A 281,546-nucleotide genomic window follows, 5' to 3' on the forward strand; every position below is an offset into this window, starting at 1 on the left:
TCGGAGGAGGCCCTGGAGCCCCAAGGTGACGGCGGGGGTCCGGCCGGGCCGGGGGGGAGAGCGCGGCCGCGGGCCGGACCCCGCGCTGACGCCGCCGCCGCTCCCGCAGGGATGTGAGACGGCCGAGCCCCGCCGGAGACGCCTCCTCGGCCCGCGCCGCTTGCCGCTGGCTCCCCGCAGCCCCCGCCGGTCCCAGGGCCGGAGCGGGCCGGACCCCTCCGGGCGCCCCGGGGCCGCGCCGGGGGCCCCCCTGTTCCCGCGGCCCCTCGCCTCCCCCAATAAAGTCCCCGCAGCAGCCGCCTGGTGTCGTGGCCGCAGCCGGGCCGGCAGCTCCGCACGCCCTGGGTGGGTGGGTGGGTTGGGGGACACAGCCGGGCACTGGCACCCACACTGGCAGCGGCCGGGGCGGGAGCCCATCACCGTGGCCTCCCGGCGCCTGCCCCACCTGCATGCTAATCCTGGCTCTGCAGTGCCGCCAGCTCGGGAGGCTGAAACCCAGCGTGGGTTCAAGGGGCGATCCGGAGGCAATTTGGGGGGGGGGGGAGGGAAAAAGCCCCACGAGGGGCTGCAAGCCGCGGTGGCGCTCGCGGGAGGGCGGCGGGAGCCCTCGCCGCAGCCGCAGCCCCGTTCCGGGCCCCGACGGGGCTCCCGGGGGCGGCAGGCGGCTCCTTCCCGCCCCGCGCTCCGATCGGGCTCTGGCAGCCCCTGCTCCAGCGGGGCATCCGCGGGCCCCAGCCGCCCGGGCGCCGGCTCCGGCCGCTTCCCAGGCCCCGCGGGAGGCCGCTCGGCGGCGGATCCCGGCGGGGAGGTCACGGAGCAGCCTGCCGGGGCCGCCGCTGCCGCCGGCCGCCATCCCACGCTTCGGGTGTCCCAGCGCAGCGAGCTGGCGGGATTCTCCCACTGCCTGCGCGGCCGCTTTCCCTGGCACCTGCGGGAACCGAGGTTTCCACCCGTCTTAAATTTGCCTGAAATGGGGAAATCCTGTGCGGCGCCGAAGCAGCGCCTGGGTCAGCAGCCGGGAGCTCGATGTTTCTGCGGGCAGCGGGGACCTGCGAGCCGCCGCGAGCCATCCCGGCACCTCGGCCTCCTCCGAGCTGGGCCCGAAGGAGCCGGGAGAGGGGCGGCGCACCGGCTCCCCCCCGCAGACGCGCTCCGATGTCGAATCCGTCCTCGGGTCTCGCCCGCAGCAGCTACGGCAGCGGCATCGAGGCAGCACCGCGGCGCTTACTGGCAACGAAGCGACATGTTTCACCCGGGGGAGGGAGGCTGCAGACGCTCCAGGCTGAACAACAAAGATTTTATGGGTCTTACTAAAAAAAACGCTCCCCGAAGATGCGCCCGGCACCCTGCCGGCACGGGCCCCGCGGCACCCGAGCTGGGCGGCACAAACCTCCTGCAAGACCCGGCCGCTGAGCCCGGCCCGGGGCTTGGGCAGGGGCGCCGCGACAGACCCCCGTCCCCTCGCCCCAAGCTGCCTCTCGCCAGGCGGGAGCCGAGCCCGCGGCTGCGCAGACCCGGCGCGGAGCCCGGCAGCGGCAGCGCGGTGAGCCATGGCACGGCCGCCCCCCGGCACCGGCCCCAGCCCCGGCACCGGCCCGCACGACGTGGCTCAGCGGGTCCAGGGCGCAAAGGGCAATTTCTGGGCCTTTTTCCCATCCACCTCCCAAAGAGATGACAAAAAGAAAGCTTTCAGCCATAGAAAAGCCACCAGGGGACAGACCATTTGTTTTATATATATTTGTATGTATATATATAGAGAGATATTTATATATATATAGATAGAAGTGGGTTCTTCTTCTCTCATGTAAAAATTCAAAATACAGTTTTTACTATTAACAATCTGAAGTGTAAATGTACAAATTTTTACTGCTAAGCAAAAGAAAAACAAAACCAAAGAAACAAACAAAAAGAAACACACAGAGCAAGAGAAAATAAAAGAGAAGATAGAGCTGGGCTTGGGGAGCCCTGGGCGCCCGGGGCACAGGCACACACGGAGACCCTCGGGGATCAGACCGCAAGGCAGAGACCACAAAGGGATCCAACCCACCAGCGCCAGATTGGCAAACTTTTATTTCTCTTTAAAAACCATCGCATCCACCTCTCCGGGGCAGGGAGGGAAGGGGACAGGGGTGGCGGAGGAACGCCTTTCCTCGGAAAAGCAACCCCTTCCGCGTAGGCAGCTGCCCGCCGCCCTGCCCCAGCCCGCAGCGGCCCCTCGGTGTCCGGGCAGGGCCCGGCCGCCACCCTCGGCAGGGGCGCGAAACGAAACACAAGCAGCACGTAGTGGCTAGCTGTTCGGCGGCCACCCAGCTCCTCCTGCCCGCTCACTGAAGCCACGGTGCACGTCCAACCTCGGCGGCAGGTCAGATGGCAACCACGCGACGGGGGTCTCTCGCACCGCTCGGCCCCCAACGACTGCCAAACTGGAGGAGCGCTGGGTGGCTAGAATCTAAAGCAGATTTCAAAACACCTCATTAAGCACACACACAAATGAAATCCTCACAGTGCCGGGGGAAGCAAACATGAACCAGAGGGTGTTTAGAGCTTTCAATGTCTGTGCAAAGCAAGGAGGCTGACGGCTGGATTTCCCTTTAGTGCGTATTCACTCTCTTTCACCCTGCTTTCAGCCTTAGGATACCGCAGGGTCCTTGGGCTTGGACTGCTCAGTCCCTGACAAGAGAGAGATGGTGGGATCTTCCGAGTACTCGTCTCCATCCGTGAAATATGGCCCTTCCCCCAGCTCAAAGAATATTGGCAGGTCTCCGCTCCCCGTGTCGACAGCGCTCGAGTCCACCAGGAAGAGGGGCTGGGCGGTGTAGTGCACCAGCTGCTTCCCTGCAAAGAGAGAGTTTGCACGAGGGTAGCGCCTTTCGGCGGGAGGCAGAACGGGCCGGGCAGAGGGCTTGCTGCAGCAGCCAGCTAGCTGAAAGCTGAGCAGAAGAACGACAGTTACAGGTCTCAGAGTACCTGCCCATACCAACTGCTTCCTCACCACTTGCGAGGAGCAGTGCAGAGTCCTCGCTGTTTAACCGATGAGACACCGGGACTCAGGTGAGGCCCTCTGGCAAATCAGCCGAGAACAAGAATTGGACCGTAGCAAGGCCTCGCTCTCAGCCCACTCTCTGGAACGTGCTCTCTCTAGACTGGAGAGGCACCAGTGAGTGACCGATGGCTTTAATGGGCCTGCCGGGACAGAGGAAGCACAGGGAAGCAGGCTGTGCGACTTATCAGAGCCCAAGGGCAGGTGCTGGGTTGGCACCAAGAGTAAAGAGCAGCACCATGGTAACACATGCAATTCCATGTGTGCAATTCCACACACAGAAATATGTATTTTGGGAGCAGCCCAAATGATCTTGCCACAGCCGGGATTCTTGTGCTACTGGGTTGCTAAATACCAAGCCGGCCACCTTGTACCTGTGTCCGCTGTGCTGGCCTCTGTCTCAGTAGGTTTCTGCTGTTCCTGGGATGAAAGGAGATCCTGAATCTGCAGGGAGAAAACCTGGGTTGGTAACTGCATTGCAGAGGTCAAATGCGCACGGAACCACGCAAACAGAGGGAACGGTTCGCTCTGTGCCCACCTCAGGAGCTAGCACACAAACTGCACAAAGAAAGCAGTGGTTTACACCTCGAAGCCTCCCTACTCAGAGGGAGACATCCTCAGAGTTGAAAAACGCCTGTGACTCAGAAGGTTGTCACTGACCTACTACAGATCCAGATGCAGTCTGCTCAGTGCGCTCCGATGCCCAGGTCGCAAACGTGACTGATACGAGCAGTTCTACAGCACCGAACTCTACGGGCCGTATGTGGTTTCACAGATCATCTCTGCTACAAGCAAAGGCTCTTAACTGCAATGTTCCCTTTGATCACAGCGTGGAGCGACCCTACGGGTCGGGATCCAGGGGATCCCGAGGGAGCCTTCCGGAGACACCTGTAAGGAGCCCGGTTTTATTGGAAGACTTATTGCTAGTAGAAGTTATGAGAGGGCTGCTGCACACACTGGTAAGCTGTCAGAGTGACCCAGGGTGAGGCAAACTAAGACACAATTCTGTTTCACATCTCTGCCCAAGAGCGAGACTGGGCTGGAAAGGGCAAGAAGGGAGTGTTAAAATAAAGGGAGAAAAAAGCTGGAAGCGGGAGAAACCGCTCTGCTCCCCTGAGAAGCTCTGCTAGCTGAAAAGTCCGGAGGGAAACGCTGCTGCTCGCAGAGCTCACGTGCCGCCCGGGAAACGCTGCGCTGAGTCTGCTAGCGCCAGGCCTGGGCAGGCAGCTGAGCTGAGATCAGGACTCTCCACCCGGGCCACTGCGAGGACAACACCTTCACAGAGACTCCCTCGTGGGACCACTCTCCCTCTCCAGTTTTACAATCACCTAATAATCTTGTGGCTACTACAGCAACTGATTTCATGGAAAAGTTTCCTTAGCCAGTATTTAAATGTATTTTTAGCATTGATTTTACTGCTTAGCAACTGGTACTAAGCAGACCACTTGTGAACACACAGGTCTTCAGAGACCATCTGTCCACGTTTTAGGAACCCTGCAGCTGAACCTGCACCCAGCACAGGGGTGTTAATAGTGCAAAGGCTGGGTGAAGACACAGCCCGATAAAACACCCCTCTCAACATTATGGAGAAGAAGCAAATACATATACAAGTGACCTTGATCCAAACCCTATGTGAGCTGAAGAGGTAATCTGTGAATTACAACGGACTCCAACTAGGAGTCCTTCAGTAAATCATACTTCCAGATTTTCTATGGTGTAACTATAAGCTCAAAGCTGGGAAAATCCCAACATGAAGTAATTCATTTCTGAATTACTGAATCTTTACTGCTCATGTTCTCTCCCAAACCCCACTAATCCCTTGTCCTGTTCTCCCTGCTGAGCCAGGGCCAACCCCAGCCTCTGGCTCTACCTAGCAACTGCTCTAGTAGAGTCTTGAGTCTGTAGGAAATTTGGTTAAACAACTTACAGGGTAGATATTTGTCTGCATATGTGTAAAATATTACTCTGCATCTTTGCATTTTCCCACCCCTCACCCTCTTTTTCCCATGAAAATCCAAAGACCTTGGTTCTTGGTTGGCTATCATGAGCCTGCATTGTACCACTGGGCAGTAGGAAGGAGTAAAAAAGTAAGGAAAATGCCCAGCAAATGACAAGCACTAGAGACACTGTAGAATTATTAACTGCAAACTCCTCTTTTGTGTTTCACCAAACACGCCAGAAACACTCCAGGGCAGGGGAAGGTGTATCCCAAAGAGCTCAGGGGAATTGTTTCACTTAGGGAAAACCTACAAGGACTCCAAAGGCACATTTCAGAAAGGGAGATTAGAGAGGAGCTATCCCTGCTTCCCCTGCTCCATAATATCAACATTAACACCTTCTTCCCAGGCACCCCAGGAGCATGCTTTGAATGACCTGTGGGCCCACAAGGTCCTCAACAAAGAAACGAAAATTGGGCTTTCCTGTTTCGCAAAAACTTTCAAGATGTTTCCTGTTCTGCGCTGGGGAAAAAACAAGATCCCTTTGTATTTTTTTCAGATTAAGAAAAGAAAAAGAGAGGGAGAGAAGGGGTTAGAAACTAGCTGAGAGACGCATGCTCAGTTTACCAACTGGAAAAGGAGTTCCCTCTTCTGTCTGATTTGGACCTGATTCATCCTCTGCACTCACAGAAATTACCTTAACATCCAAGGTTTTGTTTATCTTGGTCTCCCTCTCAATTTTTCCTCAAGGAGTTGTTGCACTTTGTGCAAATATTGATATGTTGCCCCACAGCTGGACCACGCACTCAGCTGGCAGAACACCAGGGCTCAAGTTACTGGTCTGCATCAAGGCAGGAAAATGGACTTGGCTCTGCGTCAGCCCAGGAGCACTCCAGGCATCAGGCTACTCTAAAGGTCTGGGACTCTCTGTTTTTGACCATAAATTCCACCTTGCTGCTCCAATGCTTTCTCAATGCAGCCATGAAATGCAGCATTTGACTAATCATCATTATCTGATGAAAAAATCATTTTATCAGGCAACACTGGCTCTTGCAGAGAGAGCCTGTATTTAGTTCCTTAGATAGTATTCAGTGCTGATGATATGGAAGTAAATAAAATAAATAATACAGCACATGATGGAGTTTGCCTTGAGAAAACCTCTTGACAAGTTAAGAAAGTCAAAAGCAGGGTTTATGGAAACCACATGCAGCTCTATAGGCTTCAGTGCAATTCCATGTTCAGGGGGCAGAGCTCGCATGAGAGATGGAAGTCTCAGCACCTAATTAACTGAGTATGAATGATGAAGTAGCCCAGTTCTCTGTATGAGCTGCTCAGAGAAAGCCACAGTGCTAATTGAATTATTTCCCCCCGGTGGCTCCCCAAGCCCTCGCAGGGCTCTGCGTTCCTCCTTTCTCCCACATTCCCTCCCTTCGGGCTGGGGCTGGCCTGGACACTCTTCAGAGCCTGTCAGAGCCTTCCTTTAATCACATGGAGAGTTTGCTGCAGAACAGCAGGACACACTTCATTCTGGCAGCTGTGTGTGCATGGAGGGATTTTTAACAGCTACTCACACTGGCAAGGCTGCTGTCCAGGTCGGGAAGGTTCATGTCTGTAACCGTCATTGAAGGGCTAAACAGCTGCCAAAGGAAAGAATGATTAGTGTAGGGAAGGAAAGCAAACCCAGACGTGCTGTGGAAATTCATGGTTGATGCTACCGTGGTCCATCTGCCATTGCAAGCCACATGCACATGGTACTGCAAGACGCAGCTGGGGCCCAGCTCCTGGAAGGACAGGCAGGAGGGAGGCGATACTCACATCTAATAGTGCGCTTGTGTCTACGCTGAAGCCGTGTGTGGTCAGCATCGTCTGAAGGTTATCCAGATTGGAATCAATGGTATCCAGATGGTCACTGAGTTCATTCCTGCGTAAAAGACAGACAAGCACGGACAGTCAGTGCTGAGAAGGCCCTCCCAGGTTCTAGGCTACTAAGGGGACTTTGTCAGCCCAAGGAATGCAACCCTCCTATAACCTGAGCAGAAAAGCAGAGCTGGGATTCCTGGCTCTTTGCACAGATGCCAACTCCAGTTGCCAGTGAGCCCAGATGTACTGATATAACACTTAAGTTATTCTTTCTCCTTCTCTCTGCTTAGTCCTTGGGCTTGAACTTAAGAGACATTTCTTGGACTCTTCCAATTGAGAGGCCTGGGGGCGAACAACTCAGATGAATGAGACACAGTGAATTTCTTACAAGCCCTAGGACTTTTGCAAGCCATTTAGATTTTGTGGCTATGGTGCTAGGTAACCACCAACCGCTATGGGCTGACAGGGATTTCAGTGTAGCTCTGCCTTTGCAGTAAGTAGCTTTGGACCCTTTCTTCAGCCCAAACTGTTTGCTACATCCTATCAGTGACATATGACAAAGAAAGGTAACAAACCTTCTCTACTGCAAGACCTGGTTTGGGGGAAAAATTTCAGAGACCAATGCTAGCCAGAGAAAACCTTCACAGCGGGACTGGCAATGGGGAAAATCTCATTTGTTCACCAGGAAATGCAGTTTCTAGTAACAACACAGGGAACTAAAGGTGCTTCCATTTACCTGGGGGAACAAATCTTCCCACTGCACCCTGACATGCACACAATCCTGCACAGCTCCTGGTAGTACCAGGAACTACACAGCTACACAGCGGGGCATGGGGGAAGCACAAAGCTCCCACATAAATCAGAGCTCACTTCTTAGTGTGAGCTCTCTGTTGCAAGCAGCAACAGCTCCAGATAAGGACTAAGAGTGGAATTCATCTCAGCTAAATTAGTAACTGAAAACAGATACCTTGTCAATGCCAGGCTCCCTTTATCATCACCTGGAAACTGGACACTGCTGAGATGGACAGGCACTGAAGTGCCAATCCCCCAACCAAGGCCCTGGGACAAACAAGGCCAGCTCAGACGACATGGCTCGTTCCCTTCTACAGCGCTCTCAGGTAACACTGCGAACTAAAGTGGATGCCAGAGAGTAAGCAGTCCTGGTAAGGATTATTTTTGACCGACTTAGACTTAGGACTGCTAGACTGAACTCCAGAGAATGGTCATGTGGACAGCAGAAAGATAGTAAAAGTTGCAGAGGCAACGATGACATGTGGGAACTGACTCCATGCTCTTTTACTCTCTAGCTCCATCGTGTTCATGGCATTTCAGAGTAACAGAAGAAAGTGGATGCCATAAACCTCATGGTGCTACAATGATGTAGCATCATGAGGCTCTCTAAAGACATTATTGGGAAGAAGAGTCAGTTTTGTAGTGCCTCAGGGTCTGACCTACTGCCCTAGTGAAAAGCCACCAAATTTGGCAAAATTAGCAGCAACAGGTTCAGCTTATCATAATGTCACTAGTTCTGGCATGGCCTCATGTTTGAGCCACCACGTTCTCTGACTTAGGAGGACTTTTTTTTTTGGCTACTGATAGTGCTCACAACGGTACTAGTGGTGTAGGTCCCACATAGGGAAAACCAGTACTGGTGGCTGAAGAGGAAGTCATTAGAGAGGCACAGCTGCATGCACCCAAGCATGAGGCAAACACTGAAGCAGCAGTCTTCAGTCTCATGTGAACTAGAAAAATGTGAAGAAGCTACTTCTCCTGTTCCATGAGGGTCTGTACTTGCTGTAGAGTTTGCCCATCCAAATAACACTGCCACCAATATCCTGCAGAACAGCATTTCTATGATTACCCCTTTGGGGTGCATACTATCCCAGAGCCCATGCAATGCTGCAGACACCTGACTGCAAAGGTATGTATTCTAACGTAACACCAGCAGCTCCAGCATCCCTCGCCTACCTAGTCACCTACAGGCCCAGTGCATCCTGCATGAATAACTGTGGCTGGCCATATCAGAACTTCATGGCAAAGTCTCTTTTGGATTCTCCTACCCTAGGACACCACCACGAAGATCACAAAATCAAGACTTTTTTGCTATTGCTGTTAAACACCTAAAGAGGCTACAAGGTGACATCACAGTTAAAAAAGCCTAGCAGTAGAAACGAGTATGTTGCCAGAACAACAAATATACTCATTCTGGGAATACTGTGCTTGAGGCCACAAGAAAGCTGGCTGCAGACGAAGCCCATGAACACATTCCTGCCTTATGTCTTCAGTGCACGCAAGTGGGAGCTGCAGAGATTTGTAGTTCTTTTTTAGAATTAAGATATACAAACACTCTGCAAATAAATTACTCATCCAAGTTTGTGATTTTAAATGACTTCTGAAGTCCTTACTGCACAGCACCTGAAATGTTCTGACAGATTTAGAATATTTTCAGCAATTCTGTAACTGGAAACTTCCAGTATTGTGGAATGGATAAATTTCCAGCCAAGAGAGCATTAGAAACCACAAAGCGTTACCTGTGACAAGCTTCTCTGTTCATTCCTGAGAAGATGGAGTACAGGAAAAGGTATGATCCAGATCATGCAACAAGAGGCTTTGGGGTTAGACTATTAACAAACTCCAGATCTTCAAAGCAAGTCTCCTTGCTTCTTTGCATAAGGAAAGAAGGGAACTGAACCACCATTTTCAATGTTGAAATTGCACTTGGCAATTGCTGTCCAGTTCCCAACACTGCTCACAGGTAAATCTACAGCCATGGATTCAAATCATAGGTCAGGCTCTGGTTGTGCTGAGCTATATTCTACATCAAGCTAGGTTTGCCATCAAATGCTCACAGCAGGGAAGAAAGAGGGGATATGACTCTGAAATAACATAATTTTGCTCAACTTCCTAGGTGCATTGCAGGTTAAAGTAAGAGGAACCAATGTCTGCAGGGAAGATCAGAGAGAGGTTGCTGCATAAGACACTGAGATGCAGGGAGTTCCAAGGACTCCGTAAGATTTGTGTTTGTGTCCTTCAAGGTCAATAGCTCCAAGGAATGGCCTGAGACAAAGGCAAGGAACAGAATGCAAGACAACCGTCCTCCGTGGCGAAACGGATCAACACCTTCTCTTCAAAGATACTGAATACTGATATTCCACCAAAAGGATTTTATGACCCCAGCAGTCCACAGAAGAGCAGAGCAAACTTTCTGGAAATAAAGAAACTAAAAGTAGCACACTAGATACAGCATCTGCAATCCCTATAGAACTGAACTGCATTAACTGTGGAAAGAGACAGGAACTCTGACATGAGGGCCCCAACAAATCGCTGTAGGAGATCATCTAACTAGTATTAGGCCCTACAAAATAACTGCGGAGTTCCTGGGCAATGTGACAGACTCAGGATTGAATACACTAACTGACCCCAAGTATGCACAGGGAAAGGAGGACTGGATACATTCTGGAGCTAAAGAATAACCCTATCCTAAATGCAACCCTCAGATGTTTCTTTAATGCAAGTTCTGGCTCTGCTTCCCTGTCACACTCTCCATCCACATACTCAGTAAAAACAGTGCATCTTCACCGTAAACTCTGTATCTCAATCTATTTTCTGGCTGCCAGTTACCTCATAAGAATAACAAATCTATGCTATGCACCACACCTCACTTGAGCACCACTTCCTCGGTTCCCATGGGCAGCCTCAAAGACCACGTGCTATTGCGAGACCCCTTGCTGTCTGAGTTTCCATCTGATGAAGTGATGAGAGTTAGTTTGTGTGGTGTGGTCTCTCTTTGTGTGGGCTGTTTTACAGCCTGAGAAGTAGCTATGTAAAAATAGCACCTTCTTACTCAAAAGACTTACTCTCTGTGGGTCTGCCTCAGACTTCAATGTACTTTCTTTTTCAGCAGAAAGATGTGTTTAATACTGATGCCCTAGTGGCTCTGGACGGCGTGGGAGAGGAAGCTAGATTATGCTGTGCCCACCATACTGCCAGGGAAGCCTTGACCACAGAATCTTTATTATAACTTATTGAGGCAGTGCAAAGCATGTGACTTGTATCCTCCTCCACTGGGAACACGCAGAGCTGGCAGTGAGGAACAGCAGCTTTTTAGTGGTGAAAAGACACATTTTGATACGGACATCACCGAGAGAGAACTCCATCTGCCAGACCATTACGAGGCCTCCAGAACTGGTCCCTGCTATAACCGCAGCTGTGTTTCACTTGGCTAGCAGCTGCACATGAGCCTAGTCAATACTCAGCACCACGCTCTAGCCTGATCCATGGCCATGGTGAGAACATCTTTCCCAGTTAGGGTCTGGAGTTCTTGTGGAGCTACCGAGCATGGTTCTTAGACCTCCATCAAACATAGTCAGTATGATAGCGAGGGGAAGCTTCCGGGGTCCCTAATACCTCCCTAGCAGAGCTGCTGGTTCTTCTGAACCTTAACAACTATAGGGTGCTGGCTACTTCCTAGAAACAGCTGGCTGGATACTAGACATTTCTAAGCAATAAACTACCTCCAGTCTTCTGATTTTAAAGCACTGGGAAGATGCACAGAACTGTTTTTGTTCCCTGTACCACTTTCCTTTTCAAACGTGCATTGTCTGAAAGCAAGAAGAAAGAGCAGATTGGCGTGATTATCATGTTTATACAGGATAAAGGCAGTCCTCTGGACCCTGCAGTCTCTTCAGAAAAAGGTCATCCTTTTGTTATGTGTTTGTATCCAGGAAATGGGCTTGTTGTGTAGGACAGCAGGCCCCAGGTTCCACCAGCTTCCAATAACTATGGTGCGAACTAACAATTCCTATGAGGACTTCCTCTGACAAACCCCCTTGTGGAGGAGACATCAATTTAGAAGTGCATTTTAGCCATCAATTTAGAAGTGCATTTTAGCCCAAGACAGCACATTGGTTATGAATTATTTTGTATGCTAGCAAAAACTACATAAGGGCAATATCTCACAGAGTTTTTCCTAGGCTTCCACTATCAGCCATGTGGGAGAGAGGATACTGGCCTAGACAGATCTTTGTCCTCCTCTGGGATGTTTTTTCTTATGGAAAAGCTTTATTACTATAGCATCTTGGTGCACAGTCAGGTTTTGCAGTGGGAAGTTTCATTGTTCTGTCATTACCAAAAGAAATGGAGAATATATCAGAAAAATCATTTAAGCCCTGAGCTCCCATCACATTTCAATGAAACACTTTATTTCTTAGGTGTGTGAATTCCATGCTGGCAAGAGCTACTAAACCAGCAGCTCTCAGGGCTGAAGTTTCCATTCACTAAAAACAGGTACAGCATGGACAACAGCAAAGCAGACCTCCCTCCATTCCCTGCCAAGACCACCTAAAAGGATAAGAAGCGATTTAGCCTCTGCTGGCCGTTCAGTACTTTTACTTGCTGCGTTGAGTTGGCCAAGAAGTCTGCCACTCAGAGCCAATTTTCAGAGCGAGTTTTTTTCTTGTCGATATGCTACCTATAACGTCACGACTGCTGGGAAAGCTGACTTCAAGGCAAGGACAGCTCCCTGTTTAGTGCAGTATTCCTCTGCTCTCTTGCCCAGAATTACGCTTGGGGACAGCAGGCTATTGAAATGCTAACCCTTGCTGTGATCTGCAATGAAGTGAGGAAGAGGAAGAACTGGGGCAAAGACGAGTGACCTCTGACATCTGCGATGTGCGAGTCAAACTGAAAAATACAAACAGAAAAGGATACTAGATTCAAAAGACTCACAATCAGGCACTTTCAGGAATGAAATGTTTGTTATGTTCAAAGGCAAGAACAATTAATCAACCATGCTCCTGCACTTTAAGCAGCGTGTTATGTGCTGCACTGCAGTTGTGTTGCTGCAGTGCTTCTAAAGCAGGCAAGCAGTTTCAGGCTGGCAGAATTATTATTAACAACAAAAACATACAAATAGAAACAAACAGTCCTGCAAAAGCAAGTGAAGACAGCACAGCTCCTTTACAGCATAGCCAAGCACAGTCAGAAGTTTCTCAGTAAGACAAACTATTTCTGATATGGTTTGCTACGTTAACTGCTGTAGCATGGCACTAACACGCGGATCACAGTCGCTGTCACCTCTAACGTGGAGCCGAAGCCCTGGGGTAACACAGGCCCTGGCACACAGTGCCCTGCTCACAACGACAGTGACCTGTGACTCCATGGGACACAAGTCATATTAACAAGGTAGGTAATAATGTTTTTCAGTCTGTCGTGGGCTTTGGCTCTTGAAATGTGGCTAACATAGGTCCACAGGTGCATAACGTTTGGGCAACACCGTCAAGCTTTTCCATGCAAGCGTGTGCTTTTATGGTCTGAATCTCAGTACTATCACCTTGTGCTAAAATGCTCTTGGTCACATGTAGGTAATTCTCAGTTCATATGAAACTCCCCTGGATCCCTTCAAAAGCATTAAAGAGGCACCGCATGCCATGACCTGCAGCTTTATGGGCTGCTCTTCAGTAAATTTGAGAATAACTGAAACCTGCTTCATATGATGAGAAAAGGTATCACTGAGACTTCTAGGTAAGGATGCCTGGGTCAAGTGAGCAGTTTGGGCTCCCTGTTGCACCTTAAAGTCATCTACTATCAGTACCCATTTCCCTTATCACATGATCTCCGAAGAGTGAGCAAACTCCTCGGGATTGAACAGAAGCCTCAGGGACAGGGTGCTCAAGTGTAGCGCACTCTCGGTACAGTGCACGTGGCATGCTAGAGCACGCGGCTTGTGGGCCCCAAAGTTCGAGGAGCGAGCACTGAGCGGCAAGCTCTGACCACAGTGGGGGGCACACGGACAGGCTGTGTCCCTTGGCACAGGATGCTCTGACGGAGGGTCTGGTGCAGTCCTGGGAACATCATAAACAGTGTGCTACCCATTTAAAACAGCGCATTGCCGATATTTCAATTAACAAGTCATCCTTTCTTCCTGCTCAGTATATCTCAGTGTAATTCATGCTCTGGTCACGCCGCTTTCCACTGGGCACATACGACTGCCAGTAGGCTTCAACTGCTGCTCTACTACAAGTAGATGCATGGTAGTTTCAGCTATATAGGAAAAGAAGCCAAGGCCTTGACTTGCCAGGAATGCTGACCCCCTCCTCTGATTTTTTATCACTCTGACTTAAGAGGAGACATAGTGTTCAGTAACTCTGAGCAAAAATGCATGCAGATATGCTGAACACAAAGCTAGTACCATCCAAACCCAGGTAAGAGCAGAGGCTTGGCTTTGTTCTTATTATTCACACCTTGCTTTAGAATTCTCTGGGGCAGAGACAGATTTTCTGTTAAATAGTTACGCTCTGTCTCGTGCCACAGGCTGTTGGCTAGTGTGGACTGCCACAGTATGCTACAACTCTTCTTTTACAAATTCATGTGGCAAACATGCTCTAGGAGCTGGGAGGTGATACAATATTACTACACGGCTGGGAATCTTTACTGGCCAGATCCCTTACTTTTGTAATGCCCTTTAAAGAAGCAATGTTTTTTGCAAAATGCTGGAGCACCAGAGGAAGTCCTTTCTCTCATGTAACTCCAGGAAGCTCTCTAGGATGAACGATGGAGCTTGCTCTCCGCAGGGGCAGGGGCAATTGTTTTCTGTATCCTTTGGCTGCTGCTGCATGGTCTGCAAGACAGACCTTAACAATTCAGAAACACCCTCTGCAGCACTCCTTTCATTTTTATTATCCTTTAAATGGCAAGTTTCAACTTCTGATGAGCTGCACTGTAAGATTTTTCTCTTTCTAAGGACTGTAGGTATCGGTGAAATGGATTACAGTGCTCTGGACAGATCTATATAGGTGAAGCTATAGACAAAATCCTCCTACAAGGCCGTGAGGGAGAAATAAGCAGGCATTTCCTAACCCCATCTGAGAAAGGTGTAAATGCAGCTAACATTGTTCCACTGCCCTGCCAACAGGCTGTAGTCCTTGCTGTGGCAAGGCTGCCTTCAGCTGTCTCTGCACTCACTGTAGAGTGTTAATGGAAGAGTGATTCTTCCACAGGTTTTGTCCTTGTTTTCATGTAGAACTACGATACACCGCAGCTCAGAGTGATGGCTAATGCAGAATTCATTAGGAGAGAAGCAAAGATGTCACAACATCACTACCTAGGGTGCATGAGTCCATAGGAACCTTTTGTCTAAAAGACAAAAGAGCTCTCTCCTGCCTCCTGGGCCGCTGAAACTAATTGCATCTTCCCCAAATTGCTTTCATACCTCAAGGACAGAAAATCTTTTCAGGTATTCAGAGGGAATATGTTAACTCTGATGCTCTGTTTTCCCCAGAACACATGGAGAACAGGATGTGGCTGAGATCTCAGCTTGGTTGAGAGAGAAGTTCTTTATAAATTGATATGTACAAACAAACGTCTAGCTTTTCAACACTTGCAATTACAGATGCGAGCACTGTGTGGTGATAAAAGACGTAAGACTACACATTTGCTCCCTAAAAGAGTCACCCATCAACCTTCAGCCTGCCACTCACCGAGTCCCTCCTCACTTTGATGCCAGCTGTGTCTTATTGAGCGAAGAGGCTGAGTGGGAGAATGTATTTACCATGACTAGAACTAGGGAGTGGGAACAAACAATAGTTTAATGTGAAGCTTCCTCTCTTATTTACTTGGAAGGCAGTTGGGACAGGCAAAAGCAGAGGACAGTGTAGGTGTAATGTCACAGCGCATGTTGTTAGAGCAGTCGCGTGGCAAAACGCTGCCCACAGTGGTTCTAAGCCTTATGTTGAGGTAAACCCACTGGGACTACAATTCCTAGCAAGCAATACTGGAAGCTGCTTGCACTGTATGTCTGTCAGCTGCCTTTGGACTCCAAAGCCAAAGCAGAAACTTTTATGCTGTGAGGATATGCTGGGTTGATCCTGTGCTGGGCCCAAGATGAAATACACCTAGTTTTACAGTGATTCATTTCTATACTGGAGGAGCAGACAACTTGAACAAGCTCCTGTTTAGCACCACTCATATTCTGGCATCCCAGTCCATGTGTCATCTAGTAGCAGGGTTTTGGGTCCCCTACACAGGAAGTTGCATTCTCTGTATGTGGTCAGGAGATGGGCTGTACTCATTGCTTCAAGCAAAACAGGAACAAGAGAGCAAAATATCAACCCTGGCACTTGCAAAGAGCCACAGGCGAGTTCCTCGGACAAACGACCACGTTCGCTTCCAAAGCTGGCTGGAAGCCAGGTTACTTGCATCTTTAAAGCTTCACAGTACAGAGCGGTGGCATGGCTGGCAAGATCTCAGCTCGGCCAATCTCAGCACGGAACTTACTTGTCGAGGCAGGCAACGCTGAGGCACTTTTCCTGGGGCTGAGGCTGTGTGGTGCTGTCGCCAGTGGCAGCAGTCGTAGTGCTGGGTTCATTCTCCTGCAGGATGGAGTCAATGAACGTGGAGGGAAACAGAGGAGTTTCAACAGCAGGAGGGTTCCCAGGGCTGGCCTCCTCTATCTGGGGGCTGCGGGAAGGACTAGGGGGCTCTTCTTTGATACGGACCACAGGACTACTCCTTAGAGAAACAGGAAAAGAATGGTAAAAATCTTGCACTAACATTCTTGATTTCTAAGATCTGCTTCCACTCAGCAGGACAAAGATGCTCTCTCCTGCTCTTGCCTTTCTCACATACAAAGCCTCCAAACAGAGTCAGCTACAAAGATGATGTTGAAGGAGTACGTAAATATTTCTTCTCTGATTCTGATCCTAATCAGCTCCCCTACCATGAATGCCTTGTGCTGTTACCACAATCACAGCATATTTCCTGTGGCTACAGGTCTGGAGGCTGCTCAGTTCAGGGCCTGCTATGCAGTCAGTTTTGTACTGCTTACGTTACTGTGAGGAGGATGATTTCACCCCCACCACCAGTACAGTTAAATCAGTACAGCTTTTGATGTGGACTGTCTTAGCTAGCACAAAACAGCTCAGCATATACCCTTCTTTAAAGTCACCACTGAGACATGTATGACATAATTATCACCATACCAGAGGCCGCACGGTCCATTCCACCAACATAAGTGGAATAACGCCTTTGTGCAGACAAAGCCTAGGATTAACCCTTTGCATAAGCACCCAGGCACTTTGAGGCGCACCTTTTTTATGAGAAGGGAAGATGGCTTCTTCGGCCAGCCCTGATTTTGCAGATGGAAATCCCTTGCCACTCAAACTCACTGATTTAGGGGTGTAAGAGGCTCAATTAGTTCTGCTGGAAAGGACAGCAAATACAAAAGAACAGAGGAAGGCCCATTAAGCAAACATATGGTCTATATTTAAGAGTGAGTGTTCCTGGCAGAAGGTATTGAAGGCAATAAATGGCATTTGTGGGTGATTCAGCACCTCAGGGGAAGTGCCAATGCCAGGAATAACCTATTAAGGGGGAAGAAGAAAGGAGTCAGCAGACCACAAGGTGCTAAAGAAAGACGGGCACTTCTCGCCCAGGGAGGCTCAGAAAGTTCAAGAACCTCTGATGTTTTGCTGGAATGGGGCTGCAGGGAATATGGGCATGACAGCCACAGGAACGATGCAGCGAGAGGCCTTTACTGACAGCATGCTGGTGCTGGAGGCACTCAAGGCTGAGCATTACCGGTGGTGTCTGAACAAAGCTCTCACCTCTGCTAAGGCTTATACATCTGGAAAGCTGAAAAACACTGCTGTTGGGTGCTGGCTGAACTGTATTTGCTTCAGATTCTCAGTCTCTTCTTCCCCTTGCTGTCTGGGGATAGACCTGTCAGCATTATCCTCAGAGAAGCAATCACTTGGGAATATAGCTGCTCTCTATACCACCTCCTCTGTGCAGCAGGCTTATAAGGGCAGGGCAAAATTAAGCCTTCTCCCAGATCTTGATAATTTCACACAGCTGAGTGGGCAGGCCAGGGAGGATGGCTTCCTTGTGGAAACAGCACTGTGACCCCTCCAGGATAGGTTCACCTTAGATAGGGGAGGCAGAGGAGTGGATTCTGCTTGTAAGGCTAACCAAACACAGGATTAAAGTTAATCAAAAACAAACAAACAAAAAAAAAAAAAAAACCCAAGTCTGCTGGGTATGCAGTATCCTGAAGGAGATGATGCTGACGGATGGGTCCAACTTCCTGCAAAGTCCTGGTAAGATAAGCAGCATTAGGTCATAACAGCGTGAGCATCCCCTGCCCAGGAGCTGCAATGTTTTCCAGCTGCCACTCACTTGCAGAGAATATCGTTTGTAATAAAAGAGGCCCAATGTTACACTAATGTTTGTCTACCCAGCTCACTGGGAAATACATTCTCCTGATGAAGACGACTCAAGATTTTATGAGAGTAACAGAATACCTTTCATCGAGGCTGCCGCTGGGAGATGCCGAAGGGCTGGACTGGGCTAGCTCTGTCACGTCAGAGATAATCGGACCAGAGTTAGCTGAAGAATCCGGGGAATACAGATTGGAGCCACTATATGCTGGGGAAGAAGCCTGAAATGACAATCACAGCATTTGTGATGTAAAGCACTAGGCACGTGCCATACATGGTCCCACATATGGGATAGGGAGGGGGAGGAGAGGCATCAAAGCACTGCAAAATCCTGACCCACCCAGAGCAATGGGGAACTCCACACAGAAGCTAATAATACAATATTGCCATATTGCCAACCCCAAGCACTGTTAAAAGAACAAATCACACTTCTGTCCCATAAACTTAATTTTCTTAAAGAAATTTAAAAAGTTAAAATATTGGATTCTTTTCCATCCAATGTTTAGACTTTTAAAAGCCGAGATTTTCAGCTTTTTCCTCCCACTAAATGACTTCATTCTTTTATTCTTAGATGAAAGGTAAAATTCATACGGCTAAGACCTAAAAGAAGTAAGAAATGTAAGATTCCCACACTGATAACAGCACCACAAAATGGTTGCATTTTGATATCAATCTTGCTAAGCAGCAAACCAATTGAGAAGTTTGAATGAACCCTAATCTCATCTCCTCCTTGTGTATCAGCATTTTTCAGGTCGGAACACAAAGAAAACTCCAGATTAGAATTAAGGATCAGACTGCAGTCATCTGATGCACATAGGGGTGTTTGAAAACCAGCACGGACATGGAGAATGCAGGGTAAAGGATTCTGCTCAAATTCCCCTGATGCCCTTTAGCTAATGCCCTCTGAGCTAAGTCCATGATCTCACTAACTCTCCTCCTTCAAAGCTATCTCCTGTCACTTCAGACAGCAAATGAGGATTAATACTGAGTGATAGCCAGAGAAAACCCTAGTCCTTACTTACCTTTAGATAAATATTTGACTGACTCTCCCTTAATGCTTGTCTGTAATGCATGCTGGCACCAGCACCATGTTCATCTCTTCACTGTTTAGTACAATGAGACCACAGTGCAGACAGGGCCCTTCAACTCCCTCATAATTAAAAAATACCATATAACAACAAAAAACCCTTCCATTTTGCTGCATGCCAGGTGCCATGGTATACAGGGAGATGCAGAAATATTCTGCAGACTCCCTGCCCACAGGCTCACCTTGAGAGGTCGGATCCCCGAACCGTCTGCATGTGCCTCGTAACCTGAACGGTCAGTGAGGAGGCTGTACGGCGAGTGGGAACACTTCTGCCTCATGCATTTCTGCTCACCGTAACACACTTCAGTAGAATAAGTGGGCACTGGTTTGAAACTTTTGTAAAATGAGAAGAGCAAGCTCTGCACAGCATGTATATGGAGAAATGCATAGAAGACAGCATCCTGTCATTTGTAACACATTTTTACGCCCTGTTCTGGACTATGACTTTTGGGCTATCTACTGTTTTTGCAAGTCTTGAGCAAAAAATGGCATGATTACGTGGATGTAGTTATACAGATGCAGAATCACTGTGGACGCAAAGGGCATTTTGAAGTAGTGATACAAGATCAAGTCTCAGTGAGCGGCACAGGAATGATCTCAGTTTTGTCAAGGTCAGGACTGCCCATGCCTCACCTCCACTAAACTCCTACGCCATGTTAACTGCATTGATGTGAAAATACATTTTTCATCCACAGTAAAAGCAGGGACCATGGAGGTATCAGGAACCAGTGTAATTTGTTGGCAGATCACTCTGAGAAACTGCCCAACTATCATTTTTTAGTTCTCTTTGGAGCTGAAAGTCATAAACACTTAAGTTTGAGAAAAGATGACCACCTGTGTTTCTCATAATTAGGACAATCCTGTAATACCTGGAAAAGCTCCCAGTGGTTCTGCATAAGTATTTGCTGCATGCAAGAATAAAGGCACTTTTTAAAAAGAGATCACAGGATTAGAAGGGAGCTGGAATGGGAACACAGAGCTTCCACAGAGGGTGGTCTGACTGCAGGAGAGCTCTTTAATGGGGCTTAGTTATTTTGGTTCTATGCTAAAAAATTCATCAGGATCACCTTGGCACATCAGGGCAGTTTGATGTCAGGAGCTAGTGGCTTAAACTCACTGTCCCTAACAGAAGTCCCCTGCACAGCACAGACAGGAACTGTTACGTGGAATTGGGGACAGCCTTTATTTTGCTATAAACAGCAGTTATGAAAGCTTGGCTATATCCCTATCTGTAAAGCCTTGCTTCTGGAGTACAGCATTGCCAGGATAGGATCAGCATAAAGAAGAATTTGCATTCATATGACAGCTTTGGCGAAGAAATACCAGCTGGCTTCCCCATGTGAGGTAAGCAGGGGTGCCACCCGCTAAGACAGAGGTTCTGAATTTAAGTGGGGCAGTCTCCCAGGGCACACACTGATATGAGCCAAATAAAAGCAGAGTATCTAAAAGGAAAGCATCTATGTCAAGACATGAAATTTAATGAATTAGCATAGGCCAGAGGTGATGAAAAGCAAATAGTGACCAAGCATATCACACCTCTCCTATCGGTAATAAATGCAGAACCAACTTGCTCTCTTAGGGAGCGTACGTGGATGCGGCTTTTTAGCTGTTAAAGGACAGGATGAGTCTTCCAATTCTCACAGTAATGTGGAGCTCACTGCATGGGACCTGCACTGAGGTATGAACGGCAGTTTTCTGCATGCAAAACATGATGCAGTATCATGACAGCAGGGTTAGCAGACCAAAAGGGAAATTCCAGTATAAGAGACCTTATTCCATCACTCTGGCTGACGAGGCCAGGCAGAGACAACATGCACAGGCCTGGGAGTGATAAGTCTGTAGCTCATCCAAAAGAATTCAGGGCCAGCGTTAATGGGTTTGGAAGACACTCCTTGTGTTCTTTGGCCATTGAACAGTCATGGGAAGCAGCACATCAAAAGGCGTATAAGGAGGATGGGGGAGGAAAGACAGAAACTCAAGATTCCTGGGATCCAGCAGCAATTTGAAAGACAGCCCAGAGCACACATTTACAGAGACTCTTCCTATACTGCCATACCACCAGGACCCACAAGGCTACTTCCCACAGGCACGCACGGTGGGGGATGCACCCTGGAGCTAGATAGTTCTCTAGCTGCAGGGGATTCAACTACAGCAAGGAGGCCAAGGTTGAAACAACATCGACATCCAATTATGAACTTGTTTCTTCTGGACTGTACATTGACGACACCTTGCAGGAGATTCCTTCACCTCAAAGGTTACTGCCTGTTCTCTTATCTAAAGGCTTTAATACCACACAACCTTACCTAAACTGGGGATTATTTTGTGCACAAGTACCAGCTGGCTTTGCCTCACTCCTCCCACCTCACAACCTGACTCACAATTCAGCTCTGACCATGTAAGCCTTCCGCTACTTCAGGCCCATGCCTTGACCATGCTCTGACCCCAAGTGCCTTTACTGTCCAAAAGCTCTGCTATCCAAAAGCATAGTTCTTTAGAGCATAATACTGATCACACATTGCCACATGTTAATTAGGCAGTGTGAGTATATACTTAGCAGGGATTGATACCAAATGCATTTTATTTATGACAAAAGCAAAACATGGATCAAGTCAGCATATGTAAGCTAAGCAAGGAACCGCTTCAATCTATCTCTGCTTTCAAATTCAGATAACTCTTTGGTTGATTTGCAAGCCAAATGCTCAGCCCCATTACAACCACCTCTGAGAGTTACTTAGCCCTGTTGGCTAAGCTAGAAAGCAGATGTCACTCTAAAATATTTTGCCAAACAAAACAAAGAGGTTCTAAGCAAACTGTTGTACAAAGGCATGACCAGCTGGAGAAGCTCCTAAAATCAGCCCTTCCTCACAAAACTGTGCCCTCTTCCCCCTCTCCAAGGCCAGGCACGCATGGCATACTTACTGTGTATGGGGATGAGCCATGAACATGCTCCAAGGAGTACTGGCGACTGTATTTCGGCATGGAATGTGCTGAACTGCTGTCGTTCAACATCAGGGGACTGCAAAAGAATCCCAAACATCACAGCAGTTACCATACTGCTGATACCAGGTCTCAGGCACTACCTCTCCCCAGCCCCCAGAACTGGGTCCCTGCACACACCTCAGGGGCCAATATAAAACTGCCTCCAAGTCTGGAAGCCCTGGAGGGGCACGTGACCATGGTGGGTGGTTGTGTCAGTGCAGCAGAGCAGGCTGCCCAAAGACAGAGACCCAGTGACGAGCCCCTTGCCTAAATTTCACAAGCCTATTGAACAGAAATGTAAAACCTCATGGCCCTAGAAAACAACATTTTAATTCCTGGTCACTTCCTTCCACAGGCCTGTATTGTCAATGTTCTGCCTGGCTTCAGTTTCTCCATGGCCAACTGCTCCAAAGATGGATTACTTGTGGTCAGCTGTGACACAATCACTTCTGTGGCCCCTTTCATGCTCTCCAATACTGTGGAGGGACTCTCTGTCTTTATGAAATGAATCATTTCAGCATGTCTTGGACATTATCACAATATAAACCACTATCACCATTAATAATAATGAAGCCTGCAGTGCTGTCTGCCATATGGTGCTGCCAGGCACTGTTCAAACACAAAAGGACAGCCTAGCAACCAGACAGGCAACACAGGACAAGATGGGGGCAGGAACAGCCATGCAGCAGAGTAACTGCAATTTCATACATGAACAAGTGCGAACAGTCAGGGCAGTGAGGAGCCCATCTCACAGGATGAAACTAGAAGAGCAGGCTTCGGTTCAGCCCAGTGGAGTGTCAGATGACAGACAACAAGAGAACCACCTATAAAAGCTTAAGAGGGGGGAAAAAAAGTGCTACAGCACAATCTTGGGACAAAAGCAAGTATTAACTGGCCAAAAAAAATTAACCTGGAAATGTTCTTAATCACTTAAGGCACTTAAATACTGAATGGTCACCAAATATAACTAGCAAGGGGCAAAAAGTCCCCCATAGTATATTTGAAGACAGACATGATTAGTTTATGAAGATGTCACAACAGTAGCCTGTGACAAGAGACTAGTCTTCATGGTCCAGGGATTCCCTTTCAGTATAACGGCAAAAATGTCATGACAGTGCCAAGATACTATTTTAGTTGTGCAAGATCCCAGGCCTTGCTTCATAGGTTGCAATCTCACATATTACAGTGGTTGGGTGTGAAGTAGGTACTGCATCGGCTTATGTGGCCTGTATTGCAAACTCTTCTTGATATCAGTTGCATAGCAGTGTTAGCTGTTTTTTGGCTGGAGCAAATACTTGAAGGCTCACATGATCCCAATGACCGCTGTCCAGTCCTACCCCACTGGCAAGGCGGCTACAGAAGACAGATCTGGGGGACCCACTCTGCTGATCCTCTCTTTATTTTCTCAGACAGGGAATCTTTATCTGGGTGTAGAAATGCAGACTTACATCTTCCTCTTCACCCCGAGAATACGGTTGGATTGCACCAATGAAATCAAAAACTGGATAAGCTGTGAGGAGAAGAAAGAAAAATCTGTTATGATGTGCACGGTGACTTGGAAAAGCAAAGATATGAACAGCTCTGGAACCACTTGTTCCCTGTGTTCAGAGCAGGGCCAGAGGAGGGGCACAGTGGGAGCACGGCAGACTACTGACCACAATTTTAAGCACAAAGGTGAGGACTAGGGGTAAAAAATATTTTACACTGCAATACTGCCAGCTAGAATTTATTTTCTGCCCATCAGCTTTCCAGAATCCCAAGATATCAGGAGGAAGTCACAGTGATCAGAACCGTTCTTAAACAGAACTTATACCTCTGCACTCCCCCAATCCTGCAAGTACCAGATCTGGTCACTACTTCATCACATACACTAATATGACAGCATCCCAATCCCTCCACCTGCAAGACCAGGTTTTACCTTATTGACAACTTTCTGCTGCTGAGCATGCTTCTGCCTCAAGCTGGCTACTTCCCTCCACAGTGCCTCATTCTCACTGCAAGAGAAGAGAAAACCATCAAGAAAAAGTGCAGCCTCTCAGGCAGAGCACATAAAGCCTGGGGCAAGTTGGAAAACTGTGGCAGGGGACTTGCCGACATCTCCAGATACTGGCTCATTTACAACCTCCTGGGGCTGTGGGTGAAATTTTATTCGTTAACTTTGCTTTGCCATCATTTTAACTTGCAGCAGAACTCCAGAAACAGCAGATATTCACACATGGGCAATAACAGAGCCTTACCCAGAGAGAGCAGCTCACATCTGCTAGAAGCCATTATCATGCCCTTGTGGAAAGGACCCTGGTGAATGAACTCAATCTCCTTGATCTAGCCCAGGTGCACACAGGGTGGGTTATAAATTGGCTTCTCTAGAGACAGGGAAGGGAAAGGCAGAGGAGGAGCTAGCTCCACACCCAGGCAGAGATCTGGGCTGAGCCTGGTTTGAGCTCTGCCTGTAAAACCTTCATGCTGAGGAGCTGCAGGCTACCTGCCCCCGAGATTTTCCCCTACAGCATCAATTACCAAACTGTACATACTTTTTAGAACCTTGTATTTGCCTTTTCTACACAGGTAAATCAAGACAGCAATGAGTCGTTTTGTGTATTCAGTGAGTACAAAAGACAGTCGAAAAAAGAGCAACAAAGCTGCAAAATTTTCTCTTATTCTTAAAGCTACTAGAGATCCAAGGAGCTTATAAGTCAGGTAAGTGTCCCAGTTAAACCATAATGACTGCAGCACTGATATGATCTCAATGCCAGACAGTTGCTCTGCAAGCAATCCAGCTGTTTAACCCTTTTTTGGATCCTCCCCAAGCCTTTGTGGAATCTGTACTACTGAAACTGCAAAAATCTCATTTTTTTTAAATGCCTTTACTTTTACTTCATAGATTTTCATTTCCACAGGGCTCAGAACCAGCCGTGACAATGTGTCAGAGGCTGGAAGGTTTTTCCCCTGGACTTCAGAATCACAGGATGGTTGCAGTCAGCAGGGACCTCTGGAGATCATCTAGTCCAACCCCCCTGCTCAGCAGGGTCACCTAGAACACGTCAGACACGGCTGCATCCAGGCAGCTTTTGAGTATCTCAGAGAAGGAGCCTCCGCAACCTCTCTGGGCAACCTGTCACCCGCACAGGAAAGAAGGTGGGAAGGGAGGAAGAGGGTGACACGCAGCACGAGTCCGCCCAGGAACGGCTCACTTGCAAGCTCCTGCCCGCGCTCCGTCACGGCGCAAGGGCAAGACGAGCCCTCAGCAGAAGAGAGAGGGAGCCAACGACGGGAAGACGGCGTGCAGTCTCCCTCTCCTTCTGCAAACAGGCCACCCCTCGCTCGTCGGTCTGCTGCCGGCTCCGACCAGCGAGAACGCTCCCGCTCGCAGGCGGCCGTCGCGCCGCGCCGCGCTGCGCTGTGCCGTGCCGTGCCGTGCGGGCTCCCCACCGGCTCCGCGGCGAGCGCCCGCGCTTCGGCCGAAGCCCAAGGGCCCGAGGCTCGGCCGAAGCGCGGCGGAGCAGCACCGAGGGGCCCACGGGGACGGGCAGAGGGCGAGAAGCAGCTGGATAAAAGGCCCCCGAAGGGTTAAACGGATCTGAAAGCAGCAGAAGAAGCTTTAATACTTTCTTTAGCATGCTGTTTTATGAGGCAATTAAATGCTGGTGAGGAGTTTACAAGGGCTAGTTTCAAACATTTCATTTCAGGAGTTATTAAAAGACCTTTGAAGTGTTTTGTTTACACAAAATTTTATGGAACTGCACGAACCGGCCCCGACTCTGCACCTGCCTCTCCTAAAAGGCCGCCGCTGCGCGGGGGCTCGGCAGCCCGGCCGCGGGCTCGCGGGGAGGGCGGCCGCCGAGCGCGGCCCAGGTCCTCGCGGGCACCGCGGGGCCCCGGCCCGGGCCCCCAGCGCCGGCAGGAAGGCCGCGGCGCCGACGATCGGAGCGAACGGGCGCCTTCTCGTGGGAGCGCGGCTCTCCGGAGCGCTCAGCGTGCGGGCGCGCTCCTGCCGCAGCGACCGCAGCCAAGCGCGGCCCAACATTTGTTATCTCCCGAAGCCAGAAGAGATGCTCATTTATCACAGCGGCTGTGCAAGGGTCCTCGTGAGAAGCGTCCATCCTGCTTGGAAAGCAGTCTTTCTAAAGGAGCTTTAATTACCAGTGTGCATTCAGGAAAGTGCTCTCCTTTCCGATAAAATTATGCTGGGTAAAAGCCATGCTTGACTTTACAGCTAACAATTTTTGAAATAGACTGTTATTTGCTATCCAGTATTTTGCAGTTTAAACAGAATGCAGTCTTGCAAGCTCCAACACTTTCATCAAGGCTGTGCTGTCACTTGGCATTTTTCTTAAAACCCAGCCCCTGGAATCAGGTATTTACACAAGAAACTCATCTCCTATTTTTCCTCTGCTTGAAGATAAACTCTAGCACTAAGCTGCAGAAAGAAGCTTGCACCTGTGCACCCCAGAGACTCAACGAGAGCGTGCACAGGAGAAAACCTCCATTCGGTTTATCCGATCTCCTGCTTTGGAGGTTTGAACCCTAGGGACTCACGCTAACACGCAATACAAGAGTAGCAAGTCACTGTGACCACTGAGTCACAACAGAGGCCCAGAGAGTTTGTATTTGAGCTTTCTTCTACCCTGCAATACTTTTCCCCCCTCCTCACACCACAAGATGCTTCAGAATTTATTTAGAAGTGACATTATAGCAAGTGGGAGAATCCTTCGTCACATACCGCATAGATGTTCTAGAGTTTCCAACAACATTGTATTGGAAATAAAACTGTGCTCTCACCAAGCAAGCCAATCTAGATCCGAAACTGAGATCACAGATGCTTCGACTCTGTGCACTCGTTAGAGTAAAATGGTAATTTTACTCTGAGATAACAGCCCAATACAAAAACTCTGCAACTACAAATCAACTTGTGTTACTATAGCATATATATATGTATGCTATGTGTGTGTGCGTGCGAAGATCAGGACTTAGTCCAGGTGGGGAGCGCGTCCCTGTCTCCAGCTCAGCCATCACAGCCAAAGGAGCTCTCTGCTCGTGACCGAGGTGGGGAGCAGCCAGGAGGGCCCTGCACAAGAACGCCGTTCCGAGGGCACGCCGGGCACCTCAACCCACCAGCAAACAAGGGGGTGTTGGCTCGCAAACCCAGCCATCGGGGACCAGGGCTGTATCTCCTTCCGCTGAAAACTCGCACGCACGCTGCGCACATCAGCTCATCTCCTCCAACATGGGGGCACATAGCCTATGGCTAAGGTGAGGAGGTAACTCGTGCTAACTCAGCCCTCTCTCAACGAGGCCTACGCTAATCTGAAGCACTTTACGCCTGTCGTAAGACAAGAGGACATGTGCAGGTAGTCACCATGTTATCAGCTGCTGGCATCCTGCCTTGGGCGCAGGACCTGAGAGAGGAGAGCCAACGGAAGGACAGACTGGGGAGGACTCGCAGAGCGCGCCGAGATGCTGCGATAACACAGCGAAGTCCTAGTGCCCGGGGACCTGGCGACTGCTGGGCATGCCTCGACAGCCAGAGCGTGCAGCGAGCCGAGGGCGCTGCGCAGGACAGGGCGCACTGGCGACATCCGACAGCGGCAGCAGCCTCTTGCGTAGCTAGGAAGCGCCCACCGGACAGCTGGCCTGGAGACGTTTCGGCAACGGGCGCAGAGCAGAAGCCATGCAACAGGCTCGCAGTGCCGCCAGCGGGCTGGGGAGACAGGCTGGCTGGCGAAGGGTGGGCGTTCGGGAAGATGCGAGACATGAAGGCGTGGTTTTACTCCAAGGAGAAAAGAGTTAATGGAAAATGGGAGGTTAAAGAAAAGGATCCTGCAGAGAGGTAAAGATTTTCACTAGGGATGACGAGAGACCATGTGACAAGTCCATGGCAGAGCACATGGTCATGGATGCTACGTCCTCACCCAAGTTTCAGATGAGGCTGGTGTTTTTCCAACCCAAATATATGCTGAAAACCCTCTTCAAGCAATCCGCACTTCCGTGCCGAGCGATACAACCCCGGACAGCATTGGGTGTGCAGCCAGCTACACACTCAAACGACTTAAAGGTTTCTCAAAACAGTCTATGGCCTTCTTTGAGAACAACCCTGAGCTTGCACTGGGGCTCCCAATGAGCACTCACGAATGACCTGGAAAAGGGCAGAAAGCCTGCTGGTGACATTCAGTTAGTTACAGCAGTAAAAATGAGTGATTGGGCAATGTATCATGGCAGATGAAAATATCATAGGCAAGTATGAAAGGACATACATACGGAACAACACAATCCTAACTTTTCCTAGACCAACACAGACTGACACGGTTCAAAAACAAGATTGTGACACAGGCAGTTCTGTAAAAGCATTGACTCTACCCAATAGCAGTGAAATCAAAACACAAACTGAGTTTAACACTAGAAATTATATGGAAAAGCAGAGAGAACAAAACACAGATCATCCCTAGCCTTCTGTATAACCTGCTCAGATGACACTGGGCTTCCTGAATATTGTGCACGTCTGTGAACCTCACCTAAAATGAAAGGGGAGAAAGCAAAGAGGAGGAGCACACAGATGATCAGGAACAGGAACAGCCTCTCCGTGCGACAGCAGGACTTTGTTCCTCTCTCAGGCTCTAGGAAAGCTGGCCTGGGGGAAGAGCTGTGGTGGCAGAAGCCAACATGGTTTGCAAAATTATGAGCACTGCAGGGAAAGTGAATAGACAGCAACGTTCCCTCTCTCTTCTGATTTGATGCTAGAGGTATCAGCTGAAGTTAGCAGCTGGCAGATTCAATACAAACAAAAGGAAAGTGTTCTCCAGACGCCATGCAATTAAGACACAGAACTCTGCTGCAGAATCCCAGAAGTCAGGGGACAAAGTCACACAAAACCCACATATCTAGTGAGGACTATTAAATACACAGACATCACCTGTATCTCAGAAGTCCCTAAGGCACAGTGCTGGTGCCAGGAGACTGCTCTAAGAGAGCAGCACCACAGGCTTGCCTTGCTCTTTTCCTCTTGCCCTTTGCTACTGCTCTCATCAGAACCAGCGCTGGAAGATACGGACCACTGATGTGACATCGTATCACTGTTAGGTCCCTACCCCATACCCACATAACTTCTGTTTGCAGTTAAAACCTGACTCAGACCTTTCCTGCAAAGTCTTTTAAATGCTCTCTCTTCTTTGCTCGAAGTAATGTTTAAACTCTTGTTCTAAGATCAATACCTGGGCTGTCAGCCTCTGTGGTTTAGGGACTCTGTGCTCTCTGTGATCTCCACGGGAAGACACGTCAGACCATGCAGGTCAGCTTAAGAGAGCAGCATTCAGACATCTCAAGCTATGCTTTTGGAAGGTAGCTCCACACACAACACTAGATGCAAGGAAAAGGGGGCAGAGACAGAGCTTAGGTTAAGCCTAGTTCTTAAGAGAGACTTTTCTGATGTACAGGATCAGGCATTGCTGCAGAGATGTTCATTCCTTGTAATACCATTCGTCCAGGGGAAGGAAGCAGCTGTTTCTTAGTTCACACTAAATAAGCTACTAGACTAAAAAGCATTTAGAGTCAAAATTTTTCAGTGCTCAAGTATTATCAATCTTTAATCTCCAGCAGGTATAACCTTTGGGGGAGTTCCTTATTTGGAAAATGTAGAAATAGTTGTATATGACTCTTGCTTTGGCGTCTGGAAATAGCTCAGAAATATGGAATATTAATGACCGTCCTGACCAAAAGAGATTGTCTGCATTCTGCTGACTGAACAAGTATGCAAACCAAGCACAATCTATCAAAAGAGCATCAGCACTGCTTTTGCTTCCTTTTTATTATCACAGTGAGCTTATAAGAGAAGGAAATATTTTATTTCTGCAGACAGCCCAGCCGCAAGTAATGACAGGCCACAAAAGAAGCTGGTGTTACAACCTACAAAAGTAGCAATAGCAGCCTCTGACATCACTATTTTTCTAATACCCAATCCACCTTGAAATGTGTTAAGGCAAGGCAAAGTACACTAGGAAGAAAAGTGCTTTTAAAAATGCATAGTGTGACATACCCAAGATGCAGAAAAGCGGTTCAGTTTTGAGAATAACTTACAGGTTCCACTGGCAAGCCCGTTCTAGAGCAGGCAGAGATCTTGCTTCGTGTTTGAAATCAGTGCTCTAATACTAGCTGCCGAATGCACCAGGCACAAAGACATAACCCGTTTGCTGCTTCTCAGCAAAGTGAAGAGTGAGCAAGCTGACCAAAGCTTAGAAGAGAGGCAGCCCGACCTTCCCAATAAAAGCAATAGCCCTGTCTTTTATACTTACTTCCTTACCCCATTTCTCATTTCGTTGCTACCCACAGCATCCCTTACTGCAGCAAACCAAACATCTGGACTGCAGGCTCAGAGAGCCTCTGAGCTCTTCACTTTCACAAAGTCTTTCATTTCACCATTTTCCCTATGCATAAGCTGGCATTACCACTAAAAAGCCACTCTGTCTTCTCCCTGTGGTACCTTCTTCTACCTTTGGCTAAGGAAAGCATTTAAGCTGAGCACCAGGCCAGGGAACTGGTACAGGCAGTTTTGCTCTGCGTGCCCACCTAAGTGAAGACGGGCAGGATGGATCACTAAGGTCCATCCTGGGGCTGTTGAAAGCTTTCGTCTAACTGGTACTTGACATCAAATCGCCCGCTTTCACCCTCATGAACATGTCCTACATTCATAGAAAAAATACAATAGAAAAAATACTATAGGAAGTTGAATTCCAAGGATTTTGGGGAAGGGTACATTGTAGAGAGGCCAAGTTCTCAATTTGCACAGCACCTAGTAAGAGGAGATGCTAGAGCCTTAGTGCACTTGTACTCCAGCAAATGCTGGTACTAAGCATCAAGCTCAGCAGCAGTTTATAGAAGATACTGCCTATGTCGTCCTGCAGCAGAGGAAGAATAAACCCGTAGCTGTAGATTGATGATGATGGTACGCCTCCACACGTACTGGGTAAATGAGATCTGAAAGCTTTTCTATAGGAGGATGCAAAAACACACTCTACCCTTTTTCTCTTGATGAGATGAATCTTGTTTTCCTTTTATGGAGAAGGATAGAGCATAGTGTGGTTTAAGTACGGTTCAGAAACTTCAGTAACTCTTGGCAATCATAAAGGGTTACATATATTGGGGATTTTTTAAAAAATACTGGAAGACTCAGTGGTCTGAGTGCCTGACCCCAGTTTATCAGTTTGCACTTTTTCAATACACGTTAAAGTAACATTTTCAAGAGTTTAAAACCACCTCTGCTCTACCACAAAAAGTGGTGCTTACTTTTGTTGGAGCAATGAGGCCTTTTTTAGGTCCTATTTACAAAAAGAGAGATCTTTCTGTTTCTTTGAGGCTCAAAAACAACCCTTCTCTTAATCATATCTGAATATTATGGAATAAATTAGTACCACATAGAAATAAGTTTTGTTATTAGGTCGTTAGCTTGAGAAAATCATATCTATGAATAAGTAAGCTTTTAAAGAGATCAGATATACTTCTAGGGAGTTTAGATAAAACCCTCTAAACATACAGGCAAAAACCAGAACCCTTTTACCTTCCTCATAGATCAATGATATGAAGAAGTCAAAGATAAATCATGTGAGGAAAAGACCGACTATGCCACCAAACATATCTGCAGCCCACCAGCATCCTGAATACCATACGCTGCTGTCATTGCTATCCCCAAGACAGTACAAGACTGAAAAGTCAGAGAGCAGAGCAACTGAGATGATCAAAAACATGGACAGTCTCCCTAAAAGGAATGACCACAGAAACAAGAGTTCTTCAAGTTTCGAAGAGAGATCAAAGTGAATATGTCAGAAGCTCTATAAAAATTATGAATAATAAGGAAAAAAAAATGATTCATTCACTCTTCCAAAGTAAGAAGCGAGGCACTTATCAAGTCATCTGGCAACAACTTAAAAAGAAAAGATGGTATTTTTACCACACACTGCAATTTAATTACAGAACTCAAAACTCTGCATTCACAAATAGATCAACTAACGTAATACAAAACACAAGAAACTAAAACACAGGCGCAGTCCTTGGCTCAATCTTTGAGCTGCTGCAGCTCAGTGTACAAGGGAAGAATCCTTCTGCTTACTCTAGTTCTAGTATTTTTTTCCCCTATGCATCTAATGTTGTCAGAGTTTCAGAAACTACACATCAGACCAGTAAAGCTATTACACTTTTAATTACCTCACATTTTGATTTCCCTAAACTCTGTAGAAATTAACAGAATTTTCAGAGGAATGCTGATTTCAAATCCGTCAGTCATGTGACCAACACAGGGAAAAGGACACACACAATCCAGGAGGTCTCCTTGGAGGAACCCATGGGACAGCTACAAAGACTCTTGCTGCAGACCAATAGTTCTGATCATTGTCCAGCAAAGATTTAATCTCAAATTTAAAGCAAAACATCTTAAAAGAACACTGTGACATGTTGTGAATTGTTCAGGAGAACCTCTGTTCTCAGAAGAATTCAGAAAAAGAACAAGTCTTACAACAGACACATTTTCCAGAACTAATTATGACTGGAGAGCACAGCACTTTCCAACACTGACATGCTGGTCTCGCCCACAAAGCACGACTGGGGCTGTTAAGATCAGCCAAATGCCACAGTTCTCCAGAGCTGCAGAAATCTATCATCCTTTTTCCAAAAAGGTGATATATAGAAGCTCTGAAGCATTAAAGGTTTTTCCACACCGTCCTAATAACTGTTGTTTCCCTATTAAGCCTGAGGTGTCACTGAGGTGGATGCACCGATCCAGTCTTAACCCACCTTTTAAAATAATTTTAACCATGCTACAATATCCAGGTTCATACACCAGTTCATACAATTAGGAGGAGAACTCATTCTTAGAGTCAATAAAGATGAAATGTCTGTCTAAATTAACTCAGAGGTCAGTTAAAAAACCTGTATCTTAGTATCTCTTGTCATATTTTCTTTAAATAGACAGCAGCTCTTCAAAAAGGTTAGCTATGAGTAGTGTGGCTCTTGCATCCCATGCAGCTTTTTTTGAAGAGCTTTTCCAGAAAAATCAGAAGTTTACACCAACTTAACCTATAAGTAACATTGAGATTTTCTTTAGTTTCACATGCGGAGAGTCAAGCTGTATTTGTGACCAAAACAATTTAAGTTCACTACAGTGACTTAGGATAACACAACCTCTGATCTTCAGCCATCTACCCACATACAAAGAACAACAACTTAGGAACCTGTGGAGCTTACTGAGGCTGTACTTACCTGTTTCTTCTAGTACAGGCTCTGGATGAAGTCTTGCCTGTCCCCTTTAACCCATTTCCCTCCCATATCAGCTCTTACACAACCATGCAGCAAACAAGATTTGGAAACCAAGCTGGCTAAAAAACAGCTGGAGAAGAGATTGTTGCCCTTTTGGCAATCATCCTACTTTATACAGGACCTTAGCTACAGCTTCCTGGAGGTATCTCGATGACTGTCTTGGCAGAGGGCACTGCTGAACACTACCAATACACATCCCCAGTGGTGAACAATCTTCAGCAGCAGCCAGCACCACAGATCGCGTTTCAGAAGCGTGTTGGTAATTCCTTCCACTGCTGTGGAACAAGGCTGGCACTGGTTACAGACTCAGCTTTGACTGCACAAATTCGGAACCTTCCAGCTATATTCTACGGTGAAAAGCAAGCATTATTTAGGATATACTGGTTGGCAGCACACTGCATATACCATCCTTTGGATGGCCATGCTAAGGGCTCTGGCAGTAATAATACCCACCAGCATGTTACTAGCTAAATATAGATACAAATAAAACATCAAAAAAGCAGTTTATTTAGAACTGTGCTGTTCCTCCTCGTCCTAAAGCAACAGTAGAATCTGCTTCATTCAGTATGTTGTTCTGAACTACTTCAGATTAGTATGGGCAAAGGAAACTGAATGTAGTTTTCAAACGTTCTCTGCTTGCCTTCAGAAAAAGTAGAGAATTGAGAGAAAAATAAACTAGTTTATCCCTCCTGAAACAACTAGAAGGATGTTGAACAGCAAAGTCAACAAACTCCTTCCAGTTCCGGCCAGCTTCAGGGTATGGTCTGGGGCACCATCTCAAGCCACAACCCCAACAAAAGTCATTAGAAGACTCCAAACAACTCTTCCTCCAGAATACTTTGAAAAAGCAAATTAGAGAAGGGAAGGCATAGAGGACAAGACACTTATGCAAAAGACAGCTGGAAAGGTGCTCTGGACACTGCCAAAAGCCTATGCCTCCATAACCAGAAAGATGCCAGCAAGTGCTGTCCAGTTACAAGTACCAAAGAAAAGAGCCCACAGCGTAAAGGACAAAACCCTGTTATAAATGGCGTATAAAAGCGTGCTAGAAAGCAGCTTACACCACAAACCAGGGTTAAGAGATGCCAGTTGGGTTGAGTTATTTTAACATTAGTATCTCAGACTATAGTGGTAATTAATTTCAGATTTAGATCACTACCCTGAAAAATGAGTACTCCACAGGTCTTTAACCTATCGTTTGGAATGACCAATAAAATTGACTTCAGATGATCTCAAGCAGTGACTAAGCTCATAAAAAGCAGCAGCGTAGATAAAACACACAGATCCCACATTATATTCAGCATTATAAGCCATCAAAGCAATTTTAAGATCAAGCTGATGTTTGACTCTGAGCCAACACAGGTCCCTCAGGACCAGACTGACATGTGGAGGCCATGGTATGAGAGTTAGTGTTTTGGCCCCAATCTCTGGAACAGCTGGGGTCTAGGCAACCTCTGCACAGGAAGGCCATAAAACAACACATTACAATCGTCCAATTTAGAGGTCATAAAAGCATGGACCACAGTCTCAGCACAAAGCTGGAATAGCCAGAGTTCAGCCAACAAAATCCAAGTAGCTAGGATAGAAATGAAGAACAGCGCAGCTGCAATTAGAAATACATGAAAGCCACCATACACCACAGAAACCCAGCCCTTCTTCCACCAGCACTGAAGTTTTGCCTGCAACAAGGACAACAAGGGACCAGCTTCTGCACATGCAGGTCTCTTTTTCAGCTCCTGGGAAAAATGTAATTATGCACATACAGTCTTCTTTCCATAAAATTATGGAATTTTATGGTAACTGAGTTCCAGGAACCTCATTTCCCTTCCACAGAAAAAGCTCTGGTCACCTCCTTTTTGAAGTGGCAGATGCTCCAGCTGATGATGTTGATAGCGCACCTGCATTAAAGGCAAGCTTTATTTCTTTTTCCTACTTAAACCAAAAAGAGCAGTAGATTGGGCAGCCCATCACCATCACCTTCATTTCTTTACTCCAGACAAGGCTGTGGAACATTCATGGTAACAGATGGTCCTTCCTTCATGAACAACCCAGGGAAAAGGGATCTGGTGAGGCTGGAGCCAGAGTTAATTGGTTGCTTAGATTACTGTAACACACAGGGAAGTGGGAGGATGGAAACCCTATTAATGGGATACAGCTGGTAGGGAAGACAGACAGCTTCATCCACAAGTGTTCTCAAATGCCAGCTCTTGCGGATCCTACATTTCAGCATGGAGAATCTCTGCTGCATAAAAAGAAATGAAACAAAAAGAGATTGCTATGCTCCAAGATTTACTGCAGTTCTTCCGGAAATCAGTGCCTTGACAGTGATGTCTCATTTACAAACCTGAATTATGAGTACATCATTATTTAACTCTTTTCATTGCATTCTCATATATTTTTAAAAGGAAATTTGGCAGCAAAGTAAAACATAGTTTGTTCTTTCCAGGTGGGTAGCAATGAACTGAACTGCAGAGCCCCAACAAAACTGATTGATATAGATTCTCAGTAACAGGAGATGCTAATACTAATGCTGTTTCTTTCAGTAGGAAACAGCCAGTTAATAACAGACAGTACTCCAGAGGAGGATGCACAGACTCTTGAATGGGGATACACAGATGCTGCCCAGCTGCCTGACCCTATGCAGCATGGGGAGGAAAAGCCTCCTTCTATGCAGACAGACTTATTACGGTTGCTCAGTTGTACAGGGATGAGGCCCCTGAAGACTAAGCACTCCTCCATCCACTTCTCCACAGTTCCAGCGGATAGACTTCGTTCAGAGGAGACAAAACAGATCACTAGTACCTGCAGAAGACTCTCTTTCGATAAGCCAGTTTGGCCTCCGGGGCTGCAGTCAGCAAGGACACAGTCCCAGTGGCTTGCAGACAGCTGTGCGCTCCTTTTGGGTTCTGCCCAAAGGCAGCAGAGGAAGCAGCCGACCTGCTCAGAGTTGCAGAAGGTAGGCTTTGCAAGGTGCCTAAACCATTCCAGAGGTTTGAAAGCTGACTGTCCAGCAGTTCCCTAGAGTTTCCTAAGGCTTTAGGTGGGATAATACAGGTGCTGCCTCTTTGCCAGCTGCCTCTGTGCTATTACCACAGAGGCTGGGTCTTCCCAATCGGCTTCCCTCCACCTCCCCAGCAGCTCTGGGCAGAAGCAGGCTACAGAAGGAGGAAAACACTTCCTGGAAACAGGTTTTCAGCGGAGGAAATCATACTTGTAGAAAAAGCTTCAGCTTTACTGTCTGGTGCCTACTCCATGTTTAATTTGTCCTGAGCAACTGACATTGCTGGCATGCATTTGAGCACAACGGTGAGCAAGTGTCAGACAACAAGATCTCAGCTTATACATGGCAGGCGGACAACCCAGATTCTGGCAGAGGCACAGTCACTGCCTCTCAGCTCAGTGTGTTTCCAGGCGAGATGTTTTAGCTTCCTGTTTCTTCTAAGCACAGTATCTCCAGCACTATTTACCCAGCTCATCCTCTGCTGACACCTCCCCTCCCATGGTACCTCCTTTTGAGAAGGCTCCTGCCACATGACAGTGAGTCTCATGCTCACTTGCACTGTCCTTTCCTAGTAGGAATACCACTCACACATGGGAAGTGAAATGCTCCTTCCTATTCCTGCTCCGACAGGGCTCTCCACGCCAAAGCCGACGGGCTTTGTGAAGTACCTCCCATCACTACCGGGTGCTATTTGAAGGTAAAGATCAAGTTAGCCTGTAAATGGACTCGTGTATAAAAAACAAAAAATAAAACTTCATTCAAATGTACAGGGTACAGTAGCTGGCAGTGCAAGCTCAAAAAAGCAGCACAAGTTCCAGCTTCAGTTTAGGAGACCCTTTCCCTCCTGCTTGAAAGGGTGCTGCAAACCACCTCACGCTGCTGCACCTCTTGCTTGGCTAGGCTACAGGAACCGGACACAAGATATTACAGGCTCATAAAGCATGGTGTAAAACAGAAAATATTGGGCCAGCAATTTCACAGAAGATCTTCTTACAAGTTTTATGCCTTTGTGATACAGAGTGGGACTCATTTTTTCCGCACCAGTTAAAACAGATATGCAAAACTGTTGTGTTCTCGGAGCTGTCGAGAAAATGTAAAGAGAGAAACAGGGCTGAGAAGTTCTATCTCCTTGCGAGTCTAGAACTACAAGCCTTTCAGTTACTCATCTCCCAAACGATTTTAGGCAGCTTTTAACCAGAGCACCTTAGTCCCAGAAGATGGGAGGGCTTCTGTTAATGAGGCTTTTCAGAGCACAGCAACTAAACTTGGATATCACCTAGCTGGCTTCATTATATCCTAGCTCAGCTTTTCTCTCACCTAACACTGATGGATTCAATCTTTTCAACAAATGTTCTAATGCAAACTCTATCCCCTTAGGTCAGTGTCAAATGATAATATATATGTTGCTTTTGGAAGCCTGAAACCATAAAGAAAGTTACATGGGTCAAAATTATTTGGTATGATTTACTGGGGGGTTGCATACGGTAAACTAATTCTGGTGAAGAGGAATTATACTGGAAAAGGCCAAGTTATTGTGTCTGTTTAGATTTATTTTTATCAAGAGAAATTTTAGCTTTTAAATTCTGTTAGCAACTGGGGCCCTGTAAAAGCGGCGGGGCCTTGTAAACAGAGTCTGGTCAGGAGGAAGTGCTCTCAGCGTCCCATGGCAGAGCTTCATGTGCTGAGCCAAAGCGAACACAATCCCTGAAGGAGACATGGAGAAAACCGATAAAAACAGGTGCAGACACCATGGCTAGCTTGCTGCTTTCAACAATCTGTTTAAAATTAAACTTACGGATACACTCCAGCTCCCACCAGACTCGAGCAGAGCCAATGAATCACTAGGAAGTGACAGCCTCTCCGCCTCACCTTCCTGCCCCGTGTTTTGCACGAGGGTAGCAGCACTCAGGAAAGCAAGCTACAGGCAAGGGAGCAATGAAAGCAGTCATTGCTGGGAGACACAGGCACTAGCAGTCAGGTACAGATCTTCTCCTTCCTGCCTCTAAAGGAACTCCTCAGAACAAATATCTCAAAATCAAGAGACAACGTCTCCGTTTCCGACTAAGACTGCTGCTTTGGTTTCTCTGCCCTCCCTAAGTCCGTGGTCAAGCTTTTTGTCATGCTTGTAACATCAGTAATTTCTACCACACTTTCCCAGGGCAAAGCCACAGCTGCACTGAAATCAGCTATGCACTAAAATACTTTATTCTTACAGGAGAGAGAGGCAGATGAATATAAAAGTCTCAGTGTTGCCCTTCTGAGTTGGTTACAGGACAAGTGCACAATCCCACCTAAGAAAAGCTAAAACACGCTCCTTACGGAGCCACAGACAGGTCACAAGAGATGAAGAGTTACAGAATGACACTGATAGGTCTGGAGCTGAGAAAGAGCATTATATTCAGTTAAATGTTGCTCAGTACCTGTCAGCCTGTGCAGCACAGAGAGCCAGCTCTAATTGCGATTGTCAGTTTAAAGTCTAAACAGTTCCAAGTTAAAAAGCCCAGAAGAAAACACTTGGCTTACACGAGTCACAGCCTTAGAAGCTAAAAAAGCAGAATGGAAGCCAAGAGAAACTGCAGAAATTATAGGTCAGTAACAGGCTCAAATTTTAGTGTAATCAATAACCACCCTTGCCTGAAGACACCCCTGGAAGGCAACCAACTGAAGGGACGGAGTCCAAACGGATGCTTTCTCCCACGCTGCTGGAGCTGGGGGTCCTACGACTTTTCCCATATTGGCTTCTTGTGATTTTCCCATTTAAAAACATTAAAAGGTAAAAGCAAACAGAGATACAAAAGATACTATTAGCAATGTTTCTTAAAACAGAACTCATGAGAGAAAAACCTTACTAACAGTTGGTAAATTAAGCATATAAGTTAGGCAATACCACTTAACATCAAGGTAACTTCCCAGCATAAGCCAGTGTAATCATCATTCTAGCAAATTATACCACTGATAAGAAACTGCCGAAAGGGCTGCGGAGAGTAAAGAACCAGTAGTTTTTAATGCACTGATCAAATATCAGTACAAACAAGCTAGAGAAGACGTTAAGTAACCTACGCTCAAACTGCAGAAATAATCATGCGACTGCAGCTCTGGAGGGCGAAGGGAAGAGCCGCGCAGGAAGGCGCAGCCCAAGCCAGAGGCCTCGAGGCCCCGGCCCGGCCCGGCCCGGCCCGGCCCACCGGGGCGCTGCTTGCAGCGAAGCCCAGCGCCCAGGCTTGTCCAGCCCGTGCGGCCCCTGAGCTGCTCGCGGGACGGCGCGCCACACGAACCCCAGGCGGCACGGCGGCGTTTTCAAACCAGCGCGTCTAGACCGCCGCTCACGCGGGAAACCGGGATCTGGAGCACTGGGAGGAGAAAATGGCATTCGAGAGTGAGCCATTTGCCTGAGCGTACACAACAGAAACCAAAATTCAAGGCCTTCACCGTGACTTACTCCATCTACACAGAAACGCCATCAGGAGCTGTCTTCATATGCTCCAATAAATTTCACTTGATGATAAACAGGAAAAAAAAACCACACGCACACACCAGCCAAAAGGGCCATTTTCAGATGGCTAACTACCTGAAAAAAGCAGTTGAGAACGAGAGAGGAGCACAACCATAACTACAGCGACGCACCTGCAGCCTGAATTCCAGGCAGCTCTGCAGCTAGCTAGAGCGGATGAGAGCTCTGCTGCAGTGCTCGTGCCAGAACGAAAAGGGACTCCTTGTTCCTCGAGGCAAGAGGCGAGGGAGCCTCAGGCTTTACGGTCCCCAGAATGAGATCTGCTCTTTTTGTATATCCTTCTCCCTGAGGTAACTAGGAGGATAAGGAAATCTTGAGGCAACACAACCCACAACTCCAGAAGCCAGAAAGGCAGGAGGCTACCAGAGTATTACAATCTTCCCAAAAGCTCACTGCCACTTCAGACATTTGTTTCACATGCATCTTGCTCACCTTTTTGGTTTTTTATTTTATTTTATTTTATTTTTTAATCTCCACAGGCCCAAAAAGGCCATGGGAGATGACAAGTTCTGTTTTCCAGAACAGGAACAAAAAAAAAAATGCTTGTGTCAAACTAAGAGCATAGCAGTTAAAAAAATCTAAACAAGCGAGACCCCCCTGTACTGCAGGGATGCGATGTCCTTACTCAAAACCTCAGCCACGTGGGAGTGCTACCCGGTCCTGTTTAGGGAGCTGCTGACAAGGAAAGACAAATATTTTGACACCTAAAGTTCAGCACATCCACTTCCCATCATTTGCTGCCAATGCTAAAGACTAGCAGCAAGGTATCCTCACATGAGCACTATTATACGCCAGTGGAGATGTGCTTAATTGTATTCCTTAGTCTTTCAGGCAGACTTTCAGCTTAGTTAGTCTATATGAGAAGACTTGAGAAGGTCTGTTCACAGCTGTGCAATAAAAAGACAGTTACAACAAGGATTATATTGGATTTTACCAAGGATGATATCCAACTCAAAACCCCCAGTTTTCCCTCTACTGGCTTCAGCCCATGTGCGCTTTCAATACGCTACAAAAATCTTCAACAGAATACAAGTTGTGACCATAAACTCTTTTATGACAACAAAGCAGCTTAATAAAAATGACACCTGGGGTATTTAGCTAAGGGGGAAACCCCCGCCCCTCCAAAACTCAAAACACACCTTTAGACAGAAAAAAAATAGGAAGAGCATTTCAGGCATTAAGAAATAGCTTTATGCTTCTGGCACCCATATCCCTTTGCAGGCCACTGGCACTGTTATGAGTAATAGGAAACAGCTGTAATTTCCTGGAATAGTCACACAGAAACACCTCACTGGATGCATGGGGCAAACTGAATACTCCTGCCTTCAGCCTCGATCAGACATCAGAGCTCTTGGTTACAGGAATACAATTGAGCAGCATGAGCTGATGAAGAAAAAAGCTTGACTTTAGACCCAGCTCTGGTCCTCATTCAGCTACTACCTGTCCACCTGTTTAACGGGAACAACACTCTGGTTCCCCTGGTGTCTCAGCTCTGAAGCCATCAGACTTTGACCAAAGTGACTCTTAGGCTACTGCTAAAGGACAAGTCTCCTGCAACATTAAGCAGCAAGTCTAGTCAGGTCAGAATTCAACATGAAGAACAGAAAGTCATGTCTACAGTCATCTCATGCAGGGCCTACCAACACACTAATAGTCCATTCAAGGGAGAAAAATCTTGGAGTTGGATTGTTCAAAATCTGTAAAATAGGGAACAGGCCTATCTGCGATGGGGAAGGAGAAGAGGAATGCTAGCAAGGCAGCAGACACTTAAATCATTCCAGAGCATACCTTATAGCATCAGACCTTCAAGCCAAGAGGAAGGAAAAAAAACCAAAAAAAACCCCATCAAACCACTATGATCATCTGGTCTGTAAAGCACAGATCATAGGACTTACGAAAGTTCATTTCTGCTTCAAGTCCAATAGCTGTGGCTGAAATAGAGAATCTTAAATTCACATTTTCAGTGGTGAAGAAATCAACCACAATACTCCATGTATTATTCAAATACTTTTTTTCACTTAAGAGAACAGACCTTATTTCAGGGCTATTTTTACTGAGCTTCACCTTTGTTGCTGCATGAAAAATACTCAAAACTAAAGTTCCTCAGCCTGGACTTGCATCCAGAGGTGGCACACCAACATTCTGCAACCCCTTTCAGTAAAGACAGATGAGCTCCTTTAGCCCCTCAGCATATTTTTTAACACTAATCATTCCTGTCTCTGAAGTTTGCTCAGTATTTCAGTTCTCATGCTACTGACACAAGAACTAGACAAATTCATCTGGTTGTGGTCAGACCCATACCTCTCACAAAGCTGAGTTAACTGAGGTCCTGTAAGCATAATCATTACTATCAAATGTGAATGAATGTAGGATCTTTTGGTCTCACTGCAAGCTCATTTTCAGAAATTCTTCATTCTTAGTATTTTTACATGTGCCCCCCCCCCCAAAAGCTATTTCTGCAGCAAAACTAACCTGCTTCAAACTCATAAATGAAGAAATTCAGGTATTTAACTGAAGTTCATTCCACACAAAGAACTTTAGTTAACCCACTCTAGTGCTTGAACTTCTGGTAAACATTTCTGGAAGTTAGGACCTTTAAGAACAGTGCGAGGAAATCTGAAGTGCCATGTATTTCTATAAGGAAACTTTAGGAGGTTGCCTTTATTAAACTCCTTCAAAGATCAACCATGCAGCAGTCTTTCTTGACAACTGGTCTCCTCCTTACTAATTCATGGCTTCCTTATACATCTCAGAACACAGCAAAACAGCACAAAAGTCATCTTTGTTGTTTTATTTTCTGAAGTAGACAGTCCCAACAGTCCTCCAGAGGAGCCTGAACCTTACCAAGAATGAACAAGCCTGTAGCCAGGCTGTTTCCAATTCCTGCACATAGCAGTGTCACTGCGGAGGCAGTCAGAAAGCAGTCTGCATTAATGGCTAAGGAGGCAACAGGCCTGTCTGAACGTTCTGCATCATGAGCAAAGTCTCTTCCATCTTACATGGATACAAACAGCTTCTGTATGAGCCATTAGCCTATTTCAAACCTCCGTCATAGAGGATTAAAAGTCACTGTTCACACACAATTTGCAAGAAAGCGCTCTGCTCACTTCGTGGTACAGTTAAGGCACGATTCCAATACGACTCAGGCTGCTGCTGACTGTAGCAATTCAGCAAGGAGAAAGAGCACAAGAGGAACAAGCTGAAAGGCCTTAATGTACATCATTTCATCTAAGAAATGATGGTAGCTAAATGGATGCCAGAGAAAGCTGACCATTGACATTGGTGTGGTAAAGGGGAAAGAGAATAACCTGCAAAAATCCTATTGCAGAAATGCAACATGATGTAAAGCAGAACAGTTAAAAACTCATCAAGAAAATAAGTGACAATGATTTGAAGATAAGAAACAGTTGATGCTTTGAAACTTGCTACAGCCCATTAATAAAAAGTTTAATCTTAAGTGGATTGGATATGTTATTGTTCAAGAAGCAAGAAAGGAATTTTTAGCCTAAAGTTACTGAGAAAAGGAAGAGATGAAACATGACTTGCATTTTCTGCCTTCCAGAAAAGGAACAACAATCCAAGTAGAGGGATCAGGTACTAATGATGGAGATGGGAAGAATTAATGATAATGAAATGCAGACCCGAAAGCTATGTTTATTGAGAGATATGGAGAACCTGCAGAAGACTGGAAAAAATAGTTACTAATGGCCATGAAGGATGGAGAAGTAGCCAGGAAGAATGGAGTATATTAAAACCAACAAAAGGTTATTATGCTATTACAAGCTACAAACAGCTTGCAGCTGGATGTCCTAACCCGGAGTCTGCATAGCACATGCCTCGGAGGAAGTTACACAACGCAGCTAAGCCCGACAGCTTGCCACTGCAAAAGACTGGTGGTCCCGTTTGCCCTTCTCCTGTGTTGCTTGTCAGACCTGTTACTGAACCTATTCAGCCAGGCTGGAAGTTGTTTGCTGTATTAGTTTTCTGCTGTGCTAGTAACCGACACAGTTATGGGGGCAAAGCCCCAGAAGCAAGGTGAGCTAAGGGGCAGGAGCATGTGCTCAGTTAACAGCAACCTCCCTTCTCCAGGGCAGAGGGCTGCGAGGCTGGCTCAACTGGTACTGCATTTATTCCAGGTATCAGTCTAAAGATGAAGAGCTGCTAATAGATTTGCACAATCCACTCGGTTCACAGCAAGTATTTTATTTTGATCATCTTACAGAAGCCTATTTACCTATAAGCTTTCAAAAAAGTGCAAAACACTTTTTATTAATTGGTCAATGATTATCATCCTGTACGGGTCAATGATTATCATCCTGTACGGGGAAAGGGAAATTCTGCTGCTTCAAGAGATGTCAGTTCTTCGTTATTAGCAGAGCTCAAAGTACTGCTGTACGCACTCCACCTAGTGGTTTACTGACCATTTATATTTAATAATGGTAATATCTGCTTTAGCAAGAGCCAATGGAGCAGCCAGAATGCAGCCTACAGAGACCTGTAACACATTTGTGAATGCTCTCATCCTTAATACAGGGGTACAAGCCCAGACATCTCATCTCAAAACATGCCATGGGACTGCACAGTCACTGAAATTTAGATGAACATCATGTGCTGGGAGTGCAAGACTAGCAGCTGGGTTTGAAGATGGCTCTTGATGTTGCTTATTCTTCCTGCAATGACCAGAATGCAAACATGCAAAAGTAGAAGCCTCCCACACTTGCTTGGAGTGATAACGGCTGAGACTAGAACTGCCAAAAGACAAGATGTATCACAGTGAGAGGCAATTGTTCTAGGTTTTAGGTAGTTGATTGCATTTGCTAATTGTTTTAGGTAGCTGATTGCTTTTCCCCTAAAGTTAAAAAAAAAATTAGCTTCCAATCTGGGGACACATAGATTTATCCTGCTGTAGATTTAACAGTAGGTCTACTGCTGACTAGTCATCTGAAATAACTTGTGCATTTCTGGACGAGAACTGAAGTGGTCTTTTTGTTTGTTTTAGGAAAGAGATGCAGCTGGCTACAAACTTTGTTGAATATTCTGTATTAAGGTAGGTTTTTTGGTAATTCAAGGTTGACTGCATATGGGGTTTCCATTCAAAACCATGCTAGGCAAGTCACTTTGCTTGCTTGAAGGGAAAAAAGCAGTCATCTCTGCTGTTTATAGACACAAGAAACTGAAATATTGATAATGGTGCACAAATCTTTTACCTGACACCATTTACCAATAGGTTAGGAGGACAATCTACTTTTCTTTCTCCCCTTGCCTGAAGAGAAGCACAGCCTAGATACAAGGCTGGGTGCTCATACCTGGGGCAAATAGAAGATGAAGAGAATCATCTAGAATGACCTTGGAGACGAAGCAGGTTCTCTCCCCTCCCATGAACACCAGAGGTGCTAGAGAAGTGATCTGCAAGCACAAGATATAGTAATGAAACCCAAGACAAGGGAGACTTTGGAACACAGCGTGGAAGAAATATTTTCCCACTGTGCAACTGTCCCTTTCCGATCCCCCACCCTGCCTTCCTGTTTTAATCAGCAAGAATGGAGGGCTAGAGCTGCTTGCTCCGTTTTCCGTAAGACCCAGAACCAGATTCCTTAGAAATAACGGCAGAGATGAAGAAGCTGGACATAAAATAAACTCACTGAAGTATCACTCACTCTATTTTGCGGACAGGTAAACAGGAAAAAAGCTTTAAAGCATGATTTACAGGAGAGCCTATGGGAATCAAATACCAATTTCCCCACGTTTGTTGGCTTTGACAGTTGTCTGAACTTAAAGGCCACTTTAAGAGTCTCAGTGCAAGTCTTACAACTGGCAGATTATACGCAAATCCTACCATCTGGGAGGGCAGCCAGTTCCTGCAGCACTGCTTAAGGATTCTGATTAGGTGACATGCACAAGTGACGTTACTAAACTCTTCTGTATGACCAGCATGGGAAAAAGGGCAGATTTAGTCAAAGAAGGTTCAGCAACAGTGCCCTGATCATCTCAAAAGGTAAGGCAGTATTAGTGGGATTCAAGACCACCTGTACTGCCTCCCAACCCAACAGCAAATGCTGAGTGAGCAGTATCCAGTGAGAATTTAATTGGGTGCAGGTAAGAAGTCAAATGTCTGGAGGAAGAAAATATTAGGACAGAAGGATAGCAGACATTACCCAAAATGGCTTGAATACCCTGGTTTAGCATAAGACAAGGACAGAATAGATATGTTCTGTTGGAGAAAAAAAAATCATAAAGAAAAAAATTTAGCACCATAGTTTGAAATTTCAGATCATTACCCCCACAGCAGGGAAGCAGGTTTCTGAAGTCTTCACAACCATTCCAACTGCTATCTCAAAGCACAGCCGGATTCCAAAGAAACAGTTTTACACTGTGTTTGGGATTGCAAGTCTAGCCACCGTGACATCAGGTCTTTAATAGGTTTTAAGGCATTCCAAAGGTCCCTCCACCACCCTCTTCTTTCCCTAGAGCAGAAAGCCTCTTAAAAGCCAGATTATACTCCTGAGATAACTGGCTGCTAGGAACAGAGAGCAAGCAGTAGCAGCTAGCCTTCTCTCAGATGAGGTCCTAAAAACAGTGTTCAAGAAAGAAATCAAACTGAGCACACTCTCCTGCGTTTTCTGCCATCCCCTCCCCACATACATACTGCTTCATGGCTATCAGCTTGGAGTCCATGCTCTCCTGCTTTCCTTTCATCACCTGGATGTCAGTCAGTAACTTGGTTACATTGTCTTGACGAACCTTTATATCCTCATTCTTTATACTGGATACCTGGAGACAGAAAGGAAGAAGTCAGTGATGTTTTCTTCCTACAAAATGGTTATTTAAGTATCAAAGTTGATATCACAAATAATCCATCCATCTTCTCTGGATCAACTGCCACATTCACACCTGATTCCAAGTATCAAGGAACTAAAACCAGTCATCTATAATATAGGCTTTCCATGAGCATATTGCTATTTCTAAATTCTGCTGCAGCCCTTAATTTTTGTTTGATCAGAAATACAGTGTTCAAGTAAAACTGAACACCTGCCCAAGAGCTGTTTGCCTAGTACTAACCTTTAGACAGGCACCAGACCAAGACCTACCTGTGTGTAAGAATGACAAACCTAAACCTAAAACTCAGCATCCACAAAGACCTGAGAGCATATTTATGCTGCAGACAGGGAACAAACGTTCTTTTCAAACACTTTCAAAAGTCTCTGCTGCATGCAGTGAACTGAATATTGGCCTCAGCAATTAAGAATAGACATTAGCCGGTCTGAGAAAGAAAACAGGAGAAAAAGGGTAGATGAGCTCACTGCAGCACAGAAACAAGACTTGCTCAGGCAGAGGCCGGCAGGTAGAACAGTAAGCCTCTTCCAGAAATTCCTGAGCAGCAGCCAGACGTTAGACATTCTCATCGTTTCCACTGCAAGTGCTAAAGCAGCTGAGGAGAAGATTCTGAGCAGATGATTTTATTTTTCTGATAAAATACTCATGAGAAATGACACCTAAGCATGTTTCACAAGAGCTATACCATGTGAGAGCTCTATGAATCTGCCAATTATTATAGGGGTTAATACATCTCACCTATCTGATAGCAGCTTCACTCCACTTTACTTGCCAGCAGGTCATATATCTTTAAGATATCTACTTTATATCCTTCTAATTCATTTGCCCACTGTGCAAATGCCTAGTGGAACTAAATGCCTCAGTGCAAATGGCACTTACAGTTATCTGAGAACATCCTGGGACAGACAAAAGTGAGTTGTTCTCTACACATCGCTTTGATTCATATTTTGAAATAACTGACAAACATGTTTCTCCAACTTGCATTTCAGGACTAATAAGTTAGCCCTAAAAGTTTATAATCATTTTTGGGACTCCTGATATCACTGTTGCTGTATCTTTTCTTCAGAATATGGACTGCAATTCTGTACGTCAAGAAATGAGGGCAGTTGTAAAGCATATCCATAAATTTAAAGGGAAAAAGCTTAAGTTTAGATTTGGGATACATAAGAGACTAACACATTTAAAACATTTCAAGTACATTAACCTTTCTCTTCTGCCTCCCACTGCCACAGCTAACATATCTTCACATCTCTGGATATGTACATATTTTTCATTAATTATTTAAGTAAAGACTGCAGCACAACCAGTGATCACTCTCCCTGTGCCCCTCTTACTGAAAGATACAATTACTTTTCAGTCCTTCCAGAAGACACAGCACACTCTCCTCTATCAAGTCAAACCCAGACAGATGCTACTGATCCAGTAAAAAAGGACAACTTTAAGATGAAAGTAGCTCTTGTTTACTGACTTTCACAGACAATCTGGTTTGAGAGGCCAGAATGCCAGTTCTATTCCTTTGTGGGTGTACGAAAGTATGGAAGTCTCAAGCAGTACCACAGTGAATCTAACGTTGGAAACACTGAGAGAAAAACACTAACAAAAAGGACTGGCAGTGAGAATCTGAAGCCAGCTGGTTAGTGGGATGCCACTGCAGCTTGTACCTGGGTGAGAAGGTAGAGCCAGCAAGAAGAGCCACTGGCAGAAAACAAGAACCGTGATGCCAGCAACCATCAACCCTTAGAGCACACTGATGCTTTTCTGATGAATCCTCTGTTTTTAAACTGTTTACCTAGAGTTCATCCTGAAATATCTGTTGCATAAACTTACGCTGGTTACTTTCCTCTTGATATTCTCCAGGAGATGTTCCTGGCCTCGGATGAAGTATGGGTGCTGGAATTCAGTATCATCTTTCTCTGGCTTCACCAATCCTCCCTGCTCAATGTGGACAACCTTTCGAAAGCCATCTGAAAGTCAAATGGTAGATAATTGGAGAAGAATTTAGCAGGCTAAACATGAACTTGAGAAAGTAAAAGCAAGCACAAATTATTCTTGTTTGCTTAAATTTTGCTTAAAGACACAGTTCTCTCTCAGCGTGATACCACCTTTTTAACAAATCTCATCCTGAAAATGGTATATGGAATGAAAAACCCTTCTTTAAGTTGACAAACAGTCCAACACAGGCCTGTGCTATTCCTCTTCATATGGTTTGAACAGTAAGTGGTACGTGTCCTCCAGTCGTCATATCCTTCCCTTTCCTCTGTTTCTTTCTGGAAGAACTGACAGAGATCATTCAGCTACCTGCCTTAAGCAACAGTCCGGGAAAAAAAGATATTTGAAAAGAGTGAGAGCTGTTTTTCCCGCATCCTCAAATCACTTTGCAGAACAACTTTTGCAGCTCTTGCAAGACTAACTTTTGTATATTTGGCTGATAGCACAGGTCAGCAAGAAGAAAGGCTGAAATTACTGGAACAAACACATAAGCCTCAAACTAACCTTGCTATTTTCCAGTAGAAGTCTCTCATTCATCAGAAACTTTACTGTTATGTGATGTCTGGAGAGTAAACAGTACCTTTTCAGTACAACACAGGATAAGGAAAGATTTATTTCAACAAACTTTTTTTTTCCAAGAGTGCCACCAAAGAGACTCAGTCATTTAGCAAACACTTCACATGATCCCAGACAAGCTGTTTTATTTATTCAGGGAATAAAATTGCTTCTAAGAGCAATGTGCTCAGCAATATACATGATGTAGATAAAGAACTGCAGATAAAGAACCGGCCTATAATCTCACATACTAATAGAAACAGGAGTACTTTTGAGACAAAACTCTAGAAGTGTTTATCAGCACATAACAGATGACTATGACTGCACTTAATTGAACTTAAGTAAGAAAGTAACTACCAGAACTTCAATTCATCCAATACTCATCCAGTCTGCTATTGTGCTATTCAAAATAAGCAGTCAGAAATTTGCTTCATATTTTATGAAAAGAGATGGCACTTCCAAAGCTCAGTTTTTGTAACACAATAGTGATAACTGTCTACAGTAGTAAATAAGCCTTCCTCCAATTTTGTTTATCCTAGTGTTCGTTTCAACTTCCGAACACCTCTTGGGCTCACTGTGAGGCATGGAAACACTCCCGCTCCCCAGCTGGAGGACCCGGGCAGCCGGAAGGCAAGCAGAGAGGCTGTGATGGAACTGGAACCTGAACTCCACCTCCACAGACCCTGACTTCTCCATTTCAGTGCGTCAGTGCTTCCTTCTCGCAATAGCGCAGGCCGCCTGACCCTGCAAGTCCATCATGCAGACTGCTGTAGCTTTGCACACTCCAGGCACTGTAGGAACCCTAATTCTTAAATTTGAAAATAAGGACAAATTTTTTAAAAATTTCTTAAAGGGGACACCAAGACACAGAACATAAGTGACTTCCAAAGTCTCAGAGCAAGACAGTAGTAGTAGGATTAGAATTTAAGGGTGCTGACAACTGATATGCTTCTTGCCACAGCCCAAACTGCCCGACCTGACTGCCAGATTCTGTTTAAACAGACACGCGCTTTCAGCCTAAGGCTAAAGAACTCGCCCGGTTTCTGTGCAGCAGGCCCAGCACCACCGCAGAGAATCACCACCTGCGCTGGAGGCTTGGGACAGTGACAGCAAGCTGCCCTCCAGAAATGTCCTCCCAAGGCAGCTGTACAGCACTACTGCGGCAGAACGGATTTTCCCCATAGTTCTCTACAAAGAGGCTTAGTAGTCTTGAAGCAGATGTTCAAGTTAACAACCTACTCACTAAAGCCAAAACTGTTTTTTGATTGTCTATTCCTCTTAAGAAATATAAATCCAGATCAGTTTTCTCCCTTTATTATGTGTAATACGGACGGAGTCCATGATTAAGAACATCCTGGCTCCACACGGCTCTTTACAGCTACCGTGCCAAGCATCACTTTTGTTTTGCATGTAGGAACACGGCCTTCTGCTGCGACGGGGACAGCGTAGCTCTGCTCTGCAGGGAAGGGAGAGGAATGACACGCTGAGAAGTGCTTTCTGAGCAATTCAGGCAGAAGTTATGCACCCAAATCTTCAAATGTACTTAAAACACCGAAAAGCCACTCAAGAACTGTGTGCAGTGCATCAAAGAATTTTGGGGGTTCAGCAATTCTGTAAACCAGTATGATAAATCAGGAGTGTTACTTAAGTTTGTCAGACCACAGCTGTGGTTGAAAAAAAAAGAAAAAAGAAAGAAAGAAAGAAAAAGAAAAGTCTTCCTGCACTTGCAGAAAGTAAGTGATTCAGAGAAATTTCACATTATTTTAGTGATATTAGCCAGTTTTCAGTTATTCAAGTGATCCTTAAAAACTAAAGGCCCTGGTCATGAACCACAGAATGTGCCCCACAGCTATTCAAAGAACCAGTGTTGAAAGGTAATGAAAATGTCATCCTTTCTAATAACATTGGAATGCTCTCTCAAGCCCACATCTGGAGCATTAAAGCTAATCCCTGATATAACCTCCACGTGAGAGGTGTATGAAAGGCATCCTTTATGTTGCTGCCTATCACAAGAACTTGCAGCCAAAATGTAAATATGGATATGTGTGCACCAAGAGGAAGCTGAGCAGACTGTCATGAAGCAACGTCTCTGAGATAATCCCAGCATATTCCTGCTCGTTGGCAGGAAAGAGCAGTTACAAATACATCGATCAATCTTGAAGCATTTACACAGTCAGTCACTTCTCGATTTCCTTGCATGTCTCAGAGCGAGAGGAAGATTAAGCAGTTTAAGTTTGGAAAATCAGAGGTGGGAGAGAAAGAGAATATTGCTTGGTCAGTAGAGGACATGGAATTAGTAACACAGAAACACTAAAATATTCAGTCAGAACAGCAGAAAGTAATTTTCAAACTTCCAACAGTCCCTCAATCCTATAGTGAAAGCACCCCATCTGTAACACCAACACCAGATTCAATTTGCTAGTACAGCAACGAGAACAGAAGAGAGTAGTGTCACGTACTGTGACTGGGGTCACAGTAGATTGCATTTTTTCCTGTAGTGCATCAAGAAAGATCACCAAGCCTCAGCACATCCCATAAAACACTAGTTCTGGAGAATTTCATAACCCTTACTCTAGTGTTGTATAGGAATAGCGTAACTGGATTTACAGGCTGAGTGCTAGCTCAGAGGCACTCCTCATGTTATTATTGTGAACTACATCTGACTAGGTTAGTCATCCAACCAGGATAATTAACTTCAAATTTAATTCTGAACAGACAACATAAAAATATACAATTATACTAAATACACAGTTATTTAAGAAAACTGCAGCAGTAAGTACACTGCTGTACCAGAAGTGAAGGAAATCCCAATAAACCAAATGTTTCGTCATTTGTTTCATCAATCAGGTTCCATTTCAGTACTTTTTCCTTTAGCAATCTCTGTTCTTCAGGCAAACAGGACAAACCGTGTGGGGACAAATTCTGAATTTACTTTTAACATTGGACACACACATGCCTTAGTATCACTCAACTACAAAATAAATTGAAATCCTCAAACTGCCAATTATGAGCTAAGAAGTCCCTTACATCACTGAAGTAAATTTAGGCCTCTGTAACACACAGTGAAAAGAATAATCTGTATTTTAACATCAATCCTAAGCATAGAGGAAAAAAGTTAACATCTGAAAACAGAAGTTAACATTTATTCATTTTCTAGTGCAAGAAACTCCAGTAAGCAACTTTTCTGCTGCTGGCCATACACAAAGTCTAGCTTTGCATCATCACAATACTGCATCATGCAACCATGATAGTATAAGAGAACATACAAGAAACATCCAAAAGTTTGGATAAAAGCAGGAATTTTGTTTGGATGAACCAGACATTTGAGGTCTTCCAAAAGATCTCAGTTCAAGCTTCTGATCATAATGTGTTTTCTCCAGAAATACTGAACTGCTCAGGAAAGCTGCTGTTAAAAGAAGTTTTACTCCTGTCTTTTAACTTGATCTTGGAGATTTATTACATGCCTTCCCCTCCACTGCCCCCAGAGGAAAACCTTATCACTCAGACGTGCCTTTGTCTGTTCTCATCTAATTCTGTTCCTGTTCTTTTACCCCTGCTATTGAAAGGAGGAGCTGACACCCAGATGAATGTTACTCCCCTTGCCCTTCCCCGACCTTTTAACATTACGTACACAGTGAGATGGAACAGCTCAGACAGCTTACTTTCTTCTTATTATTCCCTTGTTACAACGGTGTAAGCTGGAGAGGCAGCCCTTGCCTTATTTTACAAGCTAATGCTTAGATTGATCCTACTCCAAAGTGTTCCAAGATATGGAAGCACTGAAGACACCTGTAACCATGTGCTTTAGAGAAATATCATCCCCTCCAAATCCAGGTCAGATGTGGTGACAGGACAGACACGAGCAGTGCAGCTGGAAAGGTCACTGGACTTAAACAGGGAAGGAAAGCCGCTGCAGGAGCCTGTCCTGCCAGCAGCAGGCAGGTGCTGAGCCCTGCTACCTACCAGACAAAAGCTTTTTCTCCTGTACTATGGTGGGGGGGGAAGGCAAGAAATGTGAAAAATCAGAGATAATCTATACTGTGTATGTGTTTGGATGTCAAACGATAACATACCACTAGCCCTATGATATTCCTGTTCCCCTGGTAGGTTTTGATGGTTTAGGCACACCTCTCCCGTTCCAGAAGTGTCATGTGGAGTGGAATATTCCCTAATTCTCCAGGAACTTTTGATCCTTCTCAGAGAATGATACAAAAGCAAGTGCCTTGTTCCACATGTACATGTGTGCATAAGCACAAAGAGAAGGAAAAAAAAAAGAAAAAAAAAGTCAGGTAAGCTCATTAAATCAATTTAATATTTTTCCATGACAGGCTAGCAAGCTTTATCACTAGAAAAGTTCTCAAAAAAAGGTTCTCAAAACCTAACATTCTCAAATCATGGAAATCATTGAGATGAAACTGGTATGTGGAAAACCAATAGAAAAATGTTATTTAGGAAGCAGTTATGAAAAGTTACTATAGAGTATAAGAGTGTGGGCAAGTACTATTTAGTATTTTCATTAATGGCATGAAGGATTGAATAGTATATGTTTACTAAACTGGCTGATGAAACACAGCTGGTAAGAGCTGCAAATATCTTGAAGGACAGGACTGCAATTCATAATGATTCTGACAAATGGAACAAAATTCACTGCTGACAAATAAAAGATACAATTCTGAGGCAGGGATAAAACTGAACAAATATGGGAGGGAAAACTATTGAGTAGTCAGTAGCTAAACACAAGAGGAACTGAGGGCTGTAGAGGACTGAACAGGCAAGCCAATGTCATACTATTGAGAAGAAGGCCAATGCCACAACAGGATGTATACACAGCAGTATCACCTTCATGACAAAGGTGATATTCTGTTCAGAAATATATCCAATGTTGGGCACTGCACTCCAGCAAAGGAGTGGAAGAAAAAGACAGTTCAGAAGGCAATGCAAATGATCAAAGGCTGGTAGACAACCTACAAGATTGGGCGGGAGGGGAACAGGCTGTTTAGTATAAAAAGAAAAGACTGAGTAGAGGTATTAAGTCTTCAAAGACACAAAGACTGATGTAAAGGGATAAGGAATGAATCTCTTCCCTACATCTGCAGCAGACATGAAAGAAGCCAAGGGGTGAAACTGTAGCAGGGGAGGTTTGGGTTAGACATCAGTAATCTAATCTTGTGAATCACTACCCTTACCACTAAAACACTTCTTGGGGAACTTATGGAAACATTGTAATTGGAGGCTTTGAAAAAATAGGTTAGATGCACAGCCATCAAAAACCATACAGATATAGTTTATACTGCCTCGAAGCAGAGGATTAGACCAAATGATCATGATGTTCCTCCAGCCCTATTCCACTATGATTTTATGGAAAGAAAATTAAAATAACCGCTAGTTTAGAAGAACAAGTTCAGTCAGTGCCTTAAATGATCCTGGCAGCAACACCCTTTAAAGAAAGTGATAAGAAAATTAACAAGCTGTCATATGTGGTGCATTCTGTCTAACTGGAAGTGTGCCAGATGAGTTCCTCTTTCATTACACAGCGTGCACATAGCAAAGAGTGTCATCTCATATGTCGATGACAGGTGAACACAAGGAAAGCATTCAGAACCCTTGCTCTAATAATCAGGGACTATCAAGATAAAAGAAGTCTGTATGACTCTGAAGCAGGCAGTCGCTTGGTTAGAAGTTGTTCTTCCCTTCAGTAGAGGCCAACCTTAAAACTACTGCTTGGTCACCAAAATCTGAGTGATTGCAAAGCTAGCAAATACTCCCAAGTCAAATGAAATTTCCCTTGCCCAAGTTTAACGAAGAATAATACACGGTTGTGTTTCAGGACAAACTTTAATTTGCACTTTGAGCTTCCCAAAAGATACTTACACATATTGAGCTGCCGTACAAAGCTGGCCATGTTGTTATGTTTGAAGTACTTTGGAAGCACCTCCTTGGCAAATTGGCCTTGGTCAAACACATGAAAGCTGTTTCCACTCTGTCAAAACAAAACAAAACATTACAAATCACACAACAGAAAGGAAGCTCATCCATCCTTTCATTTCACCAATGTAAATTCTACATTACCGTGAGTGAGAGCAGTAAAGATCTGATCTCTCAGAGTCCCTTAGCTACAGCTAAAAGTGTAGTTTAGTAGTTTTGTTTGAAGCTGTTATCATTTGACCAATGCAAGCTCCCATGAATACAGTTCAGAGTGGCCTAAACTACACAGTTCAGTTCCTGATCAAGTTATCACAATTCAGTATGCTGCTGTGCACCAGCTGAGCCAGGATTGGTGTCCATACAGGAATCCTTAGCTTAGTGACCCAGCTGAAGGGCAGCTAAATTACATTTCCTTGCTTAGGCTAAGAAGAAGAATATGCATCTGTTAGTTATCAAGAACTGACAGTCAGTTGATAATGCTATATGCTGTAATTAAGTTACCGCTAATTTGGAAGAATCAGCAAGGCACAACTCCCCAGAGACTAAAAAAAAACTCAGGAAGTTAAGCAGGATACCAAGCTTAAGCCTCAATTTGCACAACTGCAAATGTATTAATTCCACAACTTGTCCCAATTAACTTGTTTTCATATCTACAGCAACAGCCAAAACTCTTCCAAGTTGAGAAGAGTTTTAGAGAACCAGGCTAGTCTGACTTTCAACTTCAACATCTGCGCAAAGAAATTGAAACAATTCTGTATCCTGCCAATCTCAGAAAGTTTGGCATGCCTTTATAGTTGTTATTTCTCACTGCCATTGATATGATTTTTCTTCATGTTGATTTAAAAAGAATAGGTAGGAGATACCAGGAAGTATCCTGCACCTCCCAAACCCGGAGGCAGCCCTGTTATCAAATTTTAGAAAACAAATTATCGCCAATACGAATCTTACTGCTAAAAATAACTAGCAGTCCACTAAGATAACATTTCAGACATTTAGCCCTCATGTCTGTAGTGCCATTTTTTCCAGCTATGATTTCCATTACCTTTCTAAGCAGGAATCAGTGTCAATAAAAGCATCTGCAGAACAGCAAAGGAACGGATTTTCATTCTGGCAAAGTGGCACAAGAACTCCAAATGCATTTTGCAACGTGTATTTTCTTTCAGGGCAAAGTCCCCTCTGTGATCCACCTTCCCGCTAACAGCACCCCGCACGCCAGCAGCGCATGTGGCTGGCAGGAGAGAAGCGCGCCAGACAAGATGCCAACGAGTCATTACGTGGCCACAGAGCAATCAGAGGTTCTGCTTCAAAGGCAGCAGTGCAGGGGCAGAGGAGACCACGCACACGCGCAGGGGGGAAGGCACGCAGCACTCCAAAGGCCCGTTCCCATTCGAAAAGGGACCAAACGAAGACCTTTGCAACAGGGGGCGGCTACTCCAACGTTAAATTAAACGTTAAACCTAAGAAGAGACCAAGGTCTTCTGCAGAGACTTAAGAGTAACAGACCAAAGATCCCTAAGCTTTGATTTGCAGACAGGCATGCCTTACTTTCAATTTCTGCCCATTGCCTCTTGTCCTGTCACCCGGGACAACTGAAAAGAGTTTGTCCCCGTCCCCTTGACACCCTCCCTTCAGGTACTTGTACACACTGATCAGATCCCCCCTCAGCCTTCTCTTCCCCAGGCTGAAGAGGCCCAGCTCTCGCAGCCGTTCCTCGTAGGGCAGGTGCTCCAGCCCTCTGACCAGCTTTGTAGCCCTACGCTGGACTCTCTCCAGCAGCTCCATGTCTCTCTTGTCCTGGGATTTTAGTCCTAAAGGCAGAAATAATTCTGTCACTTGAAAACAATTAAATTAAGGTTTGTTTCCCTGTAAACTTCTTTATATACCTTAGACTTCCCCCCTTCCAGCTTATGCCCGTTTCTTCTACCACTTCATAGCAGCATACGCTCAGCTGCTCTGAGCAGCGGTAGCTGTGTGTCGGGCACAGTGCGCGTGGCGGGCAGGCGAGTGCCTTGTGATGCATAGCAAGCCAAGCCAGATATGCCTTTCAGTGCAAGCACTGATTTAGCTCTGTCACTGTTATTTAGTCATTAGTGTGTTTTTAATAAAACTTGTTGGAACTCAGTACCCTTGAGGCCTCTTTTTTTTTTCCCTCAGACTTGGCAGGAATTGGCTGTTGGGTTCAGAAACTGAGGAGAAAGGAAATAGGAAGTAGGATTCCTTAGGAAGTGGGAGCTTGTTGGTTGGGAACTACATACCAGCATGATCTACGGGTATGTCATGCTCACAGAATGACTGCGAGCTGTTAACACCTTGCAGCCAACAAACGTCACCATGGATAATAACGCTAATAACGAGTGCTTCGCTGCCACCGAGGGCTGTCGTTCGAGGGCCGTCCTTCGAGGTAATGTTATGACCTTCTTTGAAATGGTGATCAGTCCTCTATGGAGTGATCCTTATAGGTTCAGTGGAGGTTCTAGGTGAATGAGGAGATTGAAGAACTGACCTAACGGGAGGAGACTTTAACATTGCTCCTCACCTTCTTTTGTTTTGGTCTGCTGTTTTTTATGTCTGTAAGTAAACTGGAGTGAGCACCAAGAAGGGAGAAGAACTGGTTAACCAGAAGGGTAGTTGATGTGACTACAGCAAAATGAGTTTAAGCAGAAAAAAAATGCTTGTTCAGAGTCCCAATTAAGTGCTGCAGTGTTAAAATCATACGTATGTTTTAGGATGAATCTCTAATAAACTTCTGAAAGATGTTCACCAGTGCGGCACTTCTGATAGTGTTGGATCTGATGGCCTAGAAGCCTGTCTTCAGTTCCTCGTTCTTTGCTCTTCCTTTGAAGATACAGTTACTTTGCTGATATTTGGGTGAAACTCCTTGAAGCTGAGGGACATAATAGCCATCCTTCTATGAAAATAAAAGAAAAATCTATTACGCTGCTTTGTGCCGTAGATAGACTCCCCAAGGAATAGCTAAAACTGGGAAGATCATGCAGAGCTGGTAAGGAACTGAGTTACATGGGGAAGGCATGTTTGGAGATCTGGAAAGAAATACAGAGCACTGAATATTTTGATTGGGACCCAAGTACAGCAAATGGTTGTAGCACCAAGACTGCTAGCAAAATTTGTTACCCTAGGGAAAAAAAAAAAAAAAAAAAAAAAAAAAAAGAGAGCTTTTGGGTGGAGAAACTCCAACCAAAAAGAAACCAACTTGGAATGGGACACAAAGCACTGGGGTTTTGGCTTTTTCTGACCTGCCCTCTTCAGGGAGATAAAATAGTGTGCACTTTCTTCCTTTATATCCCTCTTTCTAATGCATTTTTAATCTACTAGAATCAGCTCAGAGTACTCTTAAGTATTGAATAAGGAGTAAAGGACCTTAATGAAAACAAATACTCAAAAGTAGGTGAATTGTCTGAAGGAATAAGGAAACTCATCCTTATTCCAAGGAAACCATTACGATGAAAAAGCCCCAACTGCCAACTTTTAATGAACGTCTTAACCTGCTTTTCGTAATGGCAGGCAGAATATTTTAAAGTCTCTTTGTTTTTTATTTTGAAGTCGTCTTTACGGTTAATGCAGTGGAGAGGTGCCTGAGGACTGGAAGAAAACCAACATCACTCGAGTCTTCAAGAAGGGCAAGGAGGAGGACCCAGACAACTACAGGCCAGTCAGCCTCACCTCCATCCCTGGAAAGGGGGTGGAACAGCTCATTCTGGATGTCATCTCCAGACACATGGAAGAAAAGAAGGTGATCAGGAGTAGCCAGCATGGATTCACCAAGGGGAAATCTTCCTTAACCAATCTGATTGCCTTCTGATGGAATGACTGGCTGGGTAGATGAGGGCAGAGCAGTGGACGTTGTGCACCTTGACTTCAGCAAGGCTTTTGACACTGTCTCCATAACGTCCTCCTAGAGAAGCTCTAGAAGTGTGGGTTAGACGAGTGGACAGTGAGGTGGGTTGAGAATCGGCTGAAAGGCAGACCTCAGAGGGTCGACACTGGTGGCGTGCAGTCTACTTGGAGGCCTGTGGCTAGTGGCATCCTCCAGGGATCAGGACTGGGTCCCATCCTGTTCAACTTTTTCATCAATTATCTGGATGAGGGGACAGAGTGCCTCCTCAGCAAGTCTGCTGATGATCCCAAGCTGGGAGGAGTGGCTGACACACCTGAGGGCTGTGCTGTCCTACAGAGAGACCTGGGCAGGCTGGAGAGCTAGGCGGAGAGGAACCTCCTGAGGTTCAACAAGGGCAAGTGCAGAGTCCTGCACCTAGGGAGGAATAACCCTGGGCACCAGTACAAGCTGGGGGCTGACCTGCTGGAAAACAGCTCCGCAGAGAAGGACCTGGGAGTGCTGGTGGATGACAGGTTGAGCATGAGCCAGCAATGTGCCCTTGTGGCCAAGAAGGCCAATGGTCTCCTGGGGTGCATTAGGAAGAGTGTTGCCAGCAGGTCGAGGGAGGTGATCCTGCCCCTCTGCTCAGCCCTGGGGAGGCCTCATCTTGAGTCCTGTGTCCAGTTCTGGGCTCCCCAGGACAAGAGAGACATGGAGCTACTGGAGAGCATCCTGCGTAGGGCTGCAAAGCTGATCAGAGGGCTGGAGCCCCTGCCCACGAGGAACGACTGCGAGAGATGGACCTGTTCAGCCTGGGGAAGAGAAGACTGAGGGGGGATCTTATCAATGTGTACAAGTACCTGGAGGGAGGGTGTCAAGGGGACGGGGACAAGCTCTTTTCAGTTGTCCCGTGTGATAGGACAAGAGGCAATGGGCAGAAATTGAAGCACAGGAAGTTCTGCCTGAAGGTGAGGGGGAATTTCTTCCCTGTGAGAGTGACGGAGCCCTGGACCAGGTTGCCTGGAGAAGCTGTGGAGTCTCCTTCTCTGGAGATACTCAAAACCTGCCTGGATGCAACCCTAACATGCTGTAGGTGACCCTGCTTGAGCAGGGAGGTTGGACTAGGTGATCTCCAGAGGTTCCTTCCAACCTCAACCATTCTGTGATTCTGTGAAACCTGCCTCATTTCTACTACTGCAGTTCACAAGGTTGCTTGGTTTCTTCTTCATAGCATCCCAAATCTTGCTGTATTAACAAAAGACAACTGTGTTTTGTGATTTTTTTCTCAAAATACTTTCTGTGCCAAGGTCATTAAAAAAAACATTCACAAAGACTGCTCCAAGATTTGATCTTCAAACAGCTCTGCACTGACCTCTCTCCAAATTTGAGCTACTCTCTGAAAACTACCTGTTGTTTCTCCATAAGCCAATCCCTCCCCCACAATTCTTACACTAATCCTCACCTTCTCCAGTTTCACTTATGATTTCCTATGTGGCAGAGTATCAAATGCATTACACAAGTCCAGATACATGAGATCTGCCCCAATTACTTCATCTAGAAAAGGATTTCATATCCAAAAGTAGGAGAGACGAGTTGGTACAAGCAGTTTTTGGTAAGTGTATGTTATACTTTCTGCCATTGTCCATTTAATTCTATGACTTTAGCTATTCTCTCCTTCAAAATTTTTTCCAAAGCACTTTAAAAAACTATCAAAGTCAGACTAGTCAGTCATTAATGCTCCATTTAGAAATAAACAGCTTTTACTAATGAGGTTAAGTATCTTTTTGTGTGTGTATGTGTGTTGGGGGGGGGAATTTTGGCAGTCCGTCCTGTTTTAAGTCCAATCTCTCTCACTCTACTATGAGACACAAATATAAAAATCTTAGCCTCCTGGGCTGTAAGAAATCCCTCCAAAAGTTGAAGCTTGACTTTCTGGTGTCTGTTCTCTTTGCCTTTTAGAACCGTACTCTATGTCAACGATGTAACTTGATGGAACAGTGCAGCAGGTAGACTGTTTCCCAGCATTTACCAGAGTTGTTGAAGCAGAAGAAAAAACACAGGCAGGCAAGCACGTCTCGTTTCAGAAGATAGTGCAAAATTTATGACGGTAAGGGAAAAAAAGCCTTATCTTGCTTAACTTGCTCTATTTTATCCCAGTACGTTCCAAGTCCAGTTCAGACACAGCATCAAACATCTTAGTGTGTATCAGGCTGTTCTGTTAAAAGCCTAAGCTCTCCCTTTGGGGGACAGCATGAAGTCAAAATGACTCATGTAACACTAGACATCCCAAACACGTTGGCCAACACCATGCCGTACTCCCTGTCTAGACGGGCTCTGACCACCCACGGCACACTTCGGCACCCGCCAGAACTCCACATCTGCACTGGCATCCCTTCTCCCCTTCCCACTGCTCTTCCTATTCTTCTCCAGCAAATACTAGCAGGCTTGAGACACCATTTATCCTTGCAGTAAATAAAAGAAGGAGATGCCCTCAAAGGATGTTCTGAAGGGTTTTTTGGGGGAAAATCATCAGCTGAGTTTGTCTTAGGCTTGGTGTAAATCAGATAATGCCCAAAAGCTGCTGCACACTATTCACCTCTCTCTCCCTACTGTCTACATACGCCCTGCAGCAGAGATTTCACAGAAACCCTCAATAACCTTTTCAGACTTAAGAATACAGAAAGGATCTCAGGTTGAGCAAACATCTTTTCCTCGGTTTACAGAAGGGAGAGTAGCTCTATAATGCAGTAAGCTTCTTAAGCACTTTTCTTAATCAGTTCTTTCTTGCTGGCACTGAGTATCTGAGTTAAGGAGCAAAAAATACAGAACTGGACTGAGGATAAAAGCTGCAAGTCTTTTCACACACAGCTATTAACAGAACTATCAAACTGAAAACATTAAGGCTGTTCACAGAATAAGATTCCTCTGTGGTTCTCCTTTCAGAAGTACCGTGATCCTTCGGCACCAACCTGCATACAGCTCTGAGCCCTTCCAAGCCCTGACACAGCATTCGAATTTAAAATCCCACGCTGAAATTTTGCCCTGTACCTTCCGCTCCTTCCCCGAGAGCATGCTGCTTGCTATCCACACGGACAAACTGAAAGCTCACCGCGTGCCCATTCTTGCCATATCTTTTTGAACAGTTAGGTCTTCACCTTGATCAAGTGAAGGAACCAAGGATGGTCGGGCACTGCTTCACTGCCAGAGCAGCTGAGAGCTTTCAATGCCGTGATCCATCTAAAAGGCAGCTCTGAAAAGCTACCAACTCCTCCAATGGATGATCCTGAGGATCTTGCTTTTGCCTTTCCATCCTCCACACTACATACAGAACTTAAAAATATATTTACTGCCCTATGTATTTAAATACTGGCAGGCATCCCCTGCCCCCAGCAAATTTTTTCAGGAAAGACTTCTTTGGTGCCTGTGGTGCTGCTAGCTATCACACCGCCCAACTCGTTAGTTAACAGGCCAGAAACAACGTAGGTTAACGGTTCTCTATGTGAACTGGTAATCAGTAGGCAGGGCCCACTGCAAAACTCTAAAGAGCTGGCAAAGTGATTTTAAATATTCATTATTTCTGTTTAACGCACCACTGAACACAAAATATTTTTCAAAAATAATAAAAAATGTGGAACGCTGAAGAAAATAAGACTACACTCAATCACCGAGGTGAACAGGAAGCTTTAATAGCCACAGAGTGCCCAACACTAAGCTGCAGAACTGAGGTCACCTACCACTGACCGTGCAGAGACTGAAAGGAAATCATGTTCCTAAGATCCTACATATAACTGGATTTTCAGTTTGTAGCCGGTGGAACAAGCAGGAAAATCCAGCAGCTGTTGACTTTACAGCAACAAATAAAAGGTTCAATACTATTTCCTATCATTTGGCTGCCTGTGAAATAACCAACAGATCTACTTTGAAAATTGAGATATGATTACAATAGTGCAAACATCACTAAATACTGAAGTCACCCAGCTGGGAGGGTCAGCAGCAAAAGCATGAATTAGTATAAAAAGCTAAATAATTTTACTGGAGTTTTAAATCACACTAGAAAATAAAATCCATATAAAAAAAAGCTGATCAACTATGGCAGCTATTAAAAAAGGTTCACATTTATTTTTCAAACTTTAATACTAAAATTTGCGAGACTAGTATGAGATTCCACACTTCTCAACTTCCACTTTAAATCTGACCATTAAAATTATGAAGACCTCGATATCTATCATCTGAGCTATTACATAAAAATCAGGCGGGGAGTGTTGTGACCCCATCACTGTTGACAGTAAGATGAGCCCATAACACTCTCTTCTGTTCCAGCAATGAAGATGAACCCGTTGTTCCTCAGGCCCCTCCAGCGAGAGGATGGGTTTGTTTAACCCTCAGAAACCGAACACCAGCTCCCATCCCCTTCAGCTCCCGGCACGGCAGCCCCATTCTCGGATGAGCCCGAGGGCACGCTTTGTCCAGTTTGCGCATCAGGGAGCTTGGGGTCAAGGCAGGCAGGGACCTCACAGACCCATGCTGCCAGAAGCAGTGTCCTCTGCTCACTCATGGCTCTCTTCACACAGCAGATGTCCCATCTGCTGCCGAAGGCACTGCTGAGCCCAGGCCACAAAGCAGCACGGAGAGCACTCGGGCAAACGGGTGTTGGGAGGCGAGGGAGAGGAAAGGGAGGCAGGAAGCAAGCAACCTCCAGCAGAAGGACCAACTGGACGTAAGCCCTTTCACTGGCACAGCAAGCTACACGGCCGCCGCCTCGAGGCACCACCGTCAGCTTGGCAGAGCTCGAAGTGGCACAGGAGCTTGCCCCCCTTCAGGTTGCTCAGCACGTCTACAGCCAAGGTGCCAACTAAGCAGCTTGACCAAACAAAGCATTCGTAGGCACCTAGCAGTGCGCGCGGCCTGCCCAAAGCAGAGCCGACAAACTAGGTTTGCCTGGGCTTCCTGAGCAATTTAGGCGCAAATTCACAGATCCATTCAGATCACATCTGGCAGGGGAAAAGGATGTCACCTCTTGCACAACGGCCTGCTCTGAATACCTGGCTCAGAAGTACGAGGCTTCTGCCTCGTCAGGAGATACGACCACGACTGCAAGGGCCAGAGAGGAGGAGAAAATTAATGAGAAGGAACCTGCATCCAAAGCCCAACAATGAAAACTTCCAAAGGAGGGGGGAAGCACAGGAAGCGACAACTTGGGTTCTGATCCCCGTTGCAGGGATTGCTTATGCATTTATAAGTCTTGGGATAAAAATACACATTGTTGGGGCCACAGAAAGAGACTGAGGCTCTGCTCATTGCTCCTCTGACTCTTGCCTTGCTGGCTGTCTGGTACCCAGGTGGACGGGAGGCCCCACCAAGCCTTGAACTTCAATCCCTTGAGCAATTGCTCTATCTGGCTTGCTGTCACTCCAAGAACAGGAGGAAGGTTTCAGGTTGTACTCTCAGTTTCAGAGAGGCAATTACCTTGGGAACACAGAGGCAATACCTACATCCAAAGACAGAGAGGCTTGCATCACACCCCTCTCAAACTTCTCAGTGACTGGCTTAGATGCCTGCTCACAGCTTGCTGGGTGTTGTGAATCCCATTCAGAAACATTGACTCCTCCTGTTCCAAACAGCTATTTTTGTGACAAACTCAGCCTTGTTAAATTCATCTCCTGGAGCCAGTCACTAACTGCTCTGAATTACCACATCAAAAGCATCCTAAGTAGTTTGTGATTCTGACCCACGCTATTTAAAAGACCTGGGGATCCTGGCGGACAAGCAGCTGAACGTGAGCTGGCCGTGTGCCCTTGCTGCAAGGAAAGCCAGCAGCATCCTGGACTGTCCAAAGAGGAGCATAGCCAGTAGATAAGGGAAGTGATGATCCCCTTCTTAATGAGTAGCACTCATTAAATCACATCTAGATAACTTGTCCAGCCTTGGGCCCCAATACAAGACAGACATCAATAAAATGGAGCAAGTTCAGCAGGTTCAGCAGAGGGTCACCAAGATGATTGGGGGCTGCAGCACTTGCCCTGAGAAGAGATACCAAGGGAAAGGGGCTTGTTCAGCCTGGAGAAGAGACCACTTTGGGTGCCAGGGAGCAGCAAGGGCCGGCTGCTCTGCCAGGGAAGGTAAGCCAGGAGCAGAGTGCAGGAATAAGGCAGGAGCAAGCACTGACCTCACCAACAAGGAGCCAGGATGCAGAGCAGCAAGCATGGGTCAGGATCAAGCACAGGCCACTGATCACCCAGCAGGTCTGAGGCCCGGCCAGGAGGCCGAGCCAGCAGGTGTGGGTCAGACTGGTGGAGACAGGAGCCTGGGCCCAGGCAGAGCTGCTGCAGAGCACAGGCAGGGGCCCGCGGTAAAGCCTCAGCTTAGAAGCAGGGAAAGGAGGGGCAGCTTCTCCTTTCTAGCTGTCTTCACAACAGCGCCTATCAGCGAAGGAGCTGACATTGGACTTAGACTACTGAACTTCTCGATTTGGCCAACAAAACATGTAGAAAGGGGTTCATTCTGGGCCTTGATATAGGGCAACCAAGAGCAGTTGGTTCCAGTGCCTCCAGGGAAATTACTGAGAAGACACAGTGAAGCTCTTCACAGTGGCACACAGTGGGAGGACAGGAGACAACAGGCACAAGTTGAAACATGAGGGGTTCACACTGGGTGCAAGAAAAAGAGCTTTATCTCTGTGAGGACAGTTGGGGAGCAGAGGCCCAGAGCTGCTGTGGTATCTCCATCAAACCCTGAGCAACATGGTCAGACTCCAGAGCCCAGATCCTGCTCCGAGCAGGAGGTTAGATCTCTTAAGGTCTCTTCTCACCTAAATTATTCCATGACCTAAGTAAAGTTAATTTTACCTGGTCAACTTAGTTTAGTTTCAGGACACAAGGTAAACTTGTGTCACCCAACAAGGGTTCACACTCCACTTTGAATAGCAATGCTGCCTTGTGCTAACTTAAAGCAAATGACCTGACCTCATTTTCCAATAGATATGAGTGTGTAGATAATTATAGATGTTTTCCAATAGATATGAGTGTTGAAAGACACACGTTTTAACAAAATAATAATGAAATCTTTTTGCCATCAGCAGCTGTTCAGAAGATGTCCTTCCTACACAATTAAAAATAGCAGAATCCACCTCTCAATTAGAGCGTGGTTGCTTTATTCGGATTGAATTCATAAGCATTTGTACCTAATTGATCTGCAGACATTAAGGGACATCACTAGATCCAAGCAGCAAGAACCAAAGTCATGCAATTAGCAGCATCTCTCACCACATGCTGTGAACTGTTAAATTTAGCACATTTGCACTTTCAAAAGAACTGACTGTGAGCTGTTTTGTGTCTAAACGTACCTCCAAGTTATCAAACCACTGGCTATGCCTGCTATCAAAGTCAGCCTTCACATGGCCTTCCGCACAGCTCATCAATGCAGTACGAAGCACGATTGTGCCTTCAGCAAGACACGTGGCGCTGCTCTCAGTCACAACCACTTGAGTGGCAAGGCCACGGGGCGATGCCTATCCTTTCTAACACATATTTTTGGCTACAGATAGAAAAAACGAATATTTAAAGTTGATAACAATAGTGGCAGTAGAAGCAGGTGAGTCCAGTGGAAAACTGGAGATTCTGGATCCAAGGTGCTTGCGACAGCTGGCACTAGCTGGGGTCTAAGCATGTCTCGTATGCTTCAGGACGGAGTAGGGTAGGATGAGCTGAACCCCTGCAGCACATTGCTGTTACCAAAAATTCCTCCTCTCTCCCTTTCTGCTTGATTTCAGCTGTACACTCCCATCACCGTGCACAGACCACGATGCTCCACAGACTCCTCTCTCTCTCTTCCTGAAGACCTGATCCAACTCACAAATTCCGCAACAGAAACCTTACAAAAGTTTCCCGTAAGGTCAGAGCGCTGAATCAGCTCATATACAGTCCAACACGCATTGGAGCAGGACAAGGAGGAGCCGACTGTCAGACTGGCTCAGCTGTTCAGGGAACCATGCTGTCAGAGTCACTGAATTTCAGAAATCTAGAGGATGCGACAAAACCAGGCCTCTGTGGCCATATGTTCACTTCTACAGGAAACAGTTTACAGACTCTCTGCATTGTGTTTAGGAAACAAATCATGTAATTCTATGAAACAAATTCACTTTCCTTATAACTGTAAAGGAAAAGCATATGCTGACACTGGTTCTGTGCAAGTGTGTATTCAATCACTGCACTATTTCCAGCTTCAGTATGATATAAAGAATTCTGCTCAAGTCCAAAAATCTAAACAAGTCATCATTCTATGCACAGAGCTTTGAGACAACTTCTCAGAAGTCTGATTTTTCATAAAGCTTACCTATGCCATTGTTAGCCTTCCCATCATCACTCAGGTTTTGAAAATGTTTCACTTGTATGCACAGAACAGTGTGGAAGATGCAAGCTTTAACTTCCAAGGTGTGTGTGGCAGGGGAGGGAAGCAACTCTAAGTTGCCAACAACCTTGTATACAAGAGAACCTCATGTAAGCAATCACCAAGGCAAAAATCTTACCAGTTTACCAAGAGTTCACTTATCAGCAGAGCAGGAAAAAAAAGTATAGACAGTCAAAAGATAATGAACATCCCACCACAAAATTCCTGTCACATGCATAATATTGGTGGAATTAAGGTCATAGCTGCTCATCAAGATTAGGCATTTTTCTAGCAGCTACAATGAAGCTAGCTAACTTATTCCTTAAAGAGTACTTTTAAAAAATTTGTTTACAATAACACGGTTTCTTCATCTTATTGTACTCTAGAGTCTCTATTTCGAAACTTTATCAACTTCCTTTTTGAAATACTGACACAAGAACTGGACACAGCATGCAGTAAAAGTCATAATATTTCCATTGGACCCATTCTGCTCTGATATTCCAGAACATACAAGGCGTCCTCTACAAACATATCCTTGTAGGAAGGAGAAGACAATGAGAAATCCTACACTGGGACGAGTCAATGGAGTGAAAGATAATAAATTAGCATCCTGCTGTTTATCTGTGCATCACAAGACCAGAAGGGACCTTGTGAGGCACTGGGCTCAGTCCCACAGAAGGGGAGAGCAGAGGACTGCAGCACAACCACATTCATACTTTTAATCAAACTCCACCTTAAAACCCTATTTTTGACCTCATAAGACATACCAGAATGGAGATCTAGAACTCTCCGTATTTTTTACTTATGTTTTTAGTTGTGGTCAATTCATACACACATGATCCAGCTCATTAACTAGTGCCCTGCCATTTGAGCTTTCCATTTAAGCCATACTCCCATCTTGGTCACTGTTCTGCAGGGGTAAAAAAACTTAACTCTTTCAGTTCATGGTTTCACATTGCTAAACTCTGCTAGAAATATCAGCTTAAGGTATTCAGGCACCACCACTGCTCATTCCTGACTCAAATGCAGTGCTGCTAAAACTCAGCTGTGCCGACAAAACCATTTCTGGGGACCACTCTGTGAACCAGAATAGGAAACTGAGTGCGTGCGTGAGCACACACACACAAGCATAAAAGGAAGTTTCTGTTTTTTAAAGCCAGAAAAGTACTCTGATCAGATTAGTAAGAAAAGCCCACAAATAGTTGCTTTTAACCGTTGAATTCCCAGAAGACAGAAAAAAAAAATTTCCTGGATGACCTTCATATTGCTTTCATATTACTATTTCATACTACTAAGTCATACCATTCCTAATTGCATCTTTTTTCAAGACTTACTCAAGTCTCCTTGTAAGATAAGGCTCTGCATTAATGATGCCTTCTTACTTTATTCATTTTGTTTCATAAGACAACTTTGCTTTTATGCCATCATCATCAAAAGAACTACAGAAGATGGATCCCAAGAACCTTGAGGAGCCCAGCTAGTAACTTCAACAATAACTTGCTATATAAACATACTTTCAAACAACATGCTACCTCCTTTTTGCTGGTTCTTCACCTGCTTTGCAGATCTGGTACTCATCTTTACCTCCTTGAGGTTAATACATTTTCTATGCAGCAGTTAGTGAGGTCAGGTAGATCAGAGCTTTGAGATAAGCAAAGGTATCCTGCATTTTTATTTATAAAATATCTAGAAGGTAAAAGAAAGTCTACTCTGTGCAGTATAAATGGCAAATGAAAAACCAAGATAAAAAAAGAAACTTCTGTGCGTATGAAGGGATTCAGAACTGGCAAATGAAGAGTAAATGATTCACAAATGACATCTGAATCAAAATTTACAGGAGACAATATTGCTGAATCAAAGCAACGGGACAGTCATCCCCTATCAACTTTAAAAATCTGTTAGTAGTCAAAGTGTGTACAACCAGATGTCATCTCAACTGACCAGCTCTGCTGAAAAAAAACAAAGGACACTCTAGAGCTTTCATAGTAGAAATGAAGAACAGCTACTCATTTTAGTTCCTCTTATATAACACAGGCATCCTGCTGATGAAAAGAAGTATGTTTTCATAGACGGTCCTTCCATATGTTTCTTCTGTCTTCAAAGCTAGTACTTTATAACTGAACATGAAAACACCCTGTGCTTGAAGCAATGTCACAAGACCATAAATTCTCTTGTGCTAAATTAGGGCTAGGAAAAGGCAAGGAATAATTACTTGTTAGCAGGCCAAAATAGAAATTTTGTTTCTGCTAGGTTGAAAAAAAATTTTCAGCCTCTGTAATCGGAAATGCTGAGTAGGAAGACATAACAAATAGTAATGGTGGGACCTTGCAGTGGGTTTTATTTATCCAGTAATCTATATAATTTACTATAGGATCTAATTAGCAGAGAGAGATTTTAAGTTTTGGAGCTATCTGTTCAGCTCAATTACTGAAGTAATTTGTTCATATTAATCGTTGTCGGTTGGAATTAACATTTTAGTATTCCGTGTGCTCAGCACCAAGTGCTCAAGCATAGAGTTGGCAGCACTGTTCCTCTTTGGTGAATGAAATGCAGAAAACTCAGCATCTGCCAGGATAAAGTTTCTTCCAAGCTCTACATCAAACTGCCCTGAAACCTGATTGTCTTAGCTGTTTTGATTAGCAGCTGTGGCCAAAATCACCACACAAAACATAACATTTTAGTTTATATAATTTATCTAAGTCATTATCCTGTCCCAGGAGGCTGCAGTTCAGCGAGGTACAAGGAGCTGATGGACCCCTCGCTGCTGAAACTGGGAGAGTGGGCTGCTCTGCCTCTCCCTGGCAGTCGTGCGTGCCTGCTCTTCACCCTCAGCCAGGAGCTGCTCTCGTTGAATCCCTCCACAAGCTGCCCCATCCCTAGGGTGGCACAAACCTAAGAAAAGCAGGATGGTTTTCTGCCATGTTAGTGTGTTAAGGCAGTCCATGAAAGGCTCTGACAAGAACCAGAGTCAACATAAGAAAGGGGACAGGCCTGCAACCAGGAACCGAGGAGAGCGACCTCCTGTAGCAGGAGCACGTGGTTAGATCAGATCCGTTGCTGCCGGAGCCCCTGCCTAAGGCAAGGCAGAACTGCAGTTTAAGAAGGAAAGGAAATACCCGGCATGAACCGAGCAGAGAGCAAGACCCTGCAGGCCTACTGTCAGACAACCTTCGTAAGAAAAACACCACTGTGCTGGAAAACTACTCCTTGAAGCAGTCTCAGGGCTCCTGTGTCATGCAGAAAGAGAACAAATAACATCACTTATATTCACAAAGATGGCAAATTTCTTTAAACCGGGAAAAAGATAAGGTCAAAACAGAAACCTGAAAAAATAAGGTTTTAAAGGATAGAGTTGATGAACGTTCACTGTTGAAATGTTTCAATAAATTGCAAATTCAAAGCCAGTTTCAAGATGCATTTACAGAAGTCACAGCTTCTTTTGCTACCAGCACTCTCAAGGAGTGTTTAAGCGCTTTAAGAAGAGGCTTTCCATTAAGTGCTTCCTCTTGAAGCTCTAATAAGTCTCTTAGTTTAAAATCAGGTCTACCTAACACCAGACTTTCATCTTGTGATTCTAGATGAACCTGTAGCTTGACTGAGATAAACAAACAAACCCCTTTAAAGACACACACTCTTGACTTAAAATTCAATTGGAAATCCATCACGTGATTGTATCTATTATTGTCCCTTAAATACACATTTCATTTTGATCAGCATGCTTACATGAGTAAGTTTCGAGTTTACATTTCAAACACAGAATTTGAAAATAAACAATTCCAACACTAAAGCTCTGAACAATGGTTGAATTTTAATTAAAAAAAAACTAATATCTTATTTAATGAGCCCTCAGCCTAAATATTAAACTAGATCAACTCTTCTTTGCAAAACCATGAAAGCTGCTATTATTTATGCACGTGAGGGCTTAAATATAAGATAGAACCTCACATTGCACTTATTAACTGCTTGGCAGCTATAAAACCCTTCCTCTTTCTGATTCCTAGGTTTTCAGTTAATTTTCACATATAATAAATTCTAAATCCTTATAAGTATGTTGGTATTGCAACTTCTTCTGTCCTTTCTTCATTTCCAGCTGTACACTTAGGTTTTTTCCATTCAATCTTTCATCAAAGCAAGTATCATTTGCTTTGAGATAAGACTGTTTTTGACAACAGCATGAAAGTAAGTATGCACTCTGGTGCACTAAGAGTTAAGCCTCCAGGAATCCGGTTGGGAAGCGCTCTGAAGGACCAAACTGGTGACAGGCAGTTTCAGCAAAGAGTAATTTTCCGAGCATAGGCAAGGTCTTCAGCACTGACCTAAGGAGGACTGCCCTGGAATCTGGCAAGCTGTGCAGAAAGCGTGTGCATGTTTACAGGCAAAACAAGCTGCTGATGAGGTTATTTCATGCACTCTGCTCCCCTCCACTGTCCAAGAGCATTTACAGAGCCATTACACTGAAACACCATGGTATGGAAACAGCATCTTACTCATACCTTGCTGAAGATCAGCATGTTGTGGGGGTATTGCCATTTTTCCTATGGTTGCTTTCCAAGCCCGAGTCACCCTCACAATCAGTTCAGCTGCTTCTCTAGCTCTACGTCCTGGCAAGCCTCAGGCTCACTTACATGCCTGGTCTGGTCTGGACCACAGCTGGGTGCTGTAACACCCATTGCCTTGCTGGAGCACTCTGGGGCTTGCCACATGGCCTTATGCTGAACCCCAGCTTCAGCTGTAATAGAAACAGGCACATCAGTTTTGCCAGCAAATGAAACCAAAAGGTTTAATTTAGGTTGCTGATACAAGGACTAATGCTTATGCTCCACAAGCCTAAGCTCAGCATAAGCCAAATCTAAATCAAAACTCGGACAAGGCTCTTAGAGTGGCTCTCTGGGTGGCATGCTGAATTCAGAGTTTCCTCCTAACTCTTCCTGTCAGGAGCTTCAAGTTTCCCCAAGCCCTCTCTCCTTACCTCCTTTTCTCCCTATTCTCTGACTACAGAGAACAGAGCTGACAGCCCGGAGGCTGCCTCTCCCTGCAGCATGAGCAGCTGCCTCTTTCTGCCCTGTACAACAGCAAAATGCTCATGACTGGCTCCCCCAAGCCTTCACCCCCTTCCTCTACTAGGGCATGGCATGCTCTGAAGGCATGACTTCGGAAGATAGGAGGCAAGCCGAAAAACAGGTAACAACTGCAGGAGAAGGGAGGTCTTGCCCCCTCCTACCTCTCTCCCTTCCCCATTTGCCTTTTGCCAGTTTTCACGCCCACTCTATCTAGCCACTGCAAGATGAGCACAGCTGTCACACAGATCTTCATAGCAGGGTGCATTTTCCTGGCTATGCCAAATGCCCTGCTGACATTGAAGAGTGCTTTTGCCCTACCTGTGCCGGCACCAAAGCTCACCAAAGCCAGTCCAGGAAAGTAAAAGCAAAACACTTCTGCCAGTTTAGTTCCTCGGTACAGCTCACTCTGGAATCAGATGAGACTCCAAGGTGCCATAGGAGAGGTGGAGAGCATCAGATAACCAACGGACAGGGTGAGGGGTCACATAATTGAGCCAAAGATGAAGCCAAGAAGTTCTGCTACCACCAAAGCAGGCAGAGCCTCCTTCCTCTGCCCTCCTGGCTCTGGCACTTCCCGACTCCTTCACAAGCAGTTCAGGAACAGGACAAATGCTACAGCTAGCACAAGGGAAGCAGGAGCTAAAGGTCTGGAATTAACCTAAGAACTTCCTGCCAAGTCAGAGCAAAGGTCTAGCTAGCCCAATGTCCTGTGTGACAGCAGCCAACACAAGCTGTCTGTGGAGGAACTTCTCTGAGAACAGAGCAAATGCAATGCTGCTTCTTCAGAGCATCTCACAGCCTCCAGAGATTCACTAGCTGCCCAACTTCCAACTAACTCAATTTAAACAGATGGTTGCTGCCAGCAGAGGTTGTCCCTTTCTTCCTACCATCTCCAGGTACACTTTCCAGTCATTTCCCTTGAATCAAATCTAGCCGTCACATGGCAGCAGAATGAGTCAATTCTGCTCACCAGTTGAACAGAAAAATAGCTGCGGGGTGGGAGGGGCAGAATCCAGAAGAAGGAAAAGTTGAATCAACTCACATCAACTCACCTGAGGCCCCACGATCACTTGGACAGAAGCAAAGAAGAAGGTATGAACAGGCCTGCACTCTTCTGCAATGGTTAGCTCTTAGTCCAATCAACAGACATGCCTTCAATGATACCACCGTCTAGAGTAATGACTCAGGCAGGTAATGTCACAAATAGACTAGTTTGCCATTAATCATATTATCTTTATCCTAAATACATTTCAGCTCAGTTCTTTCAGCAGACAACCAACTTAAATCTGTCACAGAGTTAAGATCTACTGTCCTGTGTTAGACTGTGGTCCAGAGAGAAGAGATACTACAGCACACATGCAGGGAAAAGTGTAAGAAAGACATGACTTAATCTTCCCTTAACAAACTTCTACCATATCCAGGAAGTAGCAGAGTTAGGACTTGAGAGCAGAAATTATACCCAGGCATTGTGTTTAATAAGAAATGAATCCATCCTCCTTGAATTCTTTTCAAATTCTTTTATGGTTTTGGCCCACACATCATCACTGTGGGAATAGACTGTATACTCTAATTGTGAGCTATGTTAAGAGATAACCTGCCTGTTCTTTTAAGCTTGCAATCCAGTAATTCTGCTGGATGCTATCTAATCCTTTTATCTGAGAAACACTGACTCATTTAAAGTAACAGGGAAAATGCATTTTTATCTGCATTTCAGAACATACAGCTCAATAGTCTGTGAAGCCAAGAGGAGATGCTTTGGTAACAGTATATGAACAGAGCAAGCATGTTGTGGTACCTCCCCGGAATGCTTTCAGCCTCTACTGATTTGCAAATCAGACTCTCTGAATTAAAAGTAGTTATGTTACACTTGGAAAAAGAGGGTGGGATTTATGGGTGATGTTGGGCAGAAACTGGCCCATAACAGTTTGACACACTAAATGACTAAAAGCCATTCTGCCCTTCAGACCTGCAGCGACTACACAGGGGTAAACATCTGAAAGTCCAGTATTATCTGTAGAGAGGTTTCAGAGATGAGAAAGTTACCAAAAAATGTGCATCAGGAAATCACACAAATTTAGATTTGAAGATCTTACCTTCAAATCAGTAAAAATGTTTTTTAAATATATATATATATATGTATTCATATAAACATATATGTATAAGAACTATATTCCGTTTCTACAACTCTCCCCTTACGTTGATTTTCCTGCTTTCTATTGAGATGATTTCTTCTCACAAACACATAAAAAAATGTCTCTCCTTATTGCAAGTACTTCAAGATCCATGTTCCTGAACCTCTGCAGCTCATTGCTTCCACTCATTAATAGAGGAAATTAAAAGAAAGGAAGTAAATACAGATAACAAAAAGAGAAAGGTACAAGATAGAGAGAGAGATAAAGGGGGAAAAAAAGGAAGAGAACAGAATGAATAATAAAGCAAGCAAAGCAAGCAACATGTGCATGAAGGAAAGATTTATTTTCTACTCCCTCCCCCTCCCACCAAAGCAATATTAGTTCTTCACTGATACGAAAAGGCTCAGTTCTCAGGCTACCTCTGTGTAGATTTTCCAAAGTTCTTTCCTCCTCCAGCCAACATCCTGCACCTGTGAGACAGTTTATGAATAATCAGCTACTCTGTTTTTTTTTTAATGACATTGTTTACATTAAAAAAAGGAAAGAAAAAGGAAAGAACGACTTAAAGCCCCATCTTTCTCCAGATTTTCACGCAGTGGATGTTTTGCATAGATTTCATCATCAACTCAAACTATTTACTTCCAACATCATGAATAACAAGGAGCTCAGCTGGCAGACACACTCACTCCACAAAAACAAAAGCACACTTCTGAAGTGAAGATTTTCAGGATCTAAGACCTTTACAATAAATTTTAGAGTTGTATCCAGACATGGCCTCCTTAGCTCTTGTCAATGCCTATAGAATTTATCCTGTTATCAACTGTATATAAAAAAAGTCTAAAAATCTATTTACAAGTCTAGCAAAGTTGCTTTGGAGTTCGTCTCTAGGCTGAGCCACAAGGCTCCGACACCACGAGTGAAATACTGTATCACTTTTGATGCACATTTATCCCACAGTAACATGGAGTAGTTTATCACTCAGTGTACAAATTAGAATATTGCACATTTAAAACACACCTAGACAGTAACTATGAAATTACCTAGGACCCTGTTTCACAAGATGAAAAAAACAGTTTATGAATGTCTCTTCCTCACCTTTTCATTCCCACCTCCTAGGAGCAGCTTACTTGTCCCCTAGTTGGGCTAACATAACTTTGTGCAATGATGCCACAAATTGAAATGGTCCAGATTATAAATAACCCCAAAGAAGAGGAAGCAGCAAACTGTGCCACAGGGATGGAAGCGAGCAGTCAGAAAGTCCTCTGCCCAGCCTCAACACCAGCAAACACTATGTATTTCAATAAACTCTTGAGTTTTAAAATTGCATCACCTGTACCATTCACCTCTTTCCTCTCCACACAGAACACTTCCAAAAATCTTTCAAACAGGAAAAATTTAAAGATGCAAACATCTTTGTTTACCTGTCAACACAAGCAGAGCACATTACTCTTATTTACAAATGCATGCTGATTTCCAGTCTCAGTTCACTTAAACACTGTCCAAGTAGCTTATGCCAATCTGTCTACTTGTAAACAGAGCTTACAAGTTTACTGCCCAAAGTTTGCGCAGTATCTCCAAGCAACCTCCTCCACCCAGAGCTAAGATTAAGGCAGCTTGACTCTCCTATTGCGTTCCCAAACGCAAGGGAACAGCGTAATGCTGTTCACCGCCCTACATATAAACGCAATTTCTCATAGTTTCAGCAACACAGTAATGATCATAAACTCATTATACCCAAGACACTAAGCCTCTGTTTGCTCCAGTGACAAGATAAAGCATTTGTTTACAGGCAATGACTTGCACAGTTAAGCAGCAATGCAGTATCTGTGGAAAACACACAGTGCAGGTCTTTCATCTGGTTACTACCACATTGAGTCAGATAAGCAGACTAAAGGTGGTAGAGAGCAGCTACGATCAAAGGCTTTAAAAAAAATTCCTAGCATATATTAGTTTTTATTTTGGTCCTTACATCTCACGCTTTGTTATCTTTAATAACAGTTCCAATTGTTGTCTCCCCTCACTTCCATCTGAAGTGAAAACTGCCCGTGACAGCCTTTTTCACTCTTGCCGATGTTATGTATTTCTCTTCCCTCACTTCCCTTCCTACCACTTGTTCTGGTAACAAGTATCTGATCTGGAGTCAGGACAAGAAAGTGATATAGGAGTCTGTTAACAGACTATAGGAGATACAGTAATTCAACGCTCATAAGAGTAATTCCCTCTTAACTGTTTGGTCTGTCAGCTTAAGAACTAAATGGTAAGGAAGCTTTTCATTTTGATTTCAGCTAAATGCTGTGACTGTAACAGCCTCCCAAAGACTGCTTATGGGATATGCTCTGGATACTGCCATGTTTCAGATAAAAGTTAAACTTTCACAAGTGGCTAGATGAAAAATGAGGCTTGTGTGACTGGAGCAACCACAAATGAGGCCAGCTCTTTTTATAAACACATCAGAAGAGCAGCACGTGTCCAGCACAGGGCAAAGGCTAGAAAGGCTTGCCTCGGCACGGGCTGCACCGCTGCAAGTTATAATGACACGGCTAAAAGCGGTACGCAGCGTTCCTGCCGCGGGAGCGGTTAGAGGAGCGCCACGACACTGCTTTTCCCTTAAGCACAGGGGAGAGCTCCTTTCCCGTGAGGTACTGCTCGGTAATGAGGCTCTCGGGCTGCATAACCACGGGCGGGAGGGGGGGAGGCCTCTAACTAGGCAAGTGCTTCTTCCGGAGAGCCGCAGGAACCTGCTCCCACGCCGTGACACACCGCGGCCCAGGCCCGGGGCTGCGCAGGTCGCACCGGAGCCCGGGGAAAGGCCTGGGCCGAGGCGCAGGGCCCTCGCCGGCGGCGTCCCCTCCGCCGGGACTCACCGGGCTCCAGCAGATGAGCGAGTCGGTGTCGGGATCCTCCACGAGGGTCCACAGCTTGGTGAGGAAGGCGGGCACGTTGCTGCCGCCGGGGCCGGCGCCCACCGCCGCCGCGCCGGGCCCCTCCATGGCGGCCGCAGGCCCCGGGGCAGGCCGCGGCGCGCCGGCGCGCCCCCCTCCCTCCTCCTCCTCTTCCTCCTCCTCCTCCGCCGCCGCCGGGAGCCGCCGGCGGGAGGGCGGGCCGAGGCGGGCGGGCGGGCGGCGCGGGACTCAGTGCCGCCGGCGGCCGCCGCCGCGAGGCGCGACCGCTGCCTGCGCACTGCAACCCCCCGGGCCCAGCATGGCCGCCGCCATCTTGGGACGCCTCCGAGACAAGCCCCCCGCGCGCGCCGGCCGCGCGCATGCGCGGCCCCGCCCCGCCGCGCACGGGGAGGGGGCACGCCCCCTCCGCGCCGCCGTCACCGCCCGGCGCATGCGCCGCCTCGCCGCGCCCCCCCCGCCGCGGGGCAGCCCCTCCGTGCGCATGCGCCGCGCCCGGCGGAGCGGGGAGGCGCGCCTGGGGTAGGGCGCATGCGCGCACGCCGCGCTCCCCTCTCGCCTTTGACCCCCGCTATTTTTTTTCCCCTTTTTCAAAGCAAACGGCCGCATTCGTCCCTCCGCCCTCCCGGGCCGCGCGCCGCAGGCCGCCGGCAGGCCGGAAGCGGAAGGAGAGTGAGAAAAGAACAGGGGCGGGAGGAGTGAGGGGGCGGAGCGCCGTGACCTCTGACCCGCGAGCACGTGGCCGGCGGCGGCGCACGCGGGGCGGCGGGAAGGAGCCATGGAGCAGGTCGGGGGGCGCGCGGCGCCGCGGGGGGGGGGGGCGTCACCATGGTTACGGGGCGGCGGCGCGTCGGGGGGGGCGTCGCCATGGTTACGGGGCGGCGGCGCGTCGGGGGGGGCGTCGCCATGGTTACGGGGCGGCGGCGCGGCGGGGGGGGCGTCGCCATGGTTACGGGGCGGCGGCGGCGGCGGGTCTCCCGTCAGGCCCGGCCCGGCCCGGCCCGGCCGCCGGGGGCTGCGCGGGCCCCGGTGTCACCCCCCTGCCCTCCCCCCCCCCCCCGAGCCCTCCGCGGGTCCCCGGAGCGGGCCGGGCCGGGCCGGGCCGGGCGGCCCCGGTGCGACGCGGCCCTGCCCTTGCCTTGCAGCGGCCTCTTCCCGGCGCGGCGGCGGCGGAGCCGGAGGAGCCGGGCACAGACAGCGAGGACCTGACAGACAGCGAGGAGAGCGTCTACTCCGGGCTGGAGGACTCGGGGAGTGACAGCAGCACCGAGGACGACGACGAGGAGGAGGAGGAGGAGGAGGAAGGCAGCGGCGCCGGCGAGCCGAAGCACAGCTGTCCCCCGCAGGCGCACGTAAGGCCGCGGCGCGCCGCCGCGCTCCCGCGCCGCCACCGCCGGCCCAGCCCGGCTGCTGCCCGCGCCAGCCGCCCCGTGCCGGAGCGGGTGCCGGAGCGGGAGCGGGAGCGGGGCCGGCCGGAGGAGGCCTCCACGCGTGGCTCCGGCACCCCGAGTTCGTACGCCGCCGAGCCAAAGCTGAAGGCGGCCCGCGCCCCTAAGCCGCGGTGAGGCTGCTGTGGGGAGGAGCCGGGTTCTCCCCAGCTCGCGCGTGAATTTTGCGGGCTTCTTTTATGCACAAGCAGAGGGCTGGGCGGCACCGTGCGCTGCCACCAGGCTGAGTAGCGCGGTCCTGACGGCGTGGGGGCAAGGCTCCGTCCCGCGCCTGGGGTCTGCTCCTGGTCAGGTGTGTCTGAAGGTAGCGTCAGTGAAGAAGAAACCCTGTGTTTACAGGCTTAGGTGGGGCTTATGCTTCCTGATTCACGTTTTGTGATGAGAAGCAGCCTGGAACGCTGTGGTGGTGCATGTTTGTTAGTAGCAAAAGGAATTTTATGCCTCTTTGCGTTTCTGGAATCTGCACTAGCAGTGAAACTTTTGCTATCAATACTACTTTTTGTAAAGAAAACATTCCTGTAAAGACATAACCTTCTATTTCAGAAAGCCCAGGTAGAAGGAGTGGTGGAGGAATTAACATTCTAATTCATCTTGTGATATTAAAGTACGTTAATGTTACTTAGGGTACTCCAGTCTCCTTTGCCATGGGTCATGCCCTAGCTTCTAAACAAAAAGCGCCTTATTATTATCCTGGCTGTCTAGACCCGTGTTTTTATTAACTTGGACAATGTGTAGAAGCTTTACCAAGGTCTGGAGTAGAAAATGAATGGAAACTTACTCTAATAACCTGTTTAGGAATTTTGTAGCAGTGCCTTAGGTTGCAGTTTTGATATGCAGCAGCAGTGCTGCTGAATGAGCTGTCTACACCTAGAGCTGCTTGTTCCCACTCTGCCACCACCGTCTTTGTTACGCTAAACAGCTGTTTGTGAATCTACTCAGTGGATAGATCGGGCAGCTGAGCCAGCCCCAAAATAGCGCAGCGGAAATGGGGCTTTTTTTGTTGTTGTTTTGTTTTGCTTTTCAGAACAATTGCTCCCCTGAACTGCACAGTCTTTTCTGTTGGTAGTGGTGGTGGTTTTCCTTGGCGTTGGCCATGTTTTGCCATGTGGCCGTCTAAACAAGCTGTACAAGCACCACAGAGTGTTACGCAGGGACAGGAATGTGTAGGACAATTGCTTAAGCCAGAACTTTTGCCAGTGCCTTGTATGTCTGTGTGTCTGCACTCTTACTGTACGGGAGCTGATGCTTATTTGCAGGCACCACCCCTTCCACCCCTCCCTGTTCTTCCACCTTTCACTCTGTATCCCTCTGTGCACAATACTTTAGGCCCATAAGCAAGTACCTGCAGGCACTGGGATCCATTACTGTCTTGCTGCAACCCAGGTCAAGCTAAACATGGGGATGGGTGCTCTGCACTGAAATACTGGGTGCTTTCTGTAGCTGTCACAGCCTGTAAAAGAGTTACAGTAGTAACAGCAGAGTCTGAGTAGATCAGAGGAAGTTTGACCCTGAATGTGGATTTCCCCCTTACTGTGGACAAAGCCATGGGCAATATGTTCTTTGGCCTTGCTGCTGCTCCAGGCAGGCATAGCCTGATGGTTTTGTACCACATATTTCTCAACTCTGATTTTTCACTTATGTAGTGCTTCTTGGTTCACCTCCTGCTTGTAGGATCTCCGCTGTGCAAAGGGAACGGCATCTTAGCACGTGGACCTGAGATGGTGTTGTTCCTGCTATGTAGGAGCTGTGTGTGTTGCTTGTGAAGAGAGTTATCTAACCTGGTCAGCAGTTCTGAATGTTAGAGACAGAGCAGTGGCCTTAACTGGAGAGGGGTATCTGGAGGGTTTTCACATAGGCAAAAGACGTCAGATGTGTCAGACTTGGCCAGGAATACATTTACCTTTTGTTTCGGTGTCCCCCCCCCCCAAAAAAAAGGGCTCTTCCCAAGGGCATCACTTCTCCATGCTGAGTTAAAAAGAAGTTTGCTCTCTTGTGCTCTCTTCAGACCGTTTTCTCCTCTGGAGTCTCGCAGTGAAGTAAATCTACTATCTGTTCCTTTGTCCCTTTTTGGTTTGCAGCAGCTGCTGAATACTTTCTAATGGAGCTGTGGACCCTGTATAGTGAACTCTGGTCTCCTGAGGGTAGATTTTCTTCTATTCTTTCTTTACAGGCCCTTTGCATAATTCCATTAGTATATGAGTTGAAAGATGCTGCATTATAGTGTTAGAAACATCTGCATTTTGAACAACTTTTCATGTGGGAAATTTTGAGAAGTATAGAGTAGACATGCAGAGTCTAGGGAAGGAGTGCTCTTATGACAACTCTGTCTCTGTTGTATCTTTCTTCAGAGCACTAAGTTGTCCTCTCTTGCTGGGGAGAGTTGCTGGGCTGCCAGCAGAGACATCAGACAAGCAGTGCTCTTGCCCTAATGCTATTCTGCTGTCGTGTTTAATGGACTTATGGCATCAGACCAGGAATGAAGAGAGCTAGCTTCTGCTTAGAAAATATTTCACTTGCTCATGCAGGAGAACTGTTATTTGCCTTGGATAGGTAAGTGTAATTTTGAATGAGATTTCTCATGTCCTGGTCTCTTCCAGTATAGAAGGAGTTATCTGTAGTGTCAGCTGAATATTGCAAATGTGTTAGCTCATGACAGTGGCTCACTTGCATGATCAGTGGTGAGTGTTCTGCATGATCTATTCGGAGCTGAATTCTGCACAAAGGTCTGGTTTTGCTGGTACAGGTGAGCTTTGTGAGACCTTCTCTTTCGATGATTGGTGGCTGTTTGTGTGCAGGTTTCTCCTGGTGCCAGGGTTTTCCTGACAGACTGAAAGACTGTCTTACGGGGGAACTGAGAAAGGAAGATGGTGTATGGTCACTTGTGTGCAAGGTGCAGCACGAGAGGCCCCCATACATGTTGCACCCAGGCTGAACGTAGTGACGGGTCCAAATGCAGTCTGTGGATGGATCATTGAACTCCCATATGCCACCGCTGAGCTGCCCCATTCTCCCTTTCGCTCCTGCAGGACCATGTGCTCGTTGCTGTCCATCCATCCTGTCCACTCTCCTCAGCAGCCTTGTAACAGGGCTGGGCAGGAGGGGATGGGACTTGGTCCCCACTTCCCTAGCTGCGGGTGTTTTGGTTGGCCTGCCTTTCTGGAAGGGCCAGATGCTGCTCCAGGCCAAGCAGTACCAGCAGTTTCTGAGCCCGAGCTTGTTAGAAGCTTAGTCCTGCGGGCTGCGGGTGTATCGCGCCTGGCCCCAAGCGCTCTAAGGTGCTGCTGGGCGGTTCACTGGCTGGTGGCTTAGGAAGGGCTGTTCTGTTGCTGATCAAGTTTTTGAAGGTTTCTCCTGGATCTTTCCAGTTTGCTGCGATCTCTCTCTCCTGTCTGCATCTCATGACCCTGCTTCTCTGGCCCAACACAGAAACTTCCTGTTCAGTTTTCTTTTTCCTACTGTGATTGACAGCGAATGTTACAGTGGTAACATGTCCACGTTTTTCTGGAACTGATTCAAAAGGACACTAGAAATTGTTGTCCTCCTTTGTTTGGGAAGCTCAGAACATCTAGAACTAGAATTTTGTGACTAAGTCCTTAGTGCATGAAATGACCAAAAACAGATTTAATCCAACATAAGCAGCAGTTGGTCTCAATTTCATGCCAATGCACTTTCTCAGTAAACAGACCTATAGTGATGAAGACCTTTTTGAAACCCAGAAAAAGATTTAGTAATACCAAGCAGCACACACCAGTATTCTGCATAGAAAAATCTTTCTTAATCACTTTAAAATCTTTGATTTCTTTTCTGTTTTAGTTGCTCAGTGGTAGGCAAATCTGCTTTACTAGTACTTAGTTAATTTGTTTAAATTTTTTCCTGCTTTTAGTACAGATGGTAAAACTTGCTGAGAAGATTATCTTTTATATTCTCCATAAGTAGAAGGACCAATTATGGCTGTCTACAGCTGGTGTCTAAAGGGTTTTCAAATGTAGGAGCTGCTGTTAGTGTGATGGATAAGAAACAAACTCACTGTGAATGTTGAGTTACCTTGCTGCAGTCTGCTCTTTGCGTGAAGGGCAATGGGTGGACCTGGCAATGAGGCCTCTCCCTCATTTGGGCTGGTATCTGTGATATTAGCTTCTACTAGCTCTCCAGCTCTCAGTTCTGTGGCCCCTGACCCTGCCTGTGTGCAGACTGTGGCCCCCTCCGCCCCCAGGTCAAGCATCCACATTGTTTTGAATTTGTTTAGTTCACTGTTCTGTAAAAGAGCAATGTGCTTGCTGCTTGTTGGTTTAGCCCAAGTCAAATCCTCAATAGTTTTCAAATGAAACAGATTTTTATTATGGCAAAGCAGAAGTGTCAGATGCTTAGTTGCAGGAAACAGAAATAGAGAAGAAAGGCACTCCAGAAGGAAATGCAGGATCTGGAGTGTTCTTGATATTAGACTCTTGTTTTGGCTGTTGCTTAGGACTTCCTCCAAGCTGTGTCCTCTGTAGGAGAGCAGAGGATGCTGCTACACACGGCTGTGCCCCTAAAGTGCTCAGGGGAGACCTTACAGGGATTTATTCCTAGTAAGAGAGGAAATGTTTTAACTCACACATTGTGTCAAGCATGCTGTCTTTCAGAAGGGGACTTCCTTCTACTCCTTTGGGGGGATTTTAACGCTTGGCCTGAAAGTTTATAGTCCATTCTTGAGATGTCATTTAGGTAGGTAGGTTTGTGTGGTGGCTTTGGCGCTTGTGAGAGTGTTGCTGAATGGAAATTTGAAGCCTGTTTGAGAATAGATGTCTTTGGAGAATAGATGTCTTTGAGTGACAGGGTTCTTGAAGGTCTCTCTCTTCTATTTTTGTTTAGCTCTTTCTCAGAAACTCCATCGAATTTTAGCCATAAACTTACAATATATTGCAAATCACACAGCATTCATTTCTTGCAGTGTAGCACTGTTACGGACATGATATATAAGTGCCAAAAGCAGCTGTCAGCCTTAATGCAGAGCTGTCTTTATTAAGTGTGGCGGTGACAACCCGCAGTTCTTTCTGCTCCTTGGAGTTAGGTAATAAAGTGCAAATACAGCGAGTAGACCCTCCCTGGCAGCTTCTCTGAAGCTGTATTTTCACAGTAAGCTAAACTTCTCCGAAAGCTGCCAGAGCAGGGATGTTTCCCATCTCCAGTCTTGTCCGCTCCCTTCTGGTTCTGCTGTGTCTCAGAAGACGCTTCCTTGAGCCAGGTCACCTCATTAAAGTGATGGAGAGCTGTCTCTTGTGCTGACTTGGTTTTCTCTTCCGTGAGGTGAGTGAGTTGAGTCAGTCCCCCGGAGAGTCTGACAGGAGCAGGGCTGGCAAACAGTGAACAGCAAGAGGAAGATGGGAGGGGGAAGACAGCATGGTCTCCTTTCAACAGTGCTGATGTTAGATCTATTCGCCTTGTCTCAGAGCCCTAGGCCTGTTTTTTGTTTGTTTGTTTTGTTGTTGTTTCTTTCTTTCTTTTTTTTTTCAATTCTTCTGCATGTTTTGCTGCACATGCTAATTCTAGCTCAGACAAACATCTTGCTGTTCCTCTTTTTCAAAACTGAAAAACTCATTCCATCTCATAGGAAATTACTTTGAAACTTCATTTAAACATCTGACCTCCCAGCTGATGCCAGTTTGCTCCAATATCACTTGTGCCTTGCTGGCAGTGTGGACATTTGACCGGGTGCCTGAGAAGCCTCATGTTCCTCCTGTTCAGATTTTCAGCCTTCTGCTGTAGAAGATTTTACTCTTTGGGAACTGTGACTGTGCGCATCAGTCAGGTCAGATTGTGGAGCGCTTGCTAAGGACTTATGCATGTTCTTGGTCCCTCTTGCATTCAGTATCTTCCAGGTGTCTAGCAAGCCAAGCTCAGGGAGGATTCCCAAGCTGCTTCTTCCAGAGGCTTCTGTGGGAGTGTGGGAGAGCCACGTGCATCAGCTAAAATGTGTGCAGCACTTAGGAGGGGCTCCTGCTCTGCCAGAGAAATGTGAAGAGCATCAGGGAGCTAATGGGGAAGGATGGGATGTGGAGGGGAGGAGGGGAAAGGAGGCCTGTGGATGTTCTGGGATTACTTTGGGGTTTCCTGCTGAGAGGCCAGACAGCAAGGAGCCTTGCTTTTTGAGGTTGCCAAAGCTTTTGTGTAGATTTAGCAACACGGTGCTTACATAGGCCTGTCTGGGGCTCCCAGGAAGAACTTGGAGCTGTGACCCGCAGATGGAGAAGACACTGCTGATGCTGCACCTCACAGTGAAGGGTTGTGGCACCCTTCTGCTAACTGACTCCATTAATCTTGATCTCTCACTGCTTTGGCAAAACTTAGTGCCATGTATTCTCTAGATGCAAGCAGGTGATTTGGAGGGTGCTGTGGACTCAAGCACCAAGCTGATGCTCTGCTGTTGTTCTCAGTCTGCTGTTCTTTCCTTCCCCATCAGTGCAAGCAATTGCTCTCTGCAAGGGAGAAACCTGTTAGATTCAGAGTGTGTGTTACTACTTTCTGAAAATATTGATGCTTGAATTGTTTTTGCAGAGGTTTGTATTTTTTTCTTGTGAGGTGTCCCACTTTGTGCCTGACCGGACTAGAGAAACAAAGGGAAGACTGAAGGCTCCTGGGACAGTGAAATACAAAACACTTCAGGATATGCTAGTGTCTGTGCAGAATCCAAGCATAAATGGTAGTGGGACGATGAAGTTGCTTTCCAGACTCGTGTTCCTTCCTGGGTCTGAGTGGTTATCTGCAGCTCTCTCCAAGAGCATGCTTTTAGGGAGTTGCAGTAAAAATGGTCTTGTCTTTGGAGCTTTAAAAAGCTTGCAGGGTAATAAAGGCAGCCTCTCTCGAGGACAGAAGATTATGAGAGAGGTACTGAACTATGAGCCAGTGTTGGAAACTCAGCCTGTGGAGAAGTGTTAATCCAGTCTGAGCAACAAGGTGCTGAACTAAGTTGTGCTGTCCCAGCTCCCTTTGGGATCCTGGAGCAAAAAAGGCCACTGCTTCCACCAGCTGCCTGTCAGCAGATTGCAAAGCCCCATTCTTAGTGCTTCTCTAGCTCACAGGGCTGTGTAAATATTAGGCTGTCCTTGTCGGATTAAATTTCCTCGTAATGACTTCCAGCGTTCTGACAAGCTGTGCTTTCTTCCTTGGCAGCCCCTGTGCTGTGCTGAGCTGTCCGATTCTGTTCTCCAAGTCCCTGGGGAAAAGCCTAGGGGCCTGCAGTTGAAGGCCAGGCTGAAATGTTTATTTGCTGCTTTTATAATCCAGGAAGCCAATTCAGTGCTGCTGTGTCAAAGAGTCATTGCTGTGGCACACAGCATCCGAAATAAATCTGTCCTGTGCTGGCTGTAGGCATCAGGGAGGCACTGTCCGTGCTGAGCTTGTCCTGAGACAGTGACGAGCTGCTTAAGTCTTCCCTCCCTGCATTGCACCTGGAGACCTTGTCTTCTTCTGCATACAACCTGGCAGTCCATCCCGATGCGGCCTCCACACAGCTTGGAGCATCCTCATGGGGCACAGGGCTACAGCAGCAAAACCAGCTACTCTCTCTCTGCTTCTCCAGCAGTGCCTATCCGTGAACCTGCGCTAACTTCCCTTCTTCTTAGTGGCTCCATGCAGCCTTCAGGTTGGCACCGCGCAGCTGCAGCTGCAGGATCCCAACTGTTTGGTGACAAGCTATTTCTCTTCAGCAGTGTGTGAAAGAGGGTGTTTTGGGAGAGTGGGAGGTGGAATGGATAGAGGAACTTCTTGGTCCAGTTCTCATCTCTAGCCCTGTACCTCCTTTTCCTATTCTCCTCTGGATTAATTTTTACTTGCATTTGCCTCACCAACCTTAAATAGAAAAGCAACTGATAATCGTTTTGTGATAGCCTGATTTCTACAGAGCCTTCTTGCCTTGTGGCCTGTGGGAGACATTTTTAGCAGTCATGGAAAGGAAGGAACCTGCTTTTTGTGCTAGCAGTAGTTCAGAGCATCAGTGGAAATGCTTCTTGGTGCCCACTGTGTCTGTGGTGCCTTGCAAAATCAAGACCTTGCCAGGAGAACTGTAGGATCTCAGCATCCTCAGCCGTGTGCACCAATCCCTGCCCCAGGCCTGCGCTAGTGTTACCTGGTGAGTGGGAGGCTGCAGCTCGCAGGGGTTCCCTCTTGCACTGGGAGCCTTGAGCTCCCCTGCTGTGGCATGCATGTGGCCGTGGTTTGGAACAGCAGCCCTGCTGCCTGCTGCTCAGGTTGCCTTGTCTGACCAGCCCTCTCCAGGGGCAGAGATCCTCCTTCCTAGTCCTTCTCCTTTGTTGCCTGGATGCCAGCATTGCCCCTGCTAGAGGCGAGTTTGGGGTAAATGCTGCAGCCTTTGCTGGTTGTTTTCCTGTCAGCCCTTGGGCCTCCACACGTGGGCTCTGCTGGAGTGGACTTGGAGGTTCTTGTGCAGAACCTCCGTCAGCAAGAGCCCCTGTGCAGTTCGCTGTGATCAGGTGTGAGCCTAGGTCAGCACACCCAGCTCCATGCTCTTGGGGGTGACAAGCCAGCTTTCCAACCTGCAGTGCTACTCCTTCTGCACAAAAGCTCTGCAAAAGAAACCAAGAAACCAGAAGCAATAAACAGCAAATCTGCTGGGTTTGCCTGGGACTCTGGCAAGGTGTCTTTGTCTTTGAGATTTCTTACTTCTTGAATGTGGTATGTGAGTGAGACAGACTCTCTCCCCACATCAGGCTTCCTCTTTTTGTGTTGTTAGCAGTTCTGTCAACCTCACAAAACGGAGCAAATTGATATTTGCCTACAGGGTGAAAAATTTCAGGCTTGTTACTGTGCTGGCGGTCTTAGCATTAGTTACCTCTCCTTCCCCCATGCCTGGGACTTCAGCTCTCACAGGAGTACAGCTTATAAAGATACAACAGTCCTTCTCTGCAGAGCTGCTCTCCAGCAGGTCAGCCCCCAGCTTGGACTGGTGCCTAGGGTGATTCCTCCCTAGGTGCAGGACCCTGCACATGCCCTTGTTGAACCTCAGGAGGCTCCTCTCTGCCCAGCTCTCCAGCCTGTCCAGGTCTCTCTGTAGGACCGCACGGCCCTCAGGTGTGTCAGCCACTCCTCCCAGCTTGGGATCATCAGCAGACTTGCTGAGGAGGCACTCTGTCCCCTCCTCCAGGTCATGGATGAAGAAGCTGAACAGGACAGGACCCAGTCCTGAGCCCTGGGGGACGCCACTAGCCACAGGCCTCCAAGTAGACTCCACGCCACCAATGTCGACCCTCTGAGCTCTGCCTTTCAGCCGATTCTCAACCCACCTCACTGTCCACTCGTCTAACCCACACTTCTAGAGCTTCTCTAGGAGGACGTTATGGAGACAGTGTCAAAAGCCTTGCTGAAGTCAAGGTGCACAACGTCCACTGCTCTGCCCTCCTCTACCCAGCCAGTCATTCCATCACAGAAGGCAATCAGATTGGTTAAGGAAGATTTCCCCTTGGTGAATCCATGCTGGCTACTCCTGATCACCTTCTTTTCTTCCATGTGTCTGGAGATGACATCCAGAATGAGCTGTTCCATCCCCTTTGGAGGGATGGAGGTGAGGCTGACTGGCCTGTAGTTGTCTGGGTCCTCCTCCTTGCCTTTCTTGAAGCTGGGAGTGACACTGGCTTTCTTCCAGTCCTCAGGCAGCTCTCCAGTTCTCCAGGACCTTTCAAAGATGATGGAGAGCAACCTGGGAACAACATCTACCATCTTCCTCAGTACCTGTGGGTGCATCCCATCAGGGCCCATAGATTTGTGGATGTCTAGCCTGCCCAGGTCTCTAATCCTATCCTCAACAATCCTATATTCAGCCAAAGACATCAAGGGGTGCAAAGATCCCTTTGTCTGTGGCTGCAAAGAGGACCCTGCTGCCAGCGTGTGGCCTACATCATGGTGCTGGTCATGTGGGAGTGTCTGTGTTGGTTCCTTCTGGGCTCCAGGAGCAGGTGTGTTGCAGAGGCTGCAATTTAGATCGTTGGATGTGCAGACATGGTTGCACAGTGCTGGCTCTCTGAGGCTGTCTGAGCAAGGTTCTGACACTGGCAGAAACGACTTTCTTGCTCTTGTTCTCGAGGCGCTGATTTGTGTGTTCTCACACCTAAGCTCAAACTCAAGGTATGTACATACATTCACTTAGCAGTGGGCTGCAGTTGCCTAAGATGCTGCTGTCTTGCCGGATCTCCTTTGTCTCTTGCAAGAGGGTAGCAGGCAGCTGGTAATGAGGTGAACACATATTTTAAGTCCCTAAACTGCTGCTAGGCTTAACTGGTTTGACAGGCTCAGGTCTTGAGACCCTACGCATCAGAAAGAATTACGGGGCTTCATCTTTGCCTACTTCACAAGCTTAGCATGTAGTTTGTCCCTGAATATGAATTTACTGCAGGTTGGCGTTTACACGTGTGGAGGGGAGGTAAAGGAGGAGAGATCACAGAGAACAACGCAAGCAAGTATAGAGTAGCTCAGAGAGTTGGGAATTTGGAAGACCTGATTCTAGCCGTGTCGTCAGCTAAATCACTGCTTCTCCTCTTGTTAGTTTTCTCCGTGTAAAAGAGAGAATTGTCCTGCTTCACAAAGCACTGCAGAATTGTTGGTAATACTGGGCCCGAGAACCACCTTGCTTTAGCAAAGGAAGAGTTATGATATATACGTGACGGGTTGCTTGTCTTTCCCGGCTTGAACATACAATCTTAGCAAGGTCAAGGCCTGGCACTGAAGAGCAAGATTCTCTCCCTAGCGGTGCACATATGCCAGCATCTGGTAAAGCTGAGGCCTCTCTCCTGAACATGTGAGGAACATGCACATTGGCCTGCATGAGCGTGTGCAACTATCACAGCTCCCAAACCCGTCTGCTCTAGGACTGCTTCCACATTCGGTTGTCATGTGTGCTCGCCATGCCCCAAGGCACTTGCGCACACGACGCGTTATCTGTTTGCCCTACTCCCGAATTACATGCCTGGTCCTGTGTTGCCGTTCTTCCCCCTCATCTGTTCGGCCACTTGCCACCCCTGGCTCTGTGTCTGCAGCAGCTGTGCCTAGCTAGCAGACTGCCTTCTTCCAGCTTTCCTGCCGCTGCAGCTCCACCAAGGAAGTTGCACCCCACTGTATTACGGAGTGACTGGGACTGCAGGGACCTTCTTCCCTTCCTGCGGGAGGATTACAAGCCAGGAGTTCCTGATCCTCTGTGCAGACTTGAGGAGGAACTATGTGGGAGCACTTTGAGAGCTTTACGGTGGGAGGCAAGCAGGTTTTGCTCAGGGGGAATCCAAGGAGCTGCTGTTGTTTCAGTCTAGCTCCCAGTGAGCCTTGGTTTGGCAAAGAAAAAGAGGAGCTAACTGGGCCATTTAGATACTGTGATAATTATTCTGCTGACTGGCAAATTCAGCAAGGGACACTTCATTACCGATCCAGTTAGTCCAGGCAGCTGCTATTCAGAGCCTGCCCTGTTGGTCTTTCTGAGGCTTTCTAGTAATGATGCCATAGCAATGACAGTTAAATAAGCAGGACAAGGTTTATAGGAAGACGTGGTATCTTCTATTGCACCAGTTTGTCTAGTTGGAGAATGTAGAAGAGCTTCGGGATATACAAACCTTCAGTTCTGCTTCTGCTTCACACATTAAGAAGGGCTTATGTACTTGAAAGTAACTTTTTTTTCCAGTGGTGCTAATTTGTAACTACAGATATTGCCTCTCCTTCAGGCTCCTTGCTGGCGTAAGGCTTTCTTTGCAGCCAGGTATGTGATGTACTTCTTGCAGCAGAGCTGGGGAGAGCTGGCTCTGCTTGTGCAGGAGAGCTGTTAGCTTGCCCTGACCAAGCCCACCGTCGGGCTTACACAGCTCGTGGGTGACCGAGCGCGGTTTGTCGCCGTCCAGCACGCCTCTTTGACGGGCAGGCTGGCCTGGCTTGAAGGGGGCTGCGCTGAGGATGCGGCGGTTCTCAGAGCCCACTGGCAGGCTTTTCCCTCTTCTGTTGGCATAACTGGCCTATGTTTTATTTTAGATTCATTCTTTATCCTACTTTCTCTGAGTTCTTCTATTGAATGTAGTTACTAGATCTTAGGGTAGAGGAACCCCAGGTGACCCACACGTGGGGATCCGGGGTTGGATTTGGGAGGAAGGCGGCTATAGGTCTCCCTTGCGTGGCAGGCCTCAATCTCTTTCTTCCCTTATTATCCCAGTAGCAGCTGAACGTGGTATCTAATGCTGTCTTTGCTGTCGAACTGAACTGCTGTTGAAACCAGCCGGCTGCCACGGGTTCCCCTGATTCGGTGCTGGAGTTCAGCACAGCTGCTGGAAATCTGCTTCGGCGCCTGCCAGCAGGGACACGCTGTCAGCGCCGGCTGCCGTCCTCCCTGAGCCGAGGTCTGCGGGTGTGCTGGCTCCTGGGTACCTGCCGACCGCTGGGTGCCCAGGGGAGGCCGGGTGACCTTGTCCCCAGCCCTGGCTGCGGCGTTGGCGTCCGGAGGTGCCGGCAGGACAGTTTGGAGGGTTTTGCTGGTTGTCGCGGGGCGTAGCGCGTTGTGTTCGGCGCTGCTTGCCGCCCTCTGGTGGGACAAGCGTTCCTGCATCCGGCTGTTCGGAGCGGCCGGTTATCAGCGGAGTCAGAGAGCAGAGTCCCGGCTTTATCCCGGTGTCCGAAACAGAGCGCAGGCGGAGCGAGGGCGGCCGCAGTCCGTCGGTGGCTTCCCGGGCAGACCTGGACCCAGTCAGACTAATGTCTGGCTGCAGGAAAAAGAAAAAAAAAAAAAAGAGCTTTTCTGTGCATCAAGATAAATTTACCGGGAAATGCAGAGAGGTGTTTCAGATATGCCTGTGAGAGGAGTGAACTGTGACGGCGCTCCACTGGTGCAAAGTCTGCAGGAGCCACTGTGCTCCTCATGTCTTTTGCTTATCCTGAAGCCCCCTTATAAACCCTGTCCAGTTCAGACAACATTTTTTTTCTGGTGAAATGGTCTCTCTGGAGTATTTAGTGCTTCCCTGGTGGGAAGCATCTTTGATCAACTAATACGGGGTGCTGGCTGCATGACAGATGTCCTAAGCTGGAGACTTTCTTATTTTCCTGGCAAGGCTTTTTGGAAAGGTTTGAACCTGCAGATATGCTTAATCCCCAGATGCCAGAGTCTTGTCTGCCTTGCAGACGTGTCAGCTCGGGTCAATCTAATGCAAGCATCCTGGGCAAGGTCCTGACTTGATGCCAATCCTCAGAATGATCTCAGGACCTGGGCAGTCTGTGGGCTTCTGTTTTCTCCTTAACCATGTGGATTATTAGGCTGAGCGTCACTGGGACAAGAGCAGAAGTGCTAGAGTAGACTGCATGCCAACTCATGGCACGGCCTTCGCTCTCAAAGGCAGCTGTTAGTGCCAGCAAACCAGACTTGCAGCACAAGATCCTTCTGCAGTCTCATCGTGGCGGTGGAGAGAGGGGGGAAATGAGAGGGAGAGATGGAAACTCAAGTCCAAAGCCATTGTAGCGCCAAAAGCCTGGAAAAAAACTTATCTCCAATCTCCCTTTTTAAAAAATTTTTAATAAAGCCTTTTGTTTTTGCAGTAATCTCATCCTCTTGCTGGCCCAGTATTTTCCAGGCTCTCTCCCACCCCTCTCCCTGCGGCTCGGGGGAGCTGCGCTGGTGTGTACGTACAGCAGAAGGTGATCACACACTGTGCAGATTTTACTGCTCCCGCGAGGGACGTTTTCTGGGACTGTTTTTCCGATTATTTCATTGAATCCTCCGGTAAACCCGATCTAGCCAGGGTCCCCGTTCTCCCCCTACCTCCACCCCAAGTGGTGAAGGGGGGGGGAAAGAATCTCTTTTCCAGGGAAGGATCTGTAGTTTATTCGGCACCCACACAGCAGGTCAGTGAGTGGGCGAAGTCTGATGTTCAGTGCTGTCTGGTTACCCGTGTCTGAAGAGAGAATTAATTCCTGCCCTAGGCATGCGCTGTGGGTTGTGTCTCTCTGACATGGGCAGAAATGTGGCCTACGGGTCCTGCAATGGGGGAGCTCTGCATTAGTGCAAGAAGTGCCCAGACCAATGCAGATTCTGGCATGGGGAAAAAAATAAATAAATAAAAGAGATCACCTGGGCAATGGAGGCTGAGTGAAGTTCGTTCCACCACTCCTAATGGGTGATGTCAGTTGGACACATCTGGCACAACATGTAATATAGATGACGATGAGAGTCTCTTCATCATGCTGGTGTTATTGGGAGGGCACTTCTGCCCTGGGGATTGTGGCTGCAGCCTGTTCCTACCATATTCTTTAGATGGATCTCTTCTGACAGACTTTGGGATTCAAAATGGTACCAACTCTGTCTATCACTTTGAAATCCACCAGTAATAAGATTATGCAGCTGAGATAGTTGTGCTTTACCAATCTTAAATAAGTTGTTCAGCAGCTCTAGATTTCTGAGTTCAAATGCGGTGGGACCCATCATTAATTAGGTAATGACCTTTGCTGAAGTCCAGTGCGGGGAAAAGCCTGCCTTTGTGACAAGGTCACGATAGGCCCCGGAAACCCCCGTGCATCTGTTCTGCTGGGTCGAGAGAACGGTACTGTTGGGTCTGTGCTTGCTCAAGAAAGCAGGCTTTGGAATGTGGTTCGGGAGCAATAGATACACCAGAGGGCTAGGCTGCCGTTCAGAGGGACCTTGACTGCTGGAGAAAAGGACTGACAGGAGCCTCATGGAGTTCAAGGAAGATAAATGTGAAGCCCTGCATCTGGGATAGAGTAAGCCTGGGCAACAGGGCAGGTTGTGGCTGAATGGCCAGGGAGCAGCTCTGGAGAAAGGGTCCTGGAGGACCTGGGGACAGCAAAGTGCCCAGGAATCAGCAGGGTTCCCTTGACAATAGCAACTGCGTCTTGGGCCACATTAGCAATATTGCAACTGGCAGGGTGAGGAAGGAGATCTTTCCCCTCTGTTTGACATTTGTGAGATCCATTTGGACACTGGGTCCAGTTTGGGGCTCCCCAATACAATATGGTGATAGACATAGTCCAGGAGCAAGTCCAGGAGAGGCCACCAAAATGGAGCTGAAGCACGGGGCACAGGAGGAGAGGCCAAATTTCTTCAGCTGGGAGAAGAGAAGGTGAAAGGGGATCCTGTTGCTGTCTGAAGCTGCCTGATGGGGGTGTGGAGGAGATGGAGCTAGGCTCTTGAGGTGCATAGGAGAGGCAACGGGATAAAATGCAGCAAGAAAAATTCTGAACATAAGGAAGTAATTTTTCCCCATGAGAGCGGTACAGCCCTGCAGCAGGAGCTAGAGAGGTGGTGAGATCTCCATCCTTGGGAATATTCAAAACTTGTCCAGTCAAGGCCCTGAGCATCCTTATCTAACTTTGAAGTTGGCTCTGCTTTGAGCAGGAGGTTGGAGTAGAGACCTCCAGAGGTCCTTTCCAACATATGTCTTTCTATGATTTCGTGATCTGAGTTCGCATGGCTTCTGATGCAGTCCTTACTTCTTGAACCCCTAGCCTCAGCGCAACCCAAACCTTGGCTGCGTGTGTTGACTCCTGCTCAGAGGAAGCAGTGTGACCAGGCAATGCTTTTCCCATCCTGCCTGCCCTCGCAGGTTGTTGCAGCCTCTGCTCTGGTTGTTCCCTTGCAGAGTGAGCAGTGGTTGCTCCCGGGAGGTAGCAGTGGGGGGTGTCAGCAACATGGATCCCCAGAGAGGAGAGGGACGCAGAGACTAGAAACAACTCTAGAACAAGGCTGGGAAAGAGAAGCTGCCAAGAGCAAGAGCAATTTGAAGCCCAGTAAGAATGTGGTTCTTATGTGGGGTAAGCTAAGCAGCTGTCAGAGTGCTTCTCTCACAAGCTCTCTTCAGAACTGAGATGATTGACTTTCTCTCCTTGCATCCCAAGTGAGTAGAAGTACACACTGGCTAGTGAACAGTTTCCTTCCTTCCTTCCCTCTGTGTTGTGGTGTCCCAGAGGATCTCAGAGTGAGTGCAGAGCTGTCGAGGCATGGAGTACTTCATGGTGACCTTGGCAGCAGACTAGACATTGGTGGTAACTTCAGATGTCCCTGCCCAGCCAAAGTTCCTGCCATAGTGAACACAAAAACATAAAGGCTCTCATGATGGGATCTTAATAAGTTAATTCTTCCTCTGTGCCTCTTTCAGACCAAAGGGGCTCCTAGGAAGAGCAGAAGCCTAGAGGCTGATTCAGCGTTGAAGGAAAACCAGGATCTGCTTGTTCAGAACGAATATGAGGAAGACAGCTCAGATGAAGAGGTAAGACCCACTGCATATTTTTTTAATGTGTGTATACCTGGATATGGGAAGAGGAGTGATAGGATTTCCTCTCCATATTGGCTTCTGTGCAGACTCAAGGAGAGGTGAGTCACACTGTGGAAATGTGGTAAAATGATGTTCGTTCTCTCTGAACGGGAGTTACCAGACCTCTCTTTTGCAATAATGCATAGTAGCCCAGATGCACTGAATCAGGGCTGTTAAAGGACTGAAAGTCTTGTGCAGCTAGGCAGTAGCAAAACGGGTAGACTGATGGTTGGATGTCAATACAGCGGGGTGACGGAGACCCTTGACTGAAGGCATATCACTTTGCTAAGTTGCTTGGAGTGTTTGGAGAGGCTGAAAGAAGCATCGTGTCCACCTTGGAAAGGAAGGTGCTACCTGCATGGGGACAGCATCAAGCAGTCCTTGCTAAAAGTCATGCTGACTGTCTTTGCCAAGCTACAGCTGGGGCTTTCAGCCTAGGTGTGAAGAGATGGTTTCTTAAGGTGTTTATAAGGTGACTGAGTCTCACCTATGCTCTGTGGGATTACGTTCACAGTTCAGGGATCTGTTCTGCTGTTGGGGAGAATCTCACTGCATTGCATACTTGAGAAAAGATTTGAAACTGTTTGTCCAGAAAAAAAGCAGGATCTCCACACTAAAATGTTCCTGGGTTTTCTGCTGTTCTAGACAAACTTGATTGATTTTCTTAATGATCTGCTAAATCAATTACTGAGATTGGCATAGATCAGCTGTTTTAATAAAGCCCTGGGGTCAGGACAAAGAGATTGCCAAGGGCTGTGGGGGTGTTTGAATCTGGCCCCTGTTGCCAGGATTTAGGTTCACCTGAAAGGTTGCTGGGTTGCACATGCTGCCTTTTATGTTACTTGGAAAAATGTTTGTGGAAGCTTTTTGGGCCCTGGTAAGGTAGACCATTTCGGGCACTGTCCTCCTTAATTGTTGAAAAGTGACAGATCACAAAAAAGCCTTTTTGACCAGGCAGATGAAGAACCAGCTCGTGCCTGTTGTGCGTTGTAAGCTTACTGACATGAAGAGCTTTGAAAGCTTGCTTGCGTGTGGAAAATGGTTGCTACGAAACGCCCACATGGCCATAGGTATGGAGGGAACATAAGGAGTAACTGCAGCGTAGCACCTGGGGACTGGGAAGGGAATGTACTGAGCTGGGATGTGAGCAGGACTCTTGGCTGAGCACCTGACTTTAGGATAGTTCTCTGGCATTCTTATCGGTTCAAAGGGTCTAGACTTCTGTTTATTGGTGCTTAGAGGGATGTGCCTCTTCCTGTTTCAGTCCCAGCAGAGAGGAGGGGGAGGATTGGGTGCCTGCTGGCCTTTCTGGTCCAGCAAGAGCCCTAAAGGTTAGATGTTAGAGGCCCACCTGGGCTAGCACTGGAGCTGCTGGCAGCCCCTGCCCCCGGGTCTGGAATAGAGATTTAGAGAGAGGGGAAATATATGACTATAGAAAACATACACTTGTGTAATGTCTCCAGCATAACCCAGGAAAAAAACCCTTTCATGCAGGAATTCAAGGTCTCTCTCTTTCCCCAGCTGGTCCTGTTTCAGGGCCCCTGTGGGGGGAGCACTGATTCAGAACCTGTTGACATCAGAGCGACTTTCAGTGGCTTTGTTCCTTGTTTCCACCCCCCTGCCCCCTACTCTCTTTCTGTAATTGTATTTATCTCTCTTCCCTAAGAACCCTGATGCTTCTGCTTCCTGTGGCTGGGATGCGCACACTGAATGCTTTGTATTCGCCTCCACAAGAAGTATTGCCCAGTGCTTGTCTGTAGCTTTGTGTCTCGGTCTCCAAGAAGTGTTGGAAGGGGAGGGCAGCATCCATTCGTTCTGTTAGAGATAGTATGGACGAGAGTGGGGCCAGGAAAACGCTTTCTTGCTGCAAATAAGGTCTGTATTTTGCATTTTACATTGTCTCATTTTTGTTGAGACCTAGTTTGCATCTCTGCATCTCATCCTAATTAAAGTCTTCATGAAATGTGACATTAGTGCGTTGCTGTTTAGGAGGGCACTGAAGATACATACTTCATTCCTCTGGGTTGTTGCTGCTGGTTGGGATGAAGAGCAGCTCAGCTCCACCAACAGGCACTGGCGCTTTTCCCACAGCTTGAGGTTTCAGTCAGCCTGGCCAGTATGGAAAGCAAGGCAGCCAATTTTGTTGCCTGGTGTCATTTGGTTACCACGTCGTTCATCCCTTGTTGGGGAGGCAGCTGCTTTGCAGGCCAGCTGTGTGTGTGTGGGGGGGGTGGCTTGGCATGGAGAAAGGCTTCTCTGCGCCGCTGGGCTTTGGAGGGTGCAGGATATCTTTCCTGTCCTCCCACTTGTGCCGACCTGGCCACAAGTTTCACAACTGGGTATGCTGCTTCACCAGCTCGAAATGAAATCTTTGCTATGAGATCATAGGCTTGGAGAGGAACACCTCCTCGATCCGTGATCATTGCCCGTGGAGCGCTGAAATGCACCTTTCTGTGGAAGGCAGTGCAGTCCCCGCAGCTCTCCTTGCCTGGCTGCCTGGGGTGAGCTGCCTGCCATGGCCTGAGGTGGCATCTCAAGAGCTTGTGGTGGCTGCATGGAGCTGTTGGCCTCTGGCTTCATTGGGTGCCTGCAGCCCCTTCCATTCCAGATGGGTTGGGGATTGCAGCCGGCGTCCAAGCTTGGGTCCAGCCTGCGGGGACGGCAGGGCTGGGGTCTGGAGCCCTGCCAGGACACGAGGCAGAGCAGCAAAAGCAGATCATGCCTGGTCTGTGATCAGTGCTGGGTGTTCTAGAGGGACATGCAAGAAATCTAGCAACGTCTAGGTAGAGATTTAATAACCTTGTGCTCCCTGACCATATCTTTTCCCTTCGTCTCCAAGGTAATTATCTCAGACCTGATTACTGTTACCTTTAATGATAACAGTTCTAAGTGTTCTTGGTATGGAGAAGCACGAGGGGGTTGTCGTGTGTCGGGGCATCCTGCGGTAGCACGTTCCAGCGATCAGCTATCGCCTGTGAGAAGCGCAGGTGCCTTCCGGCCTCCTGTCCTGCCGGTACCGATGCTGGATGGTGCTCCGTGGGGAGGCCGGCCCGGAGCGCCCTGGCGCGGGGCGCTCCCAGGCGGCGGGTCCCTGCGGAGCAGGAGCGCGGCTCCGGGGCGCCGTGGGTTGGTGCCGCAGCTGCACGCTCGCCTCTGCGCTTCGCTTTGCCCAGTTTCACGTGCAGACTTCTAACCAGGTGCTCACTTCAGTGGCAGACCTTGCAGCCTGCCCTGCCGGTCTGCGCTGGGCAGTGGCCGCAGGATTGCTCCCTAAAGCGGTGGTGGCTTGCGGCTGGTTGGGAAAAGGTCCCCCCGCGGGGCGGTGGCACCGCTGGCGCGGCCGCTGCCCCGGGGCGAGCCGCTCCTGTTCGGGCTGTCACTCACCCGGCGGCAGCTGGCTCCGAGCTCGCGCTCGCTCCCCTCTGCCTGTGCGTGGGCTTCGGAGCTCTTTAATAAAGAATAATAGCTCAGACCTGCTATGCCCCTGTGTTTAGCGCAGACTAAATTTCTTCTAGCTGTGCTCCTGCTCTCTTGGCAGCTGCCGGCGTTCAGCCTGGCCAGGCGCCCAAGCCGGTCTCTACCGTGCGTTCTGAGAAGAGACACAACAAAATAAATTGGTTTCCTGGCCGGGCCGGGCCCGGCTGGAGAGGGGCGCCCATGTCGCGCGCGGCGCCCTTTCCGGGCTGCCCGGCGAGCAGACTGCGCACGCGGGACGGCGGGAAAGCCCCGGATGTGTCGGTGTCTCCGCTAGCAGGTTGGCGATTAAGCCGGGGCTCCTTGGGGAGGCCAGTCCCCACCGCCAGGCCCCCCAGCGAGGCCTTCAACACTTGTCGTGTAGTCCAAGTGTCTCTTCCTCTTAGCCGTTTGGAGATGAATGGTTGCGAGCTGCAGAGGCTGTCAGGGCCTCGCTGGGAGGAAGCAGTTTGGGGCTTTTGTTTGGTTCTGTTTCCTCCCACAATGACTATTCCATATGTCAGTGGATAATGAATGAAGGCGCGTTGAGTGCTCCTCGGTGAGCTGACGGCTGTTCCAAGCCCACTTCCCTCCTCCGCAGCGCAGCTGACCCGGACGGGGGGAGCGCGCAGCGGCTGGCCGGGCTGAGGGAGCTCTTCTTTCAGTAGCTGATTAGCCAAGAGAGAAAAAAATCCTTCAGAATGTGCTGCTGGCAGACAGCTCCTTAAACTCATCGCTCCGTGTGTGTGTGCGCGCCTGTGCATGCGCTTCCTGACCTGCTTAGCTCGAGCAGATGCTCTAGGCTTCCCACTTGCGAGCTGCATTAAATGCTTAGCAAATCTCCCCCGCAAGCGTGTCTGGCCGGGCAGCCGCTGTGTGACGGCCGCAAAGGTGCGAGAGGAAAGGCTGCGAGGAAGCCGTAATTTGGCCTCGGAGGTGGAAGAGCAACCGCGCAAGCAGGATGGAGCTGAGCGCATTAGCGCTAGCCGTGGAGCCAGGAGAGGAGGGACTGAGCAGGCTGCTTTGCCTCCGGCCTCGTGCGCTGGTGGACTGGCCTCTCTCCTAGCAGTGTGGCAGGAAGGTCAGGGCTCCTCTGCTCTGCTCTCTGCCCTTGAGGTGTGCAGAAATGTTCCTAGCAGATACCGCCGGAGCAGAGCGAGGAGGAGCTCCAGCCTCAGCCCGCTGCTCCAAGGCTGCCGGTAACCACCGCCGTGCCCAGGGCCGGGGTGTCCCCTCCAGCTTGCCCCAGAGGAAGCATGTGAGAGCTGGTTCCCGAATCAGCTCTGCTGCTCAGCCAGCAAGTGTTTCTGCTGTTGAATTCAATACTTCTTATTTTCCTTCCGTTTGCTGTTGAGGGGGAAGTGCCTCCTAGTATTGCTGTTTCCTTTCAAAGTGTGCCTGTTCCCGTCTCTGGGAATACCGATGCACTGCAGTTGTTTCATATACTGGGAAGAAAGGTAGGTAGGGAGCTTTAGAGGGATCGTGCAAATAGAGGAGAAGAGATAGCACTAATCCACATCTGTGTGTGCTAAAGGACACGGTTCTAGGGGCGACGCGGGCTCCTTCATACCTTCCTGGGCTCTCAGCTGACCAATCACTCAAGGAAACAAAATTCCTTGGAAAGTACTTGGTGAAAGTTTCTGATCTTGTGCCTGACATTTGAAATGGGATGGAAGAAAAAAAAGCACTGAAAGCATCATTATATACCATCAATGAGATCCTCTAGCCTGCAACGGCATGCTCCATTTCCATTATTCCATTTTGAAAAGTCATAGGGAGAAAAAAAAAGGAGCTCCAGAGATGGATAGCAAGGATAACTGATGGTCAGGGCTGGGGGAGGAGGAACCTGCAGATCAGGAGGCATAAAAAAGATGAGATTTATGCAATTTGGAGATGAGTGGAGTTTGAGAGGACGCAGTAACAGGGTGCAGGGGGTTGCGTGAGGGGATATTTGACGAGAGGAAGGGCGTGAGATTCGAAAGGGACGTGCGCACCGTGCAGGCGTGTTGTCTTACGCACCACCGGGCTGTGGAATTTGGAGCCGCGAGGGGCTGGTGGTGCCAAAGGCTCTGCAAACATTAAGGTCTGCAGATACTGATGTGAGTAACAAGAGCATCTGGAGTTACAGTGTTTTAAAATAAAGCACTGGCGTTCTTAGGACCTTCTGGATCAAAGCATGAAATGGCGCCTGGACAGCTTGCCCTCCAGAAGCTCCCCGTCGTGCCGGTGCTGCTGGAGGCTGGCGGGAGCCCCGGTCGGGCATGGGGACCTTTCGGAGGAGTTTGCGCACCTGTGAGGGGCCTGGGGCTGCCTGGGAGCGGTGTCGCCGTTCTCCTTCCGCTCGCGGAAGGGAGGTCGGTCTCCGAAGTGCTGTTTGCCGCGATGCTCTCTCCGGCAGGTCTCGTCCAAGCTTCAGGCGTGTGCCAGCTGCCCAGGGTGGTGTTCCCCGCTGACTACGGCACTGGGATCCCGTGTGGGTTTCCCTGTAAGGGGCTTTGCACGGCCTTGGGTGGCAGCCTCGGCTGCTGTGTTTCCCTGCTTTTCGGCAGAGAAGGAGGGAGCCCGAGCCTTGGCTCGAGGCCGTGTCTGTGGCTGTTCTCCTTGCTGCCTGTTTGGATGGGGAAGCTGGGGAAGGTTTCGGGACCAGCTCCGTGCCTCTGTTTGGAGACGCAGTGCTGGGCTCCCGGTCCAGCAAGAGGGGAAACTTCAGCAGCTGCGAGCGGCTCGGGCACTCGGGTTTCTAGCTTTTGCAGCCAGGATGGAAAGTTTCTGTGCGTAGCGTGTGTGCTCGAGGGCGGGGGGCCCGGCGCAGAGGCCGGCCCGCTCCCTCCGCTGCCGCCCGCCCGAGGCCGGCCCGCGCCGCGCATCGTCCCGGCTGCGATCCGGCCTCGCCGGGCTGGCATTTGCGAGTGGAAACTCGGGCGGGCTCCGTGCAGCTGCTGGCCTGGGTTGGAAGCGCGGCGCTTCCACTGCAGGCTGGCTTCGTGGAGGCTTTCCTCAGCTCGGCGCTGGGGAGGCCTCAAGGTCCAGGCTAGACTGGTAGAGAGCACAGGGAAAAGCCACCAATTAACTGGTGCTGATACAATCATAAAAAAAGAGCTAAATTACTCTGTCTTTTGGCTGCCCCAGACTTGATATTTAAAGCGTTTGTAAAGCAGCTCAGTTGGGGCAGGAAAGACTTTTTCCTTCTGGAAGGAATGACATCACCGAATACATTTAAACGATCAGGTCTCTGACCCAAGGAGAGCGAGAAACCCACAACAACTTTCGGCTGATGAGTGGAAACTTTTCTTTTTTTTCTTTCCTTTCCCCCTTTTTTTTTCCATTTACTTTCCCCCTCTGTGTGCTGGGTCTACGCACTGCAGCGTCTCGGCTTACGGCCGGTGCTTTCCAGGGGGAACCGCCGTCTCTGCCGGGCAGGCTCCTGCCGCCGCGGCCCCCGCGAGGAGAGGGGCCCCGCGTCCCATCTCTGCACCCCGCGGGTCGGCGTCCCGGCCCCACGGAGGGGCCTGCCGGAAATCGGAGGGCCGCGCTTCGGCTCCGAGCGTAACGTGGCAGGCTCCGGCGCGCGAAGGTGAGCCGGGCGCGCGGGCAGCTCGCTGCTGCCGGCAGCGCCGCTCTGCACCCCGCTTCCCCTCCCGAGGCCCGGCAGAAGCGCGGAGCTCCCTTTGCTCCCGGCTGCGCAGTTCCTCGTGCGTGCCCTGCGCCAGGCCCACAAATCCAGGACAGAGCAGACGAGCCCCAGCGTTTCCTGGGCCCCAGGTCAGGCAGAGCCCCTCACCACCAGCCGGGGTAGCGGTGTCCTCTGGCCCTCCCGCTCGCCCCACGGCGCGCCAGCCTCCGCGTGCCCGAGCCCTCGGTGCCGTGACGCGAGCGCGTGCGCCGGCGCGCCAGCCCGCCGCTCGCTCCCTGCTTTCGTGCTAGGGTGGTCAAGTGCAGAGCGCTCTTCCCACCCCCGCCTTCGCTGCAGGAACGCCGGTCTCGCTGCTGAGTTAGCTGGCAGAGCGTTCCCTCCAGGAAGCCAGCGATCCTGGTAATAGTTCAACCAACAACTCGTCTCTTTCTAAAGGAACGACTTGTCTGTGTGCAGCTGGCCGCTGCCTCGCCGCAGAGCACAGCACTCGTCCAGACGCGCGGGCATTTACCTCCAGGCAGTCACCTGCAGCCCAGCCCCAGGTCCCGGTCCGCTGCTCCGTTAGCGCTCGCTCGGGTGCCAGCTTCAGCCTCTCTGCTGCGGAGATGAAGGTGGACGCTCGGCAGAACGGGGATGTGTACCGGCGGGCCTGAACTGCTGGCCTCCGTTCCAATGTCCCACTTCATCAGGCTCCGTTCCGTTTTGGGTACAACGAACGTGCAGAGGAAGCAAGAGGCTGTTTGGCCAGTTCAGGGAGCTGAGCTGGATGGGATCGTTAGTCCAGGGCTAGCGCCGCAGCCCCGAGATGACTTCCCCGAGGCTGCCGCGCTCCGAGCAGATATTTTCTGTCCGTTTAAACGATCCATGTCGGTGCTTGCTACCTGAGATACAATGCATCTCCAGTGGGAAAGCTTTGCAAATCTATTTTCCACTACTGGCTACAGTGTCCCGTGCTTCTTGTCCCCGAGCCCACATAGGACCCTCCACCTCCTGCTCATCAAGTGCTTGTTACTGTCGTGCCTGTCGGCTGACTGTGGCTTTGCCTGTGCTGTCTTGCAGCGCCGGTGCAGAAGTCGGAGGCTCTTCCTCAAGCTGCTGACGTTATAAAACAGTGCTCCGCCATGCAGTGGCTGCAAGGAGACTGTTTGTGCGTTGAGTTTTGTTTGGCTTTTGCAGCTCCCCACCGCCGTGTAAGTGGTGTTAGGGAGCTATTTGGGAAGATGCCTGGTTTTGCTGTGGTGACTGTTGATTCCTAAGCTAGTGTTCAGAAATATGGGTTTATGGATACGGAAGGCTTTTTGCAAACTGCTGTTTCACTGCCCAGCTTGGGCTGATTGTTAACTCCCAAGGGAGCTTCTGAGTGGCCTGTGCACTGCTAGGATTCCTCTAAGCACACGTCAGCTGGGTGTATCTAAAGCTTAGATGTGAGGCCAGAGAGGAGATACTTTGGAGCTGGCAAGAAAAGGAAAGTGTCCAGACAGTCACGACTTTTGGGAAGAGAGGCTCATGAGTCAAGTAAAAAAACAGCGTAAGCACCCTTATTTTCCTGAGACGTGTATTGTCGAGCACGGACAGACTGTTTGGGGGTACTACCATAGAGCATGGAAATAATTATTTGGACTTTGCCTTCAGAGAGTTGTGCTTTAGGAAGGCTGTTAACTGGAAAAAATAAAAAGCCTGGACTCCTAAACAGTAAACAAACTTGATAAAATAGCTAATGATTCAGTGCCAGTGAGAGGAAGACACAACAAAACAAACCTGAAAATCAGATGCTGATTAGCCTTGCTACCGTGGCGTTAGTTTTTCCCTTGATGCTGCCTGAAGGTACTACGGAGGCACTGATAGCAACAACCAAGTGAAACCTTGGCACTGCTGACCTCCTTGAGGGTAGGCTTTCGACTGGGAAGCCCACAAAGTCGATGGATGTGGAAGTCGCGCAAGTCACTATGGGAGAAGCTTTGGGATTGGCAGCTGTGACAGACCTGTGTGCACGAAGCACACAGAGTCCTTTTTCTTTCTTTTTTCCAGGCAGAAAGAGAAATTTTAAAAGTCATGGCAAAGGGAGGCTTGTGGATGCCCGTTGAAAAATCAAATCCTCCTTTAAAGCAAGCCAGGTCAGTTTGTAAATTCCGAACAGTCTCCTGGGGAAGAGACAGCAGACCTGCACTCGGTGGGCAAAACCTTTAGAGCCTGCAGGTGAGCAGAAAGGTCACCTCAGAGCTGGGGAGCTGCACTGGAAACGGAGCTGTGAGCACGGGTCGCGGCTCCAGCCTGCCCTCACCGTCCCGAGAGGCTCCTTGCAAAGTCCACGCCTCATTTGCCCATCAGTGAAATGGGCTAATACTTTCCCCTGGTATCTTGCCTCTTGGATTCTGGCTTTGGGACAAGAAATTTCTCGGGTTTGCCATTGACTGTATCCTTTGGGTGCAGTCGTAACCCCAGTAAGAAAGCATCCTGTCCTACACAGGCAGGAAGAGTTCAGGGCAGCTGTTAGCTTGGCCACTTTGCCATGTCACTTGGGGAACTAGTGCCTGCTCCTAGCAGCCATGGGCTGCTATGTATCTGGGTCTAAGCAGAGATATTACTTCATTACTCCTTAATGTCCCAGCTGGGTTTGATGTGGCTGCCTTGTGGGTAGCCTACAGCTACTTTTCAGTCCAAATCTTACAGACCTGAGTCTGGTCTCTCATTCCTGTCACTCATGGTTCTCTCTCAGGCTGGCCTCATTATTTTTTTTTTCATCTCTTCTTATTCAGTAGCACAGCTTGTCCAAAAAACACTGCTCAACTTAACTTCAATTCCTGGAAAAACTCTGGAACAAAATAATCAACCCATTTGCAAACCTCTGGAAGATAGCAAGGGGACTTGTAACTGCCAACACAGACAAGTCTGTCAAAACAATCTAACTTCCTTCTACAACAGGGGAGCAGCTTCTGAATGGGGCAGTGTGGTAGGTGTCTGTGATATGAGGCGAGGGAGCTTGTGGCATTGCCTCACGTGCCTGTTCCCTTGGCTGCATGGGAGAGTCCACATGAAGCTTCTGCACGAGGGTGCCCAGCTGGCGTCGACGGTTCTGCGGATGTGCGCTTGCGGGGCTCGTGGTTAAGGTGGAAGGATGCGTTCTGTGCTGCTGCCAGGGTCTGCACTTGTCCTGCACCTGCATCCTGACTTTCACTAATGACTTGCACAGTGGAGTGGGGAGTGTGCTTATTAAATGACACGCTGCTCAGTGGGGAGGGAATATGGTGGAGGACAGCAAGTGCCTGCTGCACCGATACAAGATGTGGTGCTCTGCCAGGTGGATGGTGTTCCTGCAACGGAGAATACAGCTGATCACGAGCAAAAGTTTCACACTTGTGAAAAAGGCAAATGTCGAACAAAGTTCTCTGGTCAGACTTCTGCTGCGGCACCTGCGCAGCTTTGCCAAGATCTTGGCTGAGGAGGGCGTCCAGCGCTTTCCTCCAAGAGAAGAACAGCATAATCGAAGAGAGCACGAAAGGTGAGCGTTGAGAAAGTTCCTCCTTGTGTCTTGATCAGAGGTTTTTACCCTCAAGGGAAGATGGCCAAGAGGAGTAAGCTGCTCTTCATGTCTCCCATGGCCTAAGAAAATCTGGCTTATGTTCAGGGTTCAGTTCAAGTGCCTGGGGAAACCATTCCTCAAAAGGATTGTGAGGCTGTGGGAGAGACTGCAGTGAAGAGCAGAGGTGAGGCTGACGCGCGCTTCGGTCAGAGCAGAGGGAGCATCCGTCTCCCTGGGGCGCTGGGACCCTCTGCCTGCAGGGTTTTGTGGCTTCCCTCCAGCTCCGACCCCAGCAGCACGGCGGTCCCAGGCGGTGAGCCATTCCCGTGCTTTGCCTGTTGCTTGTGTCGAGGTCCAGCCCTTGAGCTGGGGAGTGCGTGTGGATCTCAGCTCCGGGAACACCCCCTGCTTGCGTGTTGCCTGTGAGTTGCTGAAGACGGTTGAGGGGTAGGGTGGAAAAGGGCGGAGGAGACTGGTCACATCTGTGGGAGCAGCCGAAGCAAACGTGTTTGCGTGCTCTTGTGCGTTCCCTGACGCGCCCAGCGTGCTTTTGCCAGTCAAAACCCCACATGTTGTCTTGCTGCCTCTGCGCAGCGGTTGCTGCTGCTACATGGGCTTTCGTTTAATCCTGATGTGCAGCATTTGTTCTTTTTTTTTCTCTCTCAAGCAGAGATAAGGGCATGGAGCTTGGCTGTTTAACTGGGTGATTAATGAAGGTGGATTTGGAGGGACGCTCTTCCTCGGCTGTGTTAATTACCTGGGCCGAATTCGGCAGCTGCTGGCTCTGCTGCAAGGATGGGATTGGGCTGCCAGGAGCAAACCGGGTCTGCGAGAGCCCGCAGTGGCTGTGCGCTCTCGGACATCCTTTTCCCTCCCCCTAGAAGAAGTGGTTAGTGATAAAAGTTTGCAGAAGAACCTTCTGGCCTGGAGTCGGACGGGAGCTGAGGACTTGGGTGGTTGACCAGCACGGCCGTTCCTGCAGCCTGGACGCGGGGACGGGCCCGGGGCTCCGCGGCTCGCCTTGCCCCAGCCCGGCGCTGCCCGGGAGGGGAGGCTCTCCTCGCGAGCGGAGCGGCTGTGCGGGCCTTGGCAAGGCGCCGGCTCCCGTGCGCGTGCTCTTCGGAGGCGGGAGCGTCTCGAGAGCGGAGCCCGGGGCTCGGCAGCCCGGTGAGGCCGCTCTTTCCCGGTCAGAAATACCAAGCCCTTCGCGGGTGGCGCTGGGCCAGCACGAGCGCGGTGGCGTGCGCAGGCCCTTCGCTAAGCCCGGCCTCCTTGCCCGGTGTCCGGCGGCGGAGGAGCCCGGCGGCGGGGGTGCCGGCCCGGCGCCCGCTCCCCGGCACTGCCGCCCTCCAGCCCCTGCAGTAGCAGCGCTGCCGGGGCCGAGGCGCGATCGGAAGCCGCGGCCTGTGCCTGCGCTCGCCTCCGGGGCCCGGCTGTAACTCTAGAGCGTGCAGAGGCTCCGCCGAGCGCCTGTTTGTGTGTCCGGGAACCACGCTTTGCTTTGCTCTTCAGCCAAGCGCCATTAATGACTTTACTGGCTACCGAACTGAGAGCTGCCAGAAGGCTTGGCCTCGGCCGCCTGCTCCCAGAGCGTGTCCCCGCTTCCCGCCGCATCCCACCCCCAGCTGCAAGGCTGGCTAATAGGTCTGCTCTCTGGCGCAGGGGTTCTTTCTCACGTTTCCTGAGCTCCAGAGCAAACCTCCTTTGTTCGGGAGAGCGCCTCTCCTGATTCCGGCAGTACCTGGAAAATCGCTCCCGGCCGGGGCTCCCGGCGGGCCGCCGCGCGCCCCCTCCGCCGGCTGCCGGGCCGGGCTCGCCGCTCCCGCGCGCCCCTCGCCCCGCCTGGCGGCTGCGGCGCGACACGGTTGACCCCGAGCCCCCTCTTCGTCCGCCTGCCCCCGCGCCAGTGCGTCCCGTCTCCTTCCTCCTCCTGCCACGTCGGGTTTTCCCATTACGTGTTGCTCGGGCGCAGGGGATGCGGGTGACAGTCAGGCGCTTTATTTCGTAGGCAAGCGAGTCCGTCCGCTTTCGAGAGGAGCGCGTCCTTCCCTCGGCAGGGCCGGGCTGCCGATGAAAGTCGGGCCTCCTTCCTGGGGGGAGGAGAGGCGCGGAGAACGTGCCCTGGGGAAATACTTCTTCAGGGGACCTGGGAGTCACTAAAACCCGCCTTGCTTTTGCTTGACGGCCGAGGCAGGCGTGCGGAGCGCAGGCCCAGGCGGCCTGGGAGAGGGAAGCGGCTCTCCGGGCCGCAGCGAGGCGGGCGCTGGGTCTGCGTGCCGCGGCGGGGAAGGTGCCCTGCGGAGCCGCTGCCGCAAGGAAGGAGGAGAAATCCCAGCTCCTTCCAGGAGGCTGACGCGTTTGACAGCGTTCCTGGTCTGTCCCTGCTGCCGTTCAAGAGGCTTGTGCTGAGAGCCAGCCCGGGCAGGAGGCCAGGGCAGGAGCACCTTGAGATCCTGGCCACCGTGCTCAGGACACACTAGATTTACTTCTTCGCACAGAGGAAATTGCAGACTGAAAGCCCTCCCTTCTGTGGTGGGAGTTTTGGTAAGCAGCTGAGCTGAACCAGCGGCGCAGCCCCCGAGTTTCTCCAAACAGAAGCGCTGCCTTCTAAAGATGGGGAGAGCAGCAGAATCACGGGCTGCTTGCGCTCTCTGAAGTACAAATACTTGGTCTGTAAGCATCTGGAAGGAGGGCTCTTGGCTGCTGTAACAGACCGTGTCTTATCTTGCCTTTGGTAAGAGCTGAGCGGCCAAAGACTCTGGGAGAAGCCGGCTGTCGCACAGTTGCGATGCTTATTGTGTCCCCTGTTCCTCTCTCTCTACCAGAGGAGCTTGTTTTCTCGTGCTGTTCCCGTTTGCCTAGGTCACTCCGGGGACGTTTGTCTTTTTCCTGTTCTGCGGGCGCTTGATTTGCAGGCGCTCATCTGTTCCCCGTGTCCGAGATGAATCGCCTCGCAGTGAAGCGTGGAGCCGCGGGGCGGGCGACCGTGGCGCCGTCCTGCTGGGAGCTGCTGCTTGCGCTGGTAGAGCCAAGACAAACCCCTGCAGCCTGCAGCGGCGTGATCCGGTTCGGGGATGAAAGCAGGGCCCCCTCGTTTGCCTGCTAACCGGTGAGGGCTGCAGGGCAGCCGGGGCAGTGAGGGGTTAGCAGCCAGCCTACGGGGAGCAATAACCAGCTTCCAAAGGGGGCACAAGTCCGGAGTGCGGGGCTTTGGCCCCTTCTCCCTTAGGTGCAATCTACCCTGGCACTAAACCTAGTCGGAATGGGGAAAACCCCGCTGCGGGGCAGAGGAAGAGCGGAGTGAGCTGTTGAGGCTCTGGTTTCCCCGCGCGGGGCAGCCGCGGGGCTGCTCGGAGCTCGGGGTTCTCCGGCGCGCTGCGGTTTGCGATGCAGAGAGGGAGGCCGGCACCACGCAGGCTGGAGCGGGAGCCCGGAGCTCGCCCGCTCCTGAACGCCTCCCCCCCGTTCGGAGCGTCACCCCGAGAGAGGCGGCGGAGCCGCGAGACCTCGCTCGGGGCCGGTGCATTATCACGCATCCGTGCTCTTGGCTGGGCCGCGGTGCCTCCCTCTGCTTTCCCTCCGCCACCCGGCAGGAAATCTCTCTTTAATAGGCCATTCAGAGGGACGGGGCCGTGTTTTCCTAAGCAGGAGGAATGTTGACATGGAAGACTCTGCTGTTGCTTTCTGGCAGGTCCCTGGGAGCAGCAGCGCCGGATCGCGGGCTGCGGAGCCGGGCGGTGGGGGGCCGGGGATGCAGGTGCAGCTCGCGCGCCGCAGGGCCGGCGGGCTCTCCGCGGCCTCTGCCAGAGCCGCCACCTGTCATCCTGCGGGGAGGGGGCTCACGCGGCCTCTCCTTGCCCAGTTATGGCTCTGCTCCCAGGTGCCTGGGAGAGAGGGTCCCGCGGGATTTCCCTGGACATGATTAAAACCAACTGGAGCAAAGAGCCCACGCGTGCCTGGCAAGCTTGTTCTCCTCTCCAGGGAAAACCCGGCTAAAGGGGCCGCAGAAGCAGCGCGGAGCTCCCGTGGAAGCGGGGAGCCCTAGCGCCGCAGCCTCTGCTCCCGAGCCGTGGTTTATCGGTGAGGCTGGCTGGCGGAGGAAGCTGCCCGGGACGGGATGGGACGGGACGCAGCCCTGCGGGCTCCCGGCTCGCTCGCGGCCCTGCCTGGCCCCCCGGCCCTGCTTGGGAAGGTGCCGAGGGAGGCAGGGGGCCCAGGCTCTGCCTTTACATCTCGTAATCTTTAACGAGCGGGGCCTGCTCCACACAGAAGCGAGATGTGGGCGGCTCCTTTATAAGGCAGCACTTAGCCTTGGGGAGTGGGAGTTGTTTGCAGGCCAGTGTGTGGTTCTGGTTCTGACATGGCAGCGAGGCGCAAGGCGCAAGGTGGCATCTGCCCGAGTCGAGCAGGGCTTCAGGTCAGCCTTGGCCAGGCCCTGGGCACTTGGAAGCAGCAGGAGGTGCATCGGGCGCCTCTTGCCCTCAGCTGGTGCTGCGAGTGCTTGCAGGGACAGCTTGCAGATCTGCTGGGGTCAAAACCAGTGCAGATTCCACCATAAAATAACTCTTCTGTGTACTTTTCTCTACTCCTATCTTTGCTAGTGCATCTCCATGACCTTCCTGCCCCAAGAGCTGCTCTCCACTTCGAGCTGAGCTCCTCTTTGCCACCCTGAGCTGTTGCCCACCAGGCCAAAGGAGACCGTGGTCCTGGGCGGGCCAGGGGGCACAGGGATAAGTCACCCCTTTCCCAGTGCCCTTGGAGCAGCAGGAGGCCTCAGCAGACAGCAGCTGTGAGCTGGGGTCTGCACCATCTCTGGTGGGCTGGAGAGAGGTTTCTACCCTGTTTTCTTTACCCTCTCTCTGCCGAGAGTGGAACCAGCTCTTTGCTGCTCCCGTTGAAGCAGCCCCATCCAGACCTGCGCCGTCGGCGGGGAGGGAGGAGGGGGCCCTGGATCTCGCCTGCGCGCTGTCAGTCCTTGTGTCATCAGCCGGAGATCCTCCCAGCGCTCAGCTCCCAGCTAGGCGGGCAGAGTGCCCAGGAAGAGCGGGGGATGCCTGCGCCCTCCCGGGAACAGCTCCCAAGGTGTTGAGAATGGAAAACTCCAACCACGGTCAGAGCAAAGAAGGGGACCTGCCAAAATTAACAGTTGATTCGGGTTTGCGTGAGCAGGAGCCAAAACGCAAGGAATCTTGGAGTCGAAGAGGGAAACTTTTTCTGCGGGCAGTAAATCAGCATGGAAAGATTGGAGGCAGGGAGGGAGGGGGGCCGGGCCGCCGCGCGCTGCCGCCGCTGGCACTGCGGGAGCGGGGCAGGGCTGCGGGAGCCCGGGCCGTGACCGCAGCGAGCCGGCTCCGGGAAGGGCCCCGCTCCCGCCTGGGGAGCTGCCGCGGCCTGCGGTTAAGCCGTAGCCGCCCTGGCCGTTCTGCTGCTGGTTTTTGCACGGCCTCCCGGGATGCCCGCGGAGGAGCGGCAGCAAGGTGGTTGCTTGTGTTCAGGGATGGCACAGGCTGTCCTGGCGCAGAGCGAGGCCTGCTCCCTGCCCAGGCAGGCTCCTCTTTGCCTGCCCGGACAGCCCTTGTCTTCTGGCACGTGCTGTTGGTAAGAAAGGGGGAGCCAAGCGGTCCTTGGACTTTCCTGCTGGCTTATGCTGCAATGAGTTCAAACTGCCCTTAGAGGAGTCTTCTGGAGAGGTGGCAGAGCTCGATCTTCTTTGCTGGGGCAGTATTTCAGCTCTTTCATTCTTGTTTTATGGAGAAGGTTTATAGTCCTTTCTCCTGTTGGACGTGAAACAAATTTCAACTGTGCTTTTGGGCCTGTAGAGATGCAGAAGTTCACAGGTTGGCATCTTTTCACATAAGCCCGTATTCACCCTGAGACCTAGTGGTTACCGTCTGAATTCCCTTTGGCAACGCTGGTACCCCGTAGTTCCTGCTGGCAGAGCAGCGACGGCTGGGGAGATGGAGGTTGGCAGGGACCGCTGGAGATCGTCCCCTCCAGCCAGCCCCTGCTCAGGCAGGGGTGCTGAGGACCGTGCCTCCAAGGACAGAGACTGCACCACCTCGCTGGGCAGCCTGTTCCTGGGTTCGGTCACCTCACAGTAGAAAAGTTCCTCCTTTGCGACTGAAGAGACTTTCTTGTGTTCAACGTGCGCCTATTGCCTCTTGTCCTTTCGCGGGGCACTGCCGAGAGGAGTCCGGTCCGTCCTCTTCACGCTTCCCCTCCAGGTACCCACAGGCGCTCCGGAGATCCCTGCCGCCCCTTGGCTGTTTCCAGCCCTGCACGGGGAGGAGACAGGTCAGTCCTGGTTCCCCCGGCCTCTCCAGGTGCAGAGCTGGGAGCGGGTAAAATGTACCGGCAGGAAGGCCACTGACAGCTGGGTTCGCTAAAGAAAACACCCCTCCATAAATCAGGGAGGGCCGGGGCTGGGGGAGGGCACCAAGCGGCCCCTGCCTCCCCCTTCCCGGCCTGCGCGGAGGAAGCGAGCGAGCGCTTTCCCCCTCATTAACTGCGCTGGGTTTCCTGTGTGCGGCGAGGGGGATCCCAGCCCGCCGCCTCCGTCGCGCTGCCTGCTCCGTTCCCTCTGCCGCGGGTCCCGGCGACCGCGGCGGCCCCAGCGCCTTCCCAGCCTCGGGCGGGGGGGAAGGACCTGGGGCACCGGGCACGGTCCTCCTTGGAGGACCTCCCTGGAGGTCCTGCGCAGAGCATGCTCTGCTCCTCCTTGCTCCTTCGGCTTCGCCCTGAGTCTGTGCCGAGGCGGCTCGGGGCCCCGTGGCCCGTGCTCCTGCCCAGCACGAGCGCCAGCAGCACCCGCAGGTGCGGGTAGGAGTGTGGGGGGCTGCAGAGGGCCCCTGCCCTCCAGGCCGGCCCGGCACAGGCGGGTCTCAGCCTGCTTCCTTGCCCAGCCAGGCTGCCTCCAGTGCCCTTCCGTGCCGGAGGGCCGTGGTGAGACGGTGGAGGGTGGCACATGTGCCGGAGCTCCTTCCTGGGAGCAGAGCCGCTTTGCTGGGGAGAGGGAGATAGCTGGGACCTGCTGCCTTTGCTCGGGGTCTGGAAGAGCCCGCTGTGCCGTGGCGGGGCCTGGCGTGCCCTGCGGCGCGGCGCGGGGGCTCGTTCCTTGGAGGGGGCAGCAGTGCCGGGAGATCTGCCCGCCCCCGCGCAGCCCAGCTGCCCTCGCTCCCGGCCGTGGGCTGCGGCCAGCCTGGCACCCTGCCTTTAGCGGGAGCCGTCTTCTGCTGGGAGAAGCAGAGACCCAGGTCTGTCCGTCCGTCCGTCCGTCCCGAAGCTTTGGAAGCCCCTAAGTCCTGTGCTCCGCTCTGCCGGGAGCCCTGCCTGCAGCGGACGCGGAGGGGGCCGTCGCGCGGCTCCGCGGGTGCCCGCGGCGGAGCAGGGACGCCCGGCGGCGCGGGGCCGCGCGGCCGCTTGGCACCGAACCTCGGCAGCCCTCCTGGCCCCGCGCAGGGGGCAGCGCGCGTCCGCCTCAACGGGCCCACGGCGGTGCCAGGCCGCAGACCCAGCTCCGAGCTGTGCCGCTCCGTACCCTGCCTCGTGGCGCAGCTCAGCCCCTCGCCCCGAGCGCGGGCGGCCCGGCCCGGCCCCCGGCCCGGCCCAGCCGCTCCTGCGCCCGCAGCCCCTTCCCGGCCCTCGGAGGAGAGCCGGCCTTGTGCGGCAGGGGAAACCGAGCCCGGCGGCCCTGCTCTGTCCCCGTGATTCGGGGCATCCCCTCCGAGCGCCTGGAGGGCCTGGGATTTGGCCGACGGAGCCGGGCCTGCGTCCCCTTGCCCTGGCCCGTGTCTGCTCCCTGGCTCGCTGCTCTCCTTGGATCCTGGCTGCTCCTGCAGCCCCTTCCCCATCCCGCGCGCTCCGATTGGAGCTGACGTGCTCTATTTGTCAGAGATAAAAAATAGTGGAGGAGGAATGGAAAGACAGGAGGCACAGGAAAGCAGTTTGGTAGTTAGAGACAGAGGAACAGAATTAACGTGCAGTGGGGGATTTGGAGCGAACACTGCGTGCATTGTAATCTGATAGGGGCAAGGGAAAAAAGAGAGACCGAGAGAGAGAGGCTGACCCCGCATCCCCAGGGGAGCAGCGGGGAGAGCAGGAACGAGGAGAGAGTGAAGGATTCCAGAGGTGGACTGGCTTCCTCTTTCACCAGACAGACACAAGGGAGACGGGCAGGGAGCCAGCAGCGTACCTGCACTTCCAATCGGAGCCACTGACAGCTGGAGCCACTTTGGGAGGGGGCGCGCGGGCCGCCGGCGGGGGGGCCGGGAAAGCGCGGCGCGCGGCGCGAGCCGCCGGCGGGAGCTGCCGCCCGGGAGAGCGGCTGCGCCGCCGAACAATAGGATTAAAGCGGGCTTGGCCGGCGGCCGGGGCGACGCGGCCCGGGGAAGGGCCGCTCGCGGCGAGGCTCGCTCCCCGCGCCGTCCCCTCGGCCCGGCTGGCGGGCGCTCGGGAGCGGGGCGGGCGGCAGAGCGAGGCCGGGGGGGGGCTGCCGAAACGCTGGCGGCAGCTGCGTCGGAGGGAGAAGGGTCCCGCGCGCTTCCTGGCAGCCCCGCGGGTGCTGAGCGGCCGTGCGGGCAGGGAGCGCCTCGTGACGGAGCGCGGGCCGAGCGCTGCGGCTCCTTCGCGGCCGCTCCGGCTGCTGCGCAGCGGGACGCCCAGCTCCTGCTCCGGGGCAGGCGGCGGGACGCGCTGGAGCCTGGCAGCCCGGGCTCCGGCTCGCGGCCCGAAGCCCCTGCCGTGCCCTGGAGTGAGGTGCTGGCGCGCGGAGCGCTGCCCGGCTGAGCACTGCCTTTCGCACGGCTCCTGGCCCCGGCGCCTGCCGAAAGCCGCGGCCGAGGGGGGACCGCGGGCCCGGCCCGGCTCGGCCAGGCTGGGCCCGCGCGCGGGAAGCTCTCGCGCTTGCCCCGCGGCGGCGGGCGGAGGTGCGCCCGCTCGCAGGGCGCCTCGTGTCGGCGGCCGGGGCTGCAGAGCCTGGCCGGCGCCGAGCCGCGGGGACGCCGCTGCGGAGCGGCCGCGCCGGACGGAGCTGCTGCCTCGGAGGGGCGAGCGGTCCGGGCGCGCCGCAGGGCTTCGTCCGCGTGGGGCCCCGGCTCGCTCGGAAGAGGCCGGAGAGCCGTAAGCCAGGGAAGCGCCCGCGCAGGTGCCTGGCTCCGGGCCTTTCTCCGGAGCGGAGGCCTCTGCCCGCTGCGCCGCGCAGCTCCCCGCTGCCAGAGGCTGCGGGGCGCTGGGGGGTGCAGGAATGGCAGCACCGCAGCCCCCCTTGCGCCCTCCCCCAGCCATCTGCGGGTTCCTGCCGGATTAAGAGGAGGAAATCTGGAATTGGGTTACTCTCAATATTGAACCTGCCATTATAATGTTTTTTATTTTGTTCTGTTCCGATCGAATTGGATGCAGCCTCCCTTTTAGCCCTTAATGGCTTGGCTTTGAGAATTTCCTTCAAAATTACACCGCCGGCTTCCTGTTTTCAGAGCTCCCTGGAGCCCCGCAGCCGTGTGGAATAGCTGGGGAAATCGATCCCTGGAGCTGAGCCGGAGCGTTGGAGCCGTGCCGTGCGTGTGGGTGTGCGTGGGTGTGCTCGGGATTTCTGCTCTTCCTTTCTTTAACGTTTCGCTCGCCCCCCACCCGGGGCTGGGGGCTGAGCACTTGCAAGCAGAGATCCTGGTCTGCGTGTGCCTGCGCAAGGAGGAAAATCCCACCGACTGGCAAGCCTGCTGCCGAGCTTTCCTCTGCCGCCTGCGAGGCCGAGGAGGAGGAGGAGGAGGAGGAGCGCGAGGGCTGGTGCGGACGGGCACCGCAGCTGCTGCTGCCGCCGCCTCCGCTCACCTCTCCGGGAGGGAGACCTTGGGCTGCTGCGGTCCGTCCTGCGGTGGAGGAGAGACTCGCGCCGAGCCCCGGATAACCCAGCTCGGTGCTTGGCGCCGGCGATGCCCTTCTCTGCGTGCTGAAGCCCGTCCGCAGTGAACCCGCGTGTGCCACCGGCTGTGGTCGCGCTGAGGGCGGCCGGGCCTGGCTGTCCGTCTCCCGTCCGTGCCCCGGGCAGGGATTCCCCTCTGTGCCGTGCTGTCTTCCCTCGCTCGCGGTACCAAAGGGTGCGGGGGACACGGGACACCCGCCGAGGGCTGCCGAGGGCCCCACAGCCGCGCGCCGCGCCGGCTGGATGCGTGAGGAGGGGTCGGGCTGCTGCGTGCGTGGAACCGCGCGCCTGTGTTTCCTGCGTGGGCTCGAGGCTCTCGAAGGAGAGCCCTTCCAGCAGCCTGGAGGGCTGCCCGCTTCCCCGGGGCTCAGCGTGGCTGTGGCCGCAGCACGTGCAGAAGGAGTTTGCGAGGAGCTGTTTTGGAGAGCACCGAGCCGCAGGTGTTCACCCTGCCCCCCTGGCCCGGTTCCCCGCTCCGCTCAGCCCTGCTGCGTGGCGCAGTTCAGTGCCCAGGCTTGGAAACAGCCGGTGCTGCTGGCTGCCGGGGCCTGCTGCAGTCAGCCGTGGGCCTGCTGCTCTGTTTGCCGGTTAACCCATGAGCACTTATGTTAGTCACCATAACTAGACATTTTGGAAAGTGTTTTTCCAGGCTACGGATCTGCATCGCTTTCCCTAAGGATCTGTGTGTCAGCAGATAAATGACCAGAAAGCTGTTAACTGAGGATCTGATAAAGGTGCTGGAATAGAAAAGGCAAGTTTTGCTGCTCCAAAATGTCATGCTCCCTGCTCCCCAGCAGCATTACCAGCTCCTGAGCAGCATTCCCAGCTGCTGGAGCAGCATTCCCAGCTGCCGGAGCAGCGCTCCCAGCCCCAGAGCAGTGTAGACACAGGGCTGCCCCTCTCCATGCTCTAGATCCCTGGCCCTGTTTTTTCCAGTGGGCTCCAAGCGTGCCTTGGCTGCTGTCAAGTGCAGCGAGCCCAGAGCTCGCAGCCGCTTCCCATCGCCGCAGATGAAGCTGTCAGGGAAGGAATCCTCTGCTGATAGCCCTCAATTTCTACGGCATCAGCAATGTGGGAGCATTTGGAAAGAATTCCTTACAATAAAGGGAAGCTTCATCTCTTTTTTCCTTTCCCACATCTCACTCGTGGGACAGAATAAGCAGGGTCAAGCCTGGGAACAGGTTGCCCACAGAGGCTGCGGAGTGTCCGCCCTTGGGGCTACTCGAACCCAAGCGGAGAGGGTGGCCCCGCTCTAGCTGGGCCTGCTTGAGCAGGGGGTTGGACCAGGTCCCAGAGGTCGCTGGCAGGCTCCACGGGTCGGCGATTCCGGGAATCGCCGCGTTGCCGGCGGTGTTACGGGACGGGGCCCCGTGCCTCCGCTTTGGGCTGTTCCAGGTGCGCGGCGGTAAGCCTAGGACAGGATTCCTCCCCGCGCCCTCGTGACACGTTCTCTCGCCCACGGCTGGTGCTCAGCGAGCGGGATTAGTTCGGGAGGGCGACACGCACCCTTTGCTCCCGTTACCCGTCTCCTCTCCTAGGCGCTTGCGTTGTTCCTTTTCGTCCCCTGGGACTGGCAGAGCCGCGTGGGGCTGCAGGATACTTCCCTCGTCTTGCTTTCCCTTTCGCAGCCGGCTGCGTAACCTGTTCCAGCTCGTCACAGAGTTGGTTCGTTTTTCTCTTCTGCTTGTGACCTTTGCAAAAGGCAAGGAGAGGAAAGTGCTTTCCAAGGCGGCTGGGCCAGGGCCTGGCGCTGCAGTGACGGGAAGCGCAGGACCTCCAGCGTGTGAGCCGGTGTCCCGGAGGCTTCAGCGCCGGAGCCAGGGGAAGGGCAGGAGTGACGCTGGCTCTCTGAGGAGACGCCTCTCCGCTGGAGACGGCGAGCTGTTAGCACCAGCGCACCAGCGAAGGGTGCTGGCCTGCCCCGAGAAGGGCGTTCAGCGTCTGCACCCAAAATCCTGAGCTGAGGGCAGAGCGGGTGCAGAAGCAGCCCCCGGGGTGCGCAGGGACGGGCGATGTGCTGGGAGGAGCCGGGGCGTTCAGGGTGTCCAGCCCCAGCACCACTGACCCTGGGATCGCTTCCAGCCCTGCAATGCTGGGGAGCCGGGCGAAGAGCAGGGTGCCGGGAGGGACGGGGAGCTGGGCGAGGAGCAGGGCGCCGGGAGGGACGGCGGGGAGCCGGGCGAGGAGCAGGGTGCCGGGAGGGATGGGGAGCCGGGCGAGGAGCAGGGCGCCGGGAGGGACGGGGAGCCGGGCGAGGAGCAGGGCGCCGGGAGGGACGGCGGGGGGAGCCGGGCGAGGAGCAGGGTGCCGGGAGGGATGGGGAGCCGGGCGAGGAGCAGGGCGCCGGGAGGGACGGGGAGCCGGGCGAGGAGCAGGGCGCCGGGAGGGACGGGGAGCCGGGCGAGGAGCAGGGCGCCGGGAGGGACGGGGAGCCGGGCGAGGAGCAGGGTGCCGGGAGGGACGGCGGGGAGCCGGGCGAGGAGCAGGGCGCCAGGAGGGACGGCGGGGAGCCGGGCGAGGAGCAGGGCGCCGGGAGGGACGGCGGGGAGCCAGGCGAGGAGCAGGGCGCTGGGAGGGACGGTGGGGAGCCGGCGAGGAGCAGGGCGCCGGGAGGGACGGTGGGGAGCCGGCGAGGAGCAGGGCGCCAGGAGGGACGGCGGGGAGCCGGGCGAGGAGCAGGGCGCCGGGAGGGACGGGGAGCCAGGCGAGGAGCAGGGCGCCAGGAGGGACGGCGGGGAGCCGGGCGAGGAGCAGGGCGCCGGGAGGGACGGCGGGGAGCCAGGCGAGGAGCAGGGCGCCGGGAGGGACGGGGAGCCGGGCGAGGAGCAGGGCGCCAGGAGGGACGGCGGGGAGCCGGGCGAGGAGCAGGGCGCCAGGAGGGACGGCGGGGAGCCGGGCGAGGAGCAGGGCGCCGGGAGGGACGGTGGGGGGAGCCGGGCGAGGAGCAGGGCGCCAGGAGGGACGGTGGGGGGAGCCGGGCGAGGAGCAGGGCGCCAGGAGGGACGGTGGGGGGAGCCGGGCGAGGAGCAGGGCGCCAGGAGGGACGGCGGGGAGCCGGGCGAGGAGCAGGGTGCCGGGAGGGACGGCGGGGAGCCGGGCGAGGAGCAGGGCGCCGGGAGGGACGGTGGGGAGCCGGCGAGGAGCAGGGCGCCGGGAGGGACGGGGAGCCGGGCGAGGAGCAGGGCGCCGGGAGGGACGGCGGGGAGCCGGGCGAGGAGCAGGGCGCCGGGAGGGACGGTGGGGGGAGCCGGACGAGGAGCAGGGCGCCGGGAGGGACGGTGGGGAGCCAGGCGAGGAGCAGGGCGCCGGGAGGGACGGTGGGGAGCCGGGCGAGGAGCAGGGCGCCGGGAGGGACGGTGGGGGGAGCCGGGCGAGGAGCAGGGCGCCAGGAGGGACGGCGGGGAGCCGGGCGAGGAGCAGGGCGCCAGGAGGGACGGTGGGGGGAGCCGGGCGAGGAGCAGGGCGCCGGGAGGGACGGCGGGGAGCCGGGCGAGGAGCAGGGCGCCAGGAGGGACGGCGGGGAGCCGGGCGAGGAGCAGGGTGCCGGGAGGGACGGTGGGGGGAGCCGGGCGAGGAGCAGGGTGCCGGGAGGGACGGCGGGGAGCCGGGCGAGGAGCAGGGCGCCGGGAGGGATGGTGGGGGGAGCCGGGCGAGGAGCAGGGCGCCGGGAGGGACGGTGGGGGGAGCCGGACGAGGAGCAGGGCGCCGGGAGGGACGGTGGGGGGAGCCGGGCGAGGAGCAGGGCGCCGGGAGGGACGGTGGGGGGAGCCGGACGAGGAGCAGGGCGCCGGGAGGGACGGCGGGGAGCCGGGCGAGGAGCAGGGCGCCAGGAGGGACGGCGGGGAGCCGGGCGAGGAGCAGGGCGCCAGGAGGGACGGCGGGGAGCCGGGCGAGGAGCAGGGTGCCGGGAGGGACGGTGGGGGGAGCCGGGCGAGGAGCAGGGTGCCGGGAGGGACGGCGGGGAGCCGGACGAGGAGCAGGGTGCTGGGAGGGACGGCGGGGAGCCGGGCGAGGAGCAGGGTGCCGGGAGGGACGGCGGGGAGCCGGGCGAGGAGCAGGGCGCCGGGAGGGACGGTGGGGGGAGCCGGGCGAGGAGCAGGGCGCCGGGAGGGACGGTGGGGGGAGCCGGGCGAGGAGCAGGGTGCCGGGAGGGACGGCGGGGGGAGCCGGGCGAGGAGCAGGGCGCCGGGAGGGACGGTGGGGGGAGCCGGGCGAGGAGCAGGGCGCCGGGAGGGACGGTGGGGAGCCGGGCGAGGAGCAGGGCGCCGAGAGGGACGGTGGGGGGAGCCGGGCGAGGAGCAGGGCGCCGGGAGGGACGGCGGGGAGCCGGGCGAGGAGCAGGGCGCCGAGAGGGACGGTGGGGGGAGCCGGGCGAGGAGCAGGGCGCCGGGAGGGACGGTGGGGGGAGCCGGGCGAGGAGCGGGACGTCCCCTGCGTGAAGGGGGCCGGGAGCTCCCCTGCCCTCGCGCCTGGTCCGCCTCGCAGCCGGCGGAGGCTTGCGGCAAGCCCTGGCGCAGGCCGGTCTCCCCAGCCGCCGGAAAGGCGTGTTTAAAGGGCGCTTGCCTTTCTACTCGGAGACCTTTCGAAGGCTTTACTAGCTAACCTGTAATTTTCACCTGCGATGCTTTAATAGCTTGCCAGCTGCATTCGCTGCCGAAGGGGTCGGCGCGGGCTCTCGGGAGGCTGTATGGAAGCGCCTGGGAGCGGAGGCAGTCGCGGCTCGAGCTCCGGCCTCCTGTGCCGCGCGCGCCGGCGTGCCGAGCGCCCGTGGAGCTCGGCGCGCGGGGGCCCTGCGCGGAGCCGGCATCTGCCCGCCGCTGCCTCGTGCAAGGGAGGCGAGGTAAAGCTCCGTCGCCTCGCGGGCCGGCTGGGTCTCGCGTTTCTGGTCCGCTCGCGCGTGGCCCGTGCAGGGCGGCGGAGCTCAGCGCTGGGCGGCGCGGAGGACGAGCCTCGGGGCGAGGAGCAGCAGGAGCGGGGCAGCGGCAGGCCGTGCTGCTCCGCGCAGCCCTTCGCTCCCTGGAGATGATTCCCTGGGCGATCGTTTGCCTAACAAGTATGGAAGTGCCATAAAGCGGCTCTGCTGGCGGCGGGCCCGGTGTCTCTGCTGTTGCTTTGGAGATGAGCGCTGCGACATCGCAGTCGCTCTGGGGTCAGCGACGGGATGGCTCGGACAGGCTGACATCTCCGGCGGCAGAGCTGGCGACAGCCCCGTCTCGGGTGTCCCTAATTCGCACCGGATCCGTGATGAGGGCTCGCTGCCGTGCGGCGCTGGGAAGCAGCCCGAGCGCAAGCTGGGGACGGAGCTGAAACGCGCTGCGCGGGGCGGCTGCCGGGAGGTGTGCTGGCAGCAGGTCAGCGGGACCCGGTCCCCTCCCGCCCTCCGGGACGCTGCAGCCCGAACTGCTGGCCACCCAGAGCTTGCTGTGCAAGGGCTCTCCTGCCCGGTGAAGGAGGTTCGTTGCCTGCTGCACGGGTGGAGCGGCTCACCGCGGAACGGCTTCGGGCGTGTTAGCGTGCTCGGCCGTCCTTGCGCAGAGAACGTGGTGCTAGAGGTCTTCCTTTGGCAGGATCGGGCCACAGGCAGTGTAGCAGAAGACAGCCGTTGCCTGAACTCTGCTTGTGCTGGGTTAAACACGTATCAGTGCGCTTCATCTGCTCTTCGTCTCGGCACCGGCAGCTGTTTTGATAAGTGTCTCTGCCTAAACGCGAGGGAGGTGGCAGGGAAGTGGGCTGGGGCCTCCAAGCCCAGCGCTGCGCTGTTCAGCCTGGGGACAGTACGGTGGCAGGAGACCAAGAGCTTCTTCCCGTTTGGAAGCTGAGATGCACTCCCGTGTCGCGCGTACCTGGGTCTCCTTGAAAGATGTGGCTCTCGGTGAATGGAGGGGTTTGAGGGAAGGAGGCTCAGCGTCCTCTCCGGGTCAGGGACCTTCAAGCCTTTGGTCTTTTAAAGACTGTTTGCAAAATTGCCCATTTTGTTTCTTTGTCTTCAAGGCTCCCCGCTGCGATACGAACTGTGGATTTGTCTCTTAGTCAGAGCTCAGCTCAGGTCACCAAAGAGCGGAGAGTATCTAAAGGTGGTGCCTTGCAGCTCCAGCTCTCTGGACCATCTCCAGAGCCCTCCGCTCTTTCCCCTCCCTCCGCTTCCAGCAGGAGCTGGGCCTCGGTCCTTGGCCTTAAAGCCCCTCTGAAACCTGCAGACTCTGTGAGCAGGGAGACGCCAAGCCCTGAGGATTAAGCGTCCTCTGCTGAGGTGTCCTAGCTGGGAAGCAGGGAACGCGTGGTTGGAAGCCATGCCAGGAAGCCCTTTGCAGTGGGACCTTAGCAGCGGTTCTGACTGGGAGTCCCCCCAATAAGCTAGTAAGTGCTTTAGAAAGCCCCACTCGAAGCAGTCGGGTTACCCCCAGGGGAGGCACCCAGCAGTTTTACGAGACGACCGCTGCACGTAGCTGCTCTCCGGTCGGCCGGTCGGGGGTTAGAAGGTGGGGGGAACCCCCGAGGCGCCTGGCGCGGCTCCTCCTGGGCCTGGCTCAGGTTTACCCGCCTCGTTCAGCCTGCAGCGGCCTCGCGCCAGTCTCCGCGCCGCGCCGGCGTGTGTGTCCGTCTGCGGCTCTGCCGGGCTCGCTCCGGTCCCGCCGAGGGAGTTCCTGCGCGGCCGCGTCTGCCTGCAGCGCCACGGCCCGTCTCGCTGTCCGCCGGGGCCGCCGGCGCGGCCTGGACGTGGGCAGACGTGTGAATCCTGGAACTACCTGTGACTTCACGAAGCAAATATGTGGTGGAAAATTGCTCGGCACCGGGGCAGGCCCTATCGCACAGCTGAGAGTAATTGCTGCGCAGCCTTGTGCGGATGTCCGCTCGTCCTCCCGGCGCCAACGGGGGAACGGAAACCGTCGCTGGAGCTGGGAGTGCTTTCCGGCTAGTCCTGCGAGATTTCCCCTGTGAGGGGTGACGCGTGCCCCCGCGTGCGGCACCGCACGAGGGAGCGAGGAGCTGGGCCGGCGCGCGGGCCTCCCTCCGCCGGCCCCGGGGCTTGCTGCCCTGCAGCCCGCCCGCCCGGCCGCGCGCCCGTGCCGCCAGCGCCGCGCGGCCGCCGGGCTGAGCTGCGCCGCCGCGACCCGCTCCTGCGCCCGGTGCCCTGGCCCTGCGGCGCCGCAGCGGTCCCGGGGCGCCTGGGGACGAGCTGGCGGCGTCCTCTGGAACCGGTGAAGCGTCCTGGAAGCGTGCGGTGCCACGACCTCCTCGGCAGGACCCAAAAGGGCTCCGGTGAATCAAAGTTTTCCTCCCCGGCGCCTCTGAATTTCATTTTTAAAACAGCCGTTGCTGCCGGGGGACGCCTTTGGGCCCTGCCTGAGAGGAGGGATGCTTTCCAACCTCTTCCTCCGGCTTTGAGACTGCTAATATTAAAATTAAAAATACAAAACTTTCCATGCGTGTAAAGCGGAGCACTTCCAAACCGGGCTCCCTGCGAGTGAAACGTTAGCTGTGTCGAGCTGGCAGCCCCGCCGGCTCCTCGCTCGCTTCCCCGGCCTGAGCTGGAGCGAGCCGGCCCTGGGGGCCGCGCGCGCGCCCCGAGCCCGCCGTGCCGGTGCCCCGCGCGGCGGCCCGCGCTCCCGGCGCTCCCCTCCGGCCCTCTCGCCCCAGCGCGCGGGGCGGCCCCGCAGACGGGCCGGGCCACAAGCTGCAGCCCGGCTGCTCCGAGGCGCCCGGCGCTCCGCCTTCCCTCCGGCTGCCCCGCGGCAGCGTCCGGCTTTCCCCGCGTGCCTGCTTTTCCGCGGGCCCTCGAGCCGCGGTCTGGCGCGGCGCCGCGCAGCCCTGGCTGACCGCACAGGTGCTCGAGGCCCGCGAACGTGGGCGAGGGCAAAGGAAGGGAGCCTCTGCCGGGAGTCAGAACCATATTTGTTTTTAATTATACAAATTGCTCAGGCTTTATATTATCACATCAATGACATGAAACACCAGCATGTATTGATTAAACTCAACAACGCAGCGCCCCAGGACCCAGAGTTCGGGGGACGGCGTGGCTCGAGGCCGGGCGGAGCGGGGAGAGCAGTTCTGCCGGCGCTGCTCGAGCCAGGCCCGGGACGGGCAACGTCCGAGCCGCCTCTGCGCCCCGAGAGCGGCCGCGGGCGCGGAGCCGGGCGCGGGGACGCGCGCCCCGCAGCAGCTCCCGCGCCCCGCAGCGGACGCGGGGCCTCCCCGGCGGCGGCGGCGGCGGCGGCTGGGCGCGCTCCTCCGGGGCGAAGCCGCGCGGCTCCCCCGGCAGCGGGGTGAAGGCAGCAGTGTCCGTGGCTGTGGTTTGGTGTGTGTGGCTTTTCCATCCTTCCTCCTTCTGCTCCTCCTCGTTGTCCTTCCCGAACCCATAATCGTCTAGCTCCGAATCGCCGTCTTCCTGTCTCGGTCTTTACTCTGCAGAGGAGAGGGAGAAGGCGGGTTAGGGAAACGCACCGGGGCTGGGAATCGCGCCAGCGCCCCAGCGCCAGCCTGGCAGCCCCTCGCTCCTCCCCGCGCCGGTGCAACCTGCAGCGGCTCCGTGCCGGCAGCCCAGGCGACGTGGGGCGGCGTTTCCCCGGGCATCGCGGCTGCGCGTCCCTCCGGGGACCCGGGCTGCAGCCGGAGCCGCTTCCTCCGATGCCTCTCCCTGCGTCCCTGGGACGGGGGCCACGGTGGGCTGCAAACACCGATCCGTCTCCGTCCGGTCGGTCGCCAGCCGCGGTGCCCCAAAGCCGCCGGCGCCCCGGGGACAGGCGGGCCGCGCGGCCGGCCGCGCTCCCGGCCGGGGCAGCCGGCGGCCCGCTGGGCTCTGCCGCGGCGCTCTCCTCCCAGGGCCGGCACCTTAGGTGGCTTTGCCCCGTCTCCGCCGCCGCCGGCGCAGCCTCCCCCTCCGGCGCACGTGCGGCCCCTGCTCTGACTCTTCCTTTGTTACCGGGGAGGGGAGGGGAGGCGAAGGGGAGTTCAGCTCCGAAACGGTAAAATTAAATTTCCCAGATGTTCGGGCCCCAGGAGTTCTTGTGCTGTCTGGAGAGGAAATGGGGATTCGGAAAATCCCGCCTCATATTTTTTCCCCTATCACCTTGCCTTTCCGCTGCCATTAAGTGCAGCAGGAACAGTAAATTACAGGGCTGCGGAGCCGTCCCATCTCGTAGATACGGCGGGGGCGGAGGGGGCCGGCGCTGGTGGGGGGCACCCGGAGCAGGGCCCCGCGGGCGGCTCTCCGGCCGTGGGGCTACCGCACTCGGCAGCGTCCCGTGCGCCGGCAGTGTCCCCTGCGCCTGCCGGCAGTGCCCCGCGTCGTGGGGACGGAGGGAAGCGGCGGATACGCTCCGCCTGCTGTGCCCGCTGCCTGTCCCCTCCACTAAATTCCTGCCTCGGCGCAGCCGTGCCGGAGGAGAGCCGTGCCGGCCTGCGAGCGGTTTTCCTAGGCTGGCGGTAAAGCCCCCGTGAGTCCAGGCAGGCAGGCACAAGCCCTCCAAAAGCATTTGCCGGGATTTCGCCTCTCGCGCTCCGGAGCGCTGGCGGCTCGGCAGGGCCGCCGAGGTGCCCGTAAAGCCCCCGCCGCTGGTGCCGCCGCCTCCTCGCCCGCCGGCCTGCCGCCGCTCCGGCCGGAGGAGCCGAGCGCTCCCCGCGTGCCCGCGGCGGGTGCCCGCGCCCGCGCCGGCCCGGGGCCGAGCGCCACAGGTGCCCGCTGACCCTGCCCGCGCGACCGTGTCGGCCCTTCCCTTCGCTGCGCACGCCGAGGCACGGCGTTTGCCCTTGCTCGCCGGGGCTGGACGCTGCGTGGCTGCTGCTCCCTGGGAGGGGACAGGACAGCCGCTGGCTTGTTCGCGCCGGCAGCAGTCTGGCTCCTGAGCAGCTCCAGGCTGGGTGCGCGAGGCACCCTGGAGGCAGAGCCTTCCTGAGGGCCGCGAGCTCAGAGCTGCCCCGCCGCGCTCGCTGTGCCTGGGGACGAGGCGCGAGCGTCCTCCCGAAGCCGAAGCCGTGGGGAGAGAGGCCAACGCGCCTCCGGGGCGCGGGCAGGAGATCCCCGCTCCAGCCGGAGCCGGAGCGCAGCCTCCCAGGGCCGAGCTTCTCCTGGGCTTCCTGGCCCTCTGAAGTGCCCGGCCGGGGGGCGAGGATCGGTTCCTGCCCCCCGGGTGAAGTTACAGCTGAGCCCCCCGGGAGCTGGGGGTGCCGGTGGCCTTTGCTCCTGCTGCCCAGCCTGAAACGTGGGAGCAGCAGCGTCTGAGCGAGGGCTTCACCCGTGATCTCCTTTGCTCCCCGAGGGCCGTGCAACACCTTTCAGCTGGTCTCTGTGCCCTCTCCCCGGGCTGCTTCCCTGAGGAACGCACGCTCCCAGCCCGCCGAGGCACGGGGCGGCTGTGCTGGGCGCTCGCCCTCGCTGTCTGAGCGGGCATCGCCCGCTCGGGGCGGCCCACCCGGCTTTGCCCCATGCCCTCTCCCCCTTGGTGCTTGGCCCTCTGGCTCTGCACGCCCCAGGCAGCGGGGACGCGTGTTTTGGGAGGGTGGGTGGCCTGCTGCGGAGCCCGCGAGGGTCCTTGTCTCCTGAGCAGCTTCAGCGGGAGGCCTGGTTCGGGTTTGGGCTCTTGAATATTTAAACACGTCCAGCCCATCGCACGGGGCAGGCTGTCTGAGAGCTCGGCCTGAGCCCTGGCTGCTCCCAGCAGCCGCTCCAGCTGACAGGGTCACTGACGAAGAAACATCCCCTTTCTTCCGCCACCGGCACTGTTTGTCCCGGAGGGGATGGCAAAGGCCACAGCCGCGGAGGAAAACGGATATTTTGCCGTGCACGCTTGGAGAAATCCAGAGCTCTCAAGGCCGGGTGGTCATTAAATGCTCCTTCCCTTCTCGGGAAGGTGACGAGCCTGGGATGGTCCCTGAGCCCTTTCTGGAGCTTGGGAAAGGCAGTGGGAATCTTGCCTCGGGGAGGGAAGGAGCCCCCCGCTCCGCTGGGGCACTCGCAGCGGCTCGGCCGCCCCTCCGGCTCCCCGCCGGCTTTCCCGAGGGCGCTCGCGGGGGTCGGGGGGACCCCGGCTCCTCGCGTCCCGTGGGCGTGCGGAGATGGGGCACCCACGCGGGAGCAGCACGCTGCGCCCCGGGGCTTCGCCTCGGGGGATCGAACCCGCCTGCTTCCTGGCAGCGCGGCGGGCTGCCCTGCGTGCCCGGCGCCCTGCGGTCCTGCAGCGACGTGCGCGTGCGAGCTCGGCTGGCAAAGCCGCCCGGCCTCGCCTCCGCGCGGGCGCCCCAGCTGCCTTCCTTCCAAGGGCAGGAGCAGCCGCCCGCCGCCCGCCTTCCTCCCGCTCGCGTCTCGACGGCAGCGCAGCCGCCGGCCCTGTCCCCACGCGCGTTTCCAGCCTGAGCTCCGCGGCCCAAGGAGCAGCAGCGGCCAGCCTGGGCCGAGCCCTTCCTCAGCGCTCGCCCTCTCCGGCTGGCGGGACGCCGGGGCGCCGGGCACTTCGGAGAAGGCTCTTTCCAGTGGGGTGGTGGTGCTCTGCCCCTGGGAAAAATGGGAAGGTCTCTCGGATAAGGACTCTGGGTGCCCACGTTCGAGGCTGGACCAAGTCCCGCGGCGTAAGTCCAGGCGAGCCCCCTTGCCCTTTGGGTTGCTGCTCCGCCGGGGAAGGTGGGAAGATGCTCAGGTGAGCAGGAAACCTCGGCGCAGCCCTGCTGCCCTGCTCGCCATCCCTTGGGCGCCGCAGCAGCAGGCAGCCTGCGGCGGGTGGCCCCAGCTCTCATCCCGCGCAACTCCTCTCGCTGGAAAGCGCCTGGCCTGGCAGCTCCCGCCTTCGCTCCCCGCGCCACGGCCCGTCTGCCGGGAGCCGGCAAACGCTCGCCCGCCGCCCTCCCCGCCTCTGCTCGCTGCCTCCCTCGGCCGGAGGGCTGGGAGCCGGGCAGGGACGGCCCGCGCGGGGCGTTTCGGGACGGCCGGGGACGGCTCCGTGCCTCAGCTGCGACACGCACGCGCGTGGAGATGTCCCCGGCTGCTCGGCGCGGTGCCGGCGCTGCGCGGCTCCGGAGGGGCGCTGGACGGAGCGCGGCGCGGCCGGGGCTCGGCTGCGAGCGCCCTGGCGATCCCCGCGAGGTTGCCGTCCGAACCGCTGCCGAGGCGGTTTGGGAGTTTGGGAGAGCTGCGCGCCCTCGGGTCGTGCCGGCCGAAACGACGTCGCTGCGTGTGAGCGTAAAGACGCGGCGGGGGGGCGAGCCGTTTTGACTCGGGTGCCCGATGGCGCGGGAAGATCTGCGTCTCCTTCAAGCTCAGCATGGGGCAAAGCCGCGTTCGGGTGTTAGTACGGGAGAAGAGGAGAAGTTGTTCTATCTCCTTTTCCTGGCGAGACCGGTACTTAGTGGGAATCGGTCTTAGAGGAGCCGCACGGCGCTGAGCGCCCGGGGGCTGCGAGCGGCAGAGCGAAGGGCCGGGAGCTGGCCCGCGCAGGGGCGGCCGCTCGGCTCGGGGAGGTCGGCGGTCTCGCCCGGAGCCCGTGTCTGCTGCACGCGGCGGCGCTTCGGTCTCGCTCGCGGGAGCCGAGACGGGGCCCTTCCACCGCGTGTCAGCGAGCCGGGAGCACCCGGCTGCTCCGTGTCTGCAGCTGCGGAGGAGCTCGCTTTCATTTCCTTGCCATTTGTCAAAAAAGCCCCGCCTGATAAAAGATGGTTTGTTTTACTCTTTTAACATACAGTAAAACCCATTGAGTGGTTATCTGGCTGTAAAACCTCAAGCAGAGACCCAACACTTGCGCTGTTTACCAGGCACGTTTTGTTCAATCCCTTCTTCCCCGTAGGCACCTTCCCAGGCTGTTTCTCAGTCAGACCAAAGTATCTTTGACAGCCGCTGTGTATCTGGTCTTGGGGAGATTAATCTAGAAGCGCGAAGGAAGGGAGGTGGCCTGTCTTGGCTCAGGATTCCTGCACTTCTTATCCTTTCCATGCGCCTTGGCGTGGACATGCTTCTCCCGGGGTTTGCTCCCGTGCAGGAGCCGGTGCTTTATAGGAATCGATGCAAAAGCGGCACTGCCGGCGACAGAGGCAGGGAAGGCTTGATCTTCGGAGAAGACAGAAGGCGATCGTACGGGAAGTTGCTGGTTAGGTTGGCAATGGGTCAGCTCCGTAAGATCCTCCCCACTTGCAGCTTCTCCTTCTAACCTGGGATAACCCTGGCCTAGCACACAGGGAAAGGGGGGACTGCGGTGCGTTGGGGCACGAGGACGCTTTGCAGTCGGGAGCGTCGGGCCACTAGAGAGGAGCAGAACAAGTCGGCACGGGAAGCTCAGACCGCCACGGCTTGGTCCTCCGCCCGCCAGTGTTTGACACTGGTACTCGGGAAGGCAGCAGGCGGGGAAGCGCTTCGTCTCCGAGGCCCGAGTGGAAACAGCCCCACGTACTTGTCTTCGATGAGTTAAGATTTATCAGCGCAGATCCTAGCAGAGGCCGGGACTCTTCACATTGCTCTCTCCTGCCTGCTGTTCCCAGCTCTGTCTCCTAATGGAGTGAATCGGAGAGGACATGCAAGGGGGCTTAGCAGGGTATGGGGTTTTCCTGTTTGAAATACTCCAGCTGTCAGAGTTTGCTCGTGACTGCTTTTACCGCCCTTGCTTCACGCTTAATGAGCCTCGAGCGCTTGACAGAGGCTTCTCCCTCTTCAGGACGTTCCTGCCCGGGGTTAAACGGGTTCAGAGAGCGGCGTGCGGCGCGTGGCTCTGGCCACCGTCCCTCCGTGTGCCTCGGCTCCTGCGCTCTCCGTTGCTCCCGTCCTGCCAGGGACCATCTGGGGCATTCGGGAGACCAAGAGGGTTTTAAAGCCCAGCCCTGCGGGGGCTTCCTTCCCGGGGGAGCGGAGCAGGGCTCGAGCTGCCGGGTCTCGAAAGCACCTCCTTCCTGGGACCCTCTTTCCGCCTGGTTTTGTGCAAATGGTGAGAGCTGTCCGCACACGTCGGAGAGGCTGCGGCCCTCTTCGGCAGCGCCGCTCGCTGCGCAGCGCCCTCGCAGAGACTTCGCTCCGCGGGAGGGTCTGCGGAGGCTGCGAGGTTCGCGCTGGCGAAGGTGGCGGCTCCGGCTGCCTCTCCCCGCCGGCGGGTACTAGCGCAACCCGCCTCGGGAGCCTCCGCAGAGCTGCTGGGGAAGGTGGGTTTGCCCAGTTCGCCGCTGGGTTTGCTTAATGCACTGCCTGCCCCCTCTGCCTCCTTCTCCCTGCCCGTGCCCCCGGGGAGCTGTGGGCACGCTGGGGCCGCCGTTGGGCTCGCTGGCCCCCCTGGCCTTGCTGGGGCCAGGCAGGCACAGGGAAACGCTCTGCTGGGAGACCGGTCCCAGCGCGAGGAGGACCTGCCTGCCAGCACCGCGGCTGCAGGGCGCTTCCCGGGCAGCGCCAGCCCGAAAGCCCGCGCCGGAGGAGCCGCGGGGCAGCCGGAGCATCCCTGCTGCGCCCCGGCTCGCTGCCTGCGGAGCCCCGCTGGCCTCTCCTGGCGAGCCGGGACCACGGTCCCCTTCCCGGGGGCTCGCCGAGGAGCCCGGAGCGCCGCTCCCCCAGCCTTCCTCTGGGCCGAGGCGCCGGGCCCAGCAGCGGGGTCGGCGGCGCTCGCCCCGGCGGGCGCGCCGTCCCAGCGCGCAGGCTAGCCGCCTCCGGCGAGGCCCCGGCCGGCCCCGAGGCCCCGGCTCGCGGCGCTCGGCGCCCCGGCCCTGACTCGCGCTGCCTGCTCCGTTTGCTGCCCGGGCGTGCTGCAGGGGAGATCCCGCTCACTTCCTTCCCCCGTTCGTCTCGCCTGCAGTGCCTAAAATCAGCCTGCCGCCCCGAGAGGGTCGCCCCTTCCCCGTCCCGCTGCGTTTCTGCCGGCACGCGAGCGCGGGGTTGGGAGGCAGCTCCGGGGCCGGCGCCGGAGCTGCTAGAGGCCGCCGGCCGCCTCCTCCCCGCCCGGCTCCCAGGGCTCTGCCGCGTCCTCGGCTCGCGTTGACGCCGGGCCCGGAGGGGTCCCCGCGGGGCGGCCCGTCTCCCCCTCCGCCTTGCGAGCCTTCCCGCGGCCCCTGCTCGAGCCCGCGCGGGCCGGCGCTGCCCGCGCCGCGAGCACCCACTTACCAGCTTCCTCTGGTTGCTGAGGCAGAAAGTGCAGATCTGTTTGGGCTGGGAGTTCTCGGCGTCGCGCGCCGGGGGGCTGCCGCCGCCGCCGCGGTGGAAGAAGGCTGGCGTGGTGTGGCAGGGCTGCCCGTCCCCGCACGCCTCCCCCACCAGCAGCACGTTGCCCAGGTGGGAGATGTAGCTGGAGGCCAGTCTCAAGGTCTCGATCTTGGAGAGCTTCCTGTCGGCGGGCTCGGTGGGGATGAGCGTCCGGAGGGCGGTGAAGGCGGTGTTGACGCTGTTGGTGCGGTCGCGCTCCCGCGCGTTGGCCGTGTGACGCTGCCGGGGCTCCCTGCTGATCCGGTTGGGTTTCTTGCCGCTCCTCCGCTTGCTGCTCTTGAGGCCGTAGCCGTCGGCGTCCAGGTGGTAGGGCTTCTCGTCGGAGCCGGAGCTCTCGCTGCCGTTCTCCTCGTCCTCCGACAGCATGCTGATCTCGGGGTACAGGTAGCGGCTGGGGGCCGAGCGCAGCATAGCGAAGGACATGTCGGCCGGGAGCGGCGAGGGGGCTGCGCTGGCGGGACCGCCGGGCTCTTCCGAGTTCCTCCTGCTCCGGGCAGCCTCAGCTCCGCGCGCTCATGCTGCTCCGTGGAGTCGGATGCGGGGCGCCGGGGCAGGCTGCCGCCTCGCCGGCGGGCTCTGGCGGGGACGGGGACGGGGACGGGGGTGCGGGGGGTGCCCGTGCCCCGCTGCCGCCCGTGGGCGCCCGCCCGCTCGCTGCTCCACGCAGAAGGGGTTAAGGGCTCCTACGGCAGCGGCAGCCGGCGGCGGCTCCTCTCCCGACACATGTGCATCTCCCGGCGCCTCCGAGCGCCGCGCCGCAGGAGCTGGGAGTTTTATAGCACCAGCAGTGGTCAGCCAGGCCCCTCCTCCGCCACTCCGGCTCCGCTCGGCAAAGGGGAGCCGCTCGGCTCCCGCCTACCTGAGCTCCCCTCGGCCGCGGGGGCTCGGCTTAACCCTTGAGAGCTCGGCCGGCGGCTCCTGCCCGCCGAGCGGGGCCGGCCCGCAGCCCCGGGCGCCCGCGGCGTTGCGCCCGCGCGCAGGGGCCTGGCCGCCCCGGGCGCACGTGGGCCGCTGCCGGCGGGCGGCCGGGCTCCCGGGGGTCTCCGGCTGGGGGTCGACAGCGGGACCCCGTGCCGGAGCGGGGAGGGGAGGGGAGGGGAGCTGCGTGGCCCCTGGGACGGGGGCTGGGGGAGACGGGCTCTACGGCCGAGCGCGGCCAGCCGGAGCCCGGAGCCAGTGCTGGCAAAGCGAGCCCCGGAGCGCGCTCCCTCCTCTCCAAATCCATCCTCCTGCTGCTGCTAATGGGGCAGAGAGGGAGGAATTAACCCTTGCCGAGCTGCCGCCAGCACCGCCTCCGCCGCAGCAGCGGCTCCGGCCTGCTGCGCGCCTGCGGCTCTCACTTCCTCCCTCCTGGGATATCAAAATCGGTGTCTCTGTCGGGGAGATAGGTGCAGGCGCAGGGGCCGGACCCGTCCCCGCGGGCACGGCGGCTCGGGCAGACTTCGCTCGGGACGCGCGCGGCGTGCCAGCGGCTCGGCAGAGCCCTCTGCGCGCGGCGTGCCTCCGGCTCCGGGGGTCCGTGCGGGCCGGGGGCTGGCTGCCGCTCGCGCGGCGCTGGCCCGACGGTGTCTGCGCCCACACCTGTGACCGGAGGAAACGCCGGCTTCTCTGTGCTTTCAGGATGTTGTAGGTGAACTTGTGGCTCGTGGCGGAGAGCCCTGTGACCTGGCCTAGGTCGCACCAGCGGTGCAGCCCCACGGCTGCTTCGTTTCGTGGCCCAGACCGTGGGCCGGAGAGGCAGAGGCGCTCCAGGCCCGCTCTGCGCCCTCGCAGAGCCGCCAGCCTCTCCGGCCGGGGCCGGGCACGGGGAGCCCGCGCAGCCAGCGCCGCCTGAGCGGGGCTCCCTTCCCTCCGGACCGCGCCGCGCTGCTGGGCAGGCTGCTGTCGGCTCCTCTCCCGCGGGGCGAAACGCGCCTGCCTGCCGGTCCCAGGCCTGGAAGTCCGTCCGTCCTGCAGGGATCCCGCGCCTGCGCCGGCAGCGATGCTGCGACCAGCGTCCCCGCTCCTGCCGCACACGGGCCGGGAGCTCGCCAGACCCAGGCCGCCGGGAGGGCGCGGGCAGCCGCCACGGCCCCCTCCCAGCCTGCTGCACGCAGAGCCCTGGGTCTCGGCTGCGCGGGGGCCTGCCGGGCTCTGCGAGCCGCTCCTGCTCCCTCGCTGCTCCCCACACGTGCTGCTCTGCTCCGGCTTCAGGAAAAGGCCCTTTGCCAGGCCCTCCCTGGAAGAAGGGGAGTCCGGGAGCCTCACCTGCCACGGGGTTGCCACGGCCTTCTAATGCACTTGATTTGGTTGATGAGCAGCAGTTTAACTTAGCCAAAAATGAAAATCGCCATTTGTCGTGCAGGTGTCGGCTTTCCCCCGGGGCCCCCCAGTGAGCAGCGCACCGCGGCCCCCTGCCAGCAGGAGCTCCGCGCGGTGCTGTCCTTCCTAGCCAGTGTTTCCCACCTTTGCAGTGTCCTACTACAGTTAATCAGCTTCTGAAACCCAAGCCACTGTCATCTCCTTCCACCGCGCTGGGTGCTTACCACGTGTGCTTTGCAAACGCTGGCTCCTGTAGGCATCTGCTTTTGTTTAGCCCTCCTAATGATCTTGCTTTTCCCTAGCAGCTTTTACCGAGTGCAGTCCCCAGGCACTTTCCCTGCACGATCCCTCCTGGCGAGAAGCACCTCCATTTCCCCGAGCCCAAAGATCCCCGCTGCAGTCCAGCCCCGGCTCTGTTACCTGGAGCTGGGCCCGCCCGCCTGGTGCTGCGGCGGGGCGGCCTGGGACGGCTGCCTGCTCCCCCGCGCTCCTTGGACGGAAGCGCCGGGCTCCTGCCTTTAATGCTCCCTTTTGAATCGGCTGCTCTCCGGCTTCAGGCGGAGCTGCCTTCCTCCGCTCGCCCCCAACCCCCCGGCGAGCAGCCCCGCGGAGCCGTGCAGGCTTTCCCAAGTCCGGGCCCTCCGAAGCGTCCCGTCCCGTCCCGCTGGAGGAGCCCTGTCCTGCGGGAAGGGCAGCCGGGGATGCCGGTGGTGCAGAGCGGCTCCAGCCCAGTCGTCCCCCGGGGGGATCCCCTCTGGGGACAGCGCTTCTCCGGCCGCGACCGATCCCAGGATCCCTCCGTCTGCCTGTTCCCCGCTGCTCGGCCCCTCGCCGGGAGCACCCCGGCCTGCGTCTCCGGGCTGGGCAGGGTGGCATGGCGGAGATTGCCCCGTCCCCTTTCTCCTCCACGTGGACCGGATATTTTCAAGCAAAGAATCTTTCCTATGAAGCTCTCCAGCTGCCAGGAATGTGCGTCTAGGAATGCCCAGGGCCCATCCAAGAACAACTTCCAGACGCGAGGCTGAGTGACGGCGTCCCTCGCGCGCGGGGGCTCCAGCCTCCCTCGCGCTCCCTTGGAGAGCGCAGCTCGCCGGCGGCGATGCCTCCGCCGCCCCGCCGCGGGGCCCTTGCTACCGGGCTGCTTCGGCCACCGTTAAGAAACTCCGTCTGGGAGGAACGTTTCCTTTCTCGGCCCGCCGGGGGTGGGAGGAGGAGGACCCAGAGCCCGCTCGGCGGTTGCTAATTCGCCTCGGACCGCAGCCCGCCGTTCGTCCGTGGCCGCTGCAGGCGTGCGAGGCCCTGCCGAGAGTCTGCTCCCGGCGTGCCTGCTCTGTGCTGCCGGCACCGTCCGCGCTCTGGGCTTTGCTGCGGAGCCGCCAAGGCTGCGGACACCCGCCCGGGGCCTCCCTGCGTCCTCGTCGGCAGCCCCGGGGATGGCAGGGAGTGCTCCGGGGCAGGAGCGCTCCGGGGGCGCCTGCTGGCGCCGAGCCTGTCCCTGCGACTCCACGCCTGCCTTGCAGGTGCTCCGCGGTCACCTCCAGCTTCGGGGCCGGGCTGCAGCCCCGGGGCGCAAGCGGGCAGGGGCACGGGGTGCCCGAACACGGGACCCAGGGCTCGGACCGCAGGGGAGAGCGTTCCAGGCCTGCGATGCCCGAGGGGACTGCTGCAATCCGCTCCGTCCTCCTGGCACGAGCTTCGCCCGGGGATTCCTGCGTCAAGGCCGCAGCTCCTGCCGGCGCTGGAGCAGGCCTTCGGGAAGAGACGCCCGCTCTGGGCTGCCGGGCTGCAGCGAGGCCGCGCTCCCTGCGCGGCAGCCCGTGTTGCTGAAAGCGCGCGCCTGGTTCCCGCGCCGAACGCGCCGCTGCGACGGCGCGCTGCAGCTCGCCTGCTGCGCTGCTGCTGCACTGCGGAGCCGAGCGCGCGCGGAGCTTTCCCCGTGTAAGCGCGGCTGTGGCACGTCAAGGTGGAGAGCGCGTCACGCGCGGAGGAGGGGGTGAGCGGAAGCAGAGCCTGCCCCTTCCCCGGGCCGCAGAGCGCAGGCAGGCGGTTTGCGTCCTTGCCGCCGTGCCGTCACGCAGGCACCTGTAGGACGTCACGCGCTGCTGATCCCTCTCGCTGCCTGCCCGCGGCTGGCAAAGGCGTCTCGCCCTGCGCGGCCGGCCCGCATCCCCGCGGGCTGCTCGGGCGGGATCCCGGCCGCCCGCTGCCGTCGCCGCTGCAGCACAGCGCTGGCAAGCGTGCCTCGCGGGTGTCCAGCTCGGCGCGGGGAGCACCGGGCTCTCCCCGGCCCCTTGGAGCTGCCCTTGGCCCGTTCGCACGCTACGGGCAGCCTGAGCTCCGTACCGCGTGGCGGCTGCTGCCGCTGCCTGGCGGCCCTCGGGGAGCTGCCGCTCGCCCCCGAAAGCATCCTGCTCAGCGCGGGCATCTTGCCTGCCCGGCAGCCCGGGCACCCCTGGGCTTTGGCAGCGCACGGGCAGGCGCGGGGGGCTCTGCCGGCTGCCAAAGCCGCGTGCGTAGCGGGCGGCTTCCCGGGGCCTGCGGCAGCCGTTGCCGATGCTGATGGGGAAATTCCTGGCCGATTTCCCGGGGGGCAGCGCACATCCTGCGCTGACGTGTGCGCAGGGAGTGATGGATGGGTCCGGCGTGGCCCCGGGGGCTCCCGCCGGCTCTGCCTTCTGGGGGCTCCTGGCGCCTTTCCCTGGGAGCTCTGTGTAGTTCGCAGGTGTTTATGGGGACCAGATGGTGCTGCGGGGTGAGGGTGAGCCCTGACTGCGGGGTGTGCGGGGCACAGGTCACCTTCACACCTCCTTCCCCGGGTGTTTGTAATTGGGGCCGGGGTCTCTGCGTTTTGTAAACGCGAGTGCTGCTGGAGAGAGGCCTCGCTCCCCGCCGGGCCCGGGGCTCTGCCCGGCACCGCCAGCCCCTTTCCGTCCCGCGGCCCGGCGGCAGCGGGAGGACGCGGCCGTGGGAGATGCCGCGGGCCACGCGGGGCTGCCCTCCCGCTGCCCTCCCTCGGCCCCCGGGCAGGCGCGATCCGGCCCTTCCCGGCGTCGGTACCAGCTACCGCGAGCCTGGAGCCTCCCGCGAGCCCTGGAAGCGGCCGGGCCCGCTGCCCGCCCGCTCTTACCGCCCTCCCCAGGGGCTGGCGGCCGGCTCCACCACGCTCAGCCGGGGCAGCCGGGCTTGGTGAAGCCGTGAAAGGCTTTTCCAGCCTTCCTCCTTTGGTAAATGAGCCCAGCTGGGTTCCTGTGACACTTACTCCCCCCGGGCCGGAAGGGCTGGCACGCTCCGGCGGGCAGGGGAGGACACCAAGTGCCCGGCTCGCTGGGGACGTCTCAGCCCAGCTTGGACACGTGTTCTCAGGCTGGACCCCAACTCCCTCTGCAGCTCTGGGGTTCAGTTATTGCCCTCCCAAATCCCCCAGTGCCGCCTCCTTCCCCTTCCCGCTTGCCATTCCTGTGCCGGGCCACGGGGGGATGCCGGGGTGGTGCAGGGCCGTGGTGGGTGCTGGCAGCTCGTGGCAGGGGGTTGTTTCTTGCCCGCTGCAAGGGAACGGAGTGGCCCTGCTTCCCATCAGCGTGTACTCGAGCAGGGAGAGTCGACTGCCCCTGCCTCTCCTGCCTTGCCTTCATCTCCCCCTCTGGCACCCAGGGGTGCATCTGCGTGAAGCTGTGCTGATCCCTCATGCTGCCTTTCTATCCACCCTCCCCCAGGATATTCGCAACACGGTGGGCAACATCCCCATGGAGTGGTACCAGGACTTCCCACACATCGGCTACAACCTGGAGGGCAAGAAGATCTACAAGCCCATCCGGAACAAGGATGAGCTGGACAAGTTCCTGGAGAAGATGGAGAACCCCGACTACTGGTGAGCAAGGATCAACGCGCCACGTGCTGCGCTGCTTGCCCTGCTGCAAGGCGTGCGCGCAGCCCCGGGACTGCCTGTGTCCCTGCGCGTGGGGACGGGGACTCGGAGCACCCCGGCTCTCCCAGAGCCCTGCGCAGAGCGCAGGCTAGAGACCTTGATGTCTCCTGATGTGACTTCTGGCACTGTGTGGCTTTGGGAGCCAAGAGCCTCAAGGTAGTGGGGGGCTCAAGTTCACCTTCAAGGGACAGACAGACGGACACCGCAGTGCAGCCCTAGCTCTGTCTCACCTGGTTCCCTGCAGGCGAACAGTCCAGGACAAGATGACCGGTGCAGACATAAAGCTGACAGACGAACAGGTGGACCTGGTGCATCGGCTCCAGAGAGGGCAGTTTGGAGACGTCCACTTCGATCCCTATGAGGTAGGGCTACGGCATGCCCGTGGCAGGAGGGCGTGGTGGCTCCTGCCGCTGCGTTTCCCCAGAGCCGTTTGGGAAAGGCAGGGGCAGCGCAGCTGCTGCAGCCACCCAGATCTGTGTCTCCCCAGCCAGCCGTTGACTTCTTCAGCCACGAGGTCATGATCCACCCTGTGACAAATCGCCCAGCAGACAAGCGGAGCTTCATCCCCTCCCTTATTGAGAAGGAAAAGGTGAGAGATCCGAGGGCACCCTGGGTGGGTTGGTCCAGAGGAGCTGGGAGCACAAAGCCGAGCTCCAGGCCTGCGACTGAAGTCCCCACGTGGGCAGCAGCGCTGAAGGCTGGTGACTGCGGCTGCTTTCCTGTCTCAGGCATATCTAGTAGTCCATCTTATCCATGCTATGGCCTACCCATATCCACCACCATCCCCATGGTGGCTGTTCCTGCTGCGGCGGTTCCTGTGCACATACAAAGCTGTGCTGAGGCCTCGAGTCCTCTGCAGCCCCCCCCCCACATAGGGGTCTCAGGCCTGCGGAGCTCTGCACTGCCTCAGAGGCATTCATAGCCCTCTTTACATCACACACATCCTGCTCCCCAAGCTCGCAGAGCGCTGTGGCTCCTGGGGTTGACCTGTCCCTGCCTTACAGGTCTCCAAGCTAGTCCACGCCATCAAGATGGGCTGGATCAAGCCCCGCAAGCCCAAGGAAGACGCACCTACCTACTATGACCTCTGGGCCCATGAGGATCCCAACTCCATCCTGGGCCGGCACAAGATGCACGTCCCAGCCCCCAAGATGAAGCTTCCTGGCCATGAGGAATCCTACAACCCCCCACCCGAGTACCTGCCCAGTGAAGAGGAGGTATGGGGCAGCTGTGAGGGGTCAGCAGCTGACAGAAGGAAGCACTGGGCATATGGGGAGTTCAGCAGGTGCTGGGGGCACAAGAAGGGCTGTGAGGAGGACTGTGGTGCCCTGTGTGCTGGGGCATGGGGAAGTGCTGCATCTCAGAGGGTGTCATAGAGACAACGAGAAAATTGTCATTATGTAGAGCTGAGTCGAGACCTCGCAAAGGAAATATTAAAGCAAATGTTCTTCAGCCCCCAAAGAGAAGTGGGGCTGCCTTGCAGAGAGAAGGGCCTCCAGGTGGACAGCAAGGTACAGCCTTCAGCCTAGACTAGTGCTGGGCATCACTAGTGAGCAAAGGTCACCCAGGAGGAGTAATGGAGGGTGTTGGGGTGAGAGGCCAGAGCACAGGGGAAGGAGAAGCTGCACTCCCTGCACTCACACCTGGGCCTGGCAAGAGGGGATTTCAGAGCTCAGAGAACAGGGATGAGACATTGTAGGTTCCCTAGCCAGGATTGGGATCATCTTGTGAGCTAGCAGCAGTGAAAGCAGGGCCCCTACTCAAACTGGGAAGGAAACATGTGATCTGGGGATCTGGGCAGTTGCCAGCTTGTTGGTCCAACCTTGAAGGCTTGCCATGGTCAAAGCAGACCCTGAGAAAAGCTGTAGTAAACAAGCCTTCTAAACAGACATGGAGACGTTGGGGGCAGAGCAGGGTAGGCATGGTGTGAAGATTCCTTCCTCGCAGACTGGTGAGATCCTGGTGCTTCCGAAGGAAGAATGAGGCAAGCCAGAACCCGGCTGCAGGATGGTTCTTGGCTTGGGAGGGGATGTGCTGGGTTGGGGCAGCAGGACCTGGCTGTCCAGGAGCGTGCGTCCAGACCTGGCCATGCTGCCAGATGGCACTCTCCGTGTGTGCGCGGCTGACCTGGGCTGCCCTCTGCCCCGCAGAAGCTGGCCTGGGAGCAGCAGGAGCCGGCCGAGCGGAAGCTGAACTTCGTGCCTCAGCAGTACCGGTACCTGCGGGCAGTGCCTGCCTATTCCCGCTTCATCCACGAGCGCTTTGAGCGCTGCCTGGACCTCTACCTCTGCCCACGCCAAAGGAAGATGCGGGTGAGAGCCCCTCACGCCCCCAGCGTCCCCCTGTCCTGGAGACCTTGCAGGCTGGCCCTGGGTTGGGGCTGTAGCTGTGCCGGCAGAGGCAGAAGCACTGTCCTGTGCTTCCCTCCTGGGCCTGGTCTGTCCAAAGCCCTGCACCCTTGGCAGCCTCCTTGCCTGCCTGCCTGGGGACTGCGACCCTCGCGCCATGTGCTCATGGGGCAGCAGCCCCAGTCCAGGCCCCCCCCCCCCCAGTCTGACAAGCTGCCTCTCCTGCAGGTGAACGTGGACCCGGAGGACTTGATCCCCAAACTGCCGAAGCCACGGGACCTGCAGCCGTTCCCCACCACCCAGGCCCTGGTAAGTCCACGCGTGGCGCCGTGTGCGTGCCCGGTTGGCGTGGGAGGTGCCCAAGCCGGTCCTGGTCGGATGCAGCGTGTCCCTGTGTCCGTAGACACCAGCCTAGCCACAGCTGGGCAGGGCAGGGGGCTGCCATCGGGGAGGAACGAGGGCCCCACGGCCGGTGGGGCTCGGTGGGATGCAGACATCTGCCTTCCTCTAGACACAAACACCGCCCCCCTCCCCAGCCTCCTCGCTGATGCCGTGGCGGTGCAGGGGGGGGTCCCCAAAAGGCCTGCTGAGCTGCACGGGGACCCTCACCCACTTCCCGTCTCCCTCCTCAGGTCTACCGCGGGCACACCAGCCTGGTGCGGTGCCTCAGCGTCTCCCCCAGTGGGCAGTGGCTGGTGTCAGGTAAGGGTTTGCGCTCCAGACCGGGAGCTCCAGGACGTGCCGCAGGCCCAGCCCCAGAGCAGGAGCCGGGCCTGGTGGCCCCCCATGCCAGCGTGGGCTGGGGGAGCTGGTCTGGTCACCGCGTGCACGGGCAAGAGCCACAGCTCCGCCAGCCCTGCTCAGCCACGCGCTGCGGCGCAGGGCTGTGGGGGAAGCCCAGGCACCGGGCTCCCGGCCTGGGCGCCAGCATCCATCCCTGGCAGCCGCTCGGCCAGCGGAGCCAGCGCCGGCCGGGCCCGCGGGGAGGAGCGTGGCCTCCAGCAGGCCCTGTGGGTTTTTCCAGCCGCCTTCGGGACCCCACCCAGGAGCCTGCGTCTCTCCCGCCACTCAGCAGTGGAGAAAGTGAGGCTGGAGAGCGAAGGGAGCAGCCCTGAGCAGCCAGCCGGAGGCTGGAGATTGAGAGCAGATGGCAGTTTAATAGCCCACAAGGCACATGTGCTTTTTATAGTGCTCGAGTTTCCAGGCTGCCAGCTCCCGGTGGCCCGCGTTGTCAGCCCATTGCACAACGTGGAATTCCTGGCCCGCGGCTGGGAAAGTGGCTGAGATCAGGCGTTAAAAATAACCCGACCTGCAGGGACACGTGCGCGCTGCGCGTTACCTGCTTCTTCCGCCACCAGCACCTCTGCGGCTGCCTGCGCGCTGGCGGGCGGAAAGACCTGCCCGGGACGGGAGCCTGGTCTGCGCTTTCTGCGCTCGCTGGGCCGTGCCGGGGCCGGGGCCGGGGCGGGCACGCTGCCAGCACAGCAGCTGTGCCGGGAGCCAGGTGCCGAGGCCTGCGTTGGGCAGGGGACCGCGGGCCTTGGAGCCTGCTGCATCCCTCTTGCAGCTCGGGATGTTCCTCTCCCGAGGCAGCGAGCGGGGGGCCGTGCTGACCTGCGGTGGCAGAGCCCTTGGGGTGAGTCACGCAGACCCTGGCCCAGGCCCATCGCGTCCTGTCCTGCAGGCTCCGATGACTGCACGGTGCGCTTCTGGGAGGTGAGCACGGCTCGCTGCATGAAAACCCTTCCCGTGGCCGGCGTGGTGAAGAGCGTCGCCTGGAACCCCAACCCCACCAGCTGCCTGGTGGCCATCGCTGTGTGAGTGACCTGCTTAATAGTCACCATCCTCCAGCCGGCAGCATCTCAGGAGCTTCCTGAGCTGCCGGGGTTGCTGGATTTCCACTTCGAGAGTCTATCCAGCAGCCATGGCACATCTGTAACGCATGGCCCCTGCAGTGAGGCCTTCCACACGGCCTGCTGTGAGCAGAGCCAGCTCTGAGTGGCATGACCTTACCTTCCATGCCACTTGATGGGCCTCACTCTTGCTGAGGAGGGATCAGTCAGTTCCCACCATCCTGGCCAGGTACTTTCAGGCTATAGCAGAGCACCACAATGTCCTCCCTCACCTGGCGCTTTTCCAGCCTGAGGGCTCCTGGCCTGTGGAGTGGCCCAGTGGGCTTGCAGATTCCCGCATGCCCCTGCTGCCCTGGCCCTGCGCTGGGGCCATCCCGTGACTTCGCAGGACTTGTCGAGGCGGCGGTCATGTGTCTGCCCCGGCCCTGATGCGTGCACGCTCCCCTGCTGCAGGGAGCAGTCAGTGCTGCTGGTGAACCCCAGCCTGGGGGACAAGCTGCTCTACGGGGCCACCGACCAGCTGCTCGAGTCCTACGTGGCGCCGGAGGAGGAGCGGGTGCAGCCCGTCCAGTGGGTCACAGCCACCACTGAGGAGCACAGCAAGGGCATCCGGCTGGTTGTCCAGCATAGCCGGGTACGGATGGGGCAGCCTCACAGGGAGCCGCTCGGAAAGCGAGTGCTTGGGCGGGTGGTTCCCTGGGGAAGGTGAGGGCCATCCCTACCCCGTGGGTCTGCAGGTGCTGGGAGCTGGTCCCCCGGGAACGGGGCCCCGGCTGGCCGTGACCGTCTCCTACCCTGCTCCCTGCAGCCTGTGAAGCAGGTGACCTGGCACGGCAAAGGCGACTACTTCGCCAGCGTCCTGGCTGACAACAGCAACATGCAAGTGCTGATCCACCAGACCAGCAAGCGCTGGAGCCAGAACCCCTTCCGCAAGAGCAAGGGGCTGGTGCAGTGTGTGCTCTTCCACCCCATCCGGCCTTACTTCTTCGTGGCCACGCAGCGCTATGTCCGCGTCTACAACCTCCTCAAGCAGGAGCTCACCAAGAAGCTGATGACGAATTGCAAGTGGGTGTCCAGTATGGCCATCCACCCTGGAGGTACGTGGCCTGTGTGCTCTCCCAAGGAGCTGCCTGGCCTTGCTTCACCCCTCTCCTTCAAGCTGTACCTGCTCAGGCATGCTCAGCCATGACCCTGCACCTCCAGGGAGGTGGCAGACTCAGGGTGACCCAGCAAGCTGGGATGAAGCATCCCACTCAGCCCAGGCCCTCGGAGGTGCAGCCAGGGCCTGGGAGAGCCTGGTGCTGGCAGGACATCGTGCGAGTATGCTGGTGACACCCTGTTCCCTCTCACAGGTGACAACATCATCTGTGGCAGCTATGACAGCAAGCTGGCCTGGTTCGACTTGGACCTCTCCACGAGACCCTACCAGCTGCTGCGGTGAGCCCCCGAGCCGGGCTGGCATCGTGCTCGCTGCCGGAGCAGAGCCCTGCAGGGAGGCTCCCTGCGTGCAGGGCCTCCCAGTTAGCTGTGCCCCACAGCCCCAGAGCTCCCCAGGGCCTGTTCCCAGGGATAGTCCCTCTCCAGGGACCTGGCTGCAGGGGAAGGCCCAGACAGATCGTGTCGGGTGGTCCCAGGAGCAGCCGTCCCTGCCCCAGCACGTTGGCGCCTTGCAGGTCCTGTGCAAGCTGGGGTGGGAGGACAGTGAGCACAGGCCGGGTGCTGGCGGGTGCTAGGCTGCTTTGAGCACTGCCCACAGAAGGTCCCAGTCTGCCCCAGTTGCCCCCGTCCTCCCGTGCACAGGTGCTTGCAGCTGCGTCGGCTGCCGCAGGCACGGCGCGGCCGCAGGGCGGGCGTCCTCCCCGGCCCGTGACAGCCCGTGGTCTTCGCAGGCATCACAAGAAGGCGCTGAGGAGCGTGGCCTTCCACAAGCACTACCCGCTCTTCGCCTCGGGCTCCGACGACGGCAGCGTCATCGTGTGCCACGGCATGGTGTACAGGTACGTTGGGGGGGGGGGATTCGCAGGGGTTTGTAGCCCGGTGCCCCGTCCTCGGGCAGGGCACAGCGTGTGCTGCCCCTGGAGGGCTGCTGGAGGAGGGAGGCGGTGTGCTGCCCCACGCGTCCGGAGGGGTGCCAGCGCTGGTGGGGGCATCGCTGACTCTGTTGGAGCACCCTGGGGGGGGGGGGGCTAAAGCCCTGCTCTGACTGCTCTTCTCCAACACAGCGACCTGCTGCAGAACCCGCTGCTGGTGCCCGTGAAGGTGCTCAAGGGCCACGCGCTCACGTGGGACCTGGGCGTCCTCGACGTGCTCTTCCATCCCACCCAGCCCTGGGTCTTCTCGTCGGGCGCGGACGGCACGGTCCGACTCTTCACGTAGCTGCCGCCCGGCACCGGTGCCCTGCCACAGGCTGCCGCGGGCGAGGGGCAGCCCCGGCCCCGCCGCGCTGTGGCCGCAGCACCTCCAGCAGGGCCTGTGCACGGACTCCTGGGGATTCAGTCGCTCATTAAACTCTTTGGGATACAGTCCTGGGGCTGCATCGCTTCGTCCTGCACTGCCAGCTGAGCCACAGCTGGGGCCCGACTGGCGCCCGGGGGCCGCGTGGACTCGCTAGACCCTCGCGGGGCCGCCGGAAGGCTGCAGCTGAGGCTGGGCCCCGAGCGCCGTGCACGGCCCGGCCCAGGCAGGCTCCCGGCTGGAGGGGAGGGAGGATGGGGCTCGGAGACGGGGTGGGGGGCGGGGATGGACGGGGCTGCGGGGGCGGAGGGGACGCCCTCGGCCCTCCGCAGGGTCTCCAGCCTGTCCCCGCACGCCCTCGAGCTGCTCCCGCACCGTCTGCACTCGCGGGGCTGGCGCGTTCGCCAGCGCCCTCCCGCGCAGGCTCTGCCTCCGCAGCGCCTCGGCCCAGGGTCCCCCCCGGCCCCGGGAGCTGCCAGGGCCCCGCGCGCTGCCCTCCGCACCCTGCGGCCCAACAGCCACCGTGAGCTCATCCCGCGCGTGAGCTCAGGGCTGGCCGGGGGCCAGGCCGGCTGCTGGAACTGATCCCGTCCCGGCACGTGAAGCTGCTGGTGGGGGGGGGGGGAACCCAGGCTGCTCCCTGGCCCAGGGCGCCGGTCGCTCTGCAGCACCCTGGGGAGCCCCAGGCGCCCCCAGCCCTGCGGTGCCGGCCGGATCTCAGACCCCAGGTCCCTGCCACCCCCCAGCGAGCCGCCGTCCCGGCGCAGCGAGCCGGGAGCGAGGGCAGAGCGGCTCCTGCCCGGGGAGCCGGAGCCCCTGGAAACGCCTCCCCGGCGGGGCCGGCGCGGCACGGCGAAGCGCAGCTCGGCGAGCGGCGCGAGGCCGGCTCCGCGGCCCCCCCGCAGGCTGGCGGCGCGGGGGGCTGGCGCGGCCCCAGCCCGGGCGCAGCCTGACTCCCTGCCCAGCAATCCCAGGAATCCTGCCGCCGCCGCCAGGGCCGAGAGGCTGCAGCAGCCGCAAGGTATTCGGGGCTTGCGCCGCGCGGGGAGCAGGTAGGGCTGCAGGAATGTGCAGCGGCAACGGAAACAGCGCGGCAGCCGCCCAGCGCTGGGGCCCGAGTGTGCGGCAGCGCCTGCGGGCACCATCACACCAAGCAGCCCCCCGCAGCACAGGGCACGCAGCTAAGGGGCAAAAAAGCAGCGCTTCCCTCCCAGCTCGTTCACTCTGAGCCCTACTGATAGACCAAGGCTCCAGCTGACTACCAGGAGGCAGCTGGCACGGGTGCAGCGCAGCCCAGGGAGGCTGACGGCAAGGCAGCTTCCCCGCGGGACAGCAGGGGATCAGGCCATGAGCTTCGCTCCCCTGTGAGACTCCTGCAGCACCGAGCGGTGAAGAGCAAAGAGCTTTATTTAAAAATAGTTTATGTACAGTCCCTGGGGGCAGAGGATAGTCACGTTCACGAGCAGCGCCCGGGGCCTCGGCGCCCCGCATGCAGCGACCCCAGGCAGCAGCGGGGGTGAGGGCTGGAGGCAGAGGGGCAGCGCGGGCGCCGCAGCCCCCAGCCCCGCGGCCGGCAGGTCCCTGCCGCGGTCCCCGTCCCTCGGCGGGGCAGGGGGGCGGCAGAGCGGGAGGGACGAGGTGGCGGCGCCGGGGCAGGGCGGCGAGGAGCGGGTCGGAGCGGCTCAGAGGAGGCGGACGAGGCGGCCCAGCGTCTCCGCCACCTTCGCGCGCACGGCGGGCGCCGGGTCCTTCAGCAGCAGGTTGAGAGCTGCAAGGGGAGAGCAGAGCGCTGGGGCCGGCGCCGCGGGCGCCCGGGGGCCGGCCCGGCTGCGCAGCCGCTCGCGGGGCCAAGCCTCCTCTATCAGCTCTGTTTCCTACCGCTTGGACCCGCGCCCGGGTGTGAGAAAACAGTCCAGGTAGTTTTTCCTAGCAGTAGAAAGAATAATAATATTTTCCCAGTAGCTTGTTTACGCCACGCCGGAGCACAGCCCCGCGCAGCCCCTCGGCGCCCGGGCGCAGCCCCCGGGCCCGTGGAGCCCGCTCGGCTCATCCCCTCACCGCGGGACGCGCGCGCAGCCCAGCGCGGCCGCTGCCTCCAGCCATTACTCACACGCACGCAGATTATCTTTCACTTGTTTCAAACAGACAGGCCTCTTTCTTCTGGAAGGGCTCGGGGAGCCAACGGAAAGATAGTTTTTCCTTTTTTAGTGTTTTTTAAGCTCTCTTGGAACAATCCAAAAGTTTCCATGCATTACTATATACTATGAGGTCACTAGTGACAGGGAAAAAATCCCTGAAATCCAGGAAAATTACTTAACTCTGCTCCAGAATGCCACCAGCTTCAATCTGACTTTTTATTAGCCACTCATAACGAGCCTTAGCTCTGCCTTTTAACAGCTAACGCATTACAAACGGGCGCTGCAAGGCCCCTCCGCTTACGCTAAGCCACTGCAAATGCCGGCGAGCCCCGGGCAGGCGCCGCCGGCCGCGGACGAGGCTGGAAGCGCGGCCGGGCCGGTGCTGCCCGGCGGCGCTCGAGGCTCTGCGGGCAGAGCCCCCCCCAGCCCCGGCGAGGAAAGGCCTGGGCCGGGCTGGGGGCCTTCCCCAGGCCCCTCTGCCCCCCGCACTGGGGCCAGGCGCAGAAGCTCGTGCCCCCGTCGCTGTTACTGGGCTCGCGCAGCAGAGCCCGGCGCCTGCCGCAGGCAGCTCGCGGTCCCGGCCGGGCCCGGGCTTGGCTCCGGCGGGCAGAGGCTGGTCCCGTTTCTCAGGCTGCAAGAGCCCCGGGGGGTAGCGGCGCAGCCCCCCCGAGCCCTCACTGCCGGCAGCACCACGCACCCCAAAGCCCATGCTGCAGGCAGCGCCGCAGCCCCCCGCGCCCCCACCACCGGCAGCGCCGTGCACAGCTCTGCTCCCGCCGCCGGCAGCGCCGGGCAGGCCCAGCAGTCCCGGGAAGCCCCGCGAGCGCGGGTCGCTCGCCTCCCAGCGGCTCACTTGCCCCCGGCCCCTCCGTCGAGCCCTGGGCCTGGCGGCGCAGCGCGGCCCGGCCGCCCGGCTCTGAGCCCACTGCTCCTGGAAGCAGGCAGCAGGGAACGACTCCTACTCACAGGAAATGAGTTGGTCCAGGTCCACTTGCTGACAGTGGTCTTCATCCACGTGCAGAACAAGAAAGCCTGAGGAAGAATTTCAGAGTCAGGGCTTGGTCTGGATCCCACTGAGAATCCCTAAATCCGAGGAAAGAGGCAACAGAGGCACTCTGGGTGCCAAGTCACTCATCCGTGCCATTAGCATGTTGCGCGGAGTGTCCATGGAAACCCTGCAGCACAGCTCACGGCGGAGCATCACACGTGTTGTGCACACAGCACCCTGTGCAATGTGTGCCCTGAGGAGACCTCTACCAGGAGGGCAGGAGGGGCAGGTTTTCTCCCTGCTGCAGCTCCTAAGACTTGTTGCTTACAAAACATTAATAGCAAATCTGACGCAGGCCCCTATTTCTGCAAAACAGCAGATCTGCATGTGAGTTGCCTGTGGGAGGCTGTCACCCAGACCATGGCTAGACCCAGCCACGTGCTTCCATCTAAACTAGTCGTGGCAGGTGCCATGAGTTGAGTGAGCATTAGAGGCAAACAGCTGCCAAAAAGTTCCTGTGGTCGTGGCACCACCCGGGCACATCACAGGCACTCTTGTCCCCAAGTCAGGGCAGAGCAAGATGCAGCTTTGCAGGGTATCAAGGCACCAGACGAGCTGGGACTGCCAGGCCCTCCCAGGACAGCACGAACGGTCACGCACAGGAGCTTCTGCGAGAAGGAGGCCCATGCTGAATGCAAGGAGGGTCTCGGGAGCAGCCTTACCAATGAACATGGGCGCAGCTGCTCTGATGTCAACCCAGCTGCTCTTGAAGTAGAACAGGTTGGTCGAAATCAGGCGATTCAGCATCTCTGGGTAGCTCTGCATCTAGGAGGGAAAGCAGAGGAGATCACCAAGGATCCAAGACCAGCTGCCTGCAGCACCAGCACCGCTGCCCAGAAACACAGAGGTCCTGGGAGGGCTGCGCGTTATCCCAGGAACATAACTGGGCCCACAGCAAACAGCTCCACGAGAATACAAAGGCACCAGGCAGGACCTGGACGTCCCTGCGGACAGAGCCGGTGGCCAGCGAGGAGCCGGCCCCACTGCCAGGGGGCTCTCCCACCACTCACCAGGTGCTTACAGACGTTGTTCATGAACTCCCCGTAGTGCAGGCTCCTGTCCTCCTGCAGGTGGTTCAGGAACATGTCGCAGAGCCCCTCGCAGCCCATGTTGGGGCCGCACATGCGCAGGGCAAACTTGCAGGCCTGCAGCACAGGGAGGGGGAGGCTGCAGCACACATCTGAGAGCTCCACATCCGACAGCCTCCCCGAGGCAGGTTGCTCCAGCCACGGTGAAGGATCCTGGTACCTGCCAGCCAGCATGGGGCAGGATGCCATCGGCCAGCAGTTGCCAACAAGGCACTTACTTTGACCACCTCTGGCTTTGGGTCCTGAAGATGGAGCAGCAGCGTCACCAGCCCGTTAAGGATCTGCTCGAAGAAGACTTCACAGTTGTCTTCGCTGAATTTAGTCAGCTGGCCAAAGAGCACGATAGACGACTTGCGGAGGTCGGGCTGCTCCTGCAAGTGGAGGGGACAAGGAGCCGTCAGGAGGGATGGGCTGCTGGTCCACACTGAGTACCTCCTGCCTGTGCCTGGGGCACACGTGGCACAGCTGCTGCTGCCCACCTCCCTGCTCCTCTTCCAAGGCCTGAGGACATCAAAAGCAGCAAGGGAAAATGCTGCTGCCAGTCCCAAACCTGCAACACCTCTCCCCTGGGACACCTGGGTCCCCAGCTGCTCTGGGGAGTCCCAGAAGAGGCGAGGAACAAGACGTTTCCAGCACAATCCTTCACCAGGAAGCATCAACACCCCCGCGGCTGAGGGCAGGCTCCATTTGTGGTGTAAATTCACCCAAAGGGCCCCTCTGCTTCCCAGTCATCTTGTTGTCCACCCTCAGTGCCGTGCTTGGCTCTGAACTCCCTGCTCGGAGCCCAGCGCACATCGGCTCGAGTGCCGTGCGCCCGGACCTCCTCCCGCTCAGCCCCGTGGTGGTGGCCATGGCAAGGAAGGAGCTGTGCTGTGCCGAGAAGAGCCCTGTGCTCCTGGTCCCGTCCCTCCATTGAGCAGGCTCCGGCTCACTGCAGACAAGGCATTTAACACGCTGACCACCACGCTAGCTCCACCTCGCCGAGACTCCCCCTTACGCTGTCGAAGAAGGGCCGGATCCTGATTGCGATGTGGAGGAGCATGGACTGGATGTCTCTCTCCTCCACGTGATCCAGGAGCTTGTAGAGACTGGACATGGCCTCCAGCGCAACCAGGTTGTGGGGATCGTCCTTGTCATCCATGCCGTTGACCATGGAGGCCAGGAGTTTAGCCCCGTGCTTCCTCACCTGCAAGGGAAGAGCGAGCAGGAGCACAGCAAAGCACCCACGCGTCCACTCTCGTTTGCCCTCTGGATTTCCCAGCGGAAACCTCCAGGCAGGCTCGCTTCAGCGTAATACCGGGTCCCAGCGCAGACGCCGTGCCAGGGCACCAGCGCCGGGGGCACCGGCACATCCGTCCAGAGCATGGAGGGGCTGGTTCGAGCGGGGCCGGCGGCAGCTCCCCCGCCGGGCAGGGAGGGCTCCGGGGCGCAGGGAATCCCGGCACCCTTGGTGCCTCTCCGTGCCGGCCGTGCCAGCCTTCAGCCCTTCCTCATCCTCGCCGGCCACACGCACCCCAAGGGGCGCTTGGTTTCTTGCCTCCCTTTGGCTCACGCAGCCCAGAGCGCCGGATGCCGTTAGAGCAGCGGCTCCGACCAGGCTACGCCAGCAGAAAGGTATTTTTAGTAGCTACTTATATTTTAGTGGCAGATCACAGTAGCTTATTGTCTGTCCCGCGGCTGACCTGCCCACGACCCCTTCCTGGGGCTTGGCGCGGGCCGAGCGCCGGAGCGCAGCACCCGCCGAGCCCCCGGGCGGCTGCCGATCAGCGAGCAGGTAGGGAAGGCCGCGGCAGCTGCCTGAATCACACGGCCGGCGTGGGAGCCGCCGCGCCGAGCTGAGCTCTGGAGGAAGCGTTTATCAGCTGGTAAACGTGCAAGAGCAACGGGGGAGCAAAGAGCAGCAGCCTGACGTGCGTCACGCGGACCCCCAAAGCGCGACCCGGCTCATCTTGGCCGGCCCGTCTCCCCGGAGGACGCCGTGCTTTGCTCTAAAAGCAGGTGTCATAAAAGGCATCGCTTAAAACAGTCAAACATCCCAACCAGAGCGATCTCGCAGCGCCTGCCGGCCCCAGCGACCAGCACAGGGAGACGTGCAGACGGGGACTTGGTTTCTGAGATGCCATCATGCGTGGGAGTCCCTTCGCTAGAGCTACAGTGCAGCAGACGGCCCCGTCCGAAGATCTGGCCCATCTTCGACACATGGCAGCACAAGGGGTTACGCACTCCTCTCCTCCCCCCCGGACACCAGCCCCAGGAAGGACTCGCTCGGGGCAGGGGAACGTGGAGTCTGCTCTTACCTTTTCTGGCGCCCCAGAGGAGATGTTGCCCAGCCCTCGGAGCGCCAGCATGCGCACCGACATGCAGGGGTCCTTCTGCCTGCTCGTCATGTTGTCCATCATGGTCTCCAGCAGGATCAGGTCGTTCACCACGTTGCTATTAAGGAGCTAAAGCAGGAGAGAACCTCGGCATCAACAGGATGGCAGCGCCCCAAATCGTGATGGAGATACGTATGCATTCCAGTTGCTCTTTCACAGATGGAAAGAGCACAAGGTGCACTTGATTTGCTCCTCAGCTCTACCTGTACATCATCCAGAGACATGAGTGGAGGAGCCCTCAACCCTTATTTCCCTAACCCCATACTCAGGCCTGGGGAATCTGCAATAATTTGTAATATGTAAATCAAGAAAATCAAGCAACAAAGCAGCAGGAAACCCTGCCAAGCACCAACAGCAGGAGAAACCCAACAGCTTCTCGCTTTGGGGCGAAGGCCAGCACCCACATGGAAGGTAGATCACTGGCCCCCAAGATCCCCTTCCAGGTGAGTTTAGGAGAGCTATGAAAGCAACTGGAGATCAGACTAGGACTGTGCTCTGTGCTCTTCTGCAGGCTTTTCGCTTCTGTATTATCACCTACGAGCCCCAAGCCAGTTACCTTGACTCTTCAACCAAGAAGCCGTGCTCTGTTCTGCTGCCAGCTTGGCGTCACCTCCTTGGGCCGCTATTTCACAAGCTCGGTTGGGGCTAGCTGCCAAGGGGGCCCCAGGACACGCCAGGGAGCGAGGCGCCCAGGCCCGGGGGACGCCGAGGGAGACCCTGGCACGAAGCGCATCCCCCTGGTCTGCAGGGAGGCCCAGCGGCACAGCCAGCGGCTCGCTGGAAAGGAGCGCTCTCCAGACGACAGACCAGTCTGGGGCAGAGAGATCCCACCACCCCCACAGCACCGAGCGCTCCCCTGGAGCCCCCTGCGCGGGGAACATCCCCAAGTGACTTTGGAGCAGCAGAACCAGAGCTTTTGGCAAGCAGCTGCTCGCTTGGAGCCCGGGAGCGCTCGGAGACACGCTTAGAGAAGTTGGCTAGGCACGAGTTCAAGGAGGCTATTTCAGGAGACCTGGCTAACCGAGGGCTGCAGGGCTGCTCTCCCACTGACCCTCGTAACCGAGCCCCCGAGATGCCGGGAGAGCCGCGTGCGGAAGCGGGACGAGCTCCAAGGAACGGCGCGCGCTCTCCCGGCGGAGCCCAGCTCCTCCCGAACCGACCGAGCTCCACGTCACGGAAAGGCCGTCGATCGCCCGCAAGAGAGGGTTGGGCGCTGACCCGGCTCTGGGGGGGCGCCCGGGTTAGCGAGCTGCCCAGGGAGCAGCTCCAGGCAGGGGCCGGTCCCACGGCCTCCCCGCGGGCGCCCGCTCCCAGCCCCTCCCGAGGCCGAGAGGGACCCCGCGACCGGGGAGCCCCGGGCCGAGCGCAGAGCTCGGCCCAGCCGCGGGGCCGCGCTGCCCGGTCGCGCGCCCTGCGCGCGGACGCCGGCAGGGCCCCGACGCGGCCCTCGGGCTCGCGGGGAGCCACGCGGGACGGCGCAGAGCCTCCGAGCCGGCTGCAAGAAGGCTGCCGCAGACGTCGCGGGGCGGCTGGTTCCTGCAGGTTCCCTTCGCTGGAGCCTAGTGGCCGTTCCCCGCCTCGCTTCCACTCTGTCATCTCCGTCACTGGCACGGCCGAGAGAAAAGGGACTGAGCTCTCACCTCATCAGTTTTGAGAGAGGGAGACACAGGCATTTGCTTCCTTCCCCTCCAGCTCCATGGTGAGGCAAAGCTGCTATTTTAAACCCTTTAAGGATGCAGAGAGCCAACCACACTCCAAAACTAAAGCAGATTCTGGGACAGGATCCAAGAGCAGGGCCATCAGCTCCCCCAGCCAAACAGAAAATAAAAACAGTGCCTTAATCCCAGGCTGCTTAAGCAGCTGAGAATTTAAAAGGTGGTTTATAAGCAGGGATATAGTTCTGCATTGTTGGCATAAGGTGCTCCTTTATGTAACAAAAACTACTTGAGTGGCCCAGGGCTTTAAGGTGGTATGTACGGAGAGATAGTGTTGCAGTCTGCTGGCTCCGGCGCTGCCCCGCGCCGGAGGAAAGGACTTGAGTCACTTCATTCTTTAAGGTGGTATGTAAGGATAGAGTTATGGCTTGCTGGCTCATCGCAGTGATGTGTTAAGAGTTGGACTCGTGCTAGCGCTCCTCTGCCATCCCTCTACCAGAGGGCCGGGAAGCCGAGGAGGACCGCGCCGCCCCGGGCGCCCGCAGGTGAGGCCCCCGCCGCGGGTTTAACCCTCGGCGCCTCGGCCGCTCTCCCGCGGGGATAACGCGGGGTCGAGGAGCCGGCCGGCGAGGCGGCCCCCTCCCGCGCCGCTCGCCCGCCTCACCTCCGCGAGGAAGGCCGTGGTGGTGATCCGCTGGCTGTCCAGGACGCTGCTCAGCACCGGGATGAGGTTCTTCACAATCAGGGGGAGCCTGGGGCCGGCGTGCCGCGCCATCGCGCTGCGAACGCAACAGCCCCACGTCACCGCGGCGCCCGGGGGCAGCGGCGTCGCGCCGGCTCCGCGCGCCCGGGGCAGCACCCGGCGCCCCGCACCACCGCGGCGCTCGCGCCCGCCACGCCGCCGCCGCCGCGCCCCGGCCTCTTCTGCTCCTCCGCGGCCCCGGCCCCTTCCCTCCCCTCGGCGCGGCGCGAGCCCCGTTTGGCGTCGCAGCGCGGCGGCGCCCGCACGAGCAGGGGGCCGAGCCCGGACGGCGCGGGAGAGCCGGCTCACCCACGAGGAAGGGAGGAAGCCGAGAACGACGGCGCGGCGCGGCCTCCTCCCCTGCCCTCCCCGCTCTCCCGCCGCCTGCGCCGGGGCCGGCGGCGCGCGGGGCACCGCGAGCGCAGGCGCCCCCGGAAGGAGCCTGCTCCCGCGGACCGCGGCCAGGAGGGACGGGCTTCGCTTTGGACGAGACGCTCTCAAGCGTTTGGGAGGTTCAATAAGGCATTTTTGCAAATGCTGGAAAATCCCAAACCGGTCGTCTCCTCCGCAGCCGTCCAAGAGCTATTAAGCGTGCTGGGTGGAGGGAAAGCAAAGTCCCCAGCTGAACCAGACTGTGCTGAACCGGACCCGGGGCCGTCGGCACGAGGACGCGCGGCAGCCGCGGGACGGGCGGGCAGCTCCCAGCCGGCCGCCGCAGGGATCGACGTCGGCGCAACACCTGCTCAGCAGCAGGGACGCCCCAGCAGCGGCAGAAGGCGCGTCTGGGCTGGAGACCGCGCAGCCTCGCTTCGAGGAGAGGGGCGAGCGCGACGGCAGCGCCTGGACGCGGCCGCAGAGGTTTCGCGCCGTGCCCGAAGAGCTGCCGGCAGCAAGCCGCGCTCCGAGACGCCCCGGGCAGGGGCGGGAGCCCGGCACACGTCGGCAGGGTTTCCACGGCGCTTTTCTGGAAGGTCCGAGCGACCAGGGGCCTGACCGCGCTCCAGCAACGCGCCTCGCCCCGCTCCGCGTCCGCCCGGGCTCCTGCCCCTCCACCAGCAAGCCCGCGGGCCAGTCGCACGAGTAACACGAGCGCTTCCCTCCGCTCCCGCCCTCGGGTGAGCCCGCCGCGGAGCACGAGGCCGGGGATTAGTCACCCAGGCTCGAGGCCACCCAGCAAGAGCCGCCAGCAGCCTCGGCGCGCCGCGGCTCTCGGGGACGCCACGGCTCTCCTGCCGGCACCGGAGCGGATCCCGGGGAAGCGGCGCCCGGCGCTAGCACCTCACCTGGCGAGCACGGCGACGCCGTCGTGGTGCCGCTCGGTGCTGGCCATCAGCTCCCAGCCTCCGGCGCTGCCCACGGCCCGGGCCACGTCCTCGCTGCCGCCCCGGGCCAGCATGGCTTGCAGCGTTCCCACGGCAGAGCTGGGGAGAGAAGCACGGCTCCGTGAGGCCGGCGGCGCGGCACGGCACGGCACGGCGCGGCACGGCACGGCGCAGCACCGCCGGCGGCACCGCCAGCCCCGCGGCGGGTCCGGCCTTCCGCCCCGCAGTAAATCAGAGGGAATCGCTCACGAAGGGAGCGCCGGGAGAGGGGGGCGTTCAGAGGCGTTAGGGTACTTGAGGACTGAATGAGTTATGCAAGGGCTTTAGCGGGAGTGAGACAAAGCCGTAACTCACTGCTACTTCCATTTACGCTGTGACATTTGCCGTTAAAGTGATCCAAGACAATAGACTGAAAAGTAAAGAAGTCCAGAACTACTTTAAGGAGGTTTTTTTTGCATTAATATTTTATAGGTAGGGATTATTTTGCTGCAAGCACAGAGCAACATATGGGAAACATACATTACCCTGTCAAAACAAAACAAATATTAGTAATGGATAAATCTTAGGCTTCAATACGAGCAAGAGGACTGTATTTGCCACACACACATGAAGAAAACACCACTCAGAGCATCTCAAAGTGAAGGTCTTTAAGCTTATGACTTGAGGTCCTGCTATTTTGGCTTCCCGGAGAAGCAGATTAAGCTGCCGTGACAAGGAGCAGCACTCGGAGGGACAGTCACCCCTTTTGCACAGGCTCTGGGAGCTTATGGCATCCAGGGCTGCTTCTGGGGCTCTGCCACCACCACGTGCTCCAGCAGCCACGACTGCAGAAGACCCAACAACCCCAAGCTTTCCTTAATGAAGGATATACGATCTCTCCTTTACCAAAGTCAAGACTAATGATGGAAAATAAACACTGGCCCACTGTATACGCAAGGAAAATAAACCCTGGCTGGGTTTCCTCCAAGGCCAAGTGCCTCAAGGATCTACTTGCACAAGCAGAGCATCATTCAGGGCCAAAGCTGAGCTTCTTCCAAGGGCAAACACATAAAGAGAGGAGAGGAAAGGAGACAAGCGAGAGGATGAAGCATTCTGCTGCCCTGCTTGGCACAGCCATTACCACTGCTGGGCAGGAGCTCTGCTTTCCAAGGACAGGGACATGCTGCCTCTCTGCAGCGTCAGCCCCCAGGCACCTTCAGCCGCATCCTCCAGGAACCTGGCCAGAAGGTGGCTGATCCCAAGCTACTCTAACAAAGAGACATACAGCAGCTGAACACCCTTCACAGCTCCGGACCTGCAGGCTGAAACCCACACAGACAAGCCTACAGACACGAACGTGTCTCAGAGCTGGCTGGCTGCATCCACCAGCCACGGAAACCGAAAAAAGCAGAAGTCTGAACGATTACTGAGCTAGTTCGCTCCACTCTGAGAAAGTCCTTGCTGGAAAAGGGTCTGTCGGCATCCTCAAGCATCCCTGCGTTAGGAATGTCACAAGACAACAAAGAATGACTAGTTAAAGAAAACCTTAGGCTGAAATATCCTTCCACACACACCCCCATGCCAATCTGCTGGCATGGGCAATAGTCTCGTTTCACTTCTTTGGAGTCAAGTCACAGAGATCTTAAAGCTTTTCAATGAGTTTTCATATGGAGACAGTCTTTCCTGCAGCCTGTACAGCTCTTCTGAGCTACCTGTAGTTTCCTTCTCTTAAGCTGCAGCAGAAATTGTGAAATGACATGCAAGAGTCTTCATTCAGAGAGGTTTTCACACATAGCAAAGGGTTAGTCTCTGACCTCAAATATGCCTTCCCGCAGCCTGGAACTGAATCCAGCCTTCTCACTCATTAAGCAGTCAGTGCTGTGGGAGCGTACGATGCACCTTTCACGTACGCCTGTCCATTCGGAGATCTGGGTGCTCCATAATCCTTCCAGCTACAGCCATCCAGCTCGGTTCTGCGACCACCCGAGGGCGCCGCGCAGGGCTGTCCAGCACCACCGAACTCTTCAGAGCTGTGCCGATGGTCTCTACTCCAAACACATCTATGCGCCTCTCGGCCTGTGCCCATTTTTCTTGTCCTCGCGACCAGGGAGTGCCCCCTCCCAAAGCCTAACCTGAATCTTACTCCCACTCCTGGAAAGCGGAGGCCATCCTCTCGCGACAGCCATCCACAGACCATCAGGACTGCTAATGTTTCAGCAGAGCAGAGAATCTGCATAACCCTCAAAACTCTGCTTGCATACAGATTCACCAGTAGTTTAATCCCCCAAAGCCACGCTAGGATCTCCAAGCGTGTTTTTTTTCCTGCAGCATAAGAAAACAGCATCAAAAAAGCCTCTCAGCAGATGCTGGTAGAACCCAGACTAATGAAGGCTTGACGAGCTTCCCACGGGCCTTCTTTTGGCCATGCCACCCAACTTTTGCATCAGCACGTACACAAGCTGCTGCGTTTGGGACCGCACTGGTCTCCGTTTGGTGGTGCGAAGCCCTTCCGGGAGCCAGCTGGGAGAGGGCCGGCCAGCAGCACTGGCGGCCAGGCCGGCTCAGCCCACACTGGCAGCCACAGTCCCGGCTAGCGAGGGCACTTGTCCCCCTTGGGAGGGGCACGGACTTCAACCTCAGGATCGCTGATCAAACCCCTGCGGGCACCCTGCTGAATCTCAGCGAGAGGGCTTTGCCGAGATCTGCCCTCCGTAAAGCGGATGGCGCAGGCAGGACAAGGTCCAACGGGCAACACCACAGCCCCAGCCCCAGCTCAGATGTGTCTCTTTGCCAAGCCGGCTCCCCAGCCGGGCCCCACACACCTCTCTGTGCACCCCAAACTGCGGGATACCGGCTCCATCCAAACCTCCTGAGAGGTTTCAGCTCTCAGCCTGCAGCTCCAGGCTCTCCTCTCCTTTAAGGAGGGTGAAACAGCTGGTTAGCCACAGCATAAACAGAGGCTATTCCTGCAAGACAGATGGTTCAAGTTGCTCATTCACAAGGTTTGCTTTTTCCAGTGTCCTATAGACACTTCCTTCCTTTCCAACAAAAGCTTGTGTCTTCCAAACTCTTTTCCTGCCAAGCTATCATATTCACCTTTACCATCTCTCTTTGGCATTTAAATATCATGAAGACTTAGAATTCAAAACGCGTACAGGAAATTACTTTGATATTGTAACCAGCTCCTGGGACAAGGCTGGAATTTCACATCTCTGTCCAATGTGCAGAAAAAAAACGCAAAGACAATTCCCTCTCCATCAATCAGCAATGACTTCATGGACACCGAGCTACCTGCCTGCACCCGTGCACAAGGGCAGACACGTCTCAGAGCAGAACCATATGCTGTCCCGGTCCCTTCGATCAGGGCTAGTCATTTTTGGAAGCAGCTAGTGAGACGCGACCCCTCTTCCTGCTCCCGCATAAGCGGTGACATCACCGGGGTACTCGTGGCTGCGATGCGCAGCCAGGACAGCAGTGCTGCCTTGCAGTAACACCTGCAAGATTAAGTGGAGATTTGAGAAACAGCGTAAGGAAACCCAACGCAGGCAGGAGCGTGGAGCCGCGGCGGAGCCCGAGGCGCGGCGACGACGCAGCCCCTATCGCTCGCTGCGTACGGGGGAACCGCTCGAGACCTAGCCTGCTTTTGCTCACTGCGTAACTTGGCCCAGGCTCGGTCTCCGAAGCAGAGCCGCTCCGGAGCGCCCTGCACGCGGACGGCTCCTGCTCCCTCACGTCCTCAGCTCTAGCTTTGGCCCAGCTGGGAAAGCCCCTCCAGCCCAACCTGCGCCGCTGCAGCCAGCGAGCCCTGCGTGCAGGCGGGCTGGGAGAAGCCGGCAGCCCCGTCCAGCTCCGGTGGGAGAGTGCCAGCCCCTGGGGACACCGCTCGGCAGAGCTGCCTTCCCGGGAACAGCCGGACACCAGGATGCTCCCACTCGAGTCGACACCACTGAAGAGGTGGGTGTTGAGGACACGCGGCTCTGGTCGTGGGAGCTGCCGACTGCGCTGAATTTCCTGGCAGGAAGGACGTCATCTCCTGGGACACTATCTGGGGACTCTCACACCCAGAAGATTCACTCGGGATGAACCAAGGCCTTGCTGCTGCTGAGCACCCGCAGTCTGGGGTCCAGGCCACCGCTACGAGGCATGCAGACTGGCCTGGCCCCAGTACTGGGGCAGGAGCTGCTGGCCACAGATGCTGCAGCACACCCTGGTTTTGTGTCCCTGATGCTGTCCAGAATCCAGATGCTTTTGGAGGAAGAGCCCTACTTTCTGGCTCCTAGGCCTCCTTCCCTGGGAGGCAACCAGTTGCTTCAAGTTTTCTTAAGTATTCCTCATGTTATGGTAAGGGATCTGGCTGCGATCTCACCGTGCCTCTCTTCCAGGGGTTGTTAAGGAAGAAGCGCTAAGAGAACAGACAGTTCTGGGTGCACAAGCCCAAAGCCACAAAGGAAGCACAAGTGTGAGCTCCCGTTAGGGGGATCTGGGCCAAGCCATCTCTCCCCACCACAGCAGAAATGCCCTAGGGGAACAGGACAAGTGTCACAGGTTTGGCCAGTGAGCACTGTCAGCCCTGCGCACAAAAGCGGCAGCAGCAAGGCGAGCTGAGCTCCGTGCTAACCAACCCACTGCATCAACATGTTGGGTTTCTTTTAATTTTGTTCTAACATGTGGTCTAAATAAAATACTAATCAGATAGCAGCCCTGCTATCCAGCATAACAACCTGTTTCCACTCATTACATCTCCGTGCTGGAAAAGTTACCCTCTGCATTAGCAGCAGCTTTCCGAGATGAAGACGGGGCCCACCACGGTACGTCTGGGCAGACGGCGGGTATTGCTCACTTTGTCCTACGCCTCCATTCCAATCATTCCGCTCAGTGCGAGGAAACGGCCTTTCTTCACAGTTAGGATTTGACAAATGAACTGTCAAGTGATGCTAGAGCCCTTTTAACTTGCTGCCACTTTGTTTGGTGTCTTTGTGGGCTCCTCTAGCCTTTTTTTTTTTTTTTCCCTGAGACTAATAATAGCCTGTAAAAATACAAGTTTGAAAACCCACAAGAGGATAAAACTCAAGAATCAGGGCACGGCTTCTTCTCCACAGGCCAGTCAAAGCTCTAGGGGAATCTTTAGACATTTAGCTAACCATGGGCTTCATAGGTATGTGCAAGCACGTGGCTGAGCAGGAACTGCTTCAGAGGAGGGATCCCCCCCCCCCAAACAGCCCTTGTGCCAACAGCCAAGGCCGCACCTTGCTACTGCTCGCTCTGACGTGGGTTTAACCCTGACATTCCCATAATTTTATGGCGCTTTAAAAAAGGCAAGTGTAAGTATGACTTGTAAGCTGGAAACTCCTAAGCTGCTTCTGCTTGGCCAGCAGAAGCAGTGCTGAAGCCTGTAGAGCACCTGCTGGCTCTGTGGGACACCCGGATCTGTGTCCCAAGAAAAGGTGCCCTGTCTGACAGGAAATCCAGAGGACTGACAGCCAGACAGTGGCATGGATGGACACGATGACCAGTGTCCCTCAGCAGCCCAGGACAGCTCCATGGGAGTCCCCAGCCGGGGGGGGCACAAGAGCAGGGCTGTTTGCATCATGCTTACAACCACACCGTCTACAGATGCTATAGGGACAAGTCCTGGTGCTCTTTCCAACAGACAGAAGAGTTTCAGACATAGCCCAGAGGCACAGGAGAATAGAGCAACTGTCTAGTGCTGGTCAGCATGGGCAGGCTCCTAGCAGACACACAGGGATTGAGCCCAGACAAGAGTTAGAGAACTCTTCACACAAACCCAACTTTTGGGAGAGGTCTGGTACCTACAAGGAACTAGGGACTTGCATACATCATACCGGGACATTCTTTCTCCAAGGTAGGACATGGGGCTTGCATTGCCCTCCGCAGGCTCCGAGTTCTGGCAGTCCCACCATGCCATGGATTACAGCCCAACATTACGCTCTCAGGAGGCGACTAGCTGAAGCCTGGGGCAGGAGGAGTCCTCCAGCTCAGCTAGAGTGGGCTGTGGCTTCAGGACTTCCCACTCTTCCTAGTACCACGGCTAGCCATGCTGGAAGTGCCGATGGGTTGACATCCATGTAGCAATGGTCAGCAAGCTGACCAGCCCTGTGCTTGCAGGCTGAGGACAACACACAGGGCAACCTGCCCTGGGACAAGGACCCTGCACACCCAGACTGGGCAGCAGTGCGCTCATCCCTCCTGCATCACCAGGGGAAAGCGGCACCTGCAGGGATCCTTTTAGCATCTCCACTTTCTGCAGACGACACAGCTGAGGGGCTGTATGCATTAGTCAACATATGTGCTCCTCCAAACCAAACCAAATGCGAACACCCACTAGGCTTCTTGAGCCAGATCATTTGGCTCAAGCAGAGGAGTATATAGCAGCAGCAGCAATGACCCTTGCCTCGGTTCAGCAACTAGCCCTTCTGGGTTTTAGGGGCTCTCGCAACAGCAGAGGAAATCATTTCACAGACTTTTTACAATACCACTTTTAAAATCAAGAAGTGCCAATCTCAGGAACAGGCCAGGACTTGAATTCACTTTTCAGAAAGCTGCTGTGTGTTCACGCTGCCTGGGCTGGCAGCTTGGAGGCTGTCTGTGTCCTGAGCAGGCAGCATGCCACCTGGCAGCATGCCCAGCACATCGGCACATGATGCAACTACTCAAAAGGCACACTCCAGGACCAGGAGAATTTGGCCTACAGATGCAGCCCAGCGTAAGCAGAGCCCCTCGGCAGAGTAGAGCAGCTCCCCGATGGCACAGCATGGCGCTGGCAAGTAGATCCCCCATGGATGCGAGTCCCACGCAGCCTGTCCTTCGCAATATGAACCATAGCCCTGCACCAAGTCCAGTGGAACTAGCATACTTCTATTACTTTGCACACATGAATGTTGCGTACAGTCCTGGCTGGAGGGAACCAAATAGTTAAGATTTTGCTCAAGTCAGGATGATGTGGTCAGAAGCCAAGGGAAGGAGAAGCTGAACTACCTGGCCAAGCTCACGCCAGCACCCTGCTGGCAAGAGCTCCTCGCACATGAAAGGAGGTCCCACCTTGCAAAGACCCTTAGCACCGCAGATGCAAGCACGTACTCTCAGCTCGTAAAGGAAGAGCTCGTTGAAGGCTTCTTACAGGCAACACAATTAATTTCAAAGTAAAGCTCAAGCTCCCCAGAAGCAACCTTGCATTCATATATCGCTGGAGCACTGCAAAGCCCAGCCTGGTCACAGTCCATCCCAGCAGCAGTCCTCTGCCAAATGGACCCAAACTACAGCAGAACAAGTTGGAAGCATCCCCAGGATCAGAGGCTGGGCAGCTTGCAACAGCATTGCAGCTAGACAAGAGCTATCCAGCTGCGGTCAAGCTGACCGTTAGAGCATGGCTGTGGCATCCTTTGGCCTGTCATGGGACCCCTCCAAGCACCGGATACGACCATTGCCCCATTTCATGGGAGTGGGGCTCAGGGCATACACCGCAGTCAGGATCGGAGCCCTCCCACCAGGCCATCCTGGGACTCCTGGCCAGTGCCTCAGTGCACTGCAGGAGGCCCAAAGCACTGCAGGAGGACAAGCCTTAGCACTGCCATCTGCACGTGGTGGAAAACAGCCCGGCCCCGTTTTGTTTGCTCAAGCAGCCAGTAATTCGCTGCGGCTGAGGCATGCTGCAGCCCTTGACACTGGGAAGCCAAGAAACTTCTTTCCAGCCTCCCTTCCTTATTCTTCAAGAAAGCAACCCATCTCCTTCCCCGTCCTCCTCTCCCCAACGAAACCCTAATCCACCTCCGATGCACCCGGGCAGTCCTTCCAGGCCCCGCGCAGAGACCCGCTCCTGAAAGCCAGCGGGGCTTTTTTGGGAGGCCGCGGCCGTAACCCAATACGGCAGGGCTCTGGCTCTCGGGCTGCCAGAGCTCAGAAGCAAATCAGAGCTGCGGCTGCAGAAGCGGCTGATTTAATGCTTCCCAATTTAGAGATTCTTGTTCTGTAGAAAAAGCCAGAGCCCTAACCACACGGCAGAGGTCAGGCCTTCATACCTAACACGTTATGGCCCGTGTGCTATTACCCAGCCATAGGATTACACAAATGCAGTGTTTAGGAAAACAAAAATGAGTTCCACATGGCAGGTGGGAGAGCCACATCGGCTCCGGCGGCCCGCGGGCCCGCAGCCCGTACCTGCAGGGCTCGAGGCTGTGGGGGGCCGGGCCGGGGCCGGCGCTCCTCCTCTCCCGGCTCTGCAGGTTCTTCGGTAGCTGAACACCCACGGTGCAGCTGACTCGCAGCAGGAGAGTCACAAACAACTGCGGGTAGAGTCCCAGCACCGCTGCCCCAGACTCGGGAGCAGACATGATCTCATACAGCGCACATGTGGCCTGGAGAGAGAGCGAGAAGAGAGCATGCGGGAGAAGCGGGTTAGGCAGGGATCTCCCACACCACGCTCAGCGCTGTTAGTAAATAACCCAGCAAATGCTAGCGAGGTGATCAGAGCTTTTTCCCCCCTCCTGCAATGCAGAGCCTAACAAAGCGTTCGTGTGTGCTGCGGTATAACCTCACCATACCCCAAATGCAGCTCCACCAGAGCTACAGATGCTGTTAAAAGCACAGCTCCCCTGGAAACCTGGATGTTTCCAGGTGGGGAAATGCAAGGTTTGAAACCTGTACCTGGAGAAGGAGAACAGATCCAAGAGCTCAGGTTTTATGGGCAGGAAGACAACACGTACACTGCGTTTGCAGAGCCCTATTCCGGCCAATTTAAAAAGCCGTAATTACACGGCACAATATACAAGGGTGTTAAAAACAGAGCAGGGAGGGGAGGCGTGTTTGCTTTCGGTGCGACTGATTCTGTACCATCTGCATTTGGTTCCTCAGAGGAGGAGGAAATTTTCACAGCTGCTTTACTGCTTAGAAAGCTGCCAAGCTGGGTTTATTTTTCTGAAGGGATAAAATGCAAAGTGGTCTCCCTTGAGGATGGACACCTGAGAGGCTTTTTATGAGCCTGCGGATTAGCTCTAATAGGCATTACACAGCGATGCGTTATTTCCAGAGTCCATGCCTGGCACAAGCCCCCGAGCCAAGGAAATGAAAAAAGCATTCCAGGTGGAGGTGTCTGGAACGGCATCTTCGGCGGCGGCTCGGAGCCCACCGCCGCCGGGACGCGCAGCCCTGCGCCGTGACACTTACCGCCAGAGGGAGAGGCGTCGCGACGCGCTCAGAACTGCTCCCCAAGAGGAAGCATTTGCTCTCCTTGTAGGGCACGTCCCTGTTCACCTTTTCCAGGAGCTGCTCCAAGATCTGCGAGGTGAGGGGTGGCTCCATGGCCAGGGACCTCCACATGGTACACGTGTGGCTGGATGAGAACAGAGAAGAGATTGCTGCTTTGGCACCAGCTGCTGTCATTAATTTGCTGCTGGCTCCTCTGCTTGAGGAGCAGCAAGCATCACCCTCCTCCCCATGCTGGGGAACACCTGGGTCACATCATCCGCTGCACAGAAACACAGGCGAGGAGTGAGTCACAGCCGGACAAGAGCCACCTGGCCCAGCAGCTCTGCTCCAACTGCGGCAAGCGCCCAGCCGCAGGCGCCGCTGGGCAGAGCGAGCGCAGGGAACCTATGGAGACGAGACCAGCCCTGCCGGGAGATCCTCAGCTCACGCCAGCACCGCAGCGGCCAGGGCGGGGAATATTGCAACTGAGCAACTGCAGCCTCTGCTGGCAGCACAGGCTCCCCTGTGTGATCCTCACCAAGCAGCTGCTGGCAGGTGGTCCCCAAAGCTTCCTGCACAGCCACAAGGCCCCAGGGCTCCCCAGCTACCCTCTTGTCCAGGCCAGCCAACAGCCAGAGAAACCCGCATGGTTTCAAAGCCTGCCTTCCTCTCGGTGGGAACGGAGCAGCAATTACAGCATACGGGCGAGAATAACACCTATTCAGGTCTCAGCCTGGGGCTGGTGATGACTTCAAGTGCTCTAGGGTAGGTGGCCTCTCCCATAAAGCAGCATGGAACACCCAGCCACGCTCAGCTCCCAGGAGCCAGATTTGCTCCTTCACTGCGAGCACCCTCTAAGCCCTGCCAGCAGCTACTAGGCTCCCCTGAAGGCAACTCTAACAGCAAGTGGACGTGCTGATCCTTGAGCGCACAAAGGAAATTCCAGCCGGGTCTGATTACTGGCATAAGGAGCCAGAAGATTAGCCGCAGCTTAAGTGAAAGCTGCTTTGAAGCCCAGGCACTGACGGAGCACGTGCGCACCCCGGGTCGCCGTGGCAGCGCAAGCCGGGTACCTATCAAACGGCAACGAGCTGCCTAGAAGGCTGGACACCACCACGCTCTTGTGCTGGGAGGCCAGAATGTAAACGGTCTGCTGGGCCGCTTTCCTGACGTGCTCCTCATCCACCTCCTGCAGCTTGCTGTGGATGATGCTCATGATGTCAGGCACCTGAGGGCAGAAGAGACAGCAGCAGCCAGATGAGGGCCAGGGCATGCCAACCACTTGGTGTCACCTTCCACCCGAGTCCAAGGTCACACATTGCCTCCAGACAGGAGATATGTATTCCTTCTCCTCAGTCACAGCCCAGGCATTGAACAGGGCTTGGAAAGGCAACATCAGAACTGGCAGACCATCAAGCAGGGCAGAGGATCCTACTGACTGAGGGAAGTCTCCATGCTCTCAGGACACATGCAGAGTCACAGTCCTCTCTGGAACTCAAGGATCCTTCCTCCCCAGTCTCCCTACTCTGTCACATAAGAGATGGATGACACTGCAGAGTATTACCAGGGCAAAAAGGACCCACCAACACACATTTAACCCCTGTGCTATGGCCTCCTGGCAAGGCACACACTAAACCCCAGCCTTGACATCAGTACAGTTAGCAAGAACCTCAGCAAGCAAGTTCCTAGGAGGAACTCGAGCTGAACGCAGGGAGACACCTCAGCACTCGCTGCAAGCTGTAAAATGCATGTTAAGACAAATAGGAAGTTCATGCACAGACCAGGCCTGGCAGCAAATTCCAGAGATTAAGTGCAGAGCAGCAGAGAGCTCCGTCCCCAGCTGTGCTCAGGTCTGCCCCACGGACTCCGAGGCTTAGCATCAGTTCAGATTTCAGGATCTGGGCTGGACTGGATCTGACCAAAAGGTGAGTCATGTAAGCTGGAGCAATCCCATGTAGGATAGAGGCTAATAGGTAGTGAGCAGGACTTTAGCAGAAGCTCTAGTGCAAAAGAAAGCCCAAGGAGTGGCTAGAGACCTGGTGTTTCCAATTACTGCAAGAGAAAGGGGGAGCTTAGCCCTAAAGGTAGTGGATTAGACAAAAAAGCCTTCTGTGTCCAGCACTTCTAAGCCCTACAAGCTTTCAGACCTGCTTCCCAGCCAGGACCCCTGGATTCCCCCAGAGCTTGCAAAGGTTTCACAGGGAGCTTGAGCCCTTCTGGTAAAGTGAGCTTCTCTGAACTCCTCAACCCGCGCAAGAGCCAGAGCGGAGTAGGCCTCGCCAGCAGCAGGCGCCTCCCTACCACGCAGCCGCCTTCCAGAACTGCTTGGACGGAGGAGCAGAGCGCGAGCACACATGCCCATGGGAAACGAAGAAGGTCAGGAGCAACAGCCCCAAACAGCTTTGGGGCTGGCTTTCCTCCGGCCAGAAACCCAACGGCAATGCTTGATACAGAGTCCCCAGTGCAAGGACTACTCTGGGTTAAATGCCTCCCTTTTCTGGTGAAGGCTGGCACTGGGGGGCATGACACGTGCCAAGGTCTTGTACCTTCCTGGGATACCCTTGCCTGTCCTGGAAAAGCCCATCGCCCCCAGCAAACTGGCTGTCAGCTCTGCAAGTGGAACAGGGCAGTCAGCAGCAGCAGGGAGGCTACATATGCAGAAAGAGGGAAGCAGCTCCAGGGCTACTTTTGGACCACAGATGCAGTGCCAAAGCCAAACGGCAGCTTACCTTTTCCTGCAGGACGCTTCCACGCTCCTTGAGCAGGGAGTTAATCATGACCGTGGCTGCGCGGGAACAGTTCTTATCGGGGTCTGCCAGCCCCTCAAACATGGCCAACAAGAGGCTCATCAGCTGATCGGGGGGGACGCGTTTCCCAATCACCTAGCCAGGATAGAGGATGACAAGCTGAGCTGAGCAACACATTTTGTTGCTCCTGGAAGAGACTAGTCCTTTCCACAACATCGTCATAGCCCAGGTGAAGGGCCTCTGCACAGGCTCCCCCACCGCTCCAGCTGCGGGCAGTAGGACAGCTACATCTCAGCTCAACACCCAGAGAGAACCTCAGCTAGGAGCTCAGAACAGTAGTAAGAGAGGAGCAACAGCCACACCATGACCCTCAAGAACGAGGGAGTCCACCTGTGCCATGGCATTAACCAATATGGTCAGACAACCCAGGGGTCTCTTGGGACAGGTTAGGATAATGCAGCCAAGCTATTAACACTGCTCTGGCCACAAGGCTGTTTCCTCAGCAATCAATACACACTCTAGAGATGCAACACTTCAGGAATGGCAGCTTTTCCAGAATAATGAGCTATTGCCAACTTTTCCTCTATAGCTACAAGCCCCTCTGAAAGCTCTCAGCACAGAAAACTGTCAAGGAGTTCACCCATGCAGTTCAGGAGCAGAGCAGATCACCTGCCTTCATCCTCCCATTCTTCACCACCATGCCCCAGACCCTGCTCATGCCACTCAAATTACAGTGGTTTAAGAGCCATACTTGGACCAGTGATTGCACTGAACAGCCTTACCCACAACACTGCCATACCAGGAGTGAGCCAGGAACCCTGCAGCTCCAGCCCCCGAGCCAAGTGCCCTTTGCTTTTACAGGAGGCATAGCCAGAAATCTGGCTCAAACACTGCACTTCAGCCAGTGACTTCTGCTGAGGGGGACAACGCACTGGTACTACAGTCCCACCAGTAACCCTCTGGAGCTCACTGGGGTCCTATACAGGTGTGGTACAGCTGAGCTAGACCACCTCCACATTAGCTTTTAGCTGACACAGACAGAAGCTGGCATCAAGTTCTCAGCAGCCTCTGTTCCACAGCTCGACCACACTGCCAAGACTGGGGCTACGCAGACTTGCCCTCCACCTTACCATGGCAATGTTGTTGCAGGTGTGGAAGAGAACAGTGAAGTCAGGCTCCTCCAGGCCTTTCTTCAGAGCTTTCAGCCCCTCCACCATCTCATCTCTGTGATCCCGGGAAAACCCTGCATTCAGGGAGAGCATTCAGTTAACAAACGTTCCTCCTACTTTATATGCTACAACACAAACACCCCAAAGGGATGTGAAAATGCAGCAGAGCTGCATTTTACTTGCAAGTTGGCCCAGTTTTGAGAGAGGAGCTAAGAAACTGAAGCTACTGCCAAGGGGCAGAAGTGCTTGCCCTGTAAGGGGTCACACTGCTCCCAAGAACAGGGCCAAGAGAAAGTCCCTCCTGGCACTGCACATGCTGTGCTTTCTCTCCACGCCCGTCTCTGCTCAGCCCATCTCAAGTGGAGGACTGACCTCTCCTGGAGAAAGCGAGAATGCCATGCAGAAAGGCAGGCTCACAGAAAGGCAGGCTGAGAAACCTCCTCCTGCCACAGGGCTGGTTGCATAGAAGCATTTGTGAAAGACTTCGAAATCCAAACCTTTTAAGTACGAGCACTTCAGTGATGTTCTGTATCAGCCCTAACTGCGGCCATTCTGCAGGAAACTCTGCTCACAGGTAAGTCCTTTATGACTGCATAGGTGGAGGCGTCAGGGCAAAGACAGGATTTGCATCCCGCTGCCTGGAAGCGGGGCAGATGGCTCCTGCTGCTCTTGGCATCAACACTACTCCCCATCACCTGCACACCTACCTTCATAGCACAGCTGTATATAGAGCAGATAGTAGACGCAGTCAACAGCATACTGGCGAACGCTGGCAAGGGAGTCCGAGCACCGTGGGGAGAAGAGTGCAATGAGCACACCAAGGTTATAGAAAGGGATGACGGTCTGCACAGGGAAGAAACACAGGCAACACTAGCAACCTAAGGCCTTGGAGGAGAGCACGGGGTGGCCATGGGCCACTTCAAGTGCATGCAGTATATCCTTACTGCTGAAAAGCCTATCTTTCCACCCTCATGGGGAGGGATGCACACACAAGCCCTAGTAAGGCTGGCAGCAGCAGCAGGGAAGAAAGATGCTTGAGTCCTGTATTTACTCACGCTGACATTCAGTTTGCCCAGGTAGAAGTCCAGCAAGGCAGCACTGACTTCCACAGCTCGCTGGCGCTCATGTTCTTTGCTAGACTTGATCCAGGGGCCTAAATGCTACAAGGGAAAAGCATCAGAAGTGAGAGTAGCATCTACAGGAGGGGGCCTAGGGTCATACTGGACCAGATGTCACATGGAAAGATGACAGCCAGTCTCACTAATCCCTGTTCTGGGTCCAAAGCTGACAGCTGATACTTAACAGCTTCACTTGTCTCTTCCTCAGGACAAGGAGCTCGAATGGTCAAGCTTGCTTGACCGCACTAGGAGAGCTCTGTCCTAGGAAGCAACTCAGCCACACATGACACAGGCATGAGGAAATCCAGCCCAGCCACCATGCACAGTTGGGAGCAGAGAGGAGGTAGAAAAAGGCTTCCAGCACTGCCTCAGCTTCCCTGTTCTTTCCCAGAGCGCCCACAAAAGCCAGGTGTCACCTACTGCAAACATGTCCTGCAGCCCATGGGGGGTCAAGTTCCTTTGCAGGAGACTCTTCAGCAGATCTTTGAGGGCACTGATGGTGTCACCATACAGCATCTAAGGAGGAAAGAGGTTTGATGACTGGCTACGCAAGCACTACACTTCATCCCAGGGAGCCAGACCAGGTATGCAAGGAGAAAGATCTCCCTCTCTGAACCTATTATCAGGTTATAAGACTATCTCAGCTGCTAGGTGATAAGGTGCAGTCACTTCCAGCTTTGGCAGGAAGATGCAGCAAGGACTGAAACTCAGCTTGCAAAATCCTCCTCAACTGGAGGTGCCTGGGCTAATGGCAGAGTTCAGCAGAATAAACACCTCAGCAGCGGACTGCAATCTGTGCTGAGCACCAGCAGCTAGCCCCAAAACCAAGCAGGCTAGCTTCCATGCAGACTATCCATAAGGGAATTTGGTGCATCTCCCACTTGGGGATAAGGGACAGCAAGCCCAGAGTCCTTTGAAGATGTTCACAATGCCCTTTCAGTACTTATTTTGGGATAAATTAAAAAAAAAAAAAAAGAATGTACAAAGCTTCCCAGAATGGAATACAAGGAAAAAAGGATTATTAATGTGAGTTTTTAGGCCAAGTGCCTGCAAATGTTAACAGAGGATCATCACAGCCCCAACTCCTGCTTCACAGCTCTCCTTGAAGGGATAGCAGTAGCAGCAGGCTGTACTGCCGAGTACAAGGCTGTTCTGAAACCACCCAGCAGCTGCAACAACTTCATTAGCAGCATGTTATTTTCATTCATTAAGCACTCAACCACAACTGAGAAGCAGCTGCAGCCTTTCAAAAGATGGTTATGTAAAGGCCCCTTCTACCCTGCAGGGCTTCCAGGATCATTTGATTTTTTCTCTAGGGAGTTCATGCTCTTATTAGCAGCATTTGGACTTGCTGATAAGCACATATTTTCTCACTTGCTATCAGTGCACAGAAGGGCCAGGCTTTTTCAACAGATAACTGAGCAGAGGAAATGATTGCAGCTTGCTTCCCTGAGGTGCCCAGCTGAATTAAAAACAGGCCACTCCAGCTGCAGATCTGCTGTTAGGGAACTGTTTGGGCAACAGGACTTGATTGGAATCATGGGACTATGAGCAGACGTCCGCACATTGCCCTAAAATCAGCACCCCAGAGCAGCCGTGGCTACAACCTCCTGCACTGCAAGACAAAGCTGTGTCACACGTCTGGGTCTCGAGTAACCTGACGTGAGCTCGGCATCCGATTTGTGCTGCCGATGCTAGCTCAGAGCAGCACGGCCTCCGAGCAGTGCCGACGCTTCCCTGCTCGCCTCAGCCAGCCAGCGCTTCAATACTCCACCTCTTTGTGGAAGGCATCTGCTACACTTCCATCCCTCTCCTTCACAGAGTCCAGCGGAGGAAGGGCAAGCACACTAGCAAGGCAGGTATCGATCAGCTCCGTCCTGTCTGGGTCACTGAGATGTGGCTCCAGGACACTGATCCGCAGGTTAAGGAAGCAACACAGATGGATCAAGTGCCACAGGAGCGCCTTTCTTATACGGGAGCCGGGAACAGGGATTTTAATATGCATTCCTGCTGACTCAACACCATATTCAGTGGCACCAGCTTTAATGAGAGGCAGGCAGTGTTCTCAGTATCTGTGTCAGGAGCTGTGACGTGCTGAAGTATTTTTAACAGCAGCTCAGAAGTCATCTTTGCATAATTGAGAGTGTAATGCCCTTGGCTCCGTTTTGTATGAAGAACATCTATTGCAGAGCCCAATAAAAGCCGGGCCCGAGAGCAGTTAGTGACAGGCTTGCAGCAAGCAGCGGGGGTGCCTGGCTGGAAGCTGCGCTACCCAGACAGCCTGGTTTTACCGTGTCTGGCAATGCTCTTTTACGGTGCTCCCTGGGGGTAAGGGGGGGCAAGCTCTGCTGTCGGACCCATGGGGCAGACATGGAGTGCAGGTTTGGTTCTACCGGTACATCGGCTCCCCGGGAGCGCTGGAAGCTGCTTTGCCTGCCACCGCGGGCACAGAGGAAGGATACACCAGGTAAGTGCAGGTGACCATTGCCCGCTGACGAACTGGCGTTCGCATCGAGTCCAGTGGTTCTGCTTTTATGAACTCCTAGAGCACGGAATAAGAGGTGACAGTCGTTACGGTCACATCCAGCCTGCTTCCCACTCCAGACACAGGCCAAATGCTTTGCAGCAACTGCCGCCTCATGAAGCCCAGCCTCCCCGGGACAGCAGGCCCACAGCCACTCGTCAGCCCGACATCCCTCGTTTCCACTCTGTGCAGCAATCTCGCACCTAGGACAATGCAGACCAGGAGACAGCACCGTCCCTCAGCGACTGCAGGTCTGCTTTTGCTCCCATGAGGCCATCTTCCCACTGCTCACCTTCCCACTGGGAGGGCACCCACCACAAGCTGGTGTGTCCCCTTTCTCAGGGGAAAGGCTGAGCCCAGACCAAAGGTCCATCCAGCTCAGAATCCTGCTCAAAGCAGAGCCCAGTGGACATGCAGGGATGGAGTCCAGCTGGGCAAGTTCGTGTCAGCCCTTTCCAGAATACCCCTGATCACTGCTCACGGGCTTCCAGAGAGGAAGCAGACACTCCTGTGTTCACCTCTCAGGGACTTGGGTTGGAAACCTTCTTCCTTCCAGTAACAGCACCCATGCCATGTTCCCAACAACCCTCAAGCCAGGCCACCTTCCAGCTTCCCAAAGCATGCTCTTACCACCATCTGGGCCACAAGCTCAGCTTTGCGGGAGAATATGAAATCCCCACATTTCACACCACTGTAGATGGCTTGGCTGATCATGCAGATGCTCCGGATGAGGCACAGCTTCAGAGTCAAGTCCTGAGTACAGAACCCAGAGCAAGAAGTGAAGGGTAGGTTTGCCACACAAGGATAGTTTGCTATCCCACCCAGCTTTGACACCCCCCCCCCCCGAAAACTAGTGCTCAAGCTGAGTACAACAGCTCAGTCCTCTTTCCCGTGCTGTGAGTAGCGTGCAGGCTCAGCTCTCTGCTCCTCATCCAAGTTACAGGCTCTCTGGTGACCAGTGGAGCCAAGAGCATCCCGACCTAACTGGACGCTTCATTGGAGTAGACCAGCTGGACACCAGGAGCTTCACTCAGGTGGCATGTGGAAAGAGGAAAGTGCTGCTGGGCCTAGCTCCTCCCTGGTGAGGCAGCAACCCCAAGCAAGTAAATGCAACTCCAGAAAGCAAAAGCCTGCTCCTCAGAGTTTCTAGGAACTATTCATCTTACAGAGCTCTTGCTCTAGGACAGCCATTACTTCATTGGACATCACAGACTCAGGAGGAGACACCAGTCGCTCCTGGAAGCTGATGGCTTTGCAGGCTGTAACTGGAGCCCTGCTGAGCAGGGCCATCAGCTTGTCACGCTGCCCATTACCGAGGGCTGTGAGCAACCAAGTGCACTGGCACTTGGGGAAAGTTCCCATCTTGCCCTGTTGCAGTGGATTAACAGCCTCCAAAGAGCATGCAATCCCTGCAGTCTCATAGCAGGGCTGCCAGAGGGGTTAGTTGAGAGGGCATTTATTTCTTTAGATCCAGGAAATGGGATAATAACTATTAAGGCCTGTTTATGCTCTTGTATATGCACAAGCTGAGACATGGCCCCTTGCCCCACTTAAAAGCGTTCCTTTCATTCCAGCCCTTGACCACCCTGTTCCCAGGTGAGCCCATAAAGGTGGCCATGGAGCCAGAAGAACATTTTCAAGTGAGAACATCCTGAGTGCTCAGTGGCCAGAAAGACGTTCTGCAGAAGCTGTTAGTACCAACAGGAGCCCAGAAGGAAAATGCATTAGTGGAGTCTGGAGAAGGAGTCTCTTTGGCCTCACAGTTTAACTTCAACTTGACAAATGCCATTTTTGCTGTTTAGCCTTTTAAAAGAGAAAAAAAAAATACAGCCCCCAGTTCCCCCCCGGACAGTAATCTGTGTTTTAATATCTGCCCATTGAATGATTGCTCCAGGGGGAAGCAGGGAAATTAGTTTAGTGTATTTTAGCTGAGCTGTGGATTGTAGCTTGGTCTCTGGAGTCATTAAACTTCCCCAACTAAGTGCACATGCAGGAGGAGACGGGGGGCTGCCTGAAATCTCTCTGTGGGCAGGGGAGACAAGTAGATCACCAAGCACCAGTACTATGTGCTCTGGAGCGGCTCCAAGGAGGGTACTGCAAGCCCTTCACACATTTCCCAAGATTTCTAGGGCAGACACAGCTTGAGGCCAGTTCTTTCTTGCTAGAAGTGCATCCCTGAACCTGGCTCCATACTGGCTCTTTCCCACCTGGCGACTACTCTGCAGAGCTCCTGCTGCCCTGAAAGCTGGAGAGCTCATGGGAAAAGCACATCTTCAGCAGAAGGGGCTCAAAAAGACAGACTCAGGTTTGCCAGCAAGTTATAAGCTCTACCTGGGCCGTAAGGACTTATGTGAGACTTATGCAGCCTCTGGTCAGTTCAGCTCAGCATTTCAACACTATCGCAGTGAGTGACTGAAGCGTATTTTCTCCAATGAATCCTGTTCTACCGGAAAGGCATTCTTCACCTTCCCTCAGCTACAACCTTGACACTCTCAGGTGATCATTCCAGCACTGAGAACCTAACTTTTGAGCTCAGAGCTCTTGCTGCTTCTCTCAAGTCCCCAAGGGCACAGGGTTGCTGCTGTGAGGGCAGCAAGGGAGCTGCTCTCTAGGGGAATCCAGAGTAAGAGGCAGACAGAAACAGGAAGAAAGAGCAGAGAGTAGTTCAGATTTAATGCCTCACACTGTACCTTGGTTTCTACCTTTATTCCCAGAACCTGAACAAGTAAAAAAACAAAAAAACAAAAAAACAAAAAAAAACAAAAAACAAAAAAAAAAAAAAACAAGACAAATTAGCAATGCAGGGGTGAATGACTGCAGAGAATGACTTCCTCCCAAGGCCTGCCCACAGATCCCAGCCAGGGTTTGGTCCAGGACCTTTCAAGCAGAGCTAGCTGCTCCAGCTCTCCCAGGTGTGTCAGGTCACCAGCCAGCTCTCCCTCTCCAGCAAGGACAAGGGCAACCCAACAGCTTACCTTGGTGTTAAAGTACTGGAAGACATTCTTCAGGATGTCTGCTTCAATCCTGGAGAGCACAAGCTCCTTGGGTGCATATACAGCTACATATCCATAGCACAGGATCAGTGTGCTCTTTATCTTCTCCACTTCGTTGTCACTGCGGTCCTGTTACAGCAGATAAGGAAGTTAATTGGGAGAGGCTAGTGGAGCACCCAGGGCTAGCTCTTCCAGCTTCTTAGGAGGCAGGAGGGCCTCTGTTCAGCTGGAAGCATCTCCAGAAGATAGGGGCCCTGATCATGTGGGCTTCAGACCTGTGCTTCCTCTCCCATTGGTGGCAGCAGGTACTTCCAGAGTCCCAGTGGAGCAGCAGGTATGTGAGCTGCATTAACCGCTCATCTCTGGCTGCACATGAGTCCCAATTTGCCATCAAGTATTACTCCTTATAGCCATGTAGGGAAGTTGCTTGAGCCCCATCCTGGCCAGGTTACTTTGGTAGCCTGCTGTTATCTACCCTGCTAGAAAGTAGTGTTCATAGCCCCATTAGCCATTGCTACTGAGGAATTTCACATGCACCATCATCAGAGCAGCTCGTGACAGGCTCCCTCCACATCAAGATCTGCAGGGCAGCTCAGTGCTGCCAGGGAAAGGGCTCCTTTAACGTGTGACAGCCTCCTCACCCAACTCCCAGGCTCTGCATGTCTTTCTGATGCGGCCCAAGGGCTCTTCTGTGCCTGGTGTTCTGCAGCTTTCCATCCATGCCTGCTATGAGCAGGGTGAGCACGTGCCATGGGGCAGCAGCATGGGCCAAGACTGCTCTGCTGCCAGCCCTCTCAAGGGCACACAGCACTAAACCTGTCCTTCACAATCCTAGTTTTAGAGGCTGGAAACTAAAACAGCCATCAGGGTCAGAAAGGCTGGGGAAAGGCTTTTACTGCCAGTGCTCTGGGTGCAAAACATTCCCCTCTTCTGAGGGGTGCATAATGCTGCAATAGTCATGAGGGCATTACTGCCAAACACTAACCCGGGGAAACAGCCAAACCACACTCTGTATCACACCAGGGTCCCCTCAATGGATGCAGAAGCCAAGTTACAGCTTATCCAAGCCCACCCAGCAAGCAGGCAGCTTCACTGGGGTTTGACTCTACTGGAATACAGAGCTGGGAACTAGGATCTCCTTCCAGCAGTGTCTAATGCCAAAAGATCTCTCCAGAGAGGCAGAGGGCATTCCAGCCCCATGCCAAGTACACTGAAGCAGGAAATTAAGTCCTTTCCAGAGGATAACTCCAGCATACATCGTATCTGAGGAAGCCTTCACGTCCCTTTTGCTGCAGGCTGTGCCACAGCAGGGACGCCTCACCTTAAAGATACTAAACAGTCCCACGGATTTCTTGAAGATATCAGACCTAACAAAGTCTTCCAGTTTGGCAAGAGTTTCCTCCAGGTGATTTATTGCACATATCCCAAAGCAGGAAGCAAGTCCCTGGAAGAAGTGGAGAGAACACATTAGCAGAAAGCTATTAATTCAGCAGCCCCAACTGACATTTTAAAAGAGCCTGTTTACTGGTTTAATTCCAGGCACCTGAACTGTACCCAGCTGAGAGCAGTCCTGGCAGTGTTCACCTCTCCCAGATAGGGACATGCCTCCAGGAAATACAGGGCACACTAATGCCCTCCACATCTGGCCAGCACAGCTGGGCCACAGTGCATGGAAACCTCATTGCTCAGGAGGAGCTTTTGCTGCTCAGGTCCTGCGCTACGGGGTCCTTCCACTGCGTGCTCCCCGGCAGTCAGACGCGACCCACAGGAGAAAGGAGTGTGGTCGAGTGCTCCAACTGGAGCCAAGAGCAAAGCAGGCTTAGCAGGTCCTGCCTTTCTGTTAAAACCTCCAGGAGGTCTAGCAAGCCAGGCTGAAACTCCATAAACAGTTTATTCAAGGCAGCCCTTGACAGAGTTGCGTAAACTGGACCAAAGCCAGGCACCATTAGCTTGTGTTTGCACTGCACTTAAACGCAGCTATACACCAGGGTAACATTCGGCACCGGAGCGTTTGAACTGTGCACAAGAGCGCTACGCAGGGCCACGAGCAGAATCCAGCTCAGAAGGCAGCATAAAAGGAAAGTCAAGGGAGAGAGAGCAAGAGCCCTGCCAGGACTCACAGGGAAAGAGTCAGCCCGGAGCAGAGGCAGGACCAGCTGAGGGCTCTCCACAGAAGCACTAGCGCTGTGCACCTCTAGCTTGCTAGAGGAAAAAACTCTAGGACATCCCTAAGAGATGGCTAAACCCTCTTGTAGTCCTGCAGGTCTAGCATGTGCTGAACAAGCTCTTTATTGGCTGATGTGCCAAGGGTTAGGCCAATCTTCCTTGCAGCCTCAACTCCGCTTTGCAACAGGAATACAGAAGCACCAAGGCAACCACATCTGCAGAGCTCAACCCAGACCTTGACTTCCAGGCAGCAAAGTAGGGTCTGAGTTGGCTGTGAAAGTGCTGCAAATCATCAGCCACAAGCAGATAGCCAGAGCAGCCAGACGGTGCACAGAGAGGGCAGGGTAGCACCACCGACTGCTCTAACAGTGACAGCAGCAGGTCTGTGGTGGTATAGTAGGTGTGAGGCTCAGTATAGCACAGCACAGGGAGATGGTCAGAGATGTCACTGTGCTGCCCTGGTGCAGTCAAGAGTGGCTGGGAACAAAGCTGCCCTGGAGAAACTTCTCACTGCCTAAAGATGTTCTAGAGAGCAGGGCAATGGGGGGCACTGCTGCAGAGAGGAAAAGCAGCCCCAGAGTGAGCCCAAGCTGTTGGGCTGGAGCCCAGAGGAGCGTGAAGAGATGGGTCCTCTCCTCTGTGACAGGAACAGGCCATTCCTGGAGGAAGACAATCTGGAACAAGAGCTCCACCTGAGAGGCCCTGGCTAGGCATGCATCTCTGCTCCAGAGACACAAGCCAACACTGCAGCACTGAAATGGGGAAGGTTTTGCAATTCAATTGTGCTAATTTAACAGTTGGCTGTGAAATAACAGCGCTGAACCCATCTGACCATATGGCAAGCCAGGACAGGCAGCCAAGCCAACAGAAAACTCCTGTTTTTTTCCTGTGGCACTGGTTTAACTTCCCAAACCTGCGAGGCCACATGAGCCCCAGCCCAAAAAACACAGCAAGAGCCAAAAGGCCCCTTTCAGCTGCAGCTAGCTGTGCTATCATGCATGTGCAGAGCCTAGCAGGCTCCCAGAAAACAGGACAGTGATGACAGCTCTGCCCACGAGATGGCAACCCAGCAGCAACAGAGCTGGACAGGCCCTCAAACTCATGCATGGCCCAGGCACAGCACTTCTAACCCAGAAACAGGCAGAGTCCTTCCTGGCACCAAAGAATTCCCCCAAGGCAGTAGCTTCATCTGCATGCTCATGACAGGGGAGCAGCACTTCCCACCCCAATCTGGGCCTGCCACTGCTTGCAGCAGCACCCCAGGGTGCCCCCATATCTCATCTGGCTTCAGGGTCCTTCTGCTGTGAGACTGCACTGCAAGCTAGGGGCTGGCTATCCTTATGTTCCAGCTCTGGGCTTGTTCATCCAGACACTGCAGACCTATCTGCAATGAGCCATGCTCCAAGAGGTACAATCTTGGGCTAGGCGCAATAGGACAGGGAAAGGGAAGGTCAGAGTGGCAGGGCTGCTCTCCTGGTGTGTCAGGAGGTCCGTCAGGATGTTCGGCACAACTCCTCCTCACCTCTCGTTCTGCCTCCTCGTGGTATCTGGCCGTTTCGAGGAGCTCCTGAAGTTGCTTTTGCACGAGGTCTTTGCTTATGCATGCCCCAAGTGTTGTTCCGATGCATTTATAGAGGAAGTTCTGGAAGAGCAAGAAAAACAGTACATCCCTGTGAAACCAACACCCAGGTGAGCCCCTGAAGACAGGCTTGGCTAGGTCCCATTTAGACCCCAGGCCTGCTTCAGGAAAGCAGCACATATGCTGTGCAGCTTAAGCACAAAGCTTGCTCCTCGCAGCACCCTGGAGGCCCATGCCCCAGAGGGAAGCTGTAGGACAGAAGTCACACTGCAGAGCAGCATTGTCCAAGGAAGAGCCTGCAGACTGAGCTCAGAGCTGCAGTCAGAAAGTCAGCAGCTCTGTCTTGGAATAAGCTGTTAACCCTAGAGAGGCACCAAGCCAATTTCAGTCACTAGAGACAGGAACAGGTATAATGAAGCCTTTTTTTTCCCCTCTGCAGAGAGAAAGAATCACCAGGAAAGGGGGAGAAATGAGCATAGACTTTCCAACATTGCCTCTACAGTCTCTGGTAACCAGTCAAGCCAGGCTCAGCCCTGCCTGCTCCTGCAGAAGCACCAAAGTCTGCAGCTATCGCCTGCACACTGAAGATCCCTTCCTTTCCGATCCCCTGCAACAAGGTCTCCCTTGTCCTCCATCCTCATGGACTGGGAGCCTTATAGCCTTGCAGCCTGTCCCTGCACCAACACTCTCAGAAACAAGGCCCTTGATTCCTCTTCATCTGCACCAGGTCTTTGTCTGGTTCAGATCACTTCTCTTCAGCTTAATTACAGCCTTTTACAAGTCAGTGCAGTTCTTGGCCAAGTGCTGGCCTCATGAGTGCTGCCAGCCTGTTGAACTCCTACCCCCTTTCCCGGTTCCCCTGTGGGATCACCTTCTCCAGCAGAAAGCCATTGTAACTGTTCAGCTGTTTGCACATCTCCATGCTAAACTGGCAAATCCAAGTGTTATCAGACACAGCTGTCAGCGTCTGCTGGAGGAACTGCAGGAGAAAGAAGCATCATCAGAAGACATCTTAACAGATCTGCTTCTAGCTAAATGAAGAGTCTCAGAAAGGACAGGTAAGAGCAATAGAATAAAGAAAACATGGAGAAGGGATGATATCTGTTCCCTTGGTGTTTTATGCAGCTTGTGTCAGACACGCAAGTTGAGCCTTATCTGGACTGAGTGAATCATAGAATCAGTAAGGTTGGAAGGGACCTCTGGAAATCATCTAGTTCAAACTCCCCACTCAGCAGGGTCACCTAGAGCACGTTAGACAGAGTTGCATCCAGGCGGGCCTTGAATATCTCCAGAGGAGGAGACTCCACAACCTCTCTGGGAATGTGCACCTGCTCGGGATCACCAGAGGCTACCTGGCCTTTCACAGGCTGGACTACATGCCCCACAGCAGATCTTGCTCTCGCCCACTCCAGAAACATGCCTTTTTCCTCAGAGTCAGGTCTTTTCCAAGGCAATCTGCACCTAGATAACACGGCCATCTCCAAGGGAGCAGAATGAACCCTGCCCAGGTTTAATTGCTTCTCCATGCCCTATTTTAAGGTTCTCCAATTAAGTGGGGAGACACCCCTGGGACTGGTGTTCTCTGACCCGCCAGCAAGCGTGAAAGCTCCTTTTAAATTTTCCCTGCAGGAACTGCAAAAAAATCACACACTGCACTAACCTGCATCTTTGTTTCTGAAGCGACAAGAACCAAAAACATGACAGTGAATGACAGTCTTTGACCTAACAGGGTGACTGAAGGCAAATATCTGCCTCTCTCCTGGACCAGCAAAGTCCAACCATGCACACACTGCTGCTGACCTGCATGCTAAGTCCCAACCAGCTCTGGAGTTGATTCTAACTTGCCCTTTCTCTACTCCATAGGCCCAGAAACCCTTACCAGGAGTAGCTTCTCTTCCCATTCCTTCTGGCACAGGGATTTCTCTGTGTTCTCTAGAAGAAAGCACATTTTTACACTTGTTTCTCATCCTCACTGTACTACATGTAGCACAGGTAGAAGTATAGGGCTGACAAGCCAAATTGACTGCTCTCCAAACACACAGCATGCTGTGGGAAACCCATGGTGACATTCATCTTGTGCTTAACACAACAAGCCTAACAACCTGAGACACAAAGGGAGTCCCATTAGGGATCAGTGGCAGCAGAGTAATTAAAGTCCCTAAAATAAGAAGGACTTCTTTAACACCCTCTTAGGGGCTTCAGTGTACTGAGTGTCATAACCTCACATGGCAGCATCTGTTGCTCCAACAGCAGTGAAGCCTCCCTCTCCCCCCACCATACAATCAAACTGGAATGGCCAGGGGGCTCTTGTCCTGGGACAGAGGTGGTCAGACCAGCCTGGTCACCTGCACTCCAGGGCTGCCACCTCCTCATGAGGACAGATAGATATCTGCATCCAGAGTGCTAAGGCTCTCCAGCCCCACACAGGCAAGGTCAGATATGTGTAGTCTGATTCAGGCAAGGTGCTTCCAGCAAAGCTTCTGCTGAGCAGAAGCCTCTTCCTACCTTCGATATACTCCACTAAGGGAGGAATCTTCTTGCTCCAAAGCTGGTCAAGTGCAGGGTGGACACTATAGTGCAATACATTCAACAGGCGCAGGGCTGCTGTCCCCCGGCAGTCTCCTACATACGGCTGCGAAGATACAACCTGAAGATTTTGGGATGGAAGAGAGAGACATCAGTGCAAAGAAAATAATGACCAAGTTGCGAGCAAGAATATGAAACAGAACACAACAATTCAACACTAGAAAGTGACTGGTCTCTACATCTCAACAAAATTATAGCTGCCTCCTTTTGCTCTAGTTGCTGATAGCAGAAGCACTGTCAGGAGAGAGTCTCTCTCCATATCCTGCACTCTTCCCTAGGTGAAGAGGGGAAAGGACATTTCTCACACTTCCACAAAGCAGAGGAACAGTTTTTTCAAAGCCCTATGATAACAGCTTGAAATGTGTGCTAATATAACCCACTTTCAAGGGGGTATCTAGAAAGGAGTCTGTTTTCATAACCTACATGGAGACAGTCTTACATGCAGAGGGAACGGGGATGCACCAAAACCAAGAGGTGTACAGTGCATGACCCAGTTCTGGAGCCAGACAGCTCTCTCTGAGGCAGAGGGAAGAAATGGGGCTGGGTCCAGCTGTTCACCCTACCTATTGGCTGGTGCAGGCTCTGTGCAGCACAGCCTAAGCTGCCCTTTCTCCTACTTCTTAAGGGATGGGGGAGAGATGGGGGTGCTTTCTTCGAATGTGCCAGTCACAAAAGGCAGCAAGAGTTCTGGCACCAGGCCACTTACCAGCAATCTTGTAGTTATAGCATAGGGTGAAGGAAGATTTGCTACAAACAGAAGGAAAAAAAGCATAAGACAGCATCTCTCATTGACAATTCATGGAGCAGACTAGCAGCTGTCTGGTTCCCAAGCTTCCACTCCCCCAGGTCCAGCAGGGGAGATGCCAGTACTAACCATTCAGATCGTAACGGATAAGGGATGCATTTTCTCCCTCCTCTTGCTTCTTCGTGGCCAAATACATGAGGCTCTTGCAGAGGGGAGTCAAAGCATTGGTGAACTGGATTGGAGTCACAAACTCCAACAGGTACGGCCACAGCACCTGCCAGGAAAAGGAGAGGACCTGCATTCACCCATGCTGCTGGCACACAGCACCACAGCAAGAGCTTGGCTGCAATTCAGAGATCCAAAGGTAGAGGAGCCAGGAGATGGCAGGTCAAAGGCACTTCTGCTGACAGGGCAAAGCGCTCGAATCCCCGTGACTGTGGGCGAAAGCGGACATGGCAGACTGGAGTACAGCATGTCACACGGGTGACCTCAGGGCAGCATGGACTCCAGGTGCTCTCTGTGCAGATCGAGGCTCCAGGCCCAGTGCCAACCACCCCAAGCAACAGAGGAGCACCCTGCACACTCACGTTGTTCATCCTGTCGACAGTTGTGCTAAGGAGAAAGAGTGTATTGACGCTGATACTCTGGACACTGTCGCTAGTGAAGTCATCGGCATCTGGCACCTGTTTTTTGAGTTGCTGGAAGAGAGGGAAAGCACAGGTCAGGAGGAATGCTGCAGCCAGCCAACAGCAGCCCATAAGAGCTCGATTACTCCCTCAGCAAACATGTTTCTCCAGCCATCCAGACAGCATGCTTGGCAAATAGCACGCCATCAAGAACAGGCAGAACCACTCGGGCCAGAAGCCTTCTGGTTCAGGGCCTGCCTCCAGCACTCCCTCCAGTCCCCTGTGCTCAGAGGGGCTCCACAGCTCCTGCAGCCCAACCGATCAACCTTTCCCTGCTTGAAGGGAAAGGGATGATCTGGGCACACAGTTGCTTTTAGTCACATCCATGTCCCTCCAGATCCAGCTAGAGGGGCAAGGCTGGGTAGAAGCCAGCCAAATGCTCACACAAGGGAGCCACTCAAACCAAGCAGGTACCAGCCTGCACCCAACCCGACCACTCATGGGGTCAGGGAGCCAGCAAGAGCCAGAGGTTGCACTTGGCACAGCCCTGGTGCTCCAGTTGGTTTCCTCCAGCATCAGCTAGAGATGCAGGGACAGCTGGCGTAACTACTGCCCCACTTCAGCAGCAAGCCTCCACTCCTCTTTGCTCCAGAGGCAGGGGCCCCGACAAGCCATTGAGGGAAGGAAAGGGAGAAAGCTATAGTGCTGCTGTGCAAGGGGGAGCGCTCAAGAGCTGGGATGATGGAGTTGGGCACACAGACATTTTAAGGGCCCGAGGCGGACAGAGAAGCAGGGATAGCCAGTCCTGCCACTCTGGTCCCAAAGCCCAGGGAACCTGCAGAGGGCTCAGGGTTGAGCGTGCAGCACAGCCAGGCCAGAAGGCCAAGACAAAGCAAAGCATGCAGGTGCTGCAGCCTGCCTGCTGCACCTCTAAGGACAGCAGCAGCCCGCAGCCAGATTGCAGAGCTCTGCAGGCTGCGCTGCAAGTCCAGAGACCTGGAGTCTGTAGCTGCCTCCACCATGGATCTGCCCACGCCGGTACTGAAGGGAGCCTGAGACACACACACAGTTACAGGCATGGGCTTGCTGCATTACAGTGGGAGACTTGCCCAGTCCCTCCTGGGTACCTTTCTCTAGGAGTTTTATCCCACCTAGATGTGCTTTCTAGAAAGAGAAAGCAAGTTATTTCATTACTAGGCTCAAGGACAACTTGCCAGCAGCTAGGCCCAGTGAGAACAAGAGCTGGAGAACCAGCCCTCGCCGCAGCGCTGTGCATCAGTCTGGAGACAAGCGCACAACACATCTCCGGTACTCTGCAGGAGCCTTACCGTGTCCGAGGGGAGCGCGCACTGGCGGATGAGGTACTCCAGCATCACCTCGCCCCCGGCCTGCTCCAGGTAGCCGTGGTGAGCCATGGCACTGATCACCTGCACCATGGCCCGCTTCACCTGCGGAGAGAGCGGCGCACAAAGCATCAGTGCCAGCAGGGAGGGGAGAGGCTGGGACCAGGGGAGCTTTTTTTGTCTGCTGCAGGAGCACCCTTATCACAGCTGCCCTTAGCTCCTTCTTCCTCAGTAGAGAGGAACTTTATTACAGGTCCTGCACACATCTGGGGCTCTGCCAGCAGCAGCCAGGCACCACCAGGACAGCAGGCACACCCATCTGCCTGCTCCCTTCCACGAAGGTGTCTGGGGCGGGGGGTCTGACACCAGCCCAAGGCTGCACCGCTCTCTGCACATGGCTAATCTGGCAAAACAACCCTTGTGTTTTGCAAGCAGGATGCACGCTGTGCCTGCAAGCTGAGTCACCAGCAGTGTTGCAGTCCAGCCAGAGTTACAGCTTGTGTTTACACACAGCACTTCAGGCAAGACCATGCTTCACAGCAGTGATGCTCCCTGCCAAAAAGGCCATCTACCTCGGGCACACTCTTTGTAACTTGCTTTCTGCATCTCTGCCCCATGTTAATGAAGCGGCATGCTCTGTCATTAGCAGGAGATACCTTGTGGGCACTGCCAAAGCCCCAGTCAGGAGGCAGAGCAGCAGCAAGAGGCTCAGGACGCCCACACTGGCGGACACAGAGTGCACACAGGCAACGGGCAGAATCTCTGCTTACCTTATTGTTGCTATCTTGCAGAGGAAGCTTCATAGATGCAAGAATAAAAGGCTTTTTAATCTCCATTTGAGAGGCTGAAAAAGAAGAAAGACTCAAGCTCAGTGAAGCTCCAGCACTGTGAAGAACTTGCTGCTCCCAAAGCATCTCCCCTTCCCCAGTGGGGACAGGTTTGTCCCTTGCCTCCCCACATCTGGCTGGACAGCCAGAGACTGGTTTCCTTCCCCCTAGTCTTGCAGCCAAGGATGGATTCATTTTCAACCCCCAGTGCAGCTCTTTATTGCCTGCATAGCGGTAGTAAAGACAGTTTAGGCACAACAGGCCTGCAAGGATCCAATCACACTATAAATTTACTCATGGGAGGCACCCAGAGCCCACCAAGGGGCACAAGGAAGGAAGAAACATCCTTCGAGATCCCTGTCTGGGACCCCAGCCAGTCACATCGCTGCGGTGGCCCCTGTACTTACAGGCGCTGTTGATGATCTGCCTCATGATGAGAAGCGTCCCCACGCGAGTCCTCTCGTTACTGCTCTCCAGCTTCGGGAGCAGGAAGGTCAGCACACGGTCAGGGAATGAACAAGCTGCGGGAGCCCAAATCCACCGTTACAGATGTGCTTCACTCACAGGCTGGTCACAAGTGCCAGTGCCTTAAGTGCTGCCTCAACATTTAGGATGCAGGCACAGCACCTCCTGCGAGGAGGTGTTCTGCCCCAAAAATCCCAATGAGCACCTGTGGGCTGCATGCCTGCGATCCGGGGCAGGGCTTTGCCTGCGACATCAGACAGCGCATCGTTCAGAAAGCACCACTGTTCCTCTCCCCGCTGACTGTGGCGGGCAGTTTCCCAAAGCAGCAGCCAGCTGCAACACAGACCTTATCTGCCCCATCCTGTTGCTCATGCACACTTGCTACTTTAACCTTTCTTGGGCACTTTCAGCACATTTCCTGTGTGCTCCAGGGAGGTGAGGGAGTTTAAATCAAACCTTTCAACAAATACTGCCCCTTCTGTCCAAATATTTCAATTGTTACTGAAACTGGAGCAACGCTCACAGGCATTTGAGAAACACCGTGGCAGAAGAGGGGCTAGTTCAGAGAGGGGGCAGCCTGGAGACTGCTCAGGTGAAGAGGGCAGCAGCTCAAACAACTCAGCTGCAAGTTTCCCATGCTTGCAAAGAAGGATGCTAGCAGTAAAGGGACATCACCCAGCCGTGACTCAGCGGCAGCTTGTCACACTGCTGCTCTTTTCCTGGCAGTTGCGTGCACTTCTGTTCGTGCCATAGGCATTCTGCAAGGAGGGATATTTTGGAGAGCCAGGGCTCCAGCCGCAGAGCTCCACACACAGGCTAGGAATGTGCAAGCTGTTGGCTGCATCTCCCAATATATCCAGCCCGAGTAAAGCAGCCACAAGCAATCTAGCTTTGCAGTAAACCCATATAACACCTGCACAGGATACAGCAGCAGGGAGTAGCAGGATAGGGCTTAAAAAGCTCTGAAGAAACTGAAAACTGAAACCTTTGAAATGGAACCAAGGACCTTTGGAAAGGCCCTCCACGGGAGCGCAGTCAGGTCTGAGCTCATGGGAACTCAAATGGGGTCCAGTTGGCCCCTTGCTCCACTTCAGAAGGGCTGCAGCAAGCAACACTCTCACTGGTCACGGGGCTAGAGCCAGCACAGAAACCATTACCCTTCCCTCCTTGCCACTTCTCCACATGGCTAGCAGATGTCCCACATACTCCCCCAGGGCCAGCTTTGGGGGTTTTGTAGTCCCTCACCCATTCACCACCCAGAACTGCTAGGAGGATACAGGTTGCCTAGAGAAGTTGTGGAGGCTCCATCCTTGGAGATATTAACAGCCATCTGGACACGGTCCTGAGCAACGTGCTCTACATGACCCTGCTTGAGCAGGGGGGTTGAACTAGATGATCTCCAGAGGCCCCTTCCAACCTCAACCATTCTGTGATTCTGAGAAAGGTCCGTGAAACTACCAGGAAAACACCAGCCTCCACAAAACACACACACGCTTCTCAGAGTTTAACCACGTGCACAAGAGGATCCGAGACAACCGCATCATGTCAGCCCTTACCAAGGACAGTGAAGCACCGAAGAACCTCTGTGTGATTTTTAATGGTCAGAGGGATAGATGGATCCGCAGGAGCACAGATCTGTTGGAGAAACACACGGTCAGTGAGTCCACAGCAGGCTGCAGGCCCAGCTCCCCGCACTAGTCCTGTGTCACAGGCAGAAAGGTAGATCTGTGCTCAGCACAGGCAATGTGCCACGACCAAGCATGGATACTGCTCGGGGCTGGCAGATGCGACAGCATCCTCTGACATGGGAGCAAACAGTGGTGCTCCCCACACGCAGGCTCCCTGATGAGCAGCTGGCCTCCACCGTGTGTGCTCAGACCAGCAGCTTAAGTCATGCTGGAGGGTACCTGGGAACTAGATGCCTGTTCAGGAGCTGCTGGCACCTGGATATCATCTCCGATGGCTTTAGTCCCTCCATTATTTAAACACATGCCACTACTCAGTCGGGACCAGCTGGCCATCCCCTTTGAAGCTTCTCTTTTAAGATGACTCAGCCCTTCTGGGTGCTACGAAGATAATTCAAGTTCCTAATTCAATTAAAGAGCTGCACACATGATATTGCAGCAAGGACAATGTACATCTGCCTATTCCGGTCTGCCAAAACAACATTTTAGCCTGCAACTGAGCCAGAGCTGCTTTGCTAAGCTGGTCACATCCTAAAGGCCTAGACCCACAGAGCTACCACATATCACACAAACATAGCTTGCCTGCCAAAGCTGTTATTGAAAAGTAGTTTCTACAAATGGCACCATTATTGCATTTGATGATCATAGATCAATGGACCAACATATGTATTTTAAAGGACAACCTCTCTTCTAGACACTTCCAAGACTCAAAGACTTAAATCATGCTCAATCATGAATGTTTTTAATAGTTTAAAGAGTTTAGCACTGTGACAAATCTCATTTCCCTGCAGAAGAGCACTATGGATGAAGTCTCGTCTTGGCAGCCAGACATCAGGTCCCCATGTGCAATGCACAATCAATGCCCCCTGACTAGTCAATGTCCTAGTTTACTCTTGAAAAAGCAAGCTTTTTAAGAAGTCCACAGATACTGACTTTTTTTTTCCTCCAAGCTTCTCCTTATCTGCATGGCCAGAGCTGCTCTCGCTTCCCAGAAACTTGACTATGCCTGTGACTCCTTCAACATAGCATATAACCAAAGCTTGAGAGTTGGCAAGGACACTGGCGAACAAGAACCTTCTCAGAAGAGAAGCAGAGCCTCCAAGGGGCTCTGCTGTGCTTGCTATGCAGCCAAGTTGGCTGACACACGTAAGGCTGTGTCCAAGGTGAAAGCGTGCAGGAGGCAGGATCCCATCCTGGCTTCCAGTGGGGAACTCCCAGAAACACAAGGAAGTGAGAATAGGAGACTTCAAGGTGATGCTCACCATGGTTGATGACCCATTTGAGGATCATCCCCATGACAAGTCAGGTGCAGGACCTGGTGCTCTCCCAGGTTTGATACTAGGATGGGAGACGCTGGCTGCACCCTGAACAGTCGGAGGAAGCTGTTCTGGGACTTGTGGTGCTCTCCACAGAGCGCAGCACAGAGCCCATTCTAACTAGGATACCAGTCCTCCCAAACCATCTCCCATTACGGGAGCTTCCCCCACTCCACTGGTATGACTGATATCACAGGCCGACACCACGAGAATCCTTGTCCAAGGTTCCTCCTCACAGCTCAGATGAGAGGATTTCTGCACCACTTGCAACTATTCTGTGTAGCACCTTCTTGGCAGTAGCCTGAACTGTTTTTAAGCAAGTCCCTGAATCAGGTCATGCTGGACCAGGACAGAGCTCTAAAGGCTTGAAACTGAAAGAGTTAAAAGAGTTGAACAGGCTGTGTGTCCTATCTCAGGCTGACTCACGGGAAGCCTCGAGCAGTCCAAGCTTACAGCAAATTCCTGTGCTATAGCCCACAAGAAACCGCACACCCCTCTGTCCTCCTGCACAGAGCCACTCACCCCCGAGCCCCTTACCTGGGGGTGCAGGGTGCCCAGCAGAGAGTCCAGCTGCATGTCAAGGCTGCGGCTGCCGATGTTGACAGAAGCTTCCAGGATCTGACAGAGGCTCTGCTCAGCAAGAGATCACTTTGCAGTTAGCATTGGGAAAGGACTCAGGACTCCAAAGGAGGACTGGGATTCAAGTGCTAGGTCAGTGTATGCCAGCTCAAAGGAAAGAAATGACTGCAGGCAAGAGCAGTGATCACAAACCCACCCTGACTACAGCTAGGAGCACAGCACAGCTTCCAGGGCAACACAGCTCAAAGTTCCCAGAAGCTGTCTCTGCCCCAAGATCGAGACACTTGCATGAGACTAGCTACTATTTCCATGAGCAGAGCCATGCTGGCAGATTGCACACAGACCGAGCCATGGCTTGGTGCACAGGCGAGAACAGAGGACCAACCACAGTACCAAGACATGGCACTGCAGCCCACCTGCAACCCACTTCAGCCAGCCAGGTCATTAGGGGCCACCATACAACACCAGGGCTCAGTAGCAAGATGGATCACAACACAGAGAGGAGCCTCTTACAAAACAGAGAGTTTGTAGGGTCTCCATCCTTGGAAATGCTCAAAAAGTAAATGGCAGCCCAGTCTAACTGGATGGAGACACTGCGCAAGCTGCACAGCACCATTAGCAAGGTAAGGGCTAAGACCCTTCTGCTGCTGGCATCCCTTGCAGCCATATGCTGTGCTCAAGGAACAGCAGAGCCACTGCCCAGCAGTCTCTCCACATTCACAGAAAGTCATCCATGCTCCCAAGCAATGCTCTGATCTGCTGCCAGTAGGAGAGACTGCACCTACGCCGGCACACACCACCACTTACCTTGGATATGTAGAAGGCCTCTGTGTGCTTTTTGTAGAGGGCAAGAATGCCTGGGATCAGCTTAGGGAGCTGCTCCTCAAGCTTTTCACTGGGCATCAAGTAACTCATGGGTCCAATGGCCTCCACCACCGCCAGCCTCAGCTGCAGAGAGAGGTCACACCCTGCATTAGCTCAGCCTGAATCCTGAGCCACAGGCCTGTACTACCACAGAACTGCCGCTCCTTATACTTTTAAGAGCCACTGAGCAGAGGCCAGGGAAGCAACTGCCCCTGCCTTGTCAGTCTACACTCAGCAGAGAAGGAGGAGGCCTGAAGACATCCGTAAGCAGCAGGGCCCAGGGGGCAATCTCCCAAGCACAGCACAGGCCCAGCCTCTCCCCCAGAAGGACAGTGAAGCACACCTCAGTCACTTGTTCTACTTCCCAGCCTGGAGGTAGAAGCCAGCCCAGCACAGGGGCAAGCTACCTCCTCTGCATGCTTTGGGTACGGGCAAGAGGACAGAGGGAACCAAGCAGAGCTGCAGGCCACAAGGAGAAAAGCATCAAGTCCTACTTTAGAGCCAGGGGCTCATTTTTCTGGGAACCGCATCCTTGCCATGGGGACACAGCCGAGAAGCAACAAGATGGAGAACAGATTAACAGTCTCCATGCTAGCATCAGCCAAGCACCCCTGCACACAACACCCAGGGCAGTTCCACCACACCATCAGTCCTCACAGGCACCACATCCGCACCTTGGCTTCCCGGTGCTGCAGCCAGCTGTTGAAGAGCACTTCATATGCACTGAATATCTCATTTGAGAAGGTGTCCTTCCTGACTGTTGGGTCTGGGGCCTTGTCCAAGTTCGCCAAGTATTCCTGGATGCTCTCACTGAAGTGCTGCAGAGCTACAAGACAGATTCACTTATTTAGACCCTCCACACCTAAAAGGCGGTGTTTGTTTTAGTCCTACAGAAAGCAGATGGTTGAAGTGCTGTTTTCTAGGCAGCATCTCAAGGGATAGCATATGCACCAAGACTCTTCCTGGCAAGCTTTTGACACCCCCCCCGAGAGAAGCCCTGGCTATGAGAGATGCTGGCAGATAGCCATGCAATAGAGACACTACACTGCTTTTCTGCTTCCTGGTCAGGACAGATGCAACAGCTCCAGAGACTTAGCCCCATTTAGCCATTGGGAGCCTGTATAAGCCACACATGTTTTCCTAGGCATTCATTAGCTAGGCCAGCCAAGTACTACAGCCACTCAGTCACATGCAAGTCAGCACAGGTCCTCACCTCAACTGGTTGTTCTAGGCCCTGAGCCAGCAAGCATTGCACCTGAACTGGTATTATTTTTCCTGTTGCAACTTGGACCAGCAACTAGAGCATGTTTGTGTAGAGGCATGGTTCCTGGCTCAGACACAAGACTCACACTAGAACTATTGAATGGGATATCTAGCTTCCCTCTTCCCTCTTTGTCATGGCTTTACGCAGTTCCCCAACTGTCCAAGGGATCACCTAACACCAGGAAGCATCCCAGCTGGCAGCCGAGAAGGGCTGGACATGCTCCCCTAGTTTTACTTGGGGAGTTACCTGGCAGCTGGAGGCACTTACTGGGACATCAGTGAGGATCCAACAGGGCTCCCAGCCTCTCTTGCACCGGGCCTTGCTCTAGATATTGCAGCAAGAACCTCGCCGAGCTGGGCTTTGCGCTGCTGCTGCACACGCACGCGGCCAGCCTGCTGCGGCAGGCACGCAGCCCGGCTCCAGGCAGGTTTGTCCACGCAGTCCTCCACAAACGGCTCGGAGGCACAGCCTCACGCCGCTCGACAGCGAGCCCTGCCTTGCTGCACTGGTTTAGCGCGGCGCCCTGCTGCACGTTGTACCTGCTCAAGGAGCTCCTTCCCCAGTGCTGGGCAGGCTGCGGTGCCAGTTCCCAGCATTCCCGTACACTGGGGTACATGCACAGACCGTTTCCGTGTGCTGCCGTGGACCACGGGTAGTCTCACAAGTTCTGTTTGCTCGTGCTGTTCCTAGCCCCAGCACCTGGGAATTACTTCCCTGCTAGCTCATGCTGAGCTGCCAGGCCCTGAAAGGCTCTTGCACAAACAGAAATGACTCTCACAAGCTGGACACCTCTGTCCTGGAGGCATTTCCCTTCCTTAATCCCCCTCAATACACAACCAGTCTCTTTTAGCTTAGCTACTCTTCACCACCAGGACTGCAGCAGGGTAGGGGCCCGGGCTTGCCGAGGCAGCAACCCGCGACCCACCACAAGACACAGGTTTCGCAGACACAGCCGCCAGGGTCAACGCGCTACCAGCCCTCTGCAGAGATTACGCACCACATCTCGCCCGGGCATTTCGCCCAGACTCGCCTCAGCAGGCCAGGAGCCTCTCCCGACCACCACCCTCGTTTTGGGGTTCCCCCGGCGCTACCTCCAAGCCACGCGAAAACAGCCGGCGGCACTGCCCTCGTGGCCGTCCCTGCCCCAAACCACCCCACGTTGCAGCTTCCTCCTCCCCCCAAGCCAGGCGAAGTCCAGGCAGGTCCTGCCTCAAGACCAGTGATTCGGGCAGCAGCTCCCTTGACTCTGGCCGGAGAAGGGTATTTTGGAGGTCAATCTGAACACCCGAGCTGGGCTAGCGTCCCAGCTCCCGGGGGCTGGCAGCAGGACCAGAGGCTCCCGAGAGGCAGGAGACAGCCACCATGAGCGTCGCGACGGGCTGCTGAGCGTCCAGAGCATGAAGCGTGCGGAGCAATGCCGAGGCAGGTGGGAGAGCGCACGGATGAGCCACTGGCTCAGCTCCTGCTCCAGAGGAGCGCTGGCCCTGCCACCTCCAATCTGCGCACCGGGACCTCGTCCCACCCCAGCACAGGGACAGGCCGGCAGCACCCCCGGGCAACTCCTCCACGGGGAGGACGAGCCGCTGCCCCACACCAGTCCTGCAGGACCCAGTCATCCCTCCATGGATAGCCAGGACGCACGGCGTTGGCCAGAGAAGGGGAAGTGCGTCTGGCTCCTGCCAGAAAAGAGCTGAGCATGGGTCACCCCGGCTCCTCCGGAGGGAAGGAGGGAGGGATTGCACAACCCATGTCCTGCATCTGTTAGTCATGAAGTAACTCAGCTAAGGGGAGACCTTATGACTTCCTGGCACTGTGAGTAGGTACGAGGTTTTCCCTCAAGCATTATGGAAGAGGGAAGACCGAAGCCACGGAGGAAACAGGTTAGCCACTTGTCCCAGTAAGAACTGACCAAGGAATAAAACATTTTGGGGCCAAGAACAGCCATAAACAGCCCAGTTCAGGCTCCTCCACATTTCCCCAAGAGACTGCTGTCAAATGAAGACTCTGAATTCAGAGTTGTGCCCAATCTCTCGTGCCCACAGGACCATGCTGGCCTCATCTGACACCATGGGGACAGGAAAGCTCAACATGATTCCTGGAGCCCCACATACCCCCAGGAGGCAAGGTGAGCTGTCATCACGCAGCTCTCCAAGCCCCTCAGCCAACGCTCACGCTGATCACAAGTTAAACGCACCCACGCTGGCTAAAATTATTAGTCTGATGAAAGGAGGAAGCAGGGTCCGAGGGAGGAGGAGCGGAACAGGGAGCTCCCTCCCGAGACAGGAGCTGGGGCCCGTCTCGTGGCACCGAGCGCTGAGGCCCACATGGTGGGAGGAGGCGTGCACGACCCCCGCGGAAAGCTGCCACGCTCTGCTCTCATCCACGGCAGATGCTCGTTTTTAGCCCGATGAGATCAGAGCTGCTGAGTCACTCGCTCCTCACCCGGTGACCTCAGATCGAAGCTGGTTTATTGCCATCACATGCCTTCCTGCTCTGCGCTCCGGCTAGCGACATCCAAGGAATAAGCACCACTGGCAGCTGGTCTGCCCAGCAGGAGGGATTATCACCTCTGGGACTAAGCCCTGGTCTTCCGGAACAGAAAATATCATCCAAGAGCCCTCCCCTAGATTAAATCCAGGCAGATAAGGCAATATCAGGCCTTTTCCCCTGCCCCCTTCAAAAAAAGGGGCTGGCAAGGAGACACTCGCTTGCTGCAATTCCAGCCAGCAAGGTTTTGGGGTGCACCTGGGCAGCTCATTCCCTTGGCTATGGCACCATCTGCCAACAGAGCTGCTTCCTGGCGCTCTCCTGGTTCAGAAAGCAGCATCTTGCCGATGACCCCAGCACCAGCACTGCAAGGATTGTGTCTCCAAACTCTCCTCACCTCCTCCACTTTCAGCCCAAACCGGACTTGGCTGCTGCTCCTGAGGCTGGTACGTCCCCGCCATGCTGCTGTGGGTTGGGTGGCTTGGGGCCACTCCGGTGGCCACTCTGGTGGAGACTCCACCAGGGGTTCTGCTAGCTCAAGCTCCAGCAGGATCAGCTGAGAGGTACAGACTATGGCCCAGGCAAGGTCCTCAGGGTCAGCATTAGACTGCTCCCAATCCACATAGGGCTGGGTAAAGATGATCACTCCTCTTGTGCCCTCTAGTACAGTCAAATCTCACAAGTCTTGGCAGCATTTTTGAAAAACCATGTGTTCAAAGCTACAGGCTAAGAGATTCCAAGTACTTTCCAAAAGCAAACAAACTGACTGTGCTTCAGCAGAAGGCTTCTCAGGACCAAATGAAGACGACAATAGGGAGTACGTCAAAGCTTAATGAAATCATTACCCTCTTACTGGAAACGATGAAGAAGGAAAGAGTTTCAGATGGCTTTTTGCTGAGCAGTCTTCCAGCATCCGTAACTCAACGCTGAGTTTTACCTTTTGCAAATCCATCTCAGTGGGTTCCCTGCAGGATCCTTCCCATCACTTCTAACTGCATATGAACAGAGGATCCTTCCTCTGCTGGGCCAGGCATCCTTGGTAAATGGTCTCAGACAGGAGTAACACCAGGCTTCCTGCCCGTGCTCTGTCTATCAAGATACAGTCTGATAGCTGTGGTCAACCTCAGGCAGCCTAAACTGCCTGAGCTGCCAGCGCTAACGACATTCACAGCTAAATCTGTGCAAAGGTTTGGCTACGCTTGAACAACTCTTACAGCCTTTGCAAGGGAAAAGGCAGTGACCAGCTGGCAATCTAGACAATGCAGACTCTCCAACCTGATACCGAGTCACCGCTGCTGCGTGAGGTGGCTGTTTAAGGAGGACACTGCATATTCACAGAGATTACCTGACCTTGGCTCTAGCCTTCCAAGAGCAGGCACGCACAGCAGCATTGAGATTTATATTTTCTTGCTTTGAGCTAAATATAATAGAAGAGCTCTTAATGTTGAAGCAGCTCTTCACTTCTAACAGTATAAAACTGTTACTGGACTGTAGCAGATTCCAGTAACAAGAGTTCAGACATTAAACAAAGCTTCACTGTTTCAAGGAGAAACAGATCCTGCTGAGCTTAGTTGCACATTCATCCCCGCAGTTTACAGAGCTGCGTGGGAGGCTCTCACTGACCCCATTTACCCCTTGATGCAGAGTCACAGCAGCATTCCCAGACCCTGGACAGAAATGCCAGCTCAAGACAAGCTACTGCACAGCAGCGTGCTCCAACATTGCCCACAGTATCTGCTGGAGCCTTTGAACCCGCACTCCCCCAGACCATCTTTCACTTTTGCCCAGACACAGGAAGGAAACCACCAGTTCTGTGAATCCTCTGCCAGACATTCACAAGGCCATAATTTCACATCTGCTTCCCAAAAGCAAAGCAGCTCAGGACTCTGCGCTGTCCTGCAGTCAGAGAGACTGTCACTGCCACTCTGAATGAGTGGCATTCTCTGAGTGGAGAGCTCTGCTGGAGCAACATCAGGCAACTGGGACCAGGAGCTGCACCATGTTCAGTCCCCTGCACATGGTGACGAGCCACCTGCAAAGCCCCACCACGCCCCAGTGAAGGTGGATTACCTCCTACTAGACACAGGGGAAGGACCAAATCGGCCATTTGTCAGCCCTGTAAGCGACAGTACTTCTGAGTCAAACGCCAGGTGAGATGCACCAGGTCCCAGCAGTTAGACACCTGCCACCACAGCCAGCATGGGTGGGACATGCAGGGATGGAGCCGAGCTAGAGCTCTCCCTGCCTGCACAGATGGGTCTCAGACCAGGGAGCCCCCGCACCAACACAGCACATGAATACCAGCAGCAGCCAGCACAGACATGCTGCACAGGCAACAGCTGACAACCAGACCAAAACTGGAGGACAACTTCAGAAGAAATAGAGTGTGACATCCTTCCAGCCCACCAGAAAGTGTCCTAACAGGTTCACAAAAATTACAGAAGTGACTTGAACAACAGCTGCCCTGGAACAGTCATTGTATTAGATCCTCTTAGCATTTCCCTATCAGGGTGCATACTTGCACTCTTGGAAGTTGCCAGGCTCATGACTCTACAAGCCAGACTCTCTGCTTATTAAGTGGGTCTTGAGTAGCTCCTCCCTCCCCCATCCCTCTTTGCCTTCACCTCAATCCCAGTCAGGATGGTTCGAGAGAAAGGAGACCCTTTGCATTCACCTGCTGTTGGCCAGAGAAGAAAGCCAAGGGTGCCACTGCTCATTGGGCTAGAAAATAGGAGCAATGGAAATCAACTCTGAAATGGAAAAGGCCTTTTACTGAATTCCCATGACCTAGAGCTGGCAGCTATACATCTGTCCCCAGAGACAGTCAGGTCCCTGCACCTGAACATTTAGGAAAGCTCTGTCCTAACCAGCCCTCCAGCCTCAGACCAAGGCCTCTTCCAATAGAAGGAAGAAGTCTTCCACAACACATTCAAAGTCACTACAGTCTCAGAAGAGCCAGAACACCTTACCATAGCAGAACACTGACTTCATGTGGTCCTGTTTGGCCATTCCCAGCATCGGCAGCATCGTCCCAAGGATGGAGTTTAGAAAAGGCACCATTCCAAACACTGGGGGAAGAAAAGGAGAAAAGTTTTGCTTGCAGCTGACACCACAGTGCTGCTATGCAACTAGCAGAACCTAAACAGGAAAGAGACCAAGCAAGATGACACAGGTATCTAACTCAGCTCACCAGCCAGATATACACTATCAGCCAGTGGTCTGCTGGCAGATTCGAATTGCAGGAGGTGCAGTTTGGCCATAAAAGAAATACAGACAGCCTCAAACAAGTGCCAGCAGCCTCAACAGCAGCCTTTTGTAGTGACAAAAGCTCACAGTTCTTCAAGTCCCTTGAGTTTATGACTGTTCCTAAACAAAGATGGCAAGCTGCCTGCTAAGTCATACTTGCTGCTGGCATCTGACCAGTCAGTAGACCTTTCTGCTGCCAGAGAATTGATTTTCCATTGGTGAAAAGAGTCCCATCCCAGAAATCTCATTTTTAAACTTAGTCTTTATGGAGATGGCTGGAGAAAAAAGCCCAGCTCGGGGAGACCAAGCAGAGAACCACTCCATGGTATGAAGGCAAGGAAGTAGCTAAGAAGGAAGGACAAGTAGCTCCACTTCCCTCTGCCTTTAAGCAAGAAATTTTTGCATTGATTCTGTTGAACTGTGAAAGCAAGCTGAACTGGATTTCTAAATCCAGTGTGTTTTTACACAGACTCAGCTCACCTGCACCTCTAGCACTCATAAGGTATGCGCAAGGTACTACAGGAAGCTCCAGCAACAGCAGCCTGTGCTTGATTAGGACACAGCCCTGCATCTCTCCCTCTCTGCCAGGAACAACTCCTCCTGCTGCAGACGAGACACACAGACAAGATGCAGCTCTGCACACGTACCAGCAGCTCAAGGGCAGAATCCAGGCCTCCACAATGGCTCTCCCTCTTTTCTAGGGCACCAAGCAGAGCTCTCAGCAGTCACCAGGGAGTACCTAGCATGGGGCCTGGAGCTGTACCTCCTAAGGAGCTCTGCTCGGACACGCCAAGATAGCTGATGCTGTCTGCTTCCTGATAAGTGCAGCAGGAAATGGGCACACGCCCTTGCTACTCCTAAATCAGATGTCCTGAACTGATCACAGTGGTGGGCACAGAGTTCTAGCTGTTCCCAATCAGAAGCAACCAAAAAGAAAGCAGAGCAGGTTTTTTTCCAAGCTGCTTCCTACCTCCAGCTTCTTGAGGCACTGACTTTCCTTTCCTCCAGCCCCCATCTCTTTGAAAAGAGAGAGGAATGAAGGATATAGCAAGCAAGCAAGCCATTCACACCAATATCACTCCTTTATTCCATGTGCTGGTATTTTACAGACTATTTTTTCAGTGCATTTCCATCACCAAGTTATTTTACATAAATATCCCTGGTCTTTATCAGCACAAAGTCTAAGTTTTAAAATCCCGAGAAGTTTGTTTGTTTATTTTTAAAAGCATGCTAGCTTGCTCACCGTGCACAACACTGCAGAGGTGCCTTACCTCAGAGCTATTCCAGATAGGGTGTGAATTACAACACACATGAAGCACATGAATTCCAAAGCACATGAAGCACATCCACTACTCTTTCCAATAAAGATCAGCACTTGCACACAAAAAGCAGATTTCCAACTTACCATTCGACACAGAAAGGTTGGCAAAGGTCTGCATGATGAAATAGTGCGGCAGGATCCCCGGCTGAAACTTGGTGAGCACCTCCTCCATCACTTTGTTGATGAAGCGCTGTCCCACCGCAACCAGAACATTGCTGGCGGCCTGTTGCCAGTCACGGACTACTTCCTGGCTCAGACAGGACAAAACCACATCAGAGCAGATCCCACATCAGACACTGTTTCCCCCAGCAAAATGTTTTTGCGCCACTTGTATGCACCATGCTTCATGGCCTGCTCTAAACGCCATGGGGGAATCCCACGGTGACCCACAACATCCTTCCCACTGTAACTTGATGCTTTTGAGCATCCAAATGCTATTTGCTTGTGCACGTGTGCGGTGCTAGAAGAAAAACTGTCAGCCAACCCATCCCTGCCCCTACCCAAAGAGGGAAACGCAGCCCATTCTCTATCCCTCCAACATCCCAGAGCCAGAAGAGAACACATAATTAGTGCTTCCTTTCCACAAAAGGAGCCCCAGCAACCACTACCGTAGAGAGCAGTGGGGCAAAATCAGGCATTTTTGGCCCCACACGAGTGGCATTCACTGTAGTGACATCAGATGGAGAAAAAGGGTCCAGCTGGGCAGAATGATAGATGCAAACCCAGCTTTTAGGTCGTACCTTTGACTTGGTCATTTCATTAGATGCCAGGAAGATAACCACCTTTGCTGTGCTTTTGTCCAAAAGAGCAATGTTATTCTTTACCACCGTTTCCATTGCCTTCAGAATTATCACCCTGTGAGGATAGGCCAGCTGGAAAGGAGGGAGAAAGCAGACAGTCAGTTGTGGCTGAGTACATGCAGCGCAGCTCCTCTGGGGCAAGCAAAACACCGCGTACAGCCCAGAGCCACCACGGCTGCAAGGTCTCAGCATGCTTCTCACTCCCAGCAAGGGACGGGGCTAACATTGCCACAACACACCAAAAAGGCAGTGGTCTTGACCACTCCAGAACTCAGCTAGCTTTACTTCATTTCTGATTTGTGACAGCGTATTACCGCTGTTTCTCCAACAGCTACCAAACAACTGCTGTGCCTTGGGACAGATGCACCTCAGCCACCTACTCTATCACTGTTCTAGCCCATGTCTCCTCAAGTACCTCCCTCAGGTGCTGATGTAGCTGGTAATCCTGAGCCAACAGGAGGCATGCTGCATCCTGCTGGCACCTCCAGAAACACGCAGCGTGGACCCGTACCTTGTCGTGCTGTCGGAGGTACTCATCGCAGGCATGAAGAATCTCCTCCGGCTCCGATTCCCCCAAATAGCACAACGCATTGTAGATCTGATCCTGGACCTGTAGATCCTTATCTGTTGTGGCATCCATCAATGTCGTGGCAAGCCCTGAGCAAGACAAGCAAGTGGGACAGTTTTTGCACTCTCTGAGCATCTCTTGGACTAATGAGAGCAGCAAACAGAAAGAGTCTGAGCACAGATCTATCCATCTTCCACGAGCCACTTGCATGGCTAAACTGAGCTTCACAGTCCTCCTCACGTCCTGTTCAATGAGCACCTACCAAACCCTTCCTCCTCTGTCCCACCCGAAGTAATTCACCTTTAACCCAAAGGCATGCTACATACGGTCCGTTCCTCTACCCCAGGGCTTGTTTGCTCTCGGCTCCCAAGCTGGATGATGAATGGGTGCTGTCTCCATTCAGCATCACACCAGCCTCAGTGCCAAGGCAAACTCGGCTCTTTGGTTTCTTGCTGGAGCGAGGAACGGAAGGATTCATGACATGACGGGCTGCAAAACAAGGCCGGGCAGCAACACCAGAGGAGGGACTCAGCCTAACTCGGCCAGGGATGCGGTGCCATCTGAGATGCTCCAAGGTATCCGGGTACCCGCACAGCGCGGGAGCACATCAGAGGGACACGCAGACGGCGACTGTCGCACCCTGAAATCACTCCTGGCCCTCGAGCTCCATGAGCAACACACCACTTACAAGTGGAGCAGCCTCCTCTGGCATTTGAGGACAGCTGAGATTATGGTACCTCTATTAAAAACCTACCCCAAAGGCCAATCAAGCACCAGGTGGAAGGAAAAGCATTACCAAGAGAGCCTGCCTGCAGCAAACCAAACATTTAACATTCTGCAGCTGTACAACGGAGCTTCTCAATAACTGACACCAGCCAGAGGCTCTGCATCAGGAGGTTAATTGTTCCTACAGAGCACTGAAGTCCTCATTAGGGCCTCTGCAATAATAAGGTTAATTAGTTTTTGAGCAGGCTTCCTGAAACCACTCCACAAAAAGCTGCTACAGACCAGGGAGGCCAACGCTTTCATCAGGCATCGCCTTTCAAGCATCTCTCGAACGATATCATTGTGTCAGGATCAAAGCTCCCACGAAACACTGCATGCAGTTGACTCCATGTCTGACATTTTCAGATACGCGTAAGCAACGTGCCGCGCGGGGAGGACCCAAGCAGCACCACCACCCTCACCGCAGAGGGAGGCCAGCAAAGGGCCCTGGTGAGGAGGCAGCGGTGCCCCAGCATCCGGGGCACGTCATCCGCACGCAGCCACTGCACACACCTGGGGCTGCTGTGCACGTCGCTGCACTTCAGATAGGAGAGGTATTAAATACCCACCAACGCCGCAGGCACAGCCTCCGGCGGCAGCTTGGGTTACATCCCGCTTTACCAGCCGAGGCAAGGGCAAGCACTCATCTTCACTCGATTTCATCTTTGCAGCGCTGGCTTCTCGAGCAGACGGAGTGTGCCGTGCCACCCAGTGCAGCTGAAGGTCATCCCTGTCCCCCCAGCTTGTCCCCACCCTAACCACCCCTTCCCAGTGATTTAGTTAAAACAGACTGTTCTTCATTGCCTTAGAACTAGATTAATCTCAAAGCTGCTTGGAATTAATTTGGGAAACGCAGGCAGGCTTGCACCAGTTTAAACATTTAAAGACTATTCAAGCTTGCGCAGTTTGTGGTAGAAACAAGACTGAGGATTAATTTCCAGGGCAAGGAATTGCTGTGCACGGAGAACTGGTCCCTCCTTTTTATCCCTGAGAAAGGTATTTTTCTCCGCTTGCTCAGGCACAGGCAGGCGAGGCAGAGCACAGATTCGCTCTCCTGAGCGTGCCAGCAAGCCTTGTGAGAGAGGATTCCCACGCGGACCACGTCCCTAAGGACCGCCGGGCTCCTGCACCCCATCCCCAGACTCTGGTAGCTGTTTGAGGCATGCCCATACTCACGTCTTATCCGTGACTCCGTCATGCTCCGTGTTTTCAGCTTTCCCACCAGCAGAGGGTAGTTGGCAGCTTCCTGCGTCTCCAAAGCGGGAATCCCCGGGGAACCTATTTTTACGTGCTCCCTTTACTCCGGCAGAGAGGGCCGTTCGCGAAGCGAGCCGGCGTCGGAAAGGCAGCGAAGCAGAGGAGGCGCTCCGAGCCAGCTGCAGGAACGGCAAAGCACTGGGTTCCTGCAGGTGGATGATCGCTCGCCCGACCTCCGTTTCCGAGATGCGGGCAGGCACTGTGACCTTCAGTCCCATCGGTTTCCTGGGAATTGTCTCTGTAGAGGTCCGGGCCACAGGGAATGCATCTGAAGTTCAGGTCTCCTTAGCTTCTTTCTTCTCGTCCTGCAAATAAGAGGACATTACACATAAGGAAAAAATTTCCCCTTAAAAACCTAACACACTTGATACTACGTTCTCACTGTTATTGTGAGGAACTGTCACCTGTATCCAGGGTCCCCAGAGACGGCCGCAGCTAGCCAGGGGGACCCAGGAGGACGCCCGTCAGCAAGCCCCTGTCTCCTGCAGGCAGGCAGGCTTGCCGAGGGGCTGAGCTCCAACCATTTGCTCCAAAAAGTAGGACAGCAGGAATGACGGTGCAACATTAACAGAGCCCAAAGCACCTGGAGACCCTGCCGCTCAGGTAAAGTTGGGATCAATTCCCGTACTCGACTGCTTCCAACATATGCAGTCAGATAAGGGTAAGCCTTTAGTGAAACGAGATGAGTCGATGTTCAAGACTATTCCCCTGCTAAACCAAAATACAGAGTTTTCTCCATCAGGAAGAGACAGCTGATGCTGATGAGCCAGCCTTGAAACACAGTTGCACAATTTTTCGGAGGTCCTGAAGAGCTACCTGGTTTTGCACTCCCATCACTGCCAACAAAGACATCAGGTTTCCCAGAATATTAATGTATTTTAAAAGTGCACTTGTCTCCCTATGCTGATCCTATAGCGCTCTTGGAGCGGAAGAGGCATTTACTCGCTTTGCGAAAGGGCAAGGTAGGTGTTGCTGCATTTCCCCTCAAGAAGAAACAGCTGAGATTTCTGTCCGTCAACATTTAAGACCCTCTCCGACGGCTTACATGCCAGACTCGCAGGCAGCCCTGAGGGAAGGCCGTCCGCGTTTCCCTCTCGGAGGCCAGCCCCGCCAGCCCCTCAGGGGCAGCAGGAAGGCCACACCGCGAGCCGGGCCAGCGCCGGAGCCCGCGGTCACCCCGCTGACGGCAGCCAAAAGCCAGGAAAGCCAGTCGCTGGACAGGCCGCTCCCAGCTCCAGGACGGGACGCGTACCGTCCTCCGGGCCCCGCGAGGAGCGCGGCCGCCGATGCCCGGGGCAGAGCACTGCTCTCGGGCGCGGCGGCGGAGGAGAGGGCAGCTGCGGCGGCCCCCAGCCCCGTGGTGCCACGCTGCCCAGCCCAGAGCAGCTGGCGAGCCCCGTGTGCCCGGGAAGGCAGGCGGCATGCCACCGGCTGCGGGGCCACGCGGCACAGCCCAGCACCCAGCAGGCGCAGGCCCAGAGCGGTCCCCGACGACACCTGGGCCCCCTTGGCACCTTCACACCCACCAGCACTATCCCAAACATCTGAGCCCCCTTGGCACCTCCAGACCCACCACCATCATCATTGTGGATGCCTGGACCCCTCAGCACCTCCACACCCACCACCACCACCACACTGGGCACTCAGGACCCCTCAGCACCTCCACACCCACCACCACCACCACCACACTGGGCACTCAGGACCCCTCAGCACCTCCACACCCACCACCACCACCACACTGGACACTCAGGACCCCTCAGCACCTCCACACCCACCACCATCACCACCACACTGGGCACTCAGGACCCCTCAGCACCTCCACACCCACCACCACCCCTCTAGGGGTCTAGGGCCCCTTAGCACATCCACACCCACCACCAGTACCAGCACCACCCTGGGTGCCTACAAGCCCTCACAACCTCCACACCCACCACCACCACCACACTGGGCACTCAGGACCCCTCAGCACCTCCACACCCACCACCACCACCACCACACTGGGCACTCAGGACCCCTCAGCACCTCCACACCCACCACCACCACCACACTGGACACTCAGGACCCCTCAGCACCTCCACACCCACCACCACCACCACCACACTGGGCACTCAGGACCCCTCAGCACCTCCACACCCACCACCACCACCACACTGGACACTCAGGACCCCTCAGCACCTCCACACCCACCACCACCACCACACTGGGCACTTAGGACCTCTCAGCACCTCCACACCCACCATCACCCCTCTAGGTGTCTAGGGCCCCTCAGCACATCCACACCCACCACCAGCACCACCCTGGGCACCTAGGACCCCTCAGCACCTCCACACCCACCACCACCACACTGGGCACTCAGGACCCCTCAGCACCTCCACACCCACCACCACCACCACACTGGGCACCTAGGACCCCTCAGCACCTCCACACCCACCACCACCACCACACTGGGCACTCAGGACCCCTCAGCACCTCAACACGCACCACCACCACCACACTGGGCACTCAGGACCCCTCAGCACCTCCACACCCACCACTACCACCACACTGGGCACTCAGGACCCCTCAGCACCTCCACACCCACCACCACCACCACACTGGACACTCAGGACCCCTCAGCACCTCCACACCCACCACTACCACCACCACACTGGGCACCTAGGACCCCCTGGCACCTCCATACCCACCACCACCACCACACTGGGCACTCAGAACCCCTCAGCACCTCCACATCCACCACTAGCACCACACTGGGCACCTAGGACCCCTTGGCACCTCCATAACCACCACCACCACCACACTGGACACTGAGGACCCCTCAGCACCTCCACACCCACCACTATCACCACACTGGGCACCTAGGACCCTCAGCACCTCCACACCCACCACCACCACCACACTGGGCACTCAGGACCCCTCAGCACCTCCACACCCACCACCACCACCACCACACTGGGCACTCAGGACCCCTCAGCACCTCCACACCCACCACCACCACCACACTGGACACTCAGGACCCCTCAGCACCTCCACACCCACCACCATCACCACCACACTGGGCACTCAGGACCCCTCAGCACCTCCACACCCACCACCACCCCTCTAGGGGTCTAGGGCCCCTTAGCACATCCACACCCACCACCAGTACCAGCACCACCCTGGGTGCCTACAAGCCCTCACAACCTCCACACCCACCACCACCACCACACTGGGCACTCAGGACCCCTCAGCACCTCCACACCCACCACCACCACCACCACACTGGGCACTCAGGACCCCTCAGCACCTCCACACCCACCACCACCACCACACTGGACACTCAGGACCCCTCAGCACCTCCACACCCACCACCACCACCACCACACTGGGCACTCAGGACCCCTCAGCACCTCCACACCCACCACCACCACCACACTGGACACTCAGGACCCCTCAGCACCTCCACACCCACCACCACCACCACACTGGGCACTTAGGACCTCTCAGCACCTCCACACCCACCATCACCCCTCTAGGTGTCTAGGGCCCCTCAGCACATCCACACCCACCACCAGCACCACCCTGGGCACCTAGGACCCCTCAGCACCTCCACACCCACCACCACCACACTGGGCACTCAGGACCCCTCAGCACCTCCACACCCACCACCACCACCACACTGGGCACCTAGGACCCCTCAGCACCTCCACACCCACCACCACCACCACACTGGGCACTCAGGACCCCTCAGCACCTCAACACGCACCACCACCACCACACTGGGCACTCAGGACCCCTCAGCACCTCCACACCCACCACTACCACCACACTGGGCACTCAGGACCCCTCAGCACCTCCACACCCACCACCACCACCACACTGGACACTCAGGACCCCTCAGCACCTCCACACCCACCACTACCACCACCACACTGGGCACCTAGGACCCCCTGGCACCTCCATACCCACCACCACCACCACACTGGGCACTCAGAACCCCTCAGCACCTCCACATCCACCACTAGCACCACACTGGGCACCTAGGACCCCTTGGCACCTCCATAACCACCACCACCACCACACTGGACACTGAGGACCCCTCAGCACCTCCACACCCACCACTATCACCACACTGGGCACCTAGGACCCTCAGCACCTCCACACCCACCACCACCACCACATTGGAAACTCAGGACCCCTCAGCACCTCCACACCCACCACCACCACCACACTGGACACCTAGGACCCCTTGGCACCTCCATACCCACCACCAGCATCACACTGGGCACTCAGAACCCCTCAGCACCTCCACACCCACCACTATCACCACACTGGACACTCAGGACCCCTCAGCACCTCCACACCCACCACCACCACCACACTGGACACTAAGGACCCCTCAGCACCTCCACACCCACCACCACCACCACCACACTGGGCACTCAGGACCCCTCAGCACCTCCACACCCACCATCACCACCACATTGGACACTCAGGACCCCTCAGCACCTCCACACCCACCACCACCACCACCCTGGGCACCTAGGACCCCTCAGCACCTCCACACCCACCACCACCACACTGGGCACTCAGGACCCCTCAGCACCTCCACACCCACCACCACCACCACACTGGGCACCTAGGACCCCTCAGCACCTCCACACCCACCACCACCACCACACTGGGCACTCAGGACCCCTCAGCACCTCCACACGCACCACCACCACCACACTGGGCACTCAGGACCCCTCAGCACCTCCACACCCACCACTACCACCACACTGGGCACTCAGGACCCCTCAGCACCTCCACACCCACCACCACCACCACACTGGACACTCAGGACCCCTCAGCACCTCCACACCCACCACTACCACCACCACACTGGGCACCTAGGACCCCCTGGCACCTCCATACCCACCACCACCACCACACTGGGCACTCAGAACCCCTCAGCACCTCCACATCCACCACTAGCACCACACTGGGCACCTAGGACCCCTTGGCACCTCCATACCCACCACCACCACCACACTGGGCACTCAGAACCCCTCAGCACCTCCACACCCACCACTACCACCACACTGGGCACCTAGGACCCTCAGCACCTCCACACCCACCACCACCACCACACTGGGCACTCAGGACCCCTCAGCACCTCCACACGCACCATCACCACCACACTGGGCACCTAGGACCCCTCAGCACCTCCACACCCACCACCACCACCACACTGGGCACTCAGGACCCCTCAGCACCTCCACACCCACCACCACCACCACACTGGGCACTCAGGACCCCTCAGCACCTCCACACCCACCATCACCACCACATTGGACACTCAGGACCCCTCAGCACCTCCACACCCACCATCACCACCACACTGGGCACTCAGGACCCCTCAGCACCTCCACACGCACCACCACCACCACACTGGGCACCTAGGACCCTCAGCACCTCCACACCCACCACCACCACCACACTGGACACTCAGGACCCCTCAGCACCTCCACACCCACCATCACCACCACACTGGACACTCAGGACCCCTCAGCACCTCCACACCCACCATCACCACCACATTGGACACTCAGGACCCCTCAGCACCTCCACACTCACCACCACCACCACACTGGGCACTCAGGACCCCTCAGCACCTCCACACCCACCACCACCCCCCTAGGTGTCTAGGACGCCTCGGCACCTCCACACCCACCACCGCCCGGTCACCTGGGCCGCTGAGCCACCAGAACGGACACCCCCAGCTCACCTGCCCCCCTCACCCCCCGCACACCTACCCCCCGCCTGTCCGGACCCCGCCCGCCCGGTCTCCCCGGGCGCCCGTTGCCGCCCCGGCGCCGCCCTGGACACCCGGAGGCCCCGGCGCGGCCCTGGCGGCCGCACTCACCGGGCGGTCGCCGCCGCCGCCTGCCAGGGCCGCTCGGGCCCCGACGCTGCTTCCGGGTGCGCCGCCCCGCCCACGGCCCCGCCCACGGCCCCGCCCTGCCCCGGGCCCCGCCCACGGCCCCGCCCCGCCTCTCACGTGACGGCGCCGCTGCGGCGGCCGCGGCCGCTCGGCGCATGCGCACAGCAGGGCGGGGGCGCAGGGAGGGGGGAGCGCCCGCGGCTCGAGCGCCCCCTGGCGCGCAGGGGCGGGGCCGGCGCTGGCGCTGCCGCGGCGCCACGGGACCGGCGGGGACCGGCCAGGACCGGCGGGGACCCACAGAGACCCACAGGGACACACGGGGGCCCACAGGGACCGGCGGGGACCCACAGAGACCCACAGGGACACACGGGGGCCCACAGGGACCGGCAGGGACCCATAGAGACCCACAGGGACACACGGGGGCCCACAGGGACCGGCGGGGACCCATAGAGACCCACAGGGACACACGGGGGCCCACAGGGACCGGCGGGGACCCATAGAGACCCACAGGGACACACGGGGGCCCACAGGGACCGGCGGGGACCCATAGAGACCCACAGGGACACACGGGGGCCCACAGGGACCGGCGGGGACCCACAGAGACCCACAGGGACACACGGGGGCCCACAGGGACCGGCAGGGACCCATAGAGACCCACAGGGACACACGGGGGCCCACAGGGACCGGCAGGGACCCACAGAGACCCACAGAGACACACGGGGGCCCACAGGGACCGGCGGGGACCCACAGAGACCCACAGGGACACACGGGGGCCCACAGGGACCGGCAGGGACCCACAGAGACCCACAGAGACACACGGGGACCCACAGGGACCGGCGGGGACCCACAGAGACCCACAGGGACACACGGGGGCCCACAGGGACCGGCGGGGACCCATAGAGACCCACAGGGACACACGGGGGCCCACAGGGACCGGCAGGGACCCACAGAGACCCACAGAGACACACGGGGGCCCACAGGGACCGGCGGGGACCCACAGAGACCCACAGAGACACACGGGGGCCCACAGGGACCGGCGGGGACCCACAGAGACCCACAGAGACACACGGGGGCCCACAGGGACCGGCGGGGACCCATAGAGACCCACAGAGACACACGGGGGCCCACAGGGACCGGCAGGGACCCACAGAGACCCACAGAGACACACGGGGGCCCACAGGGACCGGCAGGGACCCACAGAGACCCACAGAGAGACACGGGGGCCCACAGGGACCGGCAGGGACCCATAGAGACCGGCAGGGACACACGGGGGCCCACAGGGACCGGCAGGGACCCACAGAGACCCACAGAGACACACAGGGGCCCACAGGGACCGGCGGGGACCCACAGAGACCCACAGGGACACACGGGGGCCCACAGGGACCGGCAGGGACCCACAGAGACCCACAGAGACACACAGGGGCCCACAGGGACCGGCGGGGACCCATAGAGCCCCACAGGGACACACGGGGGCCCACAGGGACCGGCGGGGACCCATAGAGACCCACAGGGACACACGGGGGCCCACAGGGACCGGCGGGGACCCACAGAGACCCACAGGGACACACGGGGGCCCACAGGGACCGGCAGGGACCCATAGAGACCCACAGGGACACACGGGGGCCCACAGGGACCGGCGGGGACCCACAGAGACCCACAGAGACACACGGGGGCCCACAGGGACCGGCGGGGACCCACAGAGACCCACAGAGACACACGGGGGCCCACAGGGACCGGCGGGGACCCACAGAGACCCACAGGGACACACGGGGGCCCACAGGGACCGGCAGGGACCCACAGAGACCCACAGGGACACACGGGGACCCACAGGGACCGGCAGGGACCCACAGAGACCCACAGGGACACACGGGGGCCCACAGGGACCGGCGGGGACCCACAGAGACCCACAGGGACACACGGGGGCCCACAGGGACCGGCAGGGACCCATAGAGACCCACAGGGACACACGGGGGCCCACAGGGACCGGCGGGGACCCACAGAGACCCACAGAGACACACGGGGGCCCACAGGGACCGGCGGGGACCCATAGAGACCCACAGGGACACACGGGGGCCCACAGGGACCGGCGGGGACCCACAGAGACCCACAGGGACACACGGGGGCCCACAGGGACCGGCGGGGACCCATAGAGACCCACAGGGACACACGGGGGCCCACAGGGACCGGCGGGGACCCACAGAGACCCACAGAGACACACGGGGGCCCACAGGGACCGGCGGGGACCCATAGAGACCCACAGGGACACACGGGGGCCCACAGGGACCGGCGGGGACCCACAGAGACCCACAGGGACACACGGGGGCCCACAGGGACCGGCGGGGACCCATAGAGACCCACAGGGACACACGGGGGCCCACAGGGACCGGCGGGGACCTATAGAGACCCACAGGGACACACGGGGGCCCACAGGGACCGGCAGGGACCCACAGAGACCCACAGGGACACACGGGGGCCCACAGGGACCGGCAGGGACCCATAGAGACCCACAGGGACACACGGGGGCCCACAGGGACCGGCGGGGACCCATAGAGACCCACAGGGACACACGGGGGCCCACAGGGACCGGCAGGGACCCACAGAGACCCACAGAGACACACGGGGGCCCACAGGGACCGGCGGGGACCCACAGAGACCCACAGGGACACACGGGGGCCCACAGGGACCGGCAGGGACCCATAGAGACCCACAGGGACACACGGGGGCCCACAGGGACCGGCAGGGACCCATAGAGACCCACAGAGAGACATGGGGGCCCACAGGGACCGGCAGGGACCCACAGAGACCCACAGAGACACACGGGGGCCCACAGGGACCGGCAGGGACCCATAGAGACCCACAGAGACACACGGGGACCCACAGGGACCGGCAGGGACCCATAGAGACCCACTGAGACACACGGGGGCCCACAGGGACCGGCGGGGACCCATAGAGACCCACAGAGACACACGGGGGCCCACAGGGACCGGCAGGGACCCATAGAGACCCACAGGGACACACGGGGGCCCACAGGGACCGGCGGGGACCCACAGAGACCCACAGAGAGACACGGGGGCCCACAGGGACCGGCAGGGACCCATAGAGACCGGCAGGGACACACGGGGGCCCACAGGGACCGGCAGGGACCCATAGAGACCCACAGGGACACACGGGGACCCACAGGGACCGGCAAGGACCCACAGAGACCCACAGAGACACACGGGGGCCCACAGGGACCGGCAGGGACCCACAGAGACACACGGGGACCCACAGGGACCGGCAGGGACCCATAGAGACCCACAGAGACACACGGGGGCCCACAGGGACCGGCAGGGACTCACAGGGACCAGCGGGGACCCATGGGGACCCACAGAGACACACGAGGACCCACAGGGACTGGCAGGGACCCATAGAGACCCACAGAGAGACACGGGGACCCACAGGGACCGGCAAGGACCCATAGAGACCCACAGAGACACACGGGGACCGGCAGGGACCCCACCGTCCCAAGCTGTGCAATACGCGGGTCTGCACACTGCCCCACACGGCCACGCACAGCCCCAAACGGTCTCACACAGCCCCACACCGCCCCCCACGGACCCCCAGCGCCTGGGCCGGGGCCTCCCCGTGGGGCCACCCCCCTCCCTTCTAGAAGGCCCCGGCTGGGCCGTCGCTGGGGAAACCCGGCGCCCGGCAGCCCCGCAGCTGCGGCCATGGACCCGGCGCCCGGCGCCATCCCCGCGGCCGTCGCCGTCCCCGCGGGGCCCGGCAGCGCCTTCGCCGCGCAGGCGCGCGAGAGCCGCCAGCACGGCTACCTGCTCTGCCCCCGGCAGATCGGCGCCGGCGCCTTCTCCCGCGTCTACCTGGGCCAGGCCACGGCCCAGAAGCTGCGGCAGAACCCGCGGCTGGCGGCCGACCTCCGCGCCAAGCGGCACCGCCTGGTGAGCGCGGAGCGGGGACACCGGGGATGGCGGTGTGGGGTCACCGGGGATGGCAGCATGGGGACACCGGGGATGGCGGTGTGGGGTCACTGGGGATGGCAGCATGGGGATACTGGGGATGGCGGTGTGGGGGCTGGGGATGGCATCGGCATGGCCCGGGGGACAGTGCCACATGGCTCCGGGGACGTGTCAGCATGTGCCCCAGGATGGCATCACGTAGCCCTGGGGATGGCCTCAGCACAGCCCCGGGGACAGCATCATGCGGCTCCCGGGATGGCGTCGCGGGGCCCAGCCCCACCACTCACCCCCCACCGCCACCTCCCTCCACCGCCAGGTCGCCATCAAGGTCGTCTCCACTGCCGCGGCCCCCGCCGGCTACGCCCAGAAGTTCTTGCCCCGGGAGATCGCCTCCCTCAATGCCACCTACAAGCATGTCAACGTGGTGAGTCCCCACCACGGGGCCCGAGCGCTGGTGCCGGTCCGGGCGCAGCACAGCGCCGCGATGCCACCTGCCCGCCTGGCAGGTCCAGCTCTACGAGACGTACCGGGGCCACCAGCGCACCTACCTGGTGCTGGAGCTGGCACCCGGTGGGGACCTCCTGGAGCACGTCAACGCTGCCTCCCGCGGCCGCCGCCACCCCGGCCTGGAGGAGGAGGAGGCGCGGCGGCTCTTCCGCCAGATCGTGGGCGCCGTCGCCCACTGCCACTGTGTCGGTGTTGTGCACAGGTGGGGACCCGCGGCCCCGGGGCTGGGCCCGTCGCGGCAGCGTGGGCGCTGCGCTCTGGGCAGGCGCTGCGTTTTGGCGCGTGTTGAGTTTTGGTTAGGTGTTGCATTTTGGGCGAGCATTGCGTTCCGGGCAGGTGTTGCATTTTGGGTGGGCGCTGCATTTTGTTGGGCGCCGCGGTTGGGGTAAGCGCTGCGTTTTCGGGCAGGCGTTCCTTTTCTGGTGGCGGTGCATTTTGGGTACGTGTCGCACGTCAAGCGGGCACGGCACTCGGCGCGGGCGCTGCCCTTCGGCACCGTCTCCGGGCGGGGGAGGCGGTGCGGTGCGGGGCCAGCCCTGCCGCGTGCTCCCCGCAGGGACCTCAAGTGCGAGAACATCCTGCTGGACGAACGTGGCTTCGTCAAGCTCACGGGTGGGTGCCAGCGCCACGCGCCCCCTCCAGCACTGCGCCAGCCCCAGCGCTGGCGGGGGGCCGCAGCCGCAGGGGGACGAGCCCGGCTCGCTCCTGCTTGCAGACTTCGGGTTCGCCAGCTGCTGCTCCCCAAGGAGCGGCCTCATGAGCACCTTCTGCGGGTCCGTGGCCTACACGGCCCCCGAAATCCTCCTGAGCAAGAAGTACAACGGGGAGCTGGCCGACCTGTGGAGCCTGTGAGCACCGGAGTGCGGGGTGGGGGGCACCCGGCGCCCCGAAGTCCCCCAGCCAGTGGCAGGAGGACGCGCCCCCCCCCCCCCCGAAGGGAGCCTGGGGCATCCCCCGGCGGGAGGGACAGGGGCGCTGGGGCAGGGAGGGACACCGGAGCTCCCACGCCGGGAACCTCCGCAGCCCCGTGTCGCCCGCAGCGGCGTCATCCTGTACGCCATGGTGGCCGGCCGGCTGCCCTTCCGCGAGCGGCAGCCCCACGAGATGGTCCACATGATGAAGCGGGGTCCCTCCTTCCAGCCGGCCGTTTCCGCAGGTGGGGCCCGCCGGAGGGACGGCAGCGGAGCGGGCGCAGGGACACGGGAGCACAGAAGGGGACAGGGATACCTGGAGCAGAGGAGACCAGCAGAGTGGGGGGACAGGAGAGGGGCAGGGAGACGGGAACACCTGGAGCAGGGGATGGCAGCGGAGCGGGGGAACAGGAGCATAGGGACACCCATAGCAAGGGGATGGGAGCGGAGCAGGGGCACGCGGCGCAGCAGGGCTGCGTGCAGGGGGGTCCCGGCCCTGCCCCTCGTGCCGTTGAGCCACCAACCCCGAACAGGGCTCGAGCCGGCAGTGGGGGGCGGCCGCTGAGCGCCCCTCTCCCGCCCAGAGTGCCGGGACCTCATCCGGGGGCTGCTGCAGCTGCGGCCGGGGGCCCGGCTGGGCCTGCAGCAGGTGGCCGCACACAGCTGGATGCTGCCCAGCACCGTGGCGTTCATCAGCCAGGCGAGGAGCGCAGGGCAGCTGCCGGGGCTCGGCGCCGCTCCCTGCTCGCCGCGCCGTCCGGCCCGGCCCCGGAGCACGGCGCCGGGCCCGCCTGCACGCGCTGCCCCGCCGCCCGCCGCAGGCCAGAGCCGGAGCTCCCCGTCGGCGCTGCCGGGCCCGCGGAGCTCACCCGCACCCGCCGAGGGAGCCGCGCGGGGCCCCCGGGTGCCGCCGGGTGGCCACGCCGTCCCTCCACCCCGGCCCACCGGCCGGCCAGCCCCGCGCAGACGCCTCTTCCGGCTGCTGTCCGCGCGCCCGGACAAGCGGCCGGCCTGGCTCGCCCCGCGCCGGCCCGGCCTGCTCTCCGGCCTCTGCCTCTTCCAGCCCAGCAAGCCGCCCGCATCCGCCAGCGGGTCTGGACAGCGCCGCGGCGAGGGCAAGGGGGCCGCGGCGGCTGCGCCCTGTGGCGGCGCCTCCTCCGGCCCCACCGTCTCCCTCTGGGCCTTGTCCGCGAGGCGGAAGCCCCCACCGGCCCCCGCCGTGAATTAGGGGAGGCCTGGTGCCCCCCATCCAGCATGGACCCCGCCAACCAGAGCCAGCGAGCACTATTAAATATTACATTATTGAGAGCATAGGCCCCTGCGCACCCACCTCCCCCTTTGGCCGCAGGGCGACAGGACAAGCGCCCGAGGGCTGGGCTGGAAGCGTTTATTTTCCAAGGCAGGGCGCCAGGAGGGTGCCCGCGCGCTGCAGCCCCGCTCCCCGCACAGGGTCCCCGTTGCCCCGGTGCTGGCCCAGCTCCACGCGACACGGGCGCTGGGCTCCGTCCCGGTGCCAACAGCCCCGGGCAGGGCAGGCACAAGCACCCTGGGGCCACCGGCACTGACGGGCAGCTCCTGCTCCGCAGGCAGGGACAGGGCTCGGCCGCAGCTCCCAGCTGTGCCCAGCCCGGCCTCGGCAGTGGGGCAGCCCCACAGAGCGGGACGGGGAGCAGCAGCGCTTTGCTGCCTCTCCCGGCCGCGCTGCAGCCTCGTCCCACAGAGGCAGGTCCGAAGGAGAGCGGCAGAGCGGCGCGGGGCATCCGGCAGCTAACGAGGCGCGGGGGAGCGCTGCCCTGCCCTGCCCTGCCCCGCCGGGGCTGGCGGCCGCCCGCCGCCTCCGCGCGAGCCATGGGGACGCGCGGAGCTGCTCCGCTGCGCCGGCCGGGGCCGAGCGCCTCCGCCCGTCACAGCGACGGCTCCTCGGGGCAGGCCTGCGGCCCCCGCGCCTCCCGCTCGCGCCGCCACCGCTCCTCCTCCTCCCGGTCCAGGCGCTGCAGCTGCTGCTCCACGTCCTCGGGGATGTTCACCTCCAGCAGGTTCTCCATCCCCGGGCCCGGCTCGTCCCCGATCAGCACCTTTGCGGGGAAGGTGGGGAAAGGGTCGGGGAGGCGCTGTAGGCCTGCGAGACACCCGCCCTCCCCCGGCTCTCGGCACGGCCCCGCAGCCCGGCGGGGAGCGGAGCGCGAGGGAAAGGGCAGGGCAGAGCCCTTGGAGCCAGCGCAGCAGCATCCCGGAACGACCTGGGAGGGCAGGAGCCCGGCCAGGCCTCGATCCCCACCTGAATGAGCTTCTCACAGGCAGACAGCACGTCGGGCTCCGTCTCCCAGCGGTGCAGCTCTCGCAGGACCAGGTAGGTGCCCTTCTCCCTCACCACGTGCCGGCCGGCCTTCGTGGCCGTGAGCTGCACAGGAAACAAGCCGGCAGCGTGAGGCAGGCGCAGAGCCGGGGCAGGAGCGCAGACAGCGCAGAGCGAGGGACGCGGCGGGGAGGCCTCGCTGCTGGGCTGCCACCGCCCGCTCCGGGGGGCACGGACCCCCCACGGCGCTGGGGACACTGACAGACCAGTGCTGAGCCCAGGACGGGCGGCACGGCGCGCCAGCAGGGCTGCAGGCCCCGTCCGCAGGGAGGGGAGCACACCGGCCCCACCAGGCCGGTCGCAGGACGGCTGGAGATCATCTAGTCCAACCTAGGGTCACCTACAGCACGTCGCACACGATCACGTCCAGGCGGGTTTTCAGCATCTCCACAGAAGGAGACGCCACAACCTCCCCGGGCAACCTGTTCCAGTGCTCCGTCGCCCTCGCAGTAAAGAGGTTTTTCCTCACGTTCAGGTGGGACTGCCAGTGTTTCGGTTTGTGCCCGTCGCCTCTTGTCCTGGCGGCACAGGGGAGCTCCTCAGCGCTCCCCTGAACGCCGCCTTGGCACGCGCGGGAGACCCACGAGGGTGTCACAGCCCAGCGGGCCCACGCACAGCACAGCCCTGGCTGCGGCCGGGTGCACCGGTGCCTCCCGCCGGGGATGCCTCCGGCCCGAGGCACCCCACTGCACGGAGCGAACGTGGGAATACGCTGACAAGAAAGGAGATGGCACTGCAGAAACTCACCTCTGGCAGAGCCCTCTGGGAATAGAGGGATAAGAAACAAAGTAAGGGAACAACGAGACCTAACTGGATAGAAAGCTTCAGCTTGTGATTGATTTAAACCGTTGCTTTTGGGGGAAAAACGGAGATGGGGGACTACAAAAGACTAATGCCGCGGCACACGGCGTGGCCCTGCTCCAGGCAGCTGGCCTGACCTCAGCACCGCCTCCCAGGGCGACAAGATGCCAGCACTGCAATTCCTCCGTGACCGATGGGCAGAGGGATCAGATTTTGAGAGACAGCAACTTAACTGCAAACCCGAAGCACGTATAAGTGGTGCCTGGCTATAGCAATTGGGCTGAGAGATTTCTCTAAAAAGCTGATTCCCTGTGCCCGTGCTTCACCTGGAGTCCTTGCTCTTTGATGGTTCCCCTTAAGCCATCCGAGCTAACAAGGGGGAAGCCCGTGCTAGCACTGCTCGGCCCTTTGCTTCGGGAACTGAGCGAGGCAGGAACGAAGAGCCAAGCCTGCTGCGGTAAGTTAGCAGATGCCTCTTCCAGGAAAGCCCCTACTGGAACAGGGGCTGGGTTGAGGGTCACTGCGGCGATCCTGGCTCGTTGTGGGAAGAGCTCTGTGACTGGAGGGAGAAGGGGAAGTTAGGGAAATAGGAAACCCAGTAAATGATAATGTCGTTATGCACGTTAAGACACTATCGCTACTTCAAACGTTCTCCCCTTAGCCAGACAGTCGCATAACATGTACTCCACGGTATAAAATTCCTACCGATGCAGTAAAACCAATAATGAATCTACCCACATCCCCAGGGATAACGGTGTTACAACATATTAGTATCTTTCTGGGTGGAGATATGTACAAGAAGGTGCAACAGGCCCTGGACTTAATCGTCTCGCTCTTACAGACAGGAGGAATGGAAATCCCTGTCGGGGACCTGCTCAGGAAATTACTGTCTAAGGCGCTCGACGGATTAGCGGACGGCATGCCGTCCCTGATGCAGTTTTAACATCTCTGCAGCAACTCCCAGCGACCATCAAAGAGGAATTGAGAGGGATTCCGGGCACACGGGGGTCTTGGCAAACACAAATCCCAGGCTTTAGGATCATAGCCTCACCCTTACACAACCCTCTTAAGGCACCTAGTGAATGGAACTGGGGTCTCGAACAGGAGGCCACTTCCTCCTCCCTAAAAGAAAAGGGGCCACATCAACACGCAGCACGACGACGGCAGCCGATTACTTGACGGGAACACCAGCATACTGTGAATAGCTGTGATTTGTGTAAAGATCTGAAATAAGTCATCCTTAAAGAGCAAGGATTGAGTGGTTTGAGGAGCAGCAAAGGTAGATGGGAAGTAAGGCAGGTGGACAGCACTGGACCCTGGCATCCATCCCGCAAGGGGTGGCAGTGGGTTCTCACGGGGGTGGAAGTCTTTAGTGGGCTAGGAAATGCTCACCTGCACGGCGCGCCACCAGGCTCACCAGCGTAGCTGCCCTAAATAGATGGTTTTGCAGGGATACCGACTTCCTGAGTTTCTCAAGAGGTAGGTATCTGACAAGTCACATTTTTAAAAACACAGTGAATGAACAGTGTAAGCAACATGGGGTTAAACAGACCTTCCACATCCCATACCACATACAGAATAATAAAACTGTGGAGTGGTGAAACGGTCTGCTCAAAAAAACCCCAACTGAAGTGGCGTCACCGTAACTCCAGTTGGAGTCAGAGGCTATGGGATGCAGTCTGGGCTCTGAATCATAAGGAAATCCCTCGAGGGAGCCCTGCAGCACGAGCCTTTAACACGGGTTTATTCCCTGCTAACACGATTCCAAACAGTTGTCATCAATTCACTCTAGAAACTGAAGAGAAAATTAAGACACCCACGTTTGGGGCCCCTTTGGGTCACGTTAGAGAAACCATTATGGAGATCCTCACGGGAAGCCTTAAGCCAAGAAGGCAATGTCTTAATCGTTTCTGAAGCTTGGATTATATCCAAGACACAGATTTGTTCTGCATATTGCAGGTTAACCAGACTCCAGTAATCGCGGACTGACCACCAAAGGGAATGAAAGGGATGCTTGTACAGTGCGTACACGTATAAAGCTTGGTAAATCCTACCACGGGTAACGTATTCAGACCACATTCCAGTGTGCATCTGATCAAATCGTAACCGACAATTGGGTCTGTGCTCATCTTCCTATCCGCGCTCGAGAGGGAATTCTTATAATTCCTGTGCCTGGTAAACGTAATGCTCCGGGCAATGCTTTCAATGACAGACCCCACAATCAGAATGGTGCTTGGGCCGATGATAAATTCAGTTACATTCCATTTATCAGAATAAAAAATAAAATAATAAAAAAAAAACGAAGAGAATATACCTGTTTGCTACTCATGCGGAGCTACTGGAACCCCATCACCTATGACTTCAGGTGAGGTACCATCCAACAAGTGTAGTGTCACCATCTTAAAATCATTCAGTGCTTGTCACAAAACTCGCAGAAGGGGGCCAACACGAGCATACAAACATGGGCCACTGGCAGAGCACTGGAACAGGTTGCCCAGAGAGGTTGTGGAGTCTCCTTCTTTGGAGATATTCAAAGCCTGCCTGGATGCAACCGTGTCTAACATGCTGTAGGTGACCCTGCTTGAGAGAGGGGTTGGAGTAGATGATCTCCAGAGGTCCCTTCCCACCTCACAGCCCTCACTGCTGAAGTATCAGCAATATGGCAAATGGTATTACAGGATCAGATGGCACTCGATTGCATCTCAGCTGCAAAAGGCAGTTGTTGTACCCCAACCGGTAAAAGATATTATAACTTCACAGCTAGAAACGGTTAAGTGTACCAGGACATTCAGAAAATACAGCATGCCGTAAACCCATTACATCAAAACACTGGTTGGTCCTCATGGACCAAACACGTTTGGTTTCCTACGGCAGCAGCTTATTTGCAAACCCAAAGCGCAGCATATAGAATAGTATTTTGTGCGTGGCTACAGCAAATAAGGCCGAGAGATTATTCAAGGAGCGAGTAGCAACTGCCGACCTCCTCGTGGCTGTGCTGTGCCCGGAGCCCTTCCGCGGTCCCCTCGAGCCGGTGCAGGCTCAGACGGGCCCGCGGCGCGGTGCCGCGCGAGGGACCCACCAGCATGACAGCTTCCAACAGCATCTTCCGGATGTCGGGTTCCTCCTCTCGCCGCTTGTCCCGCGGCAGGTACTGCAGGTCCACGGGCAGCCCTGGCCGGGGAGGCAGCCTCAGCGAGGGGCGCGGGGGGCCGGCGGCAGCCCCGAGCCTCCGGGCTCCCCGCGCTCGCTCTCACTTTGCATCTCCTCCTCGGGGAGCTCCTCGGGGCCGGCGAGCGGCAGCAGGAGGAAGGGCAGCAGATCAACCTCGTCGCTCAGCAGCCACTCGTGCGCCTCTGGAAACGCGCCGGCGTCAGCGGGCGGCGGCGGCCGGGCCGCTCGCGGGGCCGCCCGGGGCCGGGCCGGGCCGGGCGCTCACCGTGCTCGAAGCAGCAGTTCCGCAGGGCCCCCACGACGCCGCGCCGCTGCGCCGCCGAGTCCCGGTACTGCGTGAAGGGCAGCAGCCGCTGCACCGAGCGCCTGCGGGCAGCGCGGGGTCAGGGCCCGGCGGCGGCGCCCCGGCCCCGGCCCCAGCCCCGGCCCCGGCCCCGGCCCCGCACCGGGAGCGGTCCAGCAGCTCGCGGCGGCCCTCGGGCACCTGGCTGAGGTTGCAGAGCAGCGGCCCGAGCCCCGGCGGCGGCGGCCCGCGCAGCGCCTCCAGCAGCGGCGCCAGCCCCGCGCCGCGCCGCCGCAGGGCGCGCAGCACCCGCCGCGCCGCCGCCGGCTCGCGGCTCACGTTGGCCAGGAGCGCGCAGCCCGCGCCGCCCGGCAGCAGCGGCAGCAGCGCGGGCAGCGCCGCCAGCAGCGCCGCGCGGGCCGCCGGCTCCGCCGACACGTTCACGAGGCAGCGCCGCGCCGCGCCCGCGCCCGCGCCCGGCTCCGCCGCCAGCGCCGCCAGCGCCGCCAGCGCCGCGGGCCGCGCCGCCAGCAGCCGCCGCCCCGCCGCCGAGCCGGACAGCGCCGCCGCCGCCGCCGCCGCGCCCGCCCGCGCCGCCGCGCCCGCCGCCGGGGCCAGCAGCGCCGCCAGCGCCGCCAGCGCCGCCTCCTCCTCCGCCGACATGGCCGCCGCCGCTTCCGACATGGCCGCCGGCACCGCGGCGCCTCCGCCACCGCGAGCGGGGGGGCGGGGCCGCGCCGCCGGCGAGCCAATCCGCGCTCGGAGCGTCACCGAGGGCGGGAAGGGGAAGGGCCAATGGGGGGGCGGGGAGGGAAGGCCGGCGCGCCGCGCCGCGCGGGGCCCTAGCGCCGGCGCCCGTGCGCGCCGTGGGGCGAGGACAGCCCGGGGCGCGCTATGGGGCCAGCCCAGTGCGTGCTATGGGGTGGGCAGCAGGGCCAGCCCGGGGCGCGCTACGGGACCCAGCCCGGTGTGCACTATAGGGTGGGCAGTGGGGCCAGCCCAGGGCACGCTATGGGGCCCAGCCTGATGTGTGCTATGGGGCAGGTGGCAGGCCCAGCCCAGGGCGTGCTATGGGGTGAGCAGTAGGGCCAGCCCGGGGTGCTCTATGGGGCCCAGCCTGGTGTGTGCTATGGGGCAAGTGGCAGGCCCAGCCCCGTGTGTGCTATAGGGCAGGCGGCAGGCCCAGCCCAGGGCGCGCTATGGGGCCCAGCCCAGTGTGTGCTATGGGGGAGGTGGCCGGCCCAGCCTGGGGCGCGCTATGGGGCGGGTGGCCGGCCTAGCCCGGGGCGCGCTATGGGGCCCAGCCCCGTGTGTGCTATGGGGGAGGTGGCCGGCCCAGCCCAGGGCACGCTATGGGGCCCAGCCCAGTGTGTGCTATGGGGGAGGTGGCCGGCCCAGCCCAGGGCACGCTATGGGGCCCAGCCCAGTGTGTGCTATGGGGGAGGTGGCCGGCCCAGCCCGGGGCGCGCTATGGGGCCCAGCCCGGTGTGTGCTATGGGGGAGGTGGCCGGCCCAGCCTGGGGCGCGCTATGGGGCGGGTGGCCGGCCCAGCCCGGGGCGTGCTATGGGGCCCAGCCCGGGGCGTGCTATGGGGGAGGTGGCTGGCCCAGCCCGGGGCGCGCTATGGGGCCCAGCCCAGTGTGTGCTATGGGGCGAGTGGCCGGCCCAGCCCGGGGCGCGCTATGGGGCCCAGCCCGGTGTGTGCTATGGGGGAGGTGGCCGGCCCAGCCCGGGGCGCGCTATGGGGCCCAGCCCGGTGTGTGCTATGGGGGAGGTGGCCGGCCCAGCCTGGGGCGCGCTATGGGGCGGGTAGCCGGTCCAGCCCGGGGCGTGCTATGGGGCCCAGCCCGGTGTGTGCTATGGGGGAGGTGGCCGGCCCAGCCCGGGGCGCGCTATGGGGCGGGTGGCCGGCCTAGCCCGGGGCGCGCTATGGGGCCCAGCCCGGTGTGTGCTATGGGGCGGGTGGTGGGGCCAGCCCGGGATGCGCTATGGGGGAGGTGGCCGGCCCAGCCCGGGGCGCGCTATGGGGCCCAGCCCGGTGTGTGCTATGGGGCGAGTGGCAGGCCCAGCCCGGGGCGCGCTATGGGGCCCAGCCCGGTGTGTGCTATGGGGCGAGTGGCCGGCCCAGCCCGGGGCGCGCTATGGGGCCCAGCCCGGTGTGTGCTATGGGGCGAGTGGCCGGCCCAGCCCGGGGCGCACTATGGGGCCCAGCCCGGTGTGTGCTATGGGGCGAGTGGCCGGCCCAGCCCGGGGCGCGCTATGGGGCCCAGCCCGGTGTGTGCTATGGGGCGGGTGGTGGGGCCAGCCCGGGACGCGCCGTGGGCCCGAGCAGCGCGACCTCCTCTCCGCCCGCCCGGCGCGGGAGCAGGGCGGCGGCGGCACCGGCAGCGGCGCCGGCAGAACGCGCTCCATGGTATCGCGGCGAAAGGGCCAGAGTAAAGCGGCGCCTGGACGCAGCGACGACCAGCCCGGAGCAACTTCGAGCGAGTCCAGATCCCAACAGTTATTTCCTTTACTCCCCAAAGTCCGATAGAGGTTAAGGGTCCACCTTGACCCACAACATGAAACATACCTTGCTACTGCCACCACGAGGCAGCACAAGAGGGGAAGGACAGAGCGACAGGGAGGAGCGCGCAGAAGGGGAGACGGGCAGAGAGCAAACGCCTTAATGAAACCGGTAAGTGAATTCACGGGAACCCCGCTGCAGCGCACGGGTGCTTCCCACGGGGGCTCGCTCCGTCGCCTCCCAGGGCTTCTCCTTTCACCAGGACCAGCTTTCGGGCACGTCCTCACCGGCGCCGAAGCGCGTAACACCAGGAACAAAGTGCTCGTGTGACGAGACGCAGGAACGGCCACTTGGACCAACAAAAAAACCCAGGCCTTTCACTTGCCCCAACCTTTGGCTATGCCACTTGAAAGAAGGAAATTAATACGACACTCAGTAAAACAAACCCCTAAACAAGTGCAATTCAATACTTTTAAACTCCAAAAGTCTTTTTTTCCCCATCCCTGCTGAATTTTGAGCGCTATGCTGCTGCAGTCCACAAGGATCCATGACAAACCATTGTTTAGTGCCCTCCTGTTATGACATTTTTTGCTCGTCCTGGTTTTCTGTTTTCTTCTTCTTTCTTTTTTTGGCAATGGAGATCCTAATTATTGTAAAGGGTTTTTGCTAGTCAGTTCACACTATCCCATTTCCCCTCTCCAAGCTGGTGAATTGACTCTCTATTATGGCTCTGGACTTACAGACACGTTTCAAGAGACTTCAGAGTCCGTCACTAAATGGATTTAGGAAGCCTTTCCTTTTCTTTTGCTTTAACCTGTTTCACTCTTTCCTCTGTTCAAAGCCACGTTGAAAAGTTGCTGGATGCATTCTGGAATTGTGTTCTGGACAGAGGCAGACTCCCAGGACTCTGTCTTTCTTGCATTTGGATAATTTGGCTTAATTTTGCTCTCAAATAGGTATTATTCAAAGAAATAGGTATTATTCAAGCAAACGTTGCAGCCTTCTACCAAAGCTCTGTTGTGCTCTCTTGGACATACTCCTCCCAGGAAGCCAAGAACTGAAGCGGAGCATAGATAGTGCCTTGATTTGGCTCAGCAAATGGTAATTGAAGAGTAATTTATCAGCATAAGATTGTATGATATAATTTGCTTCTGAATCATTTCTGCAGCCTTTCATGTCGCTGTAATGTCTGGCTACATCCATGTGCAAGGCAAAGATTACTGAAATACACAAACCACCCCCTACGGTACCTACTGTGCAGCCCAGAAGCCCCTTGCTGGGTGTGCATTCCCACTCGTCTCCTTTGCATCCATACTGGAGCTGCTGCCTTCTCGAGGTTCTGGGGGCTGGCACGTTCTCCAAGCACCGTCTTCGTCTTGGACGTGAGAGAGATCTGCAGTGATTGCAAGCGGAAAAGGAAGATTAGCTCAGGCTGCCAGCCTGGACTTGTCACTGCTGAATCAGCACTAGTCTAACGAGCAGCAGCCTTTCCACAGGAATCTGTCACTGGCTGGATTGGCCGCTGGACACATCTCTCATCCCCTCTTGCATCATGCCCTGGAGCAAACAATTGTCTTTCCCCTCTACTGATTCTCTTCATCTTCTAATTACCTGGATATTTTCACCTCTATCCCACACCTATTAGTTCCCCATGTATTTTGCCTCCCCTCTTTATCCTCCTGAGCTGTCTTTCTCTGCAGTTCTCAACTCTTCCCTGCTCTTTAGGGTTCACACTATCAAGGGGAGCATAGGCTGGCACTGCCTACGTGTCTTCAAGTGCTCAGTACAGCTAAGAGAGGCTTGAAGCAACAGTGTGCCGTACCCTGATCACATATGCAAACCGCTCCCAGCACGGGCTGCAACAGGGTATAGGCCAGCAGAAAGCAAACACACGTCTGTCACAAACCTGCCTTCTGCCTTCCCTAAGCAGCAGCTGCATCACTAGACTAGCGAGAAGCACAGTGAATCTGGGAGTCATCCACTCTCCCCCAAGCAGCTCTTCTGTTCACCCACATGATTGTCTCCAAACGGGAAGCAGCACTTTAGTGGTTTCACACCCTCACAACAGTGCTTCTGAACTGTATCTGAGTCTTACTATTTAAGACGAAATGAGGTATGACAAGTATTTTCTGCAGTCACTGGAAATTTTTAGTCCTGACGTATCAGGATGGAGTGAGGAAAACCACAGCTCAGCTGGAGGTGGAAGTAGTAAGGGAGGGATGAAGAACAAAAATGCTTCTAAAAGGATGTTGGCAGCAACAAGTAGGCTAAGGAGGATGTGGTCTGCTGCTCAGTGGGGCAAGGTACCTGATAACCAAGCACGTGGAAGAGGCTGAAGTACTCAATGCTTTTTTTTTTCGCCTTGGTTTTCACAGGTAAGGTCAGGCCTTCCCAGGTCCCTGGGTCTAACGACAGAGTCTATAGGAGTGAAGCATCACCCACCACAGAGGAAAGTGGAGCTGGGGAGCACTTCAGCCAGTTGGGCAGACACACACCCACAGCACTGGATCGAGGCACACTAAGGTGCTGAGGGAGCTGCTGGTGCCCTTGCAAAGCTGCTTTCACCTCCTAAAGCTCCTGGCAATCAGGAGAGGGTCCTGAGGACCAGCACAAGCAGTGTCACACTCGCCCAGATTCTCCTTGCCCTTCTCAAAGGTAACAGCTCAGCCGCACCTCAGTCCCTGGGAAGGGCATGGAAAAAATCCTCCTGCAAGCTCCATCTAGTCAGGGGAAGGAGGAGGAACAGTCTGGGAGCTGCCAGCCAGGGTTTGCCAAGGGCACATGGTATGCGACCAACCTGCCCGCCTGCTACAAGGACAAGTGGCCCATCCAGGAGCCAAGTCACTCCTTGTCTCTGTGCCTGCACCCGCGCTGTGAAACAAAGCGGAGCCGAGGCTCCAGAAGGCAATAGCCCATTTTGATCAGAGCAGACGGGATAATACACGTGCTTGATCTGCTGTAGCGGGGGATGAGACCCCAGACTGAACGTTTTGAGCGTCTGCACCACAGTGAACGTACACTAGCTACTGTCACTCACCTGTTGAGTGCAGGATAAGGAACGCGTCTGTCTCATGTTTCACCTCCGCCTGAGGAAAGAATTCAAACCAGCCGGTTACATTTATTATAGTGCACATCACTGGCAGCACAGTTTGTGCCCTGAGCTGTTCTTGCTCCTATCACTCTGGGCTCAGCAAGGCAAGAGTCCCAGGAGCTGTCCCTGCTGCAGCTGTTCAGCTTTTAGAGCAGTTCTGCCAGCAATCTGCAGAGGGTAAATAAGCTGAGGAATAACTAACGATTATGTGAAGAGCTCCTTTTAAAAACTTCTCAGTTTATCTACTTCTGCGTGTGTGAGAAGCCAAAAGCAAGTCTTTACTGGATCTGAACTGGCCAGATGAACAGTAAGGCATTTTCTCAGATGCTACTGTAGACTGCTCCTTGAGTTCTGCAGCCTTTATGGCTTAACTTCTCAAAACAACATTAGCTAGTCCTGCACAAGGCCATGGCATGGAGAATATACTTTGCTTTGTTACAAGAACTTATACAGATAAAAGCATTACAAGGAATGCATATGTTCCATAATCACAACATTCCATAATATCAATCATAATTTATTTTTACAAAAAGATTTTTGCCGTTGTATGTCTTGATTCTGCAAACAAGATGATGAGCTGGAAGACAGAACTTATCACTCAGGAGAACAGTCACTGAACTGAAGACTCAGTTTTCAGATCAGTTGTCTGGTTTCAAATAAACTACAGTCATCACATGGGTTCCACATTCTCTGTTTTCGCTTTTGTTTTAATGAAGAAATACATTTATTTCCATCAGAATTTCTTCATAAATCTCAATTTTCCACAGAGCTTTTCATTATATTGTTCAGGACTGATTAGTCATGTTACCCCAAAGCTGGCATGGTTCAGAATTTAAGAACCAGCTGCTATAACAGCTGAGGAAGTATTCCATGTTATTGTGTGAAGGAGAGAGAATAGAGATGTTCAAAGGCCACTGAGAAGAACAGACTTGAGAATTTATTGTATTTCCTTAAGTCAAACACAGGTACAATCATCACCAGCTGGCACAGGTAAAACTGAGCTGTATCTAGGGTCAAAATAGCTATTTCTGTCCTGTAGACAGGCAGGTTCTTCACAGGCAGTCACCTCTACAAAGTGCCTTGTTGGGTTGTGGCCTGAGAGGAAGTTGGCTCTTCAAACTACTACAAGATCAGCACAATCATCCATGCTACTGTTCACATCAGAATTTAACCTGTTACTCGTTTCATTATTTTGCTGAGTAATTAAAATCTGACCAAAGCCATCCTTATTTCTACTGTAATTTGATCATTGCATCGTAACATCTGTAATTAGCCAGTTAACACTGCACCAAACAGCTCAGCAACATTCTTTGCGTAAGTCCATCTTTCTTGGCCATCCTCTAAACAGCAAAGGGGGGCACCCAGATGAACCCACTCCATCCTGTTGAATTTACAGTCCAGCTGACTATGCTTTAAAACTGATAACTGGGTCCTTCAAAAAGGACATTTCTTTGTCAGACATATGGAGAATAATCGCACAAAACCAATGCTAAAATTCAGAGTACGTGAAGCCCTTGACGAAGGGCGCTTGCAGTATGTTTACAGTGTGGGGCCCACGTTTAGAGCAGTTTGGTACCTTAGATGAGGATGTGCCTTGAAAGGAAGCTGTAGTCCACTGGTAACATCCTTGCAGGCCTGCTCTGCTTGTGCTCACTGCTTCACCTGGCAAGATGCTTTTCACCGAGATCTCCAAACTGCCAGGTATTTGCTGGCTGAATTAAAAGAAAAATGTCACCAAGAAAAGACATTTCAGCAGCGTAAGTCTCAAAAAGCAGAAGCAAAGACAGAGCTGTTGTTGTCCTTAATTCCAAACCTACCAGATGCCCAGAAGCATGACAAAGGTCTTGTCCCTAGAGAGGGGCAACCAGGAGCTCCCCATGGCACATAAGGCAAAACAGCTGCACAGCAATAACATCTGTGCTAGATAAAAGGTCTGAAGGGTAGACCTTTAATAGGCAGGGATACATTTCAACTGCAACTGCCTCCTCTCTGACAGGAAAAGGCTAGAGAAAAAGGTCTGCTATAACATGTAAACTTGTGAATTTAGAACAATTAGTAAAATTAATAGTAATTAACACAGCTATGCTGAAAACAGGTCTTTGCATCTCTGTGCTTTTGGAAGCTCCACTACAAGAAGAAGCAGCTGTGACTGAACAGAGCTGTCCACCGCCCTCCTCAGACGTACCAAGCCTCCAGGATAGTGCTACAGAATTGTACAGTCTCCAATCCAAACTCCAATATCAAAGTCCTGGGAAGGCAGGAACCCACACAGCCTTTGCCTTATCACAAACTGATGCTCTTCCTGAAGGTGGCAAAAATCTTTTCTCTCTGTACCAGATCCAACTCAGGATTCAAACAGAGACAATTTTGGAACCAGCCAAGCTATGTCTCTTGGAATGAAAAGGACTTTCTCTATGAATAAGCAGCCAGCTGGAGCCTCAGAACAAGGAGCATTATCAGACAAACTCTAAGTCATTCTGGGCAGTGCTGCTGCAAAACATTTGTACATCAGCTTTTATTCACATTTACTAACTTTCTGAACTTACAGTTGCAAGCACTTTGTCTCAAAACTGTAATTGTTTTGACAAGCACAACAGCTATGCAAGTAAAGATGAGAGCAAGGGAAGGGTAATATCACATATTCTGCTGCTGCAGCCATTGGTTTCAGCTCCATGAAGCATCAATGGCTGAACAATGCCCCACTGATCAGGCAGAGAAGTTACCTCAGCAGGAGGTTCTCAGCTGGCTTCACTTCTGGGCTCTTTTCTACAGCACTGCCTTTGTGTTTTTTCTCTGGCTGTGACAGGATTTCTCCTCCTCCTCCTCTCTTTCTGCTGTTTGTATGCAACCATGGGCCAACAGTCAGGGGTTGACATGCAGTGGAGCCAGCCACTGGTAAATCCTCTGGCAAACTAGAACCTGGAATCTCAGGAAGTTCTTCTCCATGAGCATATTTTGATTCCTGTGGAAAGTAAACAAAAGTCCAGTATCTGTTAACTTGAGGTTAACAGCCAAGGTTAGTAGATGAGGGTTGCAGCAACACCAATCTGTCACACATTTTTACTGGATGTTTGAATGTTTTGTGGGGACTTTTCAAGGGTTTTCATTTGCTTAAAAACAATTAACTCATCTCCCATGTTTCCAAAACAAGAAAAAAGAAAATAAAAGAACAAACAAAAGGAATCTGCTAGTCATGCAGCATGAACACTTCACAGCCTTGCAATTCAGTTGAACTACAAGTCTTCTGCTTTAAGACTTTCAAAAATAGACAGATAGAGATTGAACCTGGATAATTCATGCCCAGACAAAAGGCTAAGTCTACACTGCATGAGCAGCAGAGTCCTCACACCAGATGCTGCAGCACAGGACTCAGCATCAGCTGTTCTTCTCCTTTTTCTCTGCAGCCTGTGGTCTTCAAGCCAGCTAACTGCAGAAAACCCTGGGCACCTCTGTACTACAACTCCATGCACAAGGGGCTCACCAAAAGCTCCTGAAATCCAGCAGGAGCCACTCAGAACTTGTCACCTTACACCAGCTCTAGAATCAATGACACTTTCTTCAAAGAACTCACTAGTCTTTAAGGTCACTTACCCATAATGATGAAATTTTCTGCTGCTGTAGAATTTGATTTCAGAAAACTTTTTGTGCTGACTTGTTAAGCTAGAAATCTGCTTATTTCATACACAGTTCATGCCCACTTGTTTAGCCATAAGACATAAAAGTTTGGTGTATTAAGTGATCATCAGTATTTGGTTAGAAGAGAAGTGCTTTCTCCTACATGTTAAGTTTTTGCAGTTTTTGAATAATCTTTTTTCTTTTTTTTCTTTAAACTAAAATAGGAGTCTAGTAATCACTACTTGTTGAACTGGTTGGTGGTAGAGAGCATTGCTGGCCTACAGGTCTTTCTCTCTCTCTCTCTCTTTAATTATTAATCTGCTGGGGTTTTTTCTCTCCTCAGCAACCTATGCACAACTCTCTTTATCTGGTAAGAACTGTCCAACAATCTTCCTGCAATATCCTACACCAGCAAAGAGGCTGGAGAACAACTCACCTCGGCTGTGTAATACACCTGCAGAGATTCCAGTTTCTCTCTTCCCTGCTGAAGGCTCAGCTCGCGGAACCAGGGAGTGCCAGAGTGTTTCTCCGATACGAATTCCATCAATCTACGGAAAGACCCTGGGTCCTCTGGTGTCTCCAGGACAACAAGAACCTCCTCATTACCTAGGTCTGAAAATCATCATAATTAAACAACTGTACAAAAGGCATCAAAGAAATGCCTTCATGTATTGAATATTAACAGTGTTGTTACTTTTTCTCCTGCATCCTACTTTTCACATGCTGAGATGACATCAGACCAGCTTTGTAATTTAGGTCCATTTGCATTTTGATGTAAAATGTCCTCTCATCATGGGACTTGCTGCTATAGAAGTATAATGCCCCCAGGTCCACAGAGCAACCCGTTAGAACAACCACAGGATCAGGTCAATAAAGCGAAATGGAGGAGAACTTTTGCTGTGGTGCCAGCTAGTCTGACACACATGCTGGCTGCAGCCAGGACAGAGAGGACATTATACCAAGTGCAGTAGGAGAGCACATAAAGGAGAAGAAAAACACTGAATGTCCACTTGACATCCTGCCCGTCTCCTCAGCCCTGGGGAGGCCTCATCTCGAGTCCTGTGTCAAGTTCTGGGCTCCCCAGGACAAGAGAGACATGGAGCTACTTGAGAGAGTCCAGTATAGGGCTACGAAGATGATCAGAGGGCTGGAGCACCTGCCCTACGAGGAACGGCTGCGAGAGCTGGGCCTCTTCAGCCCGGGGAAGAGCAGACTGAGGGGGGATCTGATCAGTGTGTACAAGTACCTGAAGGGAGGGTGTCAAGGGGACGGGGACAAGCTCTTTTCAGTTGTCCCGGGTGACAGGACAAGAGGCAATGGGCAGAAATTGAAGCACAGGAAGGTCCGCCTGACCGCGAGGAGGAATTTCTTCCCTGTGAGAGTGACAGAGCGCTGGCACAGGTTGCCCAGGGAGGTTGGAGTCTCCTTCTCTGGAGATCTTCAAGGCCCGCCTGGATGCGACCCTGTCTAACATGCTCTAGGTGACCCTGCTGAGCGGGGAGGCTGGACTAGATGATCTCCAGAGGTCCCTTCCCACCTTACTGATTCTATGATTCTATGACGTACTCTTCCATGCTCCCTGCACTTGTTAACAAATGCAAGAACTTTGGTTAAAGCAACAGCAGCCCCCTGAAATAGTGCTTTACAGGGTAGCATCAGGAGCAGCTAAGGGTATTAGTGCTAAGTCCCTAAATAGCATGAAACCTATGAAGGTGAAAATGCCAAATGAGTTATAGAAGTATAATCTTTCTATGCCACAAAGGTTGGGAAAAGAAAAAATATATATAATAAAAAACCTCAAATTACTCCCATTGCCACACCCACACAAAACTATTCTTGCCTTTCCCTTTTTTGATGCCCCCACCAACATGACACGGCATAGATGCTTTCCTCAATCATAGCCTACGTATTGCTTGAGCATGACAGTTGAAGGATCTCAGGCTCCAATTACAGACCAGAGTACACATATCAGGAAGAGGAGGAGACAAAAAGAGGGAAGTGTAGAACTCTGTGCAGTTAAAAGAACATATCCCACTCACTTGCTCTGGGTGTGCATGTTCCCCACCTGGAGTAAATACCATTGGCACCTTCAGGAGAAACGTGCAGGTTCAGATAATACAAATGGAAGCAACATTCACAGAAATACACGCTGCTGAATGGCACCATCAGGCTTTCATTCCCTTCAGACGAAGGAGGAGAGTATTGTTTTAATCAGAGTTGGAACACAAGTAGCAAAGTCCTACCTCAGCTTCCTAGGATAGAAACACTATTGTAAAACTCCCAGTTAAGCTACAGTAATAGACAATGGCAAAGGGAATAAAACGTAGTTGGTTTAATTCAAAGCAAGTCAGTCATTAGGAGCCTTGGTGCAGACTTCCCACAGGAAAATCCAAACACTAGTTAAATGGATTTATACACGTTAATAGTTCTGGTTAATAGGTTAGCAGGTTATGCACCTGGAGAGGCTCCCAGATGAAAGTTTGGGCCTGCCTTTTTTGGAAGTGCAGGTAAAGTAGCACTGGAAATGTGTATGTGCTCTGCTGGGGGAGTATGGATGTACGGATGTAGCTTGTGGGGCCAGATGATCCAGTGTGCGAAATGACTGAGAAACAACTGCTCTGCCTGTGTAGGAGGACACATCTGCTGACCCAAAGCTTCACAACTACAGCACAATCTTCTCTTAGGAGTTCAAAACACAGACATCAAATTCCAGACTCTACAGACAACCTCTCCATTTTGCACAAGGGAGAAGGGAAGGTGAGGATGAACAATAAATAACTATAATTACAAATTACTGACCTCTGAAGCTGATGGTGATTTCTTGTACAGATATCTTAAAGACAAAAGGGACAAATATTCTTCATTAGATGACAAATTAAGAAATAGTAAATAGAACAGTCAAAATACCAATCCATTTCAAAGCAAAAGACATAAGTTGTGTTCATTTTACTATTCCGGTCCCAGGAAATAAGTCTGAAATTCTGCTCATGATTCAGTGATGTTTTTAGGAACATCAGAAACTATTCTTTGTGAATGCCTAAATTTAATTTTGCTAAAACTATTTGTATACAAGTCAATGAGTTACTTAAATACCAAATAATGAAGTCTGCTGTTAAAGAACAAATGTATAAAGGAAGGAAGCAGAATACGAAGAATGTGGAAAAAGCAAAAAAATTTTCCTTAAAGTAATAATTTGGACTGAAAGCTTAAAAGTTAACAAGTATCTCCAAACAGCACTAGTTCTATAATCCTGCTGACTACTGTAATCTCACAACTCATTTTTAAGACAGGACATAGTACACTTACACTTTTCATAGTAGCGAATCTGAACTTCACGAGGAGTTGTGTAAGACCAGTAATTTTGAAAATAAACTAAATATTACGGGACAGCAGAGTTCACTGCCCTGTGCATACTTTTTTTTCTTTTCTTCGACATAAGCAGAAAATAAAGCTTGAATGTTATTTTTTTCCTCCATGCTGACATCTGAGCAATTGAGTGAGGGAAGTAATATCTGCCTTAGTGGATTTACGAAGTGGGATTGTAGGAAAGTAAATTCTGTGTTGTGAAAGCATATATGGATCTATCACATTAAAGTATTGAAAAAAAAATTAGACGTCTGAAACATAAATGAAATTTTACATTTTTCTAACAATCAATCCTTTACAAAACATTTCGGTAATACAAGTGTTTTTCTTAACATTTCTGAATGAAGACATGTAAAGAAAAGTTGAAGTACCACTTAAAAGCATTTTTCCTCAACTGAGGCATTGTTAAATTCATCTTACATATCAGCAGATACAGCATAGAAGAAAAGAAAAAAGTAAATAGCATTTGCTAAATAAAGCTGCTTCAGAAAGAAGGTGCTGAGATTGTAACCAGGCTCCTGGCAGGCTAGAAAGATAAGTTAAAAGACAATTAGGGAGTAATTTCAGAATACACATCCTTCTGCAGCTAACAGTTTTTAGTGTCATGGACAAGAGAGAACATTGAAGTGACCAGTACTGCAATTCCTATCTTCTTTGGAGCTTTCAAACCTTCACTATGACTTGCAAACCACATAACATGCAAGGAAGCTGTGGATTTTGCAGGTCCACCATAAATAAGTCCAAATTTAAAATCAGGCCAGCCTAGAAGATCTCAAAGAAACCTAAATTTTATGGCTGTCCAATGCCTGACAAAATGGAGAAATACTAGGGTCTAAAAAAAAAAAATAAAATTTCAAAATCTATCTCAAATTTTATGAAAAGCACTGCAGCAAGCTGCTATGCATAGAAGAAACTTTAGGCAGAAGAGAAATTCAATTAAAAGAGGAAATTTTGTTACAATCTGAATCAACAGCAAAGCAGCCCAATTCAAGTCTGCACTAGAATAAATAGTAGCCAAGAAACCCAGCTTCCTCAGATAAAACATGCAGAAAGAAGGTGCACACCAGTGAGCTGTCATTTAAACAGAGAGAGGGGATACAGAGCCTAGCTGCGGGTACTAGAGAGTCTCAGTGCAGGAAAGAAGAAAATATCATATATTTTGGCTATATAAAAACTGCTGTCTCCTGGAAGCAGGGAGATGATATATCAACCAAGATATTATTCTATACGTTCCAGATGTTTTTTTTATTTTTATTTTTATTTCCTTAGCATCATCTATGCTCACTCTCAAAGACAAGAATGCAGGTTCATATGACAGGATGCTATGATATTGGGCCCAAAGTACCACTCCACTTTGCACATTTAGCCCTGGTGGGCTCTCTTGCACATCTCCCACTGCTTCTAACTCACTGTCCTTCCACCCCAGGGAAGAGAGGCTTTAAATGCAGTACCTGAATGGAAGCGATATGAATAAGTGGCAAAGTCCCAATACGGACAACACTGCACTTTCCCACGAAGTCTGGAGGTTCCCTGCCCTCCTGCAGCTCTTTCTCAGGGGAAGCAGATCTGGAACAGGCACCTATTTGACTAGGGTTGGGAAGCGCGTAATCCACGAAGGAGAGTTTACAAATCTGGTGAACTTTGGCACAGATGCTTACTAAATCTGAATAAAATATTAAAGGAAGAAGAATTACTGCTCTGCTTAGCAGCCTTAAATGATTCAGGACTGCAACAGGAACACCTGCAGGAAAAACCTACAACAAGGATTTCATGTATCTAGTATTGATTTGTGTTTCTTCAAGCAAGAAACTGGTAGCAACTGTAGAAGAGATCCCAATAAGCCATGAAAGCACTTTAGCAGGAGAATAGGCAAATAACTTAGCTGAAACACTTTCCAGTGGACAGGCAGCATTTCTCAGCAGTTTATACAGCACAGATAATGCTAGAAACCTGGAGATAGAAACCTATCTCCACGACAGCCAACTCTACCACTGTAACAGCGTCAAGGTGATCCTCAGCTTTCTTCGAACCATAATGCTTTTATGAAACAAAACACAAACAGGCCTCTTTCTCCCATAAGGAAAAAAACCCTGATGGTCCTAACCCCAAAATCTCATCACAGTGTCTGAACTAAGAACTCATCTGCGCCAGCAGCTTAGACTTTCCCCAGTTACACCAAAGGAAGAGCCAGTTTTCAGCTGCCATGCTGTGCACGCAGGGCTTTGCTTTCAGGTGGCTGATATTCCATGCTTTCCCTCACAACTAGCAGCTGCGTGTCACCACTCAGCATCCACCCAGCTGTGCCTCTTCCCAGAATACAACACTCAGCTCTGAATGTTCTGACTCACTTCCAGCTCTTTATCTTTTAATTGAGCTGATTATACTGATAAACAAATAATGGCATCATTAATATGCTCTCCATTCATTTTAAAACACCGTTCATCCCTAATAGGTCTGCAAGAGTAAGATAACTTTGCCTGATCACAACTAATAATAATCATTTTAGATAGGTCTTTCAAATTAACATGTAAAAACAAAGACCTGTTTTTCCTTTGCCTTCAACAACTTGCTAAAACCACCATACCTCTGGAGGATGAATTCTTTAAGCAGGGATTGTCTTTTTGCTGTGAGTCTGTGTAATAACCAGGACAACTGAGTTTTGATCACTTCAGTGCATACACAGTACGTAAATACTGTTTTTTTCCTGATATTTTCAATTAAATGTCGTCATTTCTTTCAACAAGTTGCTGACGCAGAGAGAGAAATACTTGCTCCTCCCACCAGCTCACGCTAGAGGACAGGGCCTATGTTTTACTGCTGAGCTTCTAAGAGTGTCTTTGGTTTTCTTCTTTCAAAACATGGAAACATCTGTGTGGTTAAGAAGTCATTCTCACACCTTTCAATATAACACACTAAAGCACAAGGTTCTGCCTGATGGTAAAGCATGCAGATGCAGGCAGATCAAGTCTAACAAAGAGGAAACAATTCACACAGCCACACTAGGCAATGCAAAGTGCAGCTTGGATCTTACCTTTTTGCATGTGAAACTTAGAGTATTTCTTCCTAGCTTTGAAGGGAACACAATTTCCAGTAGCAAAATTTGGCACACCTCCAAAAATGCACAAACTACATTCATCAGAGATGGCAGCAGCATCTCTGCGTTGCACCTTTAGGTCTATAAACAGCTCCTAACCATTCCCCAAAAGCATACTGACTTCTGAGAGGCTGCATATTTAATTTTAGCCTATCACTAAGCATTTTTGTAGAGAATAGAGAAAGAAGTACAGACATGGATCTCTCTACCTGGAACAATGTTGTCATTTTTCTGGACAGTCTTCAGTATTGGCTCAAATTGCCTAGTCAGGGATTTATTCAGATTCTGCACCAACCACTCAAAACTGGCACAGATGTATTGCTGAAAAAAAAGCGACAGGTCATTAGGGTTTCATGTTATGCAGTGCTTTCTTAAAAAGAGATGCCAAGTTTTTCTTAGTAGCAGAACTCCTGCCCAGCAGCCCTCTTCATCCCCTAGATTGCATCAATCAGGATAAATATTCTTGTCAGTTCCCATGTAAGAAAAACTCAGAAAGCAATACAAAATAGAGCAAGCTCAGACTGTAATTCTACAGTGAAACTCCATGCTCTGCTGCAACCCGCACCTCACCTACACAGCTTCAGGAAATAATCTCCAGCTTCTTCATAGCACAGAAAACCTTTCAACACACATCTGTAGATCTGCCTCTCCTTTCAGCTGACATAGTAAAGCTACTACTACACACTATACTTTTCTTCTAAGTCTAGCACTCAAGATGTCTAGGTAAGAACAGCTCTCTTTCTCCAATTACATTCACACCTGGATCTCTAATCTGCCACATCTGAGCAGCAGGAGGAAGGATTAACAGTAGAATCTACAGAAGCCTGCTGATTGCAGATGCCTATTTCAGGAGCTTGTTATTAGATGTGCAAGCAAACAACTAGTTAGACTCCTGCTAGTATTTCAGAAATACTGAGATCAAAATACACACTTCCTTATCAACTGGTGCTAAACTGTTCTGAAGCTGAATCATTACAGCATTATTCTACAATCTTAAGTGTAGAGGGAGCTACAGAAACATGTGACTAATTTATAAGCTACCAGAACAGGAGATCTGCCATCATCCTCAATTGTTCCTTTTTTCAAGTCTCACCTGAAGATACATTAACTGCTTAACTCATGAGTTCAACAATACTTAAAAATACTCTGGGATTCATATTATACATAGGACATTGTGAAAATCTGCATCTATGGAAGCTCAGTTACACTTAGCTCACCTGCATATCATTTTACATCTTAATCATGATTTAAATACAGCAGCATGACTTGGATATCCATTATAGCTGCACAGTGCTGCAAGCTAAGCAGCAGCAACCACAGCACAAGGCCAACTACTTTTAAGAAATACCTTAATTCTGCTTCTTCTCACCTGCAGCAACTCAAGTTGTTGCTGTAATTTGTACATGGCTGTGCTGAACATGCTCTGCTTGTGCTCATGGATGTAATCCTGCATGAGGTTTTTCATTCTCTGGAAAGAACCTGGACCATTCAGCTGGTTACAAACTGTAAGAGAGACATTATTTAAATATCAGCACATTCTTACAAGTCTTAATGCACATTCCACTCCTTCAGAAAATACCTCCCAACAACATGCAGTAATTAGCAAACAGATGCACCAGAAGAATTACCATCTGCAGAGAACATAGATCAGAACTTGTCACACTGCATCTTGTAAGAAGGGTCCACATTAAGCTGTATGGGTATAGCAGTAGCCAGAGAGCCAAAGCTGACCTTGTAATTCAAGGCCCAAATAGCCAGATGGAAAATAAGGAAAGGATTTACTCTTCTAGGGATAAAGGCTACAGAATTTGTAAGGCAAACAGACTGAAGAACAGCTGTGAAAGGCTTCAACAAACACATCCACCCTGCTGCCTCCAAGGTCACACAATCCACCTCCAGTCTGATGCCATCTCTGAGGCATCTTTAGCAAACCCTAGTCCTTGCTGTGCGTCAGCTTTGAAGTCTACCACCACTACCACAGAACTGCAGCAGCAGCAAGACAAAGTGTAAACTCTGCCAAATGTCTCTAGAGGGAGTTCTAAGCACACACACAAAAAGTGCACAGTATACAATGCCTACTGCTTTTTCCAGCAAGCAACAGTCAACACATACCACTCTGTCAGCAACTTAACTATAGCAGGTAGGACATATCCTGGCCCTCTTGAGAAGATGCTAAAGCACCTCTCCCAAGGTCTCCACTGCTCCTAGAATTTGCCCTAAAACATTTTACTTCTCTCATTACTAGACATTTCCAGTTCCAGTTATTCCTGACCTATGCAATCAGAAACCTACCAGTAAAGCCCTACAACCTATTTTAGCTTCTATCCTTGGTTCAGAAAGGCTGCAAAACAGAAGCAGCTCCTCCTGTTTGTCCATTAACACTTTTTGGCAAGTCAGGCACAGCAACTCACTCAGAACTCAAGCTACACTTCTATGATAGAATTTGCCCTAGTCAACAGCATTTACAGTGTAATTCTTAGTTTTCTTCTCTGGGAAGTATCTGGTTTAATGGATATTCAGTAATAAAAAAGTTAAGGAATGTAAGTCATGACTTTGCAATTGAAGCAACGGAAGAGAGGTGAGAGAATACCTCTCTCCAGTTGAGAGTACCACCTGCCAGGTCTCACAGGACTACTTCACCACATAGGCCCTCAGGTGCTGTCTAACCTTCCCTGTGCTGTGGGCAGACCTACCCTGTGCACCCTCATAGAGGCAGGGCAACAACTGGAGCACAGTGCTCTCTCCAGGCTAACTTACCCTCAGCCAGTGCTCAGTAGTCTAAATCAATTCAAAGCATCATGCCAATGCAACTAAACTGCTTCAACCTCCCAGCTAGGCCAAGTCTGTGTTTATTTACATGGACTGTACCATGCACAAGATCTGTGAACCCTAACTAGCAGGGCTTAGGAAAAGAGACAAAAAAATATCCCCCACACCAAGTGCAAAGGATCAAATTTAACCCAGCTGTAGTGCTCCTTACCTGTGTATATTGGTTTCATGCTAGCCTGTATTTCTGGTGTCAGGACACGAGATATACCACGCTGCCTTTTATTGATGTAATCTATCTGATCAAGAATGAAGTTACATAACTGAGAGAGGAAAATAGGAGGAGGGAAAAAAAATCAGAATATAGCTATGCAATAGTTCCAGCATTTCAATTAAAGCATCCACTCTTCAAGAACTTGCCAATTCAAGGGTCTCAAAATTAAGTAATTCAGCAAAATTTCTAACTATAGGAGAAATTTTTCTCAATATAGTACAGACAAGTTCTGAAGGGCCCTGCTCTCCAGGCCCTCTTGCTTACCAAAGCCTGAGCAGCTTCCATCTGCTGTCTCTGTATGAGGTTTACTGGATATGTGTTTCTGCCCTTTTCATAGAGTTTGTTCTTGAGATCTTTGAAGAACTGTTTCAGTTTATCCAAAATAGCTTTACTGAACTGTTTGATAGACTCACCAAGTTTAGAGCTGGAAGAAGAGAAAAGAATACACGTGTCAGTGTAGTTACTGTGGTCACATGTAAGTGTTAAGAGTGCTCTTAGTGCCAGTAAACAGCTGAAGGAAGTAAATCATGCAAATTTAAGAGAGTGAAGGAATGTTGTTCTTAGGACCAACAATGAAGTCCCTGCTAGAAAAGATGGTTTTATATGTAACTAGCATTTACACAAAGTTCTTAGATGAATCAAGCAGTCTCTGCTGTCCCTTACAGTCTGCGTCGGGCCTGTGTTGATCTGTCTCTATGCACTATTACTCAAACATCTCCAGGAAGAAGATCCCAAAGCTCTTTGTGCCCATTAAAGCAGCTATGCTTCGTTAGCTAAAACCTTTCATTGACAAAGAAGCCAACCACCGATCAGATTCCAGAGGGCTCTGCTATTTCAACATTTATATCACTTGAGTTACACGGAAATGGTTCACGTTATGAAACTGTAAACAGATGAACTCTAGGGTACTGAACTCTGGAAGATAATCCAAGTTCTTTCAAAATCGTATTCATAAATGAATATCTTCTCATCTCCTGTTAAATTTTGCACTTCAATTGTTCTGTTTCAATAGGTTAAAGTTTCTCTCCCACCCTGCCAGCGATGACTGAAGGAAGTAGCTCCCATTCTACAATTGCACCAAAATCAGTTGAGATCAGCATGCAGACTGAAAATAAAGCAATGAGCTGTCCTGGTTCTGCCACTGAGGAGAGATTATGAACTCTGCCACCTTTAGCATGTCCTTCCTGAGCACTCAAGCCTGTTATGTCCAGAAGAAATTAGTTTTGGAGAGGCCAGAGAACTTCCATTTTGAACCTGCTTCCTTAATAGTCACTGGCATAGAAGGCAGTCAATAAGAAACATTTGTTCTAATACTAGTGGTTTCAGAAATCTCTCAGGTCAACTGAAAACCTATAGTAAATAGTCAGAGGGAGGTACCTGAAAACATCATTCCAGGTCATGGAAATGGTGCTGTATATAGGCTCTGTGAGCTGCTCATTGAAATCGATGAACCCACACGCCACAGAGCTGTACACACCTTGACGGGCACACACAGCTCGATACGTAGCATATGGATATCCACAGTGCTGTGAAAAGAGGAAGATTCTATCACAGTATTTCAACATACACATTAAGAAGGCTGTATCAACTCCTAAAAACCTTGGGCTGAGTAACATGGCTGTGTCTGAGCAGCACAGGACTTTAGAGTGCTACATGGTAAAAACAAAGTAAAATTAAACAACATAAGCTGCTCACAGGTAGTCTGCTTATTTTGTTGATAACTACTTAGTCCACTGCTGTAGTAACCAAAAACTGCACTACAATGGTACAGATGGATGATCCAGAACACGATTGAAGGATTTCATAAAGGGCACTATGCTCAATCTGTCACATGGAAGCCTGCTACTGAAGAGAAATAAGTGCATGGCTGCATGCACCATTTCATGCAAATAAAATAAAAAACAACAAAACCACTCATGCAGCACTAACTAAATGGGAAAGGCAGAGAACATGACAGTAGCAAAGAAAGCCTATCTTCACATACTGAGCAGCCAGCAATTAACATGCAGTAGTACATCTACCTGTATAAAAAGAACAAAATACTCTGATCTTTAGCATCCAGAACTCCCCATCCTAGTTCTATTGCTCTAAATGCTGTATAAGACACAAGGCAGTCTTCATCGTGTTCCCAAAGACAATTTAGGATAAGCTAGATTTTCTCTTTTTGTTAATACCACACTCAGCAAGCAACAAGGCTACAGAGAGCAAATAATGAAGCCTAAGTGGCAAGGAGCAGTAATGGTGCTGTCAGTCAAAGGCAGCTGCAGAGGGGCTGGTGTATAAAGCCTATTTATCTTACAGGTAACCCCCAGCTTCTGACTTTCTCCTCGCACACATCCTCTGCTTTTCTGGCTCCCCTCTTCAGGTGAGAGAGCAGCAGGACTGAGAAGCAGTACTGGATTTCATGGACGCTGTCATCCACTGCCTCCTGGAGGAGCTCAGGTACTTTCGAGAGGCACGTCTGTACGATCTCTTGAACTTGGGCCCGGTGAGAGTGATCCTACAGGACAAGCAGAAAGGATCTCAACAGGAGCATACAACAAAAGTCATTTAACAAGAGGGATGTTCTCCCCACAACGTAACGTCCAGGGTACACCATCCCTCATCATCTGGCTGCACAGACAACAACCAACAAGCTGCTGGCACGGTCAGAAGGTGCCCTCTATACCAACAGCTCCCACGCACCCAGCAAGCCCAGAGGCTCAGCACTCTGCCAGGCATACTCAGGCACACTGCCCTGGGAGGATCTGTGACAACCAGAGAATATAACCTGCCCACAGCTGTTCCCAGAACCACTACTCAGACCTCTGCTTGATGCAGACCCCAGCTGCTGATTTCATGGTATTGCATTGCTAGTGTCCAGAGACTGCAGCACTGCACAAGGGCAAGTGCAGAGTCCTGCAACTAGGAAGAAATCACCCTAGGCACCAGTACAAGCTGGGGGCTGACCTTCTGGAGAGCAGCTCTGCAGAGAAGGATCTGGGAGTGCTGGTGGATGACAGATTGACCATGAGCCAGCAATGTGCCCTTGTGGCCAAGAAGGCAAATGGTCTCCTGGGGTGCATTGGGAAGAGTGTTGCCAGCAGGTCAAGGGAGGTGATCCTGCCCTTCTACTCAGCCCTGGCGAGGCCTCATCTCGAGTACTGCGTCCAGTTCTGGGCTCCCCAGGACAAGAGAGACATGGAGCTACTGGAGAGAGTCCAGTGTAGGGCTACAAAGATGATCAGAGGGGCTGGAGCACCTGCCCTACGAGGAACGGCTGCGAGAGCTGGGCCTGTTCAGCCTGGGGAAGAGAAGGCTGAGGGGGGATCTGATCAGTGTGTACAAGTACCTGAAGGGAAGGTGTCAAGGGGACGGGGACAAACTCTTTTCAGTTGTCCCATGTGACAGGACAAGAGGCAATGGGCAGAAATTGAAGCACAGGAAGTTCTGCCTGAACATGAAGGGGAATTTCTTCCCTGTGAGAGTGACGGAGCCCTGGACCAGGTTGCCCAGAGAGGCTGTGGAGTCTCCTTCTGTGGAGATCTTCAAGGCCCGCCTGGATGCGACCCTGTCCAACACGCTGTAGGTGACCCTGCTGAGCGGGGAGGTTGGAGCAGATGATCTCCAGAGGTCCCTTCCAACCTTACTGATTCTACGATTCTATAACGAAGGAACTGAAGGACTGGCTGAAGGAAAATCTGGTTTAGAGATTTGTACCAATTAACTTCCACATGCCCTAGCAAAAGCTCCAGCAGCTTTTCCCCCACGAACCACCAAATCACCTCCTGACAATGCACCATACCAAACAGCCAGATCTGAGGCCAAGGCCCCTCAACCACTTGGCATATTTTCAGACCAACCTCAGCTGCTCACCTCCTTAACCTGGAGCTGCGACTAGCAAAACCAGTAACATCCAGTTTGCAAAGACACCTCTCAAACAACTGTCCCACATTCCATGCCGAAACCAAGAGAGCCCTTCAGCCAGAAATCCACATTAAAAGGCATTAAAGCAATCAGATGCTGTTTGTGGCGTGGCATAGCTCATTTATATCCTGCATTAATGACAGGTTAAACATTTGTCTTTCTCACTGTATCAAAGCAAGCCTACAAGACAAGCCTTGCTTTGCAAATCACAGCTGGGTAGAGACTAACTAAATCATCTTAATTTCTTCTCAGAGGCGACATCTGTCTTTCCTTCAGAGTTACTGAGTCTCACTATCCCTCATCTTTACTCTCAGTAAAAGAACTTGCTTTACCCTGTCATGTAAATGGGTCAATTTAAAATAACCGAAAACAAACCTGACTTTTCTGAGACCCATCCTCTCAGAAAGAAACTGCAGGTTTGAATTCTACACAAAATAAAAAGAATATGTAAATAGCTGCTCAATGTGCCTGTTTATATAAGAGAGGCCATCTAACAGGCCATACCTCAATGTTGTTGACTTCTATCCCATTGATGACTCTCCTTCTGGAGAGCAGAGCCTAAGGTGGCTGTCATCCCATCTTATGGTGTGTGTAACTCTACTGACCACACAGCAACTCTTCCACATGGCCCTTTGCACTCTGGAGAATAAAACTTGGCAGTAGTTGCTTCATATCAAAAAGGTGAAGTTTGAAGTGCAAGTCTATGCTTACCTGTGCTCTCTGGTTGGTCAGATAATTGACAACTTGACTTATGACACGAGTCACATCTCTTATCAGCTTCTCTGTTTCCACCATGCCATGCTGCAGGGCAGTGTGAACTGCAAACTTCTTCAGAGCTGGGATTTCTGAACAGACAGACAGAATGGAGCATCACTACAAACTCTGACTTAAAGATCTTCCTTGAAGTGAAAGGAGCTCAACTAGAACCTACAAAATATCTAGCAAATGAAAAGCCCCAAACCCTGTATTTACAGGACAGTAGAGGATTCAAGAGAGGGTTCAACAATAACTGGAAATAAAGAAAGAGAATAAACAGCAAGGGAAATTACATGATGCAGAATAGGAGGAGATAATGTGGAAACAGTATTTCAAAGAAACAGTGAAAGATGTAAAGTCTTTTCAAAAACAAATATATCTGGGACACATGCTCAGAACTACTACACTGCATCCTGCCACATTAAGTGAGAAGACCACTGCATTAGTGACAGGATACAGAGCAGACCACTACTAGCAATGTGACACATGAGCCGAGGTGCAGCTGCACATACCTGTATCCTCATCATTGTGAAAGACCTGGGGCTGTCCTTCTCGGAGCAATTTCCCATGCAGCTTCAAGTACTCTGTGGAACTGACTGTGAAAACCTGAAGTTTATTATGTTGGGATCCTGCTTCACCCAGATCACTTGCATCCAGAGTATTTAGTTCCACATCCTCCATTTCCTCTTCATACTCATCTTCCTCACATTCAGCTAGTGTAGCCTTCTTCTTCATTTCCTATAACACAAGCAACCACTTCATCTCTCCTCAGAGAGCACCAGGCTTCAGGCCAGAAGCTAACTGTAAAGGCTGCCACTTAAAGCCAGGCTAAGCACTGGCACAGAGCCCACCTGGCGCTCTGCTTAGAGTTCATACCTGAAGGCCATTGATGAAATCCAGCCAAATTTGTTGCTTGGAGTACTTGTTTCGGGACTGAACACAAATCAGACTAATAGCGCGAAGTTTTGCTTCTTTCTCTTTCAGTAAGGCATTGATCTTAAGGACAAAGAAGAAGATTATGAAGGTATCAGCCCCAGAGACTGCACCACCCACAGAAAACAGAATTACAGTAAAAGGGCAAAGGTATAATTTGGAAAAAAAGGAGTGGCAAATCTAGTGCATAAAGTGATTGTTCAAGGAGACTAACACTTGAAAGAGGGCAAGCATAGTAGTTTAACAAAATCCCACTTTCCCATCAGACCAAACAGCTGCTCAGCTCAAAGCTCCAAAAGTACACACTTTGAATTCCTTCTCCAAGATCATCTTCCTCAGCTCATTCTCCTTCTGAAATGAGGTTGAATTTCTTGCGTGAGGTCCCTGCCCTTGATGCTACAAAAGAACAGAACATTTGAAAGTTTGTTCTAAGTCTGGAATTCAACTACACAGCACCCCAGAGATCAAGCTACACAAAATACATACAACATGGACATCAACCCAATTTTCATACTTTCATTCTGGCTGTGATAGTGCTTTCTGATGCTGTAGCACTTGGTGATGGTTCGATGTTTTGCTTTGTTATTATCAGGAAAAACACCCTCACCCATATACTTGTTTATGTTCTGCACAAATGCTTTTCCTCCTTGTCAAAGCACAAACCCCATGCCATTAGACAGTCACTGGTGATACTTGAAAGACAATCCTCTGAGACACCTAAACCCCATCACAACACTAATCATGCTTCCCATTCTCACACTTTCAAGATGAGTCTAAACTTGAAAATGTAACCTCAATCTTACTCTGTCAAAGCTTCTTTCCTGGCATTGCCTATGGACTGGGTGGGGAGGGGGAGCAACGCAACCATCATCTAGGACATTGACAAAACAGCAAATACTGTAACTGTGCTAGCGCTCAGCCAGATCATGATGCAATTTATGCAGAGAAAACTTCCAATTCAGGAAGACCCCTGTGGTGTGAGCTGGCCATCACAATTTCCCTGCGTTACATACTAAAGGAGCAAAAACATTTCTTCATTCTTCTTCCACAACAATAAAAAGCCAATTAGAGCTTTAATAAAAAACCAAACTGTTTACTGCAGGAATTTCTTCTCCAAAGGAGAAAACAAGCTACGCTGTCATTGCTTAATGCATGACTGCCATGTGTTCTGATACTCTGTGAAAGGCATACTATATGGAGTCTATAAAAAGAATTAGCTAAATGCTGTATCATGTCTGAGCTGAAAATCCAGGAGGTAAAAGTAATTTATGCTCTATGTAAAACACTCAGTTTTGTTCATTTGTAACTCAGTATGGGTCACTAGCTACCCCTATTGCAAAGGTTTGAACTTCTAAAACTGACAAAGAGAGGGAAAGTGACACAGCCTGTCTGATAAGTCAGTCATCTGTATCATTAGTGTCACATATGATTTCTATAGAAAACTGACAAAGCAATGTTGATATAATGCTGTTATAACATTAACAAATATACACTATTGTAACATTAACAAATACAGGAAGTTCCACCTGAACATAAGGAAAAACATCTTTACTCTGAGGGTGACAGAGCCCTGAACAGGTTGTCCAGAGAGGCTGTACAGATGCCATCCTTGGAGATGTTCAAAGCCATGTGGACAGGGTCCAGGGCAACACGCTCTAGGCGATCCTGCTTAAGTAAGGGGGTTGGACTAGATGATCTCCAGAGGTCACTTCCAACCTCAATCATTTTGCAATTCTGTGAAATTACAAAGAAGTCTAAAGCCATGCAAAATATTCACACTGCAAGTCACGTTGTCCAGGAAAAGAGAAGTCATGGATGTAATAAGCAATTAATTTGCAGATAAGGTCACATTTAGCATGAGAAATCACATCACCAGAATTATGTGGAGCTTTGCACTCCCAAGCCATCTCAGTATTGTTTCATTTATATTTTTCATAAACAGCTACTGCTTACAGGAGCTCCAGTTAAGTTCCAAAAAATTATTGAATAAAAGAGAATCTGAGGAGCTCTGTAGCTGCTTTAAAGATCAGTTTGCATTCCCCAGTATCTGGCAACGCTCTGCAATTGTTAAGAATGCTGGGACACCCAGAACTGGCCTTCCTGAGGTCCTCTAAACTGTTTGTTTTAGCCTGAAAAAACTGCAAATGATAGCTCATTTATTCTGACATGCTGTAAATGGTTTCCTTGAAAGCAGCAAGATGACAAGGAAAAAAAAAATGCAAAAGGCCTGTTAGAGCAACCTGAAACAAACCTGCGGATCTCAGGGGCTGGGATACTCCCTGCTGCCTGAGGGTAGCACAGGACTACTGAGGGTTACTGTTAGGGTGTGGAGTCTCTGCTGGCCGGTGTCACAGAGCACTAAGCCAGGGCCATGTCAACATGAGGGTAACTATAATGTCAAAATAGGTCCTGTATCCTTGTGATAAGTTATAAAATAACTTTTCATAAACTTATCATTAAATAGTCCCCCAAATCATAGGTCTTTTAGGACAGACTAAATCAGACATCAAAAACACAGCTGGCCCAAAAGCAAAAACCTTGGATAAATGATAGGCTGCAGTAATATCATTGCATGACTACCTTCGTTTAACACACACATACACAACCCCTCCCCACCACCAGCACTTGCCAGCCTTGCTGGAAGGTCTCATAAGCAACAAGTTACCCAGTGATCCACTAGCTGGGAATACCAGGCAGAGCCAGGGCCGTTTTCTCTCTACGTTAATAGTTCATGGTAAGGCAGTGACTGACCTCCAGTTGAAGTTCAGCATAGAGAGCTTCCTTTTCCAATTCCATTTGCCCTCGATGATTCTCCAGGTCTTCCAACTCCCTTTCAATTGGCTCAATCTCATCTTTTAAATCCAGATCACTACAAGACCAAAGTTGAAGAACAGATAACAGAGGCAGAAAGTAAAAGACCAAAAAAAGAACACTGCAATTGGACTTGGCATTAACTCAGTACTTTTATAGCAAATGCATTACAGACACACCTTCTGTATCAACTACACTTAATAGCAGCAACATTCACCTGACTTGACACAGCATCATAGCAGGTCCAGTCTTTCTGGTGGACTGTCATATCCTGCAACTTGGGATTTTTATACTTTAGGATCTGATCCAAAGCCCAGAGCTATGCTGTACAAACATACCAGCCTATTCCATGACAGCTACTATTAGCAGAAGTTAATGCAGAGACCCAAAGCAGTGCAGCCATGCTAGAGCTGCACTTTGGTCAAGGTAATTATCCTGTCATCATGACACTGTAGTCACTAAATTACAACCCATATCTCTACAATGCAATGTAGTTTTCTTGGCTTCTACACCAACTCAATCAAAGCTTATATCCACAAACACATTTCTTCAGCATGTAATTGTAATCCCTCCTATTTTAGGAATTTAAGTGCAGTTCTTAGGCTCCCAGCAAGTTTCTGAAGCCATTAACAATTTCGCAGAGACTTGGCAATTTCCATTACTTTGTGCAAGATGTGAATTTGCATAGGATTAGAAGTTACCTGATTATTTCTGAAATGTTGAAGGCATCAGTCTTGGTGCAGATGAAAGCCAAGCGCCTGTATTGGCCATCCATGAGTAGCTGCCTCCGCAGGTTGATGTTCAGCATCTCTTTGGCTGTCTTGTCATCTACAGCTCTATTGATGTTGGCCACCACCCACACTGCATTGCAGTTTTTTAGATACTGGAGAACAAAAACACAAGCAAGTTTCGAGGAAAGCTACGGTGACTCATTCCAAAACAGAAATATTTCAGACAGCTCCTACTACAAGACAACTTTAACTGTCAAAAATTGATATATTTAAGAAACGTTTTTTCTGATGTCCTCAAAACTGAACAGAGCTAAACAAGCGTCACTTCACAGAATCTGGAAGGTTGGAAGGGACCTCTGAAGATCACCTAGTCCAACCTCCCTGCGCAAGCAGGGTCACGCAGAGCATGTTAGACAGGGTTATATCCAGGCAGGTTTTGACTATCACAGAGTAATTATTCAGAGTATCTCAGAGTAATTGCTAGTGGAAGTTCCAACTGGATAACGTACACAAACAAAATTCCCAATTCACTTATACAAGAACTACAAAAGCCTCTTATGTACCTATATTGCAAGCTATAGGTGCTTTGCAGGTGTTAGCTCACCACAAATTCACAATTACCACCAAATAATATTTGTTCTGTTTCCTATGGAAGCAGTGGTGGCCAGAGGTCTTTAATGAACATGTTGACATAAACAAGACATCAGCACTGTGTGCTGTTGGTTCAGAGTTTCTTGCTGGCAGGGCAGGGAGGCTGTGCGCACTCCAGCAGAGGAACAGGAGTCAGCACACACCCAACCAGTACCCTGTGCATCACAGAAGTGGCAATGTCTCCCATTACAGACATGCGCTGGGAACAGAAAGGATACAAACGCCAGAGGCCAGCTCTCAAAGGAATTCAGTCTCTACACAGCTGTACCTCTTTGGCTGCATTATCCCTGGCAGCATTGGAATCCCGTATTCCAGGCAAGTCCACCAGCACTGCTCCTGTCTTCAAGACATCAGCCTTGGGAACACGAATCTTGACACATTTAACGATTGGCCAGAATTCTCCACCTCTCATGTCCCGCAAGTTATCAGTCCGTGAGTCAATAAATTTCTCTATTTTTGTGCGAAAATCTGTGGCCTAGGAAGAGACAGAGACTATAATATAATGCTACTCACCACCAAGGCATGTGAAGACACCAAATATTTGTACCCCAAATTACCGTTGCTGCAGATATGTGTTTCACTGTTCCAAGATGCTGAGTAACCTCCTGCAACTCTTCCAGTTCTGAAAGCTCTGCTACTATCCCATACACAGCTTTCACACGGCAGTAGGCAACACCAGCTTCTGTCTTGCGATCTGGGCATCGTTTCTTCAAGTTACCTGACTTGTCCTTCATATCTTCTAGGAGTGCTTTCAACTCGCTAAACCATTCCTTAAACAGGAAATAAAAACACATTTCACACAACAGACAATGTTGTAAAAACATTCTGAAAGACCACGTTATCCTACATTTAAATTTAATATTAAAGTTTGTTATGGCATGGATTCATACATGCATGGAACTTCCATGTCCATCTTACAGATGGGGAAACGAAGATCAAGTGGCATGTCAGGCAGTAGGCTAATGGCACAATCATGGATGTAAACTGTAGGCTATGGGACTCAGGTTTTGGGAATGCAGTTTACTTATTCCCACAACACTGGAAGCTGCTAGTATGGAAACACACACAGAAATATAGAAACACTAGTGAAACTTATGATGTCTATTTTTGCTACCTACTTCTTTAGAGAGAAACTCTACATCTGCTTCATATGGACTGGTCTCAGCAGTCTTGGAGATCTCCACAACCACAGCTGTGCAGGCTCTCATAGCAGAAGTTGGCAGCACAGCTTCCTCACCCAGCAAGGCATTTAACAAGCTGCTTTTCCCTGCACCCGTGTTTCCCACCACAGCAATATATGTCTTTGGCATTTTTGTTTCTTTCTGCAACTTGTCAATCTGTTCTCTGTTTTACGAGAAAAACAAACAAAAAAAACCATGAATAAGTGATCTGGCAGTATTTGGCAGACTCTACGCTTAAAATGATTTCCATAAACAGTAGAGTTTGGTGCATATTTTAATCTATACTCGTAAGTGACAGATGAAAACCTTGCATAATCCACTAAAATTCACCAAGAAACATAAGAAACATAAGTAGTCAGCAGGAACAAGGGTATACATCCTCTTAATGGAGTCCTTAAAGGCATCACTACCATCCCCATGAACATGTCATTTAACAAACAACAATACTTCAGAACTAGCACAGCTATCTTAAAAGCACCTGCATTTGCCAGGATAGGAAATAAACTGTTTTGACACAAGTCTCCCATGCGTGGGAACAAGAGCCTTCCTAAGTCCTCCCTAAGAAAATAACTGTCCAGTTGAAATTCATCCTGACAGGAGTAGCTAACGTCAAGACATGTGGACTGGATCTTTACAGCTGCCTGCAGAAGAAGGGAGACTCCTTACTTGCTTCATAAAAATGCACAATTTTCGAATGCTTATGTGAGGTGCAGAATTTGCAGGCTGACATTGTAAGGAAGACTGATGTACAAAAAAAGGAGGACTAAAGAAGAGACCAGTTGCGAAAACAAGATGTGCCTGTCCTTGAATTGACTTATAGCAGTAGGATCACCATGTCTCTACGTCACTATTTACTAGAGGAAGCCTTTAGTTCACAGGAGCACTGACACTTTAGTCAAATAAAGGGCATACAAGCAGTTCTCTCGGACAGTACTCTGGCTGTACGTACAACCCTCTCCCCAGCTGGCACATTTTAAGATTATTCTACAGCACAGAACACTGCCTCCAACAAAAGCAGGGAGTAGCAGCAGAGGAGGAATAACATCAGAAGACTGAGGCAGCATCTCCTATACAGAATTCATAGAATTGTAGAATCAGCAAGGTGGGAAGGGACCTCTGGAGACCATCTAGTCCAGCCTCCCCGCTCAGCAGGGTCACCTACAGCATGTTAGACAGGGTTGCATCCAGGCGGGCCTTGAAGATCTCCAGAGAAGGAGACTCCACAGCCTCTCTGGGCAACCTGTGCCAGGGCTCCGTCACTCTCACAGGGAAGAAATCCCCCCTCACGTCCGGGCGGACCTTCCTGTGCTTCAGTTTCTGCCCATTGCCTCTTGTCCTGTCACACGGGACAACTGAAAAGAGTTTGTCCCCGTCCCCTTGACACCCTCCCTTCAGGTACTTGTACACACTGATCAGATCCCCCCTCAGGCTTCTCTTCCCCAGGCTGAACAGGCCCAGCTCTCGCAGCCGTTCCTCGTAGGGCAGGTGCTCCAGCCCTCTGATCATCTTCATAGCCCTACACTGGACTCTCTCCAGTAGCTCCATGTCTCTCTTGTGCTGGGGAGCCTAGAACTGGACACAGGACTCGAGATGAGGCCTCGCCAGGGCTGAGGAGAGGGGCAGGATCACCTCCCTTGACCTGCTGGCAACACTCTTCCTAATGCACCCCAGGAGACCATTTGCCTTCTTGGCCACAAGGGCACATTGCTGTCAACTTGCAGATGTCTGCAAGAAGCGAGCACTCTCCCAAAGTACAACTGCTTTGCTATCGTTAGCTATGGTTTACACACAAAGGACAGAGGCAGTAACAGATCTATTTACCTATGATCACCAAGGAGTCAGGATCCCAGACTACCAGTTCTGACCACCACCAGCTGGCCCCCCGTGCTACCAACAGCAATATGAGTTAGGAGCATTTACCTCCATTCCTCCATGTGCTCTCCATCGATGCCTTCCACAGTGTGGAGAATCTGAGAAATATCTTTGAGCACAGTCTGACATTGCTGCAACTGGAACTCAATGTCTCTCTCCGATAAAGCCCAGTCCCTCCGGCTCTCACTCTCCACTCTGTCACTGAAACTTGCTTTTAAATTGGAGCTTTTTCCTCCAGAAAGGTTTTCTGAATTTCTGGAAGCAGATGAAAGATTAAAAGTCTTTGTACTCTCTACTGACACAGAGAGAAGATCTTGTATATGATCATCAGGATCCTTAGAGTCACAGGCATCTTCCAGTTTTGAAGAGGACATGCAACCCAGAGTCACAGGGCTATACTTCAGAGCCTCAGAGCTTTTTGGATGGAGAATCTTATCTTCAGTTTGCATGTCTGCTGACTCCAGTTCAGTGTGCAGTTGAAATGAAGCAGTTAATGAGCAGGTTGAAACCTCTGCAGCATCAGATGCATATAAAGTTGGGGCTAAAAGAGAGTGAGCTAAGAGACGTTCCCTGGAGTCCATGCTGGGAAGATTAAATGCATCCAAAAGTGCTGGAGCTGGTAAAGGATATGGCACATTTTCTTCTTTGAAGGATGAAATAGACAGTCTGCCTCCTGCTCGTTTTCCTGATACTGCTCTTGGGAAGTCTTTGTCCTCTGATGTCGGGAAGTTGCTTGCAAGGATTTTTTGATCACCTAAATCATTAATGGTCTGCAGATCAGAGGAGTCTCCTGCTTCCACTGGAGCACACTGTCCAGGAGTAATTCTTCCCTCTGGGTAATCGCAGACACTAGTTTCCTGATCATGTTTTTGCTGTCTTGCCTGAGCATCCCTGCCCTGGTCATCTTTGTAAAGGCCCTCCCATGGATCACCTCCTCCCTCAGCACTGTGCGCTACCTTCACAGAACTACAGTTCTCAGGAGACAAAACAGAGGAAGAGAGATCTTCCTGTGTGCTAAGATAAGAGCTCTGAAAAGATCTTGCATTATTATCCACAACACCTACAGAAGGACTAGTCATGGGGGAAGCAGAAGTAACAGTGGACAAATGTGTATTCTTCATCTTCTTCAGAGAAAATTGCTGCTTCATTCTAGGTCCACGTGGAGTCTGGGGAAGGGCTTGTTCAGCAGGGCTTGTCTGAGAGGACGCAGGTGGTGTAGGAGAGAAGGGAGAGCTAGCTCTTTCATGGCTTGACAATTCCTCATTTTCAGGTTCTGAAGGACATGCAGTGCTGGCTAAGCATGTTTGCAAAAGAGGAAAAATGTCTCCTCTACTACCATCACTACGTTGTTTGGTAGACAGCCTTCTTTCTAAACACATTTGGGAAGCAGTGTTTGCTGTAACATCAGATGTGGTCAGTCCTTTTACCCACAAGTCAGAGCCCCATGTCAGGGGGACACCTGGTCTCAGATCTGTCTGTTTGAAAGGCAGGGGAGGAGAGAGAGAAGGATCTGAGTCTTCTCGGTTAGATATTTCATTACTGTGAGGTGTTCTTTCACAGTGGTGCAGTACTGATACATCTGTTTTGTAACTGAAGCTTTCATTACTATCTTCTGTTTTTGGCTGCTGTACCAAGTTTGTCACAGTTGCTTCATTTTCTCTGGAAGTTACAACATGATATGAAGTCGTATTTGCATCTCCATCTGTCCAGCACTCCACTGTGGCTTCTGGGGAGCAATCAGCAAAACCTGACAGGGTTTGAGCCTCAGAGCCTTTGCAATTGTCACGACAAGCCCCTCGACAGAGCTCATCAGTGCCTGTGTCACTTAAAGCACCATCACTGATTTCTTGAGGAGTCTGGCAGAACTTCCCCTCAGTGGAGCTACTGGAGAGGTCAGAGAACACAAAACTCGGATTTTTGGTGCTCTGTACGGAGTACACAGAAGGAGACATCAAGGAAGATTCAGAAGCACATTTATTATCTAATACCGAACAGAGATTACTCTGAAATTGCTCCTCATCAGACAGAGCGTCAGCGCTTGGACTGGCCAGGGACTCATTTGTATCCTCTTCTATCACATCACTCTGTGAACCTGGTGAGCTGGCAACAGGCTCTGTGCACACGAACTGACAGGCACTGGAGCAATCCATCCGCTGAGATGCACATGCAGCAGACTGACACCCGCTTGCCTGGGACATGGGCTTTGGCAGGGTGAACAGATGCCTGTCTTCTCTTTCTAAGCTTCCACTAATGGCTAATGCACTTGCAGCACTGCCACCTGGGTGTTCTGTCACCTCATCTTCACAAGGTGGCAGAAATGTTTCCATTACATTTGCATTAATTGTATTACCACGGTCACTTGTGTTTCTAAAAAAATCTCTCACTAATTGAGCAACATAACTTCTATTGTTTTCCTTCTCAGTTTCCTCAGGCGTTTAAACAGTGAGATAGTTTTTGAAGAACTGCCTAACAATATCACGAACTGAGGAGGTGTGATGCTCCTGCAAGCCATGGGCAGCAGAAGGCATGGCTATATTCACACTTGGCAAGACATACACAGACTCCTGCACTGACAAGGGCCCCAGAGGGCAATGTCTCTTCTGAGAAGACTGTTCATCTTCAGAATCTGATGCCCCAAAACATTCATTCCCAGTGACTTGTCTTTTTAATATCCTGGAAGAGTTCTCTTTCCTCAACTCTTTATTTTGAGAATTCATATCCTCCTCTTCACAATAATTCATTCTGTTTGCAAAGCAGGACTCCAAAATATTCAGCTCTTCATAGTTGCTTTGAGGCTGGCATATTTTTGCTTGAGCTTTCATTGGTTCAGTTTCTTGGCTCTCTTCCTGCAGAATTAATGGCTTACCTATTTGTGTTTCCCAGTCAGACTCATTTTTTTCTGGACAGAGCTCGGTCTGTATTTCATTGACTGAAGAATCTTTAACAGTTCTCATGACCTCAGAAGGAACAGTAGGGACCTCACTGCCTTGTTCTTGAACAAAGTCATCAAGCAGCACAGTCTCAGCCTGCCGACTTTCCTCTAACTCTTTTCCAGTTTGGAAAGGGTTGGAATCAGTGTTTCCTTCCAGTTCAGCAGAACAACCTTCACAACTCACAGCTTCCACCTCCTCTGGAATACCATGAAAACCCACAGAATTATAAGCACAGTATGAACTCATGCTCTCATCTTCTTCAGTTATTATGGTCTCCTTTTCTCCTCCCAGAGGTGTGTTTTTCACCAAAAGCATTTTTTTTTCATCTGCTGCAATACCTGTGTTATGACAGTTAGATGCAGTAATTTTAACTTCGGTGAGATCATGTTCTGCACCAAAATGAGGACAAATCACTTGCTCCAAACATCTATCCACTGACTTTTCTACTCTTGTAGTTGATCTGGCAGCAATAGTTTTTGTCACTTCATCAGGATCACTTTCCATTCTCTTACAGTGCAGCTCATTATGTAAAACAATGCTGCCAGAAACACTGTCTGCATCACAGGTGACAGTATCTCCTTCCTTCCAGGCTTCCGTCTCCGAAATGCAGTTCCCTGGAAACATCTTTGTTGTTATGTCATTATTTTCTTCTTTTTCAGTTTCAAAGTCTTGAATGTGTAACTGAAACTTCTCTTCACTGCAGAACTTGGCCACGTTTGTAGGGTCCCTTTCGATTTCCTTCAGATCTTCAGTTCTATTTTCTTCGCAAAATTCAAATTCTTCAGTTACAGTACAGCACATCTCTACCGAAAAATTTTCTTTGTCCATGCTACATGGCTTTACACCTACTTGAGATGTTTGTGGTTTGATTCCATAACCATCCTGGCAAATAGCACTACCATTACTTCCTTCCAAATCAGTTGTTGTCAAACCTTCACCGTTCACATGTTCTCTGCCTACCTCATCCAAAACAACATCTTCCACATCACTGTCTTCTGGATAAAGTTTCACAAAATCTTCTTTGGATTTCAAATCCACATTTCTTTCTAAATTCGCAGGTTCAACTGCACAAGAATCAGATTCCTGCTGGTCTTCAGGCTCAACTGATTGCTCGTGTAATTCTGAGTAGATAGAGCTAACAGGAGACTTCCAATCACAATCCTGGGAACTATGTTTCCTCTCATCAGGCTCACTAAAATCTGCAACACGTGCAGGTTCCTCCTTTCCCTTTTCCACTACTGATTTATCACACCGTTCATGATATGCTGGTTCAGATGCTTCTTCACCACTGTCCTCTCCTTCACTCTTAGAGCAAAGTTGGACCAAGGAGCAGGTATGTGTATACTGCAGACCACTTCCTGCTCCCCCTTCATCCATGAGGCAAGAGGGCTCTGTGTGTGAACAGGAATGACCGTTACCCTCACACCATGTGCATTTGGGTGAGCCTATGGGCACAAGGCTGGAGGGAGAGGAATCCAAGTCAGAGGAGCAACAGCCTGTATTCTGCTCCAGCCTCTTTGTAAGTGCAGCTGTAGTTCTGCAAAAATTACAATGTATCTGTCGATCAGCTCCATTTTCCCAGTCCCTAGCTAAGTCTTCTTTTTCCTGGTCATTTTGTTGCTCCAACATACTATCATTTATAGTTGGTCTTGAAGCCCTTCCCTCCCCTGTTTTTTCTGTAGTATTTTTGCTTTCAACACTATCTTTCTTTGTCTCTTGGTAAGATTTCCCCTCAATATTGCCTGAGGGATCATCACGTTTTCCTTTTAACAGCATACCATCCTCATATAAGCAAGTAGCCCTCTGTTCCTGGCCATCAGCAGTGTTCAACCTTTCATCACTGCCATTATCAAATGTGGAATCCACAGAACAGATCAGAGAGATTTCAAATGGTTTCAAATTTTGGTTGGTATCAGTGTTTTCTTTTTCAGCAGTAGATAAAAGTGACTGATCTTCTCTCAAAGATCCCTTTTCCTCTACATAGTCATTATCCTGCTGCTGAAGATTGTTAGGAATTTCACCATCTAAATTCAGAGATGAATCAGAATTAGTAACTTCCAGCAACTTCTCTCCTGGATTTTCAATAAATATTCCTTTAACAGGAGAGCACAAGGCTACAGACTCTCTCTCTCTCACACGTGTTTCTAACCCTGAAAACTCTTTCTTTGCTGTTTGTGCAGAGCCTGTGCAGCCCGTCTCCATCTCTACAGAGAACTCTTTCAAGGGACTGTCATTTGAACCATCATGCATGGTTTCAACCTGTACATATACAGTTCTACTTGATGGCATGCTTGTGTCCATAGGGACACAAGTTTCATCTTCCTCATAACGATTACGCTTTGTTGATCCATCTTTGTTCCCATCTTCTGAAAGTTTTGTAGATATTGAATTGGTTTTCCTCTTCTTTATGAATCTGGTTTCAGTGCCCACTTCTGTATGAGACAGCTCAATGTCATCTGTAACAGGAGCTATACCCACTTCCATCTTGGCTTTGCTGTAATCTTGATCCTCACATTCCCCCTCACCATCCCATGCCAAAACAATATTTGTTTTCATGTCTGCTTCTTCCATTTTTTCTTGAGAAGCACTCATTTGTAAAAGTTTTGTTTTACTTGTTTCATTGAAATCATTGCTAGCCCCCCTTGGCATCTCCCCTTTAGATAAGGGTGGAATCAGACAGGGAAGGCAAGACTGAACACATTCAGACTCAGTGCAAACAGAGGCATTTAGAGCAGCAGAAACACCTGTCTTGCAGCAGCACGGTGTGCCACATATACTGCAACCCCTTACAGGCTCAGGCTGTGTAGGAGCTTCTTTGTTCTCAGTCCCATCCGCTGAAGTCCTGACAGAAGCATCATCATCTTCCTCTCCGCTGACACATGCTTGAGAAATCACCCTGCCCTGCTGCTCCTGAGCTGTGGCGTTCACTCCCCTTGAGGGCCTGACAAGTGCTCCCGAGCGACGTGGCCCTCCTTCCTTCAGGACCGGACATCTGGATAGGTTTTCAGAGGGTAAATATCCAAATGGCGACAAATGCTCACAGAGCGAATCACATATTACACCTCCAGGTGAGATCTGGTTTGCAGAAGACAAATGTACAACACTGTCGCTGATACACTGTGAAGAAAGATGGGTTTCTGGTACTACAGCATCTACGATTCTTTTTACTACAAGCCTGTCTTCTACCACATGAGAATCCACAGCTATTTCTTTGTCTTCTGAACTGAGCGCAGCCAGAGTTTCACCATCAGAGATCACCATCTGACTGGTGCCAGTATCTACATTTCCAGCAGTGCAGTTTTGCAATAATACAGCATTACCATCATCAACTGTGGATTTGACAGGAGCAATTTTGCTCTCATGGGGAGATTCTGCTTTTGCCGCATACTTTGTCAGAGTATTCGGTGCATGAGAACAGTACCGATTTACTGGCTTAATGCCCTCAGAGTCTGCAAACAGAAGGTTCTGATGTAAGGCATTTTGCAAATCAAGAACATGACTATTACGTATTTCTTCACCACAATCTCTGTTCACCATTGTAATGATTTTATCATGGTTAGATTCAGCTGATTCACAAGGATCTGAAGTAATTCTAGGCAGCTGCATTTTTATATTTGGGTTACTATTTAACATCCCTAAACTCAATTTTCTGTCTGCCAAGGAGCCAGTGTCACCTTCTACAATATTACAACTAACTTGTTTTTCCATCTCATTTGCAATAATGCTCTTTTCTTTTAAAGTTGATGTAAGGTCACTTCTTGTCTCAGAGCATGAAGCACTACACAAAAGCTCCACTTCTGGCTCCAACTGTATGCTCATTTCCTGCACTCTGCTTAGAGTCTCAGTGGACTCTTCTGCTGCAGTTTTAATACCAACATGCTCCGGGTTTTTTTGGTTCTCTATTTGTTTTACACTGGCATATTGACTTTCAAGAGCTCCTTTTATTTTAATAGGATCACCATCTTCTGAATTATTTTTTTTGTCAGTGACTGATTCTGTTGAGCTGTTAACCGAAGAACATTTTTTTTCCTTTTGACAATATTCATACATTTCTACTTCAGTAAAAAACATAGTCTCACATGAAGCATCATGTACACAAGCATCATGTTTGCGCTGTTCCTCGGAGGGCTCTCTGGGGTGCTCCGTAGCACACAGAGACTTTTCTGTTATCTTCTCCTTGTAACTACTGATTGATGGCACATTATTCGCATTCTCTTTTGCAGCCTCAAGTAGATGCATAACCTGAGCGCCAAGTCCTGAAGTCTCAGTAGTTTCATATCCAACCATTTCATCTGTGCATTTATCAACATCAGTCTCCATCACTACTAATTCACCATCCGACTTGTCACAACTTCGAAGCACTGATTTGTCAGCTACAGGTTCTAACAACCTAGGAACATGTTGGCCTTGACGTCCTGGTTGAGACGAGTCCGAAAGACTAACCATCTCTCTGCTACACAAGTTACAATCATCTGTCCTCGTAATATCCCTGGATATTACAGCTTCCTCATTAGGAGAAGTTGCTGAATATGATTCCATTACTACTCCTTCACTGTCCTGGTTTTCTTCTGGGAAGAGTTTGTAAGATTTGAGGATGGATCTTGATGCATAGGTTTGGCCTTCACTTTGTTCCACAGGTGGCAAGTCCGGATTTATCAGTTTTGCTTTGCTTGAGACATTTTCCTGAGGCAAAAAGACTGCCTGTTGAACAGACTCTACAGTCACTGCTGAATTCCTGCTCATTACCTCATATTCGGGTGAAGTAGAACGTAAAAATAGAGGCTCCGATACAGTGTAACCTTTCAGTGCAGTATCTGATATTGCAGCTGATTCACGTAGAGCTCCCACATTACGTGTAATATCTTGGGGTGTCTGTGTTGATGGGGGTTGAGCAGGAAGACTAACACTTTTCTCAAACATCAAGTTTGAGCTGAACTGAGGAATCTCTGGAGATGTTAACAGGTGTAATGGAACCTGCGACAGAGAAAAAGAAAGCAGTGAAACACAGAGACAATGAAATTAGCTGAGCAACAGTTGCACTTACTTCTTTGTATTACATTCAAAAAGCAAAAAAAAAAAAATAAGAAAAAAAAGAAAGAAAAAGAAAGAAAAAGAAAGAAAAACACATAGCACTGACAACATAGAATCCAACTTCTATTCAATGCTTTTGCCATTGCCGCCACCATAAACTAGTAAAAGGGAGGTTTCACAGTCATGAAAAGTTTATACTGCAGACTTGGCCCAAACTTCAGAGCTGAGAATTCTGTAATTTCTGTGCATGCCAACAGCATTAAAAATGCTTCAAAAAAAAATCTTAGCTAACAAGACCCTTCTTCAAACCACCCCCAAGTACATGGAAAAAGAGTACAAAGGAGGCATAAGAAAGGTGCTGCAGCAGACTGCGTCAGGAGCTAAGACTGGAAATACTGGCCTAAATCAGAACATTTAGGAAGGAAGGAAGGAAATGGGAGGGAAACAGAGAGAGGAAGAATCATGGTCAGATGAGAAGCCAAGAGAAAGGCATGGATGGAAGATGAAACGGATCCCATCAGGACATAGGAGCAAAGGGAGAATCAGAACAAGATTTGGGGGAAGATATGTTCAAGGCCTTGGAAAGAAAGGAGCACTGAGCGCCAAGAGGGACTGTGAACCTAGGTGGAAGCAAAGAGATAGGTATGGAGGTTGAAAGCAAAGTGGACAGGCTAGTTAAGATTCAACAGCAAAATGATGGGAAGCTGAGTGCCACCATTAAGGAACCAGATGTTTGGACTATTACTGGCAGTTCCACAAAACTTGACATGGAAGATGCTACAAAGCAGACTTAAAATGTTCCTGTCCCTCCAGGCCACATGAGTTGCATTGTGGAGCTACACGGTAGAATTTCTCTTTCCAGATTGTGTTTCTGAAGTCAGAGGCTGCGTGCACCTCCCTAAAGCACAACGTGCCAAAGACCAACATTCAGAAGCGCAGAAACACACTGGTTAAGCCTCTCTCTGCTTGCCTTCCTCCTCCACACAAGTCAAGTCTTTAACTACATGCTTCTATGTTATTTTGCACAGAGTCCACCTGCCCCACACAGTGCATAGAACTGACAATGCTCACTTATTCAGCAGCTCTTCAGCATTTGCTTTCCTTCCTTTCAAAATTCAGCCCCCAGGCTTTCTTACTGAACACTCTCAACTCTGGAGGCAGAGTTTGTTACCCTGCGAGTTTTCCATGGTACAGATCTTCAAGGCATAAATTCCAAATTATTAGTTTTCTAACTTGTGCTTGCATTCCAAGATTCAAAATTAGTTTTTTTTTCCCCCATGTACGAGCGTTACATATAAGCAATGATATTAGTAAGAAATTATTTGTAATGATAATTTTCTTTCAATTATAAATGCAGGTATCTGAACATGCAGAAGAGTATTAAAAAAGGTTACTTTTTATATTGTTACAATCAAAACAGAGAACAAAGGGTTACTTTCATTCTTCAGTATTGTCTCTATGATGTACCTAGGAAAGTATGGTTCCTGCTTTCTGGTGTTTTTGCTAACTTCTCTGAAAATCACACATTACAAATCCATAAAAGATGATAAAATAGCAGACTGATCTTAGAATAGCCAACAAAGCTAACTATATAGAAATAGAATGGCTTTGACTTGCTAAGAAACATTTTGCATATGTGCTCATTTTTCTCAGCTGTGGAGTGTTTCCCAAATAATGAACCAATCCAGATACCATTAGTGAAAACTAAACCAAACCCACATACCTGTGGCATGGAATTCCTCATCTCATCACAGGCATTTTGCCACTGGTCAGTCCTGCAGCAACAGTGTTCAAACTGAAAGACAGAAAAGAAAACGTAGCTCAAAACCCTCTTCATTCAAATTCAGCATCCAGATTCAACAAGACTGCCTAATTCAGAGCAAAAAAGGCAATGCAGAAATAAAAGCATTTCAGTTTTTAGAGATTAAAAAAAATCAAATTTCCAAGCTCTCCAATTTTAATGTCAATTAAAGTCTTACTCTGTTATCTTTGAAAGTGACTCATTCTTCACATTTACAGCATAAACAAATACATAAGCATATACAAGGAAATCATAGTGTTATCAGATATCAATTTATAGGCCTCATCAGTATTGTTAATAAGAGCAAGACGCAACTAAACTTTGTCAAAGCTAGAAGGTCTTTCTGGGAGCCCATAAATCTGAGCCACCAACTGACTTAAAGATGGTAGAACTGTAGCCAAGCAACATAGCAATATATTGCTGCTGGGAATTCAGCACAGTAACAGCAATATATGGGACCAAGTTTGTGGACTGCGACCTGGTAGTGAGGACAGCAGTGATCTCATTTTGCCCAGGAGTCAAGATTTGGCAGTTTCTGCAAAACATCAGGAAGAAATAAGACATACCAGAAAGCAGAGCTGTGAGTTTGGCTGGCGAACTTGTGTTCCAGGCTTTAGGTATCTTTCTGTGGGATGCCCAAATATAACAATATCACCTTTCTGCAAGATAACTTTACCTGTGGATTTAAAAGCATTCCATTACATTTCATAATAAGCATGTGTTCTTTATCATTCTTTAGAACTTCTCTTAGGATTGTTATGACTGAAATTATTAGGGAAAGAGAAAATACGGACTCCAGAATTACTGTGCCAGCTGACAGCAAAGGCACACCAAGTGTCCCACCTCTAGCAGTGATCAGGATGGGGTTCTTAGGAAACAGAATAAGAAAAGATGCTGTATGTCACCCAACTTGCAGCACTGCACAGGAACCTCCTGATCCACAGGTGGCAACTGGGACATTACTGTTCAGACAGCTGTGAACATACCCTATCCTCTGTGAATATATGTTTGCTATAAAAGTCTTACTTTGTTAAAACAAACAAAAAAAAAACCCAACAACCACCAAAACATCACCAAACATCAAACTCCCGCTAGACTGCACACAATGAAACTGCACACAAGCTGCACACAAAGGAACTAATTATTTCTTTTGACCATCTCCACATTGTTCACGGCTTTGCAGACCTGAAGTACCCTCCCAGCCTCCGCTTTTCTAAGTTAAGAGCTCTAATCTATCTACTCTTCCTGCTATGAAAGTCTGTCCTAAACCTCAGATCATTCTTTCTAAACATTCTTGGTATTTTCCCAAGTCCTACTACATTTTCCTGGGCTAGAACAACCAGTGTTATTTTCAAGGTATGGACACCTTTTCTGAAGAAATCCTCAATAAACTGTGGAAGATACACTTGAAAGCCAAGAGGTCTTGAGTACCATGAGATTCTCCTCATAGTTTTTCACTACCTTTATCTCACTATATATTCAATAATTTTGTATCAATACAACCTTTGTCATCTCACTAATCAGCTGCTTCTTCAGTTTACTTAATAATGTGTTGAACAACACAGTCTCCAGCAGGACTACACAGGCAGCCCTCTCTGAGGCATGAGAAAAAGCCTCTGCTTACCCTCAGTGTTTCATCTTTTGCCTGGTTTTAATATGTTTCATCTTTTGGCTGATTTTAGGACATACCAGGATTCTCTCTTATGCCAATATGAAGGTAATGATTTACATATATGTGATCAATTCACCCTAAAGAAATTCACAGGATTGTGGCTCTTTGCACACCTCCCTTTCACACTCACCACTAATTTTGATGTCATTAACATAAACGCCTGTCAGGCTGGAATCCACGAGCTCATACGTATCAGCAGTTCGAATCACTCTGGCATGATGTCGGGATATGCAATCTTTTGTTTCACCTGGAGAGCTAATGAAGTAGTCCACAACATCTTTGTTTCTGCCAAACAGCGTAACATCCTTATAAAAGCTGTAAGAAAAAATTTACAAATACTTTTACAATTCCATTTTTCTTATTTATTCTTTATTTTATTAATTTCCTTGAAAGTTTTGCTCTACAGATATAGTCAGTAGATTAATGAGGGGTTGAAGACAAAAATGTCATGGTATCAGCAAGGTGCAACTGAATTTCTGAGATCTATCAATTAAGTTACAGCTGCTGCAAAGCAGAGTCAATAAAATCCAAGTCACAAAACCAAGCACGAAGCAAAACAAATTCATCCTATTAGCAGCTACGCTAAAAGAAAAACACAACTGACACTTTCACGAGCAAATGGTGATCATCGACATCCAACCTTGAAGAAATTTAATGTGCCCAAACTTTTGGTGGGAAAGGGAAAAGGAGACATAGTAATTACGAACAGAGGATTGTAAGCACACTTATAATTAACATTAGCATCATCAGATGCTAATGATCTGAAGGAACAGACAGATAATACATTACATTCCAGTATTCACAGAGGAACCAAACACCTCTCAAAGAAAAACTTAAGCACAACAAATGAACTAATCAGAAATCTTAACTGAAGAAGGAAAGCTATTCATTTAGTTTTGGCTGAAGTTTGTTTATATCTCTAGTAAAAATAATTAAAAGAAAGAGAATATCAAGACTGTTCTATTAGAAAATAAAAATCCCTTCCCATAGACAAACTACATAGAAAAAAAGAGCAATGAGATATTTAATTTGAAAACAGAAGAGTAGGGAAGAGAATTGCAAAATCTTCAGAGCTGGAGGAGCACTTCTGGCAGATACCGTCCTGGAGTGAACTGGTTCTCAGAGGGCAGGTTTCTGTCCATCGGGGAAGGAAACTATCGAATGCCAGCCTACTGCCCTGGCAGGAGACACATCTCACGGAAGCCCAGCATTTAAAAGTTGCTAACGTATCTCTCTCGGGAAGACCACTCCAGGCTTCAAGGCCTTAAGACAAACTATATGCAAGATACAAACTGCAGGTGTGCAATTCATCCGAGTCCAAATTAATAATTAATACCAGTCACAATTTGTGAGCACCAATTCAGAAAATTCCACCTTAAACCAAATTCTGTGCGTTCTTCATACCACATGGAATGCCAATCTGCCATCATTCTCTTTCCCAAAACATTACAGGACTGCAGTACGTTACAGTGCAAAGAGAGTGTCTGATGTACTCCACACACACTCACCAGCAAGCTTGGTAACTACTACGTAGCAAGCTTGCACAAAAGCTATCTGCAGAACACAGAGTGTAGGCAAGCCCAAGCCCAGCACAAATCAAGAAACACAAACCCCAGCATGCAGCGTTCATTCTTAGCACAGCAGTCCAGTGCTTGTTTCACAGGGTACTCACTGAATAAGATCAGCAATACCAGAGACTGTAGGTTTGCATCCGATCCTCCGCAAGTGACAACGTTCAAGATCCTCATTTTGTCTCTGATGTATTGATGACATTTTGGTGAATTCAGTTTACACCCGGAGCAAACATCTAAAAATAAGGCAAAAAGACATGTAAGTTCTAGACTATCCGCAAAAGTGGTGTCACTTGGTTTGCTAATCTTCAACACATGCAAACAAGAAGTGTCAAACATGTACATAATCTGGATTGAACAAACGCTCTGGGTTTAAGCAGCAGAACAGAAGAATGTGTTGACCAAAAGAAGCCAGGACAAACTTAGGTCTTTGGAGTCTGTTCCCAGACTTCTTCGGAATTAATAAACTTCATTATTTATAAGTATCAAACCAGAAGGATATCAAAATGCTTTCTGAATTCTGTGAAGTGTTCCATCCCCTAAACACAGCTGACTTCAGCTGCAGCATAACAGGTTCTGCATGAAACTAAAGAAACTTTCCTTCCTCCAATGGGAGGAAAGCCAGTTACAGTCTCTCCTGGATGGGAAGTCAGAAGACAACGACAGCTGGGGGTGGGCTTCACAATGTGCAGCTCACTGGTGTGCAAGCTGGACCAGCTACACAGAGAAGGAGAGGCTGGATCCAATTGCTTAACCTTAGAAGCCTGGTGCCACATCCACCAAGCTTCCTTCTGGCTAATACGGAGGCCCTCAGACATCTGCAACATCTGCTTTGGGCTGGCTCTCTGGTAGCTGTCCAACATACCCAGTTTGCCACACCTCCCCAGGCTTCTGCCCCCTGCAGATACAACGTTTTTGTCCGCACTCACTGTGGCGCTAAGCGAGTACAGCAGGGGCAATGCTGTCTGGCCTGGTTTTGTACCACCGGCAGCTGCCCCTCTGTGCACTGGTGGCGAGGCAGTGAGTGGCGCCGGCCCCTCCAGTGCTCTCCTGGTTGCTCGCCACGTTCCCCCACCTCTGTAGGCTGTGTGCTGCTCCAGCTGCAGCACCTGCCACCGCTCGAGCAGCTCCGTGCTGGGTTTACTGTCCATTAAAATAAAACGGCCAATTTATTTTTTCAGGCTTTGTTTCAAATTAACGTATTTGCACACTGTAGAAGTGCTCTTTTGCGTGTGCAGCGCACCAGCTCGCAGCAGGTCCCAGAACACAGTGCCACAACTCGTTCTTTTTCTCATTTACCCTCCCGTTTTCCGACTTCCCATCTCTGCTAACGGGGGATGCCTCTGCTAACAGACAGCAGCACTGCAGCTTCCCCCACTGTACCGGTCCCACTCCCGATCGTAGGGAGTGCCATCGCTTTAAGATGGGGAGAGGCAATTTGCAGCATCCTAATCCACAGGGTTTTGCTCATGGGGACCTGATCCAGTCCGGTAAAGTTGGGGTGTGAATTCTGGACAACATCCCTAGTTGCTGCAGCTGGTTTATCCCTGCTGCAATAGTCCGCTCGGTGAGCCCATCACTGAAGCCCGCAGCAGTCGGCCAGGTTGAAGGTGCCGTGTTTATCACTCGCTCCATTAAGGAAGGGAAAACCTTTTGGTTTTGCTCCTGCGAGGTGCAGAGTGTTATGCAGCCTGGGATGCAGGGGCAAAGCTTCCACGCTATTGAGTTCCTCTCTGGTAAAATAAACAGCATCTGCCCCATCATCCCACAGCCTTAACAGCCACTCTAACAACTCTTGATGCGGCTGCTGCTGCTGCTAGCACCCCTGCACATCCTGCCGCAGCTCTAATGCTTTAAAATCACGGATAGTTGTGGTCCCAGACACTTCCGTCCCAAGTTTCTGGATCCCTCTCTGCTCTGCGCACCAGTGCCCACAGTGCCTGGGGATGGACCTCCCGCTGCTCCCCCATCACTGCCGGCGGTCTGCGATGCAGGTGGCCGCAACAGCACACCGGTGCTCCAGCTTCTTGGCTTGATCCGTGATCGTAATCGCAGCCTCCTGGGTTATTTGTGGAGCCTCCTTAGCAGCTTCAAGATCACTTTCCAACTGCCTAACTCGCTGCCGCTGTGTCAACAGCACCTCGTCCAGGGTGCAGAGCACAGTCAGGGGGGTCCATCCCAGATGCCCCACTGCCTTGCATGCCACCAGCCCTGCTTTTTCCAGCCGGAGCTTGGAGACCAGCTCCACAAGCTGTTCTGGGGACCCCCTGGCTCACTCTCTAGCTCTGGCCATGCTGTGGGGGCAAGCCACCCCACCAGCTTGCAAGCCATGGATGCCCACTGACCCACGGCAAGCCACCTGGGAACGTGGCTCCTTGCCTCCCCCCTTGTCTCACCCCAGAAGAGGCATCTCCATGGACTCGTTTTTTTCTAAGGGCCCCTTAAATCTACTAGAACTATAACCTTATCTCAGCTGCACCAACCTTGAGCAGCTACTGCCCAGGAAGCAGCTAGACACAGTTGACAAAACAGAACTGCATCCCTGGCCCTGACGGGAACGGGGTCAGTGTGCAGTTTCACACTCTGCGACTGCTACCACAGATTCTTCTGCAGGTGTTCTCACCACACTGGCAAACAGCAAACTTTTCCCATGGGGAATTTTAGTGCAGGGACTACCCGAAATTCAAAGACTCTAAGGCCACCACAGTACTATCAGGAAATACTCAGCCTCGAACCTGCTGCTCATGCTGAAATCTAACGATAGGCACCAACGCGGCATTGCAGCAACTGTTCCACCAAGCAAGAGGACCTGGATGCATTCGTTTTCTGGAAACCAGCATCTGATAAATGACATCATCACATGAAAATTCTGACATCATGAACACCAAAATTACCAGAACCAATCATGTTCTGAGATTTGGTCATCTATGAGTTAGCACTTGGACACTGTGGGCTGCCTGGCAGCAATAGCATTGAAAGCAAATCAAACTTACTGAAAGTTAAAATTGCATTATTCAATACAACAGGCCTCAAGAAACTAGAAACCAGTACTGAAGCTGCCACAGTTCGAGAGAGACAAAAGACGAGGAACTATGGAAAAATTCTAGGTAGGCATCACACAACACAGGAGCAGAGGTCCCTGGCTTTGCCAAAAACAGACATCATGTCTGCATCCATTCATTGCCATCAAGCCAATTTTCTTTTTTTCTTTTAACCAAAAGCTAGGAACATTACTCAAAACAGCAGCATAGGAAACATGAGCAGGAAAGATAAGAGACTCAGGAAGCCTCAAATCAGAAAAATGTCAAGTTTTATTGTGAAGACTTAAAAAATAAACTATAGCCCTAACAGCAGGGCTGTTCATTCAATCAGAAGTGAAGACAGTCACATAATACTTAGCAATCAAAAGTAAAAATCTAGATTTTAGTCCAGCACTTAGGTCTGTCAGAACCATAAAAACAACTTACGACATGTTCTTCCTGACTAAACTTGGTCAGTATTCAAGATGGACTCCAGAGATGTTTGGTATCCAAAAAAAAAAAAAAAAAAAAAAAAAAAAAAAAAAAATCCAGAATGGGAATCAATTTGTAATTCTTACCACTCAGACACAGAAAAAGAAAACCCTTCTGTAGAACCATCTTCACCAGCAATGGTAGAGAAATCCTCTCCAAAACTGAACTTGGTACCAAAGTCCATTAACAGTGAACATGTACAAGAGTAGAAACACGAACAAAGGCTACAGAACAGCACAACTATTTTGTTTTTTTTTCAAAAGAATACACTTGTACAGATCCAGGCAAGCAATGCTTCCAGAGGAACAACAAACAGACTGACCAGGCTTTCAAGCGCCCTGGAAGGCCACACAGTAACTCTAGAGTATACATTATGAAATCGCAACGGGAAAAAACGTGGCTGAAGGCTTTATGCAACAGGGCTCTCTGCTTGTAGCCTTTGGAGGCTCAGTCCTACAGACTTCAGGACAGCTGTTCCCATGATGCAAGCAGCGGGGAGATCAGATCCTGGCAGCTACATTGCACAGGGCTACTGACAGAGCAGAAACTGGGCATAAGTCTAGGTCTCAGTGCCCCCATCCAGGCAAAGGCTTTGAAGCCCATCGGCTCAAAGCACACATCAGCCTGGGCCAGCCTGCAGAAGAAGTTGAGCGAGGTCTGCAGAGCCTCACACACCTCACACATGCCCAAGCTGTTGTCCAGGACAACTTACTGCCATCAAGACACAGATGCATGGTCTTCTAGAACAGGGTTACTGAAGTTTGGCTCCTGAATAAGCTTTCCTCATCACAGCTGACCATCAGCACACTTTAAACACCAGCTACTTTTTCAATCTTATGTATGGTCACCCAGATGTCTGGCTTGTTATAGGTGGGCTGGAGGGGAGATTTTGTCTTTTTATTATTACTTCATTATTTTTGCTTTAGTATTCTCAGTATCTCTGCAACTTCACCTCACCTCCCATCCATAATCATAACTACACACGAAAAGTAGAAGTCCTTTTAGCAAAGCAGTTAGAAAGTGAATGAGGACCACTCAACGGCTATGAAATAGCAGAGATTATGATTTAACACCTTGGCACTGGGCTCACACTGACTCTCTGACTGAGGTTCACAGACAGAAGGAAAGGCATAAAGCAGAGTTAAAGTACAGTGCAGATCTGCAAAAGAGGCCAAAACTAGAGAGTTATGCTGCTAACACTTCTTCAGAGCAGCCACAGTTCAAGAAACAGGAAAAGCCAGAGCCAAAATAAGGAACACCAAATCCACAAACAGATTGTGGCTCTTCGACAGAGCTGAGCTGAAACCAGAAGCCACCAACTAGCCACTTCCACGGCTCACTCTTCTACACCTCCAGCCAAGCCTGAACAACCCAGGCACACTCTGCTTTAGAGAGCACTGCCTTTAAAGGCAAAATTCCTCGATTCCCAAGATCTGGATCAGGGTATGCTTTGCACCCCAGAAGACATTACACATCACCTGATTTCAGGCATTGACCTGACTACTTGGGCTTCAACAGGGAGGCAAGCTGCGATTTTGCAGGAAAGCATTCCATCATAGCGGAGCTCCTTCCCTTCAGGACACGGAGGAGAGAGATGGAGAGTCCACCCCGCTTTTGCATGTCCCAGTGGTTACTGTTAAAAACACGAGCCTGATCTGCACTTGTCAGGTTTTGCCTGTCAGTCATTGGTTCTTGCCGTGCTTTTCTTCACCAAAGAAAACAGCATTTTTCCCTCTGATTTCATTAGGAGGAGGTGAACCTGCTCCAGAACTGCTGAGCAGAGCTTTAGGGATGGTAGCACTAACAGCCTCAATGCTCTGTGTGTAGTTCCCTCTTAAAATGCTGAGTCCAAAGGCAATCACAAGCACAGCAGTTATGTGTGCTTCTTGCACATCCAATTTAAACACATACATTTCTCTTAGGTAAAGCAAAATAAACTGTTTCTATTGCATTTTGGACTTAAAGGAGTGATCATCTCTCCTGCTGGTGACCACTGCAAGTCATCCGTATTCAGTGAATCAAATGGAGACAACCTAAGAAAGTTAAAAGCATGTGGTGGAGTCTCCTCCTCTGGAGATCTTCAAGGCCTACCTGGATGCAACCCTGTCTACCATGCTCTAAGCGACCCTGCTGAGCAGGGGGGTTGGACTAGATGATCTCCGGAGGTCCCTTCACACCTTACCGATTCTATGATTCTATGTGATCCTCCAAGTTTCTGCTTCGCAAGTTAATACTCTCTTGCACATTTTATGTTTGACTAGTGCGCAAGTACTACTTGAATCACTACTGCTATTTTGCCAGCTCTCAATAAGCTACTGCAGATAACTAGCATGACAATGACAATGTTTCCAGATTAAAAAAAAACAACAACAACAAAAATACCCCATGATTGCTAGAAGTGATGAGTTTCAAGAGGCCAAATACAACCTGTTAAAATTTACTAGCAAATACAAATTCAGTGGTCAGCTACAGCAGGTGCATACTTCGCCTAACAGAACACAGAACAATTGAACGTCAGGTGGAAATTTTTTCGGAGCAAAATACACTAACCAGCACGAAACAAACGCAACCTGAGTCATGCTTGGCTGAGAATGATCTCAGCCATACTTAATTCTATTCAGAGAGTTGCAGTCAAAATAGAAACAAGCTGAATAAACAGGGAACTTTGGTATTTCAACAACTGCATTTTGAAAAGGGTACAGAAGAAGGAAACAACTCCCAAAGCATCACAGCTGGTGTTTTCTTTAAATTCTCTGACCAGAGCTCACCTTCATAGCTATTGAAAGGGAATACTGTCACCAACAGGATATACAAAATATAGCCCATCAATAACCCTGCTTTCATTACAAGGTAGCCAACACACAGCTCATGTCAAGCACCACAGTGCACACACTTCATTTTAGTATACTTCATTACACTTCGAGCCTTTTCAAAAGGGGCCACCCTTTCTATGACAACAGTCATATATATTTTTAAACTAGCCTGAGCATTTATATTGTCTGCAGTCCAGAGCACCTTCTGAAGGCAGTTCAACCCTAGCTTCTGACAAACTGGCAGCTCCTCCCCTTGGTGCTTGAAGGTGCTCTAACCATGTCTACCAAAGGGCCAGAAGACCCCACAAGAACGTGGACCTGGAGTGCTCCTGCCCCACCACCTTCAGCCAGCACATCATTCTCCTTCTGCTACAAGCTCAGTTTGCCTCAAACCACTCTGGCCATGCCACTTTCAGGGCAAAGACTGCTGCAGAACCTCATGGCTCTAAACATTAGCTATCATCCCCTGTTCACAGAGAGTATATGCTCCTTGATAACAGCCTGATATACTGGTGACTTGGTGCTACAGGCCAAGACAAAGCCCTGCTACCAAATACAAATGGTACAGCTACCAGCTGGGATTTGTTATTTGAAAGGGGGGAAAAAAGTGTGCTGGCCAGAGTTATTGCTGCATCTCCTGACTCCACATCAATCCCAACATTTTACACAACACTTAAAAAAAAGTTATCACAGCTGTTTCTTTTCTCAATAAGTAACATAGACACTACCAGCTTATAAGGCGGGAAATGTAGCAGAAAAGTGTCAATAATAGACATGCAAAGTCTTCTTAAGCCCCAAACTTAAACTCTCTCACATCCCATAGCTTCAGTCAGTATTTCCCAGCTTAAAAAAAAAAGTAGCCAACTAGGACCAGAAACCCACTTTCAACACTACATCAAGCGCTCCTCAGTTTCATCAATGAAGTATGCTCCACATCTATTCATCATCTTATAAATAATTGCTCTGCTTGCAATAGAAGCAGTAAACGAAGGAGCAGTAGCTAGGGATTTCAACCTCGCAGCTTTCCTGTTAACCTATACACCTATATAAATACATTCCCTTAGGGCAGAAAATGCAAAAGAGCACTTTCTGTCAGCAGGGCTTATTTGACGCAAAACATGCTGTTGGGCAATTGGACTTTGATACTGATCAACACTGCACTGACATAGGGACTTCTACTGATAGAGAAGAACCATAAAACAATTACATCCCTACCTCAATTTTCTCTCCCAGCCAAAGCTTTTATGCAAATACAACCTTAAGCTTCAATATAAGCTTTAAACATAAAAGAAATTAGCCACACATTCCACTTAGGTTTCTCATTTCCATTCATTTCCTCTGCCCATCCTGTTTATTTCCAAAGAACAAGAGGAAAAAAAATACCTCCGTAATCAGAGCACAACCAGCTCCAGCATAGCATTGCGATATTTTTTCATACATCAAGGAAGAAAAAAATACCCGTAATTTGCCTTTAGTATCCGCAGTGGAACAGTGTTTTGTTAGAAACTCTTAAAAATGCCCAGTGCCACTTTCAAAATCGAGAGTTAAGGTAACCCACTTTGTTGCAGAAAACATTGTTCATAAATGGACCCAAGAATGACCTGATCACAAAGTCCTTATCTCCAGCCCCTCTGCCTGCAAACAGCACTCAGGCAACCACATGCAAATTTAAAGCAACAATACAGTTGTTCTCCCCAAAGGTATCTATGCTCCTTGCATGTAAACTCCTTAAATAACCACCTTCTTTTTTTTTAAAAAAAAAAAAAAAAAAAAACAAAGAAGGAACATCACCTTGTTCAAACAAAGCAGAATTTATGCCTGTTAATACTTGCTGTATTTTTCTAGTTATTTTATGATTCCAGCACTTCCTTTTCTGAGCAATCAGGACTAGCATGTTATTAGTTAACTTCACAAGCTGCAATCATTTATCCACTGTCAGTTACGCACAGAAATTATTCGTCTGCACAACACAACTATATGGAAGCACCAAGAAAATAAAAAAATGTGACCAAGCACTTCAGTTGAGGAGAAAGAGTCACTAGGCACTGCGTGACACAAGGGCGTGGGGAGCCCACCTCAAATTTTTCACTGCTGCTTCTCTCCAAGTGCTCTCACACACTGGTCAATCAAATCTAACATCAAAAACTCCAGGGACTAACCGATAGTGTAGACTTATACAGCAAGGTTTGGCTGACAATTTTACAAGCCAGCACTTTCATTATTTTTGCTTAAACTCTGGTATTTTCCCTCTATAGTTTTTTGTCTTATTTATCTAATCTCCTTCTCCATGTACAAATGCAGTTATTGCAGTGCTAAGGTTAAAGTGCTCACTAACCATGTGCTGTTGTCATCTTAAAAACTGTAAAATTCTAAGTGTCTTTTTATTGCAGATAAATAAATTGCTCCAAAGAGAAGGAAAGAAAGAGTGATCTGAGAAAGAGATTCACTTGGCATTCAAGAATTTCCTTCATTTATTTTTCCTGTACTGAAGCAAAACAGGGAAAGCAATGAAGTGTTCTTCTAATGTTTCCCAGAAGATGTTTCCAAGCACACTGTCACTTCCTTGTCCTCTGCTGACATCCTTTTTCCTAAAGCCTAGGAAACAAGCCTAAACTGGCTTTAGCATGCCATTTACAAAAGTGTGGGTATATTTTTCTGGGTGGATTCTTGGGAAGTCTCCTCAGTTCCTTCAGAATGATCTTATCAGCTTCTTTTGCTGCAGGAACAGTGGGAAGGAAGCTCAAGTCATTTTAAGGAGAGAAATAGTACAGGGACTAAATTGTTACTGAGGATGAGAAGTGGAGAGGGGAAATCGTGTGCATCATTTATAAAATGCAAAAGTCACGTTGCAACTGGATCATGAAAAACCCACAAAAATGCCAAAATTAGCACAAAATACTGTAAATAGGTGTTTCACCTGTACAAGGCTGGGAGAGATAAGTCAGCAGGCAGATCAAAAAGTAGATGGAATAAAGAATCAGAAAAGCTGATATACTTGAACGGACCATTAACCCAGGTTCATAGTTCCTAGAAATTCATGATTTCTAGAAGCATCAAGTGTGAGAAACCCCACAATACCTTCCTAACTGTATCATGATTCAGGCAAGCATTCCTATATGTCACACACAAAGATGCAGTAAGACTGTAACCCTCTAGGTATGAGCTCTATATACAGGCAAGATACGTAAGAGGTGAGTGAAATTTTCCTTATCACCTCCAGTGCTTAGTGGTTGATTTAATTCCTTCCTGTTAAAGATGCACCTATGAAAATGAGGAAAAAAAAATGCAGTGAGGGTTTATCAATGGTAGATCATACCAAACTCATCTTTGTCCACTGTGTATAGAGATAAAGCACGTGCCGGGGTTTCAATAAAGCGCTCAATAGGGGTCACCACATTAAATAGTTCAGCTGAACATGATGAACATTAAAAGAACCATACACACCCTGCCCACAGCCTGCTTTTTGCTGCTCTTTTCCCCACGGGGCTACCTGGATCACGCTCGAACTCCAGGAACAGGCTGATCTAATCTTTCTGGTGGTGGCAGCTTCTCCAAATGATCATTTTTTCAGGATAGTTCCCTGTTGCAGCACAGAAGCATATCTGGCCATTCAGCAGGAAGAGCAGAGGTCAGCGTGACCTACCAGTAGCAGAACAACACTAGAAGCATGCAGCCTGCTTACTGTCTTAGGAAAGAGGAAGACCAGGAGCAGTGAGCACAAAGTTATCATGTAGCAACAGCCCACTTCCTGGCATCTTCTTCCCTACAGCACAGAGATTATCAGCAAAGAGCTGGTAACTGAAGAGGACTTTGCACCCTCCTCATTTCAGGCTTGATTATACTTACATCTGCCAGGAATTAGGTTTGTTTGACCTATTCTTAAAAAAAACTAAGTAGTGGTGATTCTACAGCATCACCAGTCAGTTCACCCAGGCCTTCCTACACTTGAGTGTTAGGCTTCTCTTCCAGCGACCAAAACCTGTACCTTCCTGAGCCTATATGTCCATTATCCTGGCCCTATCCACCACAGGTACGTGAACCTCCCTTCTCCTTCAGTAATATGTACTTGTGGCTCCTCAAATTCTCCCTCCTCTAAAACTAAATCTCATCAGTTCTGTGCACTCCCTGTTTGCTAGTCCACTGTTACTTGCATCATGTCTTTCCTGAAGTACTGTATCCACAATGGAGCATGTTTTCTTCAGACAAGGTATTATGAGTGCAGCCACAGTGACACCACAGTCATGACTAGTTTGCGAGCTGTGTGGCATACCTGTTAGACACCTTCACAGCAACTTTCCATCATTTACAGCAAAGGGATAAGAAGGAAGCTTGTTGGTGGAATCAGTCATCTGTTGAACAACCAAGACCTAACTGCTGGAAGAGGACATATGTATTTTCCACTTGAACACAAGAAAGAAATTTTTAATGTAAGGTGATCAAACCTGGGAACAGCTTGCCCAGAAAGGTTTTGCAATCTCCATCCTCAAAGATGAGCACAGCCCACTTAGACAAAGTCCTGGGCAACCTGCTCCAGCTGACCCTGCTTGGGCAGGGGTTTGGGCCAGGTGATCTCCAGAGATCCCTGCCAACCCCAGCTGTTCTGTGATTCTATATGGTGGCCATAAACAGATTAAAGCTTTAAATTAAGAGATTCCCAACCACCAAAAGAACAGTGTTTCAGAGATGCCTTCCAACGCATATTTTGTGCCCAAACTACTATATGCATTGAACTCATCATTACCTAGTAGTAACTGAACCCCAAGATTTCCCCATGCCTGGATAATACATGGCCTACTGGAACAGGAAAGACACTCACTCCACTGGACCTCTTCTCTGGTATCTCTGAGCTGGGAAGGAATTATTAGCTTGAACCTAACACCACACAAATGCGCCAAAGCCATCTAGCTCTTCCGGACACAAGCTCCACGCGGAGGGCCCCTCGGCAGGGTTATACTCACACTGGCTCCAGGAGCAAGTCCCTGCCCTGCGCTGCCCCGCCAGCGGGCTGCTCCTGCACCCGCGCGGCCGGCTGCGCAGGTCCGCTGCCTGCAGACGCGCTGGGGCTGTCTGCGACCCAGTCCCAAAACTCATTTCACGCTCTAGCTCAGTGAAGTGACCTTCACGGGGCAAGGACCTCTGGGGGGGGGGGCGGGGGGCTCCTGAGAGCAGGGTATCCCATGGGGGGAGACAGCCCTCCTGGGCAGGGAGGTGTGGGGGGAAGGAGCCTCCGGGGGGAGCATGCCATGGGGGGAGACAGCCCTCCTGGGCAGGGAGGTGTGGGGGGAAGGAGCCTCCGGGGGGAGCATGCCATGGGGGGAGACCCCCCTCCTGGGCAGGGAGGTGTGGGGGGAAGGAGCCTCCGGGGGGAGCATGCCATGGGGGGAGACCCCCCTCCTGGGCAGGGAGGTGTGGGGGGAAGGAGCCTCCGGGGGGAGCATGCCATGGGGGGAGACCCCCCTCCTGGGCAGGGAGGTGTGGGGGGAAGGGACCTCCGGGGGGAGCATGCCATGGGGGGAGACAGCCCTCCTGGGCAGGGAGGTCTGGGGGGAAGGGACCTCCGGGGGCAACATGCCATGGGGGGAGACCCCCCTCCTGGGCAGGGAGGTGTGGGGGGAAGGAGCCTCCGGGGGGAGCATGCCATGGGGGGAGACCCCCCTCCTGGGCAGGGAGGTGTGGGGGGAAGGGACCTCCGGGGGCAACATGCCATGGGGGGAGACCCCCCTCCTGGGCAGGGAGGTGTGGGGGGAAGGGACCTCCGGGGGCAACATGCCATGGGGGGAGACAGCCCTCCTGGGCAGGGAGGTCTGGGGGGAAGGAGCCTCCGGGGGGGGGTAAAGACCTTCCAGGAGGGGGGTCCTATGTAGGGAGACACCCCTCCTGGGGGGGAGAGGGACCTCTGGGGGGCATCCCAGGTGGGGAGACACCTCTTTGAGGGTAGGGAGCCCCGGGGGGTCATTCTGTGGGGGGAGACATCCTCCCCTGGGGCAGGGATGTCTGTGGGGAGTCCTGGGGAGGGGGGGGCTCCCATGGGGGGGGAGATAATTCCCCTGGAGCAGGGATGTCTGAGGGGGGGGTGTCATTCGGGGGGGGGAGACACCCCTCTTGGGGCAGGGACCCCCATGGAGGGGAAGGGGCCTCCGGGGGGGGGGGGACCCATGGGGGGAGACACCCCCCTGGAGCAGGGATGTCTGGGGCGGGGGGGCTTCTGGGGGGGGGGGGGGCACCCCCCGGGACAGGGATCCCCTCCCCCCCAAGCCACGAACTCCTCGCAGGAGGGGAAGACACCGCTCCCCGCGGCAAGGGACCCTATGGGGCGGCCCCCCGCCGGCCCCCCGAGCCGAGCCGAGCCGAGCCGAGCCGCGCCGCGCCGCGCCGCGCCCCCCGGCAGGCGGCGCCCCCCCGCCCCGCCCCGCCCGCGCCCCCCCCGGCAGGCGGCGCCCCCCCGCCCCGCCCGCGCCCGGCGGCTCTCACCAGCTCGCGGCGCCTCCCGGCCCCGCGCCGCGCCGCGCCGCGCGCCGACCCCAGGCTGCCCCGCCCCGCGGGCGGGAGCGGCGCGGCCGGCGCTGATTGGCTGCCGGCGGCTTGGCGGGAGCGCGGGGCGGGAGGGGGGAGGAGAGCGGCGCCTCAGGCCGCCTCAGGGCCGCGCCGCGCCGCCGGCGGCCCTGCGCCCTCTCTGCCTTCGGTGCTGGCACGTTCGCGCCGAGCACACCTGAACGTGCTTCCCCCGGAATTACGGGCCGCCCGCCCCCTCACGCTCTTACCTGGAGAAACCGCAGCCTGCTCCTCCCTGGGTCGCCCCATACCAAAAGACAAGGAACAAGCTCGCAGTCGAAGGGTAACCGCCTTCTGGCCGCCCCCAGTATCCACGTACCCGCCGCAGCTCCCCGCACCAGGGTATCCCATCTTGGCGCTGTTTCTCCATGCACTTACCACTGCCCTGACCTCCCACTGATAGCTTTTTCTGCAGCAGAGATGGGAACAGAGATAAAGAGCCTTTACAGCATTTTATTAACGTAATTGGGAGTCTTGTACACGTACTGATGCGTAGCTATTCATCACAGGCGAAGGAAGGAAAATAAAGGCAAGCTGTTGCAGATCGGGGGCCTTTGCGCAGTGCATCACGAGGACGCTGGCCGTCGCAGGAGCCCAGACGCGCGTGTGGCAGCAACGGCCTCCCTCAGGGATAGCTGTCTGCGAACGACAGCTTCGGAAAGAAGTATTTCTGCACCTTCTGGTCCACGACACCGAAGGCGTTTTGTGCAGCCAGCTTGCCAGAGCCGTCCTGGAACGGCCTCAAGGTGATCTTGGGCAACGGCAGCTTAACGGCACGTACAAATCCCTTCACTAAAGGTTGTGGAAAGAGATGTGGAAGATAGAAACCTGCGTTTGAAGAAGAGAAGCAGACAAGATAAAGGAATACAGTGATGGAAAGAAGCAGGAATCAGAGCATATTTGTTCCTAACTGGGCCTGAAATACCTCTGTGTATTTCAGCAGTGTGTTAGTGAAGAGCTTGGACTTCCACGTACGTATTCGAGTGGCATGTCAAAACTGCCAATTTAATTGTTAAACTAAAGCAAAACTTGGTTTTAAACCGTGCTCATTATTAGTATCTGCATACCTACAGCGCAGGCTGAGAACAAGAAAAAAAAACCTGCATAATTCTCCAAAAACCACTGGTACCAGGATTAGAATATTCACAACGCTTGTGCATAGTTCAGGGTCGTGGCGTCCCCCTGAGCCACACAGCTGCCGCGGTGGTGGAGCTGCAAACGTTGTGTTCCCTGCGTGTGGGAACTTGTCAGCAAAAATATTTCAAAGCGTGTTTCTCTAGGAATGATCAAGTAAAGGGAAGCACAGAGGTAAAAGAGTAATTTAGCGGAAATTATAGGTCTTATTCTGCACTGTAGCTCGTTTCCCAAATTTAGGGAGATTCAATACTCATGCTCAAGCTAAAGGCAGTGTGTTATTGCTCAGTGTAAAATGCAGGCAGGATACCTACACATTTCGAAAATGGCTTATAGCTCTGAGGTTTGTAGTGAGCAGGTATAACTTTCCTTTCAGATTAACAGGAAATTGAAAGTAAATGCAGAGGGTTGCTGAGGCTCTGCAAACCAACTGCCTGGTTCTGCTGTGAGACCTTACTGAGAAGCAGCAGCTGTTTATATTGTTGGCCAATGGCTGAATAGAAAACAGACATCTGGAGGTCATCTAGTCCAATGCCCTGCACAAAGTAGGGCCCAAGTTACATGAGGTCGCTGGAGATAATTCTCTCAGCTGTGACATGTGGCCTGTGGTCACCACGGTTGTCTCCATGCTTTGCCTAAATTTATTCTGAACAGTAACGCTGCCACAGCGGACAGCTGAAGCAGCGGTGGGTCTTTCCTATGCAGGGGAGGTAGGTCACTCTTTTACAGCATATCCTTCACTATGTCCACTTCTGGGCTCCCCCGGACAAGGGAGACACAGCACTACCAAGGAGAATCCAGCACAGGGCTATGAAAATGATGAGGGACTGGAACATCTCCCCTATGAGGAAAGGGGAGGAATGAGGAGAAATTTCTGGAATAGGTTGCCCACAGAGGCTGTGGAGTCTCCTTCTCTGGAGCTATTCAAAACCTACCTGGATGCAATCCTGTGCAACATGCTTTAGCTGACCCTGCTTGAGCAGAGGGGTTGGACTAGATGATCTCCAGAGGTCCCTTCCAACCTCAACCCACCTGTGAGTCTGTGATTCTTGCGGTGATGGATTTAGATTAATGTGTTATTTGGGAATTCATTACAGAAGTTTGTTGATGCTTTTTTTTCGAAACCAAGTTACTGAAGGACAATCTGGATTTTGAAAGTCTGCTGAAATTGCTGTTTTGATTACAAGTACACACAGCTAGCTGGACACAAACATTTGGCTCATTTCTTTTCTTCCACAAAGCTTTGGGGTGAAAGAGAGGCAAATCATCACTTACGTTGCGGAGGACTCCTTCGAGCCATAGCCTTGCTTTCTCCTAGCTGCAGAGCGGCCTGCCTGTTAGCACAGAAATAGCAATTATCCTCTAGACCTTACTCCCAGTCACTGAAGCTTCAGAGGCAGGTGCACTCCGAGGCTTTTAATTAGAAGTCAGACAAAAGTCTGCAAAGATGGGCTGGGACACGCTAGCTGACCCCTCCGGTCTCTTTCAGCCTCACTTTTATATGGAAAGTTCTACACATACTTGGAACTCCTGGGTTTAATTTTCTATGGTGGCAAGTGCCACAGTCCAGTCAAACTATGTGTGAAACATGGCTTCCTTTCATTGTAACTGAAGTTAATATCTTTTTTTTTTTTTTTTCTTTGCTCCTGCTCATTTTCTCATAATTTCCTCAAGTATTGTGGGGTTTTGTGTAGAGACAAGAAGATATATCTTCTGTATGTGACATTGGTTTTTATTTGTTTATACACTCCTCCTACTTATCTGGTTCTCTCAGTATGTATTTTTTCCAAAGTTTACATGAACATCCTGGAGTTTAAAGATATCTTTTTAAAGGAGGGTGTGCAAATTAAAGGAGTGTTTGTGTTATCCACTGACAACATAATCTATACAGTATATTAATAGTCTATTTGTATTATTCATAACCCAAGATGGATGTATTTGCATCATGACAAACTTCAATATTAATCCTAACTTAAATGATCAAGAAAAAAAAATCTTAAAAAGCTGATTCTAACTGTTTTGCATTTCTACTTTTGAACTATTTACTAAACAAAAGGACACATACTAGTTAGATGGATAAATTAATCAAGTGTATCTTTTAAAATCAATATAAATCCAGCCTCAGACTCTCAGCACCATCCTGAATACACTAGTCATGAACGCATGGCTTTTGCATGGCCGTTCGGGAGGGTGTAACTAAAAAGATTAGCAATACAGCATCCCATGCAGAGCGATGTTTTCCGTGGCCCCTTTGCAGATGTGGTGCCTACGTGGCTTACTGAAATGCTTGGTGCAACCTCTTCCATCACGCTGTGTGGACTCCACTTCTCTGCACACACTACAAGACCCACACCCCGCAGCAGTAACTCACCTCCCCAGGGAGGGCAAGGCCAAACCTGCATACCCGTTCTCTTTCTTAGCAGGTTTCACCTCCTTCAGGGCCTCCAAGTCTCTCTGCAGCTGCATTTCGCAGAAATGGTTTATGGCATCTATTGGCCGTCCCAGTTCCCTGAAAACACGACTAGCTGAAGAAACTTCACTCTGCACAGCACCCTTAACCTGAAAGAGGGGTTCACATGTTCAGATTAACTTCATTTTAGCTGCTGTTCTGGCACAAGACCACTTCAAAAGCATACACTGCATGAAGGCAAGGCATAGGAACCCCTGCCAGACCCAGTTTCCGTGGAGGAAATTGACAGTGCCAAAGACAGCTGCCCTTGCAGGGCAATCTGAGAGGAACAGCCCTAACCCTGGAGCCTTTTCTGCTGTGCCTGACTTCCTTGAGCACACGAGGGAGCTCCGCTCACGCTCGGATGAGTAACAGCATTGTGATTAGCTGTGTCATCCTCCCTAGTGAATAGCTTCGGGGTTGGGTCCATGTCTTCATTCTTCAGAGGCATGCAGAGGTCTCCAGGCAGAAGACTTCACTGTGTGCTTGTGCCACAACATCTGCAGCGTGGTGAACTGCGGCCCTGTACAAAGCCCTCGAAGGGAGCCCATCAGACCACCCTCCCCGCCTGGCCCGTCTGCACGAGCCCCTTCACTGCGCCGCGCGCCCTGGCACTCCACAACAGCTTCAGGAGCTGCAGGCTCCGCAAGACAAGAGGAAGCAGCAGGCAGCAGGGGCCAGGGCGGGGGGGTTATGTTGGAGGTGGCTTGTGGGAGGCTGTCCGATTCAACACCGCACTGGATGTGAGTCAGGGCTGCGGGTGCTTCTCTGGAGAAGCAGTAGCTTCACCTTTTCGCTTGTTCCAGGAAGACTCTGGGGTGACCTCTCCTGATTCAAAATCCTGTTCTTATGGTCCTGAGGCGAATGAACAGATTGTTAGTGGTAAGCTGCCTCATCCTCATCAGCTTCCAACCCTACTACGCTGTGGGAGCAGATCATTTTGTGCAAAACAGATAAGCTGCCCCTAGACCCTTTTCCTGACAGCTGGGGTCTGTTTAGCTTGGTCCACACTTGCAGCAAAATACAGCAGAGAACGCAGGGAGCAAGAAGGGAGAAGCCTTTATCAGGCAGGAAGTATCTGAAAAGCCCAGTGTGCCAGAGCCCTGATTTTCTGCTGCTTCTCTGCAATTACAGCACCCCTGTGCACTGCGGATGGTGCTAAGGTCTACATGAGTGTGTAAAGGGAGAGCATACATGCAGGAAGATCATGGGGAAAGGTGTGCAGCACAGCTCAGCTGGGCAGGTGTCTGTACATCCAAGTGGGCAGCTTTGCTTTCGCTTTAAAATAACAGGATTTCCACCTGTCAGACAATGTCTTGCACTTGAGGCTTGGAGCACCTGTCTAAGAAGGGAGAGCAAAGACTCCCGCTGAGCAGCAGTCTCAGCTAGGCTGCTGCTGGCGGTGCTTCCTCGCCTACACCTCCTCCTCCTGACAAGCCCAGCCCTCCCTTTGCAGTGGGAACCTTCCTTCCTGGTGTGCTGAATTTTGACACACCCTCGAGGAAGAGAAAAAGACACTCCTGCTGGGCTTTGTTCCTCGCTGCACCTTCCATCTGGCTCACAGAGGTCCGGAGCACCAGGGTATCCTCGCTGGTGATCTACCCCCCTCCAGAGGCTTCACTGCAGAAGAGCTGACCCCCCCCCGCCCTTTGCTCCTGCTCTGCACCCCGTTCACAGTCCACGAAGGCCCCGCTGTGCTCCGGGAGTGGGAGGAAGGCTGGGGACGGATGGGAGGAAGTCACACCTGCAGAGTCTGGATTGCTCCTTCCAGCCACTGTGCACAGGCGCTCCGGAGGGTTGCTTTGGTGACCTCGGTCTCCTTGGAGAAGCCCCAGGAGTCCATCTCCTTGCAGAAATAGTCGTGTGGGTCCTGCAGGCCCAGCTCTTTCAAATGGTTCTTTATGGGCTCCCTGGGAGCAAGGAAGGGACGAGCGTCCTTACTGCCAGCCTCCCCCCGCGACGCTGCCCTTCAGCGCCAGCTCCCGCTCTCCCCCGCCCAGGCGCCCCGGCTGCCAGCACGCGCAGGAGCAGCCCCGGCCACGTCGCGCTGCTGCGGCGAAACGGGGCACCGCGCTCAGCCCTGCTCCGCTCGCTGGCGGGCTGTCTCGCAGCGGAGCAGCCCGCTCTGCGCGATGGCTCCTGCTGCAGGGTGGCATTCGTCCTTGCACCTCCTGCCCCCCCCCCCACGAGCCTCTGCTCCAGCCCCACGAAGGGATGTGGCAACGCAGTCAG

The 281,546-nt window shown here is 52.8% G+C and overlaps 7 protein-coding genes across 15 annotated transcripts; 2 read left to right on the forward strand and 5 right to left on the reverse strand.

The window, feature by feature from the left end:
* Positions 1–2,052: 2,052 nt before the first annotated feature.
* Positions 2,053–77,646, reverse strand: HSF1 (heat shock transcription factor 1). Of its 4 annotated transcripts, none has more exons than XM_062570739.1 (14): positions 77,503–77,646; positions 55,173–55,281; positions 48,585–48,721; positions 46,570–46,694; positions 24,035–24,110; positions 23,565–23,626; positions 22,057–22,153; positions 18,135–18,271; positions 16,111–16,344; positions 12,433–12,519; positions 6,793–6,898; positions 6,549–6,614; positions 3,415–3,484; positions 2,053–2,835 (listed from the first exon to the last, which is right to left on the reverse strand). In XM_062570739.1, the coding sequence occupies exons 1-14, from the start codon at positions 77,626–77,628 to the stop codon at positions 2,630–2,632; spliced, it is 1,638 nt and encodes a 545-aa protein (XP_062426723.1). In that variant the 5' UTR covers positions 77,629–77,646; the 3' UTR covers positions 2,053–2,629. The 4 variants fall into 4 exon arrangements, with proteins under 4 accessions (XP_062426723.1, XP_062426726.1, XP_062426724.1 ...); XM_062570743.1 differs by lacking the exon at positions 2,053–2,835 and adding an exon at positions 2,858–2,930; XM_062570742.1 differs by lacking the exon at positions 12,433–12,519.
* Positions 77,647–78,238: 592 nt separating this feature from the next.
* On the forward strand, positions 78,239–143,886 carry BOP1 (BOP1 ribosomal biogenesis factor). Of its 3 annotated transcripts, none has more exons than XM_062570736.1 (16): positions 78,239–78,325; positions 78,684–78,890; positions 95,105–95,215; positions 136,952–137,106; positions 137,408–137,525; positions 137,651–137,752; positions 138,168–138,380; positions 139,314–139,475; positions 139,740–139,820; positions 140,144–140,213; positions 141,196–141,328; positions 141,818–141,998; positions 142,173–142,461; positions 142,717–142,801; positions 143,254–143,361; positions 143,587–143,886. In XM_062570736.1, the coding sequence occupies exons 1-16, from the start codon at positions 78,317–78,319 to the stop codon at positions 143,738–143,740; spliced, it is 2,178 nt and encodes a 725-aa protein (XP_062426720.1). In that variant the 5' UTR covers positions 78,239–78,316; the 3' UTR covers positions 143,741–143,886. The 3 variants fall into 3 exon arrangements, with proteins under 3 accessions (XP_062426720.1, XP_062426721.1, XP_062426722.1); XM_062570737.1 differs by having other exon boundaries at positions 78,684–78,884; XM_062570738.1 differs by having other exon boundaries at positions 143,600–143,720.
* On the reverse strand, positions 124,055–131,571 carry SCX (scleraxis bHLH transcription factor). Of its 2 annotated transcripts, none has more exons than XM_062570751.1 (2): positions 130,839–131,571; positions 124,055–124,186 (listed from the first exon to the last, which is right to left on the reverse strand). In XM_062570751.1, exons 1-2 carry the CDS (start codon positions 131,358–131,360, stop codon positions 124,148–124,150), a joined length of 561 nt encoding a protein of 186 aa, XP_062426735.1. In that variant the 5' UTR covers positions 131,361–131,571; the 3' UTR covers positions 124,055–124,147. The 2 variants fall into 2 exon arrangements, with proteins under 2 accessions (XP_062426735.1, XP_062426734.1); XM_062570750.1 differs by lacking the exon at positions 124,055–124,186 and adding an exon at positions 124,603–124,795.
* A 1,321-nt stretch (positions 143,887–145,207) lies between the features above and the next one.
* On the reverse strand, positions 145,208–206,362 carry MROH1 (maestro heat like repeat family member 1). 2 transcript variants are annotated; one of them, XM_062570729.1, is made up of 43 exons: positions 206,291–206,362; positions 200,326–200,711; positions 198,328–198,473; positions 197,757–197,888; positions 197,101–197,263; positions 195,419–195,517; positions 189,373–189,524; positions 188,642–188,782; positions 187,793–187,885; positions 185,811–185,889; positions 184,197–184,310; positions 183,733–183,806; positions 182,948–183,067; positions 181,581–181,691; positions 181,123–181,267; positions 180,955–180,995; positions 180,168–180,309; positions 179,542–179,594; positions 178,534–178,641; positions 177,606–177,725; positions 175,239–175,361; positions 173,900–174,046; positions 173,615–173,641; positions 171,555–171,677; positions 170,863–170,942; positions 170,175–170,310; positions 168,821–168,916; positions 168,338–168,442; positions 167,990–168,125; positions 167,244–167,356; positions 166,096–166,248; positions 164,440–164,594; positions 163,346–163,511; positions 162,341–162,537; positions 154,148–154,285; positions 152,787–152,901; positions 150,390–150,536; positions 149,090–149,278; positions 148,311–148,463; positions 148,015–148,149; positions 147,667–147,769; positions 146,923–146,988; positions 145,208–145,586 (listed from the first exon to the last, which is right to left on the reverse strand). In XM_062570729.1, exons 2-43 carry the CDS (start codon positions 200,345–200,347, stop codon positions 145,501–145,503), a joined length of 4,944 nt encoding a protein of 1,647 aa, XP_062426713.1. In that variant the 5' UTR covers positions 200,348–200,711; positions 206,291–206,362; the 3' UTR covers positions 145,208–145,500. The 2 variants fall into 2 exon arrangements, with proteins under 2 accessions (XP_062426713.1, XP_062426714.1); XM_062570730.1 differs by lacking the exon at positions 173,615–173,641.
* A 3,656-nt stretch (positions 206,363–210,018) lies between these two features.
* LOC134136666 (testis-specific serine/threonine-protein kinase 5-like) lies at positions 210,019–212,910 on the forward strand. The gene is made up of 7 exons (XM_062568583.1): positions 210,019–210,246; positions 210,581–210,688; positions 210,771–210,973; positions 211,328–211,383; positions 211,487–211,619; positions 211,812–211,927; positions 212,267–212,910. Exons 1-7 carry the CDS (start codon positions 210,019–210,021, stop codon positions 212,908–212,910), a joined length of 1,488 nt encoding a protein of 495 aa, XP_062424567.1.
* A 145-nt stretch (positions 212,911–213,055) lies between these two features.
* On the reverse strand, positions 213,056–218,988 carry HGH1 (HGH1 homolog). Its single transcript, XM_062570749.1, has 6 exons — positions 218,457–218,988; positions 218,276–218,376; positions 218,094–218,192; positions 217,919–218,010; positions 213,961–214,083; positions 213,056–213,757 (listed from the first exon to the last, which is right to left on the reverse strand). The coding sequence occupies exons 1-6, from the start codon at positions 218,975–218,977 to the stop codon at positions 213,587–213,589; spliced, it is 1,107 nt and encodes a 368-aa protein (XP_062426733.1). The 5' UTR covers positions 218,978–218,988; the 3' UTR covers positions 213,056–213,586.
* Positions 218,989–220,787: 1,799 nt separating this feature from the next.
* On the reverse strand, positions 220,788–250,960 carry LOC134137583 (uncharacterized). 2 transcript variants are annotated; one of them, XM_062570731.1, is made up of 25 exons: positions 249,895–250,960; positions 247,912–248,137; positions 247,351–247,563; positions 247,062–247,268; positions 246,113–246,294; positions 245,352–245,469; positions 242,907–242,996; positions 242,544–242,663; positions 242,180–242,405; positions 241,623–241,756; positions 239,305–239,505; positions 238,383–238,531; positions 237,270–237,429; positions 236,946–237,054; positions 235,335–235,468; positions 234,175–234,286; positions 232,323–232,534; positions 230,305–230,338; positions 229,545–229,685; positions 227,942–228,117; positions 226,614–226,852; positions 225,467–225,602; positions 223,837–223,885; positions 222,054–222,192; positions 220,788–221,856 (listed from the first exon to the last, which is right to left on the reverse strand). In XM_062570731.1, exons 1-25 carry the CDS (start codon positions 250,923–250,925, stop codon positions 221,778–221,780), a joined length of 4,617 nt encoding a protein of 1,538 aa, XP_062426715.1. In that variant the 5' UTR covers positions 250,926–250,960; the 3' UTR covers positions 220,788–221,777. The 2 variants fall into 2 exon arrangements, with proteins under 2 accessions (XP_062426715.1, XP_062426717.1); XM_062570733.1 differs by lacking the exon at positions 247,912–248,137 and having other exon boundaries at positions 249,895–249,907.
* Positions 250,961–281,546: the final 30,586 nt, after the last annotated feature.

Source organism: Rhea pennata, chromosome 2 (genome assembly GCF_028389875.1).
Source record: "Rhea pennata isolate bPtePen1 chromosome 2, bPtePen1.pri, whole genome shotgun sequence".
Taxonomy (NCBI): domain Eukaryota; kingdom Metazoa; phylum Chordata; class Aves; order Rheiformes; family Rheidae; genus Rhea; species Rhea pennata.

Bases quoted from the DNA above. Each gene is read 5' to 3' on its own strand.
- SCX (XM_062570750.1), bottom strand. From the start codon at position 131,360: ATGTCCTTCGCTATGCTGCGCTCGGCCCCCAGCCGCTACCTGTACCCC. The intron at 124,796-130,838 runs GTAAGTGGGTGC...TTTCCTCTCCAG, and splicing joins TCAGCAACCAGAGGAAGCTG to ACAGCACAAGAACTCCTGGG.
- BOP1 (XM_062570736.1), top strand. The intron at 137,526-137,650 runs GTAGGGCTACGG...GTGTCTCCCCAG, and splicing joins TCCACTTCGATCCCTATGAG to CCAGCCGTTGACTTCTTCAG. The intron at 137,753-138,167 runs GTGAGAGATCCG...CCTGCCTTACAG, and splicing joins CCCTTATTGAGAAGGAAAAG to GTCTCCAAGCTAGTCCACGC.
- LOC134136666 (XM_062568583.1), top strand. From the start codon at position 210,019: ATGGACCCGGCGCCCGGCGCCATCCCCGCGGCCGTCGCCGTCCCCGCG. The intron at 210,974-211,327 runs GTGGGGACCCGC...TGCTCCCCGCAG, and splicing joins TGTGTCGGTGTTGTGCACAG to GGACCTCAAGTGCGAGAACA. The intron at 211,620-211,811 runs GTGAGCACCGGA...TGTCGCCCGCAG, and splicing joins CTGGCCGACCTGTGGAGCCT to CGGCGTCATCCTGTACGCCA.
- HSF1 (XM_062570739.1), bottom strand. From the start codon at position 77,628: ATGGAGGGGCCCGGCGCGGCGGCGGTGGGCGCCGGCCCCGGCGGCAGC. The intron at 46,695-48,584 runs GTAAGTTTATGC...TTCTGTCTCCAG, and splicing joins TCAAGAGGAAAGTAACCAGC to GTATCCAGTATAAAGAATGA. The intron at 24,111-46,569 runs GTATGTATGTGG...CTTCTCTTGCAG, and splicing joins AAGCTGATAGCCATGAAGCA to TGAGAATGAGGCACTGTGGA.
- LOC134137583 (XM_062570731.1), bottom strand. From the start codon at position 250,925: ATGACTAGTCCTTCTGTAGGTGTTGTGGATAATAATGCAAGATCTTTT. The intron at 246,295-247,061 runs GTACAGCTGTGT...TTTGTTCTCCAG, and splicing joins GGGATAATGCAGCCAAAGAG to TATCTAAAAAACTGCAATGC. The intron at 237,055-237,269 runs GTAAGCAAGAGG...TTCCTCTCTCAG, and splicing joins TGGAAGCTGCTCAGGCTTTG to TTATGTAACTTCATTCTTGA.
- HGH1 (XM_062570749.1), bottom strand. From the start codon at position 218,977: ATGTCGGAAGCGGCGGCGGCCATGTCGGCGGAGGAGGAGGCGGCGCTG. The intron at 218,377-218,456 runs GTGCGGGGCCGG...CGCTGCCCGCAG, and splicing joins GAGCTGCTGGACCGCTCCCG to GCGCTCGGTGCAGCGGCTGC. The intron at 213,758-213,960 runs GTGGGGATCGAG...TTCCCCGCAAAG, and splicing joins CCTGTGAGAAGCTCATTCAG to GTGCTGATCGGGGACGAGCC.
- MROH1 (XM_062570729.1), bottom strand. From the start codon at position 200,347: ATGACGGAGTCACGGATAAGAC. The intron at 168,917-170,174 runs GTGGAGTATTGA...TTTCCTCCTTAG, and splicing joins CAGATGCCTTCCACAAAGAG to ATGCTGTATGGTGACACCAT. The intron at 149,279-150,389 runs GTAAGAGCAGAC...CTTCCCTTGCAG, and splicing joins CCTCTGGGGCGCCAGAAAAG to GTGAGGAAGCACGGGGCTAA.